Below are 279,750 nucleotides of genomic sequence, written 5' to 3' on the forward strand. Positions count from 1 at the left end.
CCTATGCAATTTTATGTTCAAAATATGTAAAAAATAAAGATATGAGTAATGAAGGGGGAAAAGCTCAGTTTCTTCTAAGTGGGAAATAAACTTGAATGCTCAACTCAAAAGACACAAATGTATATAGACACAAGAACCAATCAATCAATCATTAAGGAAACGCAGTCAAAATTATGTCACCATGCCACATCTACCAGAATGACCAAAATGTAAGAGGTGATAATGCCAAGAGTTGACAAGGAGATGGGACCATTGCAGTTCTCTTAGAGGAGAGATGAGAATGTTAGTTGACATGAAACTCTCCAGAAATTACTGGGCAGAATCTGCAAACACACAGCTCAGATCCAGCAAGTCCATTCCCAGGAACCTACCCTTCAGAGAGCAACATACCAAATGACCCTATCCGGGACATTCAAAGCAGCATTTACCAGAATGACAAATCTGAGAACAAACCACACACCCTTCAGCTGAAATGGAGAGGAGAGATTTGCAGTGCAATGCAGCAAGGAGCGGCTGGCTCCCTGCAGCTTCACAGACCTGACGGCAAGTCGGGCGCAGACGGATGAAACAGCAGAGCGCACGCTTTCAATTACGGAAAATGCAAAAGCAGGCAACGTGGTTCCGTGGCAACCAAAGTCCCACAGTGGCTCCTTTAAGGGGGGCCGGTGATGGGCAGGAGGTCTAGTGGGGCCTTCCGGGAAGAGGTTGTGCCCCATATCTCCATCTGCGTGGCCGTTCCCAGCAGGTTTTTGTTGTTCTGTAAAAACTCAGAGCCAAGTGCTGAAGTTTTGTGCAAATTGCTGAGTATGTGTTTTACTTTCATAAGTTTGGGGCTGGGGGACAAGGGAGTTGAGGGACAGAATCCCTAAGCAGATAGGGCACTGCTTAAAACGTCAGATTTGTGGATCCAGAGAGATGGTATGGTGGACAAGGCACTTGCCTTGCATGCAGCCAACTCTGGTTCCATCCCTGGTACTGTACATGATCCCCAAACACAGCCAGGCATTATTCCTAAGTACAGAGCCAGGAGTAAACCCTGAGCACAATGAGGCATGTCCGCAAAACAAAAAAACAAATAAAAATAGTGTTGGGTTCAGAGTTAGCCTGGCTCAATCACTTAGTCCGTGGCTCCCCTGTACCCCAGTTTCTCATACATAAAATAGGAATGATGATAATATTTAAGCCACATTTATGAGGCTTGAGAGTTGATCCAGGCAAAGTATTGACAATAGTGTGAAACATATAGTACGATCCCAGCAAAGGTTTCTCTGTCAGTGGTTTTATCTTGGTGACTTCAAGGGCATACAAAGTTGGGGTTCATAGGACTTTAAACTCAGGTATTGGGACCAGAAAAATGAAAATATTCACAACAACCCCTGCACACAGATCTTTATATCCTTAACAGATTGGACAGAGAATCTGGGCATACTTCATGGGTGGATGCTTAGACAGGTTGTAGTACACCCATGCCACGAAATGCTACTCTGCAGAGCAAAAGGACTGGGCATGACACCTCCACCAACTTGAGTAAGTCTCAGGAGAACAACAATGAGTGGGAAAAATCAACCCCCTAGAATGTATACTTCTGTCTATAGAACATTCCAGAAATGAAACCATTATGGAAATGGTTAACAGATCTGGTGATGGTCGAAGTAAGGGACGCAGGGTGAGGGAGAGAAGGGATGATAGGAAGCCCAGAGAAGTCTCTGTGGGGTGGTGAAGCTGTGGAGTATCTTGGCTATGGGGGAAATACCTGCATGAATACTGAGTTTCACAGACCTGAACATGCACGTGTTCATACACACTAACCAGAGTGAGACGAGGTCACAGAGTGGCTTGGCTGCTATAAGCATCCCATGACATTGTTCAAAAGCTCTGCAGGAAAATATTGTTGGGGAACAGGTGGGAGGGCGCATGAGGCCTCCGTGAGGACCCCTGGGCGTCTGTCCCTCGGCCTGGCGTGGTGTTCTCCCTGCCTCACTGACAAGCTGGGGGACTGGGAGCAGCCTCTGGGGGGTAATCCCAGCTCCTTTCCCTGAATCCAGGTGAGAGTGGCAGCCCTGAGCCTCGTGTCCCGGACAGGACCCGACCCCCACACAGACCCCCGTGAGGACGCTGATCTAAGTGGTGTGTGGCCAGGCTGCCAGAAATGGGCTGCCCAGCTCCCGGCCCTGCCATGGGCTCGGTCTGGCCAGATGGGAGAGCATCACAGTGGGAGATCTGGATGTGGATGTCCTGCTCTCTCCCCTGACCCAGTGTCCCTGTGAGCGGGGTAGAGGGACGCAGGAGGGGGACGAGGAACATCGGGAGACACAGGAGAAGCGGTCAGAGTGAGTCCCTTGGCGCGCAGGATGGGGTACCCCCCCCCCCCCTCCAGCAGTCCTGCAGGAGAGGTGGGTTCAAGGATGGCTTTTGCGGTGTGAAGGCGATTCAGGGCCTCACAAAGCCAGCAGGGCGCTCTGTCGAACCCGGCACGCGGGCCAGCCCGTGCACGCACGCACGCACGCACGCACACACACATGTGCACACAGGACACGCCTTCGGGGAAGCCCGATCCACGCTTTCGGCAGCGGTCCCGGCTCCCCCGAGACCCCTCGGGCGTGCGGGCGCGGGCTGCGGCCGCTGGCGGGTGCGAGGAGCGGGCTGCGGCGCGGGGACCCCCCGCGCGCCGGGTCTGCGCCCCCGCGGCCCCGCCCTGGGCGCCCTTTGTCCGGCCCGCGCGTCCGGGCGGCGCCGACACTCGACCCCGCGGCACCGCGAGCCACGCACTTCAAAGCGCGCGCCGGGCGGGCTCCCCCAGCGGGAGGGCCGGGCTCGCGGGCTGGGGGTTGCGGCCCGGGACTCTGGCCCGCGGGGCTCCCTTGGCGGCGCGCGGGGCACCCAAGGTCCAGCGCGGGCGCGGGAACGAGGGTCCGCGCTGCTGCTGCTTTTCCGAAATAGCGTAGAGCCCCGCCGCACTCCCGCGCTGGGAGCAAAGGCAGGGCGGGGGCGACGCAGGCCGGGGCTCCCGGGCGCGGGACCCCCTTCTTCCCCGAGCCCGCCGGGATGTGGCGTGCGCGTGTGCGCGGCCCGCAAGCGGCAGCATCGCGGACAGCCAAGGCCAGCGCGGGGGCTTCTCGCGCTTCTGGTCCCGTCGCTTCGGTTTCCTCACGAAGAAGCTGTTTTCAGACCCGCGGGCCGGCCTGCCGGTATCAGGGGCCTCGCTCATTCTCACGGAGGCCCGGGATTGCTGTGCGGTCCGGGTGGTGGGAGGGAACAGACCCCGCAGTGCCGGGGGCAGTCCTGGCGGGGACACCCGCAGCCCTGCTGGTTCTTGGGGGGAAGCTTCTCCTCGCCCACCTGCCTTCCTGCTGCTCCGCCCAGAACCTTGCGATGGTGGGTGCTCAGCGATGGAGCCATGAAGGACGGACAGATCAATAAGTAGGATGGATCAATAAGTGGATGAGCTGGCACTCCCCGCCGGGTAGGGAGGGTGGGGAATCAGCTCCAGAACTCTCAAGGAATAGTTCAATGTGTACCTAGGAGCAAGCAGGGCTGGAGGCGAGGGGCTGGGGGCTTCACTGAGGCTTGAGGTGGGGGCTGCGGGCGGTCAGGGAAGGGGAGGCAGGGAGCGGCAAGTCCTGGGTGGGTCGTTGGTCTCTGACTTGTCATGGTGAGCCGAGGGAGTGGAGGGCCGACCCCTGATTTCACGCAGGACAGAGGAGGTGGGGGATTTTTTGTTTGTTTTGGGGGCTCCTCTCCTGGTGTTCAGGGCTTACTCCTGACTCTGCACCAAGGATCACTCCTGGCCAGCTGAGGGGACCATATGGGGTGCCAGAGATTAAACCCAGGTTGGCCACATGCAAGGCAAGTGCCCTACCCACTGTGGAATCTCTCTGGTCCCAGCATCCCGAAGCTGAATTATTATTATTATTATTACTAATTATTGTTAAAAACCTTCCCAGGTCTCTCCCACTCTTGACTTCTCTTTAGCCATTGATTTCTAGAGAGGTGGAAGGCAGGAAGGAAGGGCGGATGACCAAGCCAGGGCCAGGGGCTCCTTGAGGCTCTTGCCCCTTTCCCTGCCCACAGAGGAGTGCCCGCCGCTTGGGGCACTGTCTATGTCCACGGTCTCGGGGTGGGACCGCTGCTCTCCTCAGATGCTCAAGTCCTTTGCTCTGGGCTACTTTGTCCCTAACACCTACCAAGTACCTGGTGAATAGTACCTGACACTAAGTCTTTGTTGGAACAACAAATGAGTAGATGGATGGGTGGATAGATGGGTGGATGGACAGATGGATGGACGGATCGATGGATGAATGGATGGACGGACGGATAGATGGATGGACAGATAGATGGGTGGATGGAGGAACAGATGGATGGGTGGGTGGGCGGATAGATGAATGAATGAATGAATGAATGGATGGATGGATGGATGGATGGACAGATGCCACACGCTGTACTCTCTGACCCTCATGAGAAACGTGTGTTCCAGACACGGCCTCTCCATGGCATTTGCTTGCATGCTTCCACGGGTGGGAAGAGGTCGGCGGACAAGAGCGGGAGTGTCCAGAGGTACAGAAGTATTCCCTGTGGGTTCAGCAATGTCTGGGAAATCCTGCCTGCAGAAGCACCAGTCTCTGTTCAACGTTGTCTTTTCTCTGAGAAGCCACATGTTTCCTAGAAAACAAACCACAAACAGTGAGGCCCCTCGTTAGCTTGGGGTGGGGAGCAGGTCACGAGTCACATGACCCCCAGTCTTTGTTGGGTTTTGGTTTCCTGCACTGACACAGACTGTCTCTCCACCCTGTGCTGTGTGTTGGGGGACAGCTGTTTCACTGAGGGCAAAGCTCTTCTCTTTCTGGTCATAGCTCCTATAACCAGGGTAGAGCCTGCCAGGCACGTAGTAGGTGCTCAGTTAATGCATAGGGACTGAGTCCAATACCACTGCCTGCTCAAGTGACAGCTGTCACAGGTTGAGCACCAACCTGGAAGCTCACTCATCTGCCAGCAGTCCCTGTGGAGGGCTGGTCCCTGAGCTGCTCTGGGGTCTCAGCTACTTCTCTGACCCTCTCTCGGGTCCACAGCACCACTGGCATGACCCCTCTCTCACTTCTGAGGCTGCAGCTGGGCCCCACACCAGTTCTCATGCTTCTGTCTGGTTGGTTTGGGGGCCACACCTGCTCTACTCAGGGCTTACTCCAGGCTCTGTGTTCAGGGATCTCTGGCGGATTTACGGGGCCATACAGGGCCCAGGTTGGACACTGCAAGGCAAGTGCCCTGCCTGCTGTTATTGCTCCAGCACCACCAACGCTCCTTCTTAGAAGCTGTGTGACCCTAGGCAAGTGTCTTCACCACTCTGTGCCTCTTTTCCTTATTGACAGAGCTGAGGGTCCCTGTTTCACTGAGGGCAAAGCTCTTCTCTTTCTGGTCATAGCTCCTATAACCAGGGTAGAGCCTGCCAGGCACGTAGTAGGTGCTCAGTTAATGCATAGGGACTGAGTCCAATACCACTGCCTGCTCAAGTGACAGCTGTCACAGGTTGAGCACCAACCTGGAAGCTCACTCATCTGCCAGCAGTCCCTGTGGAGGGCTGGTCCCTGAGCTGCATACCTTCAGGCCAGGCATTTGATTTCTTCCCTCTCCCTAAGGCACCTGAGAGCAAGTCAACTGGCCCACAGTGGGGCAGGGACTCTCTCCCACCCCCACATCTGCACCCTCTTCTTTTAGGCCATGTCTACCAACTCAGTCTCTCTCCCTTACTAAGCAAAGCACCCACTCATGAAAAAGAGCCCTTTGTAATCTTTTTCTCTATGGGTCTTCTCAAATGGGAGTTGAGACTACCCAGCTGCTCGGATCCCAGTGGAGGATAAGAGGGAGACCCCAGAACCTCCCTTTTAGGAGCTGGAGCGATAGCACAGCAGTTAGGGCGTTTGCTTTGCACGCAGCCGACCAGGTTCGATTCCCACCATCCCATATGGTCAGGAGCCAGGTATAACCCCTGAGCATCACCAGGTGTGAAAGAAAGAACCTCTTCTTTAGCCTGAAGGTTTGTCTGTCTCCCGCACAGCCCACACCAGTGTGTGTGTGTGGGGGGGGGGGGGAGAAGGGTGGTGCTTAGGCTCCATTTCAGCCTGTATGAGTGGCAGGATCAGAGATGAATGACAGTCCCAGAAAGTGCATGACACCAAGGGACCTTCTAAGAGTCGGGAGGGAAGAAGAGACAGAGCTGTGTCTGCAAGCCCAGGAGCCAGAAGGAAGGGACATTCTGCCCGGGCTGCCCAGGGAGCAGAGACACACCCGGGGCTTATTGGTCCTAGGCGGACAGGGACCTACTGGAAAGGAGCTCGCTATGCTTTTGCTCTCTGTTGGGGAAGGTCCTCACAGACTGGCCAATGGCGGGAACTAACCACAAGTAGGGGCTGGCATAGGGGCAGAGGGGAGGTGAGATAGAGAAGAGACCACTATGACAATAATAGCTGGGGATGGTCACTCTGAACAAGAGCTGAGGGGTGAAAGTAGGTAAAGGGATATTCTTGAGCACCTTTCAGTATCAGCATTGTAAACCACAACGCAGAGAGAGAAAGAGAGAGAGAGAGAGAGAGAGAGAGAGAGAGAGAGAGGGAAAGCATCTGCCATAGAGGTAAGGCAGGGGGTGGGTCGTCAGGTGATGGGAGGGAACCTGGGGACACTGGTGCTGGGAAATGTTCACTGGTGGAGGGATGGATGTTGGAACATTGTATGACTGAAATTCAATCATGAATGGCTTTGTAAGGGTCCATCTCACAGTGATTCAATAAAAAGTTAAAAAAAAAAGTCCTCACAAAAGAAAGTTGGATCCTGGGGTACTCTTCCTTCTCTCCTGATTAACACCTAGGCTCATTCACACATTGGTGGGCTGGGGGTGGGGCGGGACTCCCTACTGGTGCTCAGGGCTGACTCCTGGCTCTGTACTCAGGACTCAGCCCTGGAAGTGTTCGGGGACCCTCTTCTGGGGATGCAACCTAGGTTGCCTGCAGTCAAGGCGAGCCCCACCCAATACACGGTCTCCCACACAACTGACACATGAACTCTTAGAGGACAGTTTGGGATTTTCTGATGCAAGTCCCTTGTGGCTATCATAACTCATCATAACTCACAGCCTTTTATAAATCTGAGAAATAGAGGTGGGTTGAGATGGATGTCCTTGGTGATACCTGCTAAAGATCTGCTTTCCGGGTTATTGAAAACATCTTCTAAGTTGCAGCCACTCGACTTGACATCCACTTAAAAAAACATACAAATCGAACACATCACAGTCTCCTAGACAGGGGGTAGGGAGCCCCAACAATCCCTGCTGTTGCTCAGTGAGACTTTGATCTTCCGATTTGAGCTGAAATGTGCCGATCTGTTTCATGAGCAATTATTGAGACCACTGACAGGCTTCAAGTCTCCTGAAAATTAACCAGAAACGTGGCTTTCCTGGGGAGAGGGGGAAGGGAGATCTACTCGGGGTGACTCCTTCCTGGTTACTGATAACGGGGCAGCCCGCTGGGCAGAGCAAAGGTGAAGACAAGCCGTAATGGAGACCTCCAAGCACATCAACACGAATAAGCATGTGGCAAGGACATTCCAAGCTTTATTAAATGCTCTTTTGGTGGGAGAAGTCCTACAGAGACCGTCTTAATAAATCCCAGGGCAGGGAGCGGCTTGGTCACTGGAGTCGCCTGCACACGCAGCTGTGGCATTTGTGGAATGTCACACCGCAAATCGCAGTCATTATCACAGCCAGCCGGGTGATGTGTGCCTCCCCACCCCCACCCCCATTTCCGAGTGGGTCCCATGGGGATAGATGGACAGCCCGAAGAGACACTGACATGTAACTCCTTGGGAACTCACGCCATTGCCCAACAACACCCACGTCCAGGAAATGCCTCTGCCTCTTCTTGCCGAAACCCTTCCTGCTTCCTTCAGTTCATTTCCGGCGGTGCTCAGGAGGCCGTGCAGTGCTGGGGACTGAGCCTGGATCCAGTGCGTGTAAAGGTAGGGCCCTAAGTCCTGTCCTAGTTCCGTGGACCCTGGAAAGATATTTTTATCTTCAATGCAGATGTAAGAAATAACTTCTGAACATCCCAGCCCTTGGATAAACACTTTTATCTTTCAATCATAGACAACTAAATAACTTCTAAAGATGTCCCTTGTGACAAGCAACTGGTTGGGACAGGGACCCATCTGACACTAGGCCATGCCCTTGCCACATTGTCAAGCTAAGACCTAGTTCCTGCTTCCGAGACCTTGCTGGATGCGCTGGCCTTCAGTCTGGAACATTTCCCTTTCTGGAATAAGACCCCTTTCTAATACACGTTGATTTTTTTCCCCATTCCAAGGGGACAGCCTAGTGGCACACGAAGCTTTTAAAAATCTCCACTCTTTTAGCAGTGACATTGAAAACAACAAATTGTTACCACACTCAAGTTTGATTTTGAATCTCTATCCACTTACTTGTCCACTCCATTAGTCTTTGTCCTGTTCCGTGGTAGGAATTTTTATTTTTATATATATTTGGTCCCTAGCACAGGGCCATTTATTGGATAATTGCTCAAAATGTGTTTGGAATGTGGTTGAAAGACTGGATCAATGGATGAATGGATGGATAGATGGGTGGATGGATAAATGGATGGATGGTTGGGTGGTAACGGATGGAGGATGGATGGAGAATGGATGATGAATAGATACATTGATGAGTGGATGGATGGGTGGGTGGGTGAGTGGATGGATGATGGAAAGATGGAGGGTGGGTGGGTGGACTTATGTATGGATTGGTGGGTAGATGGCTGACTGGAGGAAGATAGAAGGGTGGATGGATGAAGGGATGGGTGGATGGGTGGATGGATGGATGGGCCAGTGAGTAAAACACACATCGATTCATACTTACTGGTGAATTACAGCAGTTCTTTGATTGTATGAATTGTATAAATACAGAATGACCCTTTTGTATAAATGTTACTCTCCTATCACCCACTCTCACTACTCCACATCTTCCCAGACTGGTCTGGGTCACTGAATTGTTGAGAGATAAAGATATAATGTCATTTCCCCACTAACTCAATGCGTGATCTTGGGCAAGTTGCATGGGCAAGTTCATTTTAAATATGAGAGGAAATTGGCCTATTTGCTATTTGAGGTCCTTCCCAAATTTCTATAATTCTATGGCAATGTAACCTACCTTAATCAGACTTATCTAAGTAATCACACACACACACACACACACACACACACACACACACACACACACGCATGCACGCACTCACGCACCACTTCATGCTGGAGAAACATAGTCATAATAAAGTAAGCAAAACCAAATGCCCTTCAATATCCTGTTGTGGACTATAAAATGTCCCCCAAAATCATTTTCCCCTTGAAACAGGATGTAGGAAAAATATTTTCCTATTAAACCCTTTCAAAGTGCAAGGGAAAGCATTTATTTTGTGATCTGCCATCCAAGTCCATAAAAAGCGGAGGATCCAGTCGTCTTAATTACCGGAGACACTGTCAGCACAGCAAATGCAGCAGAAACTCGGGCTAGAGACGCAGGCCCAGGCCAACAGAACGACACAGTCTGCGCGGGTTCCCAGTGTGTCTCTCGCCAGCTCGGGCCGTCATTATGTTGGGGAAAGCAGTAAATGAGCTTTTATGAGGTGATTTATGAATGTCCTGGGGCCGATGAAGCAAGTGCTGAGGAGGGCACCAACTTCCAAAGAGAGGCCCTGACGGGCCCTGAGCTGGTGCCCATGTCATGTCGCAGGCTAAGCGCGATTTCTCAACTGCTCCAGGGGAGGCTGGAGGACTGTCCTCTGGGGCTTGGGGGCCTGCCAGCCTCCTGCCACTGGAGATCCTGGCCTGGTGACGACTCTGGTCTTGCTATTTCTTCAGCACCTGGGGAGTCGTGCAAGGAGCAGGCTCTACCCGAGGTGCTAATTCAAGTAAGATCAGACCAGGGAGATCCTTGCCCACTGGTCACCTCATCCCTAGAGCTGGGTGGCAGCGGGGCAGAGGGTGATGAGTGACCACAGAAGGACCAACTGCACCTATTTTTTTCAGCAGTTTGTAGCTCATCTTTTGCTTTTGAGCCATGTACTTCGCAAATGTCTGTCAATTTTTTTGGGGGGCTACACCTGGTAGTGTTCAAGGCTTAATCTAGGCTCTGCACTCAGGGATCACTCCTGGCAGTGCTCAGGGGAGCATTTGGGGTGCTGGGGATTGAAGCACATTGGGCATGTTGCGGGAAGCCCCCCTAACCATGCTAGGTCTCAAACATCAGTGCCGCTGGGGAGGCGGCTCGGGGTCTGATCTGCAGTCACAAATTCTTTTCCGGACAGTGATTCTAGAACCAAGATGTTCCTGGAGCTCTCTCCAACTCACCACCTCTCTCTCCTTCCCTTCATCCAGCTCTGCAAACCAACTTTCTCAGATTCTCCCTCTGCAAGACCAAAGGTAAGCCCCGGTTTGTAGAGGATGAGTTTGTAGAGGCCCAGTCACTGCAGGATCCAGCCCAGCCGAGCCCCGCATGCAGAAGAACGAAATGGAGAAGGAGCCCTGTGGAACACGAGCATGGATGCTGCCCCCTCCCCTCCCCAGCCTCTCCCACTCTCTCCATACGAGCCGCCTCTCGATAGGCACGTGGGTAACCGAACTAGCATCCACTCATTTTCTCCCAAGTCCTACACTGAGAGACACCTGTCCCCCCAGCAGTGGCTCAGGGGACATTCTTTAGGCTGCCAACCAAGTGAAAGCCCTTTTTAGGTGTCTGTCTGGCCAGATTCAGTTCATCCTGGCTCCCAGCCTTTCAAGTTGAATGTTATTCTACAGGGAGGGAAGGGAGTGTGGAGACAGAAGAGACACGGGCAGAGGCGGGCGCTGGCAAAAGCTGGGGGGAATCAAGAGAGTGGTGGGTGCAGGCAGCCGAAGGGGAATTCGGGGAAGGAACATCCACATGGTCATGTGGAAGGAGAGAGGCCCAGGAGAAGGGCTGGGCAGAGGAAGGAGTTGGGGTGAGTTTGAGTTGCCTCTGGCTGCAGTAAGAGATCCCCAGCCCTGGGGCTTTAACTCAGAGACAGGTGTTTCTCAACGCTGCAGGCACAGGGTCTGAATGGAGGGGTGGGCAGGGCTAAGCTCGGGGACAGCTCTGCAGGCCAGTCTTCCTTGCAGCTGTGGTCACCAGCACTCCTGGACTCATGTCCACATCCCTGCCCCTGCTCTTGTCTTCACATGGCCCATTTCCTCTGCAGGATTTTTGGTATAGTGTGTGTGTGTATGTATGTGTGTATGTGTGTGTGTGTGTGCATGTGTGTATGGGGAGGTACACCCTGTGGTGCTCAGGGATCACTCCTGGCAATGCTTGGGGCCAGGAATTGAATCTGGTTCGGCCAGTGGCAGGGAAAGCGCTGGATTGTCACCCACTGGATTGTCTCTTGGGCCCCATTTTTCAATTTCTTGAAGTTCGCTTCCTCAGCGGGGAAACAGAAGCTCTTCAAGTCCTTTGCGCTGGCATGGCGAACCGTGCATGAGCCTGCCAGGGCTTCACCTCGTTAGAGGTAGGTGTCATCCAGCAGCTATTTCCTCCCATGAAGGATCCATGGGCCTGTTTGGGGCGGATGTTGGGATAAGGGTCGTAGCGATCCAGACAGCCTGACGATGCTGAAGAAAACAGCCAATGTCTCTGAACCCTCGCTTCTTACTGGCAGCCAGTGCTAGCTGTGCTCAATCATCCCAGACTTCTTGGTGGTGCTGGGCCCACCATACGTGGTGCTGGGCAACTCCGATCCATGCTGTCCTGCACAAATGCGCCTGCCAGGTGGGCAGAGGCCAAGCAGCAAACACCTGTACCCCCTCCTCCCCCAGGCTACTGCGCACTAGGACCAGCCTCTGAGGGGAGCAATAACAAGGGAACCTTGGGGTGGCTGACAAGTCTGTTTTGCCCTCACAGCATGTCCTGCATGGGCAGAGACTGGTGCCATGATGCCCTCTATCCGAAAGAGTTGCTTTTAATGACTTCCATGGGAGTTCTCCGAAGATTCGAAGCCACCTGCATCTGTCCTGGTGTGCGTGCGTGTGTGTGTGTGTGTGTGTGTGTGTATGACATGCGCGTGTAGGTCTGTATTCAGGACTCCCTACAGGCCTCTGTTCTTCAAGGTCACTATTTATGGGGTCAGAGAGATAGTGTAAGAGGGAAGGTGCTTGCCTTGCATGTCACCGACCCGTCTGTAACCCAGACATCATGTATGTTCTCTCCAGCACTGCCGGGAGGGGGGGGCGGAATCCAGAGTATCTCCAGATGTAACCCCCACCCTCACCCAAGATGACAATCCTGTCCTATACCTCATGGGCCTGGGGAGGACACACCCTTAACACTCCACATCCGCCTTCTCTACACCCCTTTCTCGGTTTGGAGGGGTTTTGAGTGGCTTGGTCAGCTGTCAGCTGAAGTCACCTTGTTCTATTCTGAGGGTATCATTCGGGTTTTGGGCCGCACCAGATAGTGTTCAGGTTTTACTCCTGACTCTGTGCTCTGGGGCCACTCCTGGGGTCGGGGTAGGGCTCAGGGAACCACATGTGGTGCCGGGGATCAAACCCAGGTTAGCTGCATACTAGATTATCACCTTACCCACTATAAAATCTCTCTGACCTGGGGCCAGAGTGATAGCACAGTGGGGAGGGCTTTTGCTTTGCACGTGGCCGACCCGGGTTCGATCCCCGGCATCCCATATGGTCCCCCAAGCACCGCCAGAAGTAATTTCTGAGTGCAAAGCCAGGAGTAACCCCTGAGCATTGCTGGGTGTGACCCAAAAAGAAAAAAAAAGTTAAAATCTCTCTGACCTGAGGATAATTTTTTTTTTTATGTTCATAATCTGTAGGGAGACCAGTCACACTCAAGATCTCTGGGGCTTCTCTAGAATTTCTGTACATTCTGGCTGTCATCATTGGAGCAGTGTTTGGAGCCTAGCTGGCTCTCAGCTTCATGCTCCGGACAGAAAACACAGACCTCTGCGCACCCTTGTATCCCCCAAACTAACAGCATCAAACACACTCCTCACACAAGGCACTACTCACAGAAGGTGGGGTGCGGCTCAGCCTTCTGCCACCCAAAAAGCCCCTTCCCGCAAACTGCTCCATCTCTTCAGGCCCCTCCCCGCGCTGATTTCTCACTCTCTCCCTAATTCGATCCGTTGGCTCTACTGTGTGGAGCCACTTAACTCTCTCCTTCTATTCTGCCCCAGGCTTACCTTCACAGAGCCAGAGACTTATTAATGTCTCAATAAAACAAAGGGCCATTGATGCAAGGCAGAATCTTTGGCAGAGTGTGAGCAGTTTCTCTCTCCTTTTTCCTCTTTTACTCCGTCTGCACAGGCGGAAGAAAGTTGTATGAAAATTTCTTTTCCTCATAGCAGAAAGCACAAGTGGCTGCACTTTCGGATTTGAACAATTTCCACTTCCTTTTCGATCCCTTTTTACATTCTTGACTTCTCTTTCTGGGAAACTCATTTCTTTCCCATGAAGGATGTCAACATTTTTGACTCATAATGCCTCTGTATTCTTAAAGGCTACTGAGGGACCCAAAGAACTTTTGTTTGTCTGGATTTTATGTATTGATTTTTAACATATTAGAAATTAAAACGCACATTTAAGATATTTCTTTTAAAAAACAGAACCTTCATTATATAGTAACATAACTTCTACATTTTTTGTTAAAAAATTTCCAAGACCCCAAAAAAAAAAACAGTGAGTGAAAATGGCATTGTTTTACATTTTTGCAAATCTCGTTAAAGTCTGACTTAATAGAAGACAGCTGTTCCACATTTGGGACTCTGCATTATCACAGCCACAAGGACTGGAAAGTCTACTGTTTACAGCTCATAAAGGAATGAGAATCCAAAAGCAAAGAACAACTCGGCATGATGAAAATTTTTTTTGGTTATTTTAATTATGCTTTGACAAGTTTGATACATATTTTAGTTGTACATCCTCTCTGAGGGGGGAAAAAGACAAAATCAATAGTGAACTCAGTAATTCAATAAAAAAAAACTATTGAAAAATACAGATGAGGTTCAATGCTCACTGACACACTACAAATATATATATATATATATATTAACTTTGGGGCTGTTGTGGTAGTACAGCAGGTAGGAGCTTGTCTTGCTGTGGCCAACCCGGGTTCAGCTACTCTTATGGTCCCTGAGTCCCACTAGGAGTGATCTCTGAGTGCAGAGCCAGGAGGAAGCCCTGAGCGCCATCAGGTGTGGCCCTAAAACCAAATATATATATATATACACACACGCATACACATACATGTGTGTACATATACACATGTCTATGTATATTTGGTTGTTTATACATATTTATATATGTATAAAACCCCACACCAAGTCCCCAAGATCTGCTCTGTGCTGAAGTTATACCTCAAACATGAACTGCAACTTGTGCCTTGAGCCCCCTCTCCAAGATGCTTCGCTGACAGTGACGGCTCCTGATGGGTTCTTGGCAAGGTAATGCCACCACTTCTGGGAGGAGGAACACACCTGGCAGTGCTCAGGGGTCACTCCTGACGGTGCTTTGGGGACCACGTGGGAATGAAACCCAGGTGGGCGGCATGCAAAGCAAGTGCCCTACCCTCCGTCCTCTCTCTGGCCCTCAACTGCCCCTTTACGCGACAGGTTTCCCTTCACGCTCAAGTGCAGTGCACGGGGTCCCCACGTTCTCTGTCCGGGGGAGGCTGCCAGCAGTGACTGCACACAATTCACACGGCGTGAAGGGGCAGGGTGGGGACACGAGCTCACGAGGACAGCAGTTCCGTGGTGTCCACCTGCAGAGGCTGGGGGAGTGGGGAGAGCCGTCCAGAGGGTCCTGGGGGTCCAAAGTCCGGCTCAAAGCAGTGCCCGGACACTCACTCACTGCAGAGGGGGACCGTCCGGTGGTCGTCTTTAAATTGGGGGTGGCGGGCTGGGGTCACACCCGCCGGCCGGCGGGGCGCGGGGATCTCTCCCGGCGGGCGGGGCCGCCCCGGCTGACTCCAGGGCCAGGCAGGAGCGCCCCTCCCCGCCCGCCGTCTCCCCGGCGCCCGCCTGCCCGTCGCACCGCCCCGCACGGCCGCCTCTCCGCGCCGGGCCTCGGGGCTCTGCGTCCGGCCGGCTGCGGCGGGGCCCCGCGGCGAGGCCCTGCCCCGCGACGACCAGTCACCGCCGCCGCGTCCCGCCCGGGCCCTGGAGGGTCGCGCCCCGGCCCGAGGCCGCGCGCGCCGCCGGCCCCACGCGCGGCCGTTTCCACGGCAACGGCCCGACCGCGAGGCGCTGCCGCGCCCCGTCCGGGCGCCCCGGGCCCCGAGACGGTCGCCGCCACGGCCTCCGCGGCCACTCGCGTCCGGCGGGTCGGTCGGGGCCACGCGCCACAGCGGCCGAGGCCGGCTCCGAGGCCGGCTCCGAGGCCGGCGCCCAGGCCAAGGCGCCTGCCGGCACCTCCCTCGCGCGCCGCGGCTTCCGGTGGGGCCGGAACCTTTCTTTCGCCACGGCCTCGGGGCCGGAACCTTTCTCCCGCGCCCTGGTTTCCGCGGAGGCGCGCGGCGGAACGGCCCCCCGGGAGAGCGCCACGCGCCGCGGTCGCCGGCTGCTGACGTGGCCGGCCGGCGGGGGTCCCGCGCGGGGGTCGCCATGGCCGCGGACATCACGCTGCTGTTCCGGGCCAGCGTCAAGACGGTGAAGACGCGCAACAAGGCGCTAGGAGTGGCGGTGGGCGGCGCGGCGGACGGCGGCCGGGACGAGCTGTTCCGCCGCAGCCCCCGGCCCAGGGGCGACTTCGCCGGCCGCGCGCGCGAAGTGGTGAGCCGGTCGCCATGGCGACGCCGCGGGGGCGGGGCGGGGGCCGGCCCGGGGTGCGGGGGTCCCGGACGCGGAGGGGGCCCGGCCCGGTGTCGGCGCCGAGGGGGCCTGCTTCGCCGTGGCTTTAGGAAAGACGCACACGCACGCACACACGCACACACACGCACACACGCACACACACACACCCCCTCCGAAATACGTCCTCCGAAGCCGACGCGCGCGCACACGCATCCTCCGAAACACCCTTTGAAACACACTTCCTCTCTCTCGGGCTGGAGTGAGACGGCGGCACAGCAGGCGGGGGTTTGCCTGGCACGGGCTGACCTGGCCGGCCCGAGTTCGACTCCGCCGCCCCCCTCCGCAAGCTGCCGGGAGGATCGCACCCGCCCGGCCGAGCCCGGCGAGCTCCCCGTGACGTATTCCATCTGCCAGACACAGTGACGACAAAGTCTCACAGGGGAGACGCTACTGGTGCCGGCTCGAGTCGACCGATGAGCAACGGGAGGACAGTGCTACGGTGCTGAAACACACGCACACCCCCCCCCTCTGAAACACACACCAGCTCAGCTACCACCCCCCCCCCCCCCCCCAGCTTTGGAAGGTGTCAGCGAGGAATCCTGAGTCTTACACTTCACAGCCTCAGCTAAGTCATCCCGTTTGGCACCTCCTCCGATGCCTGGTGCGTGGTACACAGTCAAGTACACACGCATACACACACACTTATGTGTTTTGGGCCACACGTGGCGGTCACAGGGCTGACTCCTGCCCTGCTCCGGAGGGTCACTCTTGGTGGGGCTCGGGGCTCTTGGGGGCTGACCGGGCTCAGCATGGGCAGGGCAAGCACCGTCCCTGTGTGCTGTGGCTCCAGCCCTGCCACTCGTCCTTTGGAGGGGTGTCTGCTTGCCTGCGCCGAGCAGGCGGCTGGCAGGGAGATGCGGTTGGGGGGGGGGGGGTCACCAGCACTGTTAAAACCCTGAGGCATGGGGCGTGCTGTAGAGAGAGGCCAGGGCCTCAACCCTCACGGAGGTTCCGGGCTCTAGGGAGAGAGCTGTGAGTTCTCCCTGGGTGCCCAGAAGGCTCTGTCGAGGCTGCGGTGCTGGACACGACTCCCTCAGGCGGCAGTTTCCGGGTGCCCTGCCGGGAGAGGGCAAGGGGTGGGCGAGAGAGGAGCTGCACAAGGTTGGCAGCAGCTCCCTCCTGCTGGGGAGCGTGTCCCTGCAGGCCCTCTGGCGCATGGGACCGCCAGGCCCTTCTCAGTCTGGGGACGATTGTGTCTGACTGCCCAGAACGCCCGAGAGAGCTTTGGGTATGCTGCTGCGAGTCCTCAGGAGTTGGTCTGAGAAGCTCTTGAGGGAGGCTGGGCTTGGGGACGCCTCCACGAGCCTGCTGCATGCTCCACAGTTGGTGCCTGACCCGAGGCCGGCAGGGAGCACTCTGGGGGAGGAGCCCTGAGCGTGTGGATAGTAACAGCTTTCGCACTGCCTTGGCCTGGAAAGGCGCCCTTCTTTCTAGCAGCTGAGTGCTTGGAGACCCGCGCAGACAGCCACTCTGTCTGCTGTTGAAACAAGCCACTTCTCAGGTCAAAACCTAAGGGAGAGAAATTTGGGGCATCTCCCTCCCCTCCCAAGGCACATACTGGGCCTTGGTGAGCCTGGTGCCAGCCCCGAGGAAATGTAAGAAGACGGCACAGGGTCCTACTGCCCTCTTTGCAAAAAAAAGAAAAAAAGTCATTCCGACCCTCCTGGATCTCCTTTAAGCGAAGAGACAGTAAGCATCCTCTAGTTGCACCGGCCTCCCTGGATTGGCATGCAGGGTGTGGATATCGCCCTGTAGGAAAATGCTGAGATTTTGATGCTTATTGAAATCTTGTTCCTGCAAAGCTTCCCCTGCTGTCTCCAGGGACCACCCTGTGACCTAGTGTGACCCCATTTTTTCCTCCTCCTACTTCGGATGAAGCTGCTGTCAGATCTCCAACTCACTGCATGGTTGTAGATGTCTTATTATGTGGAGGAAAACTGTGTTGAAGCTAAACCTCCTCCCCCGCCTCCCTGGCTCGTCTCGTGTGTTATTCTGAGTTTGTGTGTCTTGGCGCATGTCTCCCTGTGGAGTCACCCGCAGATGAGATGTGACGACATCCTGAGTGTGGGGCAGGCATCTGCAGCAGGAATGTGGACAGTGCTGACTATGCGTCTGCACCCGGGACCTAGGGCACCCGGGGTGATGAGAGTGTGGCGTGGGAAGAGCTCCCTCAGTTTATTTTTTGTTTCTGTGAAGTGGGCATGGGGATCAGGATCTAGGTGCCTCTGAGCCACATGGACGGTCCCGTTCCCCCACGCACGGTGGCCAGTGGCGTGGGTGGTCCTGAATCCCGTGCTCTCCGGGCGTGTGCAACTGAGGGGGAGACTGATCAGCAGGCACCCGCAGCCTCACTGGGGGACCCGAGGTGGCCCTCCTGGTACGCTGTGGCAGCTGTCTCTGCTTCCTCCCCGCCTCAGCACTCTCTTGCCAGTGGCCAAGCCTGCTGTGGAGGAAATGGCCTGCACACGGGACTCAGGGCCACAGCTCTCATGAGTCCCCTTTGAGGCCCTGAGCACCCGCCGGTCAGGCCGTTCATTTATGCATGGGGAGCAGTGCAGTAAATTCATTGAGCGGTGGCCTCCGAGAGACGGTGGAGGACAAGAACAGCCCCGCCCAGACGGGAAGGGGCATGAGTCCCACTCCTCACAGAGGAGAGACTCCCAGGCACGCAGCTGATGGTTGAGGGAACCGGAAGCAAGACTTGGGGTGGCTGGGGCCCTTTTCGGAGACGCCTGCTGGGCGCCCAGGCGGGGAGATTTTGGTGGAGTGCAAGCGTGGCCCTTCATTCACACGTGCTTCCACAGGTGCTTCCTGACTGGATGGCAAAGGCCTGCATAGCCCTAACTGGTCACTGCTTGACCCTTCCAGGAGCGTTTGCTGGCCCCCGGGTGAGAGCATCCCCAGGCAGTCGGAGGAGTGCCAACTTCACATTCACCTGTGCCCGTGGATGCCACACGTGCCAGGACCATACTGGTGTGCAGAAATCCTCATGGTACTAACGATGGGCCTGGCATGGAGCATAGCAGACAGGGAGCTCCTGAGGCTCCTGGAGTAGTTCCGGCAGGAGCTGATAAGCTGGTGGTGTTGGCATCAGACAAGAACACTTGAGACTCAGCTGAGTGTCGCGCTGCTGGGAGGAAGAGTTGCTTTGGGGCTACAACATTTGAGGCACTTGATATCCCTGTAATCTTCTCTTTAAGTGGGAATGGGATTTCTGGTGCTAGGCCCTTCTCAGCCCTCAGTGGGGGAGGGATGATGCTCAGAGCCCAGTGGATATTGGGGTTTGGGGGCTTGAAAAAGTGCGGTGGGGAAGGCACTTGCCCTGCACATGGCCAACCTGGATTCAGTCCCCTCATCTCATGTGGTCCCATTGTTAGGTGTATCCCCCAGACACACTTCTTAAGGCCCAGTGGACATTGATGTTTAAGGGAGCAAATGGTGGGCGGCTCCCTTGCCACTCGGTTCCCTAGGAGACGGAGCATAGAGCAGAGCTGGGAGCCAGAGTGACTCCTCATTTGGACTTGATTCCCCCCCCCCCCCCCCTTTTGGGGCCGTACCTGTGATACTCAGGAGGTACTCTGGACTCTGCTCTCAGGAATTTCACCTGAGTGCACGGGTTCCATAAGGGATGCCGGGGATTGACACGGGTTGGCTCCGTTTAAGGCCAGAGCCCTCCCCATCACTCCGGCTCGTTGTGGGCCTCTGTTTTGCAGCCTGTTGAGCCTTCAGACTAGGTGTGTGATCTGCCATTTGAGCGATTCGCCCAGGCCTTCTGCCTTAGGTCGGTCATGTTAAGGACACACCTGATGATGTTAGGTTTTTCTCTGTTGGCAGGGGGATGGGGGTGTAGTATGTAGTGACCCTTCAGGAGTTCACACGGAAGTCTCCTGCGGGTGCTTCCCAGCTTGGAACTCCACGGGGCTCCCCCTGGTGGACAAAGTAGCCATGAGGTCGCCCGTGGGGAGGGAGGGCGTGTGAGGAAGCGGATTAGGTGTGAAATGAGAGTGGTTAAACGGACTGAAAGGCCCCATACCGCCTCTCTAAAGGAGAGTGAGGACCCTAGCAGCAGAAGCGTGTGTTCCCGACGGTCTTTCGGCAGGAAAAGAAGGCCGTCATCAGCCACCACTTCCGCCTGGCCTGTGCTTGCGTCTGCCCCGTCTCCAGGCTCTTGAGAAGACCCGCGTCTCTGGGGCAGCTTCCCTGCTCCCCCTCTGGGACGCCCACTGCGGGAACTGTGACCAGTATTATGGCACAAAACCTGAAAAAAAGAAAACCCCAAACAGACATTTGCCCTTTAGAGTTGAGTAGAAGTGACAGGCTGTAGTAGATCTGACTCAGAAGCTGAATTCACAATCACAAATCATCCTGTTATTCGTCAGTTGCCTCAAGCAGGCCCCAGTAACGTCTCCTTCATCCTAGCCCTGAGATTATATTCAAGGCTCTTTAGGAGAATGAGACCCATCATTGTTACTGGTATTTGGCATATTGGGTACGCCACGGGGAGTTTGCCAGACTCAGAAGCTGAATTAAAGGCTGAAATTCTGAATTATAACTTTATTTATTTATTTATTTATTTATTTTGCTTTTTGGGTCACACCCGGTGATGCTCAGGGGTTACTCCTGGATTTGCACTCAGGAATCACTCCCGGCAGTGCTCAGGGGACTATAGGGGATGCTGGGAATCGAACCTGGGTTGGCTGCGTGCAAGGCAAATGCCCTACCTGTGTGCTATTGCTCCAGCCCCTGAATTATAACTTTTGAACTTTGCCAATATTTAGCTTTGATCTTGGGAGACCTCACTGAACCTCTTTTTTTTTTCTTCTCTTCCCCCCCCACCCCATTGTTCTTATGTGCTTAATGAGAACCTTGGACAAGAGAATGCTTGGGAATTTTTCACCAGGATGGCTCCATGATTTCAAACTGTGCTTTCCCAAAGTCCCCAGCTCCTTCACAAATGCTTTTTGGGCAGTAGGGGTCATTCCTGTCTCTGCAATCAGGAATGACTCCTGGTGGTGCTCAGGGACCCTATTGGATGCCGTGTGCAGTGTGAGCGCCCACCTACTGTGCTACGTCTCGCACCCTCCTAGTTGCCCGGGGCCTCATGGTGGCTTGTTCTATGTCCTCAGACTTGTTCTCTGTTTTGTGACATTGGCCTTTCACTTGCACAGGGAATTTGTCTTAACAGTGATTCTGTGCTTTATAATAGATTGGTATTTGGGGCATATTTTGGGGTGAACTAATTAGTTTTTAATTGATTTTGAAACTAATCAGTGCTCCTTAAACAGAACAGGGACATTCACATGGCGTGGTGTGGGCCGGCAGCTGCCCCATCCCACAGTGGCTCCGTCTCCCCCTGGCTACCCTCTTCAGCAAAAGCCGCTTCTCTCCAGGGCTGCTGTGTAGCCCATGTCCTCCCTCCCTCCCTTTTTAACTTGATGTCCTGTGAACTTCTCCCTCTGGCAGTCCATACAGGTCTCTGTTACCCGCTAATCTGATGGTCTGCCACTGTGACAAACCCCCTCTGACTTGTTTTTCTGTCTGAGACTGTTTCTGCCAAATTGCTTCAGGTGTACACCAATAGATACATTCACCTTTCTTGTTTTCTGATTCATCTCTTCTCAAATATAAAATATTATTTGGTTCCATGTTCTTGAAGGCACAGAGTGGGCTGCAGCCTGCAAGAGCAGGGTGGCCTTGGTTGCTCCCTGGGGTTGTAAAGCTGAGCCTCTTCTGCACTGCCTGCCCTGTGTGTTTGGTTTCCTCCACACCCCCAGGAAGGCATTGCAAACAGAAGGAACATGGGGTGGGGTGGGGTGGGGTGGGTTCTTTGTGGCTATTGGAGGGTAATTGGTTAGCACTTAAAACAAGAAGTTCCTTTCCTCCCTCACATTCAAATGAATGTCTAGATGGACTAAAGATTTCATTGTGAAAGCAGAACAAAAAAGGGACTATGTGCAGACATTGATCTCTTCTGGTGGCAGGTCTCTTGAGTTTGAAAGTGGGCACGGCCTTGGAGCGTGGAGGTATGGCGGGCTGCTCTCCCAGGCTGACCTCGTCTGTAGTCCCACGTGCAAAGGAAGCAGTGTGGTTCCAGGCCCTACCGAGGCCTGAGCCGTGGCCAGAGGAGGCTTGCTGAGACCACATGGGCTTAACAGAAACGTCACCCAAATGGCTCGACCTGGGCCATCGCACACATGCTCAACCCCTGGCACGCCCCTGCCCAGAGAATCAGTCTATAAACTACACAACTACATGCACAAAACCCAAAGACTCGGCATGGAAATAACACTTAGGATGGAGTTGGCAGAAAGGCAAACTGTCTATTTCCGGGCTTAGACACTCTGGTCACTTTTTGTTTATATCACCCTGACTGTCTTGAATGGGCATACAGTCCTTTTGAATCAGATGCAAAATGGAACATGTAAAACTCCCAGCAGTGGAGTGTTTATTTGCTGTGGCAGGAAGTGGAGAAGAATTAATACCTTTGGATTAGAAAAATGTCATGAGAAAAATGTCATGAGTCAGCAGGATCTAATGATGTGTGTGCGATGTGCAGGGAGAGGGCCGCATTCAGCCACGTCTGCGTTAATAGCCCCTTTTCTGCCACTAGCCCACACGAGACACCATCCCCGGGCACCGTGGCGATGTCTTCACTCTGATTGTCATTCTGAAACAGTCCACGGTGGCCACAGCTGCCCCTGGGGCGTGCGACTTGGCCTGGCACTGGGTGGGGAGCGCTGCACATCACCAGGTTCCTGCACGTTGGAATGCTGAGCCGGAAGCAGGCTGGGCCTGTCCACGTTCCTGCCTGCGCCCACAGCTCTGCTCTTCGCCGGCCTCCTGGCTGGCGTGTTGCCTCCTCCACTGTCTCGGGGAACAGATTTTGGTACACAAACCATGTGTATCTGACGGGGTCTGATGTACTGTCGGGGAGACGCAGCTGCCTCCAAACCAGCCTTTGCTTTAGCCCAGGAATGACCTGGTGACCGGGCAGAGCCTGAGGTAGCCTGGGGGGCTGTAGAAGGAAGGGCTGGTGACGGGTGGGAGCGGTGGTGTGGGTGGTGTCCTTTATGTCTCCGGGCACGCTGTGTTGTTCTGCTTGTTCATGCGCCCCTCCCGCCAGCCCTCCGCACACCCAGTTGGATGGTGGTGAGTGCTGGCCGGGGGCCTCCCAAGCCGCCAGCAGGCTCGGGCACACTCAGGTGCTCGTGAAATAACTGCTCCTGCTTGCCAAGCGGGCCTCTGCCGTTACCGGGCCCTGTGTTCTGACAGAGCAGAGATCAGACAGGCCCAGCTTCTGTGGAGAGAGCCGGGCTCTGCTGGGGACCTTCTGGTCCCTGCGTCCCTGCATCTGTGACGGTGCTGGGGCCAGGTGTGCCCCCTAGGAGACCTGTTCTTCAGATGGAAACCCAGGAGGCACTCGGAGAACCCAGAGGACAGAGACCCGTCGGGAGAAGGCGACAGCCTCCCATGGGCAGGGCAGGGTGCCTGGCCTTCCCCGCTCCCTCCCCTGCCGCTCTTTCTGGGGTGCTCGTGTGCTGTCTGGCTCCAGCGGGGCCGGAAGGGGGGCCACTAGAGGCTCCTTCCTACAGTCTGCCTGGCCACCCTGGACCTTTTCTCGTCTGACTCTGATCAGGAGGGGTGAGTCGGGGCTGAATGCAGCCAGTGGGCGCTGCAGGCCTTCTGAGGGGCACCAGCAGGGCTGGCACGCCTCTGGCTCAGCCCGTGTGTTCACCCCCTCCCAGCTCCACGAGGCTTCCTGGTGCAGGCAGGCTTGCTCTGACCCTGAGCAAGTATAGCCACTGTCCTGAGGCCAGATAGGTGAGGGATGGCAGCGTTCCCGTGTGCTGCCGTGGGAAGGGGCGTTTCCCTCTTTCGTGGACACCCGTGTCTCTGCCACCCCGCGCACCGACAGCGTCTCAGCTGTACCATGTGAGGGCACCAGGCACCGAGTCTGTCTTCTTCCACCCCCCCCACCCCCCGTTGTTCCTACCCCCTCCGGGGGCATGTATCCACACAGGCCTGATTTCTGCAGTAATTGTCTGAGGGAACCAGCCTTGTAACTGTGGAGAGGAACACTTTCCCAAGGAGCAGAAGTGATGGTTGATTGGAAACTTTTTGAGTTCCCAGCTTTAACTCTCCCCTTGAAATAAGAAAAAGTACAGAAATGGGTCCTTAGATGAAGGCGTGGTAGGGTGCTTTTTGACTAGGGTGCTAATTGACTCCAGACTTGGAGGCCGTGATTTGTAAGCAAGCAATGACAAGAGGAAGTGAGATAAAAATTACATTTAGGGAAGGAAGACAAGACAGGAGAAGTAATGGATTTTCTGGGGCTCTAAGTACCTGAGGTGTGGGAGTCAGCGGATATATTGCTGTGTCACAGGAGGAAGGCTGGTAGCAAATGTTCCAATGCACAGAGTCTGAGTCTCCATGCCCCAGAGTGTCTGACCCTACTTGGGGGAGTCTCTCTGTATCCCAGAGGGTCCAGCCCTCCTCGGGAGAGTCTCTTTCTATGCAGTTAGTTGGTGTAGTGCACTGACAACAAGCGTATTCACTTCTAGACTTTTCCATGACTCCACAGTAGTAAGAGATCGGAGTGTCCTGTGAAAGCTGAGGTGGCCCGTGACATGCAGAATTGCGGGTGCTTAGTCCTTGACCCTGATGCCTCAGTCCTTGCTGGCTTCTCACCTGCTCCACTTCACTCTTCACCCCTGGGTGGGGACAGCACGCCTCGCCTGGAGCAAAGACTAAGGGCCTAGGGTGAGGGTGCGGGGGGCGCTTCTCTCCACTGACTGCACTGAGACCACGTGGTCCCCTCCATGGTGCCCAGAGCCAGGGTGCTACGCTCCGTGACTCTGCTGCTAGCTGAGGTCCCACCTTGCCTGATGTTCACATTTCCACCTGCACCTTCTCCTCCACCTGCTTCCCCCCAGCAAGGATCTGCCGCGCCAGGCCCCTGGGTGGCAGGCTCACTCTTTCCCCCGCTCAGCTTCTACCTGCTTTCAGGCCCTTGGAAGCCCCCACGGGACGCCTGGAATCCATCCAGGGCAGCCAGGCTCCGTGGAGCTGGGGTAGCCTTCGCGTTCTGGTTGGCCTCATGAGTACCTGGTGCTTAGCGGTCTATGCACCTGTGAAGGAGCGCGGGGCACTGGGACTGGCTGATCTCTGCTTCCCGCAGCCCTTTCTGCAGCGCCTGCGCCTGCTGCCACCTTTAGAGCAGACAGTCCGGTGCCTTCGTCAGCCTGCTGTCCCCAGAGCCCAGCACCGGGCCTGGCCCTGAGCAGGCACCCAGCCCGGTGGCATGTGAGTGAGTGGATGGAGGACAGCCTCAAGTCTTGAAACTCAGAATCTGCCGGGGTGATTTTTTCATCTTCCCCAGGCTGGAGAAGTCCAGTGTCTGCCGAGCTGCTTTAATCCCGTAGGGTTCTGCCTCCAACACTGCCTCCCTGCCTTGGGCCTCAGGCTTCTTTGCAGTGAAATGTGAATCAATTTCCTCCAATTCTTCTCCCTGTGAAATTGGAGAACAGCTGTTTAGTCGCCTCCTTATAAATAACCCTTCAACAAGTTAAATTGCCTCCAGGACTTGCTTTCTCCAGATTAAATTATCCCAAAGCCTTTTCTTTTTCTCATAAAGCCCTTTTCAAAAAGCAGCATTCATTATTTTTTATTTCTTTTTCTAGCTCTTTATAAAACTTTCTTTTCATAAATGTCTGGGAGGATGCCCTCAGAGCTGGCGGCTGCTGCTGTCGGGGTGGAAGGCATCTGGGCGCACCTTTCCGGGACTCCCGCAGCCTGTTGCCCCCCTGTTGTCTGCCGTGTGAACTTGTATTTCTCTCTCTCGCCCTTGCCTTGTCTTGTTTCCCTTTTCTGTGCATTTTTTTCAGACGTGTGGCTTGATTTTGTTCCCACAACACACTGTATCTGGAGTCTTCTGGTTACAAGTTACAGGGAAGCAGTGCAAATGAGCTTAGCTGATCAAGGGGAGTGATTGATTTGTATCACTGGAAAGCCTGGCTGAACCGGGGACAAGCCCTGCCTGCTTTGCTCTGCTGCGTAATGGGTGAGCCTCAGGCCCAAGACTTTCTAGCCTCCAGCCCTTCCGCTCCCAGGCTCCCAGGCCAGCGGAGAGCCTGAGCCGGGAGTGGTGGTGGTGGTGGGGGCGCGTCCCAGTCCTTTCCTCCGGTTCCACCCGCCTGTCTTCAGTAAGATCTGACCTAGCGCCCACAGAGGCTCTTGGGAACTGCCACTTGGTGCGGAATGAAGGCTCACGAAGCCTGGGTCTCCTATCACCGTCTTCCCTCCCGAGCGGGTCCGAGGTGGGTGCCCGCAGTGGGTGTCGCCGCTTACTGGCCTCCCCAGCCAGTCACTGGCTCTTTGCCGTGTGGGATGGCCAGGACGGCATTCTTTCACCATGTGCTGTGTCGTAGGTGTGAGGCGGGTGGGACATGCCAGCATCAGAGGGCGTGACTGGACCATCCATGACAGGCTCAACGGCTGTGGGACAGAGTGAGTGTCGGCCGCTCGCAGCTGCACGGTCAGCCCATCCTCACAGTTGCCCAGGCTGCAGGAGAGAGCTCCGGGAGTGGGAGGGTCTTCCCAGGAGGGCGGTCTTACGCTGTATCGTGGGTAACGGGGAGCAAAGGGACCTGGGTGGGCCATGCAGTATCCTGTGTGGGGTCAGAAGTCTCAGTGTGCTGGGGGGGGCCCCAGAGAAGGCCTGGTGGGTGGCAGGGAAGAAGAGGACCTGAGCTGTGCTGGCCTGAGGGAGAGCAGAGGCCTCTTGGAGAGTTCTCATGGGGGGTGGGGCGGGGGAAAGACTTGCTGAATCCCCAAGAGTCATGTGCTTCTCGGGCCATTGGTTGCCCCAGAAATGAAGCTCAGGAGCTGGAGGCAGGCATCTTCTGCGTCCGGAGGGTGGAGGATGGAGCTTGAGGGAGGAGTGGGAAATGGTCTGGGCTAGTGCTGTGTGACATGCATGGCCCATGTGTGGGCCTGGTGCTGAAGTGGTCTCTGTCCTCCATGAAGGGAAGGAAGGAACTCCTAGGGCGACCCACGACGCCAGTACAGTGGAAGCTCCCCATCGACACCGAGAAAGGGGCCCCCACATGTCCTCTCTCGCCTGCCCACCGCTGCCTCTGAGTGCATGAGCCACACGCAGGCAGTTGGTCGGGAATCCAGAGTGAGATCAGCTCGGCTTCTGGAAACTTGGGGCTTCTCACGCAGTCGTGCTAGGGTCTGCTGCCCGAGCCCTCCAGACTATTTGCTGGCTGTTAATGTTGCCCTGATTGTGATTCTTCCACACTTGGCTTCCCTGTAAAAGTGTTCCTGGTGCTTGCTAGCCCCGAGTCGCAGGCCTTGCCTCTTGTTTGGAGAAGGCTCCTTCCCCAGAACCTCTCCTCCCCTGGCTCTGGAATGTTCTCGAGCAACGCCCCCAGATTTCGGTCAGTTGCTGGCCTGTGACTTTCAATCAGAGTGCTTTTCCCGTCCATCCTAGGAATTGGCAGCATTTGACACTCCTCTCCGTTATGGCCAGGAACACGAACTTGCTGTCTTTGCTTCTTCCTCTTTCATTTTCCCAAGTAAATGTCTTGAACCACTGATTAGATCTCTGTGCCCACAATAACATAAGCAGGCACGCAGCTTAAATCAGATTTAAAGGCACACTGGATGCTAGTGCACACCCCAGTCTGGCACTCTGGCCGGGAGAACAGTGTGCAGGGTGCGAGCGTTCGCACAAGCAGACATCATGTGTGTTCACTTCTAAATGAGTTGGGTGTGTCACTTATTTATTATGAACACAAACACTGATGCTAACAACTGCCATGTGAAAGGAAAACGGGCGATAGTGATGAAAACCATTTAATGATTAGTGAGGAAACAAATATTGTTTAATGAAAATAAAAACCATGTCTAAAGGGCCTAATGCTGACTTTTGGAAATAGAACCATGTTGCGGTCTGCTGTGTACCCTCTGTCCTGTACAGTAGATATTGTTTAAAATTGCTTGGGAACTGGAGCTTGCAATTGTGAGCCTGGAATGTCCTGCAGATAATTAGGTTGTGGTCAGGCTTTGGAAAAATAAAAAGTTCTCGAACTATGATTTTATAAACATGCTACAATAACATTTCTTTATATTTAACAGTTTCTTATAGAAAGCCGATACTCTCATGAGGCATTGATTAAAGGTAAGACATCAAGAAAGAAAAAATATTAAATTAAAACTTCACTTAGGATGTTGACAGTTGGCTTGTAATATTAAACAGATGTGTATGTTCCTGGGATAGTCTTCTTTCTGAGCTGAATTGCTAAGTTGTATTTTTTTTTAATGACAACTACAAATTTTTGATCAGTTAATAATTTTAAGTGGCCTTTCTACAATCTGAGCCCTTCTCTGGTATAATGATGGGTGAAACCTTTGCTGCCTCTTCTGAAGTCTTTCGTTTTCTTTCTTCTCCTTTCCACCTCCTCCCCCTGCCCGCCCCCGAGGAGCTTAACTGGCCTCTTCTGATTTCATGATGCATTCTTGGAGATTGATTCCTTGAAATAATTTTGGGATCATTGGATGGAATTCCACCCTTTCAGATTTATGTCTGTAGCTGACTTGCATATAAGTTTCACGTTGGCATGTGAGCGTACAAGTTGACCTACATTGTGGTATTGTGTTTGTGTGGTCAATTGTGAAGATTTCAGGATCGGCTGCAGAGCCAGCCGTGCAGAGCAGGCTGTTACCCCCGCGCTGTGGGGGCCAACGATCTGTCGGGGAGAGGCCCTCCAGGAAGCCTGGCCTGGAGCAGGAGATACAGCAGCACGCTTGCCTTTCTGCCTTTAGTCCCGCGGGGGCTGTGGCGTGGCGTGACTGGGGTGTGGGTGGAGTGGTGGGTGGCTGAGGCCTGGGGACAGGAAGGAGTCAGCTGGTGGGACATGGGGAGCTAAAGAGATTTTTGCCTCCCGAGATTCGAGGTTCTTCACGTCTGTTTGCAAGACTAGATAAACTGTCTATGGCTTGTTTTAATTGTTGAGTCTTTGCGTGGTGACTTGTCAGTTTCCTGAGAGCTGCTTCCCTAGGCCGAGCCCGAGGAATCTGGAAGAGCAGTTTACATGGCTTGGGTAGATTTGTTTACCTTGGAGCCGTGTCTGTTTGCAGAGTCTTCTTTGGGCAGTGAGGGTGGTTGTTTTTTTTTTTTCTCCCCTCTGCAAAGTCCATTTGGGAAGCTCTGCTTTGGGGCCTCGGTGGAGGGAAGGTATTTCCAGTAAACTCAAGCACAGGCCCTGCGGTCTCCTTGATTCCTCACGTAGGACGGGAACCTCGAGATCGTGAGCAGATCTACCCTCTGGAATAAAGAGCTCATTTTTCGTGGCCTGCACACTGCTTAAGTGCGACCATTCATTCTTTATATCTAGTTACATAGTTTCCTGTGTCCTACTTCTTAGGCTTTGATTTTCAGAAGTATCTTTTAAAATTACAACTGAATTTTCTTACGGAAAGATTTGAGGAGTACCTTTTGGGTGCTCAGTTTTCTCTCTTTTGCGTTTTGGGAATGACTATTTTATATTTTGTATGTGTGGAAGGAAAGGGAGCAGATTTAATTGAATCACTGCCATTTTTGCCTAAAGTTTAAGGCACTGGTTTTGAACAGTTCCCTTTTGCAAAGAGGAGGACTTGGAGCTGACTGCAAAAGTCTGACGGAGATCAGACATGTTTGTAACTGTAGAAAGCTCGCAGTTCTAACAGAAGACTGGGGAAACGGTGAGATCTCTCTGGTGCGTCCTGTCAGCTGGCTCGGGGGCTTCAGATCCCTTTTTTATTATTCTCTTCCAGTGCGTCGCTGTAAAGGAGAGTCATAAATATTGTGCATAACTCTGACCAGGATGAGTGATCTCAGACTTGAGCAGACAGTGTGTCACTTTGCCACTAGCGGTACCGCCTGATTCCCAGGCCCGTCTGGCTCTGCTCCCTGATGCTCTGCTCGGCATTCTGCCTGCCTAAGCACGAGGGTGGCAGGCTCGCTCTCCTCTGTCGGGGCTGCCTCAAGTGGAAAAGCACGCTTTGGGGCTCCTGTGCCTCGGGGTGTTGGATAGTTCTGCCAGGGGGAGCGGCAGAATTCCACCATGGGGCAACTTCCATCTTTTGAAAGTCCGGGGATCCTGCGGGGTCTGTGTTCAGTGCTGGCCTCCCAGCTGCATTACAGATAAGGCCCGGAGGTCCTGGGAGAGGGGGGCGAGCACCTAACTGTCACGTCGGAACTGCATCTCCTCCTTGCAACTTGCCCCTCAAACTGAGCTGTAGATTCGGAAGGAACCAAAAATGCTATAGGCGGGGTCAGCCGAGTGGCTTGTGGGAAGTGTTCTCTGAGCGGCTGCCACATGACTGACAGAAGAGGCTGTGCCTGTCAGAGCGTGGGTGCCAGGTTCGCGCCAGTGACCCCAGGCCCCTGCGTGCTTGCCTGCGTGCCGAACTGCTGCGGGCTTCGTCGGGCTGCCTGCCCCGCAGGTCTGGTGTCATTGCGGTCAACCCGGACCCCAGCACTGGCATGTGTAGGAGATTTTATTGTCCCGGTCCTGGAAAATTGCAGCAGCTTTCTGAGGAGCGGTTTGTGGGTTCACACAGCCCACTTGGAGTGTCATTTACTATAATTCTCTTCTAAAGGGACCATAAAACATCATGTAAATTGTTTAAAAAGGGAAAGATCTTTTTGAGAAAGGCTAAGAAGAGAGCTCTTCAGGCTTCCCCGTGTTCCTCTGGGCACTCCCGGGTGTGGAAGGCCGCGCACTCCTCGAGGCGTCCTGCAGGCATGGGGCACCTGCAGGGGATGAGGGTGGCTGGCAGCGCTCAGCACCGCATCTGGGCTTGGTGCGGGAGGCCCTTTGCACTGGGTTCTTTTATGGTCTGTTTCAGTAAAGAAATGGAAATGTTCAAGTTAAGTTAATGAAGGAGTGATCCTGCCTCTCCCCCTGGTGCTTGGGACCAAGCTCAGGCCACTAGGCGCGAGGCTAGCGCCCCCAGCTGCCATCTCCCAACTGCCCCTGCGGCTCTGACCGTAAGGTGGAAAGAAGGAGCGTGGGAGGGAGGAGAAAGGACAGTCCAGGCGAGTCCGTCCTTGAGAAACTCTCCCTCCCACCTCGGCTGTGCTGTGTGTGTCGTGGGCATTGGGGCGCGGGGGCTCGTGGGACTCCCGACTGGTCCACTCACAGGTACGTTTGCTTCAGGAACTAGCTGTCTTGGGAGTTTCGCCACCTCAGCTGGCTCTGTGCATTAGCTTCATAGATCCCTGGAGAAGAAAGAATGAAACAGCTTGGTTACAAGGCCAAAGTTCTGTCATGGTTTCTGTGCCAACGCCTCTTCTGATATTATCTTGGGTTGGGGTTTGAGCTCTGTGAGAGCAGGGACGGAGATTGTTAATAATTCTCGACAGCATTTACATGGGACTTTTAGTATCTCTTAGTATTTAATATTTAGTACAGATATAGCTTACATTTAGTTGTTATAAGAAAAACTATATCTAAACTGCAAAATGTGAAGCGTTATGTCACCTGAAATATACATATTTAATAGATTTAATTATAAGAACCACTTCCTTAGTACACATGAGATCATTCTGTTTGTAACACTTTTTATGGGCACACTGGTAAATAGAATAATGATAGCTGTGTTCATGTAAATGCTGCTGTAAACATTTGTCTCTGCAGAATTTTCTTTTTTTCAAATGAGTGGTCTTAAAAACACAGGATTATTCATGTGGTTCAGAAACTCCTTGGTTTTGTGGCAAGAGGTGGTTTGAAGTAGATTACATTTATGTTGCCTTGCAGTGTCAGTAAAGTCGCGAACTTTCCTTTGAACATGGCTGTAAATCTCTTACGTATAAATACTTCCTGCTTGCATGTGTATTTTCATAAACAGGATCGACTTGGTTTTATTATGTGATTATAAATCCCCCTCTTTCTTGAGTGTTAAAGAGTCAGCTCCTTAAACATAGAAAAGCCTTTCCGCATATTTCTTGTCCCACACTTCATTGAAAGTCGTTCTGGTACCGGGTGTGGGTCCTTCGGCTGCAGAGGAGCTACCTGAAGTGACAACTCCTTGGACGAGAGAAGAGGGAGAGGTTGTCTCGGAAGGAGATGAAAGGAATGCCAGGCCTCAGGGCCTGCTGTGACGTCGGGGAGGCGGGGAGGGAAGGAAGACTCTCGCCTCAGCTGGAGTCTTCGAGCCCTCTGGGCTGGGAAGGCCCTGCCCGGCCGCTCCTGCGCCCGCACCCCACACGCGCCTAGCCGTGAGCGGGTGAGCACAGAAGACTCTCTGTGGCATTTTGGTAGAAACCATTGTGTAGGACAAAAATTTTTAATCATCGTTAAAAATTTTGCGTCTCGCTCTGTGGAATAAACCGTTTTTGTACGACCTATTTGGAAATTAGATAGGCCCTGTACTGAAGGCCAAAGTCTGCTTTCTCCAGGTTGGGTATTATTTTCCACTATGAATTTCTAATATGTTGCTTTATAATGACATCATTATTATTGTATGTGAGATAGAATGCTATTTTTAGAGGGGGTTTTTTTAGATGAGGATGTAGTTTTTATTTGTGTGTGTGCCTGCTAGCCCAGACAACAAGCTTTCGAGTCATTTGTAATTATTCAATAAAAATGCAGAGATTATAATCAAATTTGTGTTCATGTTTTATAAATCAGCCAGTTGCAAGAAATCTAAATTTACTTTGCTTACAACTTTTGATTCAAAATCTTGGTGTTTCTTGTTTCTGCTTTTCAGTTGAATTGGCTAGAAAATGCTGTGGACTTTGGAGAACATGAAATTATTTGTTATTAGATCACATTTTTTTTAAATGTGACTACTCCATGAGTATGACCAACTCCTGTTGGAAAGGGGCACAATTTCTCAGTCTCGTCTCTACCCCCTCCCCAGACTGCAGCTTCAGAAACTCTGTAAGAGATGTAGCAATTAACCCACATGCACATTTATAATACTAGAAAATGGGCAGCTAGTTAGATTCAAAGACAGGATCTGATAGGCCCAAATTGCTTAAAACATCACAGTTATTGAAGATATACCCCAGGGAATTTGAGAAACCATTTAACAGATGAAAGTACATTTTGAAAAGTCTGACCTTACAGGCAATCATAAAATGAATCAAAACAGTGCTTTTTCCCCCTGAAATGTACAGAGCCCATCTGTGTCTAATCCAGTAATTATAGACTGTGTTCAATTACCTTTTCAAACTTGGAGCAGACTGGAGACCAGGCAGTGAACAAACATAGGGTTTTGTCTAGACCTCAATTGACCACAGTCTAAAACTTGAATTTATATCTAATTTTATTTTTTGTTTGGTTTGATAGTTCTTAAAGGATTCATTTTTGCTACTTGGTGCTTCACCTCCTTAGATCGGAGAGGCTGCTTTTCTCATCACGGAGGCTTTTGTATCGACAGAGGCTTAAGCTGTAATCAGTTGTTTTCTTACTTTTAGTCTGCAAATCAGTATTTGCATGGGAGAAGAGACTGCGTGGGTGGGGGAGGGGATAGTGCCCATGAGTAGTATTTTTTTAAGTAACCTTTAAAATGTTAAATGCTGCCAGGCTGAATTTTTTTTTTAAGTGAAGCAAAAATAATTTTGTTCTCTTAAATCGAGAAAACTATAAGGTAACTTTCAGTTTGCTTTATATTTTTAAAAACACGTAGACTGCTAAAATAAATTCTTTGTCTCTTTTATCCCATGTCTCTGTTTTTTCTCCGGACAGTTTGATTGCATGTGCTTACCCGTCTGGTCCCCATTGCAAGATACAGAGGACGGTAGTCAGAAGCCATTTCAGGCCTTATCTCTCCATAAAATCAGTTTATGATCCGGTGACTTTTCGAATAAGAATCCACACGAGCAGCCACAACTAGTTGGAAATAATTCAGCTTCATCCAGGAACCAGAGCCATGCAGGGTTTTCTGAAAACTCAGAGTGAACAAAAGATGCCCACAGTTTTTGGAGTGTTTATGCATTAGTCAGAAACCCCCCCCCCCATTATTTAGTATTCAAGTCATTTCCATTCCAATTAGCATCGGGAACAAATGCTTTGACATAGTTATTGCATGTAATCATTGCATATTAGACCATGAATTCCTCCAGAAACTTGATGGCCATCCCCAGGATGCTGTGTTCTTTCTGGAAACTGGTTTTCACTTGGGTCCTACCATTCTCGGGCCATTTTGGGAACTTTGTCATAAGGGAGGAAGTTGTTTTGTGTGGTTGCTTGAGAGAGAGAGAGAGAGTGAGTGTCTGTGTGTGGTGCGTGACATGCGGTATCTGAGCCTGCCCTTGGCTCTGCTTTCTGAGGCCGACAGGGGAATGGGAGTCAGGAAGGAGAGCAGACACCAGGGCTTCCTGTCTCCACGGTGTGGCCCTCGGCCATCCTGACCTCCTTCCTGTCCTTGCCCCCTAGGGTGCCCAGCCTGAGTCTCCCCGCTGTTGAGCCCCTCAGCTCTTCTCCCTCACTCTCGCTTTCCCCCTTCACTACTCTCCCTGGTGGGAGTTGCTTCTGCCGCCGTGACAGGGGTTGCGCCCTTCAGTTGCTTGTGCACACACTGGGTCGGGGTGCCCAGCATGCATGTGAGGTGGGCTGGGGTCTCGGTCTGTGAAATGCCCCTTGTCCTTCTGCGTCTCCTGGTGTTTCATGGCTGCACATGCCTCCTTCATGGCCCCACAGCGCCCGCGTTTCTCATAGTTGTTGCTTCCCGATTCTTTCCTGTGCGTTCAGTTCCAGTGCTCACTGGACCCTGTGTCCTGCCGGTCTAGCCGTGCATGTGCTGTCCACCTGGCTTCGTCCTCTTCTCCTGACGAGGTCACCTGATCCAAGCCCTTCCTGAGTCAGCCAAGCCCCCCCTCGCCCGAGCAGCCGCCCCTTGTGCCATCCTACCAGACAGACCTGATTCCTTCAGCCATGCAGTTCCCATGCCTGACCTCAGATGGTTTTGACCTCAGGATCTCACTGCTCCAAGCCACGCCTGGATAGACCCACACTTGTCCTGTATTCCCACGCAGGGACTAGCACCCAGGCACCCTGTTCCTCGAGGAGGACCCTGTTTTCTGACGTGCTGGGCTTTGGTGAAGTAGAAGTATAGGGATAGTAGCTGAGGGTTCCCAGAAGCATTCCCATTTGCCGTGCAGGTTCTCTTGGTTCTCACAGTCTTTCCAGAAGCCAGTCTGGTCAGGGAAGAGAGCCAGAGCTCTGAGCTTTGGAGAAACGGAGTTGAGCCAATCAAGTCAGAAGCCCCAGAGTGGCGGGACAGGAGTTTAGACCAGGGTCTTGTCACGATTCATGTTCTTCTGGCCCGCCGAGCTTCACTGTCAGTACTTCACAAGGCTTGTCTGTACCTTCGGGTCTGTAGGACACAGCAGTGAGGGGTGGGTGATGTTGCAGCTGGTCCTGAAATGACCCTCATCTCCTTACTGTCAGGGTGCAGACCCTTCCCATGTGTGGATTTCAGCTGGGATGAAATGCTGAAATATGAAATTGTCATCACTCGATTTTAAAAACACTGGCTGGGTGGCAGAAAAGCAACGGTGTTTGTGTGTGAGCCCTCCTCTGGTCTGGTAATGCAGCCTCTACCCTGTGTGCGCAGTGCTCCCCCGCTGTGCAGTGGGTGCTGTGGGAGGACCTTCCTCGGAGGGCTCCACGTAGGCACTTGGAACAGTCTGGCTGGGGGCGAACACATGCTTATGCTTAGCCCATATTCAGAGGCCACCCAGCACTGGGCCATAGGGGCGGGCACTGGGAGTGAGCAGAGGCCCACCAGCTTTAGTACCAGTACCACAAACAGCAGCTGAGAGCATGGAGGAGTACAGGGTGTGTGAACGCTGCAGGGGCTGAGAGTACGGGCACAGGGCGTGACTGGGGGGGGGGGGGGGTTGTCCACAGGCAGAGGCAGCCATTGTGACCTGTATGTGTTCTTGGAGGTGACCGCCCACTGGGCACCAGACCGTGCCCAGACCCTCGGCCCTCGCCCAGAAGCTCCCCGAGCACCGAGATGTCCCTGCAGGTTGGTGCCTGTGCAGGTGCTTTGCTCTGGGTCCAACTGGAGTCGGGTGGGATGCGGGTGGGAACCCGGCTGGCCACTGCGCTCCACACAGGCCCCCTGCCCTTCCCTCCCAGTTCTGGGGTTTACTCATGTGAGAACCAGTTACAAGTTTCTATGCCCACACTGGTGCCCGCAGCTGAAAACTCTGGGGCAGTCTCGGGGTGAGCCCTGCCCCGCAGCAGCCCCGGCAGCCATGCCCAGTGCTCAGCCCACCGCTCCCACGGCCTCCAACCCAACAGTCCCGGACACCGGGCACCACGGCCGCACACTGAATTAAATGCAAAGTGACAGAGAAGCTGACCAAACTCAACAAAAGCAGGAACACAGAAGGCGCGGCAACAGGCAGCTTAGTACATCCTCAGGCACGGACTAAACAACCTTGCTGTGATATAACAATTTTCACATTAAAAAATTGATTTTTAAATATTTATTGATTTTTCTAAATTTTATTTTTTTACTTATTGATTTTAACCACGCTCCACACGCATGAAGGAACCGGCAGAGGAACACAGGTATGCGGGTCCCAGGGCTGAGATCTCCAAGCCTGCTCGGATTGGGGCTGAGCATCCTCCACCCAGATCCTCCATCTTCCAGTAGGCGGGGGTCACACCCACCAGTTGACCCCTTTCCCCCTTCCCTCCCCCCGCTGTGTAATCCTATCAACGGCCAAGACCCAGAGACTATAACACCCAGCTCCTGGAAGCGCATGGCTGCATCTTATCTCATTCTTACTTTGGACAACCTGGTAGGCTACCAAATGTAACCTGCCCACACGGCAGAGTCTGGCAAACTCCCCGTGGCGTACCCAATATGCCAAATACCAGTAACAATGATGGGTCTCTTTCTCCTAACACTGAAAGAGCCTTGAATATGGCACTTTAAAATCTCAGGGTAGGACGAAGGAGACGTTACTAGTGTCTGCTCAAAGCAATCGACAAACAACAGGACGATCGTGATCGTGACTGATTTTAATATTGGAGCTTTGATAGCTAATTAACTTCAACTCTAGAATTGTATCAACAGTTCTGGCTTTTGTCTACATTAAAATTATTTAAAATTTTTTTTTTTTAAGTTTCTGCTTCCCATCTCCCCTTAGTCTTTGGGGGAAGACTTTAAACTTGGGCATAGTCCTTCATTGTGTGCAGAATCGGATGTGTTTGTGTGTGGTCAAACATTATCTTATCCTAGGTTGGATTCTGGAGCCCAGTTGGAAAGTTCCAAGGTGAACACTTGGGTTTTTTGTTTGCACCAGATGGGGATGTGGCTATTCAGTCACGGTCTTCCATGGGTTCTAAGTTCTGTGTCTGTTTCTGGAGCATCCGGGCTGAGCTGCCCTGCCCTGCCCTGGTCACTGCCCTGCCCCTCTGCTGTGGCACGTCTAGCGATGCTTGGGATACCCTGGGCTGTCAAGGGGGAAGAGTCCCTGGGCACCGGCCCACACGCTACAGTCCCCTGCCCAGCCCCCAAGTAATTCCCCCTCAGCAAAGAAGAATGTGGCTCAGGGTGGTAGTGGGACTTTGCTAGTAGGCCTGAGTTTCTCACTGTGGGGCCGCATCAAGGGAACGCCCAGATTCCTTCTGTTCCCAGTGGTTCCCTGGGGCCACTGACGTGCTGGGTATTGAATCCAGGGCATCAGTGTGCCCGCGCACGGCTTTGCCAGCTAGCCACAGCCAGGCCCCGACTAATCTTTTTTTTTTTTTAATTTATTTATTTATTGAATCACTGTGGGAAAGGTTACAAAGCTTTCAGGTTTAGGTCTCAGTCATGCAAATATCAAACACATTTCCCTTTACCAATACTTATTTTTTACCAAGAAGAACCCCAATAAGACCCCACCCCCCACCCCTCCCAGTCCCTGTGAGGCAGATGAATTCTAGTTAACACTCTACCTGCTTTGATTAGATTCATTGTTTCATTAAAAGATTCACCACTATTATTTAGAATTTATCCCCCCCCCCCCCCCCCAAATCAGACATGCTGAAAAAGCATTGTGAAGTGATTTGCTTTCTACAGCTGGGTTCAAGAATTAAATGTTGGTTTTGGATTTCTGCTGTTTTACTTATTGACCCTGGAAGTATTTCTACTGAAAGTCAGATAGTTAAGAAATTGGTTTCTGTGCTCTGGAGTCGTGACCGTGCTGGAGAGCCGCTCGTGGGGGGCAACTGGTGGCCTCGGTAGGGCGTGAAGGGCGGACCGAAACGCCCCCCTTCCCATGAGGTTTTAGTTGCCCCCACACCCCCGGCTCATACCTGCTGTCCACAAGGCTCCCATGCGGCCGCCATCCTTCTTTCCAGAGAAGAGAGAGCGAATGGGGCAAAACCCTTTCCCCTCCGGGCAGACATGATGGCCTGGATTAACGCATAGTCCTTTCACTTTTCTGCTCCAAGCTGCTGGGTTCTGCATTAAGTCCTTGTGTTTCTGGGACTGTGGCCGTGCTGGAGAGCCGCTCGTGGGGGGCAACTGGTGACCTCGGTAGGGTGTGAAGGACGGACCGGAACGCCCCCCTTCCCATGAGGTTTTAGTCGCCCCCACACCCCCGGCTCATACCTGCTGTCCACAAGGCTCCCATGCGGCCGCCATCCTTCTTTCCAGAGAAGAGAGAGCGAATGGGGCAAAACCCTTTCCCCTCCGGGCAGACATGATGGCCTGGATTAACGCATAGTCCGTTCACTTTTCTGCTCTAAGCTGCTGGGTTCTGCATTAAGTCCTTGTGCTTCTGGGGCTGTGGCCGTGCTGGAGAGCCGCTCGTGGGGGGCACCTGGTGACCTCGGTAGGGCGTGAAGGATGGACCGGAACGCCCCCCTTCCCATGAGGTTTTAGTCGCCCCCACACCCCCGGCTCATATTTGCTGTCCACAAGGCTCCCATGTGGCTGCCATCTTTCTTTCCAGAGAGGAGAGGGCGAATGGGGCAACACCCTTTCCCCTCTGGACAGACATGATGGCCTGGATTAACGCATAGTCCTTTCACTTTTCTGCTCCAAGCTGCTGGGTTCTGCATTAAGTCCTTGTGCTTCTGGGGCTGTGGCTGTGCTGGAGAGCCGCTCGCGGGGGGCAACTGGTGACCTCAGTAGGGTATGAAGGACGGACCAAAACGCCCCCCTTCCCATGAGGTTTTAGTCGCCCCCACACCCCCAGCTCATACCTGCTGTCCACAAGGCTCCCGTGTGGCCGCCATCTTTCTTTCCAGAGGGAGGAGGGCGGAAGGGAGCAACACCCTTTCCCCTCCGGGCAGACATGATGGCCTGGATTAATGCATAGTCCGTTCACTTTTCTGCTCCAAGCTGCTGGGTTCTGCATTAAGCCCTTGTGTTTCTGGGGCTGTGGCCGTGATCCAAACTTAACTCTGATTTTCAGGGAGAAACGTTGGGTGGTTTACTTCCCATTGATCACTTTGTATATAGAGAGATGCCTCGTGGCCGCATAAGCGGCCGCGCGGTTTTGAGGAAAAGTCCTAGTTCCCGCGTACTCGAGCTGTGCTTGTAGAGGCTTCTGGTCACCGGGGTTCCATCTGGGGGAGGCGGGATGTGGTACCTACCCCATCTCGGACTTCCCGATGATCTTGGCTCTTTTTGGAACCTGTTTTTTTTTCCCCTCCGGGAGCTGTGGATCCCGCCCTCCATGTGGCCCTTCTCTTCGGCTGTATGCTGTAAAGATGGCGCTGGGGGGCGGGCTGTGGGCGTGACTTCCGGAATCAGAGGTTACCTGGGAGCTGTAGTCCCGGCAGATTTGAGAAAAAGTCCTAGTTCCTGCATACTCAAGCTGTGCTTGTAGAAGCTTCTGGTCACCGGGGTTCCATCTGGGGGAGGCGGGATGCGGTACCTACCCCATCTGGGACTTCCCGATGATCTCGGCTCTTTTTGGAACCTGTTTTTTTTCTTTTTCTCCGGGAGCTGTGGGTCCCGCCCTACATGTGGCCCTTCTCTTCGGCTGTATGCTGTAAAGATGGCCCCGACTGATCTTAACCCAGTTATCCACCTCTGCACAGTAACCCGGGATCCGCCATTACCCACCACCCCTGGCCTGGGGAAGGGTGGGTTGAATTTCTGTTGGGGAGAACTGTAGCTCTCAGCCCCCCCGGTTGTTCTGGGGAAGTCCAGGGTGAGCAGCAGAGCATCTGGGGGCTGCCCCCATATTTACTGTTGTTGGTGTTTGGAGAGGAGCCGTACTCCAGCCTCTGCACCCGAGGTCACTTGCGAGAGGGCTCAGGGGACCATTTGGACACCGCAGATGGTACGCAGCTCAGCTGTGTGTGAAGCAGACATCCTCCTGTAGTGTCTCTTCAGCCCAACACACATTCATTGTTAATGCAAAAAAAAACACCTCAAATCTGGCCTCGGACTCTCTGATCAGTGCTCTAGCCCTTCCCCAATTTTCATTCAGCCTGACTCCTCTCCCTCTGATTCCACCTGCCATCTGTGTGTGGGTGGGGGGCCGTGGCTTCATCACGGAGGCGGGACTCTGTCTCCCTGTCAGACTGGGAATTACCTCAGCCCACACACTCCAGGTTTTCCTTCCCTGACTTCCTCATTATCTCTTGAAATCTATCGACATTGGTTGTGGCATCACGTCATCTTGACCGTGTTTTTCATGCTGCCCTGCCGGGGTCCAGGCAGAGCCCTGGTGCTGGTTCTGTCGGGAGCCAGCAGCTCCTTGCTGATTCTCCTGGCTCAGTAGCCAGGCACAGAGCTTCCATCCTCAGCACTACAGAAGAGGAAGGGAAGGGAAAAGAGTGACTTCGGCATTTGGGGATCTCTCACCTGTTCCTGAAGCTCGTGGCCACTCTTTGCTCGCACACAGTCGCCCTCAGCCATGCAGTTGCACCATTAGCCCGAGGCCCTTTGCATTTCTGACAGCGGCAGGGACACCAGGAAACCCTCCAGGCTTTCTGCAGATGGTGGCAGTTCTGTGTGGGTTAAGGGTGGCTTCCTTCCAGCACAGCTACCGTGGGGGTGTGGAGAGGCAGCCCCAGAGACTGTGGGACCATCACAGACAGAAGCAGACCCACCACAGTCATTCCAGCTGTGCGCCGAGCAGAAGTTGATCAGGTGGATTCGTAGGCATTTCTTAACCCAGGTTTCTGCAGGGGCACTGCTGTGACCCTGTGTTGAGCCTAAATGCCCCGGCCCAGATACGGCCACCACCTTGGCTGGTGCTGACCTTGCTGACCACCTGGGTTTTAGTGTTATTATTTTAATTTTATAAAGTTGTTCATGATGATTTGCTACATTCAATATTCCAACACCAATCCCACCACCATTGCATCTTCCCACCACCATTATTGCCAATCATCCCAACCATCTCTCAAGCTTACCCCTATGGCAGCCCTTAAGTAATTTATTTTGCATTGCTTGTTATAAATAATTTGCTAAAAATGATCAAAAAATGTTTCCATGGAAGAAAGTGTATGAAGATTGTTGTATCTCACCGTGGAGCCATTAAACCCTTGTATAAGAGATTACTATCATGTCATTACAGGTTAAACCTTGTGTGTTTATATCTTGTTACTTGAGAGTGACTGCCTTCTGCTTACCCTACTCAGTGTGGTGTGCTACTCCTGGTTCATTAGTGAGGTAGTTTGAGATGCCGCACGGCTGCATTTGTGGCCGCACACTCCAGGAATTCAAAAGTTTTGAATGGATGATACAGCTGGAGTTAAATTTTTAGCTGGATAGTAACTTTGGGGTCCAGAAGCATCTCTGCAGCATGTTGATCCATTTTGAGATTTATCTGTGAGTCTCTGGATCATGGCTGATGAATGGACTTGCTTGGAACCAGAAGCATATCTCTCTGTGCTGTCTCTCCAGCCCCTTAACCTTATTCTTAGTACTCTGTAGACTGACCTTTCTACTCTCTGAACAGTGGCGCTTTTCTGTTGCTGTGTGTACATGTATGTGTCTGTTCCTCCGCTTGGGTGGAGCAATTTCCCAGTCAGGACCGGCACTTCCTCCCTCTGTGCTCTGGCAAGGTGAGAGGCCGTGTCCTTCTGGACGCCTCCTCTCAGCGTGGGGTACCAGGACCCTCAGGCCAGTGTGTGTCCCCTGCTTCCTTCCTCCACACCAAGCCATCGTCTGTCACAGGGGCAGAGGGCCACCCCCCTCTCGTGTGTGTGTGTGTTTGCGCGTGTGAGTTTGAGCATGTGTGTGCCTGTGTGTGTGTCTGTGCGTGTATGTGTGCGTGTGCGTGTGCGTGTGTGCATATGTGTGTGTGCCTCTGTGTGTGTGTGTGCACGCCTCTGTGTATGTGTGTGTTGGGGGTGGAGGATCCATTTGGGGCACTGAAGGCCAGACTTGCTCCAGACATAGGGGTGTGGGTTTTCGTGTGAGGTGTGTCCCCAGGAGTGGGGTATGAGGCCTGTGTGTGGCATGGGAGGGCATGCCCTGCCTGTGAGCACTGTTGGCGAGCCACCGCCTTGCTGCTGAGTGGCTCTGAGGTGACAGTGACCGGAGAGGAAGTTCTACTGTGGCTTGGCTTTGCGTTTGTGCCCACGGGAAGCCGAGTGGGTGGGGTTCGGGGTTGGGGACAGTGAGAATGTCCAGAAATGACAGGGTGGAGGCTGCCCTTGAGGATGCCTTTGCGCGAGACAGGGAGCTCCTGTCATCCCCCATCACCAGCTGCATCCCTGGAGGCCCCCCAAGAATCCCCAGGTGGCCCAGTTGACAAGAATCACCAGGAGCATCACTTGGGAGCTTCCTGCCAAGCACATGAATGAAATGTGCCTTATTGGGTGATTTCCCTGCTTCCAAGGATTTCGTCCAGGGGCTAGGAAGACAGTACAGCAGGCAGGGTGCTTGCCCTGCAGGCCACTGGCCCTGGCCAGTCATTCCTGAGTACAGCCAGGAGTATTTCCTGACTGTAGAGCACCTCCGGCAGTGGCCCAAAATAATAAAAACGTTTTAAAGATTTTTTTTTAAAGAAATGAAACTTTCAATCATGCTTTTAAGTGGGTCCGTGCGACCTGAACACCGTCACTGATACCCACCATTGTGTGTACAGCACAGAAGCGCTGCGAAGCCGTTCCGTGGCCACAAGTTTGGGCCGCTTTGCTGCTGCTTTCCCTCCCCACACAGTCGTCCCCAGTGTTCGTGCCTAAAAGCCCTTTATTGACCAGACTCGTATGCAACAAAAGCTGGCATATAAGTCGGCAGACGATGAAAGATTGAGTTTTTGCTCTTACCCAAAAAGTGTGGTTGTTACCTGTCGAGATACTTTTTGAGTTTTTGCTCATCCAGGGTTTCTGCAGTGGTGGGGAGCGAACCCGGGGCCTCGCGTGCGAGCAGGCGCTCCACTCCTGGGCCCTGTGCTGGGGCCCCCCGTTCGGTCACCTTGGCGCATGTTGGTGTCAGACGTGGATTCAAACGTCAAGCACGTCTTCATTTGCAAACCTCCCGAGGGAATAGCTAGCTCACTCCCTGCCCCCACACCCCACTGCTTCATTGCAAGGGAACGAGTCCTGCTGTTTCTCGACCTGTGTCACAGAACAGAAGAGCTCAGAGAATGAGAATGGAAGTAGTTTCGTTTGGCTCTGCAGATCCTCTGAGTTCGGTGTCAAAGCTGTTATCAGAACTTGTTAAAAAAAAAATCTCATTGTATGATTTACTGTATGATTGAAACCCAAGCACAAAATTTGTAAGTCTACAACTGTACCTCACTCATGGTGTGTCACTAATAAAAAAAAAAATTCTGCAGCTGACAAGCCCGTTCTCTCCTCCATTCACTGGGGGCCCTGGGCTTGAGAAGGGGGTTCCTGTCACAGCGACACCATGGTTCTAATTGTCTACTCTCTGTAGTGGACCCCTGGACCCAGCAGAGCATGGGCAAGAGCAGGAGGGCAGGCAGCCTGCGGGGGCGGCCAGGCCCAGGACTGATGTCCCGGCATTCTTCTGCACATCCATGCTTCGGGGGGCCCTCCCCAGCTACAGGTGGCAGCAGGGCGGCCCACCCACGCGTCCTCCGGGAGCACCTCAGAGAAGGGCACTCACTGCTCTTCCTCTCGGGCTGAGTCCTGGTCAGTTTTGTGTAAAAATCAGCCTCTAGCCTTTTTCAGTTTCCTTTGCAAAATTACGAAAGGGAAATTATTTCCACTCCTGAATCATATTGCATGCTGTGGACTTACTCCTCCAGGGTAGAAAGGTTTTTCTCAGGGCAGCTTCCAGCTCGGTAGCCTGTGTCCTTAGCGCGTTACTGTTCCTCCCTGAGTCGGCCTCCGTCTCCCAGGCACATTCTCAAGGGCACTCGCTGCTTTCCAGTAACCAGGCTTGCGCTCGTACTCTCAGCCCGAGGAGTGCCCAAGGTATTTGGGCACTCTCTGTCCTAAGTAATTTTCTCAGGATTAACAAATCGTTCTGTCCTTTGTTCCCACCCTGCCGACTGCTCTGAGGTGCGGGGCAGGCAGGGGTCCCTGGCACCTCTAGGAAGCGAGGCCTGCTTGCCGCCTGCCCGGCCTGGCCGCAGATTGGCCGCCTCGTCTTTTTGTTAATGCGCAGATTCTTAACGCTTGGTCGTATCCTGGAGGTTTCTGTTCGCTGCAGAAAATCGAACACAGATTTTCAGTGCCCTCTTAAAATGCTACACTTCTCCAGGAAACCTTATCTGCGATAGAGCATCTGGTTTTCTGTGAAGCCCTAATTCTGAATCAGAACTTCCAGCTGTGGCATCTAGTTTTATGGAGCCTTGACTCGAGAATCAGAAACTCGGTTATGTATTTAAATACCAGGAGTGAATGTTATCTTTCTGTTCCTAAAACAGTGTGGCAGTTGTATTTAAGTATTTCCAATTTGCAGAGTTATTGTTCGTGATTTGCCCAACAGACACAGATTGAATAGCAGCCCAGTGGCTGGAAGGGAATAGGTCACCTTCTCGTCTCCTGCGAAGCACAGGCGGACATCCTGTGTGAAGACAGCAGGGGCCGCAGGTGACCCCTGGGACCCTGAAGCCTCACTCAGTGCCGTGCTGTGAGCACCCCCCAGCACGTGGTCGCAGGCCCGCTGCGCAGGGCGTGCTTTGCCTGGGTCAGGGAGCCCCATCCCCCCCCCCCACACACACACACACACGCGCGCACTGCCTCCTACCCCCAGCCTGGGAAATAGTTTGGCAGTAGGCATCAAGATCCTCAGATGCCTCTTTCTACCTTGTGATTTCTCTTTTCATCCTTGAAGAAGTCTCACAGGCAAGCGTCTGGGACAGCATAGTGCAAACATGTGCGTTGCAGCCTTGCTACTTGACCCACAGTAGAAAAAGTGCCAATTATGGAAAACGTGAACATTGAAGTGTGTTGTGTTCATTAAAGTAATTTAATTTTTTTTTTTTTTTTGCTTTTTGGGTCACACCCGGTGATGCACAGGGGTTGCTCCTGGCTCTGCACTCAGAAATTACTCCTGGCGGTGCTCAGAGGACCATATGGGATGCTGGGAATTGAACCCAGATCGGCCAAGGCAAACACTCTACCAGCCCCAGTAATTAAAAATTTTTTGATTACATGAGCAGCACATATATTATGGTACTAGTTAAAATAAGTAGACTACACACTTGTTCGTGTAATGTGGTTCCAATTATATAAAGGATATTTTTGCATAAAGTAGATAATACTGCACCAGAGTGTTAGGAGTTTATTTTTAGGTGGTGGTATTATTACGGGTTGGGTTTTATTTTTCCCCTTACATATTCACAAACTCTTCACTAGATGCAGGAATTATGGTTACCAGAAAAAGTCATTTAAAATGTAGTTGAAAAGGCAGTATTTCTTTCTGGTCAAAAAAAGACACTCTCTGGTCCCCTTGAGGATAGAATGCTAAATCAGCCTCCCAGCTCGGGTCCTAGAGAAGGTGGGGCCAGGGTCTCCCTCGATGGTGAGCACAGGCTGAACCCTAGAAGCTGCCATTTCCATCAGCGCTCGCCTTATGTAGGGAAGATGTTCGCTTGGAAGGTATGTGCGGGTCCCCGTTGGCTCTTTTGCCTTGGGACGGACATTCGGCGCTCCGTAGCCGAGTGACGCTTTGCTGGTGGAGGTCTGCAGAAAGCTGCTTGCTGGAGGGTTCTGCTGTCTCACGTGTGCAGTTCTGGTGCTCGTGGGTTCGGGTTTCATTGTTAAATCAGGCTCACTCTTCACTAATGAGTGCCGTGTCTAGGCATCAGCCAGACCCCCGTGGGCTGCAGCGTCCTGATTCTGCTGGGGACAGGGCGGTCCCCGCAGGTGTGCTGGGCGTGCAGTGGCACTCAGCTCTCCAGGCTCTGTGAAAAATCTGTGACTGTTTTTGAAGTCCTCCATTCCACTTGTAATTTCAAATTAATAACTTCTTACTGCTGTAATTTCATACGTTTTATTCTGCCCCTTAGGAAAAAAAAAGAGGTATTTACTTCAAATTTCGTACATTGATTTCAGTTGGTCTCATTCCACGTTACAATTACAGCTTTCCCGTCCACAGGGTGAAGCTTACGGGTTGTGGTTGTGCGTTAATAAAGCTACTGTTTTTAATTTAAAAGACAAGCTCCTTTTAGGGCAGTGTGTGAGGCACTGGGACGCTTTTCTGAAATGCTTATTTCATGAGGCTCCAGGTCGCCTCTTGGTTATCTCCTGCTAGCCAGTGTCTTTGTCTGGCCCTGCATGGCCTCAAGGGGAATCTGTCCTGTGTCCCCTGGGGCTGAGCCTGGGGCCTTGGTGGCTGCCTGGGGGGTTACTGCTGTCTCTCACTCTCCACAGCCCCTGGGAGGGGGCAGTTGCCTTCTGTTCTTCCTATGTCTGCCTCACCTGCCGTCTCTCCCTCTGTGGTGAAGCGTCGCCATCATGTTTGACTCTGGCCTCTGTCGTGCAGGGCACGTCCCTTCCAGTACCCGGCGTGCTGCATGCATGCCCACGAGTGGCGCTTTCCCGAGACTGCCCCCGACGTGAGCCAGTCGGTCGCTCAGAATCGGCGAGCTAGCGCCACACGGCCGTTCCCTGGGGGAGCTCTTGGGACCTGGATTCTGGATTGAGCCCGTGACATGGCCCACAAGCACACGACTTCCTGTGGCCTCCTTGGCCTCCTCTCTGGTCAAGCAGCATGCACGGCCAGCCCATGAGCAAGGATCTGCCCAGGGCCACTCGCGTCTCGCTGGACCTGTTACCTGGGGTCTGTCTGTACAGAGTCACTGCAGTTCTCTTTGCCTTTTTTGAAGTTTCTTCTAAGTAGTTTCCTCCAGAGAAAAATTATTCAGAGAAGGGAAAGATCCAAATGTGTGAGACTCCCTAAAAATATGTTATGGAATTTGTCTGGTGACCAAGTGCTGGTGCAACTGCAGCCAGAATTTTTCCCCTTTCCTATGAAAGGGTGACGAGAAGCAACTTCCCGGGCCTCGGTCGCAGGGGCTTCCCTGCTGCAGGGAGACTGGAGAAGCGCCCCTTGCCTGGCGTAGCGGCTCCTGGTGCCTTGGTGTGGCTCGGCCCCCAGGTCCAGCCAGGCCACTGTAGGCATCGGGGCACGCGCCTCTTCGGCAGCACAAGCCCTTGAGCGTGTCGGGGCGAGGGACAGGTCGAGAGCAAGGGTGAGCTGCTGTCTGTCCAGCTGGGCAGGTCGCTGAGTGCCAGGCGCAGTGTTTGGCCTTCCTGTGCCTCTTGTCCTCGGGGTAAACTGGGGAGGAGAATGCACTGGTACAAGAACTGATGGAACTCTGGGTGTGAGGGGGATGCTGCCTTACCTCGAGACGTTGAGTTCAGTCATCAACGTAAAGGTCATTGGCTGTTTTAGGACCCTCCCTAACTAATTTGGTATTTTTCCTCCCATTCTACACCCCCTTCCCGCCCCCTGCTCTTTATCCACTAGTGGTGCTTTATAAATCAAATTAGAAGTCCGTGTGGTACTGTCCACTTATCTGAGGAATTCAGCCTGTGACAGTAATATCAGAAGTGGTATCCCCTAAACCCATCCCAGGAGCCCTTCTTTGTCGATAGAGCTGGGCCAGCGTGTGTGCGCCCTGTCACCAGGATGCACGTGTGTGTCCCCTGTCACTGGGACCCTGCAGGGATGTCTCAGTGCCCCCGTGAGCCTGCTCTGCCTTTGGCTGTGCACTCTGCTGGGCTCTCAGTGCCCAGGACCCCTGCCCCACCCCTTTCTGCACATGGATCGTGCCCATGCAGGCCTGTGCTAGGCAACTCAGGGACTCTCAGCTGGCTCCTCCTGGACATGGTCCGCTGGCTGCGGGGGCCTGGGCTGCAGGCCGGGATAGCAGCAAGGCCTCTCCGTGGTCTGCGGGACTTGTTGGAGGGGTACAGTGGGCAGCTGAGCATGGCAGCCTGAGGAGACCCTCCCGGCTCACAGCCAGCGGCCAGGAGCTGTGGGCGTGGGCTCCTGGCACCAAGATGGGCAGCACCTGCATGGCAGCGGCAGCAGTTGGGGCGCCTGGGGCTCCGCTGGGCCTCCCGGGGCGCGTTGTCTGCGGGCCCTGCTGGGCCTCGTGGGCCAAAGTGTACACAAGCCCTGCTGCCTTTGCCTTCTTTCTCTCGGGACTGCAGAGAAACCCACCGGCAGGAAGAAATTTTGTGTTTGAGTCTCTTTGACAAGGATCTTGATAAAGGTCCAATTATTTAAGGAAATGTAATTCAAGTCTAGGATAAAAATGGCATAATCGGAGGTCATAGATGTTCTTTCTCGATTACCATTACAGGATTTCCGACGCACATGGATTCAGAGCAGTGTGTGTGTGTGTGTGTGTGTGTGCCTGTGTGGTCAGCATATGTGCACGTAACCTGTTGGTGTGAGTGGGCCTGTGTGTGTACCTGTGTGTACCTGAGCATGTGGCCTCAGTGTGTATGTGTGGCCTGTGTGTGTACACGTGTGGCCTATGCACATGTGTGTGGCCTGTGCATGTATGTGTGTATGTGTCTGTGTGGCCTTTGTGTGTGTGGCCTGTGTATGTGTGCATGTGACCTGTGCATGTATGTGTGCATGTGTGTGTGTCTGTGTGGCCTGTGCATGTGCTTGTGGCCTGTGTGTGTGCGTGTGGCCTGTGCATGTGTGCGTGTGTGTGGCTCCCACTGTGCTGTGTTCTGTCTCTCAATCCGTCTTCTCTCCCTCCACGTCTTCCCTCGGGTGCTCGGGGGAAGCTCCTTAAATGAAAACCCGTGACAGTTGACCCAGCAATGTCGCCTCGCCTGAAGGTGGATGCCAGTGTTCTTCTGGTTTAAGGTGGACGCGGGTTCTCTCCGCAGCAAAGGCACGAGTGGTGGGGCAGGGAGACGCTGCCCTGTCTTCTGTGGGCACATTCGTCCGGCAGCTCACAGGACCCTCCTCCCGGCCCGCGTGCCCTGCCCTGCCCCCTGCACTGCCCCTTGGCTGACATGGACCCTCTCCCCCTCATGTCCCCTCACCGTGAGGAAACTGAGGCAGACATCAGCCCCACCACTCAGCGGCAGCCACGCTGCAGCTCACCCGGTGCCTGAATGCCAGGTCTCATGTCTCTTCCTGAGCTGCTCCGTGCCCACCTGCCAGGACAGCTGCCCCCACAGAGCCATGGGGATCCTGTAGAGACCCCTTGCCCGCTCCTGCATGCCTGGGCGTGGGTCCTGCAGAGACTCCCTTACCCACTCCCAAGGGCCCTCCCCTTTACGGCCTGAGTGCAGGGCGTCGACAGGGCGAGCAGCATCTGCCATTAGCATGCCCCACTTTGTGGTTGAGCCCTGCCCGGTGGCTGTGAAGAGGGGCACGAGGCGGGCGCCGGGCCAAACCTGGTCCTGTCAGACACATCCTGGGCCAGGTGGAGCGGCCGAGTCACCTCCAAGTGCAGCTGGGAGGGGTGTGGAGCAGCGCTGGGAACCCCACTCGCTCCTGGGGACGCATGTACCAATGGGGAGGCACCTGACCGGGCATCTGCACCCCTGCCCGTCTCGGCAGCCCTTGGCCCCCACAGAGCCCTGGGTCACTGGGTGATGGGCACGCGGGGCATGGGTGACTGGGTTTTTGCCTCATTGTGGGCATGGGGACCCTCAGGTGCCCTCAGGAAGGGGATGTTGAAGCAGAGGATGCAGGGCCTCCGCTGCTGTCCCCCTACCCAGGAGGGGGACGTGGTCACTCTCCTGCACGCCCAGTAGAAGGGCCGTGGGCAGCAGGCAGGGTGCTTACCTCGTCCACCAGGTCCCCGGAGCACCACCAGTTGTATGTACTGGTGTCTGTAGTGTATCTCCCTAGCGCAGAGCCAGGAGTTTCCCTGAGCACTGTCGGGTGTGATCCAAAACAAGCAAGAAAGGAACTAGAAGATTGTCTTTCCAGCAAACTCACCGTGGACACCTCTTGGAGGCCACATGCACGCCGCGGTGGTTTCTGGCAGCCGGGACGTTTCTGTGGGTACCTTGGAGGAGCTGGAGTGTCCGCATTGGGCTGCTCTCGTCCCAGGCCTGGGGTTGCCAGGGAAGGTGGGGTCTGCCGAAGTGCTTCACATGCTCATTTCCTCCAACCCGCACCAGACTCCCAGCTCTCTCCCCTTCCTGGCAACAAGCTAAAACACAGACAGCCCCCAGATAGCGGGGTTGGCTTGATTTCGCCCCCGTGGGGGCCAGCAAGGTGAATGTCGGCACAGTGGAGGCGTCTTCCTCTGATCGTCTCCCACCCGTTCTGCACCTCGCGCCGAGCCCAGATGCCTTTCTTCTCACTCCTTCTCTGTAGCCTGTGGAATGGGCTGGGGAGATGGTGGCTTCCCAGAGGAGGGAGGCCTGCACCCCGGTGTCGGACAGCCCTTCCACCCCCTGGAGACTGTGAAAGCAGAAACATTTGTAGTCGGGACGTCGTGTCTAGAGCACCGCGATATTTGCTTTAGGACGGTCATTAATGTCTGCCCCTGGTTTCTGCACTCAGCCCTGAACCTCTTTTTGGTCATTTTTTCACAAAAGTCCAAATGGGTGGCTTTTCAAAAGCATAATGGAAACAGAATGTGGCTTAACTTTTACAATTATTCATTATGCAGAGAAAAACCTGAAGCTGTACAATTTAAATCTCATGAAATTGAATTAAATTCGGTAGTACAGAGATTTCATCAAAACTTGAATTTCATAAGCCTTGAAAGCGTTGACGTTTTAAAAATGTCTCAGGCGTTTGCTGCTTTAGCCAGCAACCTGCAGACGCTGGGAGACTCAAGACTAGAAGGGATGCTGAGGAGAGGGGTGAGGAGGAGAGGGGCAAGCAGGAGAGGAGCTGGGGGGAGGAGGGGGCGAGCAGGAGGGGGCCAGGTGGGCCCCACTGCCGCTGTCTGCCGGGCAGTCCCTGAGGACTGGCTGGCCGAGGCGCCTTGTGCTGGGCCCTGCTTCTGCTTGTGGCGTGAGGGGTCTCGGCCCCGGGCTGGGGGACCCTGGGCTGGAGGGGCGATGGCTGGGCGCGATTTCCTCCTCTTTTCTCCCCTTCCTGCACTCTCTCCCCCGGGCCTCCACGATCTGCCGAGGCGGTTCTGGACTTGGAGTTTCACTTTCTTTTCTCCTCCAAGTTCTTCTGCAGATGCATGCCTGGAGCAAATCCTTCCTGACAAAGTCTTTCGCTCTCTACCCACACAAACACAAATGAGTCCATTAACCATGTTTGATTAATTAATCACAAAGAGTGCCACCTTGACTTCAAGCAATTCTACTCTGGGGAAAGGTTTTTCTGTTCAAAAGAAGGTCTTTATTTCTAAGAGCATGTTCTGATTTTAATTAAATAAAGAGCATTTTATGCAATTTTTTCCCTAAAGCTTAAGATTAATTTCTATGGTAACTAGGGATGTAAATCTCTCGATTGCTTTAAAACAAAGATTTTTGTTCAGGAGAGAGTTGACAGCTCCCTTTAAGAGAAGCTATTACTTAATTTTACTTTCCTAAGTTTAAACACATAAAAATATTTGTAATGATACCCCAAAGTCATCATAAAAATGTAAAATAATTGTACTCTAAAATATCTCAAATTATAGGAAATGGACCTCATTTTTAAAAATGAACTGAGATCCGTGGCTGGGGAGTGCTGGGATGAGACAGCGCGCAGCACCAGGGTCTCTTCTCAAGAGACCGTTTAAGATGTGAAAAAAGAAAGAAAATGGGGAGGGGGACGGCCCTTTTCTCTGGCCATCATACAGACTTCGAGACGTGCTGGTCTTGGGGAGCTGTGTGCCCACCGTTCCCCTGCTGGAGGCGCATTGAGTCCACGTCACGTCTTGCCGGAGGTCAGTCTCCTCCTGCCCTGGACAGCTGGAGCGTGGTCACTCTCGGCTGTTCTGGAATTGTGTTAAAGTCTGGCCCGCTCCGAGGCCCTTCATTCCCCGGTGGACCTGTATCTGGCTGCTGGCTGTCCCAGCTGCCTTGCCCACCCGGAGCAGCCCCCGGGCCCTGCCCCGCTGCCCACGCTTGACAGGAGGGGGCTGCGGCAGGGAGGGTGACATCCAGCCCTGCCCGGCTCCCAGCGCGGCTGCCGGAATGCGAGCGCGGCCCCGCCGGGTGGACTCAGTTGTCCAGGAATGCGCTCATTACAGGAGTTTATGTTTCCAAGGCAGAGCGGGCCGGCAGAACAACATGCCCCCCCTTTTTAGTTGTGTTTTTGTTTTAAGAGACAAGAAAATGAAGTTGCAGGCATAGATTGAAAGTGCTGTTAGCTGAACGGCAGAAGTAAACACGGATTATTGCAAATGTACATTTGGACTGATTCACTTTCATCTTTCAAGCGAAACATTTCCCACAGTTTTTGTGGGTTTTGATTTAAGTCGGGAAAACTTTGGGAGTTTGTGTCAAAGTATAAATAAGTTTGGGAAAGCTCATGATTAGAGTTTGATAATAAACATGAAAAAGCAAATTGGGAAACTCTATTAAAGTCAGATGGAACATTTAATAATGTTTTTCTCCAAAAACTCATTTTTCAGAGAGTGGAATGGTGATTTACATGGATGTGGAACAAAGACTGACTGTAATTGGAAATTAGGCTTCAATAGAAATTCTTCAACATAGATGAATTTTTTTTTCAAACCTTAGCGATTGTTAATAGGCATCCCTAAAATTCCCCTTTCCAATTATGGATACAGAAATTACATATGTATTTATAGATTCCATTTAAAAAGTACAAACTTGCCAGTTACCAGGAAATTACTTTCTTTTCTTTTTTGTTTCTTTTCCTCTCTCTCTAACAAAATAAGCATTAAGTTTTAGCATACAGGAGATTCTTAATTCTTCGGGCCAGAAAAAATTATTCTTTGAGTATAGAAATAGATCATGCGACAGAATATAAAAATTAAAATAACAAAGACCTTAATCTGAACATTTTTAAATCTCTCTATTTTGACATTGCCTATCAGTGTAAAAAGATTATCACTTTACCACTTTGAAATTACAGTCTTATCAGCCGTTGGTCAGACACAAATACTGTGGTGTTTTCAGAGGATTTATTGAACGGTGACTTTCCTTTCCTTTCTTCCTTATACCACTGTTTTTCCTAAAGGCTTAAATGTTTAGGGGGGCAGCTGGTGTTACATTTTGATGACAGTTTTATTGGTCCCAAATTTATATTTGATCTTGACTGAAATTCACTGTTATCAGAAAGAAAATTTTTGTCTGCCTGGTATTCCAAACGCTTTCAATGACCTGAGAAACTGTTCAAAGGGACGTAAGTAGTACATTCTCATTTGACTTTTGAAGTTTTCAAACTCAGTTCCGAATTTGAGATTCAACACTTTTAATGTCTAAGTCCGTGTATCTTAATGGTAGATTCGAAAGATAAAATTCGATTCTCCCAACCCAGAACTATAGAGCATCGTTTTTCTAGTTTGGTCCACACAATTTTCTGACGGGTGTTGTAATCAGAGTGAATTATTTTATGCTACTTTAAACACTTAGGAAACAGTCTTTGTATCAATCTAGCCCTCGTCTTATAAAACGTAGCAGTTAGTAATTTGATGTCATTTCTTTAAATCCTAGAAACCACTGCATTTTACATTTTTATCTTTCCAAGCAAAAAAGGGGTGTGAGAATATTTTGTAACTTGTTCCTTGAAATAATACTTTCCGCATGTGTGTGTACAACTTTAAGTCTCAAACCTCTTTACTCTGAAGAAGACCACTCTGAGGGGAGGGCGCCACGTTGGGGGTGGGGGTCGGCCCTGGTGGCCCCCCAGGGCCGCCGCATGCCCGCTGCCCTCCGTGCTCTGTCCTGTGGGGGCGAGTCCGTTTACGTTGCCGCCGATCCCTTCTCAGCCTCTCGGGTGGAACTGCTTGTCGGTCCCTTGCTCTCGGCTTCCTTCAAGAGAAAAGGAGATTTGAGGCAGGGAAGGCGTGTGGACGACGGTGCGGCTGGAAGGCCCCAGCAAGCCGCGCTTCCCGCGTCCCGCACCGGCCACCAGCGGCCAAGCCCCCTCTGTGAGGGAACCACTCCATGCGGCGATTAGAGGTAGCCAGGCTGGCCAGCCGCAGCCCGGCCACCCCCTCCTCTTGTTTAGATATTACTTGCTCTTTTGAGGTTCACATTACAGGAGCAATTGATCTGCATGACCTGTCTTAAGAACTTCAGCTTTGCAGTGGAAACTGGAACCAAATGTGTATCCTCCAGAGACAAATCACGGTCAGCCAGGCAGGCCCCGTCGTCGGACGCGGGCACCGCACTGGGGGCCGCGCGGCGGGCAGCACCACCTAGTGGGCGGACCGTGCCAGGCCCAGTCCGCGGCTGTGGTCGGCCTGTTTCTTTTGCGATCTCTCACTTCTTTCCTTTGTCACAATTTTTCCCCTGTTAGAGTTTACATTGTCATTTAAAAGTCAAGGTCAGGGGCTGGAGAGGTAGTAGCAGGTGAAGGTGCTTGCCTGGCACTGCCAGGGTCCTCTGGGCAAAGAAACAGCAGGAGTCCCGGCGCATTGCCAGGTGGCCCAAACCCTCCACCCCGAGGCCACACACTGTACCTCAGCACATGTCTGTACACACTGCGCCCCAGCACACGCCTGTACACACATTGTACCCCAGCACATGCCTATATACACTTATTCCAGCACACGCCTGTACACACTGTACCCCAACACATGCCCACACTGTACTCCAGCGCACGCCTGTACATAAACACTATAACCCAGCACACACGGTCACACACTGCAAGTCAGCACACGCCTGTGCACATATTGTACTCTGGCACACGTGTCGTACACACATGCACATGCCCTGTACCCATGACACGTGTGTACACACTGCTCCAGTACGTGCTTGTAGACACGCTCTTAGCAGCACTTGCACACTGTGCCCCAGCACACATGTGTACACTGTATGACCATGTTCTGAGGCCTGTGGCCTGCGGCGGGGCGGGGAGTGGCGCTTGGCCTGGGTGGCCGTCTGGGCGCTCCTTGGCAGGCTGGGGTCGCACCTGCAGAGCTCGTGGTCCCGCAGCGCTCTGCCCTGTCTCCGTACCTGGATTGTGCTGGGGACTGGTCATGGCCAGGAGAGCAAGGTGCCCGTGGACCGTCCCCTTCAGCTGGGAAGGATGCCGCTCGTGGCCGCGGTGGGACCCGAGGCACCCGGATGGCCTGTGTTCCAGGGAAGCCGCAGGTGTGGCCCATGGACGACAGACTGAGAGGGGCCCTGTGGCCCGGGGTCGCTCCAGGCCGGGCCCACACCTGAGCCCTGGAATGTGTCTCCAGCCCTGCCGGGAGTTGCCTGCAGCCGAGGCAAGGCCCTTGCCCTGTAGTGCCCAGGGCGATTCCGCCAGATGACCTCTGTCCCAGAGGCCGGGACACACTGACTCATCCGCCCCCGTGTTCCAGATGCCAGTGGCGTCGGGCTTCATGGGCCGCTGGCCGCCAGCGGGGTCGTCCAGCCTTCGGAGTTGCTGTCTCCTCTCCCGCAGTCCAGGCACAGGCGTGTGCCGCATCCCTGTGCCGTCCCCCAGGGCCTGCCGAGGAGGAGCCGGCGCCACGTGCCCTCACACCCACAGGCCGTGTCTTCCGCAGAGCGTTGGGCTCCGGAAGCTTCCGACTCCTCGGGGAGATCCCCCGGCCCTCCCTGTCCCATGCGTCTCTGTCTGTCCTCCTGACGCTTCTTGAGGCTGTGTCCATCTGTGTGCGTGCTCCAGCACATCCACCCCGGGCCCAGCCATAATTACACGTTAGGTCAAAGGTTGTGGCAGCCGAGCACCGCCCCCGAGTGGAAGTTTGCCGAGACAGGGAGGGTCGGTCCAGCAGAACGTGGCAGGGGCGCGCGGGCTCTGACTGGGGCGTCGGTTCCTCAGGATGAGTGACCAGCCCAGCCTGGGGGTGAGCAGGGGCAGTTTCCAGGTGCCCGGAGGTGTTCTCATGGGGAGAATGGACAGGGCTGACGAATGGGGGTGGGGTGGGGGGCCCGAAGGCCTTTGGCTCAAACTGACTGTCCACTGTTTCAGGAAGAAACTACTCTGTGTCCCCCTCCACTGCCCTGAAGCCTGCCCTCAGTAAGGTAACGAAAGACACCCCAGCAGTCCCCATGCTCCTGCCCCACTGTCCAGCGTCCCAGTTTTGGGTGCAGTGTTGCCCTCCTGCAGAGGACCTGGGGAACGTTGAGGGAGTTTCCGTGGTCGCTGCTTTGGGGCACCAGTGGACATGCAGTGGATGGGGCCTCTGCTGGAACCTGGGGCAAGCTGGGCACCAGAGCAGTGGGAGGTGGAGAGAGGTTAGTGGGCAGCTCTGGGCAGGACCTACTGACCTGACATCAAGGCTGAGACGGCTCCCGGGAGAAAGGGACCAATCCTGCATCCTGAGGACGATGGTGCTGGGGGCCAGCAGTGGGGGTGGCCCGGGGCCTCGAAAGGGGGTACTGGCCCAGCGCACACTGCCCAGAGGAGAGAGCTAGAGAGGCCCGGCCCTTGGTTCGTCACCTCCTCTCTGGTGCCGTGGCTTTGGGGTTGCTGTGCCCCAGAGGCGGTGGCGGTGATGGATTTGGCCGAGGGAGTGACTCGCAGCGAGTATGCTCGGTCCCAGGAAGTGCTCCCCGGCTTGGCAGCAGTTGGCAAGCGCTGGACGGCCAGGTTGGTTCTGGCTGAACTGCAGGCCGCCTGCAATGGAGAGGAGAGAACAACGAATGACCCAGGACCCGCCCTCCCATTGCGGCTGTCGGGAACAATGCAGAACACGCCCGGCACTGTGTGGTCAGCCTCCGGGGGTCGGCTGCCTGCAGTTGGACCCTCTGCCCACCGCTCTTGCTGGGCACAGCACCCCAGTCTGAAGCAGGTGCGCAGGGTCATTCATGACACCCACCCCCGGAAAAGCAGTGCACTCTCTATGAGCCTCCAGCCCGACCCTGGAACCCAGGACAACAAACCCAGGACCACCTGGGGTTGTTTTAAGGCGTTGACAGCTCCCTGAAGCCACTAGCCTGCTGCTGCCATCTGGTGGCCACTCTGGGGCTTGCACCCACCTGTTGATGCTTGAAGTGGATAAAAATCAGTTCCTCGGCTGAGTAGGGAGGGCACTGGCCTTGCACACGGCTGACCCTGGCTCAGTCCCCACATCACGTATGGTTCTGTGAGCACTGCCAAGAGTGACCCCTAACTTCAGGACCAGGAGCAAGCCCTGAGCGCTGCCTGTGTAGCAGGAGGGAGGGAGAGAGGGAGGGAGGGAGGGAGGGAGCCGATCCTTCATTGTCAGGACAAGAGCTGTTTGTCAGAGGCACCTTCTCCCATGGAGGCAACAGCACTGAGGAGACGGGATTGGAAGAAGGGGTTGACTTGAACCCTGACCCCAGCAGAATGGGGGTGTGTAGAGAACCGGGGAGTGAGGACTTAGCCTTGGTCCTGGGGTGCCAGGGACCAGCAGTCGCTGAGATTTAAAAAAATAAAGTAGAGGCGGGAAAAAAAAATAAAATAAAGTAGACTCTGGCAGGGGAGGAAGGGGAAGCCGGGAAGGCACAGCTGGGGCCATTGACCCTCCGCCCCGACCGCCCCCTCTGCGCATTCTGGGCCCTCAGGTGTTTGACTCAGGCCCAGACAGTGCACGACCCTGGTCTGATTCCCATCCCCGCACGGTCTCCTGTGCCCTGCTGGGCAGCCCAGCCGCGAGACCTGCCTGTCCCCAGTACCACAGGGCTGGGCAGCGTTGTGTCCTTGGACCTTGGCACTGGAATGATGCCCCTCCGCATTTATGACGCCCACCCCAGGTTGTGCCCAGGTGGCACAGGGTGGTCGGGGACGCCCCTGTGTTTGCGGACCTGTGTTGGGAGCCCGAGCCATGCAGAGGACGGGGCAGACCCCTCCCTGGTGTCCACTGTCACTGTCGGCCCTGCAGGACAGTGCACGCAGGTGGGGGTGTGTGCTGTGCCCATGTCCTGCTGGGCCTTCCGGGGACCGGGGCCTGCCGCAGTGTCCCAGGCTACCCTAGGTGCCAGCCTCCCCGCTCGGCCCCTCCACACCAGGCGCTTCTCCTGCCTCCGTCCCCACCCAAGGAAGTGAGCAAAGGCCTGGGGGAGGGGGGCTGGTGCCAGGCCAGGCCACCCCGCACCTCCTCCGGCCAAGTGACTGGCGTCTCCCTTCTCTCCTGGGCACTGGCTACTCGGCCTGGACGTGCCCTGCCTTGAAACGCTCTCAGACCCCGCTCGTGGCCTTCAGGTGAGGCCTGTTGAACATCGTCTGTTAAGGTGTTGGTGGCTTGGGGGCCCCTCTGGTGCTGGGCCCGGGGGTCAGTTGCCCTGTAGTGGGCACATCTGCCAGTCCCGGGCGTTGGCGTAGAACCACGCTGTGCTGTGGGCAGGTGGCCGGGGTCGTGAAGTGGCCGCCTCTTCGAGAGCAGGAATGCCCGGTGTTGTGAGCAAGCCGCCCTCTGAGAAGTGAATCCATCTTCTAGAGGTCTGTTGTGTCTGCACAGAGCCAGGCCCTGGCCGTGCTGAGAGTGGAAATTTCTGGAACCATGTTCAGAGCTGCCTGTTGCTCCTGCCCAGTCACGGGTATTGGGTGGGCAGCAGAAGTTGGCCCCTGGGTGGGTTCCTGTGCACGCACACCTGTTGTGGAGAGACGCTGACCAGACCACAGCTGAGGTGCCCGGCCAGTGCCGCTGAACTGAGCATGCATCTCCCGGAGAGGCGGCGTCTGAGGACGGGGAGGCCCGGGGCATGCAGGGGAGTGGACGTCAGCGTCTGCCTGGGCCAGCAGAGGGGCGGGCCCGGGGCACCCCCAGGCCGGGGAGGAGTGGTCAGCAGGGCCCTTGAGCCGGGTCTGGGGGCTGAGCAGGACACGTCTTTGGTTTCCGGTCCACCTCTCGGCGCGTGCTGATATCGGGGTGGGGGCTCGGGGGTCAGTTCCAGATTCGCACGGAGCCTCCAGCAGCCTGCCAGGGACTCACAGGGGCCTTGGGCGGGTGAGAGGGTGAGCACATGCCAGGGACCTGCCACCCCGCCCTCCCCAGCCGTGTCCGTACACTCGCCTCTCCCCTCTGCCTCCTGCCCTGCGCAGACCAGGACCCAGAGCCGCTCACCCTGTCTCCCTGGGGAGAGGGGCGCCTCTGCCTGTGTGTCTGTCCGCAGCCGGGGAGGGGCCTTCCCCGAGGGAGTGTCCAGGCTGCCCCCACACTGGTCCCAGCTGGGCCCTGGTGTCTCAGGGTCCGTTCTGGGTGTGACTGGCCGTGTTCCCTCCTTGTAGATCTCGCACATTGGCAAGCTTCGGGACTTTCTCCTGGAGCACCGGAAGGATTACATCAATGCCTACAGGTGAGCACACCTGGGCCGCGTCGGGCTCTGGGGCTCCTCACATCTGCTCTACCCTCCTCCGGCTTCCCACCCTCACTGGGTGCCCCTTGCCCTGCCTCACCCCCCCCCCGCCCCGCCTCCTTTCCCCCAGGGCCGTTTATGTGCCTGGGCACCTCAGCACAAGCATTTGCTCCTAACAAACCAGAAGTTTTAAACGAGGTATCTTTCTGTTTCCTGGTTTACTTTTTCAATCAGGCAGAACTTGGGGGGGGGGGCTCGAAGAGCAAGCGAATGGGGTACTGAGGTGGGTGGGTGGGCGAGGTGCTGGTTCAAGGAGGGCAGAGGCTTGAACAAGCCGAAAACAGAGGTTTCTAAAAATCATTGTGGCCCCCCTTCAGCTGGCCCATATGGGGTGCAACCCACTTTTCAAGAGGAGCAAGGGTGACTTCATACAGATTCTTTCGCCAAGAATGATTGTCCCCGAGTGGGTGTGAGTCAGCTCTGCTGTCTGATGGGAAGCGGGGGTCTATCTGGTCTCACTCCTTTCTGCCTGATGAGAAGGGGTCTTTCTCCTTCCTGTCTCATGGGACGTGGTCTTTCACCTTCGGAGATTCCCCCACGCATCTGAAACGCCTCGGTTTCCCTCTGGGTGAAGATGCCCACTAGGTGGTGCTGCACCCACGGCAAATGACCCCTTGGGATGCGTCTTTGTCCCCAGCCCTGGCTTTAGTCCCCGACAGCTACTTTCGGGATTTCATGGAAACCCCCGGGGAATGTCCGCAGCCAGTGCCGGCCCCCACCTGCAGGTGAGGGCAGGCTGGCTGGGCGCCATGAGAGGAGGCTCATCAGATGGGTCTGACGCGAGACCCCGGCTGTGTGGCCCTTTGTCCCGCAAAGGGCGGGAGCGCCCCGGGGCTTGCCTGCAGGTTCACTAGCTCGCCCCCCCTGAGCTGCAGCTGTCCCAGGCCGGGCGGAACCAAGCTGGGTCACACAGGCTGGGCTGGGCTGGGCTGGGCCTCTGCCCTTGGTGCCTGGGACAGTGACCTGAGAGCAGAAGGAGTGTCGTGGTGTTTCCCTTCCCTGGCCTTGACACGGCAGGTAAATGTGCATCGTTCTCCCAAGTCCCAGAGGTGAGGCAGAGTCACTGGGTTCCGTGTAGCCACGGCTGGAGAAGCCCGGGATGTCTTTTAGTTGGCAGGAGCGTGGGGACACCTGGTACTCAGGGCCAACTCCTGGCGGGCTCGGGACCGTACGGGCTTCTGGGGGTTGAAACCCGAGTTGGCTGTGTGAGGGGTCGGCACGCTGCCCCGCCTCCCCCCACCCCGCTGTCCTGTGTCTCTGGCCACGCAGCCAGAGAAGTTCCTCAGAGCATCAGCCTTGAGGGTTCGAAGCGGGTGTGTTTGCTTCCCTCCCCCAAAGGACACGGGGCTGATCGGGCTCAGTCAGGGTCTCGTGCCATGAGGAAGATGAGACGTGGGGTCGGTGACCGTGGGTCGGGGCTTGTGATGGGGCTTTCTGCTCAGTGCGGGCCTCATCAGGACAGCCAGCCCGAGGGACATATCAGAGTGGCCGCCGTCAGCAGCCTGTCTGTCTTGACTCTTGTCAGCCACGTCCTGTCCGAGCACGGGAAGATGACGGACACGGAGCGAGACCAGATAGACCAGGACGCGCAGACCTTCATGCAGACCTGCTCAGAGGCCATCCAGCAGCTGAGGACACAAGGTCGGGCCCCGCCCTGCCCCCCCCAAGGGCCAGGCTCCCCCTGGTGGCGTGCAGCAGCCTCTCCAGAGCCGGGTCTTGCCTGGGCAGCTGGACATCAAGTGGATGGCCCAGAGCAGAGTGCTGGAGCGGCCTTCACACATGCCCGGGGCCTCCAGGAGCAGCTGGAGAGAGAGAGTGTATGTGTGTGTGCGTGTGCGTGTGTGTATATGTGCATCTGCGTACACTTGTGAGCACACACACGTGCGCACAAGTGTGTGCGTGTGCATGGAGGCATATTCATGCGTGTATTCTTTGTGGTGCTTTGGGGTGGGATGGGTGCCACTTGGATGTGTCTGGAGAGGGTGTGAGCGTGTGAGGAAGCCCTCCCAAGCAGAGGCAGGCTCGGGCACCACGTGGCTCAGCCACGTGCCCAGGGGGACGGCACCAGCAGGCCGGCTCTCACGCCACTTTCACACTGAAGGGCTCAGCAAGCTGGTCACGTTTTTACCAAGGCGGGTGGACAGCACTAAGACCAGCAGGCATAGCCCTGTCTGGGACACTCCTGGCCTCTCAGGTCACCACTGGAAAGGAGGGAGAGAGAAGGGGAGGGAGGGAGGGCGGTGGGGGAGGGGGAGGGAGGGACGGAGAGAGAGAGAGAGAGAGAGAACGCTCAGGGTCTCGCACATGCCAGGCAGGCGCCCACCACTGCACTGTGCCCACAGCCCTGCTGGATGTTCCTGTTACGCGCGTGCACAAACACAGTGCTTCCACTGTCAGCGTTTCCTAAATCTCCCATTAGGAGGGCCCTCGCCTTAGCACCCACATCCCTCCGAGTGCAGGGCCCACCGGCATCCCTCCCTGAGGACAGCCACATCCCCCTGAGACAGCCTGACCCGCACCCTTGCCTTGCAGCCCACAAGGAGACGCACTCGCAGCAGGTGAGGGAACACCGCAGCGCCGTGCTGGACTTCGTGGAAGATTACCTCAAGAGTGCGTCCCTTCCCCTCTGTCCGTGGGGCGGCTCCCGCTGGCCGGGGCGTTGGGGCAGCCTCTGCCTGCCAGGCGTCCTGACGCGCTGTCCCCCGTGTCGTCGCAGGAGTGTGCAAGCTCTACTCGGAGCAGAGGGCCATCCGGGTGAAGCGCGTGGTGGACAAGAAGAGGCTGTGAGTGCCTGCGGGCTGGGCCCTGGGCACTGCTCCTTCCCTCTCCCCTCCCAGGGCGTCCGCTGCCCCTCCCACATGGCGTGTCCAGCGCGGTGGGCGCTGTGACCGTGCCCTCCTCCCATGCCCAGCACTGTGGGGTACCTGGGCTCCTCACGACCCTGTACCGCCCTCAGCCAGTGGCCCATCCGCTCCCAGGGCCCCCCAGTTCTCGCCCCAGCCCTGGGCACCTCTGTAGGCCTCCTTTCCCAGAGAGCATTCCAGACTGCTGCGTGTTTGTGACTGGCTGGAGGGTTCTCGGGGGCCAACCACGGGGCTCCTGTCCTGGCACACCCCAGGACTGTCCGGCCGCCTCGCCGATCCCTGGTGAGAGCTGAGGGAGCACGGCAGGGGCCCAGCCACACGTGACCAGCTGTGGATTGAGGGACTACACCATCTGGCTGAGTGCTGATGTCCCTGGGGAGGGGACACCCCTGATGACACAGGCTCGACTGTGGGGATGGTCTGGGGGGGTTGCCGTACTCACAGCCCAGAGACGTGATGCGCCCAGGGCAACTTGGCAGAGGCACCTGCCCGGCCGCCCTCCCCCAGGGTACTGGCCAGACAGGGTCACTGCACCGGACGCCGCAAGGGCAGCAGCCGGGGAGACAGCCCCGCCCTTGCTGGCTCTCTCCACCTCCCCCATACCAGATGTGGGTTGTCTGTTTCCCCTCTGCTGATGCCCTGCCACACCTGAGGCGTCCAGTCTCCCGGCCCCGTGTCCATGCATCCCAGCAGTGCCGGGTCTCGACCACCCCAGGCCCTACTCCTGCTCCATCCTCTGCTCCCTGCGCTGCCTCTGCAGAGGGGCAGCCTGACTGGGCCACTTTGCTGGGGGGGGGGGGGTGCAGCGCGCTGAGTCTCGGGGTGTGCGGCTCGTGACCCCTTGCTGTGACAGTGTGGGTCCCGCGCATCTCGCCCCACGGATGCTGCTGCTGCGCTCTGTGCTCGCACTGATGGGGGTCATCTGGTGCCCTGGTGGTCCCCACGCACCCACCCGCAGCCCTGGCCGGCCCCTTTGCTGGCACCTAGAAGCCAGCGTGCCTTGGCGCACTCTCAGCAGGCACACTCCAGCACTGGTCTCCATCCGCGGTCACCCGGCAGGAAGCCCCGGTCCAGCGTGTGCAGGGCAGGGTGAGGGCCCCACCTGGGTCCCCTGTGCAGAGAGCCTGCCTCCTGGCATACCCCAGCTTCCTGGCTGGCCAGAGTGGGGCACATCGGGCAGGGGATTGGTGAAGCAGTGGGTGGAGGCCTCCAGCCTTGCAATAGGGCCAGCTGGCCTGGTCAGGAGCCCCTCTGTCTGCAGAGGAGGTCTTAGGGGTGCGGGAGTCTGGGGCCGCCACTGATGTCCAGCCGATTCTCTGTCTTAGGTCCAGGCTGGAACCGGAGCCAAATGCAAAGACACGGGAGAGCGCGTCCTCTGAGTCAGTGTCCCTGAGCCCCTCCAAGGACCCTGACGAGAAGGCTGTGGTGGGGGAAGGCCCAGCGAGCCCGGGTAAGCTGCCCTCCCGCCCTTGCCCCTTGCCCGCGGCTCTGACCACCACAGCTCATGGCACAGCTCTGCCCAGGTCGTGCCCTCCCCAGCTTGCTTCTCGGGTGGACGCGTAAGACAGGGAGCAGGAAGGCTAGAGGTTGGCCAGAGGGGGGCTCGTGGACAGGTCAGGGGTGGCGGAGGGGCCTGGGTCGTGAGCAGCTTGGCCGATGCTGGTAGGTGGTGGAAGGGAGCAGGCCCGAGGGGATGGAGGGACGGTGAGAGAAGGTGCATGGGTGAGCGGAGGTAGGGAGGAGTGGGTGGACAGCGAGCTGCTGGAGGGTGGGTGGAGGGTCGAGGATCACCCGAGTTGGCCTGAACAGCAGGTCTGCCTGTGGCTGGCAGTGAGAGGCGGGGGCAGGGCTGAGGGGACAGGACATGGAGACTTCTTGGGGTGGGGCGGGCAGGGCCAGCTCAGCGGGTGCTGCCCCACTCCCCCTGGGTCCCCAAGCGCCGCTGAGAGAGACTTCAGGACAGGAGTCCCGTGCACCCATTGGGTGTGGCCTAGACACAAGAGAAATCGTGTTTTGGGGGGTGCTTCCAGGCAGTGCTCAGGCACTCCAGGGCCACCAGGCTCAACGTCAGGCCCGCACTAGCCTGTGCTGGGGCCCCAGGGCCACCCCCACCAATTCAGGGGACTGCAAGGCCGGGATCTCACTTGCGGATCCAACGTGTGCTCCCGCCCGGGGGTGGTGCTCCCAACCCCACACGTGTGCTCCCATCCGGGGATCTCACTTCTGGCTCACACGTGTGCTCCTGCCCATGGATAGGGCTCCCGGACCCTCACACATGCTCCCGCCCAGCGATGATGCTCCCACCCGGGGATAGTGCTCCCAGTCCCACATGCGTGCTCCCGCCTGGGGATCTTGCTTCTGACCCACATGTGTGCTCCTACTCCGGGATCTCGCTCCTGGCCTACATGTGTGCTCCTACCCAGGGGTAGTGCTCCCTGCTCCACATGCGTGCTCCTGCCTGGGGATCTCGCTCCAGGCCTACACGTGTGCTCCTACCTGGGAATTTTGCTCCCAGCCCACGTGCGTTTTACCCGGGGATAGTGCTCCCGCTTGCAAGTGTGTCCCCAACCCCCCAAAACTGCTACTTTCAAACTCGTAGCATGTAGTGGGAGGGCTGAGTATGTTTCCACGTGGCCCTGAGTGCCGACCACACTTGCACCCTGTTTTCCCTGCACCTGGAGCAGGCGTGCTCCTGTCCCACCAGCTTCAAGCTGGGGACTTGGGGACTTGGGGCTTCTGCCTGGCAGTGGGCTGTGCTCAGCTACAGGAGAACCCGCAAGGTGAGTAGAAAGGCCATGGCGGGTCTGTTTGGCGTTGGCACCCTGCTGCCATGCTCAAAGGCCCAGGCGTGGGGAGCCAGACCCCAGCATGTGGGGGGACAGGGACACTGGGGAGGGATTGGTGTTGAGACGCTGTGCGGGGCACGTGACAAAACATGGGCGTGAGGTACACACAGACACACACAGACAAATAGGTGCACACAGGCACGCACAGACAAACAGGCACACACAGGCACACAGGCAGAGACACAGGCACACACACAGACATACACACAAGCATTCGGGAGGAACAAGTGGCTGAGCGTGAGCATGCCCCCAGACACTCACCGGTGCAGAGCTGGGAGATTCGGTTCCAGCTCCGTGTGTGTGTGTGTGTGTGTGTGTGTGTGTGTGTTTGTGCGCGCACGCGCGCATGCACACGCATGCACACTCCCACCCACACCTCAAAACTACCTCTTCCAAAACGAATAGCTTTCCTTGTTTCTTTTTAAACAGAAAAGCTTCCAGCTGAAGCTCAGCCTGAGTTGGGGACGTGGGCCGATGGCAGGGCTGAAGACGAACTGTCCCCAGAAGAAATCCAGATGGTAACCCCGCTCTCTGCCGCCTCTGCTCTCTTCCCTTGGCCTCCGATTCCTAGCTCGCTCGCGTCCCCTCTTCAGTTTGGAGCAGCAATTCAGGGCGAGATTGCCCTGAAGTGGCCTTACTGACCATGCCTACTCACCCCCGCACGTCCTGTCCTCTGCTTTCGACCCAGGCGACAGTCCTGGACATGGGGGGCAGTTGGGGGTGCTGCATGGGGCTGCTGAGACCCCAATGGTGGTCCCATTTCTTCCAGTTCGAGCAGGAGAACCAGCGCCTTGTGGGAGAGATGAACAGCCTCTTTGACGAAGTGAGGTCAGTGTGCAGGCTGGCCAGGCGCCTGGCCTGTTTGGGTGGGGCTGGACCCATCTGCACTCCCCACCAGGCTGCAGGACTGGCGAGCAGTGTGTGCAAGGCAGGGGCGTGACTTCCTGTGCCCCCTCCCTGCCTGAAGCTGCCCCTCCCTTCTGCCCCCGTCTGGGCACCCCCACATCCCAGCTGACATGGATCTTTCCCCAAAGGCAAATCGAAGGGAAGGTGGTGGAGATCTCCAGGCTGCAGGAGATGTTCACTGAGAAGGTTCTGCAGCAGGTGAGGGGCTGGTGCCCGCCGGGCCAGCGAGACTGAGCCTCTGGGGGCCACTGGCCGAGGGGAGGGACCCCAGGCCGACGCAGGGCGCAGCCCAGGCTCCGAGGGCTGTCCATCTGCCCATCTGCGCCCCTCTCCCACAGGAAGCCGAGATTGACAGCATCCACCAGCTGGTGGTCGGGGCCACAGAGAACATCAAAGAGGGCAACGAGGACATCCGTGAGGTAGGTGCAGCAGCCCGGCCCCTCCCCTTCACCCTCTGGACTGTGGGAGCCACTCTGAGACCAGGAGTCCCGGGGCCCAGAGCAGCCCCTCTCCGAGCCCCTCGCTGAGCCTGCACTCCGCCCCCAGGCCATCAAGAACAATGCTGGCTTCCGTGTGTGGGTCCTCTTCTTCCTCGTCATGTGCTCCTTCTCGCTGCTCTTCCTCGACTGGTACGACAGCTAGAGCCACAGGACGGTGCCCGGGGACAGTGCAGTGGCACCTCCAGGTGCTGGCCCGCCTGCGTGTGGCCGAGGGACCCTTGGGGCTGGAGGCAGCTCCCAGCCCTGCCTGCAGGCGCAGCAGGCGTCCAGGGGACAGTTGTGGGCGCCATCCTCCCCCCTCCAGTGGGGACATGCAGGGCTGGGCGAGGAGCCCCTGACCGGCCTCTCCTGGAACCACTGCCCTGACTCTGCCTCAGTCCCCGCCCAGGCTTGGAGCAGCCCCTGGAAGGGGCCTGGGAGGCCGCGAGCTACGGACACTCGTGAGCAGGCACCGGCGATTAATAAAGTCCTCATGCCAGCACTGAGCGTGGCGTGGCTTTGTGGGGGAGCAGCACGAGCACGGTGGGTCCCCATCCCGGCTTTCTGTGCCCCAAACCATGGTCCACAAGGTCACAGGGGTCTCACCCAGACCCCAGCTCACGGCATCTCACACGAGTCATTCGTTTATTTTTCATCTACTGAGAACAGTGAGACCTGGGACAGACCCCCCCGGAAACAACACATTCAAATGACATGAAGAGATGCGAGCGCCTGACCCGCCACGTGAGGCAGGAGAGGGGTCGCGGGAGCTGCAGCCGCCTCCCCAGCCCCCCCAAGCAGGACTCCAAACCAGCCAGCTGAGAACGGGGAACCGACTCCTAACAGGAATGGCGGGGCCCCTCCCCTCCCACCCTCCCCTCCGAGCAAAGACACTACAGGGGCCGGGCCGACCCAACATCCTTCCCCACCCCCCGGACACCTCCAGGGACAGCCCAAGGACCAGGTTATATGTCACCTAGGAGGGGGCTGGCGGCCTTCCCTGGGAGCTGGGCAAGGAGAACCACCAGCACCCAGCCATAGCCGCTGGTTTGGGACTTGAAAAGATGGAGGGTGCACACAGGCCTAGCATGTCGGGGCCCTGGCTTGTGTCGGCCGCCAGCACCTGCATCCCCCTGGCATGAAGCTGAGTGCAGGCTCCCGCCCCCGGGAGGGGTCACATGTCAGGCCCTGCCGACATGCGCGGGGGAGGGCAGCCGCAGGCGCGAGCAGCTTGGCTATTTGCAAAGCAGTGTCGGCGGACAAGCGATGGGCAGATGAGGGACCATTTCTAAGGAAGGGGCAGCCGGCCTGCGCTAGGCTGACTTCTCGGCGGCTTCCGTCTCCTGCTCCGACAGCTTCTCCTCCGACAGCACCGACATCCAGGGGGAAACGGCCCGGGTGACGCTCTGCTTGGCCAGGCTGCGGTGGTTGACGACCGTGTAGAGCTTCTCACGCACGCTTGCACCCTGCTCCGTGTAGTAGCTCTCCAGGCCCTCGGGGATGCACTGCGTGTTCTGGAAGGAACAGGGCACTGGGTGCTGAGGGATGCCTGAATCGGCTCCCCCAGCACCTGGCCCAGCCACACGCAGCCCGGCTCAGGTCTGGAAACTCCAAGCCGATGAGGCACGAAGCGAAGCAGCAGCAACCACTGGCTCCCGCGCCGAGATCCCAGCCCAGGGTCACCCCAGAGGCACATGGAGCTGGGGCGACGCCCACCCCTACAGATGCCCCTCCCCCCCCCCCACACACAGCCTACAGCTGCACCACATCCCCGTTCACTCCACAGCTGCCCACAGCCCCAGGTGATTTTCACTGTAACACCAGCGGCAGGAGTGTAAATGTGGACAGAGCTTGTTCCTGAGCTGAGGACAGGGGCATGTCCCGCAGGAAGGGGTGAGACCCTGGGAGCAGGAGGGTGGGCTGTGGCCTCATCTCTGCAAGCACTGTCGGGGCTCCAGAGGCAGGCCGGCAGGAAGGTGGGCACACCCTGCCCGGGGCTAACGGGAGAAGCCATGCCAGGACCCCCTTGCCATGGGTGGGGGCACCCTGTGCCAGCTCGGGGCCTCCCTCCCCGCAGCTCAGCCCCTGCCAGCTCCTGACCAGGCTCCAGCCCTGGCACACAGCAGCTGGGAGGCCGCAGGGAGGAAGGGACACGGGCAGCAGGGCAGCGGGCACCACGGCTCCCGGCAGCCTGGCCCCACCTGCCTCAGCCCTGCTCGCCCTCTCACCCTTGTGTTGACCCCCTGGGTGGGTGCACCTGGGTGTGCGTATGTGTGTGTGTGCGTGCATCCAGGTGCAAGGCACATGGCTGCTACATCCCTCCTCTGGGCCAAGCCCCGCCCCTTTCTGGGCCTGTTTCCCCCCGGGGAGAGAAGGGCCTGACATACGACTTGTCCCTGCAGGTCGCACTACCCCCCCCCCCCCGCCCCCGCCCAACACACACAGGGACCCTCATCTCAGAGCTGCCTGCATGGGGCTCGTCCCCAGGGTCCACTGCCCATCCCACTGCCCATGCTCCGCCCACCCCTGGGGCCTACCCCCTCCACCTCCTCCCCCCCCCCCCCACCTGTCCCTGCAGCGGGCTGCACTCACCCTGAGGACAAAGCCGTCGGGGCAGGTGCGGTCGTACTTGTACACCTTGTAGACAACCAGGAAGACCACGCAGGTGAGGAAGGCCAGGGCAAAGAGGACCAGCACGGACACCTGCAGGCAGAGCGATGTTCATGCGGTGGGATGAGGGCCCCAGCCACGTCCTTGTGGCTAGCCTGTGGCCGTCTGCCGCTCTGGACAGATGCGTCAGCCACATACGGACTCACTGCTGCCACGGCCCCTGGGCCTCTTCCGCTGCCGGGGCTCCCCGCTCCCCACCTGGCCCTTCACAGCCTCGGCATCCCCATCCCCCATCCTCTTGCCCAGCTCCCATTCGACCCCCATGGCCCGCCCTTCTCTGGCCTTCCTCCTGCTGTCCCTGTCTCCTGCCCAGGCTCCACCACTCCGTGACCCCCACCCAGCACTGGGGGACCAGGTATAGCCCCCCACATGCAGATGGGGAGCCGCACTCTGGTCCTGGGAGGCTGGGACAGCACGAGGAGGGCCAGCCAGAGGGTGAGGGTGCCCAGGGCAGGCCCTTCCAGTCAGCCTGGGAGCTGGGCTCTGGGGGTGTACTGAGCCACCCAGGGAGGGGAGAGGACTGTGCTCTCAGGCCAGGAACGGTTGTTCTCACGCTGACACCACTAGCATTCCCCACCGCACTCAGACCATACCACTCGCACAGCAGAGCCCTCAGCCCAGGCCAGCATCCCCAGTCACACACTCCGTTAGGTGTCTGGGTATTGCCACAGTAGCATCTGAGTATTGTCTAATTACTGTCCAGATACTATCTGGGTGATGTCCAGGCACCATCAGGGAGCTGTCTGGGTATTGCCCAGGTAACATCTGGGTATCATCCAGGTATCATGAAGGTACTACCGTCTGGGTACCATCCAGGAACCATGCAGTTACTACTGTCTGGATACCATCCCAGGTACCATACAGTACTATGGGTACTATGAAGGTACCATGCAGGTTCCACTGTCTGGGTACCATCCAGGTACCATGCGGGTTCCATTAGCCAGGTACCATGCGGGTTCTACTGACTGGGTACCATCCGGGTACCATGCAGGTACTACTGACCCGGTAATGTCCAGGTACCATCCAGGTACCACCTAGATATCATTAGACACATTCAGGTACACCAGCCTGTTCCACACTCACCCCAGCTGCCTGCTGGTGGCATCTAGGAAGGGCCAAGGCAGTGCTGGGACTGACCCCACATCAGACTAGCAGGACTGCAATTAACAGGCCCGACCTCCTTCCCACCCCTCTGCAGTTCACTAGGGGGAGTTTGACTCTAAGAGAAGGTCCGTGACACATGAAAGGTTAGGAAGCACTGTCAGACTATAATCTCAACAAGCATTAGCAAAATGAATTTCACAATGACCAAAGGGACCAGACACCACCATTGTGGACTTGTCCCCAGAATGCAAGGATGGTTCAACGTCCAAAGACCAATATGAGGGCCGAGAGACAGTGTGAGGGGGTGGCGCATGCAAGAGACCTGGCTTCCACCCCAGCACTGCATGGCCCCCTGAGCACCCCCAAGATATAAAAGTGTCACACATACCTATGACATCACCAAAATCACAGCAGAAATGGAAACACAGAAAATATGTTTGACAAAACAACATCCATTTGTGACTTTCAAGTGACCAGAGTACATCTAGAGAAATGACATCGGGTCATAAGCAAAAAGCTGGCGTCCTCTCAGCACTAAGAAGCCAAAGGTTGATCTCTAAGATCAGGAGCTCAGCCATGCCTACACCTGCCACCCTGATTTGGTGTAGCAGTGGATTCCAGCCTGCAGACCAGCACTGGCCCCTCCAAGGTGGTCGGAAAATGCCAGCCAGAGCCAGCCAGCAAGAGAAAGGAGTGACCACTGCAGGCTGCCATGAGTACAAACACTGCCCAAAAGACCTGCTACATGAACTCAGTAAAGTTTATCCTAATCAAATACAAACCACGAAAATCAGATGTAGGTCCAGAACAAATAACCACCAGGTACAATAATCCCCCCCACGTAAACTGCTTTAGAAATAATAATATACCTCGGAGTGAATTTATCCAAGGAGTGTATACCAAAAAGTGTATGTCAAAAGTGAGAGATATTTCATGAAAGAAGCAGAAGACACAAAAATTCTGTGCTCACAGATCAGAGTTCATGTTGTTAAAAGGACTGGATTATCTAACGCAATCTATACTTGGTGTGCTATCAAAATGACAATGACATTTTCCACAAAAATTTTTTAAAAACTGCTAAAAACAGCACCACAAAATGCTAGAAAGATAACAATCTCGAGAAGAACAATGCTCAAGTTCTGCTTCCTGAACTTCAAATGTAACACAAAATTATAATCATCCGAACCATTTGGTTCTACAAGGAAAAGACAATTTAGGACAGAATTGAGAACCCAGAAATAAACTCATGTTCTGGTGGCCCGTCTCCAGGTGAGCTAAGGCCACAGTGGGGCCGGGCCTGGCCACACTTGCTGCTGGGAAGTGGTATCACGTGCAGAAACGTAAAACAGACTTGGAAGACCCGGAAACAGCCAGTCCGTGAGGAAAACAAGGGGTTAAGCCTTAGGGCTGACACCAGAACTGAAACCACAAATGCCAACAATCTGATGCAGCAAGAGCATCGAATCTAAAAGAAAACAAGTGAGAAGGGCCTGACCAATCAAGCCAGCTGTGAACGAAGCAACACAACAGCAAAGTGAACGCTGGTCAAAGACCTGAACAGGCGCGCGCGCACACACACACACACACACACACACACACAGCCAGCAGGTACAGGCAGGCGCTCATCATCTACTCAGAACCCTATGGAGAGGGCACCCTAACCCTCGGACAGCAGCATTAGCAGGAATGAGGGCCGGGCCACAGGGGACCTGGGGGCCTTCCCTGGCACCACAGGGGCTCCCGAGCACAGAGTGGGGAGTAGCCTCTGAGGACTGAGGTATGGCCCCCCAAAACAAAAAGAAGTGGCGGTGGAGAGAAGGGCATTGTGTGGGTGGGACTGGCAGCTGGGCAGCCATGGTGGACATGGAGCCCATTATTCCAGATCACTCAGGAAACAACTGCTGTATGACTTGGCCGTCCTGCTTCTGGGGGTTCATCAGAGAAATGTAAATGCTGATCTGAGAAGACCTATGGCTTGCCCTGGTCACTGCAGCCGCATTTGTAATAGCCACATGACACAAGCTAGGCAAACTTCGGTGGGTGAATGATAAAGAAAATGTGGAGATAAAGGGGGACTGGAACATTACTCAGCCAGGAAAAGGATGTGGAGCATTTGCAACAATGTGGACAACCTTCATGCTACATGATTACCCATCAGGGAGAGGCAAACACTGCAGGAGCTCAGTTACAAGTGAAGCACTAACACCCCAAACCCAGTCCCAGCACAGACAAGTGGCTTTAGGGATGGGGGCTGGCTGGGGGTGGACAAGATGGGTAAAAGGGGTCAGAGTACAGACACTGTGAGCCCGGGTAGCGCTGCTGTTCCTGGCACGGGTGTGTGGCTCCTGAAGTGACAGCAGATGGTGCGAATGCGTCAACACACACATGTAAGAGTCACCCGGGAGCTGGGAAGGGGCAGGACGAGGCCCTGGGCCCCACACTCCTCCTGCGACAGAACCCCCAGGGACTCATAGGAGCTCTATGCCCTTGCATGTCCTTGTCCTCTGGTGTCAACCCGGGTTCTGCCAGGTGGTGTTACATCATCGAAAGGAAGAACGACAAAGGAGAAAGGCAGGTAGAGTACACAGGCAGATGAGGGAGGCTTCTAGGAGGTGGTGTCTGCAGTGCATCGGGCAAGTGCAAGGGACATGGACATGGGAGTGTGAGGGGACCATCCGCTCAGGTCATTGGGCCATTAACAATTTAACTTTCCAGGGCGGATGCTGGCCTGGCTTGCAGCGAGCACCATTCATCCCCGTCCATCCCCAGCACCATCTGATCCCTGAGCCCCACTAGGGGTGGCCCAAACAACCTAAATTAAACTCAATCTAAATGTTCGGGGGTGACCCCAACTCTCGAGCCCCCGTATTCTTTCTGACTGTCCCGTGGGGGCCTGCAGTGGGGGCAGTGCCCAGGGCCCAGGAAGGGCCTTCGCCCTAGCCAACTGGACATGGGGGACAGCGTGTCTGGTCTGGGGGACCCCGCCTAGCAGTGCCCAGGCCACTCCCGATGGTGCGTGGGGGACAGCACAGGGGTCTGACTCTTGCTTCCACCTTGATGGGCGTCATGACCCCTGGCCCTGGCCCCAACTTCTCAGGGCAGACCCCGAGAGTCCCTGACGCCTGCTGCCGCTGACACAGCCCCCCACTACATCGGTGTGCAGAGGGAAGGAGCTTTCTGCTGAGTCGGGGCTGCCCCCTGAGCTTCCCTGCCTCGGGGGCCCCACTTGAGGCCCACAGGAACCTGAACACTACAGCCTCTGCAAAATGCTGGGCTGAATGTCACAGGGACTCCAAGGGCATCTCTGGGGCCCCCAGCTCTGCCCACCCCAGATGCCACCAGCCTTGAGGCAGCAGAGGCGGGGCCCAAGGGCCTAGGACAACACATGAATATTTAACAGGCCCCTCCTGAGTGACGTAGCCGGTTCCAGGCAGCCCAAGGTCCCTGCAGGACAGGGCGGGAGAGAAGGACACAGGCCTCAGCATCACGCTGGGGCTGCCATGACCCCGTGGTCACACCCAGCAGAGGCTCCTCCAACCCGGCTCTGATGAGCAGTTGCATGAGGCCGACCTTGGCTCCAAGGCCTCAGCCCAAGCCGACTGGGCCACAGAAGGTTCCTAAGCCCCTGCTTGGTCCTAAAGCAGCCTGGGTGCTGATGGGAAAGTCCTTAAGCGTGTGCGTGATGATGCTTCTGCATCCTGAGCGGGGGATGGAGGGGCAGCCCCAGGGGGTAGCGCCCTGTCCACACATGCTTCTCGGCAGCTGGTCTGTGGTGGCGACACCCTCCAGTTAACCAAGACCTCTCGGGAAACTGAGACTGGGGATCATGGTTAGAGGAGGTGGCATGGGGGGGGCCCTCTGGGACACCAGAGCCAAGAGTCGGCTGTTGCCTAGCAACCCGCCTAGCAACCGCAGCCCAGGTGATCTCTGAGTCACATCCTCGAGGACCCAGGGCACCCCACCCCAGCCCCTGGGGCCTTCTCGGAGCCTGTGCGACTGAGTTACAGCCCTTGCTCAGGTCATGCAGACACGGGCTGCCCCAGACAGCAGGGCACCCTGGGCAGGATGAGGAAGATGCTCCATGTGCTCCTTTGAGCCCCTGCTGGTGGGGGGCCCGCCATTCCCGAGGCGCAGGCAGAGACCCTCCAGCGTGCCTCTCTGGAGACACTAGGGTCGCGAGGTCCTAATGCAGGAGGCCCCATGTGCACCCCCAGAGAGATGGGGGCCCTTCCCCACCCAGCAGGGCCTCCAGGCGAGGGTGAGAGCTTCCACAGAGCAAGGGCCACTCAGGTCCAGCCACTGTCCCCCACTGACCCTGTGACCCTGTCCCGCATGGGGCAGGGGCAGCCCCAGGTCCAGAAACAGGGTCCAGCTCACGGCCCCTGGACTCAGACTGAGCCTGGTCAGCCACTGAGGACCAAAGGGGAAGTGAGGCCTTCATGGGTACGTTCTGCATCTGCTGACCCCCCCAGCCCCTGTGCCAACTCTGGGCGAGGGCCACCCCACTTATGCTGTCGGGACACCTGCTCCTCCGAGCAGGACACAAAGGCCAGACTCTGGGCGTCCAAGCAAGCCTGGATATGGACCTGCTACTGGGTGCTCCCGGAGTCAGGTGAAGGTCATGGCACCACCCCGCAGGGCGGCTGAGGGCCTCTGGAAACCTGTCTCCAGGAGGAGCCTGGGCCTCGGTTTCCCTAGGGCAGGCCTCCAGAAGGGTTATGTAAGGTGAGCTGGCTGTGATTGGGTCACAGCCAGCTCACCTTCGGGAGGGGATCCCAGGGGACTTTCTGGAGGAGGTGATGCCAGAACTGGCCCTGGAGGGAACAGGAAGGGGTGGGGGCAGGGGACAGCTGCAAGGGGACCCTGGTCAGTGAGGACAGAAGACAAGGGGGGAGCACCCAAACCCCCTAGGACAGCACCAGGAGTGCAAGACCCTCATCTGGAGGAGGTCTCCTCAGACAGAGGCAGAGGCTAAGAACGCGGGCACAGAGGGTCCACGGGGAGAAATGGGAGGGGGGAGTAGGTGCAGGCTCTGGGCAGGGGCTCCACCCCTAGGCTCCTGCAGTGATCATGGTGACCAGACAATCAGTGCCGCCCCGTCCCCAGAGCCTTGTTGGGGACCAGAGGAGCAGTGCCTGGGGACCTAGCTGCATGCGGGGGTGGGGCCGAGGTGGGGGCGGGGCCTCGATGGGGGTGGGGTGAGCTCAGTGACTCCCCAGGCACCTCCCACACACCTGAGCACCAACGGGCCAGGCAGGTGGGACCCTTGCGCATCACAGCAGGACCCACGTGGCCACGGGTAAGTCCACGAGATATGGAGGTCCCGGACCACCATGTGGGACCCAGGCCTGGACAGGGCAGGCGGGGAGAGCAGCTGAGGAGGCCACAGGCTGTGGCACAGGACACCCGGGGGCCGTCACTGTGCACCCATGGGACTCCTGCCTGAGCGCACACATGCCCCTAGGGGTGAAGCGGGTGGCTCAGATGCACACACATACACACCAGACAGAGCCCCAGGAAGGAGGCTCTGCCCAGTTCCCCCAGTTATCACCACCTCCAGAGGGTCCACCAAGATTCCCCAGGACATACAAACAGACAAAGGGGGCGTGGGAACTGCAGGGTGCACAACACCCCCAACACACAGGGAGATGACATTGGCCAAGGCCGCGCCCCGGGGTTCCCTTTAGGATCTGGGGGAGCACCAGTCTCTTGAGTCCGGCTTCACTACCCAAACTGGGAGCTGCAGCTCTCCACCCCCGGGTTCCTGCTCGGGTTCCCGCCGGATCTTCCTGGGAGGCCAGGAGCGAGCACAAGCGCGGAGATGCGCCCCACCACCCCCAAGCCAGTAACGGAGATACCATCCCCCCACAGCTCGGGCCTGAACTGTCACACCAGGTATCACACGGGCTCCCCAAGCACCCCCAGCTGAACATGCATGTCAGCTGGGATGTGGCCCCCGGGGTCAGCAGTCCCACACCGCCCTCACCTTGAACCTCTCACTGACGCCCCGGCTGACGCTGACCGAGAACTCGGCGATGTGGGGCGGCCTGGCTTTGCCCTTCTTGCGCTCCGGCTCGTACTCCGTCTTGGTTTTCACCACCACCTGCAGTGGGGAGGGGGTGTCAGCGGGCGGACGGGATGGGCTGTGGTGAAGCCCCCCCAGCTGGGGTCTCCACACGGCTGGGAAGCACATTAAGCCCCCCGCTATCATCCTGGTGGGAGAGGAGAGACGGGAGCCCCGGGCTGGGCCCTTCTGTGGGACCTTTAGATGCTGGGGGTCTGTCCCACTCTGCCGTGCTCCCCACTTGCCCTGCCCCCCAGGTGTCCCCATCCACTCAGCCGCAGACTCTTCCTCCCTAGTCCCTCCCCACCCCACCCCCCACATTTGGACCCTGAGTTCTCTGCTGCACACAGGGTGCCCAGGCCGGTGGCCCGGAGTTTGGGGGAGACAGAGTTTGGAGGCTGCGTGCGATGGGGGACCTAGGAGCAGGAGAGGTGCGCAGCGGGGGGGAGGGGTGGGCAGCAGGCAGAGCTAAGATCCCGCCAAACAGCCTGGGGAGAGGGGCAACGCTGGGTGTCACTCCACAGGGACCCCGGGTGTCCTCAGATACACTCCTGCCTTCCCATCTGCTCTGTGCAGCCTGACCCCTGCACCCCACACCCATACCCCTGACCCCTGGCCCCCACACCCTGAACCCCATCCTGCCCCAGCCCAGTCAGCTGTGACCTTGAGCAGCTGCTGGAACCTCAGGGTTCCGAGCATGCAAGAGGTGGCAGGGAGTCCCCAGCACCCCGGGAAGGGCCAGTGTCCTCGGCAAGCACTGTACCCCAATCCCACATCTGCAACGTGGGGAGGGGGGAGGGGCATGCAGCCGCCCTGGCCACAGCCTAGGAGGGCCCCTGACCGCCTGCAGGGGATGGAGGCCCGCTGAGACTCCTCCCCAAACCCACAGGGGCTGGGCGCACTGGTTTGGCTGAGGGTCCCCGAGGAGCCGGCCCAGGCTCTGCTGTGGACATTGCGGGGGTCACTTGGAGGCCCAGGAAGGGGTGAGCTCAGCACCACCACGGGGCAGCAGGAAAACGCGCTGGTGACCTTGGCACATGGACGCCGCAGCCAGCCTCTCCTGCGAGCCCGCGGCCTCGGCCTCCCACTTTCTGGTCGCGCCCCGCCGACAGGAACATCCAGGACCCCTAGGTCCGGCCAGGCCGAGTGTCGGGGATCCCTGGGGCCCTCCGCAGGGGTGCCCAGGGGCCATGCACAACCCACAAAGCCTGAGCCGGGCGCGGCCAGGGGCGGCAGCGGCGGGGCGGGGGCCCGAGGTCGCCGCGGGGAGCCGCGTCCGCCTTGCTGGGGGCCAGAGCGGGAGAAACGGCGGGGCGGGGGCGGCGGTCTCGGAAGCGGGGGCTGCGGGCCCGGGAGCGGCTCCTGGCCTAGGTCGCGGGGCTGGGGCGCGGCCGCAGGGGTCCCTCACCTTGTCCGGGGGCGGGAACTGCAGCTGGCTGGCATCGAGCGGCGTCATGAGCGGGATGGTGTCGAAGCCATCCTCCAGCAGCGGCTGCTTGGCGCCCTTCTCCGCGAAGCTGCCCCCCAACTTCACCATCGTGCCGGGCCCCGAGGCTGCGCCTGCGGGCCGAGGGCGGGCGCGGCGGGTGGTGCTCGGCCCGGGCCCGGACAAAGCGCGCAGGGCGGGGGGCGCCGCCCTGCTCGGCCCCGCGCCCCGCCCGCGCGCTCCCCGCTGCGCCCCCCGCGCCCCCCGCGCCCGCAGCCCCCGCGCCCCGCGCCCGCGCCCGCGCCCGCGCTCACCCTGCCCGCCCGCAGTCCGCGCGCTCCGTCGCCCGCGCAGCAATGGCCGAGGCGGCGCCCCCGCGCCCTCGCCGCGCTCCCGGGGGTTCCCGCGCGCGGCCGCCGTGCGTGCGCCCCGCCTTGACGCAGCGCGCGGGAGCGCACAAAGGGCCCCCGCCCCCGGGACCCCGCGCGGGGCTCGCTGCGGACGGGAGGGGAGGGGGGCGCGCGCCGCGCAGGCCTGGGCGGAGGAGACCGACGCCCCCAGACCCGAGGCGGGGAGCGAGCCCCGAAACCCAGCGCGGACCCGCAGCCGCGCGCAACCGGGAGCGGGGGACCCTGGGATGACAACAATAAGAGGGCGCGCGGTGCGGCTGGAGGTGACTGGGGAGGAGGAGAGGGAGGAGGTATTTGCGCGCAGAGCACCTGCAGGGGGAGGGGGAGAAGGGCGGAGAGCCCTCCCCCAGTCCCACTTGTCTTGCCTGCGGGGCGCCGCAGTGGGGTCCCTGGGCCGCGATGGCAGCCACGGCGAAGGGGCAAGTGTCCTAGCCCTCGGGCACAGGGACAGCGGGGAGCCCACGGGTCTCCTCCACAGCTCCCTCGGAGGCCGGGAAAATCCTGCGGGCTTTCTGGATGAGGCCTTGGTCTCCTGGTGAGGAACAGGTCTGGGGAAGCTGCGCACAGAGGGAGGGGATCACCCCAGCGCATGGGGCTGTGTCACCAGGAGGAGGGGGCTTAGAGCAGCACCCAGGTGGAAGATGGGGGAGTAGGGCTCTCTGCACGGACTCTCCAGCCCCAGGCCCCCCCGAGTCCCTCTGACTCCCACAGGGTCTGTCAGCAGTCCAGGGGGAGATTCTCCCCAGGCCCCTAGAAGCAGTCTGCACAGGACTCAGGGGTCCCGAAGGGAGTGCACTGCAGACCTCCAGCCTAGGAGATGGGGTGAAGGGGCAACTGCAGGGGTGGGGGCGGGGTGTGGGCACCCAGCACAGGGGGCCACACAGTCCGCCCCCCTCCATCAAGACCCCTGCAGGGGAAGGAGGTTCAAACTGACTGTTTGGGGTCCAAGGTGACATATGGGGTGATGGTGCAACATGCTCGTGGCTCATGATCCCCCCATAAGCCAGTTACTCCGACATCAACACGTGGAGTAACAGACCTTTGTCCTGGAGACCCTGGACTGGCTCCGAGCACTCGCGGCACGGCTCCCCTGGCTGCCAAGTCAGTCTCTGAACCTGCTCCCCACCCCCCACCCCACTTGCCCATCCCTGCCTCCAGCAACCACCACCTCTGAGCTCCTCGTTGTGGAGTGTCCGGGTCCCTTGGCTGCATGACCCCGCCAGCCTGCCCCCACTGCCCCCAACAGTTCAGAGCCCAAATGCCGGACTTCATCCTGCTGCTGAGGCGCGGGCGGGCCCGTCTCCCTCCCCACCTCCCCGCTGGGTGGCTGCACAAAGGGCTTCATGTCTCCAGCCTCAGTTTCCCCTCCTGCAACATGGTGATAAGGAGAGAAACGGAACCTCCATCTGGCCGGCACTGTTGTGAGCCATTACCTAGAGGTTCGGGGTCGCCTCCTGCAGTGCTTGGGAGCCCCAGGGCCACTCCAGGCAATACTGGGCCACGCAGGGGCTCAGCCCGGCGCAGCACAAAGAGTCCAGCAGTGCTGGGGGAACTGGGGGCTCCCTACAACCCAGATGCCCCCCACGCTCCGCGCTGGCTGAGAACCGTTAAGCACTGTCATGGCGGCCGGAGAGAACAGGGATGAAGGTGCTGGCTTGCACACGCCAGACCAGGCTGTGGTCCCTGATGTCAGCATGGCATAGCTACCCCTAAGCAGCACCGGAGTGACCCTTGAACACAGCAGGGGAGGCCCCCCAAAAGTGAAGATAATCAAATGCTTCATGCTTTCACCCGGGTCCCACTTTGTGTTTTAGTCAGAGCAGAACACACTGCGGCCCTGGGCGCGGGCTTCGCATCAGTAGCTACATGGCAGGAGCACAGAGTGGGAGCACTTTAGAGTGGCCCCAAACTAAAATAAGCACTAAGAGCTCGTGGGGGGCATGGCGTAAGCGGAAGCGGCTCGTTGGTCTGGGGTGTGTCTCCAGGCAGCTCTGCCAGCCCCTCATGGCTTCCACTCACTGAATTTTAATCAGCCGCTTTCCAGACATGACCCTGGGCCTTGGGAAGGGCCGTGTGGCTGCCGGAGCGTTTCGCCTGCATTCAGCCTGTTTTCATCAGCAGCCTGGGGGCTCTCACTTGTCCGTGCTAGGGGCGTCAGCGGCCAGGCCTCACTGTCCTGGAAACATGGTGGACAATCCTCAGGGCCAGCTTGGGACCCCTCTGGCCTTTCCGGTTCATCTCTTCCTTCCTTCTACTTTGGGGCCAGAGCTAGCAGTGCCCAAGGGTGAATCTGGACTCCAGGGCTCCCCTGTGGTGCTCAGGGTTGCTCAGGCCCCCAGGCCCCCAGCACACTGAACGAGCACTCAGCAGCAGCGGGCTTTCTCCCTGTCCCTGCACCCACTCAAGAAGCACAGCTCGCTCAGGGCTCAGAATCGCTCCTTCTGGCGGCACAGGGCAATGCTGCCCACCAGCACCCCGGGACGCACCTTCTGGGTTGGCTGGCATTTCTGGAACTGCCTTTTATCAGGAATATTTAGAAGCATGGAGATTTCCCTCAGGCGTCCAGACGTCCTGCTGTCTCGGGAAACACAGATCAGCTTTTTCGGGATAAGGGGTCACACCCGCACCGCACATGCCTCCCCAACTCCCTGCATGGCTTGGCGCCTCACCACAGCAGCTGAGCCCCCTGAGCTCTACTCCAGCCTGTAACTTCTGCTGCGGGCAGGGAAACGGGCCAAGCAGAACGTTCCTGGGGCCAGGCATGGGGACAGGGAAGCACATGTGTCCAGCTGGGCCTGGGAGCTGGGTCAGCCATGGGCTACGGGATGAGGGTGGGGGGTAGGGAGGAGATGGAGGAGGGAGGGGGAGGAGGAGGAGACTAGAGCAGAAGTCCCGCAGTTGGGGGGATAAGGATGGCGGGGTTAGGATGGGGGCGGGAACGGGGACAGCCACTGGAAAACACACCTCGTGACTGTCTTCCTTCCTGTTTCCGGGGAGCCACTCCCAGTTGTGCTCAGGGGCCACGCAGTGCTGGAGCCCCTCAGCCAGACCCACACTCCAGCCCCTCATTAACCATTTTGAGAGGGACTGGGGCACCCCCAGCTGTGCTCAGGTATCACTCCTGCTGGTGCTCAGAGTGGACCTGAGTGGTACCGGGGATCGAACCAGGTTGGGCCGCAGGCACCAGTGCCCTTGCCACTGTACCATTACTCCTGCCCTTGGTGGGAGCATTTTAAAGATCATCTGCCTGGGGCTGGGGAGACAGTGCAAAGGGCAGGGGTCTGCCGAGAACAAGGCCCTGGGTTCGATCCCCTGGAGTCGCTCTGCCCCGTTTTGCTCTGGTTTGGGGGCAGCCGTGCCAGTGGTGAGAGGTGGGATCTTACAGAGGCCGAGTGCCGACGCTCGCCGCAGCTGGGATGGATGGGGTGGGGGCTCATGCTCCACTGAGGCCAGGCTGGAGCGGCCCTTTTCTGCGTTGGGCCGGAGGATGCCCCAGCTGCAGTGGCCGGGATCTGCCGGTGGCTTTGGTTGTCTTTACAGAATCGGCCACTTAAGTGACTGTGCTCCCTTGCCCCACGGTGGCTTTGCTGTGTATCGTGGTGTTCCCCCCTCTCCCCCTGCCAAGAAGTGTGGCCCGGAAGCTGAAGGAAGGAGCCTGGTTCTGCATTGCGGGTCCTCTCACTTCCTGGGGAGCCCCTGAGGGTGTCTGTGGGCAGTAGACCCTTCCTCGTATGGGGTGGGGGACCCGGCAGTGGGCCGGGGGTCCCTTTCCTCCTGGACAGCTGTGTTCTGGGTCAGGAGTGCCTGGGCAGCCTCTGCGCATGACTAGGGCCTAATTATACCTGAGCGACCTCATTTCCAAATAGAGCCACAAGCTGGGCCCTGGGGGCTGGCGGGCGGGGGGTTTCCACTTACGGATCTTTGTGGGACACAGGGCCTCACCGCATCCCCAAGGCCTACTGGCTCTTCTCGGGGTCAATGTTGCTACTGGCTTGGGCGCCCCAGAACCTTCTCTCTTCCCCCTCGGAGCCCCAATTCCCCCAGGGGCCACCCTAGGGCTGGGCCTTGACCTAGGGAGCTGGGGATCGCCCATATGCAGAACCCACACCAACCCCTGCGTCCTAGAATGTTCTAGATCATGTTCCTGTGTTTCTTGGGTCTGAACAGCAGAGAACATAGGAGCTCTCTGGCTCCCCTCCCCATGCCCCTCCACGCCAGTGGTCCTTGTCTCTCCTCCTCGGGCCTTGGGGGTCCCACTGAGCCCCTTAGACTCAAGGCTGGCAGGGGAGAGAAGGGTGAGGGGCCGCAACACAGCTGCTCTGCCCTTGTCAGTGACCCGGCGGTGACATGTCCCTGGCCAGGCCCCAAGGCATGAATAGGAGGAAGGGGCCTTTACGTGGCCCTCCCTAGGCGTGAGTGGATGCCCCCTCCCTGAAATATGGGCGCCTTGGAGGCTCCAGGGAGGGTGACGATCCCTGCCAGGTCAGGGATCTTTGTCTGCATGTGTGTGTATCTGTACATGTATGTGTGTCTGTGCACGCATGTGTGTTTGTGCATGTATGTGTGTGTATGTTGGGTGGGGGAGAGGCCACTGCTGGGCCGCTCGTGTCTGAGAATCGTGAGTCAATTCAGTCACAGGCTTACCTGGCTCCCCGCTCTCCTCAGGCCCCACGCCACCCCCTCGCTCTGTTCATGAACTGGACGGCACCCCTCCCCCCCATCCCAGGTGTCACTGTATTCAGAGCTAGGACTGGAAGGAATCAAGGCATACAGGCAAAAACGAGGTCACTGGGGTGACCGTGACCCAGTCCAGTCTGGCGGCTGTCCCATGGGATGACCCAGACACTGACACGCAGGGGGACAGCCATGTGAGAGTGTGCGGAAGAGGGCCACACATCAGGAGAGGGCCTCACTGGGGGTCCTAAGAGAACCAGCCCTGTGTTCCCTGGGCGCCCCTGGGGGACCGTGTGGAGCTGCCCACAGCCAGGCTCCCAGTAGGAAGGCAGAAGCGTGTCTCCCTGGAGACAAACCTTTCCTTTCAGATGTGTTCAAAATAATTTCCCAAGGCTGGAGGCGCAGGATAGCAGGGCGGGTGCTGGTATAGCACGCAGTCAGCCGAGGTTCGATCCCCAGCACCCCATGTGGTCCCCTGAGCACCGCCAGGAGTAATCTGAGTATCACCGGGCGTGGCCCCTGAACAAACAAACCAAACAGTAACTGGCTTTTGCTAGGATTTCAGGAAAAACAGTACAGGTCATTTGAAAAGAAGTGTCCCTGGCTTAGAGCCGGCTGCATCTCTGTGTGCCAGCTCTGAGCCAGACTGCTGGGTGTGAGGAGGGCAGCGGTGAGCAGGGGAAACTGAGTCAGGCACCCAGGGTTGCTGCGGGGCTGCTGAGCACTCACTCCCTTGGAAGTAGGTTTTCTCCCCTGAAACCAGGTTGGGCAGTGAGGACTGGACCCAGCTGCCTGTTGGGGTGACAAAGGCCCGGAGGAAGAAGGGCCGGAGCTCATCCAGCCTTTCTGGGGCTGCCTGTGGCTGGACCCGGCTATGCACTGTCCCGGAAGAGGTGGCAGGACCCAGCTGTGCCAGGTGTGCCAAGACTGCCGCGGGGAGTGTGGCGGCTGCGTCTGGGTCTGGGCAGCACTGTGCCAGCCCAGGGACCACCCAGTCAGCACTTGGCTCCCGCAGCAGGGTATGTGTGCATGTGTGTGCGTGTGTGCGTGCTGCTCCTGGGGCGGGCTCTCTTCCTGCCACATACAGTTGCCTTTTCGGCCCTGAGGGTGCCGCCGGCGTCTGGTGAGGACCGTTCTGTGGGATCACGGCCTCCCTTATGGCCTCACTTCACCTCACGGTGGTCTCCAGAGTCACTTTGGGTGTGAGTGGGGGTGGGGGCGGGCACACAAATCAGTGCCCATCCCGGTCTCTGCACAGAACTTAGCTCTTGGCTCTTCCTCGGGCCCACAACCCTGATCCTCTTCACCTGACCTCCAGGTCCTGTGCCGGATCCCCACAACAGGCCTTGGGCTGGGGCTCTGCAGCGCCTCCTGCAGGGCGCAGCGGGAATGCCATGGGCCAGGCGGCCTCAGCTCTGGCTCCAGAACCCTGAGAGCGCAGGGCGCCTGGCCAGGTGTGTCCTGACAGCAATGGGCTCTATTGCTACCTGGTGACTGGCAGAAAAGCAGCCGCAGAGTCCCTCGCCAACTTCAGGATACTTTGAGCCCCTGGCGCCAGGTCCGTCAGGCCATCCCCAGGCTGGGCTAACTTGGACCGAAGAGCTCACACAAGAGGGATTCATTCTCCCATGCCTCGCAGCAACAAACTTTTTAATTGTTTTGGACCGGGGAAGATGCTTAAGACCATTTTGCTAAGCGAAAAGGCAAAGAAGTATGTGTGACAGGAGGTGAAAAATGTTCAAGAGGCTTAAGTGTTTGTGCCTGGCAGAAGGAAAGAGGGAGGGAGGAGGGGCAGGATTGGACGGGCTAGCTGAGGGTGCAGGGGTGTGGGGGGCGAGCCCTGGAGGATGGAGCAGGTTGTGGACACAGGCGAACCCTGTAGGCTATCAGTACCATGGGCTCCGTCTGGCAGGGATGCTTCTTGTACTTTCTGTTTTGGGACCACACCCGGAAGTGCTCAGGTCTCATTCCTGGCGGGGCTCGGGAGACCATGTGGGGGGCCAGGGTTGAATCTGGCCGTGTGCAAGGCAAGCACCCTGGCCGCTGTTGTATCTGGCACCAGCTTTCTGCTTTTTCTTCTTCACTTAGGGAAAAGAACGGTGAGTGCACTGGCAGGCAGGCAGGCAGGCAGGCAGGCAGGCTCTGGAGACGGTCCAGGAGGGCCTGCGGTCTACCTGCGGGCTATGGGCAGTGCTCACCTGCTGCTCTGTGGGGTGTGGGGGGGACCCTGGACTGTTATCAGGAGCTCCTCGGTCCTGCAGTTTCTCTCACGGGCTGTTAGCACTCCTGGGAGGCGGGGGAGGGGGGTGCATGGAGGGGGCCTTGTGCAGTCTGGAGGAAAGAGACCCACGGGGAACGCAACCCACACCCCGGGCCCCTGGCCAGGGTGGGCTCAGCAAACTCTGCCAGGGAAGCTGGCAGAGCTGGCGGATGGGGTTCGGACCCCAGTGCAGGGAAGCTCCTGAGCGCTCAGCAGCAGGCCTGGCCCAGGAGGCAGACCTCGCGGGTCTGAGGGGAGAACAGCCGAAGCTGCGGCGGTCGCCACGGGTGAGTCTTCACTGCATCTCCCAGCAGGAGGGAAATACGCCGGCGGGGTAGGGGGAGGAGACGCAGGGTCACCTAGAGAGGCACGGTCCAGCTGCAGGACGGAGCCTGCGGCCAGATAGAAATCTCCGTGAACAGACAAAACGCTCCCAACTTCAACAGTGTAAAAATGAAAAAAAATTTGTGTATTGCCATGCCCACTGGTCCCAAGTCCACACGCCACCCCTCGGGCTGGCCAGTGAGCCAGTGTCTCCCCGGAGGCGCCTCCCGCCCTGTGCCTGCTCTCGAGTTCCGCCGGACCCGCCCCAGATCTGGCTGGTGTCACTGCTCCAGCTCGCCCTCATTCTGCAGCGTCTTCATGGCCAGCCCCCAGAGGGTCATGCCGGAGAAGAACTGGCCTTCCGAGTTCCGGTAGGCCGTGGCGGCTGTCCGGCTACCCAGGGCGTCGGGCCCCTGGTTGTCCAACGCTGCCAGTGACGAGCGGATCAGCGACATGCCGTCGGCGGGCAGCTCGTCGCCAGCGGCAGCGCTCACGTCTGTGTAGGTGTAGGCCGGCTGCTGTGCGGGCGGCAGGGGTGCCTTGGCCAGCTTCTCGGGGTCCATAGTGAGCTTCTCCTGCTGGCTCCTGGCGGGCGGCTCCAGGGAGCGGAACTTACAGGGGCGGCCACCGATCGCCCCCGCCTCTGGGCCCGGGAGCTTCCCTGCTGCGGGCAGCAGGGACGCGGCCATGTCCTGGGTGAAGGAGTCGGAGCCCTGAGGCTGCTCGAGGTCAGACGCGTCCATGGCCTGGGCCAGCTCCTCCAGCACGTCCGGGGCGGCGGCGCGGCAGTGCATCTTGCGGTGGCGTCGCAGCACGGCCGAGCGCGTGAAGCACTTGTCGCAGATCTCACACGTGTATGGCTTCTCCCCCGTGTGGGTGCGCACGTGCCGCCGCAGGTCACCCGAGCCCCCGAAGCACTTTCCTGGGGAGGCGGACAGTGCGGTCAGGAGAGGCCATGTGGGGGCACACACTCGGGCATGCAACACACTCAGGCTGCACACTCTCTCATGCACACACACACAGACATATGTGTGCACACATGCAGGCACACACAGGCACACACTCAGGCACACGCTCAGGCCTCACAAACACTCATACACATACAGACATACCTGTGTGCACAACATAGGGACACACGAGCTCACACTCAGACATAAGCACACAGGCAGGCACATACATATGTACACACTTAGGCACACACATGTGCACGCCCACACTCAGACACATACAATGTACATGCATACTCACACATGGGCATGCACAGACGCACATGAGACACCCTCCTCAGGTACCATCTAGTGCCCCAAGAACTGTGTCCCCTTCCTCCACTCTGGGCACCACTGTACTAGAGAGGGGTGGCTGTGTCCCTTCCCTTCCAGCCAGGCCAAGTGCTCATGGAAACCCTGAGCCCAAAGTGGCGGGGGCAGGCTGTGGGGCACTGACCGCAGGCGGCGCAGCTGTAGGGCCGCTGGCCTGTGTGGCGGACGCGGTGCTTGACCAGCTTCCTCTGCATGTTGAACGACTTGCCACACTCGTCGCACGTGAAGACCTTGTCGGCTGTGTGCGTCTTCTTGTGCTCCTTCAGGTTACTGAAGTTGCTGAAGCCTGCAGGGAGCCAAGGCAGGGGTGAGGCGCGGTGCAGGGAGGCCTTGGGGAGGGGGAGCCGCCCGCGCAACACGAACCTCGTCCGCAGATGTCACACAGGTGTGGCTTCTCTCCGGAGTGGATGATGATGTGCCGCTGCACGTCCCCCGAGGCTGCAAACCTGCCAGGCCGTGCGCAGACCTGGGTGAGCCACACCCCAGGGGGCGCACAGGGGCTGCTCCCTTGCTCACATCCTCCCTCCTGCCTCCCATGACGCCTGCGCTGGGAGAGTCCTGGGATGCACGAGCCCCCTCCCCTCCCCCACCCCTTAGCTCTCCTGCACAGGCTTGGGGACCTTCTGAGATGGAAGCAGCACAGGGTTGCCTGCCCAGACAGGAGCCGACTGCGATCTGCTCACCACTGTCTGCCAAACCCCTTATCTGAGCCGGGGCCTGGACGGTGTGTCTGGAACTAGCGCCAGGTGTTACTCCAGGACCCAGGGTCCGTGTCACTGGCCATATCCCCACCTTAAAAAATATGTATCAGCACCACTCCCCGCCCCCAACCTACTTTAAGCTAAGCACCCCAACAGAAAGTGTCCCCAGGTGTGCCCCCACCCCCTGGCGCCCAGCACTCACCTCTTGCCACAGATCTCGCAGATGTAGGGCTTCTCGCCCGAGTGTCTGCGCAGGTGTGTCTGCAAGTTCCCCGCCTGCAGAAGAGGGCAAAGACAAAGACGCCAACGATGAGCGGGTGTCTCTGGCTTCTGTCTGGAAATGACATGAGTGCAAAAGGAAGGCGGCTGCACTGGGCCAGGGCCCTATCTGGCTCCCAGTGGAAGGCCGGCCCCGCTCCTGCACACAGGGACGCTGCCCAGTCCTGCCTCCCCACGGGAGCTTTCTGGGCTTACACCATGGGGTGGGCGCTGCGGGGTCCCCCTGTAAAGGTGGAGGCTCATGATGTTATTTCACACATTTCAACTCGGACATCAAAAGCATCACTCGGGAGGCGGAAGGAGACTTGTTACCCGGCTACTTTAGGATGCTGCTCACTGAAAGACAAGCTTCGGGTGGGAAAGGGCCGGGAGGGAGGCCCAGGAGCACCTCCTCGGGCAGTACGGGTGTTCTGCCGCACGGATGGCCATTTCTACCTTTGGGCACACACGCAAATCAGGACACTGACAATATCATTCAGCTGCTGGGCCTTGGCTTTAAATCACTGCTGACAACTCGGCAAGGCTTTGCAAGGAATAACTTATTAAGAGGAAGATCACAAAGTAAGATTCCCATGTCAGGAGCAACAGGAAACTAATAACAAATGGCCTAAAGAATGACGGAAGAAATGAAGCTCACTAATGCCACAGGTGCTCAAATAGCTCCTGGTTCACGGGGCTCAGAGACAAAATGTGACTGCTGCAGTCAAGTCCCTGGTCCCAGTGAGCCTGCCCACCTGCTTAGCTCTTTCATAGTGCTCTGTTCTAAAATCACAAAAATAAACGATTAGGCCCCAGTCAATAGCGCACAGGCACATTCAAAGCGTGGGGCTGTGTGGTCAGATCCAGCTAAGAAACTTGACTGTATAAATCTGCAAGCGGGGCTTCTGAGAGGATTGGAAATGGGCCTGGCCACCTTGAGTGGACTTGCGAGGGGCCGGAGTGTTGCTTGGGGTTTGTAAAGGCTGCCATGTGGCATTCCTCAGGGCTAATGGAGTCGGGAAACTGGCAAGTTAGTCGTGACTTTCCAAAATACAAACAGGGCTTGGGAGAAAACAACTCAGTGCACCTTAGCCTCAGAGCAAGATTCTGGGAAAACATTGAGAGTCTGCTTTGCAGGGAGTGATGAGGAGTGAAAACAGGTCAGTGGATGTTGCCATCAAAAAGAGGCATTTGTCCCCTTCGTCGCTGAGGAGTGTTTTACCTAGACCCCCACCCTAGTGAACAGAATCACCAGCTCCACTTCCTAGATGAAAAACAGATCCAGAGAAGTCAGTTGCTCTGGTTGTGTGATGCTGGTTTACATTTCATCATGCTTGAGAGAGCACCGGGAAGGACTGAGTGTCTGAGAAGAACGAGCTTGTGCTCAGTGCATGCAAGTGCCCCCCTTCACCTGTGCGGGAAACACCCTAAGGACCAGCCCCCACCAGCGGACACCCAGAACTGAACACTGCAGATGCCGTGGACGGTGTTTTTATCCATCCACACGCTTTGAGCCAAATCTGAGGTGTAAATGTCTCGTAGTAACTAATCGTAAGACACTATGCGGTGATGAGAGTCCTGAGTCTGCTCTCCCCAACTCTCTCCAAATGCCTCACTGGACATGAAGTTCTGGGGGCTGCAATCTGGAACAACTAGAATCACAGAAAGCCAACAGCGGATTTGGGGGATGGGGGGTGGGCACAACTGGCTTCCAGATGACACAGCTCACTTACCTGCTCAGCAAGGTGGCCCACCTGTTTTAACCAATCATTTGCAAACCTTAGATGTGCTCTGGACCAGTTAGGCAACGATTTCTCCAGAGGCTATTTATTTTGGTTTGAGGGCCACACTACAGTGCTCAGGGGACTATACATGGCTAGGGTTCCAACCCAGCATGCAAAGCATGTGCTCTAGCCCATGGGACCCCCGAGTTACTCTGTACAGTACAACAGGAGTGAGATATCCCCTCAGTTTGCACCAAAGCTGCATTTCCCTTCCCAATTCTTTGCCCTTCAGGGATGGAACCCAGGGTCTCATGCCCAGCAGTGCTCAGGGACTCTTGCCCGCTCTGGGTTTGGAAATGCTCTCTAGTGGTGCTCAGGTTCCAGTCAGGGTGGCAGCTACCACAGCCAGTGCCTGACCTCCTGAAATCTCTCGACCCCTGTCTTGTCCTTCATAAATAAAGGCGAACAGCTACTGGCTTACAAAGCAAATATAACGGAACAGTCTCATACTCATAATCAACAATGGTAACAGACACTTAGAAATGGTCCCCAGGGCTACAGTGATCCAACAGCGAAGAGGGTGCTCGCCTTGCATGTGGCCAACCCAGGTTTGATCCCTGGCACCCCACATGGTCCCCCAAGTGCTGCCAGAAGTGATCCCTGAGCACAGGCTCAGGAGTAAACCACAAGCACAAACAGGTGCGCCCATCCCCCCAAAGGCCCTCAAACTTAAACGCATTTGGGGGCATACTTAGTACTGGAAATGTATAATCCAAAAAGTATCTTCCCCCTCCCTCCAAAAGAGGGGCACATATTAACCTCATAAACATGACAAGAGATCCAGGTAAGGAAGTTCAACCCAGCAGTTGGGTGATTATTTACTGAACTGCACGGCAAACTGTGTCCCGTTACTTGCCCTTCAGTCAAGTGTCTTTATCTGGGGGACCCACAGGCGGTTCCTGAGACTTGAACCTGGGTAGCTATGCAAGCTGATGCCTAACCAGAGCTCCCTCCGGCCCAGGGGTGGAGAGCTGGTGGGGCTAGCAAGGCGGATGAGCCTTTACGGCTTTCTCCCGGGACTAACCCTGCTAAATACAACACTGAAGAAGCCACAGTCTCTTCTAGCTATTAAATCTCCCAGAAGAAAACCACCTACAAACTCCTTCCAGCAAAGTAAGAGCAGTGACAAGGGAGCATTCACACCCGTGGTGAGGACAAGTGTTCCTTCCACACAGCCAGGCAGGGAGGGCAGGCATGCAAGTAGCCATGACGCCGGCACACACATTCTTCCCGTTCTACACAGCCCAGGACCCGGGCTTACCACATGCCCACTCAAGGGTCCATCCATGGTCCATCCATGTATGCCAAATGCTGCCTTCCTCCATTCCTTCCTTCCTGCCTCCCTCCTGTCCCCTTTCGGTTTCCGCCACTGCACGCATGGGCACTCATCAGACCCTCCCGGCCGGCAGTGCCGGAAGCCTTGTCTCCATGTGCCAGCCTGCTGGGATCCCGGGACACTGAGGCGTGCCATGTACAGGAGGGACGCCCTCCTTTTTGGGGCCACAATCAGCAGTGTTCAAGGGACCGTTTGAGGTGCCGGGGATCTGAATCAGGGTTGTGGGCACCGCAGCCACACACAAGACCAATTGTATTGTCTGTATTGTCTCTGTATTGTCTCCTGGGCCCTGCAGTGCCTGTACGGCCCCGTTAGTGACCACAGACAAAAGCCATGCAGGCATGGTGCAAAGAGGGCTGCTATTGGGCTGCTCAGACAGGATCCCAGGTGGCACCCAAGAGAGGGGCAGGGGTGGGTGACACGGCCAACAGGGCCACATGCGGCACTGCTGCAGGGAAACAGCGTGAGCTCAGCCCCAAGCCAACAGGAGCCACTTGGGGGTCACATCCTGGCATTGATGCCTGGAGCAAGGGCGGAAGCAGAGCAGACGGCCGGAGGTATGAGGGAGGCACTTCCCAGGCCACCCCGTGGGTGCATGAAGGCCTCAGGCCTCCTTTTCCACTTGGTCCTCTCATCCTTGTTGGCAGAGCTACACAAGTCAGGCCCAGGAAAGCTGCTGGCTCACGGCTGTGGGCACGAGTCTCAGCATCCCACCACCTCAAAGCTAGGAGCCCAGTGGGAGTCCGGGGGGCGAGCATGGGAAGGCGGCACTGGGTAAGATGCAGGAGACCGGAGGTGCTCCAACTCACAGACTCCTCACGCTGTCAGCATCACTGCAGCTCCTTGCCCATCTGAGCAGGAAACCCACATGCTGAAGGTGAGCCAGTGCTGGAGGGCCCAGACACGTGAGCCCGGGCGCATTCAGGCGCCGACCACAGCCTCCAATCTGATCTACAAACTCAGGCTGGGTGGTGCGAGACAGGCAAGACCAGCTGGGGGTAACCGCCCTACTCAGAGGGGCAAGCAAGGCTGCAGGGCGAGGTGTGGGAGCCCACCATGTGGGGTAGCTAGCTCCACGGGGGAAGGTCAGAAGTGGGGCTGGCCCTGTGCACAAGGCTTTCCCAAAGCTCAAGCCTGTGTCACTCTAGCTATGGGCCTGATCGTGTGTGGAAGCAGCTTCCGGCTGTCTAGTCCCGGGCGGAGGATGAGCAGCTCACTTCCACGGCAGGGGTGTTTCCCGAAGGGTCTGATGCTTCCCATCATCACCTCCCGCTAGTGTCCGCGGGAGGACCTGCCCGTGGGAGGGCCCTGCAAACACTGGCCAAACGGCCAGCAGAGGCCAGCTGCAGGATGGGAGGAGTCTGCAGGCCACTACCTCGACATGAGTCCAGCGCTCTTCTGCCCACCGCCTTCCCAGGGACATCTCGCACAGAGATGACGACACAGAGCACAGTGGGGCCAGAGAGAGCTCAGCAGGCTGAGCACATTCTTTACGTGCGGGAGGCCCAGGTTTGATCCCCAGCACTACTTGGTCCACTGAGCACTGAGCTGGAAGGAATCTCCGTGAGCACCCCTGCCCCAACAGAGAACAGGGGTGGCAGCCCCCCACGCTGGGGTGGACTAAAACTAGGACCGGGGGGCTGCAGAGATACTCCTAGGGTAGGGCACTTGCTTTGCACGTGGCCCCTGGCATCGCATATGGCCCCCCCGCACCACCAGGAGTAATTTCCGAGTACAGAGAGACATTACCCCTGAGCACTTCGGGGTGAGGCCAGGAGAATAATAAATATTATAAAAAAAAAACCCCAAGCAAACCTCGGGTTGAATTCATCCTTCAGGGGAGAAAGGTGTTGTGAGAATGTACACATATAATCATATATACTTCACCTATTCCTAACACACTTGAATTCTGTTCTGTTGAGACTTTCTGATTTAGTCTTTCAGATTACAGATGTCATCAGAAGCTTTTCTCATAAGGCTCAAAATATGTCTTATCTGTAATAAAAATAAACACCGGGTTTCAGGGGTCCAATTATTAACAGTAAATAAGAGTATTCCCACCTGAGAGAAATGTTTCCCACAAATGTTACATTCAAAAGGTTTCTCACCTAAAAAGAACAAAAAACAAAACAACTTGTAAAATCATTCGCAGGATAAGCACGCTAGTTCATCTCATAAAATCATTCACAGAATCTGCACACTGATTGGCTGCTGAAGCAGCTCAGTGACGTCAGCACTGCAGGATCTCCACATCTCTGAACTCGGCTCCCACCCGGGAGTGTCAGGCAGAGACGGTAGAAGTGAAACCCCGCATCCCCCACTCTGGAGAGACCCCGCCTCCAAACACCCACCGATGCGGAAACGGGCCTCGAGCTAGCCAGCAGGGCCTGGCGGTGGATGGATGCAAACCCAAATGGTGTTTTCCTACGGCACAGCGTGGCCCGTTTTCTGAGCAGAGTTCGCATCACACATCAGGTCACAGGAGAGCCCAGAGGGGGCCTTCCACCAAAGAGGGCCGGGCCAGGCGTGGGGGCAGCTCACGGGCTCCCTGGGTTTCACCCCTGGAGTGCGGGTCCCTCAACACCTCAGGGATGCTCTTCTTCCAGACAGAAAGTGACAGGGAAAAAGTGCCTCCCTGGAGAAGGGCCTAAATGGGGAGGATGCCTCGTGGGAGACCAGCTCCCACCCCTCCCCAGCGGGCTGGGAATGACTCGAACAAGCACAGAACTAGATGGAAAATGCTGCGGGTGCGTATCTGCCCATTAACGGTGGGGACTCTCACATTGCAAAGATCCGCGCCTCCCTCCCCCTCAAAGCACGAGGCATCCCTAAGTCTTCTCCAGACAAGGAGACAGGCTCTTCTCTGAAACTGCAGCGGCATCCTCAAGGATGAGGGGACACTCAGGACCCCGAGGAAGAAGAATCACATTAACTCTGTGTCTGGGGCTACACCGAGAACTCAACTGTGGGGCTCACACAACATTCAGGCCATGTGCCGAGTCGTAAGTCTGGGGAGCAAGGGCCCAGTCAGAAGACGCGGGTCCAAGCCTAACTGCTCTGCTTGCAGGGTCCCCTCCCTTGATTTTCCGGTGGTGCTCTGGGGTGACTCCTGGCTCTACGCTCAGGGGTCACTCCCGGTGAGCCTGAAAGACTGTATGAAATGGGAACCCCACAATGGAGGCTGGGAGAGCTCTCGTTGACTGTGGCTCACGCGGTCAGGATAGTCTGTGTTTGCGAAGGGACAGGGGCACTGGAGGCCCTCAGCCTGCTCCTCTCCCTCCCAGCCCAAACAGCCCTTGGAAAGGGTCCGTCACTCTCAACTCAGCACAGCACTGCCGCTCATCTGAGGGACTAAGCTCCAAGACCCCCAACGTACACTGGAAACCCAAGAAGGCGTCAATTCCTCTGGAGTTGTTTTGTTCTAAACAGACACAGCTCAAGTTCTACATTAGGCAGAGAGAACGACAGCTAGTAACAAAACAGACAATCAAGGACTGGAAGAAAAGTCACGTGAGTGGGGTCTCTCTCAAAAGGTGTCTTACAGATCTTGACTTGAAAGCTGTGGTTGGGGGGATGAGAACCTGAGCAAAGAGGCTCAACTGTCACTAAGCAGGGGCCCAGTAAGCATCTAGCCATAGGGCTGTGTGGAAGCCCAAGATTTCTTGCAGAACACACTCTTCAATTGGTTTGCTAGCAACCAACATTTTTTCAGTAACAAGTCTCAATGATTATTAGGTACTAAGAAATTTAAACAACTAGAATGAGTCAAGTTTTTCCAGGGCAAAGGTAAGTGGGTCATACTTAGTAAAGTATTAAGTATTTTAAATCATTAATAATGATAGTACTTAAAAAATTTTTTTTGGGGGGGCCACAGCCGTCAGTGCTCAGAGACTGTGCCCTGGCTCTGCACTCAGGAATTATTCCTGGGAGACTTGGAGGACTATATGGGATATTGGGGATCAAACCTGGGTCAACCGTGTGCAAGGCAAGTGCCTGATCTGCTGTGCTATATTCAAATACGTTTATAAAGCCCTTTCTCCAGTATCAACTCTCCAAACAATATGGTGAGGTAGTAAACGCCAAGAGAAACTCAAGACTCCAAAGAAATGGCAGAACATCAAGTCAAGGAATGCAACCACGCAAGCATCTTCTCAAAAGCAGCCTTCCTGGAAGGATCCGCGGCATCTCACAGTATGTCCCTGCTGAGGCTTGAGACCAGTGCCATCAATCTGTGACATGCACCAGCGTCATATGCTCCATCACAGGGCAGAAAAGGAGATAATATCATATACATTTCTGTAACACCTTTAAAGAAAGCTTTTAGAGAACATCAGCTTATTAGAAAAAGGAGGTATAAATTAAGATACTAAAATTTTTTAAATTTTCATTTGGAAACACCACAGTATCTAAGCTGATTCAATGATGGCAGCTTATTCAAAAGTTCTCAGGTGGCCGCCCAAGCCACAATTGAAAAAAAATGATATTTACATTACTTCCATGAGAACTTTCAAAATCACTCAAAATAAATGACTGCGGTCTTAATGAACCTGCATTACAGAATAACTGTACTTTTTTTTGAGATGAAAGGTGGACCTGATAAAATCCCTATTAAGAACAAAATTCCAGCTGGTTCTATGAAAGCATGCAGCGCAGCTCCCACTCTGGGGGTGCGGTGGCAATCTGCAACGATGGCATCAAGCAATAGCAAAGCTTCTTACAAACACAGGCGCACGCAGTGGTGTCCGGTCATCTGTGTCCTTCCCTCTCCTGGTGCCTGCGGGACTGAATCAGTGTACCTGTATGAGACCGTCTGTGAAGCTCCAGATTGCTGGGGTGTTTGAACGGTTTCCCGCACAACTCGCACGCGTACTGTCTCTGTGTCTGGAGGGCCGGGGACTGGTCTTCCTGAGGGGCCTGCTCTTCCGGCCGCTCCACCTCATGATCGCAACTGAAGCGCTCAGGGTTCCCAAGTCCTTCCTGCTCCTCCCGCTCAGGGCTTGGGCCATTAATTCTCTCTCTCGGGTTGTCCTGAGCAGGCCCCGTCCCCTGGACTAACCCGCCATCAGTGCTGGGGTGGGCATCTGGCTCTGCAGGTCTCTGGGACTTGAGGAAGTTGAGCTTCTTCAGGTGCACGGCCTTCTTGAGACGCATCTGCTTGGCAGGATGGTGGCAGGGGGGCTCCGGCTCCGGAGCTGCAGCCGCCCCGGGCAGGAGTGGACTCAGGGAGTTGGAGGGTAAATGCTCGGTGGCCTCAAGGACGCACTCTGAATGACTGAGGGCACACGGCTGGTTCTCAACGACAGCGCTGAGGTCGGTGGCACTGCCCACTGCCAAGGGCTGCTCCACTCCCCTCTGGCGGCCGGGACAGGCGGCGTGCTTATAGTACTGCTTACTGTAAAAGTTCCGGAGCTTGGAGTAGTGGTTCGGCTGTTTGAAAGGCTCTGGGCATTCGCCATCGGAGGCAGCAGGGGCTTGTTTGGACGCTTCACTTGGGGAAGGATGAAGAGTCACTGGTGGCGACCCGTGGGAATGTGGGTCGTCCAGCACTTTGCTTGGCTGCCCCTGAGCCGAGCAGGCCGGCAGCAAGGGAGGGTAGTGATCCCTGATGACGCAGTCAGAGTTGGGGGTCAGAGCGCCTGGAGTGGGGAAGGCGCTGCTACATAGCGTGCTGGGGGGCTGCTCCCCAGTGGTGGGTTTCAGGAATGTGTGACACAGACTCAGAACGTTGGGCACTTGCAAGCACTGTGCTATGTCCAGCATGATTTGTACGTTGCCCTGGTTCAAATCTAGATGAGACGTGTACATGAAGTCCAGGATCTGTCCGATGCCACTGACATTTTTAATATCCAAGTGGAAAACGTCATTCTTCTGGCCTGATGAATTCTGAAAGAGACTCCTGGTGAAAGAAAGATCATGTGCAGTGTCAACACCTCAGCAAGCAACTGATCTCTAAAACTGACCCCTGTCCACGCGGGCAGGCAAAACTCCTCTCCACCAGAGGCTGAAATTTAGATTTACACATTGTGTCTTCATTCTTTCAAAACATTTGGCAAGACATCCAACGAAGTAATTCAGACAAAACAGTTTGTTCAATGTACAACTTTTCCAGATAAATCTCAGAGTAAGATTTTGAAATAGACTCACTGCTTTCTCCAGAATGTAACCCTCTAGATGTGTTATGACTTGAATACAGACCGTGAAAACTGAAGGTCAGATATTTTTCAGTATTTCATATAAAATCTAGCAAACAAGCCCTGCTGCCATAAAACACAAAAAATGTTCCTATTTAAGTACCTTAAAATACCCAAAGATAGATAGCTACTAAAAACAGGAACCAGAGAGATAGCATAGCAGGGAAGGCACTTGTCATGCATAAGGCCAACCAAGTCTAATCCCAGCACCACAGAGGGTCCCCAAGTCCCTCCAGGAATGATCCCTGAGCACAGCCTAAGCCTTGAGCACCGCCAGGTGTGGCCCTCAAAACAAAACAACAGAAAGTCCAAAAACAAAAAGTTATAATAAGTTACACTTGAGTCCTTATTTTCTGATTATGACAGAATGATCTATTTATCACTCGAAACATTTGAAGTGGTTAAAATGAAATATGGCAAATCTGATGGCTTTAAAAGAAAATTCCCCATTTTTATCCTGCTCCCCTTTGCTACTGCTCATAGATTGCCTTGGAGTTCATGGCTGTGGTGCTGCTGTCTTGGCTAGGGTGCTCCCATTTCTTTAGCTGCCCACCAACCTTTTGCTGCTTTTTGGGTCACACCTGGAAATGGTCAGGTGTTACTCCTGGCTCTGCACTCAGGAATCACTCCTGGCAGTGCAGTGCATGGGGTACCATATGGGATGCTGGGGATTGAACCCGGGTTGGCTGCATGCAAAGCAAATACCCCCCCCCCCCCCCCACACACACACACACTGTACTATCACTCCGGCATCCATTTCTGTGGCGCTCACACGCACCTGGGAACTGCAGACAGTTGGGGATGCCGGGACCACACTTGGTGTCCAACACCAGGTAGGGTGGAATGCAATGGCCTTAGGTGGGGCTCTGCCTTGCCACCTTGTGGCTTCAGACCTTCACATACTTCCCTGATCAAACTGGCTCATCACTTCAAAAGAAACTCTCTACTATCAAACCAGTGTTTTTCTATTTTTGATTTTTGGGCCACAGCAAGTGCTCAGGTCACTGCTGGCTCTGTACCCAGGGATCACTTCTGGTGGGGCTTAGGGAACCACATGGGGTGCTAGAGATCAAACCCAGGCTGGCCATGTCAAGGCAAGTGCCCTGCCCACTGTACTATCTCTTCCAGTGCCCCAAAGAGAAAACCAAAAGGAGCCCAAATATTTTCACACCAGAAAAGCTATTTCAATAAGAAGGAAATCTAAAATCCATACCTAAAGTACTGGCTGAAGGCAGCGAGGACGTTCTTGTGTGCTTTGAAGCAGACACCTTTTACCACGAGCGTGCAGTCACACAGCAGGCCCTGGATCCGCTGCTCGTGCAGCTGCTGAAGCAGGTGGCAGCTATGCGCGGCTGCGGGGTCCATGCTCAGCCATGCACAAGACCTGTAGCGGAGAACACGTGAGCCTCAGTGCCGAAGAGATGGGGCGGAAACGCCACCCACATCCTCTCTGCCAAGACTGTCTGGGAACAGCAAGGACTTGACCATGCTGCTCAATACAAGTGTGTGCAGAGGATGGCAATGCTCTACTGGTGCCGCATGGCTGTGTCATCAAACCTCCTGTTCATACTGAAAGCGCCACTTAGTCAAGAATCTACACTGGGAACATGACAGATGACACCACGGGCACCTCTGGCTCCTATTTAGGATGGTCAGTGAATAGAAGGATTCACAGAAATGCTGAGAAGGTTGGAAGAGCTGGTGGGTTGGGGAATGGCTCAGAGCTGGTGTGGAGATTTTGACAGCAGTGGCCCAGGGCTTGGTTCCCAGCACAACTTACTGCACAGCTTGTGGGAAGTTACTCCTTGAGCAGGGCCAAAGGAAGTGGGAATGAGTTGGGCAGATACTGGCAGGCACGGGTGTCTCCCAAGGCAGGAGCTGGCTGAGCTCCTGAGTGTGGTGACGACGAGGGAGTGGTGGAGAGAGACCCAGCCCTCTTTTCTGATTGGCAGTCTGGCTGCTTTATTCACTAACTCCAAGCTGAGGCAGTCCAGATAAACAACCAGTGCTCCGGCAACCAGCCAGCTGTGGCCCTGGAGCACGACCCACGAGCTCTGTGACTCTCGCTGGTAGTGGATGAGTATCACAATAGGCAAAATATGGAAACAACCCACAGACAAATACAGAGAGCTGGATAAAGAAACTATGAATATATATACACAATAGAATGATATGCAGCATTAGCAAAGATAAAGTCCTGCAATTTGCTGCCCTGTGGATGGATCTGGAGATTTACGAAAATAGATTTCATATTTAGTGAAATCAGCCAGAGGGAGAGGTACAGACTCAGACGATCTATCATAAGTGGGATATAAAAGAAATATCGTAGGGGAGTATTAAGTTCTCTGTGGCAATAGAAATGAAGAGCAGAACTGGTCTTCAGTATGAAGACTGGCACGGGGGCAGGGGTGAGGAGAGTAAGTTAAGGGAACACTAGGACAACAGGGGTGGGAGAAAACACCACAAAGGCAGGCTGAGGGTGGGAGGAAACTGGGGACACTGGTGGAAGGTAGTGGGCAATGGATAAAGGGTTGGTGTTGATGGTAAAAGGTAAAAAAAAGGTAAAGGCCCTCCCGTTGATCGTCGATTTGCTTGAGCGGGCCCAGTAACGCCTCCATTGGAGACTTTGTTGTTACTGTGTTTGGCATATCGAATACTTCACGGGGAGCTTGCCAGGCTCTGCCGTGCGGGCGAGATACTCTCGGTAGCTTGCTGGGCTCTCCGAGAGGGGCGGAGGAATCGAACTCGGGTCGGCCATGTTGGCTGCGTGCAAGGCAAACGCCCTACCGGTGGTGATGGTGTTGAACAATATATTCCTGAAACTCAATTCAAAATATCTTTGTAACTCACTATGATTCAATTTTTAAAAAAAAAAGCTAAAAAAAAGAAAAAAATCCAAATGGCCAAGGGGCACATGAAGAAATGCTCCAAATCACTAATTATTAGGGAAATGCAAATCCAAACAATGAAATACCACCTCACATCAGAGACTAGCACTTACCACCAATAACAACCAGTGTTGGCAAGGATGTGGGGGAAAAGGGACCCTTATTTATTGCTGATGGGAATGTCAACTGGTCTAGCCCTTATGGAAAACAATAAGGACATTCCTCAGAAAACTAGGAATTGAGTTTCCATACAACCCAGCAATTCTGCTGAGAACGTACACTAAGGACCCAGAAACACAACGTAGAAAAGGTATGTACTCTTATGTTCATTGAAGCACTGCTCACAACAGCCAGAATCTGGAAACAATCCAAGTGCCCAGAACAGATAACTAGATTTAAAAAAGCTATGGTGGGGGTATGGTGCTGCCAGCAGGTCAATCTGTATCTGTGAGGCGAGTGCACCAGCAGCCTGATGGCACTTTCAGACTTCCAGATACCCCAAAATTGCTGCTGTGCCTTTGGCCAGACCCCAAAAACTTGGGGCAAAGTTTACCAAGAAAGTAAACGGCCAAAAATTAGGTATGTGGGAGACATACCCACAAACCACCTTTATAATAGGTGGTTATAAAGCTATATAATTGGAGGCATGGCCTCTCTGGCTCCTGATCAAGCTGCTTAATGGCCATGATCCCAGAGACTCAGAAACAAATCTTGAAACCCAGCGGCTTTTGGCAGAAATGTGTCCAGACCCACCAGTAGGTTACTGTCGCTGGGCTACCCCAGGTGGGAATAGGTTTCGTGCCTTGGCCCGTTCCCCCTGGTGGCCCAGTGGCCGCCATCCTTCAGAGGCCACTGGACAGTCAGGTTTGGGCCCACAGTGACGAGACACGTGGGGCCTCACGGGATGGGGTGGAGCTGGCCCTTTCTCCCCATTCCAATAAGACCCCGAGTCGCCACCCACGAATGGCCTCTCTGGCTCCTGATCAAGCTGCTTAATAGCCATGATCCCAGAGACTCAGAAACAAATCTCGAAACCCAGCGGCTTTTGGCAGAAATGCGTCCGGACCCCTCAGTAGGTTACTGTCGCCAGGCCACCCCAGGGGGGAAAGGGTGCTGTCCCTCCGCCTGCTCCCCCTTAGCGGCTCGGTGGCCGCCATCAGCCAGAGGCCATTGGACAGTCAAGTTGGGCCCGCAGTGACGAGACACATGGGGCCTTACGGGATGGGTGTCGAGCCGGCCCTTTCCTCCCTGTCCCAACGAGACTCTGAGTCGCCACCCACAAACGACCTCTCTGGCTCCTGATCAAGCTGTTTAATGGCCATGATCCCAGAGACTCAGAAACAAATCTTGAAACCCAGCAGGTTTTGGCAGAAATGCGTCCAGTCACTGCAGTAGGTTACTGGCTCTGGACCACCCCAGGTGGGAATAGGTTTAGTGCCTTGGCCTGTTCCCTCTGGAGTCCTGGTGGCTGCCATCCTCCAGAGGCACTGGACAGTTAGGTTTGGGCCTGCAGTGATAAGACACACGGGGCCTCACGAGATGGGGGTGGAGCCAGCCCTTTCCTCCCTGTCTCAACAAGAGCCTGAGTCCCACAAACGGCCTCTCTGGCTCCTGATCAAGCTGCTTAGTGGCCATGATCCCAGAGACTCAGAAACAAATCTTGAAACCCAGCGGCTTTTGGCAGAAATGTGTCCAGACCCAGCAGTAGGTTATTGTCGCTGGGCCACCCCAGGGGGGGAAGGGTCTGTCCCTCCACCCGCTCCCCTTTGGTGGCTCGGTGGCTGCCAACTGCCAGAGGCCATTGGACAGTCAGGTTTGGGCCCACAGTGATGAGACACACAGGGCCTCACGGGATGGAGGTGGTGCCAGCCCTTCACTCCCCATCCCAAAGTGACACCGAGTCACCACCAAAAAAGGCCTTTCTGGCTCCTGATCAAGCTGCTTAATGGCCATGACCAAAGAGACTCAAAAACAAATCTTGGAACCCACCAGATAGTAAGTAGAAAGTAATGTGGAAATCATCTGCCCTACAGGTAGGGGAGGGTGTGGGATGGGGTATATTGGAGATTTTGGGGGTGGAGAATGGGCACTGGTGAAGGGATGGGTGTTTCATTGTATGACCGAGACTTAAACCCAAAAGTTTTGTAACTGCTCTCACGGTGATTCAATAACTTACAAAAAAATGAAAAATAAATAAATAAATTAAAAAGCTATGGTACATCCATACAATGAAATACTATGCAGTCATCAGAAAAGGAAAAAAAAAGAACTCCCGAAATTTGCTGATATATGGATGGACATGGAGAGTATCATGCTGAGTGAGATGAGTCAGAGGGAGAAAGATAAAGAATGATCACATTCATTTTCGGGATATAAAAATCACTGTCACTGTCCTCCTGTTGTTCATTGATTTGCTTTAGCAGGCCCAGTAACGTCTCTATTTTGAGACTTGTTAGTGAGTTTGGCATATTGAATATGTCACGGGTAGCTTGCCAGGCTTTGCCGTGCGGGCGAGATACTCTTGGTAGCTTGCCAGGCTCTCCGAAAGGGGTGGAGGAATCGAACCAGGCTCGGCCGGATGGCTTGTGCAAGGCAAACGTCCTACCGCTGTGCTATCGCTCCAGCCCGATTACTATCAACTGCATTTTTTTCATATGCTTTTTGGCTCAATTTCTTCTGTGAGGAAGTTTCTACTCATCTCTTCTCCCCATTTTTAATAGGGTTGGTTGGATGCTTTTTTTGTCAAGTTCTATCAATGCTTTTGGGATGTGTGGTGGGCAAATACTTTCTTCCAGTCAGTGGGCTGATTTTGTATTCTCTCTTTATTTCCTTTGAGGTGCATAACCTTTCGAGTGTCCTATTTGTTTATGTTTGCTTCCACTTGCTTGGTCAGTGGCAATTTCATCTTCTAAGATGCCTCTAATTTCAATGTCACAGAGAGATCTGTTTTTCCGCTATGTGCCATATGAAATCAGGTCTGATATCAAGGTCTTTAATCCATTTTGATTTGAATTTTATGTATGGCATCAGGAAGAGGTCCAAGTTCATTTTTTTGCATATGGCCAGCCACTGTTCCCAGCACCACTGTTGAAGAGACTTTCCCTGCCCCACTTCATATTTTTTGCTCCTTTATCACAAATTAACTGATCATATACTTGAGGGTCTCTGTCTTTGGATTTCTTTAGTTTTTCAATTCTTTTCCACTGATGAAAACATCTTTCTTTCAGTACTATGCCGTTTTAACTACTACTGCTTGAAGCTGGGAAGTGATGCCACTCAGCTTCTTTTCCCTAAGAACTGCTGGGCTATTCAGAGGGCTTTATTGTTATGGAACAATGAATTTCAGAAGTGCTTAATCTACTTTTTTGAAAAATGTCATGGGTATACTTAAAGGCAGTGCACTGAATCTATATAATGCGTTGGGGAGTACTGCCATTTTAATGACGTAAATCCTCCCAATCCATGGGCAGGGGTATTTCCATTTCTTTGTGTCTTTTAAAATTTCTTTACTATTTTCTAGTTTTCTTCGTATAAGTTTTTCAACTCTTTAGTTAAGCTGGTTCCGAGGTACTAGATTTTCTGAGGCACAACTGTGAATAGGATTGATTTTTAACTTCCCTGTCTTCTATTTTGTTTATTTCCATATAGAAAGTCATGGACTTTTACATGTTATTTTGTAGCCTGCCATTCTGCTACACAAATCTATTGTCTCTAGGATCTTTTTGTAGTCGGCAGTGTTTTCTAAATCTAGCTTCATGTCATCCACAAACAGTGAGAACGTGACTTCTTCTTTTCCTATGCCTTTACCGTGTATTTACTAAGGGCAGTGGCATTCTATTTCTCCTGCTGCTTGCATTAGATGGTCTCGGGCTGCTTCCCCTACCCCAGGGAGGCTGATGGAAATGGGCAGGCAAAGGAAGGAAAAAGGGCCAGGCTGGTCAGTATCGACTGAAGTTTATTCCAATCTCCTCTCCATTCTCCTCTGATCCCCTTTTTGCTTCTCTTTCTGGATTCCCCTCCGATCTTACAGTCTTAGTTTATCTAGCATTCAGGTAGGGTGGTAATACAAAGGTGAGCTGAACATTAAGAAATCAACAAAGAGAGGTAAGACCACTCCTACAGGAGATTAACTCAAGGACAAAATCTTATCTATAGAGATTACTCCAGATTATTAAGAGATCTGCTCAATGGTGGGATCCCATCTAGGGTGTGTCGGTTTCTTCTTTCCTCAGCTAGTAATCCAATCCGCTTAAACAGTTGTAGTAAATCTACCTCTGATATTTCTAGCAATGTCATTCTGTATGGAGAGTGGTCTCAGCATGGTTGTGGCTGGTTCTGGAGGTTTTCGGCTCCTGGGGCTCTGCTCGGAATGGGGAGGGAAACTCAACCCGCCCCCCTCCAAGGGGCCCTGGCGAGGACAGCCAGGCGCGGGGGCAGGAGACTCTGCCTGCTTGGATTGGGCTAAGCATCTTCCATCCAGATCCTCCATCTTCCAGTAGGCAGGGGTCACATCCACCAACTGTTCCCCCCCCCCCCCCCCCCCCCCAGTGATCCCATCAACGGCCAAGACCCAGAGACTATAAAACCCAGCTCCTGGAAGAGAACAGCTTAGTCTCCTGCCCTCGCACCTGGCTGTCCTTGCCGGGGCCCCTTGGAGGGGGGCGGGTTCAATTTCCCTCTCCGCCCCAAGCAGAGCTCCGGCAGCCGAAGACCTCCAGAACCAGCCACAACCATGCTGAGACCACTCTCCAAACGCATGAAGGTACCGGCAGAGAAACAAAAGCATGTGGGACCCGGGGCTGAGATCTCCAAGCCTGCTCAGATTGGGGCTGAGCATCCCCCACCCAGATCCTCCATCTCCCAGTAGGCAGGGGTCACACCCACCAACTGCCCCAGCGCCAGGTAATCCCATCAATGACCAAGACCCAGAGACTATAAAAACCCTGCTCCCGGAAGCAATCCCATCAACGGCCAAGACCCAGAGACTATAAAACCCTGCTCCCGGAAGCGCGCAGCCGCGTGACATCTTATTATCTCATTCTTGCTTTGGACAACCTGGCAGGCTACCGAATGTAACCTGCCCACACGGCAGAGTCTGGCAAACTCCCCGTGGCATACCCAATATGCCAAATACCAGTAACAATGATGGGTCTCATTCTCCTAACCCTGAAAGAGCCTTGAATATGGCACTTTTTAAAATCTCAGGGTAGGACGAAGGAGATGTTACTGGTGCCTGCCTGCTCGAGGCAATTGACGAACAACAGGATGATCATGATCGTCATTCTGTATAAGCACAGTAAGAGATATATCAAACTTAAAGTTTGGTTCTTTCTGAGGACATCTCACTATATATTCCAGACCGCAGTCCTCAGGCCAGGTTAGTCTTCCTAACCCCAGCAGGGTCCTTATCCAGTTACTTCTTTTGGGTCATGACAGAGTTTGTCCATGACTGTGCTCTGAACTTATAGTTAAAAGTATTATGGCAGTTGGCCTGGCCCATTTTGATGCCAGGGAAGCTCACAGCTTGCTCTGGGTCCATTCAGTCCCTCTTCGGGACCCTGCTTTTGGGGTGCTAGGAACTAAGGGCAACTGAGTCTAGTAGGCAGATGCCCAGGAGTAAATATTATTCAGAGTCAATTAACTCCCAAGTTACAAAAGCATAATATTAACTGTCTTGCTGTGTCCATACAAAAAGGACATTGCTTTAAAGTAAACTATGCGAAAGATAGAGAGAAGCAGTATTTAATTCACAATACAAGTTCAGTGCTCTAGAAGGATCTGATCTTACAAATTAACAGAATCTGATTAGGGAAAAAGGTGACTAACTGATTGGGGAGGAGAGCACAGAGAAAAGTCGACAGATAAACACAGAGGAATGGGAGAGTCTTCAGAGCACTTACACCTGTGGCAAGGGAGAAAGGACATACCAATGTTATCCTAAAATGTTTAGAACTACACTCCAACACCTTTACTATCTTTTTCTTGTCCAACTTCTATAGTAATTACTTCTGTAATTATACTGAATAAAAGTGGTGATAGTGGCAACCTTGTCTTGGGCCTGATCTTAGGGAGATGGCTTTAGCTTTTCCCCATTGACTAATAAGTTTTCTGACTAAAGCTCTGAGTACGTCGGGAAGTCTCTTCAAACCCCATTCCACTGAAAGTTCTTATCATGAACGGGTGCTGCATCTTGTCAAATGCTTTCTCTGCATCTTTTAATATGGCCATATGAGTTTTTTTTCTCATATTGATATGGTCTATCATGCTGACTGACTTACAATTGTTAAATTATCCTTGCACCCCCAGGAAGAATCCCACTTGGTCATGGTATATGATCTTTTGGATAATGTGTTGTTTACGATGTGTTGGATACAATTTACAATTTTGTTAAGGATCTCTGCATCTATCTCAAGTCTTTTCAAGGTCACCTACAGGCTCACTTGAGTGTACTCTGCCACCTGCTGCCATCCTGAGGCAGACCAACCCAAGCACCTGTCCTTAGGCCTACCACAAAAAGCAGTCTGGCAGCCTCCATCCAATTCTTCCTTCCCTGTAGTCTCTGCTTCTTTTCTTTCCTCAACCCTGGTTTGTCTGCTCCATGGCTAAGCAGTTTCTTCCCTCTCCTGCAGCCCCCAAATGTCTGACTTCCTTTGGATTCAGCATTTGGGCCCTCTTCCTCTCCCTTGACAATTACAACTCCTCAGTCTTCACCTAGTAAAGGCCCTCCCGTTGATCATCAATTTGCTTGAGCAGGCCCAGTAACGTCTCCATTGGAGACTAATGGAGACTTTGTTGTTACTGTGTTTGGCATTTCGAATACGCCACGGGGAGCTTGCCAGGCTCTGCCGTGCAGGCGAGATACTCCCGGTAGCTTGCCGGGCTCTCTGAGAGGGGCAGAGGAATCGAACTCAGGCAGGCCATGCTGGCTGCGCGCAAGGCAAATGCCCTACCGCTGGGCTGGAGCGATAGCACAGCGGTAGGGCGTTTGCCTTGCACGCAGCCAACATGGCCAACCCGAGTTCGATTCCTCCGCCCCTCTCGGAGAGCCCGGCAAGCTGCCGGGAGTATCTCGCCCGCAAGGCAGAGCCTGGCAAGCTCCCCGTGGCGTATTCGAAATGCCAAACACAGTAACAACAAAGTCTCCAATGGAGATGTTACTGGGCCCGCTCGAGCAAATCAATGATCAATGGGAGGGCCTTTACTTTACTTACTTTACTCAGTCTTCACCTATGGTAAGCAGACCACATCTACATCTGAAACTATAGCTTGGAATTCCACTTTGAACTCTCCATTTCTCTGCAACCATCAACTAAGAGTTTCCAAACTCATTCCCAATCAGCTTGGCCTTAGCTCTACATCCTACACCGATCCCCCATCTACGAAAAGTGAAAAGGTTCACCTGGGGTCCTGGCATCATCTTTGGGGGAAGGGGAAAAAAGGGTCTTCCAGGGAAACAGGACCACAGAGGTCCTGGGCTAAGAGAGCTGAAGAGGTGGGAGTACCATGTCGCAAAAAAAGCGGAGAGGGGGAAGCATGGGTAGGCAGTGGGACCCTCTGAACTTGATTCCTCACTCAATAGCCAAATGACAGAGTCAACCCCTTCCTTGCCCTAGATGCTGGCTGCTGGAGTTTATCTGTATCTGCAAGCATTTACTGACCACGACCCCAGGCAGAGCACTGTACTAAGCACAATGTAATATATTGTAGCACTGTAGCACTGTCCTTCCATTGGTCATCAATTTGCTTGAGCAGGCACCAGTAAGATCGCCATTGTGAGACTTGTTGTTACTGTTTTTGGCATATCAAATACGTCACAGTAGCTTGCCAGGCTCTGCCATGCAGGCGGATACTCTCGGTGGCTTGCCGGGCTCTCCGAGGGATGGAGGAATCGAACCCGGGTTGGCCGCATGCAAGGCAAACGCCCTACCCGCTGTGCTATCGCTCCAGTCCCCAAATTATTTCTACATGAACCTATCACCACCATTTTACAAGGAAGGAAATTAAGAAAGTTTCAACGACTTACCTGAAGTTTCAAAGTCAGGATTTAAATCCTAGTTCCTAAATCCTAAGGCATACTCTAATGTCGGTTATCCACCACGAGTAAAACAGGCATCAAACACAGAATTTTCCTCCAGAGACTCAAATGTCAAAATGCAGCAAAAACTCTGAAGCTACATCAAACATTTTTGACCCCTACAGAAGTGATATGGAGAGTTATGAACTGCTCTGCAGTTTATCATGAGTGCTTGTCTGTATTAATAAGGATCTCCAACTGCTTCACAATGTTAACCTCGTACGTCACCCCTAGGTATCGTGAGAACTTCAGCAACAGAGACCGCATCTTATTATTTCTTACGTCTGCTAGGAATAACCACCAGAAGTAACAGGTACCATAGCTAGGAATGGCAATAAAGGTAAAGTAAAGGTAAAGGCCCTCCCGTTGATCATCGATTTGCTCGAGCGGGCCCAGTAACGTCTCCATTGGAGACTTTGTTGTTACTGTGTCTGGCATATCGAATACTCTCGGTAGCTTGCCGGGCTCTCCGAGAGGGGCGGAGGAATCGAACTCGGGTCGGCCATGTTGGCCGCTTGTAAGGCGAACGCCCTACCTCTGTGCTATCGCTCCAGCCCATTGGAATGGCAATAGACAAGAAATATTTATCAAGAGCTTCCTATGTCCCAGGCAATGCTTCTAAACCCTTGACCCACTCCTTTAGTTTCCCAGACCACCGCAGGTGGACACAACACAGATGGTCCTGAGGGGTGAGCTAGACCTTCTCCCAGCAACGTGCGCAGACTGGGGAGTGGGGTGGGCAACACGGGGTGAAGCTGAGCTTCGCTCAGGCCGGGCTCTAGAGGGCTCTGAGGGCCCTGCATGCAGGCCCCACTGAGGAACGGGGAGAGACGCTTTCTGTGCACTGCCCCCTGCCCCTCGCTTCCTGAGACTGGCGTGACTGCTCTGATCCCCACCCGCAGGGGAAGCCCTCACTGGAAAGCAGCCAGCGAGGCTGGGAGTCTGTAAGTCACAGCTCCAGGCTGTCCGGTGCAAGGCACGGAGAACCTGACCCGGCACCTCTGGGAGGGTTCCGGGCTCGGGCGATCCGGGAAGCACGGGGATCCAGACCGCCGGTCAACCCAGGGAGGCGGCTCCAGAGCCCACGTCCGCGCCCCCTTCAGCAGCTGTGACCTGCCTTCCACACCTCGCGTGGCTCCGGGCAGGGTGGCCGCTCTGCGTGCCGGGCACCGTGGGCATGAGGCGACCCGCTCGGACCCAGTCCCCGCACCTCACGGCCCGTGCCCGCGACGGCTCAGACCCGGTCCCGGTGCCTCAGGCACAGCGCCGCGCTCAGGACCCACGTCAGGCGGCGCGGGGACCGCCCCGGGGAGAGACGAGACCCGCTTCTGCGGAGGAGAGCCGATCGGGGGGCCCCCGCGACCCTTCGGCCGGGGCCCGGGAGCCCTGGCTGCCCCTCGCGGCCGCGAGGACGAGGCCGGCTCCCACCCGGGGCCCCCTCGGGGAGGGCCCGGGGGCAGTCGGGGGCCGCGCGCGCGGGGCGGGAGCCGCGTTGGGCGGCCCGAAGCCCCGCCCCGCCCGGGCCTTCCCGTGCGGCTCCGGGAGGGCGCGAGGGGGCGCGGCTGCCGGCGGGCCCCGGCCCCCGCCCGCCGCCGCCGCAGCCTTACCTCGGGAGGCCGCGCCCGCCGCCGCTCGCTGCCCTGGGCGCAGCCCGCCGGGCCGCCCAACCGTCCGACGACGCCCCCTCGGCGGCCGGGCCCGCCCCCGGCTTCCGGTGCGTCACTTCCGCCGGCGCTGCGCAGGCGCGCGGGGCGGTCCTGGGACGCGGGTGCGGCGGCGGCGGGCGGTGGCGGCGCAGGGCGGCGGCTCCCACGTGCTCCCGACGGCCGGTGGAGACCGTTGCGGGTGCCGGCGGGCAGGTGAGGGGCGCCGGGGCAGATGCGGCGGAGTCCCGGGCTGACGGTGCCCCGTACTCCGGGGAGGGCCTCTGCCCGGAGCTCCGTGCTGGGGAGCAGCGCGGTTGGTGCCCGCAGGGCTCAGGAGTAGCCGCGTGGGGTGGGGGCAGCCGGCCGCCTCGGTTTCCCCGGGAATTCCGGAGGATCCGCTGCGAGGGCAGGCTTGCGGGCTTCCCGGACACGTGCTGGGATTCCCTGCCTCTCCTGCCTCTTGGCAGACGTGGGGGAGGAGGCGACGAGGGCTGTGCGTGTGCGGGGCTGGCCTCGGGGATGGTTGTTCCCGCGCTGCTGCGTTAGTGTTGCGCCCCCGCCCCGCGCTGTCCCTGTGAGCGGTGGTGCTGGAGGGAGAGCGGGGACGCGGGGAGAGATGGCCCTGCGTCTCCCAGCCTTTCGCCTGTGGGTTGGGTGCACGGAGGTCTCTCTAGATCTACAGTCTTTGCGAGGAGCGAGGCCCCCGCGGAGTGCCTGACAGCCTGGCTTGTAGGCAGGAGGTTGGTCCCTTGCACGCACTCCCTTCCCTTGGAAAGAACTTTGGGGAGGCGCTGTTGTTCTGACATCTGTGGAGGACGGGGCTCTGAAGAGGAGTAAGTCACCAGAAAGGCACAGAGTTCCCAGAATAGGAGCCGCGGAAGGCACCTGCAGACCAGTGGCTGGAGTGTTGGAGGTGACCATGTGGGACTTGCTTCTGGTGCCCCGAGACCCTCAGCTGCAGCTCCTGGTGCCTGCAGCGCCCTTCCGCTGGACACAGGGAGGCTCCTCTTGCTCTCTGGGCCGTGCTGAGCACAGTCACCCAGTGCTCCCAGCTTGGCTCACGTAAGTGCTCCACCTGGCAGTGCTCAGGACTGACTCGTGGCTCTGTGCTCGGAGATCATACATGATACCAGGTCAGCTGTGTGCAAGGCAAGTGCCTGGCCCGCTGTGTCGTTGCCCCGGCTCTGGCCAGACCACCTGTTCCACAGGTGGGAGAACAGGAAGCTGAGACAGGAAATCACTTGCTTGGGTGACAGTGCTCATTGGGGACTGTACTGGCTCCCAGTGATGTGGTGCTAGTGTTGATGGTGTTTGAATGAGAGTGTGAGTGCAGTGGAGGGTGTTTTAAGAATGGACCAGGTAGGTTTTGTAAAATGATGAAATACTTTAAAGAGTAGAAGAATGGAGACTTAAGAAACCCCACAAAACTAACATTCCTGCGGCAAAATCGAGCCTTGGAGCCCATTACCAGGGCCCAGAGTGGCGGTATAGGCTCTGGCAGGGAGGCTGGGGAGTTTTTCTATGATGGTGGGTGAGGACCACATTTAAAGGAGCATGGGTTTGGAAGTGAACAGGAAGTCTTTCTGTAGCCAGAGGGGGTGAGTGTGGTACTCACCTTCCCACACTCAGTACTCCGGGATAGCCAGTCAACCCATTTTTCAGGAAAGCAGCTTTCAGAGGGCACATGCAACCTCTGGCTCGGATCCTGGGCTGAGCCCCATTTGGAGGGGGTGGGGGTGGCCTCTTCCCAGGCCCAGCCCTGCTGCTGTCCCCTCACCTGCCCTCCATGCTGATGCTGCTGGGAAGTGTTGTGCTTGCCCCGTGTGGACTGGTCGCAGAATGGAACCATTCTGGAACCTCCCTCCCCTGCTCTCCCTCTCAGTCTCGGAATTTGGTCCCCCCCGCCCCACCCCACGCAGTGCTGAGGGATCACTCCCAGTGGTGCTTGGGGGCCTGGGAATTGAACCCGGGTTGGTTATATGCAAGGCAAATGCCCTACCCACTGTACTATTGCTCTGGCCCCGCTCCTGAAGAATGTTAACAGGTATATCAAGTTGGTGGCTGGCCAGGCCTGAAACTCTCCCTTTGTTCAGCTGAGAGAAGGTTGGAAGTAATTTTGTCTGTCCCTGAGAGTGAGGGAGGGAGTTTTCACTGGATTATCTTTGGAAGTTGGTAGTATTTACACTTCTCAACTGTTATCCCCTGCACTGAGAGTTCCGACACCCGAGGGACTCCATGTTTACTCTTTTGGTGTTGGAAGAGGATGGGCCGACGGCGCTGAGCACTCCAGGATCACCCCTGGAACGCGGCGCCTCCTCCTGTCTAAGCGAGCCTCAGAGGGCACGGGTGGGAGTGGCTGGAAAGGCAGCTCCTGGGACTGGGTCTCCCCTGAATTGCTGTTTACTCTGGGCAGCAGCTCCCGGGTGGGGGTGGGGCTGTGCGGTACAGACTCTCCGCATGGCCCTTGCTGCCTCCCTCACTCACCCTTGGTGCCTGGGCTTTGCCTCGCACGTCCCAGGACTTTTTTTTTCCTGTCCACCATGGCCGAGTCACCCAGCTGGGTCTCAGAAGCTTCTGGAACCTCCCTCCCCTGCTCCCCCTCTCCGTCTAGCAATGGAAGAGGGCTGGAGAGATGGTGCAGAGGGTAAGGTGCTTGCTTGCGCATGGCCGACCCGGCTTCGATCCCTGGCATCTTTGAGCATGAGCGGGTGTGACCCAGAAACGAAATATAGAAGTTCGGCTGTGAGAAAGCGCTTGTCGGGACACTTTGTTTTCCTTGTAAATTTTTTGTAGAGCAAGACTTCAAGCCTCTCGTGGAGCAGAGGCGACCGTCTAGCTAAAAATGGTATTTTTCACGTGCAATGCATGTGGCGAATCAGTGAAGAAAGTTCAAGTGGAAAAGCACGTGGCTGTTTGCCAGAACTGTGAATGCCTTTCTTGCATCGACTGTGGGAAAGATTTCTGGTATGTTCTGCCTCATTTATGCAAATGGGTCCCAGTTTCTGCAGTACTGGGCCTTCCTAGCGCTATGGCACAAAAGCACTTTACGGCAGTGCTTCCCAGTGCCCTCTGCCTTTGGGGGCCTGGGGGGGATGGGGGTGCCAGCAGAGACAGCCACACACACCCCGAGTGGATGTACTACTCAGTTGAGGTGTCTTGCTTGGAGCCCTTGGACGCACTGGGGTTGCTGCAGAGTAAGGGGTGGCGCAGATGGCTCCAGGCGGCCCTTTCTGCCGTGGGCCTCTTGTCATCGCTGCCTCTGGTCTCGCCTCATAGAGCATCCCCTGGCTCTGCGTCAGTGTTGGGTCACGGTCCGCCCTCCTTCCCTCTACAGCAGTGAGAAAGGGGGGCTGGAGGAGCGGCGCAATGCAGAGGGGGCTCTGGCCCTTTCCATACCTGCCCGGCTACATCCCCAGAGCTGCAGGGGATTATAAAAACTTGGAAGCTGAGGAAGCCTTTGCTCGAAGCTAAACCCCAGAGGTGGCCGGACACCTTCAATAGGCTGGGCTTGGTGCTTCCTGGGGGCACCCAGCCTGGCCTCGCCCCAGGCATTTGCCCGAGGCGGGAGGTGGTATAGGACAGTACTCCCTCTCCCCTGAAGCCCAGCACCCAGAGCTGCCGCTTACAGCAGCTCTCCAGGACCTGAGTGGGTGATAATTGTCACTGGGAAGCATCACGATGGCAGGATTTGAGAAGCCACCCTGGCCCCAAGGTGGTTTCTTCTCTCCAGGGACAGAGAAGCAGCAATGCCACTCAGCCTCCAGGACTTGGTTTGCTGTCGCTTACTTGCTTCTCGCTGACTGTGAGGCTGCAAGAGGGTGTGAGGACTGGCTTCCTCGAGGCCCCCAGTGCCATCTCCGGAACCACGCGGCCTGCTGGGTGCCCCTGGGGTCGGCGTGTGGCCTGCCGAGTGCCCCTGGATGACATCCTGGTGGTCCACGCACCAGGGGCCATCAGCCTGCCTCCTGGGCCCCAGCACTGAGTGTGCTCCTACCCTCTCCTGATACGAACCCAGCCCGGCTGCGGGGCCCTGACGGCCTTTAGGGCCAGAAGCCATAGTTAAGCATTTGGTGTTGGAAGGGGAGGCCCTGGGCACGGGAGGAGTGCTGTGAGTGGCCTCGACAGCGCTGCCCCCTGGTGTGGACTCAAGCGACATCTTTACTCTCGAAGGGGAGATGACTATAAGAACCATGTGAAATGCATCAGTGAAGATCAGAAGTATGGCGGCAAGGGCTTCGAAGGCAAGACCCACAAAGGTGATGTTAAACAGCAGGCCTGGCTGCAGGTAAGGCCCCCTGCTCGCCCGGGGCTGCCTCGCCCCTGCATTCCCAGGAGAACCAAGAACGAGGGCCTGGCGCAGCGTGTTGCACAGCCCCATGTCTTAGGACAGCCTGGAAGGGTGCGGTGTTCAGCGTTTCTCTTGGCCACAGTAGCAGTTTATTAGTAGGATTGGGGTGTGTGTGTGTGTGTGTGTGTGTGCGCGCGCGCGCGCGCGCGCGCGCATGCTTGTGCCCCTGGTGTGTGGGTGTGGTCTTTACTCTGTCTCTGGCAGAGTCCTGCAACAGTATTTTGCTTTGTGGAAGGCTGTGGACTGTTCTTCTTCTGCAAAATTGTTTTGGCTCTGGCAGGGAGGGCACTTGCCTTGCACACAGCCGACCTGGGTTCCGTCCTCGGCATCCCGTTTGAGCCCCTGAGCCCACCAGGGGTGATTGCTGAGTGCAGAGTCAGGAGTAAGTCCTGAGCACTGCTGGGTGTGACCCCAAAACAAACCAACCCCAAAAAGATTGTTTTGAAGTGCTATGTGAATTTGAGGGTGAAACTATTTCTGGGGAGGGGAAGGGATGTCGCTGAGGTGAGGGGGAGCGGGGAGGTCTTTAAATCTGTGGTTCTCTGGGTAGAGTTGATTTCCCGTTTGTTTTTGGTCCATACCCTTGATGCTCGCGGCTTACTCCTGGCTCTGTGCTCAGGGATCACTCCTGATAGTCGTTCAGGGGACCTTATAGGGTGCCGACGATCAAACACGGGTTAGCCAGGTGCCAGGCAAGTGCCCTATCGCTGTGCTGAGTTGGTTTCTTCCTGCCTTCCAGTGTGGACACCAGGCACCTTCTCTTTGTGTCACCTGCGACTCAGCATTTTGTGTCCTTTTTGTTTTGGGGGTGCTACACCTGGCAGTTCACGGGGCTGTTCCTGGTCTTCGGGCCGTGCTTGGGGCATCGCCTGGGGTGCCAGAATTTGCTGGGGTCAGCAGGGTACAGGCCCTGTACAGCCTTGCCCTGTCTCCAATCTCTCCCAGGGTTTCCTAGTTTTCAGTCGGTGTTTTTGTTTCTTTTTACTTCCTTGGTTCAACTTATTTCTTAGTATTTTGTGATATTGTGAATGGAATTTTGTTATTTCATCTGCAGATTGCCCTTCATTTGTGTACAAAGAGGAAACTTGAGTTGTTTTGTTTTTTGTTTGGGGGTTCACACCCAGGGGTGTTCAGGGCTTATTCCTGGTTTGTCTCTGCTGGGCTCAGGGGACCATATGGAGTGCCAGGAATTGAACCGGAGTCAGCTGTGTGCAAGGCAAGCATCTTAGCCACTGTGCTATCTCCGGCCTCCAAGAAAACTTGATTTTTGAATTGATTTTGTACCCTGCACTCTGCCGAGGTCTTCCTTTGTGGCATACAGGTTCCCGCGAGCAGGGAGATTTTGCCTTCTCCCTTTCCCGCTCAGCTCCCTTCTTTGGTTCACCTGCCCAGTGGCTCTGGCCGGGTCCTTGTTGCCCTCACCCTTGTACAGAGACGGTGACACCATGTGGTCCTGGAACTGGCCAGAGCGGTGGCCAGTGTGAGGCGACCAGAGGCCTCGCGGGGGCTTTGGTGCAGCTTGTTGACCACATCACTTTAATACCTTTTTATTTGGGGGGCAGAAAATAAATGAGCTGATGAAAAGATCCAATGTCAGCCCCAAAGTGAAGGAACTCTTAGAGCAAATCAGCGGATTTGACAACGTGCCCAGGAAAAAGGCAAAGTTCCAGGTATGTGTGTGTTTGCTGGGACTTCAGGGAAGCTGGCTGCCGTGTGACAGTGGTGAGCGGCTCATCCTCTTTGCCTTCTAGAACTGGATGAGGAACAGTCTGAAGGTTCACAGTGAGGCAGTCCTGGAGCAGGTGTGGGGCATCGTCTCGGAAGCATCTGACGGCGTAAGTGGGGCTGCGGGAGGGGAGTGTGGCCGTCGGGTGGGGCTGGCCTTCCTTCCCAGGAGCCTCTGCCTCCTTATGGGAGGGGCCAGGCTGAAGGCATGGAGGAGAGAGGCGAGTCCCCTGCCCCGCTCCCGAGATGCACTTTGCTCAGAAATCAGGCAGCGGATTGCTGAGAGCTTTCAGACAGCGGGGAGGGGGCTTCTTGGCACGTGGCCCACCCGGGTTCCAGCCCCAGCACCCCGTGTGGTGCCTGAGCCCTGCCAGGAGTGAGCCCTGAGCAGAGCCAGGAGTCTGCTGGTGTGAGCGTGCAGGGTGAGACTGCTGCTGCGTGCCCGCTGCACGCCAGGCCCTGCACACACTCTCACTGCCGCCAGCCCGTCCTCCGGGCAGAGCTGAGTCTGCTGGGGGAGACAGGTAGTGGGGTGGGAGTTCTCCTGGCACCTTGACCGTGAAGGAGGGGGTTGGAAAGAGGCGTAGCCCTCAGGGACGGTCGGCGCTGCTGAGGAGAGTGGGGAGACATGCGGATGGGATCACTCACCAGTACAGGGGGTGGGTAGGGACTGCGCCTCCTCCCCGTGTGCAGCGGGGTCTGGGTCCGTGTCCATGTCGGGGCTCTGGGGACAGTGACAGGCATTTGCCAGCACTTGTTCCGAGCTGCGGGAAGGCCCTGTTGATGACAGATACTGGGTTTGAGGATGAGGCGGAAAGCCACCGCAAGCGGGGGTCTCTCTATCCCCCTCCTGCTCGGTCTGTGCCTCCCGCCCAAGTCTGGGCTTGTGGGAGTCCACTTGTGGCCTGCAGAGGCCGTGACTCCGCCCTAGCTGCTCTCGCAATGCTGCTCCTGCCACGGGGTACGGAGCACTGGTGGGGGAGGGTCTGCCTGGGGATACCAGGCCCCGATCCTTTATTTGCATCCTCTGGGGTCGGGCAGCAGGTTGTTGCCTGGCCACCTGGTGGGCCTCGGGTGAGAGGCAGCTTGGCCCACTATTTTTATTTGTGGGTTTTAGGGCACGTGCTTTGGTGCCCAGGGCTTCCTCCAGCTCTGTGCTCCAGGGATCACTCTTGCAGGGCTCAGGGAACCAAACAGTATCCTGGGAATGAACCCTGGGTCAGCTGCGTGCAGGGCAAGTGCTCTCCCCGCTGCAACCTCTCTGGCCGCCTGCTGGAGGTGCCGGGAAATCAGTCTGTGGTTCCATGCTTCCCCTCACGACCACCCCACTCTCCCCACCTTTCCTGCCCCTGCACGGCCAGCTCCTCTCTGTCCTGTGCATTGATGGCAGGTGACCCTGTGACCATCTCCCATCTCTCCAGATGTGGGAGTCAGTTCAGAGCAGATGCAGGAACCTGCCTTGTTTCTCCGGCTAGAAAAGACCCAAGCCAGATGGACCCTGAGCCAGGCCTGCAGCCGCTCACCTGGACTGACTGCCTCCGTAGTGCCCTGGGTGCCCTTTCTCCACACTCAGGGAAGGCTGTTGGCAGAGGGGAGTGGGCAGCCATGCTTCTCCCTCACTGGCCTCTCCCGCTGTCTGACCTGTGGGCTGGTGAGAAGTAAAAGGAGTTTGGAAACGGGTCTTGGAGTGGCTGCGTGGCGGTGCAGGGGTGTCTGGGGTGTGGGTGAGGGGTGCTGACACATCTGGGTTTTGCTTCTTAAGGATCTGGATGGTCACCAGAAGCCCCCTGGCCCGGTGGCCCACCCGCACACTGACAGTACCACCAAGACACCCTCTTCTGGTGCAGACGAGACGGCGGCAAAGTCCACAGAGGGGAAGAAGAACAAACGGGAACGGAAGGAGGAACGGCAGAAGAACCGAAAGAAAGAGAAGAAAGAGCTGAAATTGGAGAACCACCAAGAGAACTGCAAGGGCCAGAAAGCCAAGAAGCGCAAGCTGGACCCGGCGGCCGAGGCCGGAGGGGAGACCGAGCCCAGAACCACCGGCCCCACGGGGAAGAAGAAGCGGAAAGGCCAGCAGGCTATGAATGGGGGCACCTCCGAGGACGGGGCGCCCCAGGCCAGTGCGGCCAAGCGGAAGCGCAAGCACTCGGAAGGTACATGGCCAGTTAGCCGGGAGCGGGGGCTGGGTCAGTGGGTCCAGTGGGAGTTTCTGAGCCAGCGAAAGCCAAGAGCAGAGTGCTGGGCTGGGTGGGGTGGTGCGGGGCTGGAGGCACTGGACCCCGTAGGCCTCTCTGAGCAGTGCACACTGTCCCCTTGCCCCTAGCTGCTGTGCCCGTGGAAGCGGCGTTCAAGAAGAAAGAGGTCCAGGTGCCAGACCAGGCTGAGGATGGCGAGGCAGAAGACCACACAGAAGCACTCGCCCGAGGTTGGTATGGCAGCTCTGCCCCCCTGGGGGACTGCTGTCCTCTGCCCAGAGCCCAGAGCATGCGCTTGGCTCCCCTGCGCCCCACTTCGTGGCGGGGTTCTTCTGAGTCGACCGCGTTCATGACAAGCACCTTCCCCCCGTGCCATCTCTCCGGACCCACCGCAGACCCTGTGTCAGCTCTGGGGTCTTGCTTCTCTCTGGCCGGTTTTCAAACCTGTCCCTCCCCAGGTACCACCGTCTCTTGATCGCACTACGTCTGGCGCATTCCTCCTTGCTTCCTGGTTTCCAGAATTGTTTTCCTTAAGGAAGGATCCACTGACTTGTCCACTTGTCCCGGGTCTGGGGCTGGTGGGAGGGAGAATTGTTTGAGAATAATCTACGTGGAGAGGCCTGCTGGGATGGCGTAGGGGTTGGCAGCTTCTGCGAGTCGATTGGGTAGGGCCTGAGATGATGTAGAGTGGAGCGTCACCTGCGTGGCGCTTCCTGTCCACAAACATGTCAGGCCTTTCTCTGAGTTTACGTCTTTGACCTTTTGCACTTGCCCGTCAACTGTTGTTTTCTGGAAGCAGAAGTCCCCGAGAGGAGTCCGGCTGGACAGTAGGTCTTTGTCTCTCCTCTGGGCTCACAGTCACGCTCCTCTGTCTCATTGCTGGCTCACTGACATGCGTGGATGGTCCCACGGTTGTGGCAGCCGCTCTCTCTCTTCCTTTCCACCAGAGTTCGTAGTGCTGCTGATGGTGGGCACAGCTCTGCTCACCCCGTGGACAGCACGGGGACAATGAGCTTGCCACCGTCTTCTCCCGTAAGCTTGCCCAAGCCATGTTTCTCGTGTTCTAGGTAAATTCAACTGGAAAGGGACGATCAAAGCTTTGCTGAAGCAGGCGCCTGACAACGAGTTAGCTGTCAAGAAGCTAAGGAAGAAGGTAGGGCCCGGGGGGCAGAGAGATTGTGCAGTGGGTAGGGCGCTGGCCTTGTAGGTGGCCAACTCAGGTTCCGTGCTCGGCAGCTCAGTCCCCTGAGCACTGCCAGGAGAGATTTTTGAGTGCAGAGTCAGGAGTAACCCCTGAGCACTGCCGAATGTTGCCCCCCACCTCCACCCCCCCAGAAAAAAAGGGAAAAAGGGAAATGCAGTTTGTCAAGACCCATTAGTATGCCTGTGATGCTCAATGTCGGGGGTCTGCAGGGAGGGACTGAGCCAGACTCCTGACAGCCCCAACGGCAGTCGGTGGGGATAGGCCCCGCCCGCCTGCCTGCTGCCAGGGCCCTGATGTGCCCAGTGACCATGCCCTCCCCGCAGGTGCTCGCACAGTACCACACCGTGTCGGGGGAGCAGCACCTGTCTGAGGAGGAGCTCCTGGCCATCTTCAACAGGAAGATCAGCAAGAACCCCAGCTTGAAGTTACTCAAGGACAAAGTCAAGCTTTTGAAATGAACATTTTTTTATTTAAAAAAAAAAAACAGTGGAGTCCATGCCGTCCACTTCTTCCTCTCACTGTGGTTTGAGAAGTGCATCCTGAGTTACCACTCAGATCTTTCCAAAGAAGCCTTTTTAAGTTAAGTAAAATACATATTTTTGCTAGAACTTTTATGAGAAAATAAAATATTGTCTGAAATTGTAAAGTGGTGGTGGTGGTGAACTGAGTGTACTTGATTAAGGTGAGTCTGCATAGCTTCATGTAGAAATTCACTTGATTTGGGGGACCAGAGAGATAGTACAGTGGTCGGGGCATTGGCCTTACATGTGGCTGACCAGGTTCGCTCCATGGCATCCCATTTGGTCCCCCTGAGTACTGCCAGGAATGACTCTGGAGTGCGGGAACCAGGAGTAACCCCTGAACATCACACGTGTGGCCCAAAAAAACAAGCAGATGAGAAAAGAAATTCACTTGGTTTTGGCTCCGTTTGGCAGGGCCTAGGGGACCCTCTCAGGAGGGCCTGGGGGAACGTGTGGTATGGTACCCCACCTGTCCCCATACAGATGGCCCTTTGAGTCATCTCCCTACCTCCGGAAAACTCAGAATATGATAGGTAAAATCTATTCCCTTCGGTGTCATTTCTAAACACGTACAAATTTTTTGTGGGTTTGCATCACTAGCGTGAAACATGCATGAGTTGTGGCATTTCAGACATAGCGCGGACAGCTTGTGGGTGATCCAGTCCTGGCCAGTCTTCCACTCTCTAGAGCTCTGTGACAGTGTGGAAAGCCTCGCAGGGCGGGGTCTAGAGGGTCACTGCCCTCGATGCAGAGTGTCCCAGCTCTCTGACCAGACTCAAGCCAGTGCATTTGCTGAGAAGCACTGTGTTCACCTCTGGGTGCTGACCCGGATCCTTGACACCTGGCCTGCAGGTGAGAGGCAGAGCAGAGCCAGGGGGCAGGAGGGTGCTTGGGGCCAGTTCCTCCAGGGCAGGGTACGAGGCAAGCCCCGGCTGCTGTCCTATCTCACCAGCCCCCTTTCTGGTGTTGGTAAGAGCCTGGGTCCTCTCAGCCATGGACACCTGCTCTCCCTCCCGTTCCCTTTCTTCTTTCCCTTTCCTGCCTGACAAAAATACGATGTCGTATTGGGGGGGAGGGGGCAGGGGGGGTGTTATTCTTGACATGGATCGGGGGACAGTATGTGGTGCTGGGTATGGAACCAGGTCTAGCCATGTGTGAGGTGCTATAACCCCTGTACTGTTTCTCCAGCTCCCTTTTATTTTGAAGAGTCTGTGCCATGTTTTCGCCAGTTGGTGGGTATGTCGGTGGTCCCCGCCTCTTGGCCATTACAGTAATTAATGCTGACCTCACGCAATTTTGCGTTCCTGCCCTGTTGCTGTCACGTCTGGAGTCCTCAAGGCATGGGCAGTAACCGGACTCTGGTCTGCCCTGTTGGTCGCACTTTGGGGGATTCTTGGAGGGGTGGGTTTTGATACTCTTCTTGGCTTGTAGTGCCTGTACCCCAACCGCGTGGGAGAGGTAACCCCAACCTTTGGGGTGTTGGTGGGCACAGCCTGGCACGATGCTTTTCTGACACGTCTGTCTGGGACCCTCTGTCATGCCCAGAGGTGGTGCGAGTGGCAGTGAAACAACACGGGTTCCCAGCACGGCTCCACGCCACCAGTCATGGTCCACCCGCTGAGGCTGGGAACTGCCCAGTGGTACAGAACCCATACAATCACCCAGTATCATCCTCACATACGGTCTGAGCAGAGCAGCATCTAAGGGACAGGTCCCCACCCACCATCACTGGCACCTGCACACAAGCTACAGGGCCCGTCTGTAACGTGGAACCCTGTGGACATGTTCCCTGTCCACTCCGCCTCAGTCTCAGCTCCAGCCCAAACCAAATGCCAGCGTGCTAGTGCCAGCGTGTGTGGCTGCCCATTACCTAAACTTTCAAGTGTGAAACTTGTAATTGGAAACAAACTCCCAAGGGCCTGGGTATGTGGCCAGGGGTGAGGCCTGCTTTCTCGGTGTGTAAGGGCCTGGCTTCAAGCTCTTTCATACCACACGCACACTGGCCTTCTAGGTGTCAGGCCCTGGGTTCCCATCCTCAAACTCAGGGTTGCAGAGTGGGGAGCCCGGCTTGGTCTGTGCAACCCTACAAATGCCTTCATACTTACCGACTTAGCATCAGGACTCTCTCTCTCTCTCATTGTGGATTGCAATACAGGTAATGATAGGTTATCATATGTGTTGCTCTACCTCCTTTCAAATCTTAGGATGTGATTATACACTCAGGAGTCACTCCTGGCAGGATCAGGGAACTATATGGGATTCTGAGGATCGAACCCAGGTTGGCTGCGTGCAAGGCAAATACCTTATCCGCTGTACTATTTCTCCAGCCCCCATGCTGTTAATACGGATCTCACAGCTTGTCTGTTGGTCATGGCAATCTCATCTGTCCTACCAAGGGTTACAGTCAAATTCCTTTGCCCTAAGCCCCAAGTAATCCCCACGAAAACTAAACTTCTTTGATTGCAGCAATCTGATCTCATCAATCTATCATGAAGGCACATAGTACACACTTTGAAGGACTAGCTCAAGGAGCCCCAGCAGTGACTATGTCGTCATTAAGTACATTTTTCAACTTGCTTTCAAGTATCGATACTGCGTGCAAGGAATGTCATTTAATATTGGGGAGGGGGTTAAAGCTGGAAGGGTTTCAGATATAGATACAAAGGCCCCGAAACCTCCACAGGGGAAACCAGATGCTGCCTGAATATACTACATATGGAAGCCTGGAATCACTGTCATCTCCTGGGAATATTTGGTTACAAGGGAGACCCGGCTCTGACCCTTTTAAAAGGAGACAATCAACAGAAGACTCTGCCAGGAGAAATTTACTTCCTGCTAACAAGGCTTCGAACCCTGTATAAGGCAAACAAGAGGGAGGCCAAAGACCCCAGTTGGCTTTGAAGAGATGAACTCTGATTCTTTAGGAGTCTGAAAAGAAAGAAGCCAAATAAGAAAAAGGAAGCATTGTGTAGCACGGCCATATGATCCACCCCGCCGTTAAGTCCTTGGCTCTAGAGGATTTGCTAGAAAGACTGAAGCAACTGTAAGTACACCGGTAGAAACGACATTCTTATCTTGAGTATTTCTTTTCTTTTTGTGTTTTGGGGCAGTGTGTTGGGCCAGTATGTTGCTGAGGATCCAGCTCTGGCCTCAGCATGCCCCTGAGCCTTGGGCTAGCTCTCTAACACATTTTTTTTTTTATCAAATATCCATGACATATAGAAGCTATTAAAGAGGGTAGGGGCCGAAGTGATAGTACAGCGGGCAGGGCACTCGCCTTGTCTGTGGCTGTCCCAGGTTCAACCCCTGGAAACCCTTATGGTCCCTCAAGCTTACCAGGAGTGATCCCTGAGTGCTGAGACACGAGTAAGCCCTAAGTGCGGGCCAGGTGTGACCCCAAGCCCTACGAATAAAATTAAATAGAAGGGCCTGCTAGGTCATCTAGATTTCGAGTCAAGTGTGGGCTTTCTGGGTTAGATTTTCCGGCAACGTGGCCGTTCTTCCTGCTTCGGCACCCGCTCCAAAACCAACTGCTTTCTATTGAGGCACAGCGCTGGGCGCGGGGATTTATCAGGGCACTGGGCTGCACTGATCTTTTCCACTCCACGCTAAGGTGGCTCTGCCCTCGGCTTGCATTTGCACGTGCACGGTGCTTGCAAAACGTGGAACGAATGGGAAACGCAACCCTGCAAGTTTTCCAACCTGTACTTCGCCGTGGCCCGTCCCTGTAGGTCATTTTGCTGGGGGGGGTGCTCCAGCGCCAGGCGGTGGCGGTCTGAATCTCAGCCCAGGAACGGCCACGAACGCCTCTTCCCAGCACCCTGGTGGGAAGGCGCAGGAGGACTAGCCGGCGCGCAGAGGCCAGGCGCCGTTTGTTTCCGAGCCCGAGACGGAAAGCTCGAGCAGAGCTCTCTTCTCCGTGGGGCGCGCGGGAGCGAGACGAGCGGGAGCGGCTCATCTGCGGCCCGACGCACCGGGGACCGGGCTCGTGCCCAGCGCGGCTGCAGCAGGGGCCCGCTGCCGCCCGCTGGGCGCACACGTGGGCTCCCGTGGGTCGCGGCGTGCGGCGCGGGGCGCCGGCCGGGAAGGCGCTGGCCCGGGCACGCGCCCCCATCCCTCCCGCGGCGCCTTGGACTTCCGGCCCCGGCGACCCGGCCGGGCCCGGCGGGGCTGACGTCACTTCCGCCCGCTTCCGCCCGCCCCAAGATGGACGCCCCCAGCGCCCGGGCGCAGCTCCGCCGGCGCTACCTGCTGGCGCCCGACGCCGAGGCGCCGCCGGACGGCCAGGGCCACGCCGGGTCGGGTGAGGCGCAGCCCCGCGTCGTGCCGCGCCGCCGGGAGGGGACAGGAGGGTCAGGAAGACGCTGAGCCCGGGCGCCCTCCTCCGGGCCGCCTTCCGGGACCGCGCGGGGAGCCAGCACCCGAGCAGTGAAGAGACCCGCCGGCGACAGCTCCGAGACTCTGCGGGGGCGGGTCCGAGTCCGCCCGGCTGGGGGCAACCCCGCTTCCCCGGGACGCCCCGGGGGAGCCCGGGGGGGCGCAGGAACGGGCGTCTGGCCACGGCCCGACCCCAGGTGCCCGCTCAGCGGCAAGCGCTCGCGGCCTAGCAGAGTCGGGGGTTGCGGGGCTGCTTCTGCACGGCCCGCACGGGCCTGTTTGAGACGGCCGAGCCTCGACCCGCCGACCGGTGTGCGTAGCAGCCCCGGAAGAGAGCGGAGGTGGGGAGAGCGCGAGGCGTGCAGGAGGCCCGGTGGGGCGGCACCCGAGGCTGCCCGAGCAGAGTCCGGAGCCTTCCCCGAGCCACGCCAGGCAGAAAGCAGCAGGAACCGCCATGCCCGCACGCTGGCTTGGCAGTTTCCAGGGCATTGCCCAGGGTCTTCCTTCGGCACCGGCTTTCCCGAGGCTGCGGCTCGGACCAGGCAGGAGAAGCCGCCGAGTGTGCCAGCCGGCCTCCCGCAGGGAAAGCAGCGTCAGTGATCTGGGGACGCTTGCTGGGGAGAGCCCGGTGCCCCAGCCTCAGCTCCCTGTCCGTCAGTCTGCCAGGCTACACCCCACGGCCCCTGACCTCCCTCACAGCACCTCCTGGTCTTAGTTTTGGTGGTGGCCCCAGTCGTCAGAGTTCCCTCATCCGAGTCTCCTCCCAGACCTCAGAGTCCTCTCCTTGTTCCCTCTTTCCCCTTACAGCATAGCTATATAGAAATCATGAAGGGTGGGGGGACGCGTAGGTGGGGTTGAACATAGTCACAGTGACAAACAGAGGTAAAGCCACTCCTTCAGGGAAAGTCCTCGGAGATTAACTCAAGGACAAGGGCTCATCTGAGGGGTCAGCGCTCCGGGTTACTCAGGCGGGATTTTATCCAGGGTGTGTTACTTTCTCCCTTCCTCAGCCAGTAATCCCTTTAACCAATCATAGGAAATTTGCTTCTTATTTATATTTATAGTCATTTTGTTTGAACACAGTAAGAGATATATTAAGCTTAAAGGTGGCTCTTCCTGGGGACATCTTGCTATAGATCCCGAACTGAGTCCTCAGGCCAGGTTAGTCTTTCCTAATTCCAGCAGGGTCCTTATTCAGTTACTTCTTTTTGGGTCATGACAGAATTTGTCTCACGACCATGCTCTTATTATACTTATCTTGTTCCCTTTCGATGCCAGGGTAGCTTACAGCTTGCTGTGGGGTCATCTAGTCCCTTTGTCGGGACCCTGCTCTGGGGAGTATCAGGAAGTAGGGCAACTGAGGCTTAAGTAAATATGATGGATGCCCAGGAGTAAATATTACTTGGATTCAATTAACCCCCATGGTACAAAAGCACAGCATCAACTGTCTTCCTGTGTCTACAAAAAGGCCATTGCTAAACCATGCAAATGACATAAAGAGAAAAGCAATATCGGATTATTAGTGCTTGATGGAATTGATGTGCCTCAGGGACACTATTGTGGGAGTGGCTAAGTAAACCTGAAATCCCTGTGGAAGGAGCAAGGACAGCCCAGTGTTACCCAACACACAGCAGTCTCAGGAGTTACTCCTGGCTCTGCTCTCGGGAATTACTGGTGCTTGGAGAACCATATGGAGCACTGGAAATCAAACCTGGGTTGGCCATGTGCAAGGCAGCTGCCCTCCCCACTCCGGCCCCCACCTCTTATAGTTTTGAGCTACTTCAACAGGCCTTGTTTTGTTAAAATACTCCTAGAGGTTGGGGTATGGTGCCGCCAGCAGGTCATTCTATACCTGTGAGGAGAGTGCATCAACAGCCTGATGGTGCCTTCAGACTTCTAGATACCCCGCAATTGCTGCTGTGCAGCAATTGTTGAGGCCAGACCCCAACAACTTAGGGCCGAGTTTACCAAGAAAGTAAACGGCCAAAAGTTAGGTATGTGGGAGACACACTCACAAACCACCTCTGGCTCAGCTATATAATTGGAGGCAAGGCTTCTCTGGTTCCTGATTAAACTTCTTAACGACCATGATCCCAGAGACTCAGAAACAAATCTTGGAACCCAGCAGCTTTTGGCAGAAATGCGTCTGGTCCCCACAGTAGGCTACCAGCACCAGTCCACCCCGGGGGAAAGGGTGCTGTCACTTCGCGTGCTCCCGCTTGGCAGCTCAGTGGCTGTCATCCTCCAGAGGCCATTGGACAGTCAGGTTTGGGCCCACAATGATGAGACACATGGGACCTCATGGGATCGGGGTGGAGCTGGCCTTTTCCTTCCTGCCCCAATGAGACCCCGAGTCACCACCCATGAATGGCCTCTCTGGTTCCTCATCAAACTGCTTGATGGCCATGATCCCAGAGACTCAGAAACAAATCTCAGAACCCAGCGGCTTTTGGCAGAAATGCATCCGGTTCCCACAGTAGGTTACCGGCTCTGGGCCACCCCAAATGGGAAGAGGTTTCATGCCTTGGCCTGTTCCCCCTGGCAGCTCAGTGACCACCATCCTCCAGAGGCCATTCGACAGTCAGGTTTGGGCCCACAGTGATGAGATACACAGGGCCTCATGGGATGGGCGTGGAGCCAGCCCTTTCCTCCCCGCCCCAACGAGACCCTGGGTCGCCGCCCATGAATGGCCTCTCTGGCTCCTGATCAAGTTGCTTAACGGCCATGATCCCAGAGACTCAGGAACAAATCTCGGAACCCAGCAGGTTTTGGCAGAAATCCCTCCAGATTTAATTGGTAAAATTTTGGATTCCAAAATTGTATGTTATTCATAACCAGCAATAGAAAATAAATTGTCTATGGTTTTAAAAAATTACTCCTGTAGGGAGTTTTAGTGTTAGTTTTGGAAAATCTACAAATGTGTTTCCCTCTGTATTTTTTGTAAGAGAACTAATCATCTAGCATGAACTATGAAGCGTAAAATTAAGATTTTTACTCTACCAAGTTACTGTTCTTTTTTAGAAGCTGATTGTATAAATTTAATGTCAGAGTTCATTTGGGGGGGGGAAAAGTGGGTAACATTAGAAATGTTATAGCATATTTCTATCATTTCTGCAAAAAAATACATTCTGATTTTTTTTTTGGGAGAGGGGTAGTTTAGGGCATGTGAGGTGGTGTTCAGAGACCGCTCCTGGCTCTGTGCTCAGGTATTGTTCCTGGGGGTACTCGGGACCATATGCAATGCCAGGGATTGAACCAGTGTCAGCTGTGTGCTAGGCACTTATTCCCTGCACTGTCTCTTCGGCCCTGACTATGATGGTTTACAGAAGATATTGATGCTAGGATGCGAAAGAACCTTTTCTTAGAAACACTCTAAGCAATGTTTGGCTTAAAGGAGGCATAATTTTTCATCACGTGCTTATAATTACCCAATAAGTTGAAATCTCTATTTGCAGAAATCTCCACAGCCGTTGAGAAAAAGGAGAAACCTCTCCCAAGACTTAATGTCCATTCTGGATTCTGGATTTTGGCATCCATCGGTGTGACTTACTATGCAGATTTCTTTAAAACTGTTAAAGAAAACATTCACACTAATAGGTAAGAGGACTGGTTTGTTTCTAAGTTGAATCCCCTTGGCAGTTGTTTCGCGTTTTGGCAGTTGAAGGCCCCAGAAGTTTCCTAAGCTCCTCCTTTCCGCCGGCCACGTGTTGGAGGGGCTGTTCCTGCTGAGTAGGGAGGGTGCGCGCTGTGTGGGGGGCAGGATGCCCGAGACTGGAAATCTTTGCCCTGGTTCCATGGGAAACGGAGAGTCTGAGGGACTCCGAGAGGCCTTTCTGAAGGGAATCCAGGAAGTCTGGTAGGAAGCTTAGAGCGCCAGGGTACAGAGTTGAGTCAGTTGAAGAGGGACAGCATGACCGCTGGGAGGCGCTGGGAGCACCGAGGATGTCAGATTCCCTCAGCCGTGTCAGATCCCTCCTCAGCCATGTCAGGTCCCCTCAGCCGGGAGGATGCCTCCAGGTGATCTCTAGCGGAGGTGGTGGGGTGAACTGTTTCCCAGAGCCCTCACTCAACATTTGGGCTGCACATCCCCAGATAGAGAACAAAGGGGGAGTTACTGGTTGTCCTTGGAGAGGAGTGGCTGCGGGTGGAGTACTTAGGTGGGTCCCCCAAGGCTGGGCAAGTGAAACAGGGTGCCGTGACTCTGTCACCAGGCTGCTCCGGTTGGTTTGGGACCTTTCATGAGCACATCGGGTCCCCATGGTCGTCCTTTCCTGTGTTTTGGTGTCATCCTCTGTGTATTTACTGAAGGTCTGCGGTGCTCTGTCTCTCTCGCCGCTCGTGTTTGGTGTCTCCGCCGCTTCCCCTACCCCAGGGAGGCTGATGGCGATGGGTAGGTGAAGGAAGTTGCAGTGTATTCCATTCCCGTCTCCATTCTCCGGTTCTCCTCCTGCTTCTTCTTTCCCCATGCTGCTTCATTCTTCTGAGTCCCCCTTCATTCTCCTTCTCCCTCTCCTTGCCCACTCTTACAATCTGGTTAAATCCTGAAGCATCAGGGGTTGGGGCTTACACATAGGTGTGGTTATAATCAACAGGGGTAAAGTCCTTCCCTCAGGGGAAGTTTCTTCTAGGACAGATACTTACCCAGCAAGAAGACTCTCCCAAGACTGAAATTTCAATTATGGGTGTGTTTCTCCTTTCCTTAGTCCAAGAGCCCGGCAAGCTACCGAGAGTATTCGATACGCCAGACACAGTAACAACAAAGTCTCCAATGGAGACGTTACTGGGCCCGCTCGAGCAAATTGATGATCAACGGGAGGGCCTTTACCTTTACCTTTTACCTTAATCATTGTATGGACACAGTAAGAGATATATTAAACTTATAGAATTGCTCTCCTGGGGCCATCTCGATCTCAGACTACAGAGCTCTGGCCAGATTAATCTTTCCTATCCCCAGCAGAGTCCTAATCTCGTTGTTACTTTTGGATCATGACAGCATTTGTACATGACCATGCTCTCAACTTATAGTTGAGTATTGTGGCGCTTTGGCCTGGCCCATTTCAGTGCCAGGGTAGCTCACAGCTTGCCCTGAGTCCATTCAGTCCCTTGTCGGGACTCTGCTTTTGGGATGGTAGGAACTAAGGGTAACTGAGGCCTAAGTTGAGAAAGCAGATGCCTTGAAGTGAATATTATTCGGAGTCAGTTAACTCCCAAGTTACAAAAGCAAACTATTCACTATCTTCGGTGTCTATACAAAAAGCACATTGCTTTAAAGTGAACTATGCAAAAGGACATAAGAGAGGAGAAAAACAATATTTCATTCACAAATATAAAAGCGTAGATTTCTGAGGAATCTGACCTTACAAGTTAACAGATTCTGGTTAGGGGGAAAAGCTGATTAACTGGTTGGGGAGGAGAGCATAGAGAAGAGTTTACAGATAAGCACAGAGGAATGGAAGTGCCTCAGGAGCACTGTGATAAACATGAGCTCCCTGTGGCAAGGGAAACAGGGCATGCCAATGTCATCCTAAAATGTTTAGAGCTGCATTCCAGTAAACATGGAGGAATGGAGGTGCCTCAGGAGCACTGTGATGGGCATCACCCAGTGAACCTAAACTCTTTGTGGCAGAGGAGGATGGACATACCAATGTTATCCGGCAATCCCCCTTCACCCCCGCCTCTTGTGTAGCCTCCTGAGAGCTGGAGTCTCTGCGGGCCCCTGGGGCCCGTTTCTCCCCTTAGGAAGGGGATTCTGTTCTCTTAGTGGAAATGGCTGCCCAGGCCTCGGGTCACCGGCGCCTCTGTCACCCTTGCCTCTGCAGCTGGATTCTCTGTGGTGGCGCCTTGCTGCTCGTCAGCCTGTCGGTCGCCTTCTACTGCATCCTCTATCTGGAGTGGTACCGTGGGATTGAGGACTACGATGCCAAGTATCCAACCCTCATCCCCATTACCACTGCGACCTTCATTGTCTCAGGGCTCTGGTAAGTGCACCAGATGGCTCCTGGGGTGGGGGTGGCTGGTGCTGGAGAGGGAGCGTGACTGCATGCATTGCCAGCTGTGGCCCCAAGCCCACCCCAGAGGTGTTTGAGCAGGCCATAATGTGTATGGTATAAAACTCAGAGGAGGGGCCTGGGTGGTAGGACAGTGGGGAGGGTGCTTGCTTCGCACACCACCGACTTGGGTTCGATCGTCTGTATCCCGTACGGTCCCCTGAACCCTGCCAGGAGTGATCCCTGAGTACAGCACCAGGAGTAAACCCCGAGTGTAGCCAGATGTGGCCCCAAACAACCCCCCCCCCAAAATAAAAAGAAATTGCGTGGTGGCAGAAGGTGGCAGGCAGGCTGTGGGGTGGCGGGAGAGACCCACCGTGTGTGTTCAGGGGTACGGGTTCGATCCCCACCACTGCACGCGTGAGCAGCTGAGACCCCTGACACCACATCTAAGTGCGTGGCCAAGTGGGTGCAGGAGGAAAGGAGCCAGGATCTAGTCCCCCATTCCCAGAGTCTCTTTGCGCATCTTTATTTATATCATCGTTTGTATTGCACCTAATTGTGCCTATGATCCTTGAAAACACAAGGGCTCAGGGACCAGAGAGAGTACAGGTGCAGGGAGTGCAGCCTCTCTGTGCCCCACAGGGTCCCCCGAGGATCGCTGGCTACTCTGTGCCTCCTTAGACGCCGACATGGAACTGCACTGCCGGCCCAGGCGGCAGCACCTCTTTAGATGCTGGCATTGACCTGCTGGCCCGGTTGGCTGACAGTTGCTGGTGGTGCCCCACAGACCCGGGCACTGCCTGGGAGCCTCCCAGAATAGTCTCCATGTGTGGTCACATGCTTTCTGACGGCTGCGCTGTGCTGTCCCAGTCATCATCCATGTAAGTCACTGAGCACAGCTGAGTGACTCTCCAGGGAGCACTGGCAGGAACCCCGGCAGGCCCGGCCAGGGGCCGTCCTGGCACCCTGTAGCCCCTTCCTCCCCCGCCAGGCCACACGTGTGGGTCTTGGCGGCCATTCTGTGTCTCTGAGTCTCTGTGCCCTTTCCTCTGGATTCTGGGCATGTCGGGCAGCAGGTGGTTGGGCAGGCATGCGCAGAGAATGGGTCCTTGGCACTGAGCAGGGTGGCCCCACGGTTGGGCACAACTGATTGTTTTCGGGGACCCACACCCACTGCACTCCGGAGCTACTCCCGCCCGGGGCTGGGGTTACTCCCCTGCAGTTCTCGGAGGCGGTGCCCAGGGCCATGCTCCCAAGATGCTCTGGATGCAGGGGGAGGCCATGAGGATGGATCAAATAAACACCTCCTTTTCTTTCAAAGGAGCCTTGTGATTTGCAATTTGGAATTTGGAATTCTGGTCGTGTCAGTGTGCCACTTCCTTATCACTGCAAGGAACGGGCTGTAATTTAGTAATTAATTAACTCAGTGGTTTGGGAGACCGCACCAGCCAGCGCTCAGGGATGACTTCTGCTTTGTGCTTCTGGTTCAGGGGTTTGAACAGCTGGCCATGCCCTGGTCACCGACACAGGCTGGTGAAGGTCACTGGCTGATGGGACCCTTCCAGCACGAGCAGAGGCTGAGCACTTTGACCTGAGTCAGCATGGGCACGTCTCTACAGGTCTCAGCCACCGTTGTCACCTCTGTGTCTGTCCTTCCCTTTCAGCTTCAACGTGGCCCTGTGGCACGTGTGGTCCATCTTCACCCCACTCCTGCTCTTCACCCAGTTCATGGGGATTGTCATGCTGGTCTCGCTCCTGGGGTGACGGCGGCAGGTGAGACTTGGGATGACGGTGTCCCGAGGAAAAGGGATTCATGGGGGAGCCCTGCCCATGCCAGCTTGGAGCCGGGGGCCGCAGAAACACACTCGTGAGTCCTTTCTGCTACATCCACAGCCAGAGCTGCTCACCTGTGAGCACTGCGCGCTGAGGGGGACAGAGGCCCCTTCCCTGTAACCGACGCTTCACCGGCTGCTCCTGTGCCTGATGCCCGTGGCCTGCGTCCAGACTGTCATGGCACTTTTAGTCTGGAGCGTTCCTGGGCTGGATGCTCTTCCCTTTAAGGGAGCCGCCCCCGGCCCACGGAAACCGCCACTGGCCAGATGTCCCAGGAGAAGGGAGCTGAGGAAGGACAGGCAGTGTCTCCCGGGGCGCGTTGCATCTGCTGGTCTCCCTGAAACACGTGGTGGTTCCTTTCGAAGATTTGGGAGTTTCTGCCTCTGGCAGCCTGTGCTTCTCACAGCCCTGCATGTCACTTCCTCCAGAAGTGGAGCGAAATGTGGCTCAGTCTGGAATATCAAAACCCAAAACCGAGGCTCTCCAAAGAGGGGTGGGGAGGGAGTGGGGGTGGAGAGGGAGAGAGAGAGAGAAAGAGAGAGGGAGGGAGGGAAGGAGGGAAGGAGGGAGGCACCTGTCAATAGAGGCAGGTGGGGGGTGATGGGAAGGAACCTGGGGTCTTGTGCTGGGAAATGTGCGTGGGTGGAGGGATGGGTGTTGGAACACCGTATGACTGAAATCCAATCATGAACAGCTTTGTAAGGGTCTGTCTCACAGTGATTCAATAAAAAAGTCACAAAAGTAAAATAAAAACTGAGACTCAGAGGAGACAAAAGGTCACACAGTCAGGTCTTGGGGTGCAAAGACATTGCACAGAACAGCCAGCACGGCCTCTGTTTGGCCTTCCCAGAGGCTGCTCTGGCGGTGGACAGACGGACGGCCTGGCCCTCCCCGCCTGTGCTCGGGCCTTAAGCTGTGCTTGGGGGCAGGCGGCCGGTGCGCCCTCTGTCCCCGCTGGCCCGGCCCCTGCCTTCCTCCTAATGCTCTCGGCTTTGGGGTTCAGTCTTAAGGTGTCACACCTCGGGGCTGGTGTCAGGGAGCCGGCAGTGGGTCCCTGTGTGTTTTCATGGGAAATCGCCACCAACGAGTCCCTGTGTGTTTGTGTCCAGGTGCGGCCCTGCGGCTGGGCGTGAGTGAGCCCTGCGCCCAGGGGGAGAGGAAGAGCGACCGGTGGCTTGTTTGCTCTGAGAAGTGAGCATCCTCTGGCAGCCGTGACCGGGCTGCACGAGAGGGCAGAATGAAGCGTTCCTTGGCACATTCTACAACCGAGGGGATCACTGAATGCTTGAGATCCAAAACAGAAGCATTGTGTGCAGGAGAGAGCTGTGCCTGTGTGAGTCCCTGCAGGCAGCATGGGTGTGCGGTGTGCCCTGCCGTGGACCCACGTGGCAGCTGTCCCAGGACTTCATCTTTATTGTTGATGTTCTGATTTCCCATCTGTGGATATTACTGTTAGAAATTATTGCATTTTTAGCACTGGGTTCTCACTTCGGTCATCTTGTGTATAATTCTTTTCCCTAACACTTAAATAAAATATTTTTCTAACTTTCCTGTGCTCTGATGAATACCGTCGTTGGAAGACTTTATTTCCAGCCCTGTGCCCCTTGTAGAGACCACGGAGCTCGTGATAGGAGTCTGCACTTCCCAGGGCAGTTGCATGTCCTTTAAGGTGAATGTTGCCAGCCGCTGACCCTGGGATGTCCCCTCCAGCCAGGGCTGCCCAGGATTCAGGCCTTGCTGCCTCCCCACTCCTGCCCTCGCCCCTGCTCCCATCTCTCCCCCCACCCCCACCCCACCCCGGCTGGTGCTGCTCCAACTGTGAATGGCACAGCTGCTGCAGGGCTGTGGGTGACCAGCTATGTTTAAACCACCGGCTTGGGCCTGGCCCCGGAACTCAGTAAGTGGAGGGAAGGAAAGACTGAGCAGTTGGGCTGGGGCTGAGCAGGGGCAGCGTGTGGGCGCGTGTGTTAGGGACGGCAGGAGTGTTGCATCGGGGTTAGCACTTGAGGTCAGGCAAGATTAAAGTTGGCACTGCGATGTGTGAAGGTCCAGCAGGAGCCCTGGGAATTGGGGGAAATGTTGCTCACATCCGCAATTGCATGTGTGTTAGGGGGCCCGGGGGTAGCACTGGGCAGTGCCCCAGGACGACGCCCCCCATGAGGCGCGAGGGCTCCTTTCCACAGCGCCCCAAGGCCAGGCTGGGGCTTCTGGTTCTCTTGGTGGAAACCCAGTTGTCTGAGTGCCAGGCCTCAGCATGTGCTCCTTCTGCAGGGCAGGCTGCACTGCCCAGTGGGTTTGTGTCTCTCAGATGCTGGGGAGTCCCGGGTTCCATTTGCTGGAGGGCGCCGGGGGTTCCACCGCTGCAGACACACCTGGGTGTGGGCATGGCAGGGAAGTAGGTGGCGGGTAGGAGTGTGAGATGGAGGTACAGACATACTGAGGGGTCCCTGCGTCTGGCTGCTCACACGTGAGCCCACGCTCTCGGCTGTCACAGCTGTTCAGCTGCCGGCCCCGAGTTCTTATATAGATATATATTTTTTCTTTTTTCTTTTGTTTGTTTGTCCCGAGGTTCTGGTTCATTTGACAAGCATGACTGCCTCTAAGAGGCTTTTTTCAGCTGATTCTAAGGAGCAGCTTGGGTGGGGTCCAGGGGGACGTCTCTGCACTGGCAGGCAGAGGCACGGGCTGCCTCTGGGGGCCGAGCCCCGGCAGGAGTGGGGTGGCAGTGGTCCCTGCAGACCGTGGGAACGAGCCTCTCCCCTCTGACTATCCACCCCAACCAGAGGGTCCCAAACAGTCTGAGCCTACTGCCCTGCTTTCAGCAGCTGAACTCCACAGCCCATCAGTCTAAGGAAAACACACTGTCTTGAACACACACCCGAGGCTGCTGGTGTCCCCTCTGGACCATCCCAGTACCCACCCCAGGGGGGCATCTGCTCTGAACCCCTGTGGAGAAGATTGGTCTAGACCTTGGGCATCAGGATGCTCGGCCCTGTCACAGGGGTTCAGCATGGGGACAGGCTCTTGGACCACCTGGTGGGCGAGAGGGAGGAGGCGCACATGCCCGGCCTTGGGAGAGGTTCCTGGGGGGTCACGCATCCCCCCAAATGCTGGCCTTGTACGCTGTCCCTGACGCAGCAGGAGTTTCAGCAGAGTTTCCTGATGTTGGAGGGCTTGGGGAGCGTGCCGGATAGTGCCGCCGGCCGTGGCCCTGGCCATGCTGCGTAGTGAGGCGACGGGACCGGCAAGGCCTGGAGAGGCCTGAATCCCTTACAGCGACAAGAAGGGTTTCCTCTTGGGGAAGTGTCTCATGCAGCACCACCGTGCCCTGACCCGGGCTGTACATGGGCGAAGGCTGGAGGCACTTCGGCACGCACCGGCCCTCACCTGACTGCCAACGCTCGTGGCTGGGCTGGAGAGAAGGGATGTGCTCTTGAGTAGAAATGGTTGGTAGGACATGAGCCTGAGCTGGAAGCTGCTTGCAGAGGGGTGGGTGGGTTAGACCCAGACGGTTCAAGTTTGCATTATGACCCGCCCCCGCTGCCTTCATTGTCTCTCCAGCCCACACTTACGGACATGCTCCCCATCACCTTCCACGCCTGTAGGGCCCTTAGGGAAGGAGTTGAGCGAAAGCCTCTCCAGCTGCTCTCAGAAGCTCCCGGAGCTCCTGTAAGCCGCTTGCAGACTACAGTCTGCTCAGTGACTCTCCTGAAGGGAAGTTTGGGGAGGAGGGGAGAGTTGGGTGATATCTCCCCAGGGAGTCAGAGGGACCCTCTCCCGTGAAAGCTCACCAAAGTCACCCCTGCCAAAGAGGGGGAAGAGGCGTGTTTTGGGGCTGGCCCCTATCGGGGTGCAGGGATGGCATCCATGCACAATACAGACGTTTCCCTCCCTCCCTCCTTCCCTCCCTCCCTCCCTCCCTCCCTCCCAAGTTAGCCCGTGCTGAGTCCAGGCCCCTGGGCTGGGAGGCAGCCATAAGGGACTGCTCCTGCTCTGACGGGTCTTGAACTCCTGCCTGTACCTGCGTGGGCACATACAGCTTTCACCCATGGAATATTCTGGAATTGAGGCTTGGGGGTCATGCAAGGTTGACCAGGCCCTTCCACTTCTGCTAGCTCTCCTGGAAAGCAGGGTGGGGTGTCCAGGTGTCCCCTTCTGCTATGTCGCAGCCCAGAGCTGTGGGAACTTAAAGCCACATGCAGAGCTCTGGTCCGCGGTCTCAGGTGGACTCTGGATGTGAGCCCCGCGGCACAGCTGAAAAAGAGGGGAGCAGTGGCAGGGAGTGGGGGTGGGGCGCAGATGCAGACATGAGTTTTCTTTGTTGTGTGTCCAGAGATTTGCATTTCATGGCGTGTCAGAAAAAAACAGGCGTGCCCAGCGAGCTTCCCGCCGAGGGCTGCGTGCAGGTCGCCTCTGCTCTGAGGGAAACAGGCGCTTGGCAGAGTGTGGTGGATTAGCCCGCCATGGCTTTCTTACTGCACCCACATTGGGGGTTTGGAGGGGCACATGCAGCCCATAGGAGAAGGGAGAGAAAAGGGAGGGGCTTTGTGAGCCAGACTTGGGGCTCGAGGTGCCACCTGGGCCTGCACCCCACAGACCAGAACTTGGTCACCAGCCCCTCCTGAGTACCCGTTCCAGAGTGGGTGGGACATACATATGGACAGCTGGTGCACAGTCAGCTTCTTTGTACCCCTAATGCGTGTTGCCTGGTCTCCTGGGAGAGGTGCAGGGGATGGAACCTGACTCAGACCTGTGAAGGATAAGTGACCCCCCCCCCCGCCCCTTCATTCCCCAGGGTCTTATGTTCTTGGTGCTTGATGGCAGGAACGTCCTGAGTATTTCCCTGATGCCTGAGAGGCAGCACAGGGCGCTCGCGTGCTCATGGCTGATGCTAGTTCCATTCTCAGCACTGCATAGGTCCAGGCATGATCCCTGAGCATTTAGCATTAGGAGTAAACCCTGAGCAACGCTGGGTGTGCCCCCCCCCCATACACCCAGGCAGGGAAAACAAAACCCGAACACCCCAAAGTATTTTATCTAGTTTTTATTTGTTTGTTTGTTTGTTTTGGTTCCCATTCTGGCTCTGCACTCAGGAATCACACCTGGTAGCCCAAGGACCATATGGGATGCTGGGAACTGAACCCAGTTGACAGGGTTGGAGGCAAGCACCTTACCCTCTGTGCTATCCCTCCAGCCCCAGGTCCAAAGTATTTTATCTGTATCCTCTCATCAGCTTCATGGACACGTCTGAGAAGGGCTGGCAGAACCGTGAGGTTTAAGAACAGGCCTAAGAGACCCAGAAATCGTGGATGTGGAGAGGGAAGAAAGCAGGACCCCCTGATGGGGTGTCTGGAGATGAGAGACTGCAGGCCCATCTGACTCCCTCCAAGCACGTGGGCATGGCCCCTCTAAACCCAGCCCACTGATGGACCTATTGCTCCTTGCTGCCCCCCCCAACACACACACACACACACACACACACACACACACACACACACACACACACACACACCAGCTGCCTGCTTTGCTCACCTGCGGAGAAGGCTGGTCTTCTCTGAGGGTGTAGAGGCTTCAGCTCCTCTGGAAGCCTCCCTTCCAGCAGTCCAGCAGGACTCTTGAAGGAGTGACCGAAACAGGAATCAGAACCAGATTAACCCGGCCCCTCCACACCCAGGACCTCCCTAGACGACTCCAAATGGGAATACTGGGTTTTCCTGTTCAAAGCAAGCAAGGCGGCACCTGGCTTGATGTCAGGAAGCCGGCGGAATCCCTGGCGCTGTCTGCGGTCTCCTGCTGCGCGCTCCCCACCACTCCCTCCCTCCGTCCCGCTTCTGCGTCCCATCCTGCGTCCCGTCCTGCACTTGGCGCATCTAAGGGGCGCCCCCTTGGGCAGGGCTCTGGCAGCTGCGACTCGAGGTGCTCCACTCATCAGGAAGCAGCTGCCTTTTCCTTATTCCGAGAGATATCTGTCCTGGGACGCTGCGGGATTTACTCCGCACCCGGCAGATCCTGCAGACACGCGGGCAACCCAGACAGATACACGCAACCCGGGTTCACTACCCTTGGCTCAGCTCCAGAGAGGAGAGCGACCCTCTGTCCGTCGCCCAGGCCAGCCAGACACACGGACAGACTGGCTGTGACCCTCACGGAGAGAACGTGGCAGAGAGGACAGCCCAGCCCTTGGCGCGCTCCCCCAGACCGTGCGCCCCGCGCTGCGCTCTCTGTTCGGGCATAGCCCCGGAGAGTTCAGGCGACCCCCGGATCCCCGGTACACCCTGGCCCGCGAGAGGCACCTCCCTGGGCTTGGGTTACCCGGGGTGGGTGGGGGCGCCCGCACAGGGCGCGGGGCGGAGCGCGTGGTCCCGGGGTGGGCGGGGAGGAGACGGGCGCGCGGCGAGGGAGGGCGAGTGGGCAGTGCGCGTCTGGCACGGCCGGGATCGCGGGGCGCTGGACCTGGGCCAGAACGCTGAGAGGGGCGAGCAGGCGTCTGGGCTGATCAGGACAGAGCCGGAGCCGTCGGGGACAGACCGGGGCTGGGAGCAAGAGCGGGGCTGCTTGGCATCAGGCGGCAGGGATGCAGAAGCCGGGCGGGGGTGGCCTTGGCAGGAGAGTCGGCGGGAGCGGCACGGGGGCTCCGGCTAGGATGCCCCAGGATCAGGGGGCGCCCGCTTTCCCCCTGGCGGAGTCCCCTTGCGCTCTGGGTCCGGGATCGTCGTCGGAGTCGGGGCCCTGCCCGCCGCCGTCCCCGCGGCCCCGGGCCCCAGGCTGGGCGACCCCTCGACGGGGCGTCCCGGGTGCCGGCGGGTCTCGGAAGCTGGCCGAGGCGCGCAGCGGCCAGTACGGGCTGAACGTGCTGGTGGCCGGGCTGCTGCTGCTGCTGGCCTGGGCCGTGCACGCGTCGGGGGTGGGCAAGAGCGACCTGCTGTGCTTCCTGACGGCGCTCATGCTGCTGCAGCTGCTGTGGATGGCATGGTACGTGCGCCGCAGCGCCGCGCACCGCCGCCTCTTCCGCCTGCAGGACGCGCACGCGGGCGCGCGCTGGCTGCTCGGTGAGTGTCGCCCCCCCTCCCCCCCCCCCCCCCCCCCCCCCCGTCTAAGCCGGTCCGGTGCTGGCCCTTCGCGGCCCCTTCCTAATCCCTTTCCCTCTCCCCGCGCACAGCCCGCTTCCACGACGCGCGCCCCAGCCGAGCCCCCGCTGCGGGGCTTCCCGGCTTTGTCCATCCCCGCACGGATGCGGGTCACAGATCACCCCTTTTCAGGGTCTGCGCCCCCCTGCCCGGCCCCCTTTCTGCCCTCTCACCAGCTTCGAATCTCCAAGGCCACGCTCACCCCGCCCGCCCTCCCCAGGGATGGCTTTTTCCTCCACCCAGTTCTTGTTCCGGGCCACTTTCCTCCACCCCTCAACTGCGTCCTGGTGGCTGGTTCCTGTGAACCGCAGGAGGGGGCCCTGGGAGGGTCCACAGCATGAGGAATGGCAGGGGGCAGGCCGCTCGCTCTCCAGTCTGAGAGAGAAGCAGAGGGGAAGGAAGCAGCTTAAAGAGGAGGGTAAACAGAGGCCCCCATTGCACAGAAAGTAGGTGGAAGACAGTGTCCCAGCCGGGCTCCTCCATGGCCCCTGCTGTTACAGCTGAGTCTGAAGCTTTATTAGAGTGTGGTTCTCACTCTCTGACCCCCGATGTGATCTCATCTCACACGTAGACCCCCAATTCCCACAGGCCGGCTGGGCAGGGTCCCTGATGTGGGGGGCATCCAGCACTTTGTGCTTCCCCCACCCCCTGCAGAGGTGAAAAATCTCTGGGATCTTATCCCTCTGGCTCCTTGTATGAGGAGGGAGCTACCATCCTGGCCGAGGGCATTCTTCTGCCTGAACCGGCTCATCTTGTCTTTGGGAGACTGGATGGTCTCCGGGTGCCAGATTCCTGCCCTCAGCTGGCTTTGTGATTTAGGGAAGGGCGGCAGCGTACCAGACACCTCATCGTGCAGACACAGACGCAGACGAGTGAAATGCCACTTGGAGGGTGCCCTCAGGGGCCTCTGTCCTCCCTCCTTCCCCTCCCTCATTTCTGCTTCCACCCTCCTCCTCTCTCTCCCCTCCCAGTCCTTTCTCTCTTCCCTTCCTCCCTCCCTCCCTCCCTCCCTCCCTCCCTCCCTCCCTCCCTCCCTCCTTCCCTCCCTTCCTCCCTCTTTCTTTCTTTCTTTCTTTCTTTCTTTCTTTCTTTCTTTCTTTCTTTCTTTCACAGTAGGTGCTTACAGAATGGCTGCATAGATACCTTGCAAGTCATCCCAGTGGCTGGCACCCCCGTGGCTGGCAAGTGCCAAGGGGCCTGTGGCAGTGGGGGAAGGGGCGTTGTCCTAGAGGTCTCGGGGAACATCTGCACTTCTCCTCAGCACTGAACTGGGGCTCCTGAACTCCAGTGGAGTCCTATCCATCCCTTCCTGGCCATGGGTTGTGTTTATCGAGGAATTGAGAGCGAAGGGAAGTGCAGCCAGCTGGTAGAATTGAGATTTTCCTCAGAATCACAGCTGGACAGGCGGGTTTGGCCAGTGGGGCCGCTGGGAGACAGAGCCAGCCCCTGTGAAGCTCCAGGCAGTGAGGGTCTGCAGAGGTTTCTGGGCTTGGCTTCAGGGTGTGTGTGTGTGTTTGTGTGTGAGTGTGTGTGTGTGTGTGTGTGTGTGTGTGTGTCCATGAACAGCTCTATGAGAAGGACTGGGGATATAGTTTGAAGGGTGAGGGGTGGAGTGCCTGCCTGCATGTGTGAGGGCCGGGTTTGATCCCTGGCACCAACCCTACCAGCCTGGCCCCAAAGGCTGCCCAGTCCCACTCAGAGGTGCAACGTTGGGCTGGGCTCAGGTGTAAGGTGCCATCCTGCCTGCCGGGGCTCAGAGTCTGCTCAGGCGGACAGGTATCCAGAAGGAACAAGCTCCTACTCCATCCCCACCAGCGACAAGCAGAGTCCCTGAAGAGAGTCAGCCTGAAGAAGTCAGGGAAGGTTCCAGAAAAGAGGGCTTGTGCTGCCCCATTGCTCCTGCTTCCCCTCCCTTCCCGTGAGCTTCTTTTCATGGCTGTGCCGGGTCACCTGAAGGAGGAAGGCCGGCTGGCACCAGGCTTTGGGCAGCTGAATTCTCTTGGTGATGCTGAAATCCCGACTTGGTGTTTTCCCTTGGAAAAGAAGCCCTGAAACCAGCCAGCTAACCAAACCCAACTATATAAGTGAATAAATGCAACCCTCAAGCCTCTCTCATGTCTTAGGGCCCTCCTCCCCACTTCCTGGAAAAGAAGTGGCTCAGAACCATCCACCCGTTGAGCTGTGCGCGTTTGAGGCTGTCACGCTTCGTCCTCTAGGTTCTGTGTGACTTTGTTGGGAGCTCAGGGCAGTTTCCTGAAACCTTGTCTACTGGCCCACGTGCTTCCTTAACTGAGCTTAGCTCCTGTCCTCCGGCTCTGAGACCAGCTTCGCCCTCAGACAGGGTGGTGGTTCTGGAACACAGATACGATCACTTCCCTCTCCTTGACAACTTCCGTGGCTCTCCAGTACACAGAGAATAGAGCCCACATCTGAAGGTTGACTGTGGGTGCAAACTGACCTGGGTCTTATACACTTACCTGCACTCATTGGTGGATTCCAGCAAAACCAAAGCCCTCCTGTGGGGAGCCCCCAAACGTCACCTCACTGAGCCAGGTAATTCCTTCACACTGTCCTGCCCTGAGGCAGTGGAGCACTGAATCATTCATTCCACCATAACCATCCGTGTCTCTTCTTCCATGCCAGCAGCCACTCTGTGTGTTGCAGGTACTGAGTAACCTCCTGTGAAAGGCAGTGCCATCATGCCATGTATAGATGAGAAAACTGTAGCAGAGTTGAACCATATGCCCTGCAAACGTGAGGGTGCTCTTGGCTCTTATATTCTACAGCCCCCTCATTGCCTGCATTGTACTGACTGGATGCATGGATGGATGGATGGATAGAGAGTCACTATCGTATCCTGGGCTCTAGCCTGTCACTTACCATGTAAATAAGTGTCATTAAGCACTTGAAATCATGAAATTAATGGATGGATGTGTGGGTGAATGGATAAATTAATGGAGAGCTGGAAGGGTGGATGATGGATTGAAGAGTAGAAGGAAAGATGGATGGAAGGGGGAGAATGGATTGTTGGGTGGGTGGGTGCGTTTTTAGACATATGGAAGGGAAGATGTTGGAGGAATGGGCGAATGGAAAGATTGATGGAAGGGTGGATGGATGGGTGGGTGGGTGGGTTATAGTTAGATGGAAGGGTAGATGATGGATGGAAGAGTGCATGGACGATGGATGAATGGATGAGTGAATGATGCCAGATTCTCCAGGAAAGAGAAAGCCATTCTGGGAAGTTAACTTCAGTTTTACATAAGCAAGAATATCCCGGCACTGGCGCAGGCCAGTGACATGTGTATTTGGGGGATGGTGAACCGCCCAGTGCTCCATGTCCAGATGGAGCCCAGATGGCCGCCAATCATGAGACACTGGAAAACTTCTTGCCATAGGTGGGAGAAGTCCAACAAAGCAAGATTTTGCACCTGTAGGAGCCTAAACTTGGGGGGGGGGTCTCTCTGTGCCAGCACTAGGCATTTTAGGGCCAATCTCAAAGCATGTAGTTGGTAAACTTTGTCACTGTCTCTAGCACGTTAAACTGTTTCAGTGACTGAGGAATAACGATAATGATGATAATAGCATCCTGTTTATAGAATTTCTATTCTCCAGACACTGTTCTAGGTGCTTTCCAGTAAATGGCTTGTAAACTTTATATCCTATGAATTAAGCAGTGTTAGCTTTACAGATAAAGAAACTGAGGTAAAAAGAAGTGAAGTCGATGACTGAGGTCATCAAGTAATGAATAGTAGAAGTCAGAATTGGAAGCCAAGCAGTCAGTTATTAACCATTACACTCTACTTTACTTTCAGAGCAAACTTGATTTTTTTTGCCAATGTTTTAGACAAGGGACCTGGAGATAGCTCAAAGGGATAGAGTGTATGCTTGACCTGCTGGAACCCAGGGTTGGATCCCTGGCATAATGGTAGCTTGAGCACTTAGCTGGGAATAGACCCTTAGGACTGCTGGATTTGGACCCAAAACAAAAAAAATTCTATGAACATAAAAAAAGTATTATCTCTTTTGAACCATGCAAGGTGATATTACAAAGACAGGTTTGTTGGTTTTATATGATTTAATTGTTCTATGTTCAATTACTCATCCATCCATTCTTCCATTCACTCACTCATCTACCAACCATCTACCATTCACCTATCCAACCATCCATCATCCATCCATCCATTCATCATCTACCCACACCATCTGTTCATCATCTACCCATCCTATTCAGGCATCCATTTTGTACCCTCCATTATTCACTCCTTCTATTTCCCTTCCTATACTATTCCTCATTTACTCCTTGTTCCATCCACTCTCCAATCTTTTGCTCACTGTTCTTCTCTTTGCCCTTCATCGTTCTTAGTTATGAAGAGCCTCTTCTTGTTAATGGTTGCTTTCCTAAAGCCTTTTGTCAGACAAGTGGCTTTAGCCAAACAAACGTTGCTGATTCATTTCTCTCATGCTGTATGTGTATGTATGTTGTTGCTGAATTGTCACCCACTCAGAGACTCTTTTCTTTTTATCTCAGCTTTATTTAAACACTTTAGTTGACAAAGTTTTTTGTGATGAATTTGTTATGGGACTTCAATATCCTAATATCAACCCCACCACCACCGTCACCTTCCTTCCACCATTGTCCCTATTTCCCCAACCACCATTTAAGCAGGCCCCAAATAATTTATTTATATTGCTGCTACCACTGAACAATTAATGGAATTATAAAAAATGCTTCAGTAAAAGGAAATTTGTGAAAATTGTTATATCTCACCATGGTGGCATGAAGTCTTTGTTTGAGGTTTTACTAAGCTGTTGTTGCTAGTTGAGGCTTTTGTTTTAATGTTTTTGTTAATCGAGCTTAGTTGGCTTCTACATTACATTCCCATCCAACCGGGTGTGCTCCTACTGGGATGTTAGTATTGTAGAGTTTGGAGATGTCATGAAGCCACAAATGAGGACACATGCTCCAGAAAATCAAGAATACTTAACAGGGTAGTGATCTTATATGGTCGAGGTGGTGGAGTGTGGGTGGGGCTTTTTGGGGTTCCAGAATTAGGAGTATGTGTGTTTGGGGGTAGGTTGCCCACCCCCACTCTGAGAAGTCCTGGAGTTCTCAGCCAAAAATCCCAGTGTACGTGAAATTTTCGGCAGTTTGGCATCTCAGAGAGTTCTTTCCGAACACCTTTCATCAACCCCATGCCCTTCCCTTCTTCACATTTTGTAATGCCCTTAATACTTTCTGGTATTGACTTTATTCTGATTAATGAATTTTTCTCCCCAAGGGAAGGTATTTTATTGCCTTTTTTAAATGAGTTGCTTGAATCATATCTTGTCTTCAAAAAACAGCTGTTGAGATGATTATTTTTGGTTGTTCATTTTATTATTGTTTATTAGCAGCACCTAACTGTACGAGGGACTTATTCCTGACTCTGTGCCCACGGACCATTCATGGCTGGCTCAGGCTGATCATGTGGGGTGTCAGGGATTGAAGCCGAGTGTATGGGTGGATGGGTGGATGGATAGATGCACAGGTGCATGCATGGATGGATAGATGGATAGATGATGGACAGGTAGATGGGTGGACGGATGGATGGGTGGATGGGTGTGTGGATAGGTGGGTGTATGAATGGATGAATACGAGGATGGGTAAATGAGTGGATCACTGGGTTAATGGATGAGGCAGTGAATGGGTACATGACAGATGATAAATGTGTATATGGATGGAGGAAATGAATGGTTGGGTCGGTGGGTTAATGAATGGAAGTGTTGGTAGATGAGTGGAGAAATAGATGAATGAGTGGATGGATTGATGGGTGGGGAAGAAGGGACCTCAGGAATATGAGAAGGAATATGAGGTATTTGTCATAACTTGAAATGTGAAAGACATAATAGATGTTTTTTCAAAGTGGGTTCCAGACTATCAGCCCCATCCAGGAACTTGTTATAGATGCAGATTTGGGGTTCCCACCATAGACCTATTGAATCAGAAACTCTGGGGCTGCAGAGTCTAGCAAATTGTTTTCCCCCAAGCCCTCTAGACAATTCTGATGTGCACACAAGACTGAGGATCATCACCAAGACCAGCCTCACTTTATAGATGGACAAGCTGAGGCAAGGGGCAGGAAAGTGACTTGTCCCAACCCAGACATTTAGTCTGGTGGTCAGTAGTCCAGCCAGATCTCAAATCCAGGTCTCTGCAGCCCCACCCTGTGTTCTCTGCCACCCTAACCAGCTGTCCCACCTGTCCTTGCTGTTTCTCTTTGTAATTAAAATGATCCATGCATTTGTCAAGTCATTTCAAAGCACTGGGATCAAATCTCCACTCTTATAAAGTCTCTGAATTCACTGGCATTTTCCCAGCACCCCCCACACCCCCCAAAAAGGTGACTTAGAGTTGTTTCCATGAGGCTGTGAGCAGTGGAAGGGAGCCAGGCGGTTGCATTACTTTTCACTGGAGGCTGCTTAGGCCAGGGCTGTAAGGTTATAGCCCCATGTTCAGGCACCCGCCCCTCTCTCTCTCCTTCGCTAATGCACGCAACAAATGATCCAGTTTCCTCCGGTAGGAGAGACTGTGTGAATGGTCGTCACTGCTGTCTGGGAAGAGCAATTAGGAACGTTGATGTGGATCAGGTGTCTGTGATCATTATTATGCACGGCCACACGCTACTTCTTAATGCGTGTCTATATTCCTTTTCTGTGTTTTTACTCTGTTCCCTTTTTTGGGGGGTTAGGGGATTTATTTATTTTTTTACCAAAACCATGCTGGATGTTTCCTCTCCAGGAATTCTTCCCCTCTGCGTGACTCCGGGCCTGGCCTTTCATGGCCACGTCTGTAGACTCCCAGTCATTAGAAAAATGCAACTTAGGCAACTATGTGCATGTGTGGGTATCTAGGAGCGTGCAGGGAATTCTGAGATTGACTACCCAAACTTTGCTCTCCAGAGAGGAGGGTTTGGGGTTAGAACAATGACAGAACAATCTTAGGTGATTAGGTTTTTTTTAGAGCTTCAATTGATTCAAACCCAACTTGGTGGATCATCTGTCAGACCCTCAGATGGGCACAATGATGAGAGGATATACAAGCTGCCTTCTAGCTTTCACTTGTTTGGTCCGAAGTATTGACTGTACAAGAGAGAACAGTTTATATGTTGTGTAGTCAATACTGTTGACCAGGTAAGAAATAGAAAGTATTTTATATTGTATAAGAGGGTGTAGTGTATAAGATATTTTAATATGTCTTGAAATGTATGATTGATTGATTTATTTAAACTTTATTTTAGTTTTAATTGGGGGCCCATGCCCAACAGAGATCAGGGCTTAATTCTGGCTCTGTTCTCAGGGATTACTCCTGGTGGGGCTCAGGGTACTCTATGGGGTGCAGGTTGGAGGCGTGCAAGACAAGCACCCTCCCCACTGTACAATATCTTTGGCCCTCCTGTGGTTTATTTTTATTTTTAATTTAAATTTTTTTGGTTTCGGGGGTCACACCTTGTGATGCTCGGGGGTTACTCCTGGCTTTGCAGTCAGGAATTACTCCTGGTGGTGCTCGGGGAGATCATATGGGATGCCGGAGATTGAACCCAGGCCAGCCGTGTGCAAGGAAAACACCTTCCCTGATGTACTATCGCTCCAGCTCCATGTTTTTAATTGTAATAAACTAGACACAACATGAGATCGAGCCTCAGTGGTCTGACCAACACCAAACTGCCTCGGGAATGCTCTCATGTAGAGCGCTAAAACTCTGCCCCACTCCCTGCATCCACCGCTGCCGCTGCAGGCTGTCCCCTGCAGCCCCTCCCCTGCCATTCTCCTTTTTGTCCTTGAATTTGACCACTCTGGCACTTTGCATAAGTGGAACCATGAACATGGGTCCTTTTGTGTCTGACTGCATCCGGTATCCTGTCCTGGGGTTCACTTCTTCTTGGCAAGGGCTTGGGGTTTAAAGGTGCTTTCTTCCTAGAGCTAAAGACAAATCCAAGGGCAGGGAGAAGCCACATTTTGTGCATTCGTTCTTTTAATCACAGGCACCGGATTTGCTTCCATTTGGTGGTTGGAAATAATGTCCTGAACATGGGTGTACAAACTGCTCCTACACTGGCCCCCACCCCGTTTTTCAATTCTATAAGGGGCACACCAGAAATGGAATTGCAGGAGTATGCAAGAATAGCGTCTGCTTTTCTTTTCTCTTTTTTATAACTTTATTTAAACAATGTGGTGACAGAGTTGTTCATAATATGGTTGTTTCGGCCATTCAGTGTTTCAGCACCAGGCCTGCCACCGATGGAACCTTCCCTCCACCATTGTCCCAGTTTCCCATCCACCGCAAAGCCTGCCCCCTTAGCAGAAACAAAATCATTTATTTCTTATTGCTTGTTGCAGCAAAATGGTAGATGAAATTATAAAAATATAGTTCAGTAAAAGAAAATTTGTGAAAATCGTCATGTCTCACATGGGGTCATCAAAGTCTTTGAGGATTTTCTGCAGTTCGTTGCTGGTTGAGCCTGTGTTACTGGTTTAATTTAATGAACGCAATTGGCTTCTATGTTACTTTGCCATGTGATCTGCTGTACTCCTACTGGGCTGTCAGAATTTGGAGGTGTTGCTGGCTGTATATATGGCTGTGTTCTCCAGAAGCTGTAGAAATAGAATTTTCCTACAACTTGGCATCACTTGAGATTGGTCGTAAAGCTGTTGTGAAGCTGGGACGTTTATGTACTGGAGGCTGCGGTGTGGGGGTGTCTGTGGGGCTTCCAGCAGCATGGTGGTAGGAGACCACCCCACCCTAACTCTTTGAAGCCCCAGAGTTTTCAACCCAAAGGTTGGTACACCTGAGAGTTTCATCAGCTTGGCGTCTCGGCTGAGATCAGTCTATAGTTTCTGCTTTTCTGAGGAAATCTCATTCTGTGTCCTATGATGGCTGCTGGATTTGATGTTGCCATCAGCAGGGAGCTAACCAGCTCTAACCTTAACCTGACACTAACCCTAGCCTTGGCCTTAGCCTGGCCCTAACCCTAACAGTAGGGTTTTCCAGTCTCCCGTCCCTGCTACATAATTGCATCCTCTTATGTGGCCTCCTCTCTCTTCCTCTTTCTCCTCTGTCTGCCCTTCCCTTTCACGCAGCTGTCATCCTGAAGGTTGTGGTTTATGTTTGTGTGTGGTTTGTTTCCCTCCTGATTAGTGGCCTTGAGCCTCTCTTCATATGATAATCATTATTTGATTATCTTCTTTGGAGAAATGTTTCTTCGAGTTCTTTGGTCAGTTGAAATTTTATTTTTGGGTCTAGAATGGGTATTTTGGGGAGTACAGTGGGTAGGGCATTTGCTTTGCACATGGCCAATCTGGGTTTAATCCTGGCACCCCTTATGGTCCCCTGAGCCCTGCAGGAGTGATTCTTGAGCAGAGCCAGGAGTGAATCCTAAGCACTGCTCAGTGTGGCACTAAAACAGAGAGAATAAATTTTTAGCTTTTTTTGTGGTCTTTTGCATGCCAGGCATGCACTTCACTGCTGAGCCATGCCCCCCCTCAGTTTCTTTTTTGGGGATGGGGTTTGGGCCCTCCCTGGCAGTGCTCAGGGACTTTTCCTTCCTGTGTGCTCTGGGCTCATTCCTGGAGGTGCTCAAGGGACCATATATGGTACCAGGGAGCAAGTCGTGGTCAGCTGCAAGCAAGACAAGCACCTTACCCCTTCTAATCTCTCTGTCTACCCCACACATTTCTTCACTGGACACTTTTGTTGTTCAGTTGTCCTTTGTATAGTTCAGCTCTATTAGTGCTTTAAGTAATTTTAAATATTTTCCCTTATTATGTGCATGGGTAGGATCCTCTGATGCACACATTATTTTTCCTTTCTCATGTATCCCAAATAATCTATTTTTCCTTTTGTTGCTTATGCTTTTGGAGTCATCCCATGTTGCCAAATGCAGTGTTTGTAAAGAAACGCTGAGGCTTCTTCTTATATTTCTTCAGAGAATCATACCTCCCCAGGATGTGCCTTTCCTCTTTGACTCTTCCATTTCCTCTTCTCTAGCATGGCAGGTTGGGGGCAGACTCACGCTGTGTCCTGTGCCTGGCATCCTCCCACTGCCCATGCGTGGGAGTAATGGACCCAGAGCCCTTGGCACAGTCCTCAGGCTGCCGTGAGGGTGTAACAGACTAGGTGCACACGTGACCCCAGAGTGCACTGTGGGTTCTGCATGGGTGCCTGCTGGTGACCCCCTGCTCTCCTGCAGGCAGCATCACCTTGTTTGCAGCCATCACCGTCGTCCTGGGGTGCCTGAAGATCGGCTACTTCGTTGGCTTCTCGGAGTGTTTGTCGGCCACCGAGGGTGTGTTCCCAGTCACCCACGCTGTGCACACGCTGTTACAGGTCAGTCGAGCTGCTGTTTGGTCGGGCTGTCTGTTCCTGGGGGGCCCAGCTGCCAGGTGGGGGGCAGTGTGAGGTGAGTGGGTGGGCTAGGCACCCCGGATGGTCTATGTGGGAGTCCTGGGGAAGGAGGTTGGAACCCTGCAACTAAAAACAAACCTGTATCAGATAATATGTGCCTATGTGATATAATATGTGATAAATCTATAATCTATAATTAATATATAACACATATGATAAAAATAGTTTTGCAATGTGTGTTTATTTAAATAGATTCTAAAAATGAATTTTAAAATAAAATATGTTTATGTACTATATTACGAATGATATATAAAACTTTAATATGAATGCCCAAGACCACATAATTTGTAGATGGCGATATATTTCATATTATTGTAACATATAAAAGTTTAAGATACAACTTGCAGAATATGAAAATAGAATCAGTCTCTATACAATGTGACTTTACTCGAGAAAATGCTTCGTAAGCTGCGGCTCACTCTTGCCTTGCTCAGGACAGTTCAGGTCCACCAATGGGGCAGCTGGCCTCATTGTTCATTTGAGAACATTTTTATGACCTGGGGCCCCTCCAGCTGCACGGGCCTTTGGAACGAACAATGTGTGATTTCCCCTTTGTGGATTAGAATCGTTTAGAAAAGTGTGAGACTCTTTTTCACAGTCTCGATCAGCTGAGTATGGCTCAGAAGATCCCCAGCACTGGAGGATATGCTGGGTGAAATCAGAAAGAAAAGGATAGCAAGGAATGACCTCACTCATCGTGGATCTAAAGAGGCACAGCAAGGTGGCAACAAAGGCAGCGTAATGGGAGAACTGATCGTACAGTTGAGTTAGTGGGAGGTTGAAAAGTCGGGTCTTGGAGGGAGGTGAGTACACTGGTGATTGTATGGTGTTGGAAGTAAGTGCATGGAAAGCCACCGATAACAGTATCCTCTGTCAATCACAGAACCTCTATCAAAAATCTATTTTTAAAAAGTAGTATATAAAAAAGGGCTGGAGCGATAGCATAGCAGTAGGGTGTTTGCCTTGTACACGGCCGACTCGGCCGACCCAGGTTCAATTCCTCCAACCCTCTCATAGAGCCCAGCAAGCTACTGAGAGTATCCAGCCCACACGGCAAATCCTGGTAAGCTCCCCGTGACGTATTCGATATGCCAAATACAGTAACAAGTCTCACAATGGAGACGTTACTGGGCTCGCTTGAGCAAATTTATGAACAATGGGAGGACAGTGCAGTGCTATATATATATATATATTTATATACACATATAAAATTATATCATTGCATAATAAAATATTATATAATATGTCATCTATATCATGTAAATCTAATTCCTTATACTATAAAATGCATATACTTTATATACACATACTTGCTTTTTCCCATGCCTGGTGATGCTCAGGGGTTTTTCCTGGCTCTGTGCTCAGGGATCACTCTGGGTGCTGCTTGGGAAAACCATTGGGATGCTGGGGATCGAACTGCATTGGCTACATGCAAGGCTAGTGCCCTCCCCACTGTCCTCTCTGGCCCCCGGCACACACGTATTTTATTTATAGGTGTGATTTGAGTCTATTGCTTTGAGCCAGGAGCTTCTCTGAGAGGATCCTAGAAGAACCTTGGCCACCTTTGAGCAAAGCCCCCTGAGGGACTCCGAGCTGAGTGTTTATGACTGAGTTGGAGCAGTGATTGTCTGAGTCTAGTCACACTTGCATACCATGTGCTTGTCACTCCTCTTGCTGTGAAGTGTTTGTGGCAAGCGAGTCCACAAGCGTGGGTGGGTCGTGACTGGAGGCCAGGGGGAACCTGGATACCCCAGAACTGCAGCCCAGACCTGGTCCTCCTGAGTCACTGGAGGTCGGTGACCTCTGGGCTCCTGGAGGTCCAGGAATATCTCTGGGCTCCTGGAGGACCTTTGCCCAGCACCACCACTTGTGTTTGGCCCGCATGGCATCCCCTCTGGCCCCAGCAGCTCTGGGGGCTCCAGGGGGCTTCCAGAGGTAGAACCTGTCACCTGACATGAGGCTTCTCCAGAGGATGATGCAGGTGAGGTCAGAAGCAGTTTTTTAAAGTTGTTGTTGCTCTTTTGTTTGGGGGCCACACCAGGCAGTGCTCAGGGGACCCTCCAGGGTGCTGGCATCAAAGCAGGGTCGCCCCAGGCAGGCAGGTGCTGCAGCCCTTGGCTCTGTCTCTGGCTCCTCAGAGGCAGCTCCCTGGGGATGAGTCTAAGGGCTCCCTGTACCATAAAGAGCCGCCGTGGGCTACAGTGAGCGCTCTCCCATGCCCTGACTGGGTAATCACAAAATAAATAAGAGAGCGGCAGTGGTGAGGCAGCAGCATGATCTCTCTTGCCTGCCACGAGCGTTCGGTGGCCGAGAGCTGCTTCCCCATCCTAGTCTTTGGCTGCTGCCAGCGGATGCATGAGGGAGAGAACAGGGCTGCCAGGCTGGTTGGTGAGCAGTCGCCATTCATTCCATTCTCCCCACACATCTGTTCCGGTCTCACGCTGCCCCTCACTCCTGTTTCTGCCTGTCCCCCATCCCAGTCTCTCCACGTGCTCCGTCTCACCATCCAGGTCTAACCATCCACCACCAAGCATTGCAGGTAGCAACTACACCTAGGTCAGGTAGCACAATCAACATACGAAAGCCCTTCCTTCCGGGGAAGCTCACTAAGACAAGACAAAGTCTCCTATAGCCAGGAAATCTGCTCAGGGGCCAAATAACATCTAGGGGTGTGTTTCTCCTTTCCTTAATCCAGCAACCATCTTAGATTTACTTACTTATTTACTTCTAAATAATCTTTCTAGTCACTTTGTATGGACACAGTCAGAGATATCTTAAGCTTGTAGGTTGTCTCTCCTGGGGACATCTCGCTAGATCCCAGACTACAGTGCTCAGGCCAGGTTCACTGTCACTGTCACTGTCCTCCCGTTGTTCATCGATTTGCTCGAGCGGGCCCAGTTAGTCTTTTCTAACCCTAGCAGGGTCCTAATCCAGTTGTTACTCTTTGGATCATGACAGAATTTGTTCATGACCCTGCTCTTAATTTATAGTTAAGTATTATGGCACTTGGCTTGGCCCATTTCGGTGTCAGGGTAGCTCACAGCTTGCCCTGGGTTCATCCAGTCCCTCGTCGGGACCCTGCTTTTGGGGTGCTAGGAACTAAGGGTAACTGAGGCTTAAGTAGAGAAAACAGATGCCTAGGAGTGAATATTATTTAGAGTCAATTAATTTCCAAGTTACACAAGCACAGCATTAACTGTCTTCCTGTGTCTATAACAAAAAGGACTTTGCTCTGAAGTAAACTATGCAAAAGGACATGAGGGAAGGAGAAAAGCAATATTTCCCTTACAAATCCGAATCCAGAGGTTTCTGAGGAATTTAACTTTACAAGTCACAGGTACTACTTAGGGGAAATAGGTGATTAACGGGTAGAGAAAGCAGAGCACAGAGAAGTTAAAGGTAAACACAGAGGAAGGGAGTGCCTCGGGAGCACTGTGAATGGGTGCAATCCAACAAACCCGAGCTCCCTGCTGCCAGGGAGAAAGGACAAACTCATGTTATCCTTCAATGACCACCCTTGGCCTCGAGTTCAGGGAGAAGGAAATAAAGACTGGAGGGGAGGGGAGAGGCAGCGGGAGCCAGGTCAAGAGATGAAGCTACAAAGGTGGCCTTAAGGAAGGATGGCCTAATATCCAGACCACCGAGTCACCAACACTGAAATCTAGACACTCGACCGCTAGCAGTGGAACTTAGAAAGGGGCCTGTCAGGAGAACGAGCTGAGGGGGGCTAGATGTGGGCAGGAAGGACCCTGGGCACCTGGTGGAGGGCAGCTGACGCCGGTGGTGGGGTTGGGACTGCGGTATTGTATGTCCAAAACTCAACTGTAAGTGACTTTGCAAACCACAGGGCTTTAATAAAATAAAATACGTGGATGGAAACGTACCAGCCTCAGGGAGAGTTGGTGACCCACACGAGGACCTCATGAAGTTGACCCCTCCCAGGCAGCTCCCTGTGCCACCCCTGGTTCAGGGTGGAGAACATGCCCAGGGGCTCCCAACCTGAAGGCTCAGGAGAATCCAGGCTGGTGGCTGTCCATTGCCAGCCTCGTGCGCCCCGTCCCTGTGCTGCTGCTCAGGACACATGGGCAGGGCCTGGACCCCAGGGTCGCTGCTGCCCCGAGACACATGGCTTGGCAAGAATGGGAGGTCATGAACCCTCGCTCCCCGCACCTCCCTCTGCGCTGGTGCAGCCACTGGGGTGCAGGCGAGCGCATGTGTCTGCTGATGCGTCTCCCCTTCTCCCCCCTTTCTTTCTTCTAGGTCTACTTCCTCTGGGGCCACGCCAAGGACATCATCCAGTCTTTCAAAACCCTGGAGAGGTAAAGGAGTCACGGGGAGTTGCTGTGTGCGATGCAGCTTGTGTGTTTAGATGCCAACAAACCTTGGGTCATGCATTTGAATATGGGTGGGGGGTGCCACACCTGGTGGAGCTCGGTGCTGACTCCTGGCTCTGTGCTTGGGGGTCACTCCTTGTAGTCCTCAGGGCTGACTCCTGGCTCTGTGCTCAGGGGTCAATCCTGGCTGGGCTCATGTGTCACACGCCACATGTGTCACTTAGAATCGAACGCAGATCAGCCATGTGGGCTACACACTTGAGACCCACTCTCTGCTCCTCCCCCGGGGGGCCAGGAGAGGCCTCCTCTGTCCTGGGCTTCCTCCCGGCTGCCCCCCAGTACCTGGGTGAGCTGTATGCCCTTGGACGCTGCAGTCACAGATGCAGCTCCTGCCCGCTCCTCGGTTTTCTTATCTGTGAAGTGGACATGCTGGCTCATGCTGGACATTCAGCGGACCGCACAAAGCCATTGCTGTAAGTTTGTGCCAGGCGTCAAGCCCTCAGTGACCTTGGGTCTGCCTGTCTCTGGGTTGTCGTGAAGAACCCGGGTGAAACTCTGGAGCCCAGAGACAGCCATCGCCTCACGCAAGGCCCGCAGATCGGGGGATGGTGTTTCTCTATCGAAAGTCCCCTCATCAGATGTAGGGGGCAGAGCAAGCCCCAGTGTCCCTTTAAAGCAGCTACTGTCAGGACAAAGTAAGAGCCCAGTATATCTCTTTGGGAGGCCCAGAGCTGCCAGAGCCTCCCTGGGCTGAATGACTCCGGTGAGCTGTTGCCATGGAAATAGCCTTTTCCACCCTGGTCTGTGAGGCAGCTCAGCTCCCGCCAGCACCAGTCACCGCCGACCGCTGTGCTGTGCACAAAGTCTGTCTCCGAGATGGCTGCGGTGATGGTGCCCAGCCAGGGGTCCCCAGGAGAGACACAGCCCCCAGTGTCCTTGGCAGCGAAGGGCTGATTCAAGCTGATCCTGCCTCTCCACTTGTTACTGTGAAGTCACTCCCCCCCACACACACACATATATATCCCCACTGTCATTCCCTGCCAGGCCCGAGGACATTGCTGCCCCCTGAACCCCTCCTGCACCAAACTGTGCCCTGGCACCCACAGGCGCATCCCTCCAGCCTCTCCTCTCCCCAGGGTGTGGTTTCAGGCAATGGAAACACCACCAGCATCGGCGAGAGGTCACGCCCATCTTTCTTGTGGGCTGAGGTTCCGCCCTGAGGCAGTGACTCGCTCCCTCTGTCTGGGGAGTCCCAGGGACCAGAGCCACCTGCAGACAGCTGTGGTTGGCGCGGGCGCCAGCTCTGGGGCTCCCCTGGGCTCACACCAGGCCAGCCGGACCTGGCAGGAGGAGAAGAAAGGGCAGCCGCCCGCACGGGAGCTGGCTGGCTGGAGCCAACTGCATTGTCTGCTGTTTGTCAAAGGCCCGTACAATGCCGCCCCCGCCCCCCCGTCTGGGTGAACCCCTGGCACGCAGATGGGCAAACAGCTGACTCAGATGCTGGGGGAAGGGCTGGCAGGGGGGGGGGTGCCTGCTCTTGCTTAGAGGGAGCTGTGCTGCTTCCTCTGGGTGCTGTCCTGCACAGAGGAGGGCTCGGTCACGGACCTGCCTGGTGCTCTAGGGAGGAGGGGCAGGGCGCTCTGGAGTGCCAGACTGGACAGTGGAATGACAACTTTGTCTCAGCAGTGTCCTCGCCTTGGTTCACGCGTCCACCTTGTGCTCCATCCTGTTGGCCTTCTCAGGAGGCGGCCTGTCACGGCAGCCAGGGTGGGACTCTGGTCTCAGACCCCATTAGCCCTGCTGCTTGCTCAGTGCCTCATGGTCCCTGAATTTTGCTCCTGTGTGACTCTGGGCGAATCGCCAGTCATGCTGGAGATGCCTGCAGTTTGAGAACATCCCCGCAGAGCAGGCTCTTTCTCTGTTGGCACACTGCCAGGCCAAGCTGCCTGGGGTTTCAGGGCTGCCTCGTGGTCACAAAGTTGCTGCCACAACTCCGGACTCTATTTCTGTCTCCCAGGCTGGAAAGGAAAAGGCAGGTGGGGTGGAGGGGTGGGAGAGGGACAGTGAGTAGGCACTTTTCATTCTTTTCAAGCTTTGCAGTAGTGTCCATTAGACTTCACTCCAATCCACGGACCAGAACAGTCATGCCTAGTTGCAAAGGAGGCTGGGATAGCAGATCTCTGGCTGGCTTCGGGATCTTCAGAAGTAAGCAGAGGGTGGATGGTGGTCACCGGGCCCTGTCCCTAGCACTCAGGACTGGCCCGTCTCTCCCCAGCCCTAAGTCCTCTTTCACCTTCCTCCTTGTGGCCCTTCCTCTGGAAGAATGGCGCTGGGGTTAGCTTTCGCACACTTGGTCCCTTATTTGCGGGGAATTTCTGTTCCTTTCTTTCTGCTTCCAAGACTCAGGTTCTTTTTGTCCTGCAGACAATGAGTTGAGTGTCAGTTTCAGGAGACAGGCTGAGCACCAAGACAGTGGTTTCCAAAGATCCCTGGCGCTGGGCCCTTCCCAGGCAGGCAGAGACCCACCCAGAGCCAGTTGGAACCAGCATCCCTCCGCTGAGAGGGAGGCCTGTGCATGTGTGAACATGCGTGTAACGTGTGTGCCTCGGAGCTGTGCCAGGACCTTTCTTCCCCGGGTGTGTTTCCAGGTTTGGGGTGATCCACTCGGTGTTCACCAACCTGCTGCTGTGGGCCAACGGGGTCCTGAACGAATCCAAGCACCAGCTCAACGAACACAAGGAGCGGCTCCTCACGCTGGGCTTCGGCAATGTCACCATCGGTGAGTGCGGGGCCTGCCAGAACATTCTAGAACCCCCAGAGACAGCACGTGTGGAGAGAACGCCCACCCCACCCTCTGCTGTTTGGGCCACGCTCAGGTGCCTCAGCACCTGGGCAAAGCGCGACTTTATCAGTCAGGTGGGAGGAAGGTCCCCGGCCCCCAGGGCCACAGCGGGTGCCCCTCTGTGGTGGGAAGGCAGGTCTGTCTGTCTTTCCAGTCACTCTTCCGTTACTGGCCCCTGTCAGCCAAGACTGAAGCCGAATCCTGGCGTCTGGGGCGGGCTGTCCTCATTTGTCTCCAGCTGAGCCTTTCCCTCTGTCCACTTGCGCACAGTGCAGGCCCCTCCTCCTCCCTCCTGGCTTTGGCCCGGGCACCCGGGAAGCCCCGCTTGCTCCCTTCCGTGCTGCCCCTTCTGAGGTAGAGCACTTGAGAGGAGTGTGAGGATGAGGGACACTCAGGCACAGGCTGCTGGCGTCTCAGGCGTGGAGTTGCTTCCCGTCACTCACAAGCTGTGTGGCTTCTGGAAACTGCTAGACCTCGGGGAGCCTCCCTGCTGTCATTTGTACATGAGAAGTCCTGAGTCCCAGCCACGACGGCTGATGCCTCTGTGGCAGATGCCAGGGCAGGCTCCCCCTCACCTGCGGGCTGGGGATGACAAGGAGTGTGGGGGGGGACAAACCACCCCCTATATTTCTCTATCCCCATTGGGAGGTCCTTCTTACTTTGGGCACCTTCATCTCCTCCTTGGCATCAAGAACAGAAACAGCGACAGTAAGAACAGCTTGTCCTCAGCCCTTTGCATGCCCTGACGCTCTGGGTGGGGTAAGGGGTGCATTCAGGTCTTGCTGGGTTGGTTTCATGCCAAGCATGAAACCAGGGTGCGGTGGAGAAATGAAGACACGGGCCGAGTGGCCACAGCGTGCCTGTGGGTGAGCCAGAGTCCGGCCTAGGACAGAGAGGTCTGTGACATGGTGGGATTTGACCCATTTACGCGAAGGGTCACTCCCGCCCCGCAGTCTCAACTCTGATCTCGGCCCCTTTCCGTGGCTGGATGGAGTGACGAGTGACGGGGGCACCTGCCCCCACTGAGGACGCCGCTGCGTTCTGCAGAAAGGAGGGGCATTTCAGCGACCATGAGCCCTTATATCTGATTTGACGACTGTGGTCTGCGACTCAGAAATAAGGACTTTGCAGAGGAACCCCCCACGCTGGCGTCCCCGGAAGTGCCGGCATTTCCCGAGCGTGCTGTTTGTTCAGTCTGATATAGTCTTGTTTTTATCCCCCCTGGCCTCCCAGCAGGCAGTGCAGGTTTCCAGTTGTGGTGCTGGGGCATACATGTTTGGGTCTGTGTAGACACAGACTGTGTAGTGAGACTCTCACCAGAGCAGAGACACTCAGATTTAAGTGTCTGAGGACAAAAATAAGTTGGTTCTTATTTTTCCCATTGTTCTAGTAACAGGACCATTTCCCCATATCTTTAAAACTCAGATTGTGTCTGGTTTCATTCCATTTTCTCCTATTCTGTTCGTTTACAATTCCATTCTGTTAGAAAAACAAACAGTGACTACAACCCTCCCCATTGGTGTCCCGACTGAGTATGGGTGTGCTATGCACTGAAAAATACTGTTTATTCAGTATTTTGGTTCTTATTTTTGGGAGGACCTAAATGTACCAGTCGCCCCACCCAGAGCGTTGGAGTGTGCAAAGGGCTGAGGACAAAAATAAGTTGGTTCTTATTTTTCCCATCGTTCTAGTAACAGGACCATTTCCCTGTATCTTTAAAACTCAGATTAGTTATCCTCTTTATTGGTCATTTGATTGTGTGGAGGCTGTGACATTCACTAGACGATTTCTTTTTTTCTATTTTGGTCTTTGGGCCACACCAAGTATTGCTCGGGGCTTCCTTCTGGCTCTGCACTGAGGAATTACTCCTGGCACTGCCAAACAGGATGCTGGTGATCAAACCCAGGTCGGATCAAACCCAGGTCAGATTGTGCAAGGCAGACGCTCTCTCTTGCTCTAGTTCCTCATGAAACAATTTCTGCAAGGTCACAGGTTTATTTTTTTTCAATTTTATATATTTCATTTTCATCAATTAGCTCACAATAGTTCCTTGCCGATAATATTCAAAGACCAACCCCCCCCCAGCACCCGAGGCCACATGTTTATAAAGATAAAGGTGCTTCTCTTGATCTGTTTCCGTGTCTGTCTCACTCTCTGTGTTTCTGTCTGTCGCTCACACTCTCTCTCACAACCTACATACACTCTCACACACAGTTTTACCTGCTGCTTTGATTACGCGTTTGTTTTTGGACTCTGTCCAAATCTGCTTCTAGATTTAAGCAGAATCCGGTGTGCTTGTGTGTGTGTGTGTGTGCGTTTGTGTGTGTGTGTGGGGGGGGGGGGGGGACAGGCATGCTCCCGCCTTAACCTGGCACGCTGCTCCCTGTCACTTCTGCCTCAGTGAAGCTGGGTGAGCAAAGACGTGGCAGAGTTTTGTTTTGCTTTTTAGTTAACAAATCCATGTGCGGTTTTTGGTGTCGGTTTTTGGGTCAGACCCAGCGGTGCTCAGGGCTTCCTCCTGGCTCTGTGCTCAGGGATCACTACTGGTGGGGTTCGGGAAACAAATGTGCTGCTGGAAGGTGAACTCAGGTCAGCCGCGACGCACTCGGCTCCGACCCTTGTCACCTGCATTTTCTTCCGCCAGAAAGGATCACCATTGTTCACATCTCATGTATGTTTGTTATCCAGTTCTTTCCCTCTGTGTGTCTGGCTGTCCTTCCCTGTCTCCATCTGTCTCTCCCACCTTTACTTCTCCATCTGTCTATCCAGGCTCCAGTTACCTAGTGGCCATCCCTCTGTGATTTATCTGCCAATCATCTACAGATCTAAAATTTGTAAAAATGGCTCACTCTTCCTTGGTCATCTTCTTTTATTCAATTATTTCTGGGGGAGGTCACACTCAGAGGTGCTCAGGGCTCACTCCTGGCTCTGCACTCAGGAATCCTTCCTGGCGGTGCCTGGAGGACCCTATGGGATGGAGGAGATAGAACCCGGGTTGGCCATGTGCAAGGCGAGCACCCTCCTCTCTGTCCTATCACCCCGTCCCCTTATTCAACAATTTCTCGTGAGCTGTTATGACTCAGTGTCCACGATACTGTTGACAATGGCGGTGCAAGATTCCGGGTCTGGGCCAAATGCGATTCCTGTGGCTGATCCGTTTCTGGGCTGTGCACTCAGGAGTGACGTCACACACACTAGTCGGGGAGGGAGCGGAGCTTTCGCAGGAACCCACCTGGGGTCTTTCCCGCTTCTGACGAGCCAAGCTAACGCCCCTGCTTCTGCCCTCTTGCACCGCCAGTCCTCGACGACCACACGCCTCCCTGCAACTGCAGCCCCCCAGCCCTGTGCTCAGCCGTGTCCCACGGCATCTACTACCTCTACCCCTTCAACATCGAGTACCAGATCCTGGCGTCCACCATGCTCTACGTGCTGTGGAAGAACATCGGGCGCCAAGGGGACGCCTCCCGCCACGGGAAGCTCCGCTTCAGGCTCCGCGGGGTGGCAGTGGGTTCACTGCTGGGCCTGGGTGCGCTGGCCGCCACCATCGGCGTGGTGGTGCTCTACCTCGTCCACATAGGCCGCTCGCAGAGCAGGAGCGAGGCGGCACTTGTCATGTTCTACCTCTACGCCATCGCCCTGCTCGTGCTCATGGGCGCCGCCGGCCTGCTGGGCCTTCGCATCTACCAGGTGGAGGAAGCGGCGCTGGATGAGTCCAGGAACCCTGCCCGCAAGCTGGACGCTGACTTGCTGGTGGGCACTGCCTCGGGGTCCTGGCTTCTGTCCTGGGGCTCCATCCTGGCCATGCTCTGCGCTGAGGCCTGCCCTCCACACACTTGGTACAACCTGCCCTACTCCATCCTGGTGATCGCCGAGAAGTACATCCAGAATGTGTTCATCATCGAGTCCGCCTACCGCGAGCCGACCAGGCTGTCCGAGGCCATCCGCACGCTGCGGGTGGTCACCGTGTGTGGCCCCAAGACCCCGGCCGCCGGCTCCTCTGGGTTCCCCAGCCTCGAGGTGGCCTCGGCCATCAACAGGAGTCCGCCCCTGGGAGAAGGTGGTGGTGATGGCAAGGGGCCCGAGGAGAGGCACTGGCCCCGCGCTCCCTGCCTGGCCCGCTGCCCCCGTTTCCTGGATGGCGACGCCAAGAGGAGGCTCCTGCGGAACATTGCAGCCTTCCTGTTCCTTGGCAACATTTCGGTAACCTGCAACCTCCCCTCCTTCTGGGTGCTATTTTATTAATAAATAATTCGGGCCACACCTGGCGGTGCTCAGGGCTTCCTTCTGGATCCTCCGAGGACCAGACGAGATGCTGGGGATCAAACCTAAGTCAGATGTGTGCAAGGTCAATGCCCTGCCCGCTGTCCTGTCACTTGGGCCCCTTCCATCAGTGCCTGGGTCAGTGTGTGGTTAGTGGGCATCCTCAGTGTCGCCTGATGCCAGAGATCCCTTGGGCCACATGGTCCCTTGAGGATTGCTGGGGTATACTGCAGGCCTTGAGCATCACAGTGAACTGGGCCCCCTGGATTGACTCTCCATCTCTAAAGCTGAGTCAGCGGAGGGGCCCCTCGCCTTCTGAGCACAGTTTCCAAGGAATCAGTAGTCGTGGCCCTTTGCCAATCAGGGTGAGAGCAGCCAGTGGGCCCAGAGATTAAGGCAATAAGACGGAAGCGGATGCTTAGGCACAAGCTTCTGCTCTCAAACCCCCGGGGCTCTGTCTGTACTGAGGCTGGGATGTGGCTCAGGTGGCCTTTGTTGGTGAGGTCAGGGTTTGGTACCTGGCAATGCAGACCCAGAAGGAGAGGTCCAGGGGGCGCTCAGAGGGCTGGGCAGGGGCCAGGGCCCTGGAGTTGACCCTTGGCAGTCCCGGTGAGCACTGTTAGGGAGTAGGCCCTAAGTGCTGCCCTGGCTCAGACCCCCACAGCTAAAACCTAAGAATAAAATAGGAAATGTGTAGTGAGGGAGGTCAGAGAGCCTCAGATACAGTGAGGGACGGGCTCTGAGAGGGATGCCCGGGGAAGGATCTGGACAAGGCCAGCGCGAGCCGAAGCTCCATTCGCGTTTCGAGGACTTTGAACTGCAAACCGGGGAAGGCGCTACCACATCCGTCTTTGGCCTCGAGGTGTTTGATTCTCAGGCGGGGATCCTGGACCACACACCTCACACCAGGCAGCCCTTCCCGACGACCATTCTGTGCGTGCGTGTGTGTGTGTGTGTGTACAGGTGTGCACATGTGCGTGTGCGTATGTGTGCACGTGCGTGTGTGCGTGTGTGTTGGGGACAGGGAGGCATGGGTGCACAGCCAGCCAGGTGGGAGCAGCCGCTGATGGAGGGGAGGGAGGGCGTACAGCCTTCCCGCCACAGATGTCAGGCTGGCTGACAGGACTCGGACACAGAGAACCAGGTAGAGGCCCCCCTCCCTTCGGCCCGGAAAGTGAGGAGAGCTGGTGCTTGTCTTTAGTGGTGGTTGAAAACGAAGAAGCAACTTGCCCTTGGAGCCTTCTAGCAGCATGCAAGAGACGGCAATCAAGTGCTCTTACCCTCGCCCCGGGATCCTGTCCCAGTGTGGTGGGTGTCTCTGCTCCAGGCTAATGCCCCACCTCCTGTTGGGGTGAGACAGGCCGTTTTCAGGACTTCGCTGGTGGCTGTGGGCAAGAGTCACTCGCTGGGGCCACAAACTGAGGGTTTCACACCAGTCAACTATGGATCGTCAGTCGCACATTGTCAGTTGTGGCTATTAAGTACGCCTGTCGATCACACAATGTGTGACTGTCCGTCAAGCGCACCTGCCAGTTCTGTCTTGGCAATGACATGTAGTCGATCAGGACTTGTCAGTTGCGCTTTGGGAGTTACACCTGCCACTCACACCTGTCTGCCAGGTACACCTGTCAATTATACCTGTCTGCCAGGTACACCTGTTAATCACACCTGTCTACCAGGTACACCTGCCAGTTACATGTGGTCAGTTATGCCTTGCCAATTATAAACCATCAGTTAAGCCTTATCGGTTCCTACCCTGGCCCTCACAGCTCCTCTCGGATCCCCAGCCAGTAGCGTTTCCTCAGCCGGTCTCAAATCCTGTGAGCTCAGCTCGGACGTGGCACCCCATGCCTTGTCCATCTTGTCAGAAGTGAGTCCTTGGGTTCAGCCCAGCTCGAGGGGGAGGGTCCCCAGGAAGGGACCTAGGGAGGGAGATGGGACCTCTGGTGCCAGCACCCCTCGCTTGCAGAGCCTGGATATGAGAAGGTGGCGGGAGTGTGGGATGCAGGATAGCTCCCAGGAGCCCCACAATTCCAGGGGAAGAGGGGGTGGCAGAGGAACCACAGAGACAGAGGGGGCCATGACTGCACAGGTCCCAGCACAAGTGGCAGGTCGTGAGTCACAGAGCTCTCCTGGAGCCTGGGGACAGTTAGCAGTCCTGACTCACAGATGGGGAAACTGAGGCAGGAAGGAACTCGAAGGGACTCAGAGGTCTGTGTGGTTACGACGGTGTGCGACAAGCCCACCTTGGGCTGCAAAGCATCTTCTGTCTCCTTGTGTCTGGCGGACGTGGACAGGAGCAGAGCTGCGTGTCTAAGTCCCAGAAAAGCTGGAAAGAAGGCCCCCGAGGCTGCTGATGCGTAGGGGACCCACCCTGTGTGCAAGCACTGGGGACTGGCTGAACAAGAGGGAGTGTCTGCCTCGATAGGTTAGATCCCAGAGGACTGCCTGGAAGGGATGATGTTTCATGACTTGGAGCAAGGCAGGGTCTTGAAGCAGGCAAGCATAGAGTGCCAGAGAGAGGAGCAGAGGCATGAGAGAAAGGCTCACTGGGGGCTTTTGAAGCATTGAGGGGCTGGGGAAAGGGTGTGGGGGGGACTGGAACTTGGGGAAGGGTGTTGCTCATTGGGTCCCTCCAGAAGGCTGTTGGGGGCTTCAGGCAGTGGCAAATAGCCACTAGTGAGCCGTGGCATGTGCTTTACCAGGATGAGCTGATGGAAAGTGCCCGTTCAAGCCAGCGTGGGAAGCAAGTGGCCAAGTGGAGGCACTGCAACGGGCGTGCAATGTGGGGTGTCTGAGGTCGGGGGGCTCGCAAAGTGCTCGTGGGGGGGGGGCGCGACCCGGGCCTGGAGGTTAGACTCGCTGACGCTGCCTGCCAGTGTCCTGGCCGGCTGTGGCTGCTGAGGCCGTCTGCTCTTCTCTTGCAGCTGTGGATCCCCCCGGCGTTCGGCTGCCGCCCCGAGTATGACAACGGGCTGGAGGAGGTGGTCTTCGGCTTCGAGCCCTGGATCATCGTGGTGAACCTGGCCATGCCATTCTCCATCTTCTACCGCATGCACGCTGCCGCCTCGCTCTTTGAGGTCTACTGTAAGATATAGTCTGGGCGCACTGCCGAGACGGGTGGGCAGCTGGGCTTGCCCACCTGGGAGCGGGCATCTTGGGAAAATATAGCCTCAGTGAGCAGGACTGCCTTTTGTTGGCGAGGATGGTTTCCCCACGGGCTGAGTGCAAATAGGTCTGAAGGAGACGGAGCTGGCAGGTCCCTCCGGGCCGCGTCATTCTCTGAGATGTCCATGCTCCAACGTCCTACAGGAACCCACAGCTGCAGAGAAGCCCCCCACCCCCACCCTCCCTCTGGGCTGGCCAATCCCCGAGTCCTCTCTGCCGTTCTTAGAAATGGTTTACTGTTCTCAGGGGGACCTAGGCCCACGCCCAGGGCCATCTGCCCGTTGCCACCTTCCGGCCCTGCACGTCTTCCCAGAGCTGATGTGATCACCCTTAGTCTTCCCTGAGCGTTTCTGGGTGTCTGCTTTGCTTTGGGGAACAGAGTTGTTTTTTCCCGCTGGAGGGGAGATTCAGGTGCACTGTTTCTCTCTTGCTCTGCACTGATGTCTTTCGTCCTGGTAACGGAAGTCCTGCACTCGCCCCCTGGGCTACCTCTCCAGCTTGCTTTATTTCAAATATACACAAACAAAGCATGGAAAATTTGGATCTTTCAGAAGAGTCTGGAGGAGAGGAAAAAAATCACCTAGAAAATGCCATGGTGTGTCTGACAGTTATCTTCATTTATTTTTAATTAAAAATGATTTTTTTTAGTCTCAGTCATTTCTCAGAAGAGTTTTGGGACCATATGCGGCGTGCTCGGGGTTCCTCCTGGCTGGGTGCTCAGCGGGTGGATCTCTGGCCGCCTGCATGCAAAGCATTGCTCAGCCCCGAGCCACTTAGGAATGCTTGGTAGCCATTCTGGTGTCTGGCTGGGAAGTTGTTTTTTTTATTTCTGGACAGCATGATTTGCAATTTTACAAAATTTTCAATGATTGGTTCCCAAATACAACATTCCAACCCTCCACCCCCACCTCCACCCATGGTCTCCGTGTCTTCCCTACTTCTGCCCACCTTTCTCTGCACACACCCCTTCCTCACCCCCCACTGCCTGGTCAGCTCAGTTCTTCCATCAGTTCTTAGATTCTGATGCTTTTCTTGGCCTTTTCTTGTTCCGCTACTGTGCCTCCTTATATCCTGCACACGAGAGGGATCGTTCTGGACCCCTCTCTCTCCTTCTGATGACACACAGCAGAGCAGACCCCAGTTCCACGCATGTAGGGGGAAATTGCATGGCTTTTTAAAAAGATGAGTCAATGTTTTGTGCCTATGCACCATCGTTGCTTTATCTGCACATCTCTTCTTGGACACTTAGACTGTTTCAAGATTCGGGCCCTCAGAATTGGGCTGCAGTGAGCACAGGTGTGCAGAAGGCTTTTCTGATTAGAATTTCTGGGCCCTTGGGGTAGAAGCCCAGAAGTGGAATTGCTCAGTTCTATAGATACTCAAATCTTCGCTTTTGGAGAAGTCTCCAAATCATATTGTAGGTCTTTTAAATTTATATTATGGTACTTGCCAGTGTGACATGACAAGTTGAATTCATTTTCCCACTTAACAATTGGGTGTGAGCCTTTGCCCCACGTTGCTATAAGCTCTTTGTAAAACTTTCTCTAATACCGGATTACATTTCTAGCCAGTGAGTGGACCATGATTATCTTCGCTCTTATTGTTGGTTGAAAGTGTTCATTACTTTTTGATTTTGTGAATGACTACAAAAAGCAATCATATTTGCAAAGTGTTTTCTGTATTTAGAGTAGTTCCTTTTATACTTGAGATCAGATTATATAATCAAAGGTTATAAATATTTTTAAAGACTCTAGTAATAATGAGGCCTTTGCATCTGTTTTTCCTCACTTATTCTAAAAACCACAATAAACCAGTCTGTTTGCTCTAAATACTAATGTGAATGTTTTTTCATTTGTGTGAATTTGCTTTCTCTGTGGGTGGTGGTGTTGGGGCCATCAGTGCTATGTGCTGGGAGATTCTCTCCTGATCAATGCTCAGGGGATCATGTAGTAGCAGGGTTGAACTGGGGTTGGCCACAGCAAGGCATACGCCTCAGCCCATTGGCTACCACTCCAGACAGGAATTTGGACATGCCTCTCTGGTTGTTATTGTTGAATTTGGTTTTGGGGCCACGCCTGGCAGTGCTCAGGGCTGACCCCTGGCTCTGTGCTCAGGGATCACTCCTGGCAGGACTTGAGGACCTCAGGTGGCGCCAGGGATCAAACCCGGACCAGTGGGGCCAGAGTGATCGTACAGTGGGGAGGGCATTTGCCTTGCACGTGGCCGATATGGGTTCAATTCCCAGCATCCCATATGGTCCCCTGAGCACAGTTAGGAGTGATTCCTGAGTGCAGAGCCAAGAGTAACCCCTGAGCATCGCTGGGTGTGACCAAAAAAGCCCAAACAAACAAACAAAAAACTCAGGTCAGTCGTGTGCTAAGCAAGCATTTAACCCTGTGCTATCTCTGGCCCAGACATGCCTGTTTTTCCATGATGAAAGAGCTCCGGGCAGTGGCCAGAGACTGCCCTGCCCTGTCCTCCCTGGTCCTCAGGGCATCAAAGGAGCTTGTCAGCTCCGAGTGTTGGCGCCTCCCACAGGTCTGGGATTTCTGGGGGCACCTTTGGCTGGTGCTCTGAGGATGCTATGGGGCTCCACTCGGCGGAGTCCAGGTGGTGGCCCAGAGAATCCTGCGGCCTGCTGTGAGTGGGCCGTGTCCAGGGCTGTGTCTGTGCCAGCTGCGGACTTTAGGGGCTGCCAGGTGATACTTGTCCGTAGACGAGTTTGCTCTTCTTGTTTATTGTAACATGGACTAGACCAGCATGCTTGGTACCCGAGTGTGCCCAATGTCCCGTTCTTGTCCTTCCTGCGCTACCCCATGATGGCTTGAGGGGGTCTCATTCAGTTCTCACCTCTGAGGGTATACCAGCGACTCGGCGGGAGCCTTCTCCCCTGGAGGTGGGCCTCAAGTGAAGACCCCTGAATAGAAAGTGTTGTTTGCTGCCCCTGGGTGGGGGTGGCGGTGGGTAGTTTGAGTGTATGGAGGTGGGGGAGGGGGAGAGGAGGAGTTGCTCTGTCCCATTAGGAGGTGACTTTCAGAATCAGTGAGCTTCCCTGCTCTGGGGGTCCCCGCAGAGGGACCTGCCTGTGTATTTGAATCCTGCGCCAGAGTCTCTGGCAGCATCTCACCAAGCAGGTGGGGTGCTCAGTGGCTGAGGGGGTGACAGAAACGACAAATGTCCAGATGCATCAAGTCACTTGCAGACAGCGCCAGCTCTAGGCTCTCCACAGCCGGCTGCGGTGTTGCCGAGGGCGCACATGGGGCAGGGGCCTGCGTCCAGCCACCGGAGCTGTCTCCCCAGGTCCTTCTGGACCCAAGGACTCGGGAGTTCGTCTTGAGTTTGTGGGTTCTGCCATTGGCTGTGATGCGGCTTTCAGAGCCTTGCTTGACCCCCATCGCAGGTGCAGGGCTGTTCTCTGCTCGGAGCAGGAAGCGGCTGGCCCTGTCACTTCCTGACCTCAGCACTAGGTGGCGCGCACAGCCCGGCTGTTGGCAGACCCAGCTCCAGGGAGAGGCAGGGGACCCGCCTTGGGCTCCTGGGCCCTTGGAAGCTGAGCATCAGGAAGCACAGTGGGAATCTGACTTCCTGTTTAGATCAATGAGATTCTGGCCAAATTGGCTTCATTCTCCGTCATTTCCCAGAAAGTCTCAGTTCCTAAGGCTGGTAAGTGGGAACCTGAGCCCTCTGTTCTCCTGCCTCCTCCAAGCCTCCTGGTACTTCCTGGTGGCCTGGAGATCCTTGCTCCTGGGATGTGCCCCGTCCCTCCCCCCCCCCCCCCATAGGGGACCGAGACTCTTGGGTAGTGAATCTGAATGTCCTCAGTATGGCCTGCCTGCAGGCGCACCTCCACCCCATCCCCCATCACTTGCTCTTCTGCACTAGCTGCCCTGCTCTGCCCCAGGACCTTTGCACGGCCACCCCCACCTCCGAGACAGGTTGACCTTGGGTATTCCAGAGGGATCTCTTCCCATCTTTCAGATCACTAAGCAACTTGTCACCACTCCCCCCCTTTTTTGTTTTGTACCACACCAGTGATGCTCGGGCTACTCCTGGCATTTCACTCAGGAATTCACTCTTGGCAGTGCTGGGGGGGGGGGACCACCTAGGGTGGGGGGGAAGGGGGGTTTGAATTCAGGTTGGCGGCATACAAGGCAATGTCCTCCCCGTCATATTCTCACTCTGGCTCATTATCACTCAGACCAATTATCGCCTATTTTTTCTCCTTTGGGCCACACCCTGCGGTGCTCAGGAGTGGTTCCAGGCTGGGGGTGGGCCATGTGACCTGGGGACTGAATCTGAGGTCCTCCATGCAGAGCATGAGCTCCAAGCCTTTGACTCACCTCCTGCCTGCCCCGGCCCCTCCATTTGCAAGAGCTTGTCCCCCCAGCCTGCCACTCTATTTATCTGTTGCATCTGGTTTTCTCCCTAGCACTTCACACGGGCTTTATTTTCCGGGGGGTGGGTGGCACAGGCAGTGCTCAGGGATGACCCTTAGAGGTGCTCGGGCACCCTGTGTGGTGCTGGAATCCTGAACCCCTGAATCCCTGACCCCAACACGGACTTCTTTTATTTATTTATTTATTTCCCTTTTGGGGTCACACCCAGCAATGCTCAGGGGTCACTCCTGGCTCTGCACTCAGGAATTACTCCTGGCAGTGCTCAGGGGACCATATGGAAGGCCGGGGCTCGAACCCGGGTTGGCCGTGTGCAAGGCAAATGCCCTACCCGCTGTGCTATCGCTCCAGCCCCACGGGCTTCTTTTAAATACTGTGTTCTGGATCCTCCTCCTAGAAAGGGCACCCCAGGGCTGGATCCACGGGGACTCCTCTGGTATCTCAGCCTAGCAGTGTGACCGGAACTGCTGAATGATGCTCGGCCCAAACAATGACTTGGTTCTCCTCAGAAACCGGCCCTCTGCAGCACTATGGGGGGTTCGTCGTTGCCAGACCCGGGCTTGGGTGCATGTTGCCGCCGCCTCCTCCCCCACTGCCCTCGAGAGTAAATGGGTGGGTGGGACGCAGACGCTCGGCAGGATCTGGAAGTCGGTGGCAGGGGCCTGAGGAGCGCAGACCCTTTCCTGCTACCTGTCTCTTCCCCTTGCCCCCTGCTGATACACACTGGCTGGGGGGGGGGGGGCGGGACAGAAAGAGTTGTTTCCACGGAGGAGTTGTTTCTGAGGACACACCCCACTCCAGCATGTGTATGTGGGGAGGGAGCGTCACCCAGTTCTTTCCAGATTAGTCTTTGGTCACCTCTTCCACCTGGGTTAGCTCCCTGGCTGGAGCTGTCCAAACTGCACCTTGTCCAGACGGCCGCATTCAAGCAGGGAAAGATGAAAATGGTTGAGGTTCTGGCCTTCTGGAGCCTCGTCCAAAGTTAGTTCCCCAAGGGACAAAAGAAGAAGAAAAACCAGTTCCAAGCTGAAAGAGGGCGGGGACAGGACGGTCGGTCCCAAGACTCAGGTGACCACCGGGTGCTGGTGGGGGTGGTCAGGAGGAGGAGAGGTGCCTAGGACACATGGCTTTTCCATGCCTTTGCAAAGTGAGCCCATTTCCCTGATGGGTACACCAAGGCCCAGCTACTCGGATGGGAGGGCATTCAAGATCACAGCACTGGGAGAGTGGGCTAGGGCATCAGGGTCCATGGGAAGGGCCCTGGCTTTCTTTACCCTACACAAGATCCTTCTGGTCTGGAAGTCAGAGCACCCCTTTGCACCCCCTAGCTCTCACCTGCCCGGCTGCACCACACAGGGAATCCGGACCAAGGCAGCAAGGCTGGATCAGGCACCTCGCGCCTTCTCCAGGCGCTTTGTCCAGACGCCGGGCGGAACTAGCCAGGGAGAGCACGCGGGCGGGGATCGCGGGTGCGGGGCGCAGGGCACAGGTGGGATCGCGGGGCATGGGGCGCGGGGCTCAGCGGAGGACCACGGGGGATAGCGAGGCGCGGGCGCAGCGGGGGTGCGGGCAGCTCCGAGTGGCCCGCGGCCCCCGCCCCCTCGGCTCCCAGCCGCACGCAGCCGCGCACACCCGCACACCTGCAAGCAGCAGCTCCAGGAACAGCCCCGCGGGCCGCGCCAGCTCCGGGCTCCCCACGCCGACCTTGGAGGCACGTCCCGCGGCCCCCTACCCGGAGGGGCCCCGGGAGACGAGAGGGGTCCCCGCGCGCACGGTGAGCGCCCTCCGGGGCTCGGCCGGGCTTTCACGAGTCGGGGGTCCGATGGGGCGGCCGGGCTGAAGCGGGACCTGGCGCCGCCGGCTGCCTCGACATGCTGCCCGCGGGGCGCGCGCGAGCCGGGCAGCCGCAGCTGCGGGTGCAGGGGGCCGCCGCGCCGCTAGGGCCCGCGCAGGTGGTCACCGCCGGCCTCCTGAGCCTGCTCGTCGTCTGGACTCTGCTGGGCAACGCGCTGGTGTGCGCGGCCGTCGTGCGTGGCCGCCAGCTGCGCGCCAAAATCGCCAACGTCTTCATCGCGTCTTTGGCTGTGTCGGATCTCCTCGTGGCGCTGCTGGTCATGCCCTGGAAGGCGGTGGCCGAGGTGGTCGGCTACTGGCCCTTTGGGGCCTTCTACGACGTCTGGATGGCCTTCGACATCATGTGCTGCACCGCGTCCATCCTGAACCTGTGCGTCATCAGCTTGGACCGCCACTGCGCCATCTCCAGCCCCTTCCTCTACCAGCGCAGGATGAGCCGGCGCGTGGCCTGGGTCACAGTGGGCCTGGTCTGGGCCCTGGCGGTCCTGGTGTCCTTCATCCCCGTGCAGCTCCACTGGCACCGTGACCCGGCCGGCTCCTGGCGTGGGCCGGCCGCTCCCAACGGGACAGCCGGGGTGGGCAGCTGCGACTCCAGACTGAACCGCGCCTACGCCATCTCCTCATCGCTCATCAGCTTCTACATCCCCGTGGCCGTCATGCTGGTCACCTACTGTCTCATCTTCCGCATAGCGCGCGCGCAGACCCGCCGCATTGCTGCCCTGGAGCGCGCAGTGCAAGCGCGCTGCCTGGGCGCATCCATGCAGAGTGAGGCCAAGGCCCTGCAGATGCTGTTGGTGATCGTGGGCGTCTTCGTGTGCTGCTGGCTGCCCTTCTTCGTCCTCAACTGCACGGTCCCTTTCTGTAGCGGCGCCGGCTTCCCCTGTGTGGGTGAGACCACCTTCGACGTGTTCGTCTGGTGTGGCTGGGCCAAATCCTCGCTCAACCCCATCATTTACGCCTTCAACGCCGACTTCCGCCGGGTGTTTGCCCAGCTGCTGGGCTGCGGCCGCCTCTGCCCGGGCATGGCCGGGCAGGCGGTGGACCTCGGCCAAGAGCTGACCCCCTGTGGCCAGGTCACTGCCGTCCACCGGGAGATGGCCGCCGCCTGCAGCCAGGTGATCTCCAATGCAGTGAACCCGGGAGAGCCCAAGGGAGTCCCCGGGGAGGAGGAGGAGGAGGAGGAGGAGGAGGAGGAGGAGGAGGAGGAGGAGGAGGAGGAGGAGGAGGAGGGACCTTCTGATCCCTGGTCTGTGTCTCAGGCACCTCTCCAGAGCAGGAGGCTGTGGCCCAGTCAGCTTGGGAGCTGGACTGCCAGGGGGAAATCTCCTTAGATAGAAGACCGCCTTTCACCCCAGGGGGTCTTCACTGAGCCCCTGGTGGAGGTGGACGGGCCTGTGAGCCCCACAGACACCTGTGCATTCCTGCATTCCTGGCCTCTCTGTAGAATCCCGTGTGTGATTTCAAACGTCTTCCCGCATGCTGATGCGTTGGGAGCATCCACAGAATGGTTGTCACCAGCTCAGGGATGCGTTTGCCACGAGCTCAGGTAGTAACACCCTGACCTGGCAGAGAGGGAGCAAAGGGGCTTTTACAGAAGAAGGGGAGATGTTTGGTCCTTAAAAAACAAAAGCAGGGCTGGAGAGATGGAATAGAGGGTAGGGCATTTGCCTTGCACACAGCCGACTCAGGTTCGATTCCCAGCATTCCATAGTCTCCTGAGCACCGCCAGGAGTAACCCCTGTGCATCGCCAGGTATGACCCAAAAAGAAAAAAAAGGCACAAAAAACAAAAGCAGAAACAAAAACCTGGTCCTTAGCCTTTATACAATACGCTCTCCTCTGCCTGTGATGTGTCTTGAGTGTTTGTAGTTCGAAATCCTAATTTACAGCTATGCTCAGGGCTATTGCTGGCTCACTGGTGTCTTGCTTCCCATGTGTGTTTCGAGGTTTCTGCCCTTGGCTCTGGTGCCTAGTGAACACTAGTGACGGATGTGATTGTGGGGGTGGGGAGTCTCCTGGAGACATCTGGTGAGCACCTGCTGCCTGGGCCTGCAACACGCAGTTCTCTTCACGACAGACTGTTCAAAAAGGTGTGACAGGAGCTCCCAATTCAGCTTTTTGGTTTTGTTTTCAAACCTGTACTGGAAACTGTCTTTAGTGCCATACACACACATCAAACATGAACAACTCATGCCAGGATTCTAGCACTTTCTTTCCCATTGGAAACTGCACTTTTAAATAATCTATTAGGAAACCTTTGCTCCATTTCTAGAGACGTACTCTTAGGTGATTGGAAGAGCATATGAAGAAACAATAGCAAGATCTTCCTCAAGTGACCAACCTACAGTGCTTGAGAGCTATGGGACTTTTAATATACCATGATTCTCAGAAGGATTCTGTAAAACCTGTCCTGGTTTTTTTTTTGTTGTAGTTGTTTTCTTTGTTTTTGGGTTACACCTGGTGGTGCTCAGGGGTTACTCCTGGCGCTGCACTCAGGAATGACTCCTGGCAGTGCTCTGGGGACCTTATGGATGCCAGAGATTGAACCAAGGTCAGCCACACTGTACTGTTGTTCTGGCCCCAAGCCTGTCCTGTTTTTAAGTAGGCTCGTACACCAGTGGTGGGGGGAATAAGAGATTGCATTTTAATTGAAATGTAGGAGTCGGAGATGATATTTGAATCCACCTGAAACTGGAAAAATCTGTTGGTTGAGATGCTTAGCAAAAAATCCCTGACTAATTCCAGTCATTTCCCCTCTGTGACCTGCGCTGAGAAGGCATGTTTGATTCCCAAAGCGTTCCAGTCAAAAGCATATCGCCATCAGCTCCAGCGGTGACTATGGTAAATGGAAACAAATGAAGTGTGAATATGTGGTATTTTGCAAGTTCCTACTTTGAAACAGGCTTGTCAAGGACGGTTCAGTCAGTTTTTCTTTAGGGGTGATTTCATTGTCAGTGTACAGACACACCATGTCTCATTTCCTGCAATATGTGCGGTGCCTGGCATATGATTAATAAATATTTGTGGAATAAATCACTATTTCTGGATTGATGAGGTTGGAAATGACTCTTGGCCAGTATCTTAATTTTAATATGTGATTTAATCAAATCAGTGTTAGAGTTGGAGTTTTGTGTTCAGTTTTGACCTCCCATAAACCGAGGCTTGGGTGGTCCATGAAGGGCTATATGAGGGCCCGTGGGAGCACCCTGGTATAGGAGTCAGGAGATGGTTGTGTGACCTCGAGTGGGTCTCTTGGCCTCTCTGGGCCTAGTTGGCTGTCTGCGTTCCATATGGAAAACACAAACTTTTCACACTGTGCTTCCTGGTGCAGATTTAGTTCAGGATGGGGCCCCGGGTGAGGATGTGCTCAGCAAACCCGGGTGCAATGCTGTTTCTCCACACCAGGGGGCGCTACCTGCACCATGTCCCCCTAGTTGTGATTCCATGTTTTCTGGGAGTCCTAGTCAATCTCTCGGGAGACCACAGCTGCAGGAAATGGTTTGAGAAGGTTGAGTTGACCCTGGGTATTTCTCAAGACAGCTACTCTGATGTAACATGAGGTAAAGTTGTAGACTTACAAATTTTTGTGCTTGGGTTTCAGTTATACAATGATCAAATACCCATCCCTCCACCAGTGCCCATTTCCCACCACCACAGATCCCAGTATCCCTCCTACCCCCCATCCCCCCCATCCCACCCCACCTCTGTGGCAGGGCATTCCCTTTTGTTCTCTCTCTCTTATTGGGTGTTGTGGTTTGCAAAAGAGGCAATGGGTGACAATCATGTTTGGTCTATAGTCTACTTTCAGCATGCTTCTCCCATTCTGGGAGGATCCTCCCAACACCTTTTATTTGGTGCTCCCTTCTCTATCTGAGCTCCCTTTTCCCCTAGCATGTGCGGCTGGCCTCCAAGCCATGGAGTAAAATTCCTGGTACTAATCTCGGCCATTCTTGGGTGTTAGTCTCCTATTTTGTTACTTTATGTTTCCCAGATGAATGCAATCTTTCTCTGTCTATCCCTCTCTTTCTGACTCATTTCGCTTAACATGATATTTTCCATGTAGTACCACTTGTATGTAAATGAAATTTCAAAATTTTAACAATTAAATCTGGAGGGATTTCTGCCAAAACCTGCTGGGTTCCAATATTTGTTCCTGAGTCTCTTGGATCATGGCCATTAAGCAGCTTGATCAGGAGCCAGAAAGGCCGTTCTTGGGTGGCGACTTGGGGTCTCATTGGAACGGGGAGGAAAGGGCCAACTCCACCCCCATCCCATGAGGCCCCGTGTGTCTTGTCACTGCGGGCCCAAACCTGACTATCCAGTGGCCTCTGGAGGATGGCGGCCCAGTGGCCGCCAGGGGGGAACAGGTGGAGGGACAGCACCCTTTCCCCCGCTGGGGTGGCCCTGGCGACAGTAACCTACTGTGAGATCTGGACGTATTTCTGCCAAAAGCTGCTGGGTTCCACAATTTGTTTCTGAGTCTCTGGGATCATGGCCATTAAACGGCTTGATCAGGAGCCAGACTGGCTATTTGTTGGCAGTGACTAGGGGTTTCGTTGAGGTGGGAGGGAAAGGACCGGCTCCACACCCATCCTGTGAGGCTTCGCGTGTCTCGTCACTGTGGGCCCAAACCTGACTGTCCAGTGGTCTCTGGAAGATGGTGGCCACTGGGCCACCAGGGGGAACAGGCCAAGGCACGAAACCTATTCCCACCTGGGTTGGCCGAGCACCTGTAACCTACTGCAGGGACTGGATGCATTTCTGCCAAAAGCTGTTGGGTTTCGAGATTTGTTTCTGAGTCTCTGGGATCATGGCTGTTAAGCAGTTCTATCAGGAACCAGAGAGGCCATGCCTCCAATTATATAGCTGAGCTGGAGGTGGTTTGTGGGTGTGTCTCCCACATACCTAACTTTTGGCCATTTACTTTCTTGTTAAACTTTGCCCCAAGTTTTTGGGGTCTGGCCAAAGGCACAGCAGCAATTTTGGGATATCTGGAAGTCTGAAGGTGTCATCAGGCTGCTGATGCACTCGCCTCACAGGTACAGATTGACCTGCTGGCGGCACCATACCCCCATTAATTAATTTTTTTATCTTATTTTATTTTTTTAAATTTTATTTAAAAATTTTTATAAAGTAGTTATTTTTATAAAGTAGTTCACAATATTTGATTATGTTTAATATTCAAACACCAATCCCACCACCATTATACTTTCCCATCACCATATTTCAGAGGTTTCCATCCTGAATCCCAACCTCTTCCCCAAAGCAGACTGAAATAATTTATTTTGTATTGTTTGTTTTGACTAAACCACTAGAAATGATCCAACAATTTTTCCTTAGAGGAAAGTGTGTGAAGATTGTTGTATTTCACCCAAGGCCCATTAAACCCTTCTATAAGAGATCACTAGCATCCCCCAACAGATTTCTGAGCCACGGATGCTGGTGAAGTGAGTGGGGTTGGGGATAGAGGACCCGTGTCAGGAAAAGGACTCAACTCTGAGGTGACGTCTGTCCCACCCTCTTCCTGTCGTTCTTTGAGTACCCCTTTCAGGCAGAGGCATGGCTAAGGGAGATATGGATGGGTTCAACAGTTGTAGCACTGTAGCACTGTCCTTCCGTTGTTCATTGATTTGCTTGAGTGTTCCCAGTAATGTCTCCATTGTGAGACTTGTTGTTACTGTGTTGTTACTGTATTTGGCATATTGAATACACCATAGGTAGCTTGCCAGGCGTTGCTATGCGGGCGAGATACTCTCGGTAGTTTGCCGGGCTCTCCGAGAGGGCCAGAGGAATAGAACCCAGGTCGGTTGGGCTGGCCGCATGCAAGGCAAATGCCCTACCGCTGTGCTATCACTCCAGTCCTAGTTCAACAGCTAGCGATGACAATTCAAACAGAATTTTAGGAGCTGGGCTGGAGTGATAGCACAGCGGATAGGGCGTTTGCCTTGCACGCAGCCAACCTGGGTTCAATTCCCAGCATCCCATATGATCCCCTGAGCACCATCAGGAATAATTCCTGAGTGCAGAGCCAGGAGTAACCCCTGTGCATCGCCAGGTGTGATCCAAAAAGAAAAAAAATGAAGAATTTTAGGAGCTGGAGCGATAGGACAGTGGGTGCTTACCTTACATGTGGCTGGCTCGGGTTCCATCCCCAGGATCCTGTAGGGTCCCCCAAGCACCACCAGGAGTAGTTCCTGAGTGCAGAGTCATGAGTAAGCCTCGAGCAAGCCGGGTTGGCTCAAACACAAAAACAAAAAAAATGTAGTTCTATTTTTTTTATTCCTTTTGTTCTTTTGTGCAAACATGATAAGTAGAATCAGATGTGAGTCTCTCCCTCCCGCCAGTTATTTTATTGGGGTCATTGTGCCTTATCGTGTGTTTTAGTGAATATATATATATATACATATTGTTTATTGCTTCTCATCTTTTTCACTGGAAGTGGACCATCCTCATGGGCGACTGGTAATCTCCCTGCCTTCCGGGTCTCTTGCTCAGGATTGGACCTGAGTTATTTGCAAAGCTCTTCCTCTCAGGACCCCTCCATCCCCACCTTCACAAACCTCTCTCGGAGAAACTTTCTGACACACAGAGTCCAGAAGGCTCAAACTAAGCCCAGTCAAAGCCCTGGGGAGTTTTCGCACAGAGACTCCACAAAGACGTGAGTGTAAAGGGCAAGAGGAAGTGGCCCAAGAGTACCCCCTCTGGCACGTTCCCGCACCCGCCAAGCAGCCAGAGCCGGCTGTTACCTTTGGTCCAGCGCTTGGCCCTAGACTCAGATCCTCAGTGTTGTTCTTCCAGTGTTGTTCTTTGTGCACATTCTGTCATGGAAGCCTTGCCTGGGTTATACGGCATGCCAGGGTCCAGGGGGACTCTGTGGGGTACCTGGCACTGTCCTGGCTGTGCTTCCGGCTGTCCCTCTGGGGACACTGAAACAGCTTGCACCAGGGTGGCGTGGAGGCTGGAGACTTACTCTGTTAGAGCAATTCCAAGTCTTGCTTTGCCAGAGCAGTTACGAGTCACTGGCCGGCACAAGATGGCACTGTGGCTGGTTTGTTCCAGAATCAGAATGAGTCACACCCACCGGCTTCCAAGCCACTGTGTGCTTTCCTTCAGTCTTCCCAAAGTACTTTCAGCTGGAGGAAGCAGTGATTAAAGGCATTCATGTTCTCTTTCCTTTCACTTTCCTTTTTTTTTTTTTTTTGAGAGGGGGCACATCTGGCACAGTTCATGAGTTTTTCCTGGCTTTGCACTCTGAGATCACTCCTGGCAGTGCTCGAGGGACGTTATGGGATGCTGGGGATCGAACCCAGGTTGGCCACATGCAAGGCGAGCACCCTCTCCGCTGCACTCTGGCCCCTCCCTCCTCTTTTCCAAAGCGTGCTGGCTCTTCCACTGCAGTGCCCTCTCTGCCTTCATCTCCTTCCGTGCCCCTGGCAGAGTGTGAATTGGCCTCTGAAGATCTGCCCAGTCCTTCAAGGTCCCTCCCCCTCTCTTCCTGCCCTGCACAGGCAGATGGGATCTCACTGCCATCCATCTTGAAATGGGGGTGGGGGGAAGAAAAGAAAAGAAACCTGAAGGGAAAATGCAAACTGAAAAAAAAAAAACCCACCCAAATAAACCCAAAACCCCCACACCAAACCGAACGATGAGCTCCAATTGGGGAAGAGGGAACATTTTGCTCTTGTTGATGTTTATTTTATTCATGGGGTTGGGCTGCACTCGTCTTGTGCTCAGGGAATCACTGTTATTGGGGCTCAGGGGACTGTATACAGCGCTGGTGACTGAATTGAGGTTGGATGCAAGCGAGGCAAGCGCCCTGCTGGATGGACTGCATCTCTCTGGCCTAAGATGAACCATTTTTTTGAGGTGGTTGGGTTGGTAGTGATGGTTGTACAAACTATGTGAAAATGCTTCATGCCATGACCTTGGCACTTCGAAGTGGTTAAAGGCACAAATTTCCACTCTGAAAAGAAATATGGCGGCCGCATGGGAGCCTTGTGGAGAGCAGGTATGAACCGGGGGTGTGGGGGCGACTAAAACCCCATGGGAAGGGGGGCGTTCCGGCCCATCCTTCACGCCCTACCGAGGTCACCAGTTGCCCCCCACGAGAGGCTCTCCGGCACGGCCACGACTCCAGAGCACAGAAACCAATCTCTTAATTATCTGACTTTCAGTAGAAATACTTCCAAGGTTAATAAGTAAAATAGCAGAAATCCAAAACATTTAATTCTTGAACCCAGCTGTAGAAAGCAAATCATTTCACAACGCTTTTTCAGCATGCCTGATTTGGGTGGGGGGTTAAACTCTAAATAATAATGGTGCATCTTTTATCGAAACAATGAATCTAGTCAAAGTAGATAGAGTGTTAACTAGAATTCATCTGCCTCACAGGCATTGGGAGGGGCGGGAGGTGGGGTTTTATTGGGGTTCTTTGAGGTAAAAAATAAGTATTGGTAAAGGGAAATGTGTTCGATATTTACATGACTGAGACCTAAACCTGAAAGCTTTGTAACTTTTCCCACAGTGATTCAATAAATAAATAAATTATAAAAAAAAGGCACAAATTTTGTGTCATGTTTATTTTATCACAGGTCAATTAAATACTCTAATAACTTAACATAACAGCTTTTGTACCGCCCCCCACTGGATTGTCTAAAGAATGCAAGTCCAATGATGACACAAGAGAAAAATACAGAAAAAGGAACGCCCCTACCCCCCACCAGCCCCCCCCCCCAACACCAGCCACATGTGCTCTCACCACCACCAGGAACTGAGTTTCCCAGCTATGAACTTAGCCCCAGGCTTCTTTCTACCCTCAGTCTCAGACTCAAAATTTTCTCTCCTAATGAAACTGCAATTTTGTTCTCACACCCTGAAAGCATTTTTCCTTCTTGAAATACCACCAACAGTTCCTGTTATCTGCAGGAGTATTGTTCTCAGGTTATTTATTCATTCAACAAATATTTAATGGGCATCTGTTTTTAAGTTCAATGCTCATCTTCCTACAAAATTAAAGAAGGTCACAGTGAAAGTCAAAGACCATATATGGCCTTGAAGTTCCAGTAACCTGCCAGAGTTTCTGCTTCCCCAGGTAGCCACTTTCCTCTGCTATGCCAATTCCTGATGTGTTTTAGGTAATGGGCAACTCGGCTTATGCCCCTCTAAATTTTACAGTACACCTTTCACTCTTTTCTTCCCCATTTTCATTGAGGTATCATGATTTACAATACTGTTAATGAGGGACCAGAGATACAGTACAGAGGGGAAGATGCTTCCCTTGCACATGGCTGACCTGGGTTGGATTCCTGGTATCCCATATGGTCCCCTGATTACCGCCAGGAGTGCAGATGTGCCCGAATTTCAGATCCCCGGTTGTGGAGAGACTCAGTCCACACACAATAATGCAAAAGCAAAGGAACTTAATTACTAGCTTGAGCCAGCACTAGCTCGAGCTAGGGTCCAAGTCTCATCCAACACAGTGGAGTCTTGACAAGGACCCCGACTCCAAATCACAAGCGGTTTATGTGGGGTTCAGAGTTAAGAAGCAATTTAGATACGCCTATTTTAGCTATTACAACAGTGGTTAGCAATTAGACAATGGTTAGTAAGTTTTTTTTTTCTTTTGGGGTCATACCCGGCGATGCACAGGGGTTACTCCTGGTTCTGCACTCAGGAATTACCCCTGGCGGTGCTCAGGGGACCATATGGGATGCTGGGAATCGAACCCGGGTCGCCACCTGCAAGGCAAACGCCCTACCTGCTGTGCTATTGCTCTAGCCCCATGGTTAGTAAGTTTCTTAGAAACTTAGTAAGTTTCTTAGAAACTTACTAAGAGGAGGGTACAGTGACCCCTCATGACTGGCCAGACCCAACTGCCCAATTCCTTATCTAGGCACATTACTCTGCTGGGATTTTACCAGAAACTGCAGTTCTGCTTCAGGGAAACAGAAACTGAGGCCTACCCGAGACTTACCGTTGGCTGCAGCTTCTCATGGCATCAGTTTCGCCCTCGCACAGAGCCGGGAGTAAACCCTGAGCATCACTGGGTGTGGCACAAGAACAAACGAAAATACAGTTAATGGTAGTTTCATGCTGACCTCCCCTGCCCAGAGCCAAGGCCACGCCCTTCTCCCTGCCCCCCCACTCCCCACCCTGTCCCCCTGGTAGCATATTTTTGGCCCATTCTAGATAATTCTAGATTTCGAGGGATGTTTCAACATCTCTGGATTTGAACTTGTCTTTCTGGAAAATGGATGCTGTGGCCAGTGGCAGCGACCTGACCTGGGGCTGGGGTGGCTGATGAAGGACCGAGGATGCCATCCTGTTTTCCGGGGACCAGCCTGCCCAGTGGAGGGAGGTGTTGGGGACTTGCCACACACCCAGGGCCCTTGAGGTCTACTGGAGGATGTGTGGGCGAATCTGTCCATGAAAATGATAAATATATAAGCAAAAGGAGGAGGACAGGCCAGAGAGATCATGTGACAGGCCAGATGCTTCCCTTGCCAGCAGCCCCCATCTGGGGTTTGATTGCTGGCGTTGACGCTGAAAGACAGGAACCGTCGTCTGTCCTCATCCATGCTGCTGTTTGTCCGTCTTTCCTCTCATGCTGGCCCTCTGTGCACTGAGGAGTTGGGTGGGTGGCTCTGTTATTTACCGTCTGGTAATTAAAGTTTATCTTTTCTCAAGCTAATCTCACCTGTATCCATTGATTCTTTGCAGTCTCTGACGAGACGGCCTAGGCGGCTGCAGATCTAATATCTGTTGCTAGTGATTAGGCGTGTGAGGAGCCGCCAGGAACCGAGCAGAGCAGGCAGACACGGGGAACTGCTCCGTGCGTCTCTGCCTGGCCCTCAATGCCTGCCTCCTGCCCTGCACTGGCCACATTCTGACTTCTGAGGGATACAGAGGCAGTGGGTTCAGGGTGGGGCAGAGGTGCTGTTTTTGTCTTTTTGTTTATGTTTCTGGGTCCCATCCAGCAGTGCTCAGGGCTTACTCCTGGCTCTGTGCTCAGGGACCACTTCTGGCTGGACATGGGGGCCATATGAGGTGCTGGGGATGGAACTCGGTCAACTGCGTGCAAAGAAAGCACCTTACCCACCTGATGGCCTCTCTGGCCTGACCTCCTTTTATCTATTACAGTTTCATTGACATCACATTCCAAGAGAAGATATAGAAGTTCCAGGCGGGCAGCACGGAGACCAACAATGTCCTAAGCGACCAACTGTCCCATCCCTCCCCTGCGTGTCCCCTCTGTCTAGATTCCACAGTAAGGTCTTCCCTCTGCAGCTTGAGGCCCGGCAGCTACCTTCTGGGGGCACCACACCCACGCGGGCATCTCAATGCAGGCAGGAAGGCAGTGCTAGTTTCTAGCCGGCTTTGCCTGCCCTCACCTTGGGAGGTACTGCATCTACCTGGTGAATGAGGCAGGAGAAACACCTTCCTGAGCTCCCCCCATGCACAGCCTGAGGCCAATCCCAGCACTGGATATTTAGATGCCATTTGGGTTTCAGAGGGGGTTGCCCAAAAGCCAAGGCATTGACCAGTTTTATGATGACCCAGAGTGTCACCCAGGGCTGGTGGGGAGGGGGGATAGGAGTGGCATCCTGGCTTGGGAGAACTCTGAGTTATGTGTGGGGGTTCATGTCATGGGGCTCTGAGTGGTCGGAGTTCAGATTCCGGGTGAGTCCTTATTGCTGGGTATGCCTGTGAGGGTGGCCTGGATGGGATCAGCACGGAACAGAGTGACAGCACTGAGACCCAGGTTCTCCCAAAGGGGCAGGCACTGCCCAACGCAGACTGCCAGAGGAGAGGAGACTGGGTCCCAGCACAGCAGCTGGCCGGAAGCCATGCATGTGTCCCCGATGCCCTTTGCCCATGCCCCGGGGACTTGCACCCTCCATGCCCCTGGCTCTTGGGCCCCCACGCTTGAACGGCAGCTCTTGCCCTTGGTTCTCCTTGTGCCCAGGCCTCTGACGATGCTGGGTCTCTGGGTGGGCGCCAGAGCAACCTTCCCAGCCCCACAAGCACACACGCACTTGTTTCTCCTAGTGAACCAGGTGTCAGAATGATTATACGATTGCCTCAAAATTAATGATATGGGTGAGAGTACACCTCTCCAGCTCCTGAAGAGATGCTGGCCATGCCCACACTTTCAGGGAAACCATGGGAAGACTGGACCCAGGAGACACTCACTCCCACACTGTGGACCTCACTGACCATGGGCCATGCCTTCTCTCCGGCACGTGCCAGACACCACGAGCCACTAACCACCCTCTTCCCACCAAGCCTAGGCTTCAACTCAGAATCATTCATAACAATGGTTTCTCACTGGAAGTGTTTCCCATTGAGGAGGTCACGTCTGACATCCTCCTCACATGTGGATTGTCTCTGTGTCCTCTGGGAGCACATCCAGATTCTGATGTCTGGACCATTTCAGGACGGAAGCCCCTCGGGGCCAGCCCTGCAAAGCCAATCCTGGACGATGCCGGGCTGTCCCAGGTCCACCCACTCCTGCCCCCAGAGCTGAGATACATCAGGCAGAGGCCGGGTTTGACAACAGGCATTTATTTGGAGGTGCAGAGGCCTGGATGCCGAATCTAAACACCAGCATCCAGAATGAAGGTCCTCTGCGGCCCTGGGCCAGCTGAAGACTGCGTGGACTGGAGCGGGACTGGAACTCAGCCTGCAAGTTCCGGCCTCCATTCCCCTCTGAGAAATTTGTCAGGGGCTAGGGATTTGCTCGCGGAGGCTGGCATCCATCCACCCGTGCCAAGACAGCTGGGTTTTCCTAGACAGGGGCTTCCCGGCCACTTCCAGAAGACTTGCAGGGTGGGGGCCGGGGCTTCTCTCCTCAAGACCGAAAGGTTGTGGGGTCAGACAGATGAGCAAAGGCTTGTTTTAAACACGCAATGAGACTCGAGTGCCCGGCTTCAGTGTACGCCCCCATGCCAGGAAATCTTGGGGTCCTGGCGGCACACCGTTTAGACAACCCTGTTCTTGGCATAGTTCTCCAGAGCCAGGGAGGGGCCTGGCTCTGACCTCCCGGCTGTCTTGTTGTTGGTGACCCCAGCGTCTGTGTTCTCCTTGGGGGGCTGCACCTTGCACCTTCTGGCAAATGCCTGGCTGATTTCAGTCTGGGTTCTGTTCTTGGTTTCGGGCAGGACGAAAAAGAAATAGATGGCGCCTGCAAGGCAGATGGTGGCGAAGACCAGAAAGCAGTAGGTGCCCAGACTTTGCTGTGGAAAGGCAGAGAGAAGAGTTAGACACAGACCGAAGGGGCTCGGAAACTGTCTCCTTCCTCTCTCCATGTTTCTGGCTAAAACTTCACATGGGCGGTGGGATCGCTACAAAACAGCGACTCATGGAAGCCTGCGCAGAATATGGTCCGCGAGCACAAAGAGGTCTCTCAACCCTCGCCAAGAGGAGGACCTCAGTCTTCATTAAAAAAAAAAAGAAAAAACTGACACGGGTGGTGGAGCGATAGTATAGCAGGTGCAGCATCTGCCTTGCACGCACCAACCCGGGTTGATCCCTGACATCCCAGAGGGTCCCCAAGTACTGCCAGGAGTGATTCCTGAGTCCAGAGCCAGGAGTGATCCCTGACCATCACCAGTTGTGACTCAAAAACCCAAATAAATGAACTATTGGGGGTGTGCCGGAGGGGGGTGGGTAAGACCCCTCTCTGTCCCAAGGGACCCAGTCCCCACAGCCAAAAACCTCCAGAATTCACCCACCACCATGCTCACAGCGGCTTTCCACACGCTTGGGCCGAGTCTCACCCGCAAGTGAAACTATACCTTACCTTATACAACTCTTATCTTACACCACCCATACTCCAAGAGTACCATCCCACATTTGATGAGGTTTAAAGTAAGAAGCAACCAATCTTAGAGGGAAATAGATTTTTTTTACAGATATATTTATAAGCACACAAGGCTCAATCTTTAACATGTTAGTGATCTCTTAGAGAAGGGCTTAATAGCCCTACAACAATCTTCACACTCTTTCCTCTAAGGAAACAACTACAACTTCTTTGTAGCATTTTCAGTGACTTTTCATAACAAACAATACAAAATAAATTATTTCGGATTTGTTTTGGGGCAGGGGTCAGGGTTCAGGATGGAAACATCTGAAATACTGTGATGGGAAGGTGTAATGGTGATGAGATTGGTGTTCAAATATTAAATGTAATCAAATATTGTGAACTACTTTCACTGTCCACTGTCACTGTCCTCCCGTTGTTCATCGATTTTCTCGAGTGGGCCCAGTAACATCTCCATTGTGAGACTTATTATTACTGTGTTTGGCATATCGAGTACGTCACGGGGGGCTTGCCAGGCTCTGCCGTGCGGGCGAGATCCTCTCGGTAGCCTGCCGGGCTCTCCGAGAGGGGCGGAGGAATCAAACTCGGGTCAGCCATGTTGGCTGCGTGCAAGGCAGACGCCCTACCCGCTGTGCTATGAAATAAAAAATAAATTAAAAAACAAACAAACAAAAACTTGGCGTTTGAAGTCTACTAATCAGTCCGCCTGAAACTTAAAACAAGGCAAAAGGAAACAAAATCAACAAACTCTTAGATTATGAAAATAGAATGGTGGTGGCCAGAGGGAAGGAGGTGGGGCGGTGGTCAGTCAGAGGGTGGGAGCAGACTCCTGCAGGCTGGGGCCGCGATGCGCAGTGTTGTCAGGACACTGCGTGGCTGGAACGGATGATGTCATAAACTGACATCGCTCCTGTAAGAAACATGAGTCACCCCGAAAGCAGAGCAGGCTGAGCTTGTGCTTATGTTCACTATGGGGTGATCCCTGGGGCCAGAGCCGGGAGTAAGCGCCAAGCACTGCCAGGTGTGCCCCCACAAAAGAAAAAATTTAACTGAGCAACTACTGTGAGCCCAGCAGCAGCCCGCCCCTCCCCCAGCCTACTCTGGAGCAAAACGCTCTGCTTCAGAGGGGAAAACCAGCACTTTGGTGCAGCCAGGGAGCACTATTCTTCCCGATTGCCACAGAGGTGCCTCACTTACTGATATTCTGACTCAGCCCATGCAGATTAGAGGGACGGCAGAGGAGAATGTTGGCGTCACCCCCCTTGTCTTGGGATTCCCGACCACAGCCAGTGCTGGCTGCCCAGCTCTGTCCTGCCGACCTCCCAGACCCTGAGCTTCTCAGTGACTCAGTGCACACCCTGGTGAGATGCTGCTGGGCTTGCAGTAGTTGCTCAGTTAAGTTTTTTCTTTTGTGGGGGCACATCTGGCAGAGGTCGGGGCTTCCTCCTTGCTCTGACATCAGGAATCACTCCTGGTGGTCTCAGGGAACCCTATATGATACCGGGGATGGAGATGCTGCACCCCCACCTCTGCAGTGCCCCCTTCAGCTCTGGGACCCTGGAGCCTGGCAGTGCCAACTTCCGTGCCCTGGAACCCTGCTGGGCACACAGTGCCCCCCGCCCCCAGAGCTTGTGAGTGAGCTTTGGTGTCTTCTCTAGCCACACAGACAGTGGGGGCATTGCGCTCCCCACTGACCTTCTCCTGTTACTGCCACCGTTGGGACAGGGACCCCCATTGTTCTCATTAGCCATGGGCCCCTTCAACGGTGGTTCTGATGCTGCTAAGAACCTGCTTTGGGCCTGTTATATGCTGCCTAAAGGTGCCTATATAGGTGCCCCCCAGCACCTAACATGGTGACAAACATTTGCAGAAATGAGAGGCTGGGGCTGGGGCTGGGGTGCATGCGCACATCCTTGACCTGAGTCTGATCCCAAGGACCACATGCTACCCCCCACTCAGGCCCCCACCACGGGGCACAAGCATTGAGTCACCCGGCCTCACTGCTGGGCCAGGTATCACCAGGAGCTCTGCTTGGGGAGCCGCCCCCCAAAACCCATCTCAGTGGGTTGGTGGGAAGCTAGGCTTGCTAGCCTCCCTCGGTGTTGGGAAGCCCCATGCCATTTAGGGGAGCTCCTGGAAGTGTCAGAGGGGATATGATCGATGATCACCTCAGACTGAAGCACCCTCTCTCCCAGCCTCAGGCACTGGTGGAAGCATCTGGTTGGGCAGGGGCCGGTCTCGGGGCGTCACCCCGTCTGAGGCTGAGTCCCAGACCCCAGGTGCGGTACCTGGATGAAGGGGAAGAGCAGCCCCACGGCGCAGTTGGAGAGCCAGTTGACAGTGCCTGCCACCAGGAAGGCGGCCGGCCGCTGGGATTGCTGGAAGAACTCTCCGGTGAGGATGAACGGGATGCCACCTGCGAGCAAAGGGGTGGGGCTGAGCCCTGAGGTGTCCCCCCAGCCCACGTCACGCAGAGCTGGGTGCCATAAACACACGGTGTCTGAGCACGCAGGCAGTGACCGTCACCCTGAGAGGGGCCTTGGGCACCCGCTGCTAAGAACCTGCTTTGGGCCTGTTATATGCTGCCTAAAGGTACCCATATAGGTGCCTCCCAGCACCTAACATGGTAACAAACATTTGCAGAAATCAGAGGCTGGGGCTGGGGTTGGGTGTGTGCGCGCATGGGTCAGCCATGGGGGGTACACGAAGACCCTCAGCCTGAGCAGGGGACGGCCCGGTGGCCCCCTGCCCTCGGCCTCCCTGGCACTGTGTATGTCCCTTTGGCTGCGGCTGATCTCCCGCCCTGGCACGGCCTTGTGCCAAGGAGCAGAACAGGCGCCTGCATCTCCCTGCTGCACCCCAGACCAGGGGGCTCTGGAGAAGCTGGCGAGTCGAGGAGCAGCCCTGAACTATTCTGAGTGTATGCAGGAGAGCACTAGGCGTCTGCGTATGAGTGATTGCTGGTGCCTCTGAGGAGGGTGCGTATGCGCTCGAGTGGGCACGAGTGTGAGTGGGTGCGAATGATTATGTGTAGCTAGGAGCGATTGTGAGTGGATATGAATGAATATTAATGGTTATGCATGGGGACGAGTATGAGTGGGTAGGAACGTGAGTGGATATAAATGATCATGAGTAGATGTGAGTGAATCTGAGTGGGTGGGAATGGTTATGAAAAGCTATAAATGATCATGAGTTGATATAGTGAATATCAGAGAGCCTGAGTGGGCATGAACGGTCATGGGAGGGTGTAAACGATCGTGAGTTGATATGTGTGGGTGTGAATGATTGTGAGTGGGTGTGAGTGAGTGTGAGCCTTTCCCCCCCATGGCTCCTAAGTCACCCGGGGAACCGGCATCAGTGCTGTGGGGGGTTTCGGGAGGGAGAAGCCCTCACAGCCAAGTGGATAGCAGAGCTGTGTGCCTGCTGGTGTGATCTAGAAGGTTCTCTGATGCGGAGTGGAGTCTGGGTGGACAGAGGAGCCTGGGGCAGGCAGGGGCTCTGGTTCTGAGCAGTAGCTGAGAATGGAGGGAAAGATGGGGAACCGTTTGCAGGAGAGCTTTCCCTGCCTCTCACTCCTTAGCAACCATCTCCTGGCTCTCGCTGGCATTTGCTTGGGCTTAATCATGCAACTTCGAAGAACTGTGCAGTGACTCTCCTCACCCTCCCCGCCCCCGGCCAATTAGGGTGGGTGACAGTGGGGTTTCTTTTATTGGACTCTTATGTCTCCAGGCTGGAGCTTCTGGGGGAGTGCCATGGTGTCCTTGAATAATTCCAGGAGCAAATGGGCCACCTGAGGCCAGATGAGCCCTGGGAATTCTGATTAGGAACGAGCCTCAGCCAACACAAGCGAGTGCAGACAATGATTTAGCGGGGAGAGAAGCCCCTTGGGCGGATGCACAGTACTCCTTTGGAGGGCTTCACCCCTTCTAAGTCTCCTGCTGAGCTGGGTCAGGAACTGGCGTTTCAGCCAAGACAGACCCAGGGGCGGGAGGAAGTGTCTGCGCACACCCGCGTTCTTCCTTCTGGGGAGAGCAGGCGGGAGCTTTGAGAGGAGCCACGGGGAGCGGTGGGAGGTGGGGAAGGGGGAGCGGTGGGAGGTGGGGAAGGTGGTCGGCTGGAGGTCTCGCCCTCTTGAACCAGGACACTTGCCTAATCACTCAGTGCCCAGAACGCTACTGGGCTCCGTGTCTGACTTATGCCTAGCACTGGGGCAGAGCTGGGAAGCAGCCCAGGGCTAGCTAGGTCCTGAAACCCTGCACATCCCCCAGCAATCGGCTCAAGACTCTGAACGCAGAAGCAGAGAGTGGTCCATGTGTGTGTGTGGGGGGGGGGGGTCCATCGCATCCCTCTGTCTCCTCCTGCAGCCCTGAGCCCATCTGGCTGCCCCAGCCCTGCTGGTGGGCTTTTCTCCTGACCCGGAGGCTGGAGGCTGGATCCCTCCCCGGGACTGTGGGGTGCAGCTTGCAGCAAGGATGGCTCTGCACTCTGATGGCTACTCCTGGTGGGGTCCAGAATTCTTCAGGGGGTCCCGCCCCATTGCCCACAACAGGAGCTGGGTTATGGCACCCCCCGCTTCTCAGGGTCCTGCTGGAGGAATTGCTCTCCTGGAACCTCATCCCAGACTCTTTCTGGGGAAAACCACCTCTAAGCTTCACAAGGCCCTGCTGGGCCTGGGACTGATAGTTTCCTCAGCTGGACGGAGCGGAGACCCACTTACTCTGGCTTCCCTTGGGGACACCTGGTCACCTGTGGCCTTTCAGCTTCATAATGCCTTCAAGGAGGGGATTGCATTTACGAACTGGAAATACTCCGGGAGAGCCTGAGTTGACGGGCCTCAGGGAGAAGTTCACAGCTGAGCGAGAGAAGGCGGGTGGGAGGGAGCAGGAGCTTCCCCCGCCTGGCAAGGGGGCATGTGTCCTTTCCCTGTTGTGGAGGGCTTGGGCACCTTACCTGGGCCACTGCAAAAAGAGGCGATGATGGCCAGGATGCAGACGATGCTCAGGTAGGGGACCCAGGGGGCTCGGTCCTGTCGGGAAGAGTGTGAGGGCAGGTGAGAGGTGGCAGCGTGTGCAGGACCCCTGCCCACCCAGCTCCCCCTTGCTTGTCAGCATGTCTCTGAATGCCATCTCAGTACCCACAAGGGAACCGAGCACTGCATCCACCCGCTGCACAGATGGCGGGAGAAGGGTGTAGAAGAGGGGGGATATGGAGACTGGAGCATCCCCACTGTTCTGGGTGTCCAGCAGGCATGGGGGACTAGTGGTCAAGGGAACTGACAGTGACTAGCATGGCGAGTGGCGTGTGGGACGAGAGGTTCTTACAGACATTCGGAATTCCTTATTGATTATCACTGTTGTATGTCTAACACCATGTTTCCACCCATGCCAGGCCAAGAAGCGTTGAGGGGGGGAGGGGACTCGTGTCAGTCAACGCACTGGGAGGTCCTGACTCGTCTGGCTGGGTGGTGAATGGCTTGGTGCTGGGTGTGGGAAAATATTTGCGAATTCGCTCCCACCCAGTCAACTGGACAGCTGGCCATGAAGAGAGAGGGAGCACGTGTCAGGAGATCCAGCTGCTCTGGATCCAGGCTGGGACATGTTGGGAGGGGAGGGGGCTCATTCAGAGACAGCCAAGAGGCAAAGAGAGGAAGCGAGTTCCTGAGGAGGTTTCTGCACCACAGAGACACAGAGCTGAGGGAGGACAGCTCAGGGGTGAGAGTAAACACTGAATGGAGGCAAGGGAGAGGGAGGGAATGGCCCTTCCTTGTTCCCTCCATGCACCCAACCCTCCATCCATGCACCCATCCATGCACCCATCCCTCTATCCAGGCACCCATTCCTCCATATATGTACTCATTCATCTATGCGTTTATCCATGCATATGTCCATCTACCACAGATACACCCATCCATCCATATATATGCCCATCCATTCATCCACTGATATGCCCATCAATCCACCATCCTTTCAACCATCTTCCTATCAAATCTATCCACCCGTCAATACTATTCATCTATTCATCCCATCAATCCATACATCCATGTATACATCCATTCATTATCCATCTATCAGCTCATTCATTTATCAAACACTCATGCATCCATGCATGTATCATTCCATCTCTTGTCAATTCATTCACAGACCCAGCCACTCATCACCCATCACTCATTTATCCACCATCCTTTAATCTGCCCATCCATCTATCCATGTGTCCATTCACCAATCTGCATTCATCTAGTTACTCACCCATTCATCATTCACTAATACAGTCATTTTTCCCTCACCCGTCTCTCCATGTGTCCATTCATCTATGCTTGCATACACCATCCATCCCTGTAATTCATCCATCCACCCACTCATCCATCTGTCCATCCACCAATCCATCCATCCATCCATCCATCCATCCATCCATCCACCAATCCATCCATCCATCCATCCATCCATCCATCCATCCATCCATCCAATAGTCCATCCATCCATCCACCAATCCATCCATCCATCCATCCATCCATCCATCCATCCATCCATCCACCCATCCATCCATCTGTCTGTCCATTCACCCACCCATTCACCCACACACCCTTCTATTCACTTGGCAGATTGTTCTGGTTGCTCCTGGATGCCATAAACCATCTGGGGAAGAGGGGCAACAGAATGGCAGAGGTGGTCTGACCAGGGAGACTAAGTGGCTTGCAGAGTATCCCTTGGCCAGGAGTGGGGCATCCCAGCTCCAGAGCCCTTTGGTACCCAGGAAGCAGTGATGTGGCAGCTGTGAGTCCTCTTGGGGCAGTGCCCTTCCCCCTGCTGCATCGTGAGGCCAGGAGGTCCTTAGCTCTCATCCATGAGTAAACTGGGGCTGGGAGAGGGGAAGTACCTTGCCCAAAGTCACAAAGCTCCTGAGAGGAATCCAGGACCCTGGTGTCCCCCTCGGCCACCCTATGAGGGCCCCCGGATTGTCCTCCTTGGGTCACCAGGCAGGATAGTGGACAATGCTAACCTCCCAGGAAGGCCTGCAGCAGGCACCCACCGATGCCCGAAATCAGCCACTGGGCCTGTCCCCACGTGACAGCCACTTCCTCTCACCTGCAGTGTCAGCGTGACCGTGAGGGTCCCAAAGAAGAGCGTCATCAGCCCAAAGCCACCGATGAGGAGGGGTCTACGTCCCAGGCGCTCGATGACCAGGCCCTGGGGACAGTCCAAAGAGACTCTTATGACCCCACTCTGGACAAGGGGAGCCCATGGTGGGATCCCGGTAAAAGGCCAGCTTGACCCTGGGCCAGAGACACCAGGATGTCTTGGGGGATGGAAGGACTGTACAGAGAAGGGCAAGAAAAATTCATTCACAGTGGGCCAGCCCTGCCCCTCCTCACTGTCTGCGCCCTCCCCCACATTGCCTCCTGGGGTCCCGTCTGCTGGGGATCTGTTAAGAACCCCATGGAAGTGGTGGGTGCAGCCTTGCTCACCTTGGATGCTGCTGGCCACTGGCCATGCACACCCCAGATTCTTCTGAGCCTTCCCCCAGACTTTCCAGGGCTAGGGACCAGAGGAGAAGGGGGTACAGCATGTCCGGCCTCCTCTGGGGCTGCACAGAGGAGGTGGGCACAGGCTGGCCCGGGGGCCCACCACAGGCGCCCTGCCCCTGGAAGCAGGGAGGGAGGGAGGCACAGTGTCGGCAGAGCCTGGCATCCTGCTCTTGCCTCAGAGGAGGCTGATGCTGAGCCAGGGCAGCTGCACTAAGGGTGATGCCCCCCCCAGCTTCGCATCCATGGCAGAATGGGAGGGGTGGGAAGACCCGCTGGACCAGTCAACGGCCCAGGCACCGGACCACAGTCCTGTGGACAGGGGTCTGGAGCCCCTGGAAGAATGCGGAGTTTTGGGGTTTGACAGATAGAGCCGGGGCAGCCGCTCCTAAGGATGACACCGGGGCAGGCAAGGCCAGTACTGCTCTGGAGGTTCCCACGGGGCACTGCCGTTAGGGAGAAGCCCAGGGTTACTCACGGAGAAGATGGCAGCCAGTGTCTCGATGCCCCCTGTGCTCAGGGTGATGTAGGGGATCTTCTCCGGGGGGATCCCCGCTTTTCCAAAGATGCTGTTGGTGTAGAACCAGATCTGTGATATGAGACAGAGGAAGGAGGATCAGTGGTGGGTGTCCACATCGCAGTTCAATTGGAGACTGAGGCCTGACACAGGTGGGATGGCGGACTCACCCTCTTGTCACCTGTCTCCCCTTCTCCATTATTCCTACTGCATTTCAGGGGGTTTTGGACCCTCTCTGGTGGTGCTCAGGGTCTGCTTCCAGCACAGAGGACCGTGAGGAACAGGGCTTGGAGCCAACGGTCCTGTGTGCACTCAGCCCACGGGGCTGTCTCCATCCCTGCCCCTTCCTCAGTACTGAGACAACTGGGTCATTGGGGTGACGTGTAGCCAATAAAGAGAAAAGATCTAAACAGAATTGTTGGGGGGACTTCTAGAAAGTCTCTGAGGAGATATAATTATTATTTTTTTCTGTGTTTTGTCTTCTGTGCTGATAGGATGGTGGATGTGATGGTGGGAACTTAAGCAACCCTTCTGGGTCACTAGGTGGTCTTAGGAGACCATTGCTGTTAACCCCCGGGTAACCCCTTGGCTCTTCACTGTCATCCTCTGGAAAGCTTTCATAATATGCCTACGGTGGGTGCCAGGTAAATGGGGCTCCTGAGAATTCTGCCTTGGGATGCAAACCACCCGCTCAGTCCTTGAGCAGGCAGCTGGGAGATGCTGCCTCCTTACTTTCTAGAGCGAGCCTGTGATGTAGCCTCTGACCCCGAGTGTGTGTGGGAGTGTCACTAACCCCTAGGGCCTAGGCAAAGTGCCTGTTGCTGCTCTTCCATCTTTGCAGCCATCCTGCAGGCTGCCCAGCCAGGGCTGCAGACGCTCAGAGCCCATGAGTCAGAACTCGCCACTGCTTGGAAGCCCAGCACTGGAGCTGTCCGTGAACACACTGTGGACCGAGTGCTCCAGAGCCAGGTTCCCACAGAGCTCAGAGGGGCCCGCTAACTGCTCCATGGGGCCTGCTGACTTCATGCTGGGCTGCTATGAGGAGCTGGCTGGACCCAGGGGCCTTAGGGGCCACCAAGACACTGCCAGTCAGGTGTGAGGACCCTCAGGGTTACACCCAGAGGTGCTTGGGGGCCTCCTGGAACCAGGGATCCAACCTGGGGCCTTGCATGTGTGAGGTGTGTCTCTGAGCCATAAGCTCCACCCGGGAGCAGGGGGATGGTTTCCACAGCTCAGATGCAGGTTTTGGGGGTGGGGCGGGGAATGGGGGGAGCCAGTGGCCACGCTTCCTGTTGAGTTTGACGTGGCCGTGAGGCAGATCAAGTTGCTGGCCCTGGGGTCTGTGCCAGGTAAAGCTAGCCAAACTGGAGGTATTTCTCCTGATTTAAACACTTAAAACCATCCTCAGCCTAGGAAGTTTAGAAAATTACCTCCCAGTGATTAAACCTATTTGATGGAGAAAGACAAAAATACAATCTGACGGAGTAGAATGGAGTCTGGCAGCAAACACATCCCTGCACAACACCGCAGAGCCAGGAGCACTCAGCAGGAGGAGATGTGACTGATAAATGGGCAGACTCCTCTGGAACAAGGACAATGAACCCCCCACAGCTCAAAATGGGTTGAGATGTTAATCTAGGAGATCCACAGAACATCTAAACTGCAGGGCTCTTAGAAAGAGTCTTTGAAATCTCTCAGGGTAAACTCTTCACAGTACTGGGCTTGGAAATGCTGAGAGACAAAAACAAAAGCAGATCCATGGGGCTACATCAAAACAAACTCTGCCCAGTAGGAGATGTAAGAAGAGCTCAAGGACCAACAGCATGGGAGAAAATATTAGGGAATAACATTGTTTGGTGTAACACCAAAAGCGTGAGCAACAAAAGCAAAAATAGGCAAATGGGGCTACATCAACAGAAAGGGACATCAGCCAGACGACAAGAACGAGCCACAGAATTGGAGAGAATATCAGTGAACTATCTGGAAGACATAAGAGCTGGCAATGAAGCTGCCAAACTAAAGCCGCATATGAGATACTGGAAACATTCTGGGAGCTTCTCCATCTTAAGAGGGAGCCCAAAGACAGGAGTAAGGACTGGAGACGACTTTTCTCCAGGTGGCATCTGCGGACACGCTAATGGCCAGCAGAAAAGACACTGCACCCCATGGGTCCCCCGGGACAGGCCCCCCGGGACAGGCAGAAGAACCTTGCGGAGAGATCGCCACCCATGGGTGGGGTGCAAATGGGACTGCGAGCCCGCGTTTCCCACTCAGGCCTTGCAGGGGGCCTGCGGGTCCGCATCCCTTGGGAGACCCAGTGTCTTGAGTGCTGGGGCATCGCTGCTTTCTCGGAGCCCAACCTTGACCTTGAAGCAGGGACAGCAGGTCCTGCCCAGGGCTGACCACAACCAGCCCTCTGCACCTTTAAGCAGCAAGGTAGAGAGAGAAAAGAAACAGTCTGGCCACATGCTTGATCGCTGGCGTTTCTGCACAGAAGATTTAGGGACTGAGACAAGGGCCAGATGATGCTCTGCTGCCACCTCTCCTCCCAGGACAGAAACTCCCCTCTGCCCCCCCCAACACCCACCTGCTGAGTTCTGGGGGTGCTGGGCCCTCACCCTGCTTGTGAAACAAACCCAGAGGAGCAAGTTTGTCTTGGAGAGGCTCCCTGCTCCCCACTCTGGCCCAGCCACGTTCTGAGTGACAAGGAACAGTGCCTCCAGCCAAGTAGCCACCAGGCAGCTGGGGGTTCGGCCCCGGGCAAGCCACCTGCAGTTTTCCCAAAGCACCAGCAAGGACCAGCCCCGCAGGCAGCCTCACGGCACCTCACATTTCCCCTCTTGACCTCCATGTGCCCCTGAGGGGTGGGTGGGTGGATCAGAGGAATTGGGGGTCCCCATGGAGGGCCCCCTGAAATCCCTGCCCCTCTCTGCTCAGTTTCCCCTTCACGAGGGAGACTGAGGCAGGAGAGTGCAGTGTTCTCTGGATGGCCGGGAGGGAGTCGGGGAGAAGCAGGCGCCTGAGAGGCCTCGCAGAGACACGTGGGTGAAGCACGCCTAGCCGGACCCTTCCTGAGTTCCGGTGCCCGTGTGACATACCTGAGTTCCAGTGCCCGTGTGACAAGGGCGCCAGGGAGAGGGCACCTGGTTTAGGAGCTGGCCTGGCACGTGACTGAACTGGCTTCTATCATCCCTGGCACCCCAGAGGGCCCCTGAGCCCCTTCGGGAGTGACCCCCGAGCACAGAGCCAGGATTCAACCCTGAACATGGCTGGGTGTGGCCCCCAAATCCAAACCAAGCCAGAGCATCAGAAGCAGCCCTTGTAAGCACTTTAGGAGTGAGTCACCGAGGCGACTCGTGTGATGGCGGGTGCATTCGACAGACAGGGAAATGGAGGCTGGCTGTGTTGGTGTGGGCCCGCCCTGCTCCTCTGCTGGGGGGCTGGAGGGGGGGGCTCACCGCGTTCAGGCCGCAGAGCTGGTAGCAGGCCATGGTTACCACCACGGTGAGCACCTGCCAGCGCTCGCCGGGACTCCGGAGAAGCTCCAGCACCGACACCAGGCGGAGGTTCCTCTGCACGCGGCTCTCGGCCAGCACCTCCTCCACCTCGAGGGACACGTCCTCCCTGCCCAGGAACGTCTGGAAGGCTGCGGATGGGATGGGCAGGGCTGTCAGCCGGGCGGGGATGGGAGGGAAGTGCGGGTCTGTGGTCTAGAGACCCCGTCAGCTCCGAGGCGCCCTGCACACATAAGTGACGCCTGGGCCTCGGGTCAGAGGTCATAGGTCAGGCCCACCCAGCAGTCAAATGTGTAACTGAGACAGCCTGAAGGAAACAGAGGCCAGTGGCCTGAATGGGCATGGAGATGCTGACCCTCCATCAGCGGCCCACAAAGGCCATGCCTGGACCCAATCTCGGAAGCAAACAGAATCCTCTGACGCAGGCTCGGTCCTCTGGAGAGAGAAGAGACATGAAGATGATCGGCTTGCATGGGGGTGGGGGGAGGGGGGGAATAAGGCTCAATCCCAGCACCTCCAAGGGTCCCCCGAGCACTGCCAGAAGTCATCCCTGACCACCTCTGGGTGTCACTGCCAATTTTCCTGTAAAATCCCCACAGAAAGAGCCTAACTCAATAGTCTTAGATTCAATTTCTCCCCAAGAGGGGAATTTATTCTCTTCTATTTTTCAGTCACCCCTGACTGAAAACCCGAACTGGATTCTCCTGCCCCCTGGCTCCAGACAGGAGTGACCTGTGAGTGGTGGTGGGTGCCTGACCCCAGAGTTCCTCAGCAGAGCTGCCCAGGATGCCAGATCAGCGCCTGGGCAGGGCTCCTGGTGTCCGTCCTAACCTACCCTGGAGTGCTTTCACCCACAAACATCCTGCTCAGAAATGGTCTCGAAGAACCAATCATTGTAGGATTCAAACTTCTGCTCGTGACCTACGAGGACTTTCCCAGGCCGAGTAAGGCAAACGTGTGGCCTAAGAGAAACTCTTTTATTATTTATTTGGATTTTTGTTTTTGGGCCACACTCTGCATTACCCCAACTCTGCACTCAGGATAATTCCTGGCGATTTTCAAGGACCATATAGGATACCGGAGATCAAACCCCAGTCCACCAAGTACAAGGCAAATGCCCTCTTCTTTTCACTCCCGTTCCTCTTTTCTTTTTCTTGCTTTCTTTTTTTTTTAAACCAATCTCTTCATTGTGTAGCCCTCTGCAAAGGTGGGCTGACTGATCAAAGCCCTGTGAGCATGATAATCAGCTCCTGGAAGTAAGGCTTTCAGGAAGCCAACTTAAGTATTCAGCGCTAATAGCCCTGCTCCTGCTGGGACAGGCCCCTCCTGGCTGGAGCTGGTTGGCACCACTGGGATGATGGACAATTATCCACTTGTGCCTTAGAACACATCATTCCACTTGCTCCACCTCCTCCAAGAGGCACAAGACATAGCTGTTCTTTCCAGGCTTGGAGCGAATCCCGCTTCTGAGTGTCTCCTTGGACACTGTCACGTGATTCCTTGCCCAGCATTGATTCAGGTGAGGTGGGGGAGGGGGTTTCACATGGAACCATAGTCCTGGCAACAATTCTTCAGCGTCCCAATGTAGCATTCCTGTGCAAAGGGGCAGGAGTTTTGGGACAGAGAAATAGCTCCTCTTCCTCACGGACACATATATTCTTCATGAGACAAAGTAAGAACTTCAGGACTTATATTCCCCCCCCCCCGCCCCGCCCTCGTTCTTCTGTCCTGTTTGGCTGCCACGTGGCTGCCCGGAAGCTCTCAGCAAAATCGCAGGCATGGCTCTTCATGAAGCTTCTCAGAAGACGAACCTTGATTCTTTCTCCTCCAAGGTTCCAAATGACTGCTCAAAGCAATTTCTTGCTTTATACGTTAGGTGAAGAAATTGTCTCTACATGGCTCTGCTCCCTTCTTGGATGATCTGGCGCTAGGTGAGGAAGAGTTTCTGAGTCTGAGCCAGGTTGTCACATAGTACAGGATTTCTGTCTTTTTTCAAGGCTGTATAATTTTCCCTTTGTGTGCATGTACATTTTTGGAATCTAAAGACCTATGCTTGGAGTATAACGTTTCACTCAAATGAGAGAAAGAATCTGGAGTTCCGACCTCCATCGATGGTCAAGAATCAGGGACGCTGTCTCGTTTGCCAAGGTGTCGAAAATCAGATGGGTTGGTCACATAACGAGATTTGGAGATGACCGCTGAACTAGAGCCATTACCGACTGGATTCCACAGGACATCAAAAGACCGTGTGGCCAGTCACCTACAAGATGGTCAGACTTCTTCGTCAAGACCCTGAATGATCGGTTTGAGGCTTCGTTTTCCTAGAACGAACAGACACCATTGGGCTACACTAGCATGCGACAGGGACGAATGGACATGTTACTGGTGCTCGCTCGAGCAAATTGATGAGTAACGGGAAGTCAAGTGATCACATGATCAAGTGCACATACAATTTTATTAGCCACGCCTCCGTCACAGGGCACTTAGGTTGCTTATGCATATCGGCTGTTGTTAAAGGGTGCTGTGAGCATTCGAGTGATGCTGCTTTCTCCAAGATCCTGATTTCAATTCTTCCTGCTCAAAATCCCGAGAGGGAAGTTAGGTCATGGGGCGCTTCTGGTTTTCATTTAGGGGAGGGGCCACTTGACGCTGTGGCAGTGCAGGGACCCCAGTCCTTCCCTGGCCTGTGGGTTCTGGAAAAATCCATCCTGACGCCGGGGAGTCAGGCCCCCCAGAGCCCCAAAGCTCAGCACTGAGGGGGCAGCTACTTCTGAAGACATAGTGTCTTCGCCTCACCCTGCTTCGTGGCGTTTCCACTTTCCAGATGAGGGCGCCGAGAGGCAGGGAGGCCAGGCCTGTGGCTTCAGGGGAGGCGCCAAGTGGGGGATACTGGGTGCCCTCCCACACAAGTGGTCATGTGGAGGAGATGCAGGGTGGCTCAGCAAACACTGCAGGGCCTCATGCAGACAGGCCTCGCCTGAGTGCCCTTTGAGTCTCACCCTGCTCCTCCCTTGAAGTGGGCACTCTCCAGCCCGGGCTGCGCCCTGTCAGAGCCTACCCTCACTTCACACAGGCCAAGAGGAGCTGCAGGAAGCTGAGTCTGGGCCTCTGTGGGACCACGGCTGCACTTTGGCACCCAGGGTGCTTGTGGCCTTGAGAAGGTGCCCACAGTGACATGCCTGAGGATTCCTGCTTCTGCCCTTGGGGGCCAGCTGCCTGAAAGCGCCCCTCCCCTATGAGGTTTCTGTGAAGAAGCTTCTGATCTTGGAAGGGGCCTCAGCTTCCGGGCACCAGCCCAGCTGGGTCACACACCCAAAAGATCCCAACTCAGCCTGTACCAAGAGCCTCTTGGCTCCTCGCTGGCTTGTGTCCCCAATGAGTTCCGCCACAGCCGGGTGTTCCCTTTATGCTTGAATCTTCTCCCTCAGGCCTGGTTCCATAGGAGACTTGGGCAGTGATTTCACTGGATAAAAGGGACAGCAAGACACACCCCGTCTCGGAGATCTGCCTCTGTGTCACCTCTGCGGGGAGAGCCTGAGGTCGAGATGAGGGGCCCCTCCCCGGGGACAGGGGGTGGCCCTCAGCTGCCCAGAGCAGGCAGCTGGGATGATGATGAAAGCCCTGTGCCCCGAGCTCAGCCCTGTAGGCAGTAGAGGCCCTTTCTCCGCTCCTCGCTGTGCCCCCAAGTCCCTGGGATCCCATTCCCCGTACCCAAAACCCCGTGCCCCCAGCCCCATGCCTCCCCACCCTCTAGGGCCCCAGTCCTGTCCCCCAGCCCCCAGGCCCTTTTCCCTGCCGCCCAGCTCCCTGCCCCATTCCCTGTCCCCTCAGCCCCCAGCCCGTGTCAGACCCCCAGCCCCGCCCTCGCCCCGCCCCCAGCCCTACCTTTCTCGGCTGCGGCCTGGTCGTGCCTCTCAAAGAGCAGGAAGCGGGGGCTCTCAGGCAGGAAGGGCAGCACGACCAGCTGAACCAGTGCGGGCACCATGATGACCCCAAACAGGAAGGGCCACGTACTCTCCTGGGGACAGATCGTGAGGGTTGGGGCGTCTGCACTGGGATGGGGGAGGCACCTGGCGGGGATGGGGTCCTGGGAAGGGGCATGATGGGGAGCTGCCGGGTGCCCCTTCCCACGGGCTGCTTGTCTTCCCCACAAAATGCATCCTCAGTTTGAAAAGGCGTGAGGAGAGCAGAGGAAACCTCATGGCAGCTGGGTGCGCTATGTGTAAAGCCCCAGGCAGAGCAGGGAACAGGGGCAGGGCCTTGGGGATGAGAATTTCCCAGAGGGAGAGGGAGTCTCTGCTGGTAACATCACGCCTGCTCTAGGGTGCACAACTCTGCATATTTCCAGAAGGTTCGTTAAGGCCATTTCCTTCTCTGCAATTTAGAGGTGTTAGAGCCAGGTCTTTCTGGAGTCCGCTGGATGTTGCAGCTTGAGAGCAAAGGACCACTAGTCCTGATGTAGGCAGGTAGATAGGGAGGGCCCCCTCCCGAGGCAAGGACAAAAGCCAGCCCTGCAGAAAATAGGAAAACAGGAACTAAGGCTTGATAAGACCCTCACCTGGCTCCAGCAACAGACCCAAAGAAGCTCCTCTAGGAACAAAAGGCCAGGAAAGGAATTTCAAAGAAGACCATCACCACACCCATCCTCCCTGGCAACCTCCTTAGCAACAGGACATTTACCTGGGAAGAAGCCCCACGTGGGGGCAGGTTGGAGGAACCCTATAAAGGCCACCTTGAACAAAGGAAGCACGCGCATTTGCTGCCCGAGCCCATGTGCTGCTTGTGCCCACGTGGCCGAGCACATGTGGTGCCCGAGCACATGTGTCGCCCGAGCACATGTGTCGCCCGCATCTCCCCTCTTGAGATGTGTACTTTCATGCTTTCGTGTCTAACTTTACTCTCTCACTCTCTCTCCCTCCCTCCATACCTAAAAATCCTCCAAATAAAATCTATTTACTTCACTGCTTGTCTACTCCTGAAATTCCTTTCTGCGAGGCGAGACAAGAACCCAGCAACCCTGGGTCCCGAGTGGCAGAGGTGGATGGGGAGAAAGTGACTGTCTTTCTCCTCCCCACTTCATATAAGTCACCCGTGGGGCCCACCGACATCAGATGGCGACCACGAAGGGACAGATGCAGTGAAGAAATCCATGAGGAAGGAGGTAATCTGTGGAAAATCTGCTGTGGAGGTATGCTCCCTTGGAAATCTCTAGGGGGAAGGGGGAGGAATGTGATAACCTCTGTGTGAATATGTGTGTGCATGAGCACCCTGATGGTCTCTGCAAAGAGGCACCCCTCCTTTGTTTGTCTTGGGTCATCCTCCACTATGGGAGGAATGGGAGGAAAGCCCAATAGTGTGAAGATTCTGGGAAACTAAAGCAGATCAATTTCCAGACAGAAAATTTCCCCAGTCTAACTAGAAAATCCTTTTCCCCAGCCTAACTAGAAAATCAGCTAGAGGTCATTTGAAATGCTAATGAAGGCAGTCCAGAGGTAAGGCAGAAAAGAAAAAAAAAGTGTAAAAGGCAGGTAAGAAGCCTGAGAAAAGCAGCGAGCCAGCAAAAGCAGGGAAGATGTAGCAAGCTAAGAAAAGGCAGAACTTTTTTCAAGGAGAAGAGTTTTAAGACCACAGCACTAGGTTAGGCTCGGGCACACAGCTGTGGGTCTGCCCGATGCCAGGTCCGCCCAGGGACGCCTGCGGTGGAAGCAGAGGCCATTGATGGAGATGGTCCAAATCCAGTGAGCCTCTGACAAAAGGCCAATTTAGTGGGGGGTTTGAGTCCCCTCGGCAGAGGCCAGGGTATACAGGGGGTTAGAGTCCCCTCAGGAGAAGCCAGAGTAAAGGGGTTCGAGTCCCCTTGGATAGACCTGAAGAAAAGTTTTGCCAAGGAACCATCTTTTTCATAGATTATTGCTTGCAATTAGGAAATATGGGAAATTCTACATCAGTACCTAAACATTCTCCTATGGGTTGCTTATTAAAACTCCGGAGGAGGGGGAAGGGCGTTGACCAGCCCGCCCGTTCCTCTCTGGAAAGAAAGATGGCGGCCGCACGGGAGCCTTGTGGAAGGCGGGTTTGAGCCGGGCTCGGGGGGGGGAGCAGCGGGGACCTCATGGGAAGGGGGGCTTTGTGGGCCGTCCCCCACGCCCCACCGGGGTCGCCAGCTGCCCCCCACGAGCGGCTCTCCGGCACGGCCACGACTCCAGGACACAGAAACCAATCTCTTAACTAGCTAACTTTTAATAGAAATTCTTCCAGGGTCAATAAGTAAAATAGCAGAAATTCAAAACCGCGCGGCCGCTATCGCGGCCGCGCGACATTATTCTTAAACCAAGTTGTAGAAAGCAAATCATTTCACAACGCTGTTTCAGCATGTCTGATGGGGGGGGGGTGGGTCGTAAACTCTTAACAATAATTGTGCATCTTCTATCGAAATAATCTATCTAGTCAAAGTGGATAGAGTATTAACTAGAACTCATCTACCTCACAAGAATTGGGAGGGGTGGGAGGTGGGGGTCTATTGGGGTTCGGGGTTAAAAATGAGTATTGGTAAAGGGAAATGTGTTCGGTATCTACATGACTGAGACCTGAACCCGAAAGCTCTGTAACTTTTCCCACAGTGATTCAATAAATAAATAAATTATAAAAAAAAAAAAAAAAAAAAAAAAACTCCGGAGGAGCCTGAAGCTAGAAAGCTTAAATAAGAAATGTCTTGTTGACCTCTGTAACACCACGTGGCCTGAGTATAAGTTAGAATATTGGGAAGGATATACAGTGAATGGCAGTTTGCATTACCAGATCATTTTGCAGTCAGATCTTTGCAGGTAACAAAAGAAATAGGATTATCAAAGCAGAAGAGGCATGAAAATGCAAGATTATGATACTAGCTCCCTACCTCAGAACTAGCCTTGACCAAAATATGGTAACATCTAACATCTGACCACCTTAGGTTTTAACATCTTTGTCATAGTTTATTTTGCCGGCTTATATCAACAAAAGCGCTTTCTTGACCCATTTTTAACAAACAGGAGACTGGCTGGTCAGGCTGGGAAACGGGGAGCACTGTTCCCAATCGGCCGACAGGGCTTCTTTGCCCTTGGGACTGCTTCTTCCTTTCTCAGTCCATCAGTTTTCTCCCTGCCATTTTTGAAGGATCAGATCGATCGATCAACTGCAGATGTGTGCACATGTACGTGTGGTGGTCTTTAGTCAGTTCACTGTCTGTCTGTCTGTCTGGAACACTCTGAAAGAATCCATATTAAGGCATCAAATTTTTGTGTACTTTAGCTAACTTGCAACACTGCTTTCTGTAAAACTGCTTGGCTGCTTTGCACCTGGGGGAGAGGGGACTTGGAAAGTGATTTACTGTCCCTGAAATGTATTGTCTCAGTAAAGCACCCTGCAGATTTGGGTAAAGGATAACTCAGGATGCGGGTGGTTGGGGGAAATTGCCCTTTCCTGGAATGTATTGTCTCACTAAAGCACCCTGCAGACTTGGGTAACTCAAAACAAGGATGGTCAAGGGAGATTACCTAAGGCTTAATGATTCCAGCTATAACCTTGCTTGTGCTGACAATCGATATACGTAAATGCTGATCTTTGAATCTATAGGCTAAGGAGTGAGGTACTTTTAAATGGATTGGTTAAGAAAGTATATGTTGTTACAAATCTATTGGCTATGAAATGCGCGGGCTTTGCTGTAACGGCCAGTGAAGGCCTATATAAGATCCCCTTTGAAGAAGTTCGGGGCTCTCAGCCACTGCCCGTTTTTGGGGTATGCTGCGGAGCCCCAGCATGCTGGTCTAAATAAACCCCGTTTTTACTCCTGCAGGAATTGTGTCTATCTGGTCTCTCCGCGCCTCCCAGGGCCAGGGAACTCCCGATCCCAACAACTCGAGTGCTGGAACCAAGTTGAACTCATAAGTACTAATTCTAGAGAAGTCAGTGAGTGATATGCAACCTAGGGATTTAAGAAGTGTAGTTGTTTCTGGAATTTGCTAGACAAGGTTTAAACGAAGATTTCTTATCAGAAAGTTACCTACAGAGAAAGCAGAATTCTCAATCTAAATTTCTTATTGGAAGAACATCAAAGGTTATTAACAGTTGTAATTCTTTTGAACTTAAGACTCTATACTGTCCAGGAAGAGCTGCGGAATTAGAACCTAAAACTAAAGTGAAACAAGAGTTCAGAGAAAGCAAGAACTTATCTTACAAGCCTCAGCTAACTTTTATGAAAAATTTGTAAGAGGCAGGTCCCTTTTCTCACAGAAACCTAGCAGTTCTTAGATATGCAGATCTAGCCAGGCCTGATCTTTTGGGATGTAGATTCCAAGCTCTAGCAGACTGGTCTTTGGGACTCAAGCCCAAGTGCTTGTAGCTTGTGAAAGTGCTTGTGAAAGGTTTCAGTTTGGTTTTGTATCTCTTTCCCCAGGCCAAAATTACTGGCCTGCAGATGTAAAGAAACAATGTACATTTTGCTGCCTCAAGGTTCTTTCTGTAACTCCTTTTGATGGCACCACTATATTGCAGAGGTACTATGATCTATATAAGGGAGATTTCAGGGCTCTCTGGGGGACACGTGGGTCAGAGAACTTGGGAAGATGGGGCTGAGGACAGAAGCTGAGAGAACAAAGGAGCACGTGCTTGAGAGATCCTGGGGCCTCCATGACATACATCTCTTCCATGTAATAAACTGCTGCTAAGACCAATTAGCTTGGCCTCGTTTGCTTCCTTCTCCTGCCCATCGCCATCCACCTCCCTGGAGTGGGGGAAACTACCTAACAGGGTCGGTGGGAAAGATGGATTGTTGCCATCCTTTTTGTGTTTACACAGCAATTCAAGTATTTTCTTATGGTAACATCAAAGTTTGGTAAAAATCCAAAGGGCTTTTTCTGCGTCTGAAAGCATGTTTGTATTCTTGTGGAATTGTTAAAAGTACCTGTTGTAGAAAGCTCATGATTTTAAATAAGGTACAAGAACTATTGAAATGAAGCCAAACGTTTTATCATGTTTTATATTAATTGGTGGTTCAAGGGTGTTTATGCTGTTATATCAATGTACATATTTGTATCTGCACTGGATTATAATATTTGACCTAGAAAATCTTGTGAGTTGAAATAATGTGGTACATAAAAACAGGTTCATGTTTATTTTAAAATATGAGTTTCTAGAGTTATAAAGTTGGTTGCAAAACTTATCCTACCAGTGTTTGATTTGATCTCTGAGACTCTTGGTAACTAAAATTTCTAGAACTACTAAGAGTTATAAAATGGGTTCACCTCAGATGTCAGCCTTCTGTAATAGTTTCTGAGAATGGAGAATTGCATGGAAAATGTGGGAAATTTTACTAACTATGTTGTTAATCAGCCTGTCTATTGCTTAAAAGTGCATGCTATTATGATAACTTTATTTCATGCCAAGTTTTGTCTCCAGGTATCAACCTAGTCCTGATCTTCAGAGAACTTAGTACTCAAGTGTGAAATCCTTTCTGTTTCATGGTAATCTATGAGTGTTTTAATCTTTGTATCTGTGTTTTCCTAGAAATCAGAATTTTAAGATGTCTCTTGGTTAATTTCTAATGTAAAGTGATCTTTTGCTACCTTGTAAAGCTTTAATTGTGGGCATTTTTAAGGCTTTTTGAATCTATAGAACTGATCTAATGCTTTTGAAATAGCACTGCAGAGAACAGTTTTGTCATGTTAAGTGAGATGGTTTTGAAACGAGATGAAGGAAAGTTACAGGACAGAATGAATGTTAAGGAATGTGCAGAAGGTTTGAGGTTGTTTTAAAGAAAAGGAACTGGTCAAATTGTTTATAAGAAACTCCTTAAATCACATGAAGAATTATTCTAGTACCTTTTTGTAAGATCTATGGGAAAGATACTGGATGGATTATCCGGACTCCTGTTATAGTGCTCTTAGATATTTGAATTTTTCAAAAATTGCAGGAAATCAAGAGTTTTTGACATGGGATTAAATTAATTAGACATGTTAAACTGTACGCTGGACTCCTGGTACAGTGCTCTTATTAATGAGAAGTTAAAGTTTTTCCATGTGGGATTGAAAACATGTTAAACGGTATGCTTTATCTCTACAGATTTTAGCTTCTCTGACTAGGACCCACAGCAAACGGGTGTATTACATCTCTCTGAGTAAAGTGAAATGCTTGCTTTTCTCTTCTTTTGTACCTTCAGTATGTTTTTGATATTTCATGGCATTATGTTGGTTTGCATAAATCCAGATAAGTCCTTCCTCTCTGTAATAGGGTCTACCCCTCATGCAGACAGGAAAAACCAGCCATGGGACCCCAAAGCCCTCTTCAAGGGAACAGTCAGGGGATCTGTCTAAATGACAGGAGCAGGGATTTAACAGGTACTGTTTCAAGTACCCTACAAACCTCAGGGCGACCCTAGAGGCAGGCCGGCTTGAGGAAAGATGTGGAAATCATCACTGCTATGGAGAATGAGGAATCCAGGACTCTGCAATGACTATCTCAGTCTGGGCCTATTCTCGGCATCAAGGAAAAACCTGGAAATCAGAATTTCTCCCAGCCCTGAAGAAGGGATGGGATGGACTTCTTTCTGCCAGGACATCTCTGTGGAAAATGAGACCCAAAGCTACATCCAGCTCAACCTGAAGGCTTGAGGCCATCAATCAGTTCATCGTGGGACATATTCTGGCCAGGCCTGGGTAGCTCTGACGTGCCAGATAAGATTAATGCCACTATTGGTGTGTCTCCTGTCTTTAGCCAATCCCCAGGACTTCTCAGTAAATAATGGGGTATCCCAAATGGAGAGTTCTCTAATCTTACTGTGCTTATGCAAAAGAACAAGCCAGGTTTGTTAAACTATCTTGCAAAGTTTTAAAATGAAGGTGGAGAGAAAACCATATTTCTGCAACTTGCTTTTTTGTAAGAATCAGATTCTAATTCTACAGAGGTGATTGCTAACTCCTGGACCAATGCAGTGGAATATTATTAAAGGGTCATGCTTTAACACTAGTGAAAACTATCTTCCATGCGAAGGGACTGAATAGCAAGTAAGGTAGAAGTAACTCAGAACTGTGCTTTCTGTGCCATTAATGAACCTAGAGGAAATCTTGATCCTCCTCTCCTAACACCTGTTCAGCATCAAAGAACTTAGCGGTGGATCACAGCTTGACCTTATGCAAATGATCAAATGCTCATATATTCAAGGTATAAATATCTGTTAGTTTTTATTGATAGCTTCAGTGTATGGGCAGAAGCTTTTCCAATCTGCACTGAGAAAGCCAGAAAATGGCTTGGTGTTTCTGTGTCCAGTAGAAAAATCTGGACACAAGTCATTTTTCGATCAACCAAGCCAGTTTGTAGAGTTAATCCTTTTCATTGTTTTAATGATAGAGATGGGTATGGCAGTATGGCATGTTGCTTTGGTTTCTGTTGCTTTAACTCTTGTTTTTTAAGACCGCAAACAACATTGTCCTCACTGGGTCAGAAAGGAACTTCTAATCCTTCAGGGTCTAACCATTTCAAAGTGATATCCCTCAGTCTAATCCATCTGATCTTTTCTTTCAGATAACTTCAGGAACCCAACCAATTCATTGCCTGGGGCCCATTATAAACTAAGGTAGTTTGAGATTTCCCCCTTTCACAGGCAGGGTCTGCGCCCCTTGTCAGCATGAAGCAGCTTCAGAAGATAGACCACCGACCAATTTCCCCTTAAAGATTTAAGGTGGTGAAATCTCTAGAGGGGGATATGATGTAGGCAGGTAGACAGGGAGGGCCCCCTCCCGAGGCAAGGACAAAAGCCAGCCCTGCAGAAAATAGGAAAACAGGAACTAAGGCTTGATAAGACCCTCACCTGGCTCCAGCAACAGACCCAAAGAAGCTCCTCTAGGAACAAAAGGCCAGGAAAGAAATTTCAAAGAAAACCATCACCACACCCATCCTCCCTGGCAACCTCCTTAGCAACAGGACATTTACCTGGGAAGAAGCCCCACGTGGGGGCAGGTTGGAGGAACCCTATAAAGGCCACCTTGAACAAAGGAAGCACGCGCATTTGCTGCCCGAGCCCATGTGCTGCTTGTGCCCACGTGGCCGAGCACATGTGGTGCCCGAGCACATGTGTCGCCCGCATCTCCCCTCTTGAGATGTGTACTTTCATGCTTTCGTGTCTAACTTTACTCTCTCACTCTCTCTCCCTCCCTCCATACCTAAAAATCCTCCAAATAAAATCTATTTACTTCACTGCTTGTCTACTCCTGAAATTCCTTTCTGCGAGGCGAGACAAGAACCCAGCAACCCTGGGTCCCGAGTGGCAGAGGCGGGTGGGGAGAAAGTGACTGTCTTTCTCCTCCCCGCTTCATATAAGTCACCCGTGGGGCCCACCGACATCAGTCCCAGATGGGCAGGGATGGGGACGGACAGAGGAGGTGGCTCAGGGGGTTGAAAGGTGCCCGGAGTGGATGGCTTGATGAGGAATGTAGACCTTTGCCCACATTTCAGATGGGCAAATAGCAGAACGTGGGAGCTGCCAGGGGGCACCTGGGTCTGAGTCACCTGCTCTGACTATGGAGGACGTCCGGCATGGCCTGGACATGGCCTAAATGTGACTCTGTAGACACATCTTCCCGAGGCTCCCTGAGGCAGCCTTGCTCTTGCCCTGTACATGACACACTGGAGGATTTCTACCTCTTTCCTGACAGCTGCTCATGCGTGCCCGCCCCCCACCAGACATTCTAGGAAACAAAACTAGAATTCTAGATTCCCAGAGATTCTAGGAAATGAGACTCTCACTCTTGTTGGAGATGAGTCCTGGAGCTCACACTCGGGAGCCCCTGTGGTGTCAGCAGCCTGTTCCCCCGACTCTCAGAATCCTCCAACCAGTTTTTCTCTGGCTCATGGTGAGCATTTCTGCAATGGGGTGGATTTGGAGAGTGGGCTTCACTTGGCAGACACAGGATCCTTACATGATGGCCAGGGGAAAACAGTGTACAGAACACAGCCACAAGCACTTTTAACCTGGTGTCTTTATGAAACCAGCCCTTGGAGTAGATACTGGTGTGCCCAAATCCGAGAATAGAAGTAACTGTCTAAGGTCTAGTCCGGGGCATTAAAGGACAAGGCCTGCCTGACACTGTGTTTTGGCTGGGCTTCTCCCTCTCTTTCTCCTTCTACTGTTTTGTAGGAACTGCTTTGCAAAAACATACTGAATACTGAATACTCTCAGTAGCTTGCCAGGCTCTCTGAGAGGGGTGGAGGAATCGAACCTGGCTCGGACAGGCTGGCTGCTGGCACTTTACCTTCAAAACATCTAGAAGAGCCAGCGATCTCTTACAAGTTATGTCTTAGGAGCAAATGCACCCAAAACTTCTTGCTTCTCCAGAGATCTCCTGCTTTCCCTCAAACCCTCATCCTAGTCCCTAGTTTTGGGTCAATCGATCAGCTAGAAGCTTCCTGCCTTTTTTCCTACTCTCGTAGCTGTTCCAAGAATCACGAATGGGAGGTGAACGCTGCGCCTGGCTGTTGCCTCTCCGGCTCTTGAAGGCTGCCAGTGTGTATGGCAGCACCTGATGTTCCGAGGCATTGGGGTCTGTGCCTCTGGGCTCTGTCTTTCCAACGGTCCCCCGAGACAGGACGAGACTGAAGGGGGCCACAAAGCCAAAGGCGGGGGGATGCACCTTGCTATTTGGAGCTCTAGCTGGAGATGAGTTAACCCCAGACCAGCTGGCGGGACAGCAGGTCATGAGCACGGAGCAGTCTGTTCCCAGCCGTCTGTTGAGCTATCTCCTGCACCCCATAGAGGGTCGTGTAGCAACTGCAGGGAATGACAGCTTGCATTTAACCTCTAGCTCTGACCCTGTAGCTGTGCGGCCTGCCCGTGTCTGCCTGCAGTCCCAGAGCCAGGCCTCACTCAGGAGTTCTGGCCATTTGTGCAAGTGCTTACTGAGAGACAGAGGCGACTGCATGCAGCATCAGCCCGCTGCAGAGCGCGACTCTGAGGGTACAATCCCGCGTCACCTTCACCGACAGGAACAGAGCCGGTCTCTAGAGTGTGGGGGAGGTGGGGAGAGGGGGGAGGAATGCAAAGTGAGGGGCCTGCTGTTGGCTGCTTTTCTTCTTTCCTTTCAAAAGAAACTCTTTGGAAGCTTCTCTCATCAGTGGGAGACCCCCTGGGGAAACACTCCTCATTCCTCAAAGGAGAGGAGGGGTGTGAGTCTCTGGAGAACATCTCAATAGGTGGCACAGTTGGAGGGCTGCTGACGGGGGGGGGGGGGGGGGGGGGGGGGGGGGGGGGATGAACCCACTTTTCACACTCTCCCCCAAATCAAACGCTCTTTCCTTCCTGGGTTTTCAGGAAGCCTTGCATTGCTGATGACAAACCCACACTCTCCCGTAGTGGGTGGTGAGGTGAGAAGAATTGAGGTCTGCAATGAATTGTTCGCCCATCACTAAAGTTTGGGGAGCCCCTGCTCGTTCTGTCCCCCTAACACAAATAAATGAGGACTTTGGTTCTATTGCAAAGGAGTCAAGAGTTTTAGAGGTTTCAAAGTCAGAAGCTCAGTGAAATGAACGCCTCACCAATAATACTTTATCCAGCCAGATTCTCATTCAGACTCGAAGGAACGATACGCTATTTCATGGATAAACAGCTCACAGATTTTACAGATGCAAAGACAGAAGTTGTCTTCCTCCAGAAGGAACTAGGGAAATTTTCAACTTCCTGGAAACTGGGATTTTCATCTGTACAAGAGAAGCAAAGTGGCGTGGCCAACCCAGCCTTGTGAGGCTGAAAGAATCCATATTAGGGCATCAAATTTTTGCGTGCTTCAGCTACATTGCTTTCTGTAAAACTGCTTGGCTGCTTTGCACCTGGGGGAGAGGGGACTTGGAAAGTGAACAGGGCATAACTTCTTTCTAAACCAAGTGTGATAGGATTCAGGTGTATTTACTGTTCCTGAAATGTATTGTCTCAGTAAAGCACCCTGCAGACTTGGGTAAAGGATAACTCAGGATGCGGTGTTTGGGGGAAATTGCCCTTTCCTGGAGTGTATTGTCTCACTAAAGCACCCTGCAGACTTGGGTAACTCAAAACAAGGATGGTCAAGGGAGATTACCTAAGGCTTAATGATTCCGGCTATAACCTTGCTTGTGCTGACAACCAATGTACATAAATGCTGATTTTTGAATCTATAGGCTAAGGAGTGAGGTACTTTTAAATGGATTGGTTAAGAAAGTATATGTTGTTACAAATCTATTGGCTATGAAATGTGCGGGCTTTGCTGTAACGGCCAGTGAAGGCCTATATAAGATCCCCTTTGAAGAAGTTCGGGGCTCTCAGCCACTGCCCATTTTTGGGGTATGCTGCGGAGCCCCAGCATGCTGGTCTAAATAAACCCCGTTTTACTCCTGCAGGAATTGTGTCTATCTGGTCTCTGCACCTCCCAGGGCTAGGGAACTCCCGATCCCATCAAGGCGAGTGGGCTGAGATGTGGACTGGCCACGGGGCAGTGCCCTGGCTCTAAGTTCTTGCCGTGTCTTCCCTGTTTCAAATCCCAGAAACCCCACAGAGGCAGTGCCATTTTAAGCTTCGCTGACTAGGTAAGAAAACGGGTCCAGAGAGGCCCAGCAACCGACTCAAAGACCCACAGCAAGAGCGTGATGGTGCTGGGGGCAGATCTGGGCAGTGGGCCCCCACGCCCACGTGCCCACCCGGGGCTGTGCAATTATAGCTTTCCTAGATTGATGTGCGAAGGAAAGACTGAAAGAATCCATATTAGGGCATCAAATTTTTTGCGTGCTTCAGCTAACTTGCAACATTGCTTTCTGTAAAACTGCTTGGCTGCTTTGCACCTGGGGGAGAGGGGACTTGGAAAGTGAACAGGGCATAACTTCTTTCTAAACCAAATGTGACAGGATTCAGGTGTATTTACTGTTCCTGAAATGTATTGTCTCAGTAAAGTACCCTGCAGACTTGGGTAAAGGATAACTCAGGATGCGGTGTTTGGGGGAAATTGCCCTTTCTTGGAGTGTATTGTCTCACTAAAGCACCCTGCAGACTTGGGTAACTCAAAACAAGGATGGTCAAGGGAGATTACCTAAGGCTTAATGATTCCAGCTATAACCTTGCTTGTGCTGACAATCAATGTACGTAAATGCTGATCTTTGAATCTATAGGCTAAGGAGTGAGGTACTTTTAAATGGATTGGTTAAGAAAGTATATGTTGTTACAAATCTATTGGCTATGAAATGTGCGGGCTTTGCTGTAACGGCCAGTGAAGGCCTATATAAGATCCCCTTTGAAGAAGTTCGGGGCTCTCAGCCACTGCCCATTTTTGGGGTATGCTGCGGAGCCCCAGCATGCTGGTCTAAATAAACCCCGTTTTACTCCTGCAGGAATTGTGTCTATCTGGTCTCTCCGTGCCTCCCAGGGCTAGGGAACTCCCGATCCCAACAAAGACTTGTGAGTTCGAGCTAAGAAAATGTCTTGGGAAGATGACCGAATTGGAGTGAATTAATATTCAAACAAGCACGCTAGGTTGTAGAAGAATGTGCTAGGCCTGGTTCAGAAAACTTCAGAAAAAGTCCCAACTCTATGGGACCTGAGAGACAGTGTAGGTTTTAAGACACATGCCGGACATGTGGGCAACCCCAGCTGGACCCCAGACCTGCAGGCATGATGCTGTGAACAGCAGCACCCCTGGCAGTGACCCACCAGCCGAGGTGCTCTGTACCGGGAGCATGTCTGGGCCTTTTGTGAGCCTCTGGGCAAGCCCCAAACAAGGAAACAATGATCTAGTCTGTCTGGGCGGATGTCTGCCAAACACCCTATGTGAACTGTTGGGTGAGCTGCCAGTTCTACTGAGGGAGTGGACAGGTATGCTTTGGGCTGCTCAGATTAGTTAGTATTCTTTAGGTTCTGAAACAAAGTCAAGCCCAACCAGAGGAACTCAACGACGTTTCTCTAACATGGATGGGAAGGCTCAGGCACCCAGGAGCTAGCGACCAGCCTTGGAGGCGGGGCCAGCTCCTTACTTGGCTCTGGAAGGCCCCCCCACTTCCCCGGCAGGGGGCTGTGAGTGGACATGAGAACAGACTACACTGGCCGGAGAGCGGCTCTTACCTTGCCCAGAAGCTCTGGCAAGCCCAGAAGCTGCCCAGTGAACACACCAATGCAGATGAAGATGGCTGTCACCTGGCCCAGTGAACCGCGGATCTCCTTGGGTGAGATCTCACTCAGGTACATGGGGAGCGCAGTGAGGGAGATGCCTGGGGAGGAAGCAGGTGGCAGTGAGAGGGCTGGGCACAGCACCTTCCCTGGCTTTGCTCTGGACAAACAAAGCACTCCACTGGGCTGTACACGATAGGGTCCTAGGGGAGGGCTGGGAGGCGGATTTCACAGAAGAGAAAATAGTTAAGGGGGTGCACATGATAGCGGGTGGTGACTGATGGCAGTGGGATGGCAACAGTGGTGCTGGCATCTGTGATGATGATGGTGGTGGTGATAAGGATGGTGAAGGGATTGGTGAAAGTGTTGGTGATGGTGGTGATGATGATAGTGGTGGTAGCAATGGTGATGGTGGTAGGGATGATGGTGGTGATGATGGTGATGATTGTGATGATGATGGTGGGGGTAGGGTTGTTGTTGGTGGTGCTATGGTGATTGTGGTTGTAGGGATGGTGATGGAAGTGATGATAGTGGTAGGGATGATGATGTGGTGATGATGGTGGTAGGAATGGTGATGGTGATGGTAGTTGTAGGGATGGTGATGTGATGGTGGTGATGGTGATTGTAGGGATGATGGTGGTGATGATAATGTGGTAGGGATGGTGATGGTGGTTATGGTAGTTGTAGGGATGGTGATGTGATGGTGGTGATGGTGATTATGGGATGGTTATGATGGTGATGGTGTTTGTAGGGATGGCCGATGGTGGTGGTAGTGGTGATGGTGGTTGCAGGGATAGTGATGGTGGTGGTGGTGATTGTGGTAATGATTTTAATGAAGGTGGCTGTGGTGTTGGTCATAGTCGTTGTGGTAGTCATGGTCATGGTGATAATGCCAATAGCCAACTAGTGATTACCGAGCTTCAGGGATCCTTCTCACATTACTACATATATGAACTTATTTACTTTCTGAATATTTTCAAGTAAATTTCCTACTATTACTCTCTTCCTAATTATGAGGAACTGAGATACTGAGAGGCCGAGTAAGTTTCCCTGGTCACCAATTGACACTCAGAGGGGCCCAAAGCGATTATTTTCCTCACTGATTCGTTTTCTGGTTCTAGCATTTGAGCTTCCTCCACTAGCTAATTAATCTCTCTATAGAAATCACAGCCCTCAGATACAGTCAGGACCTCTGACAGCAATTTGTAGACCAGGTCACCAACCGATGACCCCAGAACCTTTCAAAAATTCACATGTACAAGTGGTACTACATGGAAAGTATCATGCTAAGCAAAATGAGTCAGAAAGAGAGGGATAGGCATAGAAAGATTGCATTCATCTGGGGAACATAAAGTAACAAAATAGGAGACTAACCACAAGGATAACTGAGATTAGTACCAGGAGGTTTACTCCATGGCTTGGAGGCCAGCCACACATCCTAGGGGAAAAGGCAGCTCAGATAGAGAAGGGAGCACCAAATAAAGGGTGTTGGGAGGATCCTCCCAGGATGGGAGAACCACGCTGAAAGTAGACTATAGACCAAACATGATTGCCACAACACCAAAAAGGAGAGAGAGAACAAAAGGGAATCCCCTGCCACAGAGGCAGGGTGGAATGGGGGGAAATGGGGGTTGGGAGGGATACTGGGATCAGTGGTGGTGGAAAATGGGCACTGGTGGAGGGATGGGTATTTGATCATTGTATAATTGAAACCCAAGCACAAAAATTTGTAAGTCTACAACTGTACCTCACGGTGTTTCACTAATAAAAATTAAAAAAAAAAAGAAAAAATTCACATGTACAGAGATTGATGACTAATATTTTCAACAAAAAGCAGTAGCTATAAAAATATTTCGCAGAATTCAGTAACTCCTGCATTTTCACTCCAGGAAACTCTGCATTCCAACTTGGGGTGTGTAATTCCTTTCTTGCTTCATTGGATTTTCTTCTCTCTGGAGAGGAGAGCTCTCTCCTTAATGTGTTATCTTTTATTTCTTCCCTTTTAAATAAAGTTTCCTTACTTTGCAAAATGTTTAAACACACACACACACACACACACACACACACGAGTTTGTTGGGGGCTGGGGGAGAAATATGAGGTCTTGTCAGTGTCCAGAAATCTTGTTTTCCAACTGCATCTGGGCATGGTTGACTTGTAGCGCCCGCAGATGCTCTTACCCCAGGCCGACTTGTGGGTCATCGAAAGCACAGACCACAGGCTCCCACTCCCATGTCAAATCCCTACAAGTCTGGAGGGCTTGTGGGTGGGGAGGGGAAGGGAATTTGTTTTTTTCAACCTGTTTGTCTATGCATAAAACGGGAACAAGAACCAAGCCAAGCTTCATACGATTTCTTCTCAAGTTAAATAGGACAGAAGCAGCGCTTCACTCATGACAGGGCACTGTGTGAATGGGTGTCGGCGGCACTTGTTATTCCTGGCCTGGATATTCCCTAGATTGGGTGGGCACTCAGAGTTGCTTTCCAGTGCCTTTAGCACATTTCCCAACACACCGTACCCACCTCTCAGTGTGCTTCCAGTTAAGCTCAATACAAGAGTTTAGTTTCTGGCAGATCTTTCCAGAAACATTAATGAAGGCAACCAGCAACCCATTGCCCATTGAGCACACCTCAGCCTGGGGAAACTTAGCCCTCAAGACAAAGACAATCCCTGAGCAGAGACAGGAATAGCATGCAAAATCCCAATGCAAATCAGACAGCATTTGAGTTTTCTCTAAGACACACGTATTGCGAGCCTCTGGGCTCACAGAAAAAGTTTTTGGCCACCGATCAATCAAGCTCACTTTTGCCTGGAAGATGGTGGAATTGAGGGGAGGGAACATACAGAGATACATGTCCAGGGACCATCTTCCTCACTAGGCAATCTTGATCAAGTTAATCAGCTTCTCAGTCTCAGTTTCCTCATCTGTAAAAGTAGCGCAATCATTTCTATTACTGTTATGGTGGGAATTAGATCACTATAAGTCTTCGACTCACAATGTGGTCACTTTAAAAAAAATGTTGCTTTTCTTGCCCAAAGGCTCTTTTCACTCAGTGGGGATAGTTAACACCATCGCACAAAAATCTAATCAGGAGATGAGACAGCTGGTGGGGAAGAGGGTGTGTGAGCAGAACCTCTCTGCCATGGCATAATAACACCTCCTTCAGGAGGCCGCCACGCGCAATACAAATGCACCCAAAGCATGATGATTCTTGGCAGAGTGTCAACCATCCTAAATTGTGACTATTGTCACTTGCCCCGTGTGAAGCAGTAGAAAAGTAAGATGCTGGTAGTTAGACCAGAGACACAGAGGACACGGCTCACACAAAGACGAGAGGTTGACTGATCCTAATTTTCCTGGGAGTGTGTTGGTTTTGGTACTGTAAATCCTAGGTCCTGGAAACCACTGGGTCTGAGATTGGTTACTGTAGACTCGGTTCCAAGGGTGTCTCCTGGCTTGTATCTCAAACATCAACAGTTGTTCTGGGTTACTGGCATTTGACAACTTTCTGAACTATAAAACTGTGGGCCCCATGATAGCATCCATCTCTCAACCACTTCTTTTCTTGCAGAACTGTTGGGGCCTGAGCAGAGGGGAAGGGAGGGCAGGGGTAGGTCTAAGGACATATTAGTAAGGGATGCAAGAGAAGGAGTCAGAAGCACACGTGACCGTCTCGTGGATGCACATTCTCTGACCGTTTCTTCTGTTGTTTTGTGTCCATGTCTGTGGTTTTCCTGTCTGGTTGTCTTTTGGTGTTGACAGATGCAAGAAGCAGTGGGGGAGGGGGGGGGCGGTGAGCTCACACACACAGAACTGGCCTAATTTCCAGAGTCTGCCTAGAGTCATTTTAGTAGCTGAAACACAGAAGGGAGCAGAGGAAAATATTCTCTGGGAGGATCAGAGACATAAATAAACATTGAAGGAAACACTCTGAGGACCAAGGAAAATTTTCACTTTTCTACTGTGGTGGTAAAAAATTAGAGTCCACTCCAAAGCTAAGCGTGTCACTGAACACAGGATTAGCTTCTGAAAATCAAATAGGATGCACGTTACAAAACTGAGCAAAAAGTGTGTGCGCAGTTTGAGGAATTATCACCAAATAGACAGAGCTGACAATCGACCTACAATACTGGTGCCATGGAAGAGCAGCCTCTGCTTCTCTCCACCCCTCCCCAGGGCAGCCCTAGCCTAACCACCATCAGCAAAGATCAGCAAATGAATCATGGGACATTTGCTTCTTTTGTGTCCACATAGAAGAGAAGAGCATCTGCCTGACAATGCGCGATTGTAATGTGGTCCCTTGCACTGTTAAAATGCTGCGTTCCAAAGTGAGAATTCATCATCGTGTTACCCCCTACTCCCTTCCCACTGCTTCAAATGCTTTCCAGCTCGGGGTTACTGCTACTAATGCCCCTATAACTATTCTTGTGCAAGTCTTTGTGCAAGAATACTTGGAATTGGTCTCTCTCTCTCTCATACACACACACATATATAATATAATATATATATACACACACACATATATATATACATGTACACGTAGAGATGTGTGCATTTGTGTCCATGTCTGTGGTTTTCCTGTCTGGTTGTCTTTTGGGATTGACAGATGCAAGAAGCAGTGGGGGTGTGTGTGTATGGGGTGGGGGTGAGCTTACACATACATGAGAAACCAACCAATTTCCTCAAATAATCACACTGACCTATGCCTCTTTGATAGATGAATAAACTATTCTTTGGTCCACACATTCACCAAATTTGGCATTATCAGGATTTTTAATTTTAGTCTTTGTAGCTATAATTTGTATCTCTTTAAGAAACTTTATATTTCTACTGTCACTATGGTAGATGTCAGTTCAACCATTTTTGTAATGTGTTTTCTGTCTTTAAAAATAAAATTGATGTTAGAATTCTTAATGTACACTGGATATGAGCCCATTGGCAATTTCATTCACTGGGACTATTTTCTTGTTCTCTACTGTTCATTAGTGGTATTTTAAAAAATTAATTGAAGTCTTTAATTTTAATGTAGTTTATTGATTCATTTACTTTTAAACTTTCAAAGTGTTTTCTATCTTGTTTTAGAAATCATTTCTAATCCCCAAACAGTAGAAATGTATTATGTCACCTCCTGGCATATTTATTGTTTTCCCTTTCAGACTTAGAGCTGTAAGCCACGTAGTATTGATTTTTGTGTAAGAGGATAAGCAGCGCTCAAAGTTCACTCTTAATCACCTAAAATGTCAAAATGTCAAGAGAGATACAGTCTTTGCTGGGCTGAACTCGGTTTTACTATACTTCACCCCAGAGACAATTTTCAAAGAGAAGCTGCAGATGGGGCCGGAAAGCTAGTAGAGGGGGTAGATGCTTGCCTTGCACGCCATATGGTCCCTGAGCACTGCCAGGAGTGACTCCTGAACACAGAATCAGTAGTAACCCCCAGAGCATAGCTGCGTGTGACCCCCCAAAAACAAAAATAAAAACAGAACAGAACAAAAAACAAACCAAAAGATCTCAAAACTAAACAGAAGCTGCAGAGAAAAGCAGACAAATAAACAAAAGAGCATGGATACAAGCGTTTTCCACGGAGCTAAATGACTGTAGAAATGGCTTGTGTATGTGTGCCATACGACTACACACTAAGCAAAAGGGGATCTTTTTCAGGGTTGCTAGCATGAACCCTTTCCTGTCTAATCACCAGGGATGCGATGCACACAGCGTTCTATTTGCAAACAAACTTTGTGTCAAAACTTCCAGGCACCAAGTCAGAGCTGCACGGGGATGTTGCTGCCTCCAATCGTGGTGACCGCCCTGAGTCTGACATTAGGTTGGTGGTTCGTGCCCACCCAGGGACCCCAGATGTGTAAACTCAAAAAAGGGGGCACAGCACAGCGGCAGTGGCTCTATCTCTCCCGCCGCCCGCATTCGGTAGTCTCATGCCGCTTGCCCTACCCTGGGGAGGTTGATGGTGATGGGCAAGCAAGGGAAGGAACGAGGGCCAGGCTGTTTGGTCTTAGTCGCAGTTTATTCCAATCACACCAGTCTCCCTTCTCTGCCTCTGCCTCTGCTTCTTCCTCCCCCATGCTACTTCATTCTCCTTCTCCATCCCCCTTCATCCTCCTTCTCTTCCTTCTGATCCCCCAGCTCACTCTTATAGTGCAGTTAAAACCCAAAGCATGAGGGGTTGGGGTAATAATTACACATAGGTGTGGTCACAATCAATAGGGGTAGAATTCTTTCCCTCAGGGAAAGCCGTTCCTAGGACAGATCCTCTTTCAGCAGGACGACCCACCCTAGAAGCGGAATCCCATGGGTGTGCTTCTCCTCTCCTTGTCCGACAAGCATATAAGCATATATAATATAAATCATTTTGTATGGATACAGTAAGAAATATCTTAAACTTATAGAATTGCCCTCCTAGGGCCATCTCGATCTCAGACTACAATGCTCAGGCCAGATAGTCTTTCCCACCCCTAGCAGGATCCTAGTCTCGTCGTTACCTTTGGATCATGACAGCATTTGTCTATGATCAAACTCTTAACTTATAGTTAAGAATCATGGCACTTTGGCCTGACCCATTTTGATCCCAGGGTAGCTCACCGCTTGCCCTGAGTCCATTCAGTCCCTCGTCGGGAACCTGCTTTTGGGGTGTTAGGAACTAAGGGCAACCGAGGCTTAAGTCGAGAAAGCAGATGCCCGGGAGTGAATAATATTCAAAGCCAATTAAATCCTAAGTTACAAAGCATAATGTTAATGGTCTTCTGTATCTATACAAAAAGGGCATTGCTTTAAAGTAAACTGTTCATAAGGCATAAGGAGAGGAGAAAGGCAATATTTCACTCATACACATAAAATCATAGATTTCTGAGGAATCTAACCTTACAAGTTAATAGAGTCTGATTAGGGGGAAAGCTGATTAACTGGTTGGGGAGGAGAGCATAGGGAAGAATTTACAGATAAACACAAGGGAATGGAAATGCCTCAGGAGCACTGTGGTGGGTGTAACCAGATAAACCCAAGCTCCTTGTGGAGGAAGGACAAAGCAATGTCATCCTACAATCCACTAAACAGACACCCCTTTCCCTCAGCCCTGAGGGACACCTTTGTCAGAGTTTAAGTGTCTGCACGAGTATGGGTAATCCTCAGAAGCCCATTTCTTGTCCTCATGGCACCATCTATCCTGCCTACATCACAGTAACTTTACCACATGTTGGGATCGGCAAATGAAGTTCTCTCAGTTACCTTTGTTGGGAGGATTTCCTTGCAAACATTCAGCACTTTGAATCTCCAGATGATCCTTAGAAGCAACTACAACTTGCATGTTACCAAACATACAGGGGTCTGACCAATTTGATAGGTCATGGAGATCAATCGTGAGAGAACAAATAGAATCACGATCTGTCTGATGTATGAGCATGGAACATCCTTCCATTTATTCGTCTTCAATTTCTCTCCATGGTACTGTATAGATTTTTGTGGTTAGGCATACACTCCTTGCTGAACTGGTTCTGAGGTCCTGAGTGATTTTCATTAGATTTTAAGTGGTAGATTGTGTGCATTGCATTTTCTGTGTAGGCATACAATTGCTTTTGGTGTTATCAAATGTCAAAGAGAAGATAAAGGTAAAGGTAAAGGCTCTCCCGTTGATCGTCGATTTGCTCGAGCAGGTCAAAGAGAAAAAGAAAATTAAACTAGTATTATAAAATATATGTGTATACTGAATGTTTATCCAGTTTGATTACCCTACTAGCCAAATTGGGGCTGGAGCAATAGCACAGCGGTAGGGAGTTTGCCTTGCACGCAGCCAACATGGCCGAGCCGAGTTCAATTCCTCTGCCTCTCTTGGAGAGCCTGGCAAGCTACCGAGAGTATCTCGCCTGCACGGCAGAACCTGGCAAGATACCCGTGATGTATTCGATATGCTAAACACAGTAACAATGAAAGTCTCCAATGGAGATGTTACTGGGCCTGCTTAAGCAAATCGATGAACAATGGGAGGACAGTGACAGTGACAGTGACTAGCCAAATTGAAGTTTATTTATAGATTAGATTTTTGTAGTATTTTGCACATAGAAATAATCTAATGATTTACTTTTAAACATTTGTGAGTTTAACTCAACTCTTATTTTTCTCATTGGTATAATTTAACAGTGAATCATAAACACTGTGTGTAGAGTTCTTAGCTAGAATTGAATTTGAAATGGCTCATCAAACGAGAGACTTATTCCTAGTTACAGGACACACCTTCAGTCTAGCTACTTTTTAAAGTTTTCATTCTTTTTATGCTTATTTATTTGTTTTTAATTAAGGCACCATGATTTACAAGGCTGTCATAATAGAATTGTTTCAGGCATACAATCGTTGCAACACCAATTTCACTGCCAGTGTCCCAGAATTCCTGCTGCCTCCAGACTGCCCTCTTGGAGAGTATGTAACAAATTTACTTCATATTACCTGTTCGAACTAAACTTAAAGAAATAGCAAATAGAATGATCAGAAGATAAATCAACAAAAGTCAATTTGTTGTGATTAATTACTATATGATTCTAACCTATGCAAAGAAGTTAATATTTAATAGGATACCACTCAAAGTGCCCACTACTCTCCACCATTGTCCCTGTGTCACTCTAGTTCAGTCTTCACCTCCCTCTTTCCCAGTGCTTGGTGTTCAGTTTTGTGACCCCAGGCCTGGGCCTGTCATCATCTTCCCCGGTTTGGTGTGTGTGTACTCCACATGTGAGTGACATCATCTCGTATTTGCCCTTCTCCCGACTTATTGTGTTTAACTTGTTATTTTCCAGTTCCAGCTACATTCAAGCAAACTTTATAATTTCATTGTTTCTAATATTCCCTTGTGCATACAGACCACAGATTTTATTCATTCATCTGTTGCTAGACATTTGGGCTGTTACCATTTCCTGGCTATTGTCTGAGCACTTTACAAGATCCTTTTAAATGTTTCATGTGTTTATTGTCGGTGGCGAAGATGCCAACACTCCTATCTTAGCGTGAAAACACCGTGTGCCCATTGTCCAAGCTGGACCTCAGCACCCTGCTGCCTCGAGGGGGAACGCCATCATGCTGAGCTCCCCGCCCAGAGGAAACGCAAACTCATGCTGGTGAAGTGAATATCTGTGGACAGGCTTTCATGTGGGGAGTGCTATGGGATTTTGTGGACAGGATTTATTTGGTTTAACAAATGTTCCTTCTATTCTTTGTATTGACAAGAGTTTTAAAATAAGAATCTCATGTATATGATATTGATTCTCAGCAAGTAACTAGCAATAGTATGATCTTGTCTTAACATATATTCTGTGCATATAAACTACCTTGATTGCTTTTCAAATGTTAGTCCAATCTTCCATAGCTGATTCAATCCAACTATGTCTTACCATACCATCATTTTATGTTCTGTTTATCATGGGAATTGATTGCTTGATTGCTTTGCTTGTGTTGGGCTCACACCCGGCAGTGCTCAGGGTTTATTCCTGGACCTGTGTTCAGTGATCACTTTGGTGAGGCTCCAGGGGCCATATGTGATGCCTGGGATCAAACCTGGGTCGGTCAAATGCAAGGCAAGCGCCCTACCCACTGTCTTATCACTCCAGCTCTGTCACGTGATTGATTTTTGTAAATGACTTGTGCCTGCTATGAAGAATGTGTGTCTTACTATTTGGAGGTTTCATGTGCCCTCTATATTAATTAGTTCGTATTTGTTAAATTATATTGCTCAAAACTTCAATATACTGCTGATTTATCCTTATTTAGGAGAAATTTAGAGAAAGTCTGTCATTTGTAGAAAGATTACTCTTCATTTTTACATTGGCTAACTTTTAGTGTATTTATTTTTAATGATGCTTGTTAAATGCCTGACAGATTCAGAATGGTTACACTACTGGTAAATATAAAGCTCCCTTGTTATAAAATCTCTTTGGGCTGTTAGTATTTCTCTGCCAGCCTGGGGACTAGTGTAGCAGAAGTACTTTTTTTTCCCCTTGATTTTTCCTTCCAGCCTTTCCACGCCCTGATTTCTAAGGCATATCTCATTTAAGCAGCACATATAGGGCAATTGTTTTCTCCAATCTGACCATTTGCATCTTTGAGTCAAGTGTTTTGTCTACTTACATTGGGATGATTTAATGTATTTGTGTTTAAATAGAACAGCTTATTGTTTGTACATATATATCCCACTGTTCCATATTCTATTTTTCTCTCTTCTCTGGCCTCTTCTGAATTATTTTTATTGTCATTAGCTATTTTTTCTACTTTAAGAGTTGCCCTAGAGATTATTTTACATATCTGAATCTTATTGTACCACAGTGTAAATTAGTAGTTTTAGTATTACCCAGACAATGCTTCATTCAATGCCTTCCTGTTTTATGTGTTATTTTAGCCATATATTTAAATTTTCTTTCTTATGTCACACACACACACACACACACATACACACACACACACACGCCCACGCACTTCTACTGCTCTGTATTATCACTGTTTTCTTATTCAATACAGATTCAGCCTCCATTTAGACTTACCCAGTCATTTTCCTGTCTGACTCATCCCCTACCCAGCACCTCCTGGAGCCCGCCAGGCTTGCTCCCGCCTGGGGCCTCTACTCTCCTCTCTGCCCTGGTTTCCCTCATGCCCAGGGTGGAGTCCAGCTCTGCTCCTAGGCTTCCTCCTGCTGATAGGCCTCAGACAGCTGTCCTCCTGCCCACCTTGACACCCCCCTTATGTACTGAATAGCTCTCTATCCCTCACTAATTGGCAATCTCTAGGGGTGAGATTGGGATCTCCTACATGCAGAGCGCAGGCCCCATATGGAAATAAAGGAGATAATGAGCATGAGGTCCAGCCGGAAACAGCAGGCCCTGGGAACAGGGGCCCTGGGAACGTGGATTCTAAGGTGCAATGACTCGAACTTGGCATGGTGGGTCTGGGGGAGACCCCCATGGCTTTGTATTACTGGGGGGTGTGGTGGCGTTGCAGGGAACCACGTAACTGACCTAGAGGCTCCCATGGTGAGTCTGAGTGTTTGCTGGGGTCTGTCTGTGAGGCCACTGTGTGAGAAACCCTGGTTCCCCTTCCACTCCAACAGAGCCGTGGTGTCGCGCCCACCCAGGGCACACTCACCTCCGTCCATGCCCATGACGAAGCGCCCCACAATGAGCATCTCGAAGGCGCCGGCCCACAGTGCGCAGGCCATGAGCAAGGCGGCAGCCAGGGCGAACCCATTATTGGCCAGCAGGATGTGCTTCCTGCAAGAGAAGACGCGGTCAGTTGGGAGGATGGGTGGCCCAAGGGCTGCTGGCCCCGTGCTCTGATGTCTCAGGAAGCCTGGGCCATGGCTGGAATTCTGGGCTTCCCACCACCCCGATGCCGCAGCTGCCCGCTGAGCCCTTCTCCTTCCCATACTCCGGCACCTCTGCAAAGCCAGCACCGCCACAGCATCCCAGTATGGCTCTCAGAACCCATCGCAGCATCTCACAGAGCCGCTGACACTTCAGAAAGGACCTTCCAGGGGCCTGAGAGGCAGCATGGTGCGGAGGCGCTTGCCTCACACCCATCGAGCCGGGTTCAACCCCGGCACCACGTAGGGTCCCTCAGGAGGGATCTCCCAGCACACAGCCAGGAGGGAGTGCTGAGCTCTGCCTGGTGTGGTCCAAACCAAAGGATAAAGGGGACTGTCACGTGACATGGGCAGCCACACAGTCGGAGAGCACGTGTGTGCAATGTGAGACCCAACAGCATGGCCTACCCTTTCCCTGAGCACAGCCAAGAGTGACCCCCCCCCACAACTGTGAAAAATAATGGAGGAAGCCTCCTCACCGTGACTGGGAAAGATCCCCAAGACATGCTGTGATGGTGCAGAGAGCAGGAACGGTGTGTGTGTGGGGGGGGGGGGGAGAGTGTGTGTGTGCCTGAGTGTGTGTGAGTGTGAATGTATGAGCATGGGTGAGTGTGTGTGAATGTGTGTGTGAGAGTGTGTGTGTGAGAGTATGTGGGAGTATATGTGAGTTTGTGTGTGTATGTGAGTTTGAGAGTATGATTATGTGAGTGTGTTTGAGTGTATGTATGTGTGTCAGTGTGTGTGTGTGTGTGTGTGTGTGTGTAACTTCACATTAACATGCTTGGCTCCAGGAAACTTTACATTCACAGGATTCACAGAATTACACTCATGCTTAGAAAATAAACACAATTTTCACTTCCAGAAAATTGATTTACACAGGGAGGAAACATGATTGAGCAGAGATTTGAAAATCCCATCGCAGGTAATGGTCTCCCTCTGCCCTCCCCCTTAGCCTCCGGTTCCGGTTTACCGCTCCTGCACCTCAGGGCACCTTCAGCCAAGCCATCACCCAGTGAACCAGGCCGTTCCCACCACAGCTCCAGCCCACAGTCCCATCCCAATGCCCAGCTCTTGTCTAGTGTCTCCAACCACCCCAACCATGTCTCGAATCCCTGCTGCCAATTGCCCCTGTAAACGCAGCCCAAACTATCTTTCCTGGCTCTCCCCATCCTACTTAATAGATTTTCTTGAGTCGTTATTACCCCAGTGGTTTTGGTCAAAAGCCTGGGGCTGAGCCTTCCCAGATCACTCCCTCCCTTGCCCCACGCTGCAGGAGCCTGCGTGGCACTATTTCCGAGCAGCACCCGTGTCAGACCTCTCCCGCCATCCCCATCTCCTGCGGGGGCACGGAGCGTCCTGGCGAACCTTCCAGGGGAGGACCGGTCCTTTGCAGGCTCCTTCTGGAGGCTCCACACGGCCATTAGCCACTTAGACAAACACAAGACGGGCTTGGCCATGTCACCAGGAGCACCAGGCACAGGAGCCCCGTGTGGAGCCTTGCCTTGGGACTTGTACCTTCCTTTCACAGTGCCGCCTTTTGTCACTGCGGAGCCTGCTGGCCTAAGCGCTCCCAAATGCTCTGACCTGCCCACTCAGATGGCAGTTTGCTCCCGTGCTATTTGCAGAGGCTACTCCAGGGCGGAGACGGCAGCTGGTGCTGCAGCCCATCCCAGAACCCGGCTCCTGCTGACTTGCTGGAGCAGTAGGGGAGAAAGAAGTAGGCTCCGGCCAGCAGGTCGTGCTCAGCCATGCTTCCCTGTGGTGCCACAGCGGCTGAGGTCCACGTGAGCACCTGGCTCCATGTGGGGGACCCTTGCTCTTCTGAACAGTCCCAACTCTGCCCCCCGGATGCCCAACCACACCCTAGCTGGATGCTCGAGGGAAGATTTCTCAGACTCTGGACGCCTGGCTCCAGTCCCCTGGAAAGCAGAACAGTAACGCTCTCCTGTGAACCGGGTTGTTTGTGAGTTGCCTGTAGGATGGAGCCGGCGATGTATCTGGTGCCTTCAGAGCTTAAAAGTGGAAGAAAACCCGTGGTGATGGCAGGAAGCTCAGCACGGTTTTCAGTGCTATGAACTGACTGGAGACCCGGGTCAGCTGGCACCCCATTTCTCATGGGCGAAGCAGCTAGCAGTGTCAAGTCTCGCTGTCCAACATGAGATTCAGTGCTCCAGGGCCCTGAGAGGGAGCTGCACTGACCACTTCAACACTTCCTCTTCAGCATTCATTCAATCATCTGCCTTGTTTCTCCAGCATTCATATGCCCATTCTCCAACATTCATTTATTCATTCATCTGTCCTTCCTTCTCCAGCATTCATTCATTCAGCTGCCATTCATTCCCAATAGGCGTTCATTTATTCAGTGAATTTTATTCTCCATCATTCACTCATTCATCAGCCTTTTGTTTTCCTTTCTTTCCTCCTTCCTCTGCCTCCTACTCTCCCGCATATCCTCATTCCCCTCATCCCTTCTCTGCCTTCACTCTCCTTCTTTCTCCCACCCCTCCCTGTGCCTCTCCTCTGCCAGCGCCTTCTCCTGTGTGTCCAGGAGCTGCACACTCTTCTCCATTCTGACCTGGCAAAGTGCTGGCCCTGTTGCCTTCTCGATAAACAGGTGCAAACGAAACGTGCTGCTGGCAGGTGGCAGCCCAGGCTGGAGGGAACACAGGAGCAGGGAGGGGTGTGCAGATCACACAGACATGACCCAGATGGACTTTTCCCCAAGAAGTTGGGCGAGGGCGGCTCTGAGCAGACCTGAGAAGAGAGAGGAAGCAGCCTCACGGTGACCAGGCAGGGCGGTGCAAAGAGCCTCTGCGGGGCCATTCAGGAACTTTGGTGAGGCCGGCTGGGCAGTGGGCAGGGAAGGAGCAGGCGTTACCCCTGGCAGATGGGCAGCCCTGAGGGTTCTAAGGAGGGGAGCAGCGGGGACCTGGATATTTCGCCAAGGCTGCCCAGATGTCATGCTGAACATGAGCAGGAAGTGTGGGGACAGGGAGCAGGCCGGAAGCTCCTGTAGAGGTCAAAAGTTCTGGGTGTAGGGCGGCAAGGCTGGCCTGTTTGAGGGAACAGAGCGACTGGCAGAGGCTTATGTGAAGGACAGAGGCAGAAACCCTGTGTGAAACACAGACATTCTCCACAGAATTCTGTGGAGACCTCTGGGCTGGCCTCATCCGTGGCAAGCAGGTGAAAACTAACGGCGTCAACTCTTCCAGAAGCAGAGCAGTGAGGAGAATCCCCTGCCTGCTGGGAAGAGGAAGGGCTCAAGGTGATTATCGAGCAGGTTTCTGGGCTCCGAGTTGTCTGAACGAGGGTCCCGCCCTGCTGGGTGAGGGCTGGATGGGGGAGAGCAGAGGCACTGTCGTCCACTGTGCCCGCTTTAACTCGATGCCCAACCCCAGGGTCAGTGGGTGGGAAATAGCGGGCATACTCACTCACTTTGAGTAGAAAAGGGCTTTGCGGGAAACCCGGGAGGGAACACAGAGATGCTGGCCGCCCACCCTACCTCCAAGCCGCTTGCACCAGCTGCCCCTTCCTCACGCCAGTCCACTCCTTACCCAAACTGAATTCCATGTCCACCCTTCTCAACCCACGCTCTCCTGCCTGACTGGCGCCCGCCCTACTCCTTCCTCACCCTGCCGTCCGGGCTTCACTTCTCCTTGGCCTCTGTCCTCCCCTTCCCATCCTTAACCTCTCCTGCTGACCAGTCTCAGGGGCAGTCCTGACACTGGCGCACAGACACAGCGACCATCACAGGGCAGATCCCTAAACAGACACAGTTACCGCCACAGGGCAGCTCCCCAAACACAGATGCCCCCACTCACCTCCCGAGAACCTTTCCAATCGGCTTCACCAGCAGTGTCCCCACGAGTCCTCCTATGGCGAATATGGACACGGTCACAGACCAGAGCAGGGTCAGGGTGTCTGGGTCTATGGGGTGCCCATGTCTTCGTTCCCACGATTCGTTGTAAAAGGCCTTGATGTACTGAGGAGAAACAACAAACCGTGTGAATCTCTGCTGCTCTGCCGCTGGGTCCAGGCCAGCTGGCTGTTGTCACAGTGCTGTCTCCGAGCCAGGCTTCCCGCCAAGTCCTGTTTGGGCATTATTTGGTTAGACCCGGCAGCACACTGCGTGGGTGCCTCTCTGCAAAACTCGTTTTCCAGACAGGGAAGCAAACTCAGAGATGAGGCACCTCACTCACCAAGAAGTAAAGCTGCTATTCAGGCTCGGGTGTGATGGGGACTGGTGAGCTGTTGTCCCCGGGCCTCCCAGCTTTGGCGCACACAGGACCAAGTGTGAAACATGTTCATGGAGACCATATTATGCAAGAGAAATGCTTCGCCATATTGGAGAAGGCAAAGGTGCAAGGCTCAAGAAATGCTGACCGTGAAAAGACTAGTGAAGTGCGCCTTGGGATTTTTATGGGAATTAAAAGACTCCTGCTCCTTCCCAGCCTGCTTGGGGTCCTGGCTGTCACACCCGTGATCTGCCTCTGGTGCATCTCAGAGCATCAATGTCCTTGATCCAGAGACTCCCAAATAAATCTCAAAATGGATTAGCTCCCTACAGAGATGTCTCCGGACCCCAACCATTTGCAATTTTAGAATTCCAGAAGCGTGCAACCTCTCATGATATTCATAATTATCTAGCATCTCTCCCTGGCAGTCTTGAATGGTGGTGGGAAAATTTAAAGCAATGGTGGTGGAATTGGTGTTGGAATATTGAATGTAATCAATTAATGTGAACAACCTTATGAAAATAAAATTTAAAAAATAAATAACCACAGCCCGCCCCCCAGCGCCATCTTTGAAGCGTTCAGCATAAGAGAAGGAACACATGGAGGGTGCGGGATCCCAGAGGGAAAAAAAAAAAAAGAAAAAACAGGTTCCAAAAAGAGCCGAGATCACCCGCAAGTTCCAGATGGAGTAGGTGCCGCATCCCGCCTCCCCCAGATGGAACCCCGGTGACCAGAAGCCTCTACAAACACAGCTCGAGTATGCGGGAATGAGGACTTTTTCTCAAAACCGCGCGGCCGCGTAAGCGGCCACGCGACATCTCTCTGTATACAAAGTGATCAATGAGAAGTAAACCACCCAATCTTTCTCCCTGAAAGTCAGAGTTAAGTTTGGAGCACGGCCACAGCCCCAGAAACACAAGGACTTAATGCAAAACCCAGCAGCTTAGAGCAGAAAAGCGAACGGACGATGAGTTAACCCAGGCCATCATTTCTGCCCAGAGGGGAAAGGGTGTTGCCCCATTCGCCCTCTCTTCTCTGGAAAGAAGGATGGCGGCCGCATGGGAGCCTTGTGGACAGCAGGTATGAGCCGGGAGTGTGGGGGCGACTAAAACCTCATGGGAAGGGGGGCGTTCCGGTCCGTCCTTCACGCCCTACCGAGTTCACCAGTCACCCCCCACGAGCGGCTCTCCAGCACAGCCACGACCCCAGAAGCACAAGGACTTAATGCAGAACCCAGCAGCTTGGAGCAGAAAAGTGAAAGGACTATGCGTTAATCCAGGCAATCATTTCTGCCCAGAGGGGAAAGGGTGTTGCTCCCTTCCGCCCTCCTTCCTCTGGAAAGAAAGATGGCGGCCACATAGGGGCCTTGTGGACAGCAGGTATGAGCCGGGGGTGTGGGGGCGACTAAAACCTCATGGGAAGGGGGGCGTTCCGGTCCGTCCTTCACGCCCTACCGAGGTCACCAGTCACCCCCCACGAGCGGCTCTCCAGCACAGCCACGACCCCAGAAGCACAAGGACTTAATGCAGAACCCAGCAGCTTGGAGCAGAAAAGTGAACGGACTATGCGTTGATCCAGCCCATCAAGTCTGCCGGAGGGGAAAGGGTGTTGCCCCATTCGCCCTCTCCTCTCTGGAAAGAAAGATGGCGGCCACATGGGAGCCTTGTGGACAGCAGGTATGAGCCGGGAGTGTGGGGGCGACTAAAACCTCATGGGAAGGGGGGCGTTCCGGTCCGTCCTTCATGCCCTACCGAGGTCACCAGTTGCCCCCCGCGAGCGGCTCTCCAGCACGGCCACAGCCCCAGAAGCACAAGGGCTTAATGCAGAACCCAGCAGCTTGGAGCAGAAAAGTGAAAGAACTATGCGTTAATCCAGGCAATCATTTCTGCCCAGAGGGGAAAGGGTGTTGCTCCCTTCCGCCCTCCTTCCTCTGGAAAGAAAGATGGCGGCCACATGGGAGCCTTGTGGACAGCAGGTATGAGCCGGGAGTGTGGGGGCGACTAAAACCTCATGGGAAGGGGGGCGTTCCGGTCCGTCCTTCACGCCCTACCGAGGTCACCGGTTGCCCCCCACAAGCGGCTCCCCAGCACAGCCACGGCCCCAGAAGCACAAGGACTTAATGCAGAACCCAGCAGCTTGGAGCAGAAAAGTGAACGGACTATGCATTGATCCAGGCCATCAAGTCTGCCGGAGGGGAAAGGGTGTTGCCCCATTCGCCCTCTCCTCTCTGGAAAGAAAGATGGCGGCCACATGGGAGCCTTGTGGACAGCAGGTATGAGCCGGGGGAGTGGGTGCGACTAAAACCTCATGGGTCGGGGGGCGTTCCGGTCCGTCCTTCACGCCCTACCGAGGTCACCAGTCGCCCCCCGCGAGCGGCTCTCCAGCACGGCCATGGCCCCAGAAGCACAAGGACTTAATGCAGAACCCGGCAGCTTGGAGCAGAAAAGTGAACGGACTATACGTTGATCCAGCCCATCAAGTCTGCCGGAGGGGAAAGGGTGTTGCCCCATTCGCCCTCTCCTCTCTGGAAAGAAAGATGGCGGCCACATGGGAGCCTTGTGGACAGCAGGTATGAGCCGGGAGTGTGGGGGCGACTAAAACTTCATGGGAAGGGGAGCGTTTCGCTCCGCCCTTCACGCCCTACCGAGGCCACCAGTTGCCCCCCGCGAGCGGCTCTCCAGCACGGCCACGACTCCAGAACACAGAAACCAATTTCTTAACTATCTGACTTTCAGTAGAAATACTTCCAGGGTCAATAGGTAAAATAGCAGAAATCCAAAACCAACATTTAATTCTTGAACCCAGCTGTAGAAAGCAAATCACTTCACAATGCTTTTTCAGCATGTCTGATTTGGGGGGGGGGGGTAAACTCTAAATAATAGTGGTGAATCTTTTATTGAAACAATGAATCTAATCAAAGCAGATAGAGGGTTAACTAGAATTCATCTGCCTCACAGGGACGGGGAGGGGTGGGGGGTGGGGTTTTATTGGGGTTCTTCATGGTAAAAAATAAGTATTGGTAAAGGGAAATGTGTTTGATATTTGCATGACTGAGACATAAACCTGAAAGCTTTGTAACCTTTCCCACAGTGATTCAATAAATAAATAAAAAAAAAAATTTAAAAATAAATAAATAAATAAATAAAAGACTCCTGCTCTTAAGAAAAATACTAGAAAAATCACTTGATCACTTGACATCCCGTTACTCATCAATTTACTCGAGCGGGCGCAAGTAATGTCTCCATTTGTCCCTCCGCTAATGTAGCCCAATGGTGTCTGCTCCTTCTAGGAACATGAATAGCCTCAATTCAATCATTCAGGGTCTTGATGAAGCAGTCTGACCATCTCCTAGGTGGGCGACCACGCGATCTTTTTTTTTTTTTACAAAGAACCCTACAAGTCAACAAGAAGACAAACAATCCAGTTAGAAGTGTGTATGAAGTCTGAACAAACAAGCACTTTTCCTTTCCTAAACAAGGAAGTGCAAATGATTGAAAACCATTGGCTGGTGCTCCCCATTGCTGTCAAAGGCAAAACGCAGGAAGAACCCCTGAGAGTCTACAGTAGCATCAAGCCCTGCCCCCACCCCCATGGCCCTGTGGGGTCTTACTCTGCAGCCCATGATGGGGACTGGGTGACTGGCATGCACTGATGACCAGGGGCCTAGGCATAGCTGCAGACCTAAATACATGTCCCAGCACGCAGTCACCCGCCGCTGGCCCGGAGCCAGCCCCTGGCACTACAGTGAGCACATGGGCCTGTGGCATAGACCTGCTGGATTCCTCATGGTTTCCTGATGGTTCAGACCAATAAGCCTTTTCTCCTGGTCCATGCTGGCATGACGCCATTGATGCCCCCAGCTCAGGGCTGTTGTGGGGGCCCATTAAAAGCTCTGACCAGTACCAAGTGCTCAAGAGGGGCTACATACTCTGGAAAAGGCCTAGCCAGACCATGTGGTGGTCAGCTGGGTGGACAGGTAGACGCCTATGGTGGGAGCTGGGGGACTAACTAGACCAGCAGCTTGGCAGTTACTTTGGCATTACTGGAAAAGGTAATGATCCTTCAACCTTGAGCCCAGAATACCCATTTCTAGAAAATTTGTCTAAAAAACCTCATTTCACCTGCCCTCAGTTAAATTTACCCAGATGTCCATAGTCGCCTCGCTCCTAATGGTCTCAGACAGGAAACACAAATGCTGCCAACCTGGAGTGGAGAGACACACTGGGGCTGGTGGGAAGAGGAGCACTGGAGCAGGAGACTAGGATGAACTGCAACCACATGCAGGTGAGGCCTCACCAAGCATGCTGTCCACAGGAGCCAGAAAGAAGAGTGCAAAGAGCATGACCTCACACAGGAAATTCTAAAATGAAGGGTTAAAAGGTTCTCTAAGGGTTATAAAAATGCCATAGAACTACAAAGAAAAGCAAAGGAAAAGTGACCTCAAATGTCAGCTGTGCAGTCCCATGACAGAGGCTGTGGGGGAAATGGAGCATGAGGGCCTTCCTTCTCTGCGTGTTCTTGGGTACCAGATTCACAATCGTGTTTCAAGTTATGTGTGTGTGTGTTTGTGTGTGTGTGTGTGTGTGTGGTATGTATGTGTGAGTTTTATTTACTCTTTCGTAAGTATAATATATATATTAAGGGGGGTATGGTGCCGCCAGCAGGTCAATCTGTACCTGTGAGGCGAGTGCATCAGCAGCCTGAGGGTGCCTTCAGACTTCCAGATACCCCAAAATTGCTGCTGTGCCTTTGGCCAGACCCCAAAACTTGGGGCAAAGTTTACCAAGAAAGTAAATGGCCAAAAGTTAGGTATGTGGGAGACACACCCACAAACCACCTCCAGTTCAGCTATATAGTTGGAGGCATGGCCTCTCTGGTTTCTGATTGAACTGCTTAATGGCCATGATCCCAGAGACTCAGAAACAAATCTCAAAACCCACCGGCTTTTGGCAGAAATGTGTCCGGTCCCTGCAGTAGGTTACCGGTGCTGGGCTAACCCAGGTAGGAATAGGTTTTGTGCCTTGGCCTATTCCCCCTGGCGGCCCGGTGGCCGCCGTCCTCCAGAGGCCACTGGACAGTCAGGTTTGGGTTCACAGTGATGAAACACGCAGGACCTCATGGGATGGGGGTGGAGCCTGTCCTTTCCTCCCCACCCCAACGAGACCCCAAGTCATGGCCCACGAATGGCCTCTCTGGCTCCTGATCAAGCTGCTTAATGGCCATGATCCCAGAGACTCAGAATCAAATCTCGAAATCCAGTGGCTTTTGGCAGGTATGTGTCTGGACCCCACAGTAAGTTACTGTTGCCAGGCCACCCCAGGTTGGGAAAGGGTGTTGTCCCTCTGCCTGCTCCCCCTAGGCGGCTCAGTGGCCACATTCCTCCAGAGGCCACCGGACAGTCAGGTTTGGGCCCTCAGTGACGAGACACATGGGGCCTCAAGGGATGGGGGTGGAGTTGGCCTTTTCCTTCCCGTCCCAACGAGACCCCCAAGTCGCCGCCCATGAATGGCCTTTCTGGCTCCTGATCAAGCTGCTTAACGGCCATGATCCCAGAGACTCAGGAACAAATCTCGGAACCCAGCAGGTTTTGGCAGAAATCCCTCCAGATTTAAGTGTTAAAATTTTGGAATTTCAAAATTGCATGGCCACTACTGCAGCCACACGACATTATATGTCATTCATAACCAGCAATAGAAAACAAATTGTCTACTGTTGCCTTTTCAGCAGATCTGAGTGTTGGGGTAAAATCCCAAATAATAATGGTGGGTCTGGTGTCAAAATATTGAATGTGATCAAAGTAGAGAGATAGTAATGTGGAAATCATCTGGCCCACAGATAGGGGGAGAGTGTGGGATGGGGGTACTGGGGTTATTGGGGGTGGAGAATGGGCACTGTTGAAGGTACGGGTGTTTCATTGTATGACCGAGACTTAGACCCGAAAACTTTGTAATTGCTCTCACGGTGAGTTAATAAATAAAATTATAAAATATATATATATATATATATCCATTAAGAACTCAAACTGAAGGGTCAGGAGATGGTACAGTGGGGAGGGCACTTGTCTTGTACATAGCTAGGCTGGGTTCAACCCCTGGCATCCCATCTGGTCCTCTGAGCACCACCAGGAGTGATTCCTGTGTGCAGAGCCAGATGTAACCCCTGAGCATCACCAGGTGTGGTCCTCAAACCAACACACACACACATACACACACACACACACACACACAAAGGAAAACTTAAATTGAGTAGAAAAGGATCCTAGATAGAGAGAAAAACAAGGTCTCACAGCAAAAGAAGGCTGAATACATGCATGAGGAGGGGGTGTCATAGATGGACATGTACATGGAATATTCATGTACATGGGATGGGCATAAGCATGAGGGAGACACGTGCATAGGAAGGGTGTGTGCATGGGACATACATGCACCCCACAGAGCCCCCACCCCATGCACCCTACAGAGACCCCACCCCACCCCATGCACTCCAGAGCCCCTGCCCCGGGGAACCCCATAGAACCCCACTCCCTGCCCTGTATGCCCCCATAGAGTCCCCTGCTTCAGGAACCCCCACAGAGCCCCCAATCCTGCCCTGAGCACCCCTACAGAGCCCCCAATCCCACCCGCGCACTCCTACTGCAGCAGGTTGGGGTCCTGGCTCTGAGGACCCTGTGGATCCCAGAAGGAAGTGACTCCCCTAACTCCTAACTCATGTCCCTGGAGAGGCAGGGACACAGGGATCAGGAACAGGGGCTCCTGGTCGCACAGCGGTGCAGGCTCCTTCCCCTGTCCTCTCCTGCCAGTCCAGGGGCTGCTGCATGCACAGGCTCCCACGGGAAGCCAGCGGCACAGTGCCAGCACCCCAGGAAGACTTCTGTCTGCTCTGCCTATCGCATGCTGGGTGCGGGCTGGGGCCCCACAAAACTCTGCCAGCCTTTCTCCGCTGCCCCCATCATTGATACCGACACTCTCGGACGCCTGGACAGACACCTGCTTCTCTGCTCCAGGAGACCCGGAGGGCAGCACCACCCCCCTACTCTCCCACCCCCATCATGGGAGACAAGCTTGGCCTGGGGGTGGGGGGATGCCCAGGTCCCTGAGTCACTCCCCAGAGCTGGTGATGAGGCAGGAACGGTGGTGCCAGTCTCTGGGCTTCTGCCCAGGTCCTGGGTTCTTCAATATTTTCAAGAATGAAAAATACTGAATAATAAAGATGCGCAGAATGAGAAAATAGAAAAGTTTACTGGAAAGTAATTAGAAGAGAGAGAAACTCCCGTCAGGGGAGGAACTGAGTATAGGACTAAGTTAAAAGTTTTTATAGGAAAACGGGGTCTTCCTGTTACTAAGCACACCAAGTCAGAGAGGATCCCCATGGGTTTCTGGACAGTCCTTGCTCACTCAGGGCCCATGTGTGTTTAGAAAAAACTCACAGCCTGTATTGGGGCATTTCAGGCGTTTTATTCGACCCTCTCCTGGTTGACCCTTATCTCTAGGTCTCCTGGGAGCCCGAGAGCTCCGGCAGAATTTATGCTCTTAGGAAAGTGTGAACTACCCAGTCTCAGGGGCTCTGTGGGTGCATGGGTGAGGTCTCTGGTGGTGCGTGGGGCGGGTGGACGTCTATTGGTGCATGGAGTGGGGGCTCTGGGGGCGCATGGGCGGTTGGGGACTGGGTTCTTTCCCTGGCGTGCTGTCCTTGCTGTCCTATTTCTCAGGCCCACCTGCCTTCAGAAAGCCGGGTGTTCTGGCCCTTCTGTCTGAGGCCAGCAGATGTGCTGCGGGAGCAGGGCCATAGGCGGGCCTGAAGGAGAACCGGGTGTCCGTCCTCTCCCCTCCTGCCTTCTCTCAGCCATGACTCATGTTCTGGCTGGAACAGACGCAGCCCACACTCCCCTGCGGAGCTAGAACGAGTGGGTTCTAGTTCAGGGTCTCCCGACCACTGTCCCTGTCCTCGGGAAGGAGCCACTGAGCCTTGGGGGAGGCTCTGAGGACCCTGTGGATCTCAGAGCCTTTGTATGAAGGAGAGGCTGGGGGCTGGCCCCACTGGAAGGGCCTCCTAGGTGGACAGAGAATTGGGCTTGAGCTGTATTTCTCCAGGGCCTCACCTTCTGCCCTCTGCCTTCATGGCACAGCTCAGTTGCCCTCTCCTCCAGGAAGTCCTGCCCATTCCCTTCTGCCTTACTCCCATGGTAGGGAGACACCAGGCGCATTCTGTGAGTGTGCGTTCTGCATTGCCCATTTCCCAAACCCTCGAACCAGGAGGGGGCATTGGGGGCCCAGGGGAATGGACTCTTAGGGACCCGGTTCTGGGATAAAAACAGAAGCCAAAAATGGGTCTTTTACTGACATCCCAAGCAGTGCTCGGGGACCCGGGCCACTCCCAGCAGTACTGACCAGACTGCAGGGCAACAAACGCTCGGGCCTGGCAGTGCTCAAGGCCTCCAGAGCTGCCCTTGGTGATGCTTGTGGGGCCACCTGAGTCTGAGGGCAGACTCGGCCGTGCCTGCCCCCACATGCTCTGACCACTGAACTTTATCCCCATTACCCCCAACAGCGGGTCTTAGCCAACAGACCCTCAGGGCGCCTTCCACGAAGATGGAAAAAACCGTCTAGAAGAGGCTCAAACGCACAGGGCTCAGACTTCCTGCCCCTCGGCCTGGAATAAGACCCTCCGGTCCTCCCCTGCCTGGCCCGAAGCCCCCTCCCCTCGCAGGGCTCCCCCAGTACACCCGCCCCCCAGACGCAAGGATGGAGCCCTATGCTGCCTTCAGCCCCTGTTGCCCCATCTCCCACCTGTCCCTCCAAGCCAGGGGCGGCCCCACTCTCCATCCTTCCTGCCACCTGCTGGACTGTCCAGCGCAACGGGCTCTGCTGCATGCAGGTGCGGCTGCAGCGCCTCCTGCTGGGCACTCACCGACGTGGGCGCATTCACTACCGACAGGTTGTAGCCGTAGAGGAAGGACGAGCCAAAGGCGCCCACCAGGGATGCCACGACGAGTGAGCAGGACCAGTTCTGGAAGGAAAGGTAGAGTGGTCAAGGCGGCTGTGCGGGCAGCAGAGGACACTCAAGGAAGGAAGAGTGGAGTCCCCCAGGCACACAGGGGTCCTGTCCAGGCGGGGACTGCTGCGTTTCCTCCGCCCGTGGTGGGGTCGCAGGGAGTTCTGCAGGGTGCTCCCTTGGGTGCTGCCCCGCCCCCTCCCCGGACCCCCAGGGCAGTAGCTCCCTGCCCCCGAGGCTGGGCTTCTCTGTCCTGCAAGCACAGGTAGGGAAACAGAGACACGTGAGGGTCTCACTCGGGATCAGGGCACATCATGTGTCCCCCACTGTTCCGCCAAGCAAGGCTGGCCCCTGCAGGGGCGGGGGGGGGCCAAGACCCCCCCCACTTGAGGGGTCCCAGAGCAGGGCGTCCTATCAGAGCATGCTCTGAAAGGGCCTTCCTCCTCTTCTCCCTCAGGCCCTAGCCACAGCACCAGGGCCTGTTGCCCATGTCCATGCCACGGTTGCTCTTGACCTGGCTGTGAGGCTCCTCCCATTCCAGACTCTTCCATCTCCCAGGCTCTGGCCACATCCCCTATGGGCCCCCCGTGAGCCGGGCCCAGACTCTGTCTCCTGCGGAGGTCCTGCCTCTGCCCCTTATGAGGGAGTGGGGCCCAACACCTCCCTGTAGCCACAGGAGCTGGGGGCATGGGACACCTGCCTCAGCCCCTCTCCTCAGCCCAGGCTCCTTTCTGGGCCTTGGTCTCTCTCCTTCACCCAATCCTGGCAGGGGGGAGATCACTGCTGCCCGGGAGCCACCCCACTCTGTGGCCCAGTCCCCCTCACCAGCACCCCATGGGCAGAGGGGGGAGTGGGAAGGGGAAGGGACCCCTAGCATGTGTGAGACCGCTGTACCCCACATGCCTGAACACAGCACTACTGGAGCTGGGGCAGGTCCAGGACCCTCAGGCAGGCAGGACCCCACAGGACGCTGTACTCAGGCTCCAGTCCTCAGCACTCAGACCCCAGCACTCAAGCTCAGACCCCAGGGTCCCGCTGGGCTCTCGGGCTGCCGCCCGCACTGGGCCAGGCCTGGCCAGCTGCAGCAGCTCACCAGCCAGCCGCTGTGTTTACCTTCCTTCCACTCCTCCCGGGTGGGCGGGCTCCCTGGGACGGCCCCCTGAGACCGGGGTCACTGCTGGGACCAAGAGGAAGGGCCTGCTGACTGAGATCGCGGGGGTCCATGTCCGGCTCCTGGCAGTGAGAGGCCCAGCCCTAAGCGGACCCTGGACCCCGGGCCGTGCCTGGGCATCCCCGTGCGTGAGGAGGCAGAGTCCATGCGGGGAGGGCAGAGGGCGGGCGGGTTGCCCAGCGGAAGTGTGGCAACCGCATCTTCCCAGCAGGAAACAGCACTGACTGCCCTGTGGGGGTGGGCACGGCCAGGGCAGTGCTCCAGGACCCGTCTGCCGGATCACAGCCCAGCTACAGGGCTCCCGGGGGGGAGACTGTCCGTCTCCTTCTAAACGATCTCAGCAAAGGGGCGTGGAGGGAGGGTCTGCCATAAACTAGGGCAAGTCAGTCTCCCGTGGGAGTGGGGGAGGATGGAGCAGCGAGGCCACGCACGTGCTGACCGCACCCCTGAGCACACTGCCTCCTCAGACAAAGCCCCCCACTTCTGGAGCCTCCACTCTCCCCACCCCACCCCTGCGCCTGCCCCCGGGACAGAGTGTGGAGAAATTCTAGACCTGGGTGGATGCAGAGGTGCAGTCCAGCCCGAGGGGGTACACAGGCTCAGGCACAAATGGCCAGTGTGGGCCTGGCAGTGGTGGGCACTGGGCGTGCTGTGCCCTGCGCCACCCCGGGCAGAGAGACAGCCGTCCTCCCGTGGGGCTGCCTGGGGTGGGGGGGTTGCGGGGTCAGTGCTGAGGAGGTGGGATCCTCTTCATGTGCAGAGGACAGCCCAGCCCAGGGGCCGCCGCCAGGGCGGGGTGGCGAAGCTGTGCTTGAGAGTGGCAGAAGCCCCAAAAGTCCAGGACTGGGCTTGATCCCCCAGCAGAGACAGGAAGCTTGCACCTTGGTTTAGTGGGGGGACAGACTGGAATAAAAGTTAGGGGTGTAGGAATGCAGGGGCAAGGAGGGGCACGTGCTGGAACCAGCACCCAGGCCCACCCCGCACCCCTGCGGGACCAAAACATCCCAGAGGGGCAGCTGAGCCCCGCAGGGGGCTGAGCCCACCACCTGGTGAGCCCCACAACCCCCTGGAGAAAGGCCCTTCCTGAGCTGATGTTCAGCACTTGCCTGAGCCCCTCCCTGACCACAGTCCTGAGCAGGACCGGATGCAATTGTGTTACAGTGGCCGAGGGTCCCCCACACCCCAAAGGGGAGTAAGACAAGGCTGCTGGAAGACCTCCGTGCCTGGCCGGGCAGCAGCGAGCAGGGCACCGCGGGGGTCCCAGAAAAGGGTGTCCCGGGGCTCCTCCCAGCTGGGGCCTGTGGTATGTGGCACCCCTGCAGGGGATTTCCAGGCACCCCCTCATTCTCTTCCCACCTTAACTCTGAATTCACACCCTCCTTGCGGGGGGGCCTCACCTGCAAGTGGGGGTCCCACCTGATCTTGCTAAAACACAGACTGGCTGGGCAGCCTCTTCCTCTCGGAGCTGAACACTGGAAAGGCACAGGACAGGCCAGAGACAGTGCAGGGCCAGGATGGGGACAGGAAGGACCAGAGACAGCCCAGGGCCAGGATGGGCCAGAGAGATGGCGCAGGGCCTCAAGGCACATGCTTTTCATGTGGCCAGTGCAGTTTAAAACTCTGGCATCACCTACAGTCCTCTGAGCCCTGAGCACAGAGCCCGGAGTGACCCTGAGCACAGAGCCAGGAGTGGCCCTGAGCACAGAGCCCGGAGTGACCCTGAGCACAGAAACAGGTGACCACTCTCTCCCTGTGGAAGATGACAGGATGGAGGAGGGGTTGCCCAGCCTGGCCCAGCACTGAGCCCCAATCATGATTTGGGTCCCCGCGGGCTCTTTGCCTGCCCACAACCCTGGTCGGAGTGTCCCTTCTATTTATTGTCAATGCTCAGGGGTCACTCCTGGGGCTCAGGGGATCACAGGAGTACTGGGGATCCACCGGGGGCTGCTGCGTGCAGGGCAACCCCCTCAATGCCCACACCCCTCTATATGGCTCTGTCGCTGGTCTCTCTTACTCTGAGCGGGAGAAGCCGGGGAGGGTGGGAGCTGGTGAGGCCAAACTGAGCAACGTTGCTGTGGGCAGAGGCTTGGGTCTGGTTTTAGGGAGGGTCCGGCACTGAGCTCTGTGACACCCCATCACTTGCAGTTGTGGGGTGTTTGTGAGGTGCCTCCCCGCCCCACCCCATCTTCCTGTTAAGAGCACAGTCTCGCCTGTGTGAGGCCCTGGGATCCATCGAGAGTGAGCACAATAAAGAAGAAAGGCTGAGGCCGAGGGCTCCTGGTGAGAAAGTGCCTTCCTAAGTGTTGAGGGCTTCCTGGAGGCAGTGGCAGGGAACTGGGGGGCTGGAGGGTCAGAGTGTCCCTGGGGACAGTATCGTCACTCCGACTGAGAAAAGACACTCCTCACTTTCCCAGCCTGACCGCACCTCAACTCCAGCTCCCCTAGGAGGGGGCAGGACAGCAGGGGGTGCTGGAGGGGAGGGGGGAGGGGCCCTGGCACCCGCAGAGCTGTAGAGGACAGAGGCCGAAACTGACCGGTTTCATCCTGGACACGCCTTCTTTCGCTTTGCCGTCTCCTGCATCCTTCTCTCTGAGCGTCATGGTTGGGGTACCAGGTTTGGGACCAGCTCCTCTGCAATAATGCGGGGCAGGAAGGGGGGCGTGAGGGCACACCTGCGGCCCCCGCCCCATCTTGCTACTTTGCTTACTAAATGCCAGTGCCTCAGCAGCCCTGGTCAGAGACCAGCTCACCTGCTTGCTCACTCCTCTGACAGGCCTGTCGCGCACACTTAGACTGTGGGTCCCCTGGGAACGGGACAAGCACAGCAGGATCCCAACCCGTGGGAACAGACACCCACTTGCAGTGCGACTGACGAGGCCACGGCAGCTCGTGGGAGTTTGGACGGCAGCCATGAGCTTTCGTGCCAGCTCCTCCGTGGACGGCAGCCACGAGTTGAGTGCCCTTTGCGCCTGCTCCTCCCGGTCTGGGTGGGCCCAAGCCAGGAGACCCCGTGGCCAGGCCTGCAGCCCCACCCTCTGGGAGTGGCTCTCCCTGGGGACAATGCGAGGGTCTGCAAGCTGGCGCTCAGGCAGAGTGTTGGAGTGCTCGCCAGGCATTGCTCCTCAGCAAGAGGAGGAAGATGGGGAGTCAGCCCACATTCAACCCCCCGCGGCTGCAGGCCCTGAGGTCTCCGTCTAGAGTTAAACAGAGGAAGATGCTGCCTGTGAGTTTCTGAATCATGGAGGATTTGCTATGCCCTGGACCTCGGAGGGCCGGAGTGAGCTTGAGCTCACGGAGCTGAACCTCCAGAAATGAGGGTGGAGGGTGGAGACACACCGGTCTTGGGGTACGGGAGGGAAGGAAGGGGCTCAGTGGCAGAGCCAGGCCACCTGTGTGCGTGGACATGGCTGAGGCGAACCGCAGCCCTGCAAAGGACTTCTAGTTCGCTGCAGCCAGGAGGGGTGCAAACCTCAGAGAGGACTGCAACCCCAAATCATGTGCAGAATGCCTCAGCCAGGAAGTGCCTCATCCACAAACTCCACAGCGGGAGACTGCCGGTCGCAGCAGAGCCTGGGCACATACAGTGGCACAGACAGAGGACGGGGAATGCGGGGACTCAGGGGAGTCGTCTGCTCACCCACGGGCTCCCGGCCAGGCTGCTCTGGATTCGCTCTCACCACTTTGCAGGGGTGTCTTCAGGGAGAAAAGCAGCGACAGCCTGTTTCTACAACAAGAAAAACAAGTTTGTGCAAGGATTAAGCCTTGAAAGCATCCATCAGCCAAGGAGACTTCAAATATGCTCCTAGAAAATAAAGTAACAAAATAGGAGACTAACACCCAAGAACTGTCGATATAAGTACCAGGAGGTTTGCTCCATGGCTTGGAGGCCAGCCACACATGCTAGGGGAAAAGGGAGCTCAGAGAAGGGAGCACCAAATACAGGGTGTTGGGAGGATCCTCTCAGGATGGGAGAAGCACGCTGAAAGTAGACTAAAGACCGAACATGATTGCCACTCAATGCCTCTCTTGCAAACCACAGGACCCAAAAGGAGAGAGCGAGAACAAAAGGGAATGCCCTGCCACAGAGGAAGGGGGGGATGGGGGGGGATGGGGGGTGGGAGGGATACTGGGACCCGTGGTGGTGGAAAATGGGCACTGGTGGAGGGATGGGTATTGGATCATTGTATAATTGAAATCCAAGCACAAAAATTTGTAAGTCTACAACTGTACCTCATGGTGTTTTCTTAGTGAAAAATCTATAAAAATAAAATAAAATAAAAACCTTTGAAGAAATACGCTCCCGGAAGAGTGGAGAGTGTGCGGCGTAGACAGCAGGGTGCACAGTCAGGCCGCGCTGAGGAGAATGCTTGCTTCCCACTGCAGCCACATACCTAACAGCGTATCTGTAGATCTGAGTGTGTCTAGGCGAGCTATATTTATACCTATGCGTCCACATTTACATCTACATTACAAGTGAAGATGTAGACGTGAATGTGTAGATGGAAATGGAACTAGGAATTAGCCAGATAAATGTCGATTATCTAGGCAATCTACATTTGTACCGCTAGATAATCTACATTCATATCTGTGTGCACACATTTACATCGACGTCTGCATATATGGATCTCTCTCCTATTAGCTCTCTCTGTATACATATATATATACCTGCACCAATATCTCTATTTGCATATGCATTTTTATGGGGGGGCGATGCTCTCAGTAGTGCTCAGGAGTTCTGGGGCCACTCTGGGGTACACATGGCCAGCCAGGCCAGTGGTTTGAAGCGAGGGCTCCAGGACAGGGTCTAACGTGGACCCTGCCAGGCTGGAACCTTCAGGGCCAGCCTGGAAGGTCTTGGGGGTCAGGGGGGCCTTACTCAGGGATACTCACAGTGCCAGGGATTGAACCAGGGTGGGCACATGCAAAGTGTGCACCCCTAACCCCCACGATATCTCCCCAGTTTCTACCAGCAGGTATACCTGTACCTATAACAATATCTGTGTAAACATGGATCTACATATCTGTGTTGTGGACCTAGATAGCATGTGTTACATGTCATATGTGATATATGTACATCATGTATTGTATATCCATAACTGTAGCTGTGTCCATATCTGTGTACCTCTCTCTTTACTGTGTCTTATCTCTCCTGTGTCTCGCCTCAACATCTCTCATTCACAGATTTACTCCTACTGGTTCTGCACCTCCCACGGAGGCCTGGGGCCCAGCTCACTGATTCGGTGTCTGCCCCGAGGTTGCAGACACAGGAAGGAGGCTTGTGCCCAGAACCCACAGGTGGACGAAGGGAGCCAGGAGGACTCCACCTGCCCCGTCCAGGACTGTGTTTCCCTTCTGGTTGTCCCCGTAACTGGAGGTGATGCTGTTCATATCCCTAAGGACCTGCAACAGGGCTGCTTTGGGGTTCTGGAGACAGGCCCCCACAACGAAGCAGGACCCAGGATTTGAAAAGACACGGGCAGAAAGCGAAGAGCAGGGCTGTGAGTTAGGCAAGACCCCGGCACTCAGGTCAAGGAACCTGAGCGTCCATCAGGATATTGAAGAGGAAACTTCCATGGGAAAGTCCCAGGAAGTCCGTCGCACCATTTCCTTATAGCATGATGCTAGGGAGGGGTGTCATATGCTGGGCCTTTGGGCTATGAATAACGGCAATAACTCTCTTCCATGGAGCCACGCAGACTCCGGATGAGTGAGCTCAGACGAGGGGGTGTGAGAAGTGGAGAATTCTGTTTAGGACGCCTGGACCGAGAGATGCTCAGGTGACATCCCAGTGTGACCCTTGCCTAAAACTCAACCATCAATAACTGTAAATCATAGTTCTTTAATAACAACAACGACAACAACAATAACAATAATGGTAATTAAAGAACAGTGTGGCCCTGGAGTCAGAGCAGAGCTGGGGAAGTGACTGGGCAGGAGAGCATCAAGTGCTCACGACCCCCTGGGGCAGAGTGGCGGGGTGGAAGGGGCGGGTGTCAAGTCTAGTGTCCCTCCAACCTCAGAAGGACAATGGGGACCGGAAAGGCACAGCAGAAGCTGAGTTGGAGCAAGCTGGGAGTGAGGTGTGGGGAGAATGCAGGCAAATGCTGGGGCTGCAGATTCAGAATGCGGGTGGGGGGCTTCTGTTTAAGGGCTCTGAGAGTCTCAGCCAAGGACAAGACATAGCGATTAGCTATGGGGAGGAGGGGGTGGGTGAGGCTGGAAGGCTGCAGGGCGGGACTCACCTTGGCCTTGAGGGACTCTGGATGCAGCCTTGCAGCCCAGCCTGGTGGGAGAGAAGGGGCATGGGCTGGCACTCCCAAGGAGGGAACCTGGGTGAGTGACAGGAAAGCCAGCCCATTGGGCCCATTAATGGGCAAAGTCAAGCTTCCACTGGGGCTTTGACTGGGGAAGGCGGAACTTAAGCTGCACTCTGAAGGACTCTCTGCTTGGGGAAGCCATCTCCTGCCCAGAGCCACATACCATCACTGTCAGGGCAGATGGGTGCTCCCAGGGGAGGCAGTAGAGGAGAGTGGAGGCTGACCAATCAGAGCACCAAGGAGGAGGAGGAGGAGGCCGACCGATCAGAGTATGTGGGGCCTGGGGAGCTAGGACTGTGGGCAGGGTATTTGCATTACACGGATAGACCCAGGTTCAATCCTCGGCATCCTGTATGGTCACCTGAGCACCACCAGGAGTGGTTCCTAAGTGCAGAGCCAGGAGGAAGTCCTGAGCACAGGCTGACCAATCAGAGCACACGCTGGGGGTTGGGTGCACAGGTGTCTGCTGAAGGCTGGATAGAGCTCCTACACAGGAGAGGGGGACCCTAACAGGGGGTGGGGACACAATGGTAGCACCAAGGGTCATGGCAGCTCCCATTTCTGCTTCCGAGGGGGGTGGGGCTGCCAGCCCAGGGGAGCAGAGACCTGAGGCAGAGTTTTGCCCCCCAGAGACCCCCACAAAGCTGAGATGGGCCTCTCTGCACCACCAGGAGCAGGCAGCTGCAGCCTCAAGTGCACAGTAGCCGTGTGCCCTGGGAGGAGTCAGGGATCCCCTCTGCTCCCCTTTCTCCAGGTGGGGTGGGATAAAAGCAGGACTGTCTGTGACCACCTCAGTGCTTCTGGATGGAGCGGGCATCAGTCAGTGGCCTCGGACAGGTGCAGCCGAGGCATTACAGGTGTGAAGGGCTCTCTCGGAGCGGGGTGGGGGTGGGGCATCTCAGTCTTCCGGTGAGAGGAAGCAAGAGGGGCACCACATGGAGAACCCTAAACTGCCTCGGAAAACTCTAGGGCGTGAATGGAATAATGCATGCACACATATACATGCATGCATGCCCACACATGCAAACACTTACCTATGTGTGTGCATAGACACATGCGCACCCACGATGCGTGCATGCAGACTCACCAGAGCACACATGACACATCCATGCACACTCAGATGCACAGTCACACACATACATACAGGCTCGCTCACATTACATACACACTCACCTGCACACATGCACATGCACATAGAGATGCATAAGTAGACACGCATACACAGACAAATCCAAACCAAGCAGAAGCACAAGCACGAGCCCTCAAAGGGTTCCCTCATCCTCTCCGTCTGCCAGGGCTACTGCTCTCCTCAGGGCTGCCTGCCTCTATCCGGCGAGCGAGTGCCAGAGAGCTGCACCTGGGCCAAGTGCCCACGGGTCTCTGGGTGGGAGGTCTGGCCGGCACCTCACCTTCGCTGTGTCTGGGTTAAGAAGCCTCCCGAGACTCGCCTCTTTGTGAAGCGTCCCGGGCCCCACGGGGACACTGCCCAGAGGGAGAGGAGAACCGCCAAGCCATGAGAAGACTGCTTACCCATCTCATCAAAGGCCACCAGCCCTGGCCGGAAACGTGTCCCTGAGGATCCAAGTGGGGTAGGACAAAGGCAGGACAAGGACACAGGCTTCATCATCCCTCCCAAAGCTGCACAGCCAGGGGCCTGTCCTCCCAGACCTTCCTCTGAGTGCCGCGTCCCTCCTGTGCTGGGCAGAGCCCTCGCAGTACTCACCAATACCCCCTACCCCCTGACTCACCCCAGCTGTGACTCTACTCCCTGGGTCCCAGGGTCACCCTGGCTGTGGCTTTCTCTGCAGGGCTCATTCTTGGCTGACTGTGTGGAACCAAAACTAACTGTAAAGCAGAGATTGGAGGGCTCGCGAGATAGTACAGCAGGCAGTGCACTTGCCTCACAGGTGGCCAACCCAGATTCGACCATATAGGGTCCTACGAGCTCAGGGCTCACTCTTAGCTTTGCTCAGATCAGGAGTAAGCCCCGAGTACTGCCAGGTGTGGTCCCAAATCAAAACCAACCAATCAAACAAACCAACCCAGAGATTGGAAAGGGAGAGACTTTAAAAGAAAGAGGCCGAGAGAAGGAGGGAAGGGAGGAAGGGTGGGAGAAGGGGAACAGGATCACAAGGCCCCGGGAAGTGTCAGAACCCACAATTGCTCCAAAGCCGCGTTTATACCATGGACGCGTTTATGCCGCGTTTATGTCATGGATGCAGTGCTCAGCGCTGTCTGTGTGTTCTCTCACCAAATCCTCACCAAGCTGGTCCCCAAGCCCCTTTGTTTGCGAATCCTCATTCTAGCGGCTTTTCAAGAGTTTCCGTGACTCTGAAAATCGTCTCCTCAGCTGATCTCGGGCTGTGAGCCTTGCTTACCTGCTGAGCTCCTGTGGGCTAGTCCAGTGTAAGCAGTGGACAGAATGTGTCTCATGAAGGACCAGCTCCCCATATGACCAGGCAAAAGCAGTGTTAATGATTACACTGCATCTAGCTGTCACCATAAACACTGTCGGATGGGGTTCCTGCAGCCATGAATGATTAACGCCGGCCTATCACTGGCTGGCACGGACCTCGGAAGCATGTGCAGCTTCGAGGGCAGGGATGTCTCCAGAAGGCACAGCTGATGTGTGGATGAACCTTCCTCCTGTCAGATGCCCAGTCTCCCACATGTGCAAGGATGCAGCCCGTGTGGTTGTCAGTGAAAAAGACACACGAGAAGCATTGGGAAAGTGGTTCCCGGTAGAGCCCAGAGGGGCAGAATGAGTGAAAGGTTTGTGCTCAATGCAGAGGTGGCAGGAGAACAAATCTCCAGGGGGTAGTCGTGGGGAGCGGAGTACTCCAGGGGATTACCTCGAGTGCTTGGCTCTCTGAGAGCCCCCACTCTCCCGATCAGAGGCAGTGCACCCCTCCAGTCCTGCACCTGAGTGCTGGGGTGTGGGGGCAGCATGGGCAGGGGGTAGGGGGGTGGCTGGCTTGGCCACATGTTGCTGCCTCTGACCAGACTTGCAGACCTTGGACAGCTCTGAACACCACCGGAAGTGGCCCAAAAACAAAGGAGAAAGAAAAGAAAAATGAAGAGAAGAGAAGAGAAGAGAAAGGGAGGGAGAGAGGGAAAGAGAAAGAAAGAAAGAGAGAGAGAGGGGGAGGAAGGTAGGGAGGGAGGGGGAGAGAGAGAAAGAGAGAGAGAGGGAGAGAAAGAGAGAGAGAGAGAGAGAGAGAGAGAGAGAGAGAGAGAGAGAGAGAGGAGAAACTTGGAGAGAATAGCTAACTTCTGTTTTTTTCTTGTTCTGGGCTATTGCCTCCTGTCAGGCCCCTGCTCAGAGGCAAAGCCTCTCCAGAGGGAGTAACCTTGAAAGACCTCAGCCTCGATGGCAGATCTGGCACATTTTCCTCACTTCCTGATGGGGGTCCTACACCCTACACTAGGGTGTCTGCCCAGGTTCTGGGGGTACTTGCTTGGGCCTACCAGCGCCGCCCCTGCTCCCCTGCCCCCCGCCTCAGCAGGCTGCTTCCGAGTTCCTCCAGGTACCAGTCTCGGTAGGAATGGGGTGATGAGATGGTAGGGGGGAGAGGCAGTATACCATGGGGGGTGCTTACCTGGCACACAGCCGGCCCCGGTCAATCCCTGCCCGCCGGGACTGATCCCTGACCACAGAGCCAAGAGCGAGGCCTGAGCACAACCCGTGAGGCCCAAGGCAAACAAAATGGGGTGACATTGGAGTCCCTCCACCCCCGGCATGTAAACAGCTTCAGTTCCTGTGGCGGAGACCTTGGTGGTTTCCGAAGCAAACACAGTCATCCCATGATCCTTCACTTCCGTTCCTGGATCTGTACCCCAGAGACTCACAAACCAAAGCCCATGCAGTGATACCGAAGGGGGCTGCAGTCCCGGCTATCAGCACGTGTGTGTGGGCCTGAGCTGCCCAAGGGCTGGGCCTGGGAGGGAGAATGCACCATGACCTGGCTCCTGTCCCGGGTCACTTTCAGCCACCCGGCCCACCTGTCCCAGCTCCACTCCCTCCCCTGCCCACGGTGGGCCTGTGACTCTGTGTGGACATAACATGCCCGGTCAGGGAGAGGCCAGCACGCAGCCCCTGAGCTCAGCAGCCACAAGTCAGTCATTCCTGAAATGCACGGGCTCACTATTGACACTGCGCCACGGGCCGGAGTCTCTCCCAGGGTCCTGTTCTGCTTGACCGGAGTCACCACGACTTTGTTGTCCCCAGAGACTCTCACGGGGTCCAGCTGCCTTAGGATGGTGCCACGGGCCATTCTCACCGCCCCCGAATGGCACCTGGTCCTCGTCCTCTGCTCTGGCCACTTTCATGCTCTCCTTCTGGTCTCTGGGCCTTTCTCTCGCCTGACTTCTCACGTTTATGTCACCTGCCCAGGACTATGTCCCCAGACCTGGCCAGTCTCCAGGATATGGTGGCCCAGCTCCTGGCTGTAAGCGTAGGCTGGCTGGCCGGAGGAGCCAGTGCGAGGGCAGGCACAAGGGCTGTGATCGTGTGGCCTGAGCTCTGTCAGGTGTGTCCCCAGAGGTCACCGAGGGACACAGTCTTGGGTGCAGACAGCGGAGTCTGGCCAGGGCTGCCACAGGCAGTGGATGCCTTCTTGATCCCTCAGCATGCTCTGCCCTGCATCTCTCCCTGCGGGGCCAAAGGTGGCCCCAGATCTCTCCTGCCAGCTTCCCCTAACACCCCCCACCCACTCACCGCACCTTCAGCTGGGAGCCGCGTGCTGGCCCATGCACCCACACTCCCTCCACCCGCACTGGGCGGCCCAGTGCTTTCTCTAAGGTGGAGGGCATCAGGCACCTCTGCTGAGGAGCCCCTTGGTCCCAGGTCCCTGAGCTCTCGGGGTTCGGGGGGCCAGGGGAGGGGCCTGTGGTTTTAGCACCTAAAGGCCATGGCTCTGTCAGAGCAATAGCCCAGAACAAGAAAACAGAAGGTAGCTATTCTCTACAAGTTTCCCTCCCTCCCTCCCTCCCTCCCTCCCTCCCTCCCTCCCTCCCTCCCTCCCTCCCTCCCTCCCTCCCTCCCTTTGTCCCTCCCTCCTTCTTTCTTTCTTTCTTTCTTTCTTTCTTTCTTTCTTTCTTTCTTTCTTTCTTTCTCTTTCCCTCCCTCCTCTCCTCTCCCTTCCCTTCCCTTCCCTTCCCTTCCCTTCCCTTCCCTTCCCTTCCCTTCCCTTCCCTTCTCCTCTCCTCTCCTCTCTTCTCTCTTCTCTCTTCTCTCTTCTCTCTTCTCTTCTCTTCTCTTCTCTTCTCTTCTCTTCTCTTCTCTTCTCTTCTCTTCATTTTTCTTTTCTTTTTCCTTTGTTTTTGGGCCACTTCCGGTGGTGTTCAGGACCATCTGAGGTCACTGGGCACAGGGTCAGAACATACAGAGGGCACTTTGGTGTCACTGCTGCCCCTTGACCCGGGGGGCCTAGGATCTTCGGGAGGCAGCCCCACCTCTCCACACGGCCTAACCCCTGGGGCCTCTCTCACCACATTTCTGACCCCTGGGCAGGTGCGAACTCTCTTGCCTCCTTTTTATTGCCACTGCCCCCACTTTATTGCCTGCCCCTTATCTGCGGGCCAGTCCCTGGGGAGCACTGCTGTTGGCGTGTGCAGGCCTGAGTGTTCGGCTGGGAAGCTCTGCACAGTTTCTGCCAAGCCACCAGGATCCGGGCTGTCTCCTGCCGTGACTAAGCACTGGCTCAATGGCCGTCCTCCTGCCCGCACCCGCTGCCCAGGCCTCCGCGCCCTCCGCTCCCGCCTGCTCACAATGCCCTTGGCTCTTGGCAGCATCCCCTGCCCCAGTGCTCTGCCCCCTGAGGGATCAGCTGACACCAGCCTCAGGCCCAGCTCCCCGCCCTCCAGACCACAGAGCAGTCGTGGCACCTTCTCAAGTCCTGTGAGGGGGAGAATGACAGAGGCCCCAGTCTGCAGGGGGACTGGGGGGAGTTCCCCCACTCAAGGCCTCGGACCGCTGGCTGCAGAGCACCATGGACGACCTTCACGTGGCCGGCATGGTGATGAGCAGCCTGGGCCCATGTGAGGTTCTGCAGAGATGAGAGCGACAGGGTGGCACTGCTGAGCCTGCACCCCTGCACCCCTACCCCATGACTGGGCCTGCACCCCTGCCCCACAGCTGAGCCTGCACCCCTCCCCCATTATTGAGCCTGCACCCCTGCTGCACAGCTGAGCTTGCACTCCTAACCCTCCACCCCCTACCCCATGGCTGGGCCTGTACCCCTGCCCCTTATCTGCGGGGCACACAGTGACTGTGTCACCCAATGTCACTGCCGAGCCTGCACTCCTACCCTGCACCCCTACCCCATGACTGGACCTGTACCGTGTCACAGCTGAGCTTGCACTCCTACCCTCCACCCCCTCTCCCATGGCTGGGCCTGCACCCTGCCCCACGACCGAGTCTGCATCTCTGACCCATAGCTGAACCTGCACCCCTACCCTGCACGCCCTACCCCATGGCCGAGCCTGTACCCCTACCTCACAGCTAATCCTGCACTTCTGCACTGTGGTTGAGCCTGTACCCCTGCCCCATGGCCAAGCCTGCAACCCTGACCCATGGTTGAGTCTGCACCCCTACCTCATGGCTGAGCTTGGAGCCCTACCCCACGGCCAAGCCCACATCCTGCCCCACGACCGAGCCTGCAGCCCTGCCTTGCCACTGAACCTGCACATGGGGTGGACTCTGCTTGCAAGTCCTCGAATTGAACCTGGCTGACTTCCTTGGCTGAAAGAGTGCGGGAGGGATGCGGATCTCATGGTTTGTTTTGTGGCCACACATAGAGGAGATCTTAGATATTTTTATGACGGGATGGAGAGTCGGGGGGAGATCTGTGTGACTGTGTGTGCAGACTTGGCATGTGACTGCCATCAACTCCCACAGCCGGTCATTAAGTTGGACACCTAAAACCAATACCAGTAACATGTCAATTAGAGTGCCATAAAAAAAAAGCATTTAATGAAGGCCTGCTGTTTGCCTAGTAGCTATCTTGCTTTCTGGCACAAAGGGAGCCTTGGATAAATATTAGCTGAATGGTTGCATGATTGGGTGAATGAGCAAATGAAGATTACAAAAACGAAAGGGAAGCAGTCTCTTACTAAGCGATTACAGTGTGATTAGTGTGACTGCACACCTTAGACTACAGAGCAAGATGACGGATTCTGCAGAACACACAGTGCTAGGCGAGAGGCCAGCTGGTATCATGGGTGCATGCTGACACCAGAAAGACTTAGTCAAAGAGGCAACGGCAGCAATTTATTCCTAGAACCGGAGTTAAGAGTTTAGGGCATGGCCGGAGAGACTGTACAGCAGCTGAGGCGCTGGCCTTGCCCGGGACTGACCCGAGGTGCATCCCTGGCACCCCAGATGGCCTCCTGATCCAGGTGTGATGCTTGGACACAAAGTCAGGAGTCAGCCCTGAACACAGCTGACTGTACCCTATCCCCTGCTCGCCCTCCCACCCCACTAAATAGTTAAAGTCGTGCTCCTAATCTGAGAGAATAAAGAGAGAAGTGTGGCAACTTGATTGTATTTACTTTTGGAAAAAGAAAGAGCTACACAAATCCCACTTCTGTCATCACCCTATGAGGAAAGAAAGCAAGAAGGTGTGGAAGCATCTTATCACTGAATAACCAGGCAGCTTCAGAAAGCATATAAAGTTTCCTGCTTTACGTAACCCTGCTTTGCCCAGTTTCTAGTTCCAGCATTTCCTTTCATTGTCTGTGCATAATATTTTATGGTTCTGTGGCCACATTTAAGCACTTGGTCATCCTGGTCCTTCCCTCTGCTTGAGCGCACACTCTTGCATATGTGGCCAGCGGGTCAGTGGTTCGTCTGGCCCTGGGATTCTGCCTTAGACCAGAATGCAGAAAATGGAATATCTGAGCCAAAGGCAAAACCTATTGTGGACCTTGATGGATTTCAGATCCCGAATCTGTTCAACATGGACACTTCCAAAAGCAGTTTGGTGGCTGCAGGGGTCACCAGCCCAGCCCTGGTCCAATCGGGAGACACCTGCGGCCCTCAGTTCTTTCTTCTTGCCCAGTCACTTGGTCTTCCCTGAGCTCAGGCCACTGGCTCTTGGTGAGTCATTGATTCACTTGTTCATTCATCTATGGCTTCACTCCCAATCTGCCAGCGATGCAGCCTTTTATCTGAACAGATTAAGGAATAATTTACATGCCAGAAAGTACACTTGTGGGGCTGGAGCAATAGCACAGCGGGTAGGGTGCTTGCCTTGCACGCGGTCAACCTGGGTTTGGTTCGCAGGTCCCCCTATATGGTCCACCGGGCACCGCCAGGAGTAATTCCTGAGTGCATGAGCCAGGAGTAACCCCTGTGCAATGCTGGGGGTGACCTCCAAAAAACAGAAAAAAAAGAAAGTATACTTGTTTTGAATGGACTATTATTCATCATTCCCAGTTATGCAACTATGGCTGCAGGCTAATTTGGGGGCTTGACCATCACCACCCCCAAACTCATGTCCTTAGTACACCTCCCCCCTTGCCCTGCCTGCCCAGTGCCTGGCACCCTCTAATCTGTGCTCGCTCCCCCTCTCCACACCCTAGGCTTACCTTGTCCCAACACCTCCTGTAAATGGAACTATGTAGCCACCGTCTTTGGGTCTGGTTTCTCCCATTGGCACTGACCAGCTCTTTGCTGACCAGCTGCTCCCTAGACTTCCAAGACCCTGTGAAGTTCCTCTTCCTAACCCACTGCATCTCCTCTGGAGCTCGGGCGTGAAACCCAAGAAGGTGGCGGATCCTCCAAAAGAGAACATTCTGCGAGATATTTTGTAAAAAGTCCAACCAAGTGGAAATGAGGAACAAAACATTGACTTCCACACAAGAAGTTGAACAGGGGTGCAGCGGGCAGAGGTAAGGTTTCCCACGCGCTACTGTCCCAGGAACAGACCGGGGCTGCTGGGGGCCACTGGCCCTGCTTTGGTGTTCCTGAGCTTCCTCCACCCCTGGCATTCTTGGGTTTTTTTTGTGTGTGTGGAGTAAGTACAAGGATGAGGCAATTATTTAAATGTGGCGAGGGCCAGAGGGAAGCCAAAGGATTGAGAGCAGGCTTTCCACAAAGAAATCTGGGTTCTCTCCCCAGCACCCTGTGGTCCCACCAATGCTGGGAGCCACCTGAGCACTGAGCTGGGAGTAAGCCCTGAGCTGAACCTGTACCCCTACCCTGCACTCCCTCCCATTCTCAGTGCTCAGCTGGAAGTGATCCCTGAACACTGAGCTGAGAGCAGTCCCTGAGAACTGCCAGGTGTGGCTGTGATGGCCTCTAAGAAAGGACAGGGCCAGGTGGACACCTGCAGCGGGACAGGCCACCAAGAGAAGCCTGCGAGCTTGCCTGGCTCCTTCCCTCTGGACAGGGAGGAGCGTTGGCGTTACCAGCATGCACGTGGCGCAGACAGCAGGTCAGCCTGGCATGCAGCGGCGGGCGGAAAGGCTCTCCCTGCACAGAGTCCCCAAGCCCCCACAGGCGTGCCAGGGTTGTAGCTCACCAAAGGCACGTGCCCTGCCCCTCGACCAACCCCTCCCCTCTGCACCAGGGAGGGCAAAAGCACGCGAGTGCTGTGGTGGAGTTTCCTGCCTGTCTGTGTCCTTGCCCCCTTCCTTCACGGCCGCTCGCCGGCTCACTGGGACCCACCATCTGTGTTGGCCAGCTGTTTGCGGACCTCCTGGGAAACGGTCATGAGCCTGTGAGCAAGTACGTGTGTGCATCTTTGTGAGTGTGCACGTGTGATGTGTTTGTGTGTTCCTGGCCCTGTGTCCACACTATGAGTTCAGCTCACAGAAAGGGCTCTGTGAAAGCGCGTCCAGAGTCTTGGCGCCTGGCCCAGCAGGTTATGGTTCAGCACCCTGATGTGGACAGCCCTGTTCCGCCCTCCCCCCCCCCCCCCCCGCGCACACACACACACACACACACACACACACACACACACACACACACACACACACGCTCAGGAAGTCACTTAGTCACGCGTCTTCAGGACATCGGCAATAGAACATCAGAGCTTCCTGAGAGGAGTGAGCCCTCGAGGGACCCCCACCCTGAAACCATCTGCTTATGTAGCTATCACCTGAATTCATCTCTGCCCTGCTTATTAGATTCAGTGACCTGAATCAACTGTCCCTGAAACTGAAAATCTTTGCCCCCATCCGAGGGGAAATGGGGGCGTGGACTTCATTTATGGACCACTTTTCCTTCGCAGTATATGAATCTTCAGGCCCAAGTAACACTGCATTTCACTACAGTCCCAGATTTTGTGCCAACTTACTTTTGCTGGAGTGATAGCACAGCGGGTAGGGCGTTCGCCTTACAAGCGGCCAACATGGCCGACCCGAGTTCGATTCCTCCGCCCCTCTCGGAGAGCCCGGCAAGCTACCGAGAGTATTCGATATGCCAGACACAGTAACAACAAAGTCTCCAATGGAGACGTTACTGGGCCCGCTCGAGCAAATCGACGATCAACAGAAGGGCCTTTACCTTTACCTTTACCTTACTTTTGCAAGAAAGCGGAGGCTGGAGAATGGGTGAAACCCGCCACCAAGCTTGTAGCTCCCGTGCATGGAGCTGAATGCCCAAGGGTGTGGCATCATCTGTGCATACAGACCATGGACGGCACATGGAATTCCACGGCTCAGCCCATCCCATGTGCCTCTACAGCAAATAGGCCTATACCTGCATCATCACCTCCAGCAGCCCAATGCCCCCAGATGCCCTTCCCAGTCAACCCACCACCACCACCATTCCAGTAATGCCATCCCAGGTGGTGAGAAGTTGAACCAGCCGGCAGCCAACTTGTAGTTGTAGTTTGTTGAGCCAGCCGGCAGCTCCCTGCAGAACCTACCATGGCAGCAGGTGCCGTGCTCTGCTTCCTCCAGACTGGCTCAGCTGTGATCCCGAGCTGAGACAGGCCTTAGAGCAGAGCCCGTCCCAGCCCTGGGCATGGAGGAGTGTGTGCTGAGCTCTAGTGTGGTCTCATGGGATCACCATGTCCTCCTCCACCTTGTGACACCCCAGATGATACTAGTTCCCACATGCAGTCCCGCAGCCCATTACCGATGCTGGCACTGCATTTGTGCTCAGTGTGAGGCCCGCGTTGTGCCAGTGTCAGCATTCAACTCTGCAGTGAGCTGAGGACTCTAGTGTGGCTCCTACAAGCACGCACACATACACACATGCACACACACACGCACATAGTCCTTCAGTGTTCCACATGCCTTTAGTGTCTGGGCCATTGGCCAACCTGTACACTGTTCATGGAGTCCCTTGGTCTCCATGTCGGGGGCCACACCTGGGGGTGCTCAGGGCCTTTGCCCAGGGGTCTGGCTCTGCCCAGGGGTCATTCTTGAGGGCTCAGAGGACCGTCCAGGATGCCAAGGGTTGAACCTACGTGGGCTCAAGGCACTCTCCCCACTGTACCATCGTTTTGGGATCTTGTTTTCTCGTAGAATATTAGGCCAAACTCTCCTCATGCTTTCAGCCTCTGGTTTTTCTAACCCGAGTTTGGGGCCGCCACTTCTTGGTGCGCTTTGGTCCATCCACTGTCCCGGGATGAGGGGAGGCTGAGACTCACTTCACAATGCTCAGGGCACCACGTGTCGCAGGGGTTGACCAGGGTGTCCACATGCACAAGCACCTTGACCCCACATATCACCACTCCCCGCCACTTAAAGGTCAGGGCCGGGGCCAGAGGCCGCATCTGTCTGTCAGGCAAGCATGCACACACAGAGCCATTCCGCATGCAGGGTTCCAGCGCACGGCCCCCCAAGTCTCCACTGTCGAATATGGACAATGGGGCTATTTCTGGGTTGTCTGTGCGCCACCCATCTCGGCCATTACAGATCAGCAGTTAACTTCCTCCCATCAGCTGAAGCTGCAGTATTACCTTCTAAGGGGCAGAATACAGGGGTGGTGGCTGGGGGCCATGAAGCGGTGCTCAGGACAGGGCTCAATGAGAGGGCCCTAGGACGCAGGGCGGGGGACCACCACAACCATCCCAGTGGTGCTCAAGGCCCCCCAGGATCTACGTACTCCTGGCCTACACCGGCCCTGGGATGGGACTCCCTGGTCAGGGGCGCGCAGTGCTGGCCTGAGGTCTGGTCCACCTGAGGTCAGCTACTCCTCGCCTTGGGACTCAGGTGGGAGGCAAGCAGGGATGGGGTCCAGACAAAGGAGGGGTGACACTGCCCTAAACAGCGGGGTGGGGGTGCAGATGCAGGCGTGCAGCCCTTGGTGGGGAAGACCTCATAGCCTGAGCTTCTGGCGTGCTGCGTGGGCCCCGTTAATCCCCCCCAGAGCAATGTGCCAGCTGACGACGTCTCCGTGTGCCCCTGTTCCACGTGTGCACAGTGCAGATGTCGGGCCATGAGCCAGCACATGTACACACAGGCTCACACATGCGTGCGTGCATACACATGCTCATGTAATCACACATGCACGCACACAGGCTCACACAAGCTCGCGCGCACACCCAGACACATACGCACACACGTCCCTCACCAGGCTTTTTGCTGCTGTTTTAATTTCTGCACTGAAAAAGAAAAGTGAAAACATGGACAGGAACATTACAGTGACTCCATCTTTGCCTTTAAATTAATCTCTGCTCTTGGGGGGCAGGACGGGTTAAGAAATTGCATGAGAACATCCACGCAGAAGGGTGGGATGGGGTGTCAGGGCCCAGACCCCTGCCCGCTAGCTGGACTGACAGTAACAATTAGGGGACACGTATATAAAAAAATCCTCACGATTCCATTCCTGAAACCAAGCACGGAGACTGATGGTGAAGCAAGGCTGACGGGGCGCACCCCACTGCTCCGCACCCACGAGCCGGCTGCCACCAGGGACCCCCTCACTGCCGGGGCCGGAAGCTTCTCAGGGGGCAGTGGGTCGAGCCTCCCTCAACAGATGCAGGAGCCACGGGGGGAGCGGGACGGTGTGCTTACGAGGCTCCGCCTCTGGAATGTTCCGCACTCAGGCTAGTCCTGGGGGTCAGTGAGGCCCCCTCGCCGCGTGGGTGCTCATTATCTGTCATGTGCAAACTCACTGTCTAAAGCTTTCAGAAGGACGCTGAGAGAGAGGAGCCCCTGCAGAGACAGGGGTCGGGCGCTGCTCCCTCCCTCCAGGAGGGGCGGGGAGAGCGGGAGCAGGAACGTCCAGTCCCTGAATGGAGGACGCTGGCCTTCAGTAGGCGATTGTCCACTCCTTGACGGAGGCGTCGTGGGATGTGGTGACCAGCGTGTGTGCGTCCAGCCAGGCCAGGCTGCTGACGTGGTGGAGCCGGTGGGCGTCTGCAAAGACAGGGACAGGTTTGGGAGCCCAGAAATGAAAACAAACATGAGCCGGACCCAGCCCACCTCAGACGGCAGCACCCTAGGACATGCCACCGTCCTGGAGACCACCAAGTCCCCTAGTGCCTGCCTCGCAAGGGAGTGGAAACCCTGTGCTTTGCATAGACAGGCAGACAGACGGAGACACACAGACACAGACACATGCCCCGGGTGTAATGACCCGAGTGGTAACATGTCCGAGGAAGAGCTGTCAGTGGGGGGCATATCTGGTCACTTCACGGATGCCTAAAACACATCCGGATGTGGGGGACCTTAGGCAGGGGTTTCTCACACAAAATCAATTCGTGAAACAGCAGCGCAACAGCCACGCCTGACCGCGTCACCCATCCACACCACAGCCATATGACAACTGACCACCACATGCTCCACTCTCTGGTGGCCTCCAACCATCTCCCTGCACCCCAGAGTCCTGGCCTCTGCGAAACTTAGGTGACGAGGGGGACTTGCAGGCCTTGGGGAGAAGCTGGTGGCAGCTGGCTGGCTGCCACCAGCTGTCACAAGGCCCAGGGAGGGAGCCCCAGGTTGCCTGTGCCCCACTTGGGCAGGTCCCTTCTCTCGGTCCCCTGAATCTGGACATAAGCGCGCCCCTACCCATCACCCAGCTCCTGGGCCTGGCCCCATGCCAGCACCCCCAGTTCTGGTGCCATGCAGAGCCCTGGACCCAACTGGCCCAGACGCAGACGCGACCCCGGGGCGGCTGTGGAGAAGGCCTTGTGGGGTGGCAGTCACCTTGGATCTTGACCCTGGTCTCGGGGTCGCTCAGAGTCCACACGTACACCATCATGTCCATGCCGCCCGAGGCAAAGTGCTCGTTGTCTGGGGACCAGGCCAGGCAGACGATCTTTGCGTGGTGCCCGTAGAAGACATTGTTCTCCTAGGTATGGGGTAAAAGGGGCAGGAGGGGTCAGAGGCAGCCAATGCTGGCAGGCCATCCCCTAGCCCATGTGACAGTGATGTGGCTGATGGCAATAGGGCTGACCTGGGAAACTGGGGCTCCCAGGCAACCTCCCGCACCCCGCGCCGAGCCAGCAAGGGGCCATGGGCAGCAGTCTCTCCGCCTTGCAGGCCAGCAGGGCCTCCATCTCCAGGGCTGCGCCCCAAACGCCCGGATAGCTCCAGCACAGTGCTCTCTCCTCTGGCTTTGCCACGTCCAGCCTGAGGAATGTCTCAGGGCTGTGCGACAGCACAGGGCCCTGGCGCCTCCTATATCTGCGGGGAACCCACAGCCCTGGCACCACAGGGTGTGTGTCGGGGGGGTCCCAGCATGGACCCTGCTCTGGCTGGCCTATGAAGATGCTGCCCACCTCCCCACGTAGAAATCTCCAGGTCCTCAAAACGGGAGGCAGCAGAGCCTGATAGGACGGTAAGAAGGGATGGGGGGCGGGGGGCATCGTGTGTGTCTGAGATGCTGTCACAAGGCACCTGACAGACACAGCGCACTGGTCAGCAGGGGGTAGGGGAGGTGACAGAGAAGGCGAGCGACAGCAGGACTTAAGTGCTCAATGCCCTTCAATCTACCCAGGAGGAGCTGGGGCTCCCTGCATACCCCCAGGCAGTCTCTCCCACGCTCAGGAGGTTCCTGGGGCCAATGCAGCCCCAAAGGGCACAGCAATGACCATGGGGCTCCAGAACACCTAGGCTAAGTGCTGACACGGAGGCCTGCACCCAGAAGCGCCCTGCCGACTTGTCAGGTGCTGACACCCAGAAATGACCGTCTCCAGAAAGAGCGTCCAGCCAGCCGTTGTGTCCTTGCCCTGGCTCCCGCTGCTGCGGCCTCGGCCTGCCTGGCGTGATCCTCAGAAACACTCACCGAGTAGCCATCAGCCACGCTGAAGACGGTGACCACCTTGCTGGCGTCGCACACGGCAAGGAAGGCGCCATCGTGGGAGTAGGCTAGGTCGGTGACGGGGCCCTTGGCCTCCAGGAGCTTGTCTTCGGCCTTGAGTGTGGAGCCCAGGATGGAGTAGAGGCGAACATTCCCATCCTGTGGGTGAGAGAGCAGCGGTCACGCCAGTGCACACCCCAGTAGCCTCCCTGGGCAGTCCTCACAGGCTTGCCTTCGGGGAAACCCTGCACGCCTGAGCCCTTGGCTCTATGGGCACTTGGGCACTGAGTGTGGCCCCCTTCCCAGTCGTTTCTTGCCAACTCCCTGCCGGTGGCCCAGGCAGCCCCTCCGGGTGCACAAGTGTCCTCAGCCGGAGCCCAGGGGCACCCGCTAACCAGGAAGCCAGTCCCTAAGGCACATGGCGCCGGCCAACAAGATCAACAAGACTGGCCCTTGCAGGGACACTGGCCGGCAGGAGTGCTCTGGGCACTCCGGCCCAGGGATGACATGACCCAAGAAGCATGACAAATCCTAGATGCTGTCACTGTCTGCAGGAGGCCCTGCAGGTGGTGCCATGGATCCCTGATATGATGCCGACATGGACAGGACGAGCATGACCGGGTACCAACACACACGCTGCAGGGAGTGCATCAGGCTACTTCCAGGGACCCCTGGCACCGCACCCCGCACTATCCTGGCACCCCTCTTTGTCCTCAGAGCAGAGCCCCGGGTGAGGAAGGGGCTTACCGTGCCGCCGACTGCCACTGTGTCACCGCCAGGGTGCACGGCTACCACCTCGGGCTCGTAGTCCAGGCTATCGATGCTGAAGCACTTCTTCTGGTCCTTGAGCAAAACAATCTAGAGACAGGAGGATTGGGGTGGGCAGAATGGGGTCAGCGAGGGGACCAGGTGGGCCCTGGGCTGTGTCCTCCGTCCCCACACCACCTACTCTCCTCCTCACAGCATGGCCACCCATGTGAGTACCCGACACTGCCCAGCACCGGCCATGCCAGTGACATAGGGTCCCCTGGGCCCTGGCTGCAGGTCCAAGCAGCACTCCCACCTGACCAGTGGCCCAGTGCCTCTGGGGATCCCCCACCAACTCCCGCAGAAGCCTGGGCTGCCAGCCACACCCTCTCTTGCCACGTCCATCATGGGGGTGAGGCAGGGGTGGCTGCCCCCAGTGAGGATAACTATTCCAGCTTGGTCCTGGCCCAGCCAAGGGAAGCTTGAAAGGTTCTGGGGTCTGGCCCTTCTGTCAGCAGAGCCTGAATTCAGGGCCAGGAGAAAAATCAAGCTTCTGATCCCCAGGAGCTAAATGGGGCAAAAGTCCACTGGGTACGTGCTGGGCGGGGAGGGCGGGACCCTGTCACAAGGGGAGTACATGGGGGTCAAGGCCCCACACACCCCAGAGACGGGACTAGACCCACGCTCATCAGTCCACAGGCCCCTGGGGAACAAGGTGTCCTTGCGGCCTGTCTCTGCAGAGACCGTGGTCCCAAAACCACTGCCATCCCATGTTGGACATGTAGCCACTTGGCCTCAGCCCAGGCCCATGGGCACGTCCCCGGCACTGCCCACCTACAGCTCCTCCCACGGCCTTTCCTGGCGGTGCGCAAGTCCTTTGCTGCCCCCTGCTGACTGCCTAGGTGGCTGCTGACACCTGTCCATGGGAGCGAATGACAGACACGGATGCCACTCCCCAGGGAAAGCCCAGCGCAGATGCCGAGCCCCAGGCACAGTGACATCACCTCTCTCATGGGGGAGTGGTCAGGCCTCAGCCTCAGATACAGTGGCGCACTGAATGCCAAGAGCAGGCGCGGCCAGGAACCCTGCCAGGGCTGGGCTGGGAGACATCCCACCGGCTTGTGCAGGTGGGGACACTGCCCTGTGGTCCTGATGCTGCAGGAACCACGGCCCCACTCCACACACACCTGGGGCCTGAGCTCGCTGTGGTCCCCCTGAGGCAGGGCGAAGACACTGGGTGCTGGGACCCCAGAACCAGGCCCAGGAAAGCCCATGCCTGCCTGCCCGCTCTGGGTAGAGGGACCCGTACCTGGCCAATGCAGACAACCACGGTGTAGCCCCCAGGGCCCACGGCGACACACTTGGGCTGCACATCCAGCTTCACGACACACTGTCCACTGGGAGAAGGGAAAGGCCTTACTTTGAGCCCCGAGCTGTGGTGACTTCCGCTCCCATCTGGGATAGGCACTGATGGGTTGCCACTCACATCCCGGGCCTGGGCTCGGCGCTTCTGGGATAGGCCGCCTGGACCCACCTGCTGACCACATGGAAATGGGGTGGCCACGACCTTTGGCTCCAGCCTTGGGCAGCTCACCTGTAGTCCCGCAGGCCCAGGCTGGTGTAGCGCACCGTGTCATCCATGCTGCAGCTCACCAGCTGCCCCATCTCGTCCACAGTCATCCGGGACACCTGGTTCGTGTGGCCCTTCCCGGCAAAGGTGTCGTTCTCACCCGTCTCAGCATCCCAGTAATGTGGGCGTGTTAAGGAAAAAGGGTGCCGAGGCCCCACCCCAGGGCCCGAGTGCACAGGACAGGCTGCCCTGAGTAGGGGGCACGCGCTCCAGTCCATCGGGCAGTCAGAGGATATTGATGTGGCCATCGTGGCTGCCTGAGTAGATGTAGGACCGGCCCCCGTTGCTGTGTACCGTCAGACACTGGATGGACTTGCTGTGGCCCTGTGGGGACACGGCACGAAGCTGAGCTGACGGCCCGCCTGCGACAGAGCCTCTAGGAAGCCCACTCAGGGTATAACCGGGGCCTCTCCCAGCCTCACCTTAATGACCCGCAGGGGCTTGCTGGGGTTGTTCTTGTCCAGGTAGTTGATGTAGCCGGACAGGGAGATGCTGAGCAGATGGTCCTTCTGCCACAGGCAGCCCAGCTGCTGGTCCTGCACAGTGGAGCCCAGCATGAATGTGCTCACGGCCGACGTGGTGCCCACGTCCCAGATCTTCGCCGTCTTGTCTCCAGAGGCCGAGAGCAGGTGGGTGCTGTCGGGACTCCAGCTCACCTGGTGGTCACAGCATGAACGATGGGTCAGAGGTGGAGACCCGGGCTCGCTTATCTGGGTCCAACAGGTCAGTCCGGGGGGGTCCTATTTGAGCCCGCTCAGCCTGCCTCAGCCCCCCGCCCGCGTCTCACCGCGTAGATGCCGCCGTCGTGCGCCTTGCTCCCCCCGAGTGCGCACACCTTCTCCCCCGTCTTTCCATCGTAGATGAAGATCTTCCGAGAGAGGAACAAACGAGGGTCACCCACATGGAGCCGCATGCCCCGCACGGGGACCACCCAGGTCCGAGTGTGCATCCCTCCCTGTGAAGCTGCCCTGGAGTGTCAGCGACTGTGACTGGGACAGAGGCTCTGGGTTGGACCCAGACTCCTTCTCACTGAGGGGCTGTGCCACCAGGCCAGCGAAGGCGGAGCTGGACAGGAGAGCCTGCTCACCTGGCCGTCGGCACTGGCCGTGGCGAATCTGTTTCCGTCAGGAGAGAAGCGCACACAGTTGACGAAGCGGCCATGGTCCTGCAGGAAAGCAGTTATGCACATGAGAGCATGAGGACCCCTGGGGTTGGGTCAGGCCCCTTCCAGCAGCGCCAGCATGCGCCAGGGCCTGAAGGGCATAGACTTTGAAGAGACTAAATAATGTTGTGAGCTCCCCGGGGAATAAAGGTCTGTGTGAAGTGGGGGCACAGGATGCCCAGGAAGCTGCTTCCCAGGAGAGGCCCCACACCCCTCCGGTCCTCCTCGCTCTTGAAAAATGACAGGCGCCTGGCATTTCAGGAGCACTGTGCTGCCCGCAGCTGACTTCCAGCAACACAGGATCTGCCCTGTAGACATGATGACGGTCAGAGCATGGACAGCCTGTCCTGTGTGTGGAAACGTGACTCTGATTCGTGCCTTTGGAAGGTTGCTGCAGTCTGGCCCCTTTCCCCGCAGGCCTGAGACATGTTGCGGGCAGCTCCTGCATTCCTGTAGGGGTGCACCTTCTGCAGGACGGGCCCCCTCAGGGCTTGGGACCCAGACCCAGGCCTCAGACGCCTGCTCCACATTTGACCGCATGGAGCCATCGCCTCAGCTCTGTGAGGCCACGTCACCCAGAGCAGAGCCTGGGCCAGCGTAGAGCATGGCAGGGGGACACAGGAACCAAAGGGACCTAGACAGCAGCCGACAGTAGCCAGTCCAGACCCCCTCAGGCACGGTTTCCCAGCAATTTCCAGACTCAGGCTAGAATGCTCTCTGCTGGAGGGCGCCAACCCCACGCCCCAGAGGGGGCCAGTCAAGTTCCCTGAGAGAAGCCTGCACCCCACGCCTCAACCCAGCATTCCGCTCAGGTTCCCTTGGTTCTGGGACGTTCTGGGTGCAGGGAGCCCCAATCAGCCCTGTCCCAGCTCCCGGAAACTGTCCGTCACTGCACTGCAGGGCTGGGGTGCACAGCCATGGGCCGAGTCCCCCCAAGGAACTCCACCATCAGTGGCCATTGAGATGCCATGAGCCTCGGGCCACTAAACATCTGTGAAACGGGTCCCTGCGTGGACCCCCAGCAGCAGGAGCAGGCAGACACCGACCCCGCCACCCCCCCCTCTCCACAAGCCCTTGGGCTGTGAAGCTGCCAGATGCCCGTGGCCTGACCGAGCCCTGGCCAATGTGGGCTCCCGAAATAGCCAGGCAGGCGCAGGAGAGGGAGCTAAAAATAGCCCTGCCACCGGGAAGGCAGGCCAGCCTGAGGGGAGCAGGCTGGGAATCTCAGGGGCTGGGGCAGAGGGTGGCAAAGCAGAAGGCATCCCTGAACCCTGTCCCCTGCTGCCAGGCTGTTGTCCAAGAAAGCTGCCCACTTGGGGGTGGCCTGAGGGTCCCCGCCACTCACCACAGGGTCCGGAAAGAGGGGGCCCCTCTGCAGGGAGAGCACTTGGGGTGGCCGTGAAGCCGACATCCCCAGGCTCAGGTGCGCCTGCTGCTCCCAGAAGCCTCAGCGCCGGCTTACCTGGCTCCAGCCAACGGACACCCTGACCACAGACCCCTGTGTCCAGGATGGGGCTGGGTCCCCGTGTAGGAAAGGTGCCAGAGCAGCCCAGGCAGCAAGTACAAGGCCAGTTCCCCACAAGTCCATCCCGGGGCCCCCACGCAGCACAGGATCCCCAGGACCAGGCCGAGGGCAGATGACACTGTGGGTGCCTTCCTGGGCCCCCAAAGGACACTGTTCAGAGCATGGAGGCTGAGGGCGGGTCGCCACACAAGAAGTGCATGCGCATTACGCTGCAGGCACAGGAGCCTGCGGGGCCTCTGATGGGGTGGCACTCTGCACAGCAGCGCTCTCTGCCCATAAACTCCCGAGAGGAACAGAAGCTGCGCTGGCCAGACTGATGGATGCCTCCAAAGTCCTTTCCAAGGCAAAATCTGACAGCTCCGTGCCCCTTACACGACCACTGCCCGCCAGGGACCTTCACCAGGGAGCAGGCCTGGCGGCTGCCTAGGATCCAAGGCTCCCCATGCCCTCCATACCCCTCAGGCCCGGGTGATCACTGGGGGGGTCCTGCCCTTCCCTCCCACTCCTTGAGCCTGCTGACATCTTTCCTGTCTGAACCCTTGGTTGACTCTGCGACCATCCCCAGCTCAGGGGACAGCCCGCGGCTTTGGGGTGCCGGTGTCAGGCACAAGGGAGGGTATGCTGGGAAGGGGAGGGGAGGCAACGTTCCAGCAGCCTCCCACCAACTAACTCCACTCTCAAACCCACGATCCCTCCTGGGAAGGAACAAGCAGGGACAGAGGCACTGCTGTTGCCATGGGAACCCTTCTCCCTCTCCCATCCCTGACTCACCCGCCTGGACCTTCAGCCTGCCAAAGCCCCCACCTGCTCAGGGGGGCAGCTCTGGGGCACAGTGCTGGAGGGCCCGCACCCAGCTCCCACACAGCACCTCCTCTGGGGTGGCACATAGCCAGCCCTGCTGCTCACTGGCACCCTGGGCAGCGGGCTGGTGGGCACTGCCGCCCCCAACCCTGGGCCTGCCCAGCCCTGGCTGAGCCCTCCCATCTCTCAGAGAAGGTCCAGAAGCCTATTGCCTGCTGGCCAGCAGAAGCGAGTACTGGGCTGTGCTGCAAATGTCCTGTTCAGTCAGAAAACCAGGATGGGCTCATGCTGAGAGGCATGTGCCAGCCCTTCCGAGCACCTGCCCCCCGCAGCACCCCAGCCTGGACACTCACGCCAATGGTGAACTTGAACTTGAATGGAGGCCCCTCGAAGAAGGCGGCACAGTTGTCGTCGCTACCGGTGGCCAGGCGGTAGGGCCGGCTCTGCTTGATGTCCACACTGTTGATGACCTTGTTGTGGCCAGTGATCTCACCCACGGATGAGCCACTGTCCCACAGGAACACAGCTCCGAACCTTGACCAAGAGAGCAGCCACAGTTGGGCCCCACTCTGCGACGCTGCGGGGCGCGGCAGGGTGAAGTGTGGGTGGGGAGGGGGCCCCGACTTTTCCTGTGCACACTGACAGCGCAGACAGGCACACGACTGCATCAACACGGAACCAAGACCTGAGACCCGAGCGTGGAGGGATATCTTGGGTGTCCAGGCCCCGAGCGGCCTGAGGGAGGGCAGCAAGCAGGTGCTGGAGAAGTGGTCACAGGGCTCAATGTCACCAACGATAGCGTGTCTGCTATGAGGAGTTGTGCAAAGCCCTCACCCCTACACCTAAACTAAACGCACGGAACTCTGGGTCAAGTATCTCTTGGGCAAGCGCCGGGGGCATGGCGGGGAGGGGGTACCCGAAAGCACATGGAGCAAGAAGGCTGGGCTGGCCCCGGGTCTCCACCCCAAGGGATGACGGCCACTGGAGCCCCCAAAAGCACTGTGGCCAGAGCAGGGGCAGTTCAGGGCGACCCCCGCTGGGAGGACCCGGGAAAGAAAGGAAGGATAGGCCATCAGGCACTCACTTCTCCCTTCCTTCCCCGACCACGGCGATCCTCTTACTGTCTTCTGTCCACGCAATGTCCTTGATCTTGCCTGCGAAGGGCTGGTACTCATACTTCAGGAGATGCTCCTTCTGCGTGGTGTCCCAGATCCGCAGCTTCCCGGACACATCTGTGGGCACAGGGGCTGGGGTCATCCCTGGGCCTCGGAAAGAGTGGGCACAGGGCAAGGGGCCGGGCCTGCAGGGGCAGGAGCAGCCAGTCCCCCACAGGCCAGGTTTGGGGGCCCCAGAGCCAGTAAAGGGGCCTCAGGTGCTAGTGACCCGCCTCCCTAGCCAGCTGCCCCAGCCCTGTGCTCATTTCCAAGGTCTGCCCGCCACACTGTGCGTGTAGGATCCCACCAGCCAGGCTGACAGGAGCTCCTGCAGCGGGTCAGTCACAGGAAGCTGGGCCGCACCACCTGCTAGCCTCCACTGTCACCCAGATGCACATGCCTGAGCCAGCAGGAAAGGCGAGGCTGTGGCCACTCACTCCTGGAAGGGGAAGGGAGTGGGGCACACACGAGGGCCACTGTGCATCCACTCAGGAAGAACAGAGTCTACAGTCGGCATGGGCAGAAGTGGGGTATGGACAGAGTTCCACGTCAACAGCCCCAGGGGACAGCCCAGAAGATGGACTGGCAGGGGCAAGGCTTTTGGGCAGAATCCAGCGTCAGGGCCCTGCAGCTGCACACGCACGCACTGGGCAGGGTGATCCTAGCTGCTGGGCTCAGGCGGGGCCAGGGCTGCCGCACCGAGTCACAACTTCGGGACAAGCACGGCCCTGCCAGCCCTACAAGTGCCTGCCTCCCCCGCCAGACCCCGCACACACCTTTTGCTTGTTCCCGAAGTGGCTAAGGTGTGAAGCTCAGGTGCGGGCCTGAGGCATCAGATGCAGGCCCCGCACAGGGCAAGACCATGGGCCCCCAAGTGACAGACACCCAGGAACTGGCATCGGAGCCTCTGCTCCCTGCAGCTGACCTCCACCCTTGGTGCTGAAGGCACCGGCCGCTGAGAGCACTGTGGAAGAGGGTGGGGAACCCCAGCACCAACAGCCCCCAGAATACCCCAGAAAACCGAGCTGTGCTAAAATGGCTCCCACAGAGCAGAATGGTCCATTGGGTAGGCTGGGGGGAGCGCACCCTGCAGGAGACCCTGGGAAGTTCGGGGGGAGCCAGTTCAGTGACTCAGACAGCCCCCTGCAGCCCAGACGCCGCCTGCCCTGGCACATCAGGCACCCCATCACCCGGAGCTCAGTGCCCGCCCCCCCAGGCAGTGCTTACACACTGCCTATTTTTAGCCTGGAGCCTTCTGGCGTGAGAAGGATCCACTGCTGTCCTGGCGGAGTCCGAGGCCCAGCGGGAGCTGTCAGAGGGGCATCCTGCTGGCTCTGCTCCCCGCACTCCAGCCCAGAGGGGCCAGGCGCAACAGCCGAGCCCACTGGAAAGAAACACCCATTGCGGCCAAGTGGAGGCTGGGGGTGGGGGGTGTGGACGACACAGACCTGGTGCTGTGTTGTCGCTGAGGCCCTCTAGCACTTCCGCGGTGCCACACTTGCTGAGCCGTGCGGTGAGGAAGGGGCCTTCGGGGCAGGGGTGCAGGCAGCCCACAGACACTGTAAGGCTGCTCAAACACGGGCCTCAGAGGAGGTGGTCCCAGAGTTCTGCCAGGGCCCCGTTCTTAGCCACAGTACGCTGGGTCGGACAGAGCCCGAGCACCAACGAAACGGGATGATGACCAGGCCAGCGCTGTGCCGGACAGGGAAAAGCAACCCACAGATGACCCACAGGGCAACTCAGCTCTTGCACACGAACAGACGTGGACACACAAGGAAGCTCGGGCCGTGCAACGAGTGGTCCCACTCGGGGTGCCGCTGCCCTGAGTTCTGGAATGGCTGTCCCCCCATCCCAGGGGATGCTGACCAGCAGCCACTCTCCCGGCCCCGGCACGCGCACACGTACCTCCGGAGGCAATGTAGAAGCCGCTGGGCGCGTACTTGGCCACCACCACTTGGTGTGCGTGCTCCGTGTAGATGTCGGCGAGGGCGGGGTTCTGCAGGGGGAATGAATATGGGGGGAAAAGCTGACCACAGACGCAGTGGGGAAGGTGCCCAGCCCTGCGAATGCAAATTCACGAGGAAACTCCCAGAGACCGGGGTCAGAGAGGCGGTACAGAGGGTAGAAAGCTTGGCCTGCAGCAGGCTAATATGGCTTTCATCCCTTGCACCCTGAGCACTGCCAGGAGTGACCCCTGCAAACAGAGCCAGGAGGGAGCCTGCATATAGCTGGGTTTGGCCCAGAACTCAAGGGAAAAAAAAGAATCCCAGAAGTCCACCTCCCTGTCGACCTCAGGCCTGAGGTGAGTCTGAGTGACTTAAGCTCCTCTCTGCTTTCCGCACGCGGACGTGTCAGTACTAGCGTGGATCCCGTAAGAGCACATGGGACCGAAGCTCCGCGTCTACAGAGAAAGCAAGCGAGTGCCCTGTACACAGGAACGCCAGGTTCCTTCCGGGCACTGCCAGGAGCCATTGCATGCGCCGCACCACGAGTATCCTGGCCATCGGCGACCCCCTCCCCCTGCTGACAATTTCTCTCTGCTGGGCAGGGTGGAGGTCCCCCATCACAACCACTTCTACCCACCCCAGACTGCCCTGAGCCCTCGATGGTCTCCTGCCAGCTTCCCCTGGCAGACGAGGGGTCACCTCGCTGGGCCCAGGAGCATCCACCCAGTTGTGCAGATGCAGACCCCAGCCCCCCTGGCTGAGCAGGCTTTCAGGAGGGTATAAAGGCTTGACCCCTCCCAATCCCCGATTACCATGGTCGCCCCCACCCCCAGCCCAAACACTGCGTGCGCACAGACTGCAGCTTGCAGTTATGGCCCTGGGTCAGAGGTGCGGCAGAGTGGTAGAGTCTCAGCCCACCCCAGTCTCCCTTCTCACCCTCCACCCTGCCCCTGCAGACACAGACGGGTGTCCTCTGCCCCCCCGCTGCCCAGCGTGGACTGGAGCAGGTGGGGAGCCTGACCTTCCAGGCCTGAGCCGGCCCAGAGATGGGTAGCGGCATGTGGGGAGAGGGTGGGGGGCAGGCGGTGGCAGGCAGAACTGGCACTCGTCCACAACCTGGTCAATGTACTCCTTCATCCCCTCCTTGTCCTTTGCCTAGAGCAGGCAGCAGGTTCTGGCATGGCCACTACCTCAACACCAGCTGTGACCCAACACTCCCAACAGCTCAAGTTTGTGTGCGGTAGGCAGCGGCAGCGTACGTGAGGGTGGTGGCAGGGTGTGTGTGGTGCCAGCCCTGGTGGGGTGTGTGCCAGCATGAGACTAAGGTAAGGGGTATGGCAGGAGCCAGAGCCACAGTACAGTGGGGAGGGCACTTGTCTTGCACGCTGCGGACCCAGGTTTAAACCTTATGGTTCCGAGCCTGCCAGAAATGATTGAGAACAGAGCCAGGAGTAAGCCCTGAGCACTGCCATATGTGGACCTCTTAAAAAATAATAAAAGGAACCCTCCCAAGCCAAGGAAGTGCAGGCAGGATGTGGAGCCAGAACGGCAAGTTCAGCCAGAGCTTCAGGGACAGGTCTGGGAGGCCAGCACAGCGGGCAAGGGAGACCGCACCTCAGAGGCAGGCCCACAGAATCAAGTGTCCATGAAGGCACTAGGAGCACCTCCCATGCTCCCAGGGTGAGGCGGTGCTGTAACCAGGCCTCCCTTCCCTTTCTTTCCTACTCACCCCACAGGAGCCTCTCCACTGCCCCCTATCTTCTCATCTCCAGCTACAGAACTCTTACTTATCCTGCAAAACCCAATCCAACCGTGCCTCTTCCCCAGAGACCAGCCATCGCTGCACAGTACAGCTGGCTCTAATGGCTCCAGTCGCTCTCGTACAGTCTTAGACCAGGGCTTAGATGGTTCTTGGCACTCCTAACATTAGGGCCAGACTTGGGCTGCTGGGCAGTCCTGGGCAACTCCCTGGTCACCAGCATGGAGCAGTGTCAATTTGCCGTCAGGGAGGGGCATGACGGCTACACCAGGCAGCAGAGCAGCTCTGGAATGGGTGTCCCTGCCTGAGGCCCCAGAGGAGTGACAAGACCTTCCTCTCTGTCCCAGGCTGCTGCCCAAGGCCCGAGGAACCCAGAGGCCTTCAGGGGCCCTGACTGTGATGTGTTGTGCCAAGACTAGCAGGGCTGGCACCCAAGTGAAAGAGAAACACAAATGGGCTTCATGAGGGCTCTGAGCTCAGCAGGGGAGGGGGTGGAGAAAATGCCCCCCCCCTCCCCCCCCGCAGCCCAGCAATGTGGGCCACTAAGATGTCAGAGTAGCTGAGGATGACTTGCTATTTCTGCCCTTTCACGGACATCAAACTGAGGACCTACCCACTTCCTGTGCCGGGCTGTTTCAGGCCTGAGTACTTCAAGGATGAGGTGAGCCCTGCGGCAGCACCCCCCACCCCCGGCCCCGGCGATCAGATGGTTCTGTGCCTGGGCTGGGAATGACTACACGCACGCAGACCCAGCCCCTAGCTGACGCACACACTTTGCCAAGCAGGTGGCATATTTCTTCTTGGGAGCCCCGAAATCCCAGCTGTTTCGGGCACCCGAGTAGGAGCAGCTCACTGGTGCTGCCCTGCTGGGCTCCCAGCTCCTCTGGACGGGTCTCTCCTGTGCTCTCGCCACCACACCTCACTGCAGAGCAATTTCCTTTGCAGGGCACAGCTGAAACGTGCAGGACATGAGCACCAGCTTTCCCAGCACCTTGTGGGCCTCAACATTTGAGAGTGCAATATGCCGAATCCAGTCCACAGGCAGTGACTCCTTAGTGTCAGATGGTGGAGGCAGCCGAGGCAGGCTGGAATCCTGCACCAGATGGGGTTAGAGCAATGGAATGCAAACCGACCTTCCAAGCCGCCCAAGGCCAACAGCACCCAATGGCAGGCCTGGTGCTCACCTGTCGGTGAGGATGCAGCCAGGACCAAAGGGAGGACAAAGCCAGCTTCGGAAAGGGGGAAGGCAGCAGTGCCCACCCCTGCCGGCTCACCCACATCTGTGGTGGGGAGGCCAGGCCAGGACTGGGGTACCCTCAGGAGATGCCCCTTGGGTCCAGTGATGTCTGCAGACAGGGAAAGCAGGTGAGGGCAGTGTTGTTCCATAACTTGGGCCAGCCCAGAACATCCAGAGCAAGGCCACAGTGCAGTGACCCCCAATTGTTCAAGTCAGACACGCAGAATGTTCTAGAAGGAGCAGAAATTGAGTGCACCAATGGTGAGTGGCTGGGAGGAAGGGGCTGCTCAGTCTTGGCAGGAGGGTAGAGAGCCACCACACTCCAATTTACTAGAACCTTCCAAAGCAGTGCTGAGTGCTGAATGCTGAGTGCAGAGTAGAGGCAAGCCAGGGTGCTGATGGGAGAGTAGCTTGTCTTAAGTGACAGCCCAGGTGAGAGAGGAAAGGAGCACACACGAGGCACACACTGGTAGATGTGGTGAAATGTGGCCGATTCTGGAGAAGCCCCCAATAATCTAATACGGCTGGGAAAGAAAATGTGGGGAGATGCTTGGGGTTCCTGGTGGGTCATGCCTTCCGAAGGACACCTGGGAAGCCTGATTAGGGTGTGCTGAGACATCAGCCGAGGGCAGCTCCATGCCCCCAGCTGTCCCGTGTCCATCCCAGAGCCTGCTCTTGGCTCATTGCCCCCCCGCTTCCTGTATGGGGCTCAACTCCGCCCTGGTAAGTGCCAGGCCCCACTGCCCATGACAGCCAGACCACCCACCGCTTGGAGCCCAGCACAGCTAGGACAGAGTGTCCCGGGTAAGGGAAGCAGGGGTACCTGGGGAAGTGGGCAGGTCAGCTCAGAGAGTGCGCAGGGGTGGGGGGTGTCTCTCGTTTCACTAGGCCCGACCCTCTTCAGAGCTGCAGCGCACTGTCCTCCAGGAAGGGGCAGCGAGCACATGGAGATACAGGGCACTGCCGGGCACCCCCATACTCTGCACCCCAAGCCAGCTTCAGTGCCTTTGGTCTGCCAGACACCGTGAGCATCCCTGGGCCACAGCCACATCAGGTCCTCACCCTGAGACTGACTCCTCACCCGCAGGACCCAGCAGAGCTGCTGTGGCGCCTTCGAGTCCCTTCCGTTCACCCCACCCGCGCACAGAGGTGCCCAGACCAGGGCAGAGGCACTGAGAGGAAGGACAGGGCCCCCAAGAGCCTCTCACAGCTGGCACAGGGGCCGGAGGGGCTCATCCCTCCTTCACCGACTCCTAAGGCCAAGGGTCGGGACCAGCAGCAGACGGGAGGAAGCCCCCACATCCAGGGGCTAGACCTGCAACCACCCACCCACAAGCTCCCACCTGGCTGGACCCCAACTGCCGCCGGGCGTCCATCCCCACACCCCCGGGACTGGCGAGAGGGGGGGGGGGGAGGGGGGGGCGGTGAGGGAGCCGACATCTGGAGGCGTGGACAAGGGGGCCACCCGCCAGGGTCTGGCCACTAACCAGTGGCTCCCCCACCCCGGTTCCCAGGAAGTGGGGCGCCAACCACCAGTTCCTGATTCTACAGAGACTGGGCGTGGGTCAGCAGAGCCCAGCAGGGCCCCGGGGCCGTTAATGATTAAGCCCGGGTTCACAGGAAGCGTCCTGTAAGCCATGGGGGGGCAGGCGCTCCCCGAGGCCGCCTAGAGCCTCGCCCTGCTCAGGGAGGCCCACACCAGCCGCCACGCCAAGGTCGGCGCGGCAGCTGACCGGCGGCTCCTGCCTCGGGCCATCCCTCAACGCACAGTCCCAGAACGCCTCGTGGAGCCTCAGTTTCCCCCAGGATGGGGCCCGCGGCGGGCCGGAGGGGGGCGTGGCGTGCCCGCAGGCGCGGCCGGCGGAGAAGAGGAAGCGGGGGGGGGGGGGGGGGGGGGGGAGGAGGGGGCACTCACGTCGATGTTCCTCAGGATGACGCACTTTCCATTGGTGTAGAGGAAGTTGTCGCCCTTGGGGTCGCCGCCGAGGATCTTGGAGACGCCCCTCTCCACCTGGGGGAGGCTGGCGAACACCTTCTCTGCGGAGACAGGGCGCGAGTCCCGGATGAGCACGGGCAGCCTCCGGGCGGGGGGAGGGGCCGGGCGCGGCCCCGCCGGTCACCTGTTGCCGGGACCGCAGCGGCTGGACGCACCCGGGGCTGGGTGGCCCTGAGCGGGGGCGGGGGGCAGCGGCGCCACTTCCTGGTCCGCGCTCCGGACTCGGTGTGGGGGACGCCCGGGGCGGTCCCGCGGCCCCAGTGGGGGCGCCCCTCCGGCGGGGGCTCGTCCCGAGTGCCCCCCACGGCAGGCGGGCGGCGCCGCGAGCGCCGGCCCCGGCCCCCGGCCCGGCCGAGCCGCCCCTCCCGCCGGGCGCCCCGGGGCGCGGGGTGGCCACGGCGGGGTCCCCCCCCGCGGTCAGCGCCCGCGCGGGCCGCCGCACTTACTGATCTCGTACGGCATCCTCGCCCGCTGGCCACCGCCGGCGCCGCGATCAGAGCTGGCCGAGCCCGAGCGAGCGGCAGGAGGGGGACGCGGGCCGGGAGGCGGCGCCGGGCGTGCCCAGGGGCGCGGAGGGGGCGGTGCGAGCGGCCGCGGCGGCGACTGCGGCTCCCGCCCTGCTCCGCGCGCTGCCGCCGCCGCCGACTCGCCGAACCCGGAAGCGCGGCCCCGCGCGCGGCTCGCCCCCAGCTTTGACCATATATAGTCAAACGCTCGGCTCGGCCGGCGCCACGCCAGCGCGTCTGCGCGCCGCAGGCCCCGCCCCGGAAGACCCTCCCCCGGAAGTGACAGCACACCCGGCTCCTTGAAAAGGCGCCGCACGGCGCGCCGCACCTCGGACTGCTCCCGGGAGCGGGTGGGGGCGGCCCGTCTGCCGTCGGGGCTCCGGGCTCCGGTCCGCGGGGCGGGCGGCGGGGACGGGAGGAGAGCCGGACAAGCGAGGGGAGGGAAATGCGGGGCGGGCGGCCTCGGCCTTGCTGGGCTTCCGAAGATCCCGGGAACGGCGGCCGCGGCCGGGAGAATCTCCGCGGCACCGCCCTCCTGACTGGCGCCGGCCTGGGCTTTCGTTAACGTGCGGGCGGCGTCTGGTGTTTTTTTCCCTGAAACCTTGGCTTTCGGGAGCCGCTCTGGCAAACGGCCGCGGGAGCTTGACGGGAGCTGCTCGCGGCCCGGACTCATCTGGAAGTCTTAAAAGGCTGGGAAGAAATCCTAAAGGGTGTGGCGGGATTTTCCAGAGGCTTTGGGAAAACTAGGGCTTAGGGGAGGCGCGAGGGGAGAAGGAAACTTCTAAGATCGAGGCAACGACTTCTCGAAGACGCCTGAGAAGAGGCCGCCGTGCGGGAGCTCCCTAGTTGTTGAGGAGAGGGCGGCCTCGCTTGTTTGGCCGGTCGGGGAGCCCACAATGCACAGTGGTACTCAAATCTCGAGTTAGGAAACTTTTCGGGTGACCCTCTGCCTTTTTTTTTTTTTTGCAGTCGGTCCTTAATGTGTTCTGGGTGTTTTTTTCCTTGAAACCTTCACTTAAAGGGAGTCGCTCTTGAAAGCGGGAACATAAGTAAAGTGAGCTGCTTCCCTCTCTCAGCCCCCCCCCCCCAGTCTCCAGAACTGGGCGCCCCCTTTCCCCTACTCTTGACATTTTCTCTTCAAATACCAGAAGATTCGAATCAACTGTAAACCTTGAGCAATTCCTGAGGTTTAAAAAACTGCAGGAATTTCTTTTGTGCTTAAACTGAAAGCTTGAAGCCCAGGAACTGATGGTCTTTCTGTGAACAAGGCATTTAAAGCACCAGCAATGAGGGCATGGTTAGGACCCCCTGAATGAGGTCTGGGCACTGACATAAGGGCAGTCACCTGACACCTCCCTCTTAAGGAACCTGCCACCCCACCCTGGTTCATAAGGGCAGCACTTGCCCCCCCCCCCCCCCCATCCCATGAGGTTTGCACTGGCTTAAGGGCACATGCTTGCCACCCCCAGGTCTTGAGAGGGTGCACCTGGCCTCGAGTGAGGGCTGAAGGGCAAGCACCTGGCCCTCCTGAACCAGGTCTTGGCACTGCCTTGAGGGCATGCTGGCCAACAGCAGTTTCTTGGTGACTTCAAGGAGCTACCAGCTGTGGCACTTGGGTCTTCCTATTTCTGACTGTGCTCTAGTCTTTCCCTGGCACAGCTAGGGCCTCGATGTGCTTGGTGTGTTGGTGTATGAACACAAGTCTAGAAATTCATCTGCAAGATAGACTTTGACAGAGCCTCCCTCCCCCCACCCCAGTCCTGCTAGTGTGACTTGGAAGTTCCCTGCTGAGAACCAGGACAGGATGGGCCTGGAGGTGTGGGCTGCTGAAAATGTGACAGCAAATTCAGCATTGCCTGAACCCTGGCAGGCAGGAACCCAGGTCTCCAGGATGTTTTGTTTGAGGATGTCAGCCTGGTGATATGGTGCATTTGGAATCTCTGATGTTACACTAATGTTGGCTGCCAGGGCAGCCACTCTTGATGTATCCGTCCCCCCACAGTTGCTGTGGAGAGAGGAGGAACCTGGGTATGAGCCCGAGTTCTTGGGGTGACCCCAGGCTGCCTCAGCTGTGCTTTTACATATCCCTGTGGGTTCTGTTGCTCGCCTTTCACGCCAAGTGGGCCCTTAGGTTACTTGCATTAGATGACCCCAGCACGAAGAACCCTAGGTTGAGAGGGTCGCTCTTGCTCTCAAGATTCCTGCCTTCCAATTCAAACTCTGGGCCTGGAAGGCCTCTACTATGTCTTTAAAGGGCAGGGCTGGGATTTTGCCCTGGAGAAAAAAAGAACCCCTTCCCAAGGGTGGGGGGGAGGTACTTTCCTGGGAGCCGATGCCTTCTGAGGCCTGTTCCAGTGTCACAGGCACAGCATAGGGGTCTCTTAGTCTGGGGCACATGTGAAGCCCCTCAGCAGGAGATTGTGGTGGGGGCCGAGTACCTGCCCTCTCCAGGAGTGCTGGATCCTATCCCGGAGCACCCTCCCACTCCTACCCTCTTAACCCACAGCACCAGCCATCAGGAGCCGAAAGCAACTAGCTCTGAAGGCACAGAAGTAGCACTCCCACCCAGGCACAGCTAGTGCCCTTGGAAATGGGTGCTAGGGCCTCAAGCTAACCTTCTCTCCAGACTCTTCCCTTCTTTGACCCAGGAACTGACTGGTCAGCCCCAGGTGGTTCAATTAATCCCACAGCTGAGATCAATTGTCTGTGGTCCATGTGGGGTCTCGGGCTGCCCAATTCCAAAGGGTGCTTCAAGGCCCTACAGACTCTGGGGAGCTGCGCTCAGCAGAGAGGGGTCCACTGAGTGCTGGCGATGAGTTGCAGGGCCCTGTTACCCAAGAGTTGACTTGGGAGAGCTTGTTACGGACCTTCAATTGCCACTCCACAGGCAACTTCTAGAACCCTGACCCTTAAAGTGTGGGTGAGGGCTTGGCCACCTCTGAGTGCTGGTGCACCCCCACCAGCCACTCTGCCCAGACTCGGCTTCCCCACTCATGAATTTTGTGAGCTGCGGGAAGGGCCCCTGCGGCCTGCGGCTGGGTGAAGAGGCCCTGCTGAGGGGCTGCCATCTCATGTCCCTTCCCCTCTGCTGCTGGCCACCCACTTGTAAGAGACTGCACTCGGGAGAGCAACGCGTCATCCTCCACAAAGGGTGGACGCCATCTGAATCCAAGAAGCGCCCCTTCTGACACAGGAGTGGGGCTTTGAAACTGATTTGGCATTTCCTGCAGCCAAGTGCAAGGCTGTTCGGCCACATGCCAATTAAACTGCCCTCCTGGGGGAGCCCAGGATGGAATGTAGCCTCCTTCCCCTGAACCTGTAAATGGGGAACCAGAGAATGGCACTGCCCCCTCCCCTGCTTGATGGGTTCTGTCCTGGAGGGACCCACCACACAGACCTGGGCCGCCTGAGACTGCTTGCCCCAGAGCCCAGGGTCCATCAGAAACCAGCCCGAAGTGTGAGGGGCAGGTGGGCAGCTGACCCCTGTTCTAACCCAGCAGCTCTTGGAGGCCTGGTCCCGCTGCTCGCCAATGCCCCCCCCCCAGACTCTGGGGACTGGGACCTGTCCTGGGGAGAAGGGGTGAGGGGAACAACCCACTCCAGGGGACTGAGGACACTACAGTTCCAGGCTCCTGTCTGGGGCAGGCCTGGCAGCGAGTGGCAAAGGTGGTCAATAGGCAGAAGGCACTTTCTCTTGATCCCTTAGCTAAGGACAGGAACCCCACACCATCCTGATCAAGGAGGAGCTGCTTTCTGTAGAAACTTCCGAATGAGACCCCTGTGTCTGGAAGCATGGTGTGGGGGACTTTCTCCTGGCACCTGCAGACATGGGGGAGCCAGCTTGTTCTGGGTGTAGAGGGTACTTGGTGCCAATTGTGCAGAATGTACTCTAATCCACTTTCCAAAATACAGTGCTGAGGAGCCTATGGCAGGGGGAAAGGGGAGAGTATGGAACTTTCTAGAACTTCTCCCTTCTGCTTGCTCCTCTCCACACCCCAGCTGATCATTCGTAAACCCTCTTGTGTTCGTTGGGCTTCTTTCTTGGATTAGCCAGGGCACTAGGAGACAGGAGTTGCAGACAGCTCTGGCCCCTAGGGAGTGGGGGACTGAAGTTGGAGCCAAAGTTTGCCAACCTCAATTGTGAGGGGAGCCGGCAGAGGCTGTCCAACACTGGGCCTTGGCTGTGGATGTTGTGTGTTGGCTTGCAGCCCTGCTGGGAGTTCGCAGCAGCATCAACCGTAGCCCACTTGAGCGTGTCACAGGGGAGACCTCTCCCAAGGGCTCATTGGGTTGTTAGCCTCTGTGGGCTCCTTGGACTGACTCATTTGTCAATCTGACTTCTGGAATCAGTATTTGCCTGGACAGCTCAGGGTACTAGTTGTAGTACTGAGCAGGCGTCAACTTAGAGCCTCCCTGAATGTACGTTTCGCCCCACTTTCTAATCTCAGGATACTCTGCGTGTACTACCACATACACGTTCTTTACAGTCATGACCAATGAGGCATTCTGGGTCCAAACAGCTTTCCATTGAGGGATCAGGTAGCACCCCAAATGCGCACCTGGAGAGACTGGCATCTCACATTTGACTTCATCGTTAAACAAGGCCAGAGCACCCTGGGCTTGAAACTGTACATACCTTGGGGCTGCATGTCTCAGAAAAGTGGTAACATTTGCATTCGTTTGTGTCTACCCCCCCCACCCCACACACACACGCACACTATGGACCAAGGTATGGCTACTTCCCAAGCCAACACAACTGACTTAGTGCTTTGCCCCTTGTTTCCTTGTTTGCTAATGAGGTGACTGGCACTGCAACACTCATTCCAACTCAGCTTGCGCCTTAGTCCCCCCAGATTGTTCCTAAGAGAACAGGAATCAAGTTGACAACGATCAGAATCTGTGGGTTCCAATATGGGGCTACAGGAGTGGGCCAGGGCCTAGGGAGGGTGTGGGTCTATTTGGCCAGGAGGAAGGTGTCTGGTCTTACAGGATGAAATGTTCTCGTCTTTGTACTTGTCCATGG

General features: G+C 55.1%; 9 protein-coding genes across 10 annotated transcripts; 5 read left to right on the forward strand and 4 right to left on the reverse strand.

The window, feature by feature from the left end:
- Positions 1 to 15,591: 15,591 nt before the first annotated feature.
- STX18 (syntaxin 18) lies at positions 15,592 to 67,211 on the forward strand. Its single transcript, XM_056132923.1, has 11 exons — positions 15,592 to 15,827; positions 59,517 to 59,584; positions 61,170 to 61,285; positions 62,177 to 62,254; positions 62,361 to 62,427; positions 63,834 to 63,958; positions 65,784 to 65,872; positions 66,124 to 66,182; positions 66,389 to 66,458; positions 66,599 to 66,679; positions 66,807 to 67,211. Exons 1-11 carry the CDS (start codon positions 15,660 to 15,662, stop codon positions 66,900 to 66,902), a joined length of 1,017 nt encoding a protein of 338 aa, XP_055988898.1. The 5' UTR covers positions 15,592 to 15,659; the 3' UTR covers positions 66,903 to 67,211.
- An 822-nt stretch (positions 67,212 to 68,033) lies between these two features.
- NSG1 (neuronal vesicle trafficking associated 1) lies at positions 68,034 to 78,144 on the reverse strand. Its single transcript, XM_056132839.1, has 4 exons — positions 77,986 to 78,144; positions 76,500 to 76,616; positions 69,332 to 69,442; positions 68,034 to 68,253 (listed from the first exon to the last, which is right to left on the reverse strand). The coding sequence occupies exons 1-4, from the start codon at positions 78,112 to 78,114 to the stop codon at positions 68,053 to 68,055; spliced, it is 558 nt and encodes a 185-aa protein (XP_055988814.1). The 5' UTR covers positions 78,115 to 78,144; the 3' UTR covers positions 68,034 to 68,052.
- Positions 78,145 to 85,824: 7,680 nt separating this feature from the next.
- Positions 85,825 to 109,858, reverse strand: ZBTB49 (zinc finger and BTB domain containing 49). Of its 2 annotated transcripts, XM_056132835.1 has the most exons (8): positions 109,830 to 109,858; positions 98,474 to 98,644; positions 95,866 to 96,965; positions 93,131 to 93,177; positions 87,894 to 87,967; positions 87,354 to 87,436; positions 87,115 to 87,276; positions 85,825 to 86,593 (listed from the first exon to the last, which is right to left on the reverse strand). In XM_056132835.1, the coding sequence occupies exons 2-8, from the start codon at positions 98,623 to 98,625 to the stop codon at positions 85,953 to 85,955; spliced, it is 2,259 nt and encodes a 752-aa protein (XP_055988810.1). In that variant the 5' UTR covers positions 98,626 to 98,644; positions 109,830 to 109,858; the 3' UTR covers positions 85,825 to 85,952. The 2 variants fall into 2 exon arrangements, with proteins under 2 accessions (XP_055988810.1, XP_055988811.1); XM_056132836.1 differs by lacking the exon at positions 109,830 to 109,858 and having other exon boundaries at positions 95,866 to 96,952; positions 98,474 to 98,578.
- Positions 109,859 to 110,000: 142 nt separating this feature from the next.
- Positions 110,001 to 119,864, forward strand: LYAR (Ly1 antibody reactive). The gene is made up of 9 exons (XM_056132838.1): positions 110,001 to 110,081; positions 112,662 to 112,832; positions 114,039 to 114,153; positions 115,779 to 115,886; positions 115,968 to 116,051; positions 117,704 to 118,097; positions 118,268 to 118,369; positions 119,207 to 119,292; positions 119,667 to 119,864. The coding sequence occupies exons 2-9, from the start codon at positions 112,711 to 112,713 to the stop codon at positions 119,799 to 119,801; spliced, it is 1,146 nt and encodes a 381-aa protein (XP_055988813.1). The 5' UTR covers positions 110,001 to 110,081; positions 112,662 to 112,710; the 3' UTR covers positions 119,802 to 119,864.
- Positions 119,865 to 124,059: 4,195 nt separating this feature from the next.
- TMEM128 (transmembrane protein 128) lies at positions 124,060 to 133,589 on the forward strand. The gene is made up of 5 exons (XM_056132840.1): positions 124,060 to 124,167; positions 127,697 to 127,838; positions 130,061 to 130,219; positions 131,896 to 132,004; positions 133,174 to 133,589. The coding sequence occupies exons 1-4, from the start codon at positions 124,071 to 124,073 to the stop codon at positions 131,993 to 131,995; spliced, it is 498 nt and encodes a 165-aa protein (XP_055988815.1). The 5' UTR covers positions 124,060 to 124,070; the 3' UTR covers positions 131,996 to 132,004; positions 133,174 to 133,589.
- A 5,118-nt stretch (positions 133,590 to 138,707) lies between these two features.
- OTOP1 (otopetrin 1) lies at positions 138,708 to 164,166 on the forward strand. Its single transcript, XM_056132702.1, has 6 exons — positions 138,708 to 139,113; positions 149,418 to 149,554; positions 153,893 to 153,951; positions 156,615 to 156,745; positions 160,107 to 161,008; positions 163,996 to 164,166. The coding sequence occupies exons 1-6, from the start codon at positions 138,708 to 138,710 to the stop codon at positions 164,164 to 164,166; spliced, it is 1,806 nt and encodes a 601-aa protein (XP_055988677.1).
- A 6,335-nt stretch (positions 164,167 to 170,501) lies between these two features.
- Positions 170,502 to 171,853, forward strand: DRD5 (dopamine receptor D5). The gene is given in 3 exon segments (XM_056132703.1): positions 170,502 to 171,638; positions 171,696 to 171,732; positions 171,735 to 171,853. Coding segments are annotated over 3 exon segments (1,293 nt in total).
- Positions 171,854 to 183,046: 11,193 nt separating this feature from the next.
- SLC2A9 (solute carrier family 2 member 9) lies at positions 183,047 to 238,834 on the reverse strand. The gene is made up of 12 exons (XM_056132962.1): positions 238,688 to 238,834; positions 237,491 to 237,589; positions 228,170 to 228,330; positions 224,132 to 224,256; positions 212,958 to 213,103; positions 199,742 to 199,874; positions 195,800 to 195,987; positions 192,303 to 192,413; positions 191,388 to 191,489; positions 189,256 to 189,331; positions 186,594 to 186,721; positions 183,047 to 183,718 (listed from the first exon to the last, which is right to left on the reverse strand). The coding sequence occupies exons 1-12, from the start codon at positions 238,796 to 238,798 to the stop codon at positions 183,464 to 183,466; spliced, it is 1,635 nt and encodes a 544-aa protein (XP_055988937.1). The 5' UTR covers positions 238,799 to 238,834; the 3' UTR covers positions 183,047 to 183,463.
- Positions 238,835 to 257,589: 18,755 nt separating this feature from the next.
- On the reverse strand, positions 257,590 to 274,887 carry WDR1 (WD repeat domain 1). Its single transcript, XM_056132740.1, has 15 exons — positions 274,668 to 274,887; positions 274,141 to 274,262; positions 269,189 to 269,279; positions 267,214 to 267,361; positions 266,483 to 266,663; positions 263,729 to 263,806; positions 263,429 to 263,509; positions 263,064 to 263,297; positions 262,876 to 262,965; positions 262,606 to 262,760; positions 262,321 to 262,408; positions 261,012 to 261,122; positions 260,250 to 260,423; positions 259,169 to 259,313; positions 257,590 to 258,379 (listed from the first exon to the last, which is right to left on the reverse strand). Exons 1-15 carry the CDS (start codon positions 274,681 to 274,683, stop codon positions 258,273 to 258,275), a joined length of 1,821 nt encoding a protein of 606 aa, XP_055988715.1. The 5' UTR covers positions 274,684 to 274,887; the 3' UTR covers positions 257,590 to 258,272.
- Positions 274,888 to 279,750: the final 4,863 nt, after the last annotated feature.

This window comes from Sorex fumeus, unplaced genomic scaffold (genome assembly GCF_029834395.1).
Source record: "Sorex fumeus unplaced genomic scaffold, SorFum_2.1 ptg000095l, whole genome shotgun sequence".
Classification (NCBI taxonomy): domain Eukaryota; kingdom Metazoa; phylum Chordata; class Mammalia; order Eulipotyphla; family Soricidae; genus Sorex; species Sorex fumeus.

Excerpts from the sequence above, each read along its gene's own strand:
- STX18 (XM_056132923.1), top strand. The coding sequence starts at position 15,660 with ATGGCCGCGGACATCACGCTGCTGTTCCGGGCCAGCGTCAAGACGGTG. Across the intron at positions 59,585-61,169 it reads GATTACATCAATGCCTACAG|CCACGTCCTGTCCGAGCACG; the intron begins GTGAGCACACCT and ends GACTCTTGTCAG. Across the intron at positions 65,873-66,123 it reads CCCCAGAAGAAATCCAGATG|TTCGAGCAGGAGAACCAGCG; the intron begins GTAACCCCGCTC and ends CATTTCTTCCAG.
- NSG1 (XM_056132839.1), bottom strand. The coding sequence starts at position 78,114 with ATGGTGAAGTTGGGGGGCAGCTTCGCGGAGAAGGGCGCCAAGCAGCCG. Across the intron at positions 69,443-76,499 it reads GCGTCAGTGAGAGGTTCAAG|GTGTCCGTGCTGGTCCTCTT; the intron begins GTGAGGGCGGTG and ends CTCTGCCTGCAG. Across the intron at positions 68,254-69,331 it reads CCGACGGCTTTGTCCTCAGG|AACACGCAGTGCATCCCCGA; the intron begins GTGAGTGCAGCC and ends TGTTCCTTCCAG.
- ZBTB49 (XM_056132835.1), bottom strand. The coding sequence starts at position 98,625 with ATGGACCCCGCAGCCGCGCATAGCTGCCACCTGCTTCAGCAGCTGCAC. Across the intron at positions 96,966-98,473 it reads GCCTTCAGCCAGTACTTTAG|GAGTCTCTTTCAGAATTCAT; the intron begins GTATGGATTTTA and ends TTCTTTCACCAG. Across the intron at positions 87,277-87,353 it reads GTGTGACATCTGCGGACGAG|GCTTCAGCAACTTCAGTAAC; the intron begins GTTCGTGTTGCG and ends GGCTCCCTGCAG.
- LYAR (XM_056132838.1), top strand. The coding sequence starts at position 112,711 with ATGGTATTTTTCACGTGCAATGCATGTGGCGAATCAGTGAAGAAAGTT. Across the intron at positions 116,052-117,703 it reads TCTCGGAAGCATCTGACGGC|GATCTGGATGGTCACCAGAA; the intron begins GTAAGTGGGGCT and ends TTGCTTCTTAAG. Across the intron at positions 119,293-119,666 it reads TCAAGAAGCTAAGGAAGAAG|GTGCTCGCACAGTACCACAC; the intron begins GTAGGGCCCGGG and ends CCCTCCCCGCAG.
- TMEM128 (XM_056132840.1), top strand. The coding sequence starts at position 124,071 with ATGGACGCCCCCAGCGCCCGGGCGCAGCTCCGCCGGCGCTACCTGCTG. Across the intron at positions 127,839-130,060 it reads GAAAACATTCACACTAATAG|CTGGATTCTCTGTGGTGGCG; the intron begins GTAAGAGGACTG and ends TTGCCTCTGCAG. Across the intron at positions 130,220-131,895 it reads TTCATTGTCTCAGGGCTCTG|CTTCAACGTGGCCCTGTGGC; the intron begins GTAAGTGCACCA and ends CTTCCCTTTCAG.
- OTOP1 (XM_056132702.1), top strand. The coding sequence starts at position 138,708 with ATGCCCCAGGATCAGGGGGCGCCCGCTTTCCCCCTGGCGGAGTCCCCT. Across the intron at positions 139,114-149,417 it reads GGGCGCGCGCTGGCTGCTCG|GCAGCATCACCTTGTTTGCA; the intron begins GTGAGTGTCGCC and ends GCTCTCCTGCAG. Across the intron at positions 161,009-163,995 it reads TGTTCCTTGGCAACATTTCG|CTGTGGATCCCCCCGGCGTT; the intron begins GTAACCTGCAAC and ends CTTCTCTTGCAG.
- SLC2A9 (XM_056132962.1), bottom strand. The coding sequence starts at position 238,798 with ATGGACCCCCGCGATCTCAGTCAGCAGGCCCTTCCTCTTGGTCCCAGC. Across the intron at positions 224,257-228,169 it reads ATTGGAAAGGTTCTCGGGAG|GAAGCACATCCTGCTGGCCA; the intron begins GTGAGTGGGGGC and ends CTTCTCTTGCAG. Across the intron at positions 213,104-224,131 it reads CGTCATGGGCATGGACGGAG|GCATCTCCCTCACTGCGCTC; the intron begins GTGAGTGTGCCC and ends CTTCCTCCCCAG.
- WDR1 (XM_056132740.1), bottom strand. Across the intron at positions 262,409-262,605 it reads CTGGGCCTGCGGGACTACAG|TGGACAGTGTGTCGTGAAGC; the intron begins GTGAGCTGCCCA and ends CCCTTCTCCCAG. Across the intron at positions 259,314-260,249 it reads GCGTGGCTGATGGCTACTCG|GAGAACAATGTCTTCTACGG; the intron begins GTGAGTGTTTCT and ends CCCCATACCTAG.